This window comes from Sphaeramia orbicularis, chromosome 7 (assembly GCF_902148855.1).
Source record: "Sphaeramia orbicularis chromosome 7, fSphaOr1.1, whole genome shotgun sequence".
Lineage (NCBI taxonomy): Eukaryota > Metazoa > Chordata > Actinopteri > Kurtiformes > Apogonidae > Sphaeramia > Sphaeramia orbicularis.
The window spans coordinates 16,611,893-16,883,842 of record NC_043963.1 but is presented as its reverse complement, the minus strand read 5'-3'; the positions used below and the strand labels follow the sequence as shown (position 1 = coordinate 16,883,842).

Genomic DNA, 271,950 nt, shown 5'->3' with positions numbered 1-271,950 from the left:
TTCCATCTTCACATACCAATTGTATTTGAAAAAGGTGCACTACAGTCAAGGCTAATATATAAAAGAACACAGAAAAATGCTGCTCAGAATCCAGAATGTTGAACATTTTTCCCTCTATGAGCCCCTTTTCTATCAGTTTACCAGGAACTTTTATTACCAGGAACTTTTTTACCTAGGTAAAAGAATTCCTGGTTATCTGGATGGTTTCCTTTTCCACTGCAGCTTAAAATTCCTGAAAATTTGTTTAATTAAGGCTCAGTTGTTTCAGGTCAGTGACTACTTCAAGTCCCATTGAATTTCTTTTTGAACATATTTGGTCTACATCTGACTACATCCAGGCTGTATTGAGCGTATTTTCTGGATGCTCTTTCATGTATTCAGATGGACAGACAGATAATAGCAATGCACTTGTAGGAGCAAGATGAATATGCTCAACTCCCCCTACCCGAGAAAAAATTATTTTTTTTTTCCAGGGAAACTTTGGGGTTGAGGAAAAGTTGTTGTTTTTTGTTGTTTTGGTTTTTTTACCTGGGTTGTTTCAGTGGAAATGTGCCAAGGTTTCTCAAAGTTCCTGGAAAAGTTCCTGCAATGGAAAAGGGGCTACAACTACAACAACCACCACAACAGACAATTTGGCTCAGTCCTTCCTTGCACTCAGCCAAATGAACCAGACATTTCTCAGCATACTAAGGGTTTTACTCACAGTTTGCAGCCACTGCAGGGTCCAGTTGTTATTAATGAAATGCACTGACACACCCAGGTAGTGATACTTGAGAGACGCCCCTTGCTGTACAAACACACTGGTCCTCTCGTCCTCATACAATGTGTTGTGCCTCAACACAATGGTTCCCAATTAGCTGCAGTGCTGAGTAGAGAGGATAAAGTATATAATTAGCAAACATCCTAAAACAACCCTCTAAAAGAGTGTTAAAACAGCTTTTCACATTTCTCAAACAAACTGGCTTATTGGCAAGAATATAAGTAATTTGCATACCCATTATTAGGGCTGGGTAAAAAAAAATCGATTTAATCAATCTTAGATCGATCTCATTTTAATTTTGCGTAATCGATTAATGGTGGCTGAGATCGATTTTTCAGAGCAGGACTGGGAGTACGCAGAACCATGGGCGGCTCAGTCTTGAAGGAACTGGAGTGAAGTAACTGGCCGCCCACCGAGTCGCGGAAGCCGGTTGTTCTTGGAATATTAAGTTGGATCCATACTATCACCTATGGCTGAGTATGGAGTTAGAGGAATAGTAAAGCAACAATGTCCGACCGTTTAACTCCCCCCCCCCCCCCCCCCAGCTCCGTGACCAACATTCACGGCGCACGCACACCCCCCTGCCCCACTCCAACCAACAATCATGGAGCAACCCCCCCACCCAATGTGTGTGCATCCAGCCATAAAACAGAATAAAGATGACAAAGTCTGACATGAAGATGTCCGTTCTGATCCACTGTAAAAACATGGCATCGTTTGTGTCCTGTTCATTATTTCAGAGCACATTCAGCTACTTCCTGCTGAAATGTCAGATTTATTTCCTTTCTAAAATCAATATTGATCCCAGTATTGACGTGCTGCATGACTGCAGTAGTCAAATAATCAAGTTACAACTCAAAATTGTACTTTGGTATCACTAAATTACTCTGAATCTATCAACACTGAATCAAAATTGAATTGAATCGTGATTAGTCGATTCAGAACCTTATGAATCGAAATCGAATCGATTATGGAAATTGGCCATGATACCCAGCCCTACCCATTATAGATATTCTCTCTGATCATGCGCAATAACACACCAGCCCAGAATGTGGCGCTAATGCAGCTAAGCTAGTTGCCAGCCGCCAAATAAACCTGACAGAACAGGTTTAAGGGTTTATTTTTTTCTCCATTTAATATTTATATTACGGGGATAACGAATGTTTATCTATTGTTTGACCCACACTCCGGCAAAAGGTGGCGGTAATGCACCAATAAGCTGGATACCAACCGCCGTAAAAAAAACAAAAAAACAAGAAAACAAAAAAAAACCAAAAAAAAAAAAAAAAAAACCCGACGAAACCTGACAGCAGAAGACACGATGGTTTCTCTTGAGGGTAGATTACACGAGCAATTTCATGACACGTTGTGACTGGCTTCTCTCATTCCGTCATCTTCCACTATACTAACTAGCCGACAGGTTTTAACTGTCCAGATAACCGAAAAACTGGTTAAATTTTCACTCAACTTCAGTTTTTCGCCCACGAGCGCCCATACCCCTGCAGTGTGGACTAGCAGTCAGCTAGCTTCAGCCGGTGTTTTGCTCTTAGGTAATAAAAGGCCAGAGAGAAATGACTTCTGTGCTAAGTAAACTCGGCTTTGCAAATTGTGTAAGTTACCCTCATTTTGTCGAACGAGTCGTAAGGCAACTTCTTAAAGTGAATCTTATCGCCTCGGTCCTTATCTTTGCGCTGTGGGTTCTCCGTTCTTCAGCCATACCCAGAGCCATTGACACAGTGTGGCTGCTCACGTGATCAAAGGTTATAGGTCAGCCGAAACAGGAAGTAAACAAAACTGCATTAATCGCATTATTTATTATTATAATTATTTTAAAGCGTTACATGTTTTATTTTAATCTCCTTGATTGACCTGTTAATTTTGGCAGCACTAATTTAAATTAATCATAAGTTGTTGTTTTTTAATTAATTATTTTTTTTTATTTGACAACATGGACGAGTCACAGCAGTGCAGTCTGGGCTTTAAAATAATGTCTGTGTTTTTTATCGATGTGATGAACATATAAACTGAGGTCATTGTCTTGTTCTGTGAAAATAAGTTATTTTGTCATTTTTACTCTCTGTCCTGTAGTTTCACCATGCAGTTGGAAAAACTACAAGATAGTTTGGTTTTCAATACAGAAATCGACATGATCAATGGATGAAAATATTTATAAGAGTATTTTGTAAAAGACCATATACTGTTAGAACTGCCAGTTCATGTTCATTTTATTTTCATTAAAAATATGAAAGTCACTGCTTCTGTTCTGCTGGAGGTTGTTTTCTACTATTGTACCCCCTGGGACCTTATTATAGAATTAGATGGATGGATGGATGGATGGATGGATGGATGGATGGATGGATAGATAGATAGATAGATAGATAGATAGATAGATAGATAGATAGATAGATAGATAGATAGATAGATAGATAGATAGATAGATAGATAGATACTTTATTCATTCCATAGGGGAATTTACAGGTTCCAGCAGTATCACAAACTTAAAAACAACAGTAGTAAAAACACAATAGTAAAACAAAGTAGTAAAAAATACTTTCAATTTCACAAGGAGTCAGTGCAAGAGATAGTGTGAAGACAGTCTGTACAATGAATGAGTCTGTGCAATGAGTAGTTTCTTGATTTACTTAGAATAATGCCTCATTTACACATATATTTGTCCAAAAACAGATCATTTTACAGGTAAAGAAAGTCACACTTAGGAGATGTATATCTACAGTACCGACATGACCAGACTGTAGTGATTTTCACCTCTTTTAATATTTTTCACTTCACTCAAAACTACAGCATGAGACTTGAACGCTGATCCCTAAATCACATTTCAAGTATGAGATTCTGAGTCACATAAATTGTAAAAAATCATTCTTCAAGGTTTGAAGTCGGTGCTTTGGCTGATGACCCTCAATATTTTGACTAAGTTGAGACATGAGCCTGGTCCTAAAGTCATGGATTCATGCATCATATCACTATGAGCTACTGAGACGTCTGCATACGCCTCATTCTTGAAGGTTTTATTCTGTACTTTGGGTGGTAGACGTCAAAGCAAGAGACTTAGAAACCAACATTCAAAATCATCTTGAGAGCACTTCATTACTCGGACAAACACACAACACATACTGTCTTTGAGCAGTAAATCCTGATTAATAATGCACTAAAACATACTGGTTTGGTGTTAAAAAAAAAACTGCTAGATTTAGTAAATACATGCAGCATTGGAAAAGCATGGGCACAGTGACATTTCCATCTCGCCTTTTTGCATATTTGATGGAATTTCCACTTCAATGTGACTGTGTACATTTTTTCAAGAAGAGTGTTTAAATGAATTGTGTAACATGATTTACCAATGATTTAGGCTGTCGTGATGCTAATTATTCCAATACTAACACTGAAAGAAAACCGTTAATGTATTTCCACGTGGCTTGATAACATTTTTTTTTTTTAATAAATATTTTTATTGAAAAATATGGCCCATCAAAGACAGAAAATGAACGTTTCAGGAAATAATAATTTGATAAACAGATAAATGTCATAGTTATTGTTTGTGCATCACACAAAAAAAAAATATATATATATATATTTTAATAAAGTAAACAAGAGGTAAGCAAACCTACAGAAAAAAACATAAACAACTTACATAGAAATTAAATAAGTAAAATTAAATATATAAAAAGAAGAACAGAAATATAATATTTTTTTTTTAAAAAGGAAGCGGGGGGGTGTCCATCAAGATGATAACAGTTTGACTAGAGGGAGGCATTGCTGAGAACAGAAAGCAGGTGGTAGAAGAGGGAAATCATTCATTTTTATTTCTTTGAAATGAAAGAGGAAGGTGTTATTGCAGAAGATTGAGTACAAAATGTTCCACATTTTCACTGTTTACTGAAAACTGAAAGAGTGAGTGCATTGACATAACCAAAGATATGGGTTTTACTTCCACATAAAGTTGTACGGCTTCGTACCAAAAAACTTACATGAAATACCTGAAATCTTAACTTCATTTTAACACTCAATGACACTAAAATTTCTGATCATTTTTCCATACTCTGTAACTGCAATCACCAGCAAGCCGTGTTTTCTCTGTATTACTGATGTTGAAACTTGATGATATGTCTGCATTTTTTTTAGCTTATTTTATTTTTTACTTTGAATCTATTTCAGTGAAATTCTGCCACAATTCAACAACAGTTCTGTTCAGTAGTTTATTTATATTAATAAATATTGGATTTCTACAGGAAGAACTGACCAGTAAGTAGCAGAGGATTACAGTTTGTTTACATCTTGAATATTTTAACACTTTTTACAGCCTTAAACATAACATATGTTTAACACAAAGCAAAAAACATCACTTAAGTTATACTATCTCTAAATATTTAATCTGACATAGAGATGATAGAAGCAGCTCTAGAAGCATAAGTTTTGTTTGGAACATGTGCATTACAACTTACAGATCACAGTGGATCTACAAAGGCACAAAACTTTTATTAACAGGCAGAATATTGTTAAAATTGCACTTATTTTTGTGAAGACATTTTACTTTTTACATGGTTGTTCATGTTATTCCCTTTTTGTGAAATGATAGTCGGTAAATGTAAACATTTTCATGTAATTTTACTTTTTTTACACTAAAACAAAAAAGAAAAATTTGGAGATGTTATTTATAAGTAATTATGATAGTATTTTACTGGTCTGACCCACTTTAGATCAAATTGGGCTGCATGAGGCACCTGAACTAAAATGATTTTGACACCCATGACTGTCAATATCTTCAGTGTAAATTTTGCATTCCACAAACTGATCCCCTCTACGTTTGACACCACTGGTTGAGAACCTTTTTTTTTTCCTATGACACAGGTTGGAGCTTGGCCTCAGTGAAGCTACTGCCGTGGCTGATTGACAGTGGAATACAGAGGAGGGGAAACAGCAGAGTAAACCACTTCAGGAGGGTGACTCTGAGGGGCGCTGCTGAGCGAGGAGGAGGTCCGATTGGAAAAATTCACCTCAGAGTAGGTGAGGGTCTCTGAGGCATCTGCAGTCTGGGCAAAGAAAAGAAAGGGGTCAAAGGTCTTCAAAGTTTATTTTTAAGTCACATTTTTATTAGAATGTTTTTAAAGCCTGGTCTAAAAATACACATAAGAGTGTGGTGTGTATTATGTGTAAAAGTTTCTTCAACAAATATTGGTATATATGAGGTTATTATATTTAACTGGCTACAACCTTTAACATTTCCTGTTGTTATGATAGAAAAGGCAGGTTTGTAGGTTTAGAGCTTGTTTTTTTTTTTTTTTTTTAAGATTATTATTATTATTATTATTATTATTATTATTATTACAAGGTTATTACTTTTGTATCTATTTAATCTTAGTTAAAATAGCCCAGTTTGTCATATATGGTGAATTTTTGCAGAATAATAGTGGAGACTATTAGTGATACTGATTCATAATGGGACAGTTCTGAAGTATGGGGTGTTTAAAGCAGTGTATGACTTTCATCACAGATTTTTTGGCAAATTTGTAAAACCCGAGATAGCCTAATTATCACTAATCCATTAGTCTTTGAGTGCTTATGCACCTGAATCACTTCCCTCACAGTAAACAACTTCGAAGATTCATTTTCATTTTCATTTCATTTTTTTCATGGTTGTGCGTTTCATCCACAGACATCCAATAATCATCAGGTGAACAAACATATACACACCCATGCTCGAAAAGATTCTCCATCATAAACATAGTCCACTTGTTTACATGACAAACTGAAACATCACTCAGGCCTTTTTGTAAATTTTGTGCATTGTGGGAAGCGAAAGCGATTTCTCACAGATTTGGCAAGAAAACAAGTCAGATCGCTACGATGTAAAATCATACAGTCCACCAGAGTTATTTTAAAGAACGAATATAGTCGGTGGATGGAGGTAACGGCCACATTTGGGTTCAGCACTCACAGAGACAGAGAAATTACTGCTGCGTGGAATTCCCATTCCCACAATGCACTTTGCAACAAAATTTCCAAAAAGGCCTGAGTGACATTTAGGTTTGTTACGTAAAGAAGTGGACTGTGTTTATGATGGAGTCATCTGCGAAGTTCACAAGTGATTCAGGTGTGATGAAAGTCATACGCTGCTTTAAAAAAGACAAAATAGAGGATACATAAGGATATTACAGTCAATAAAATCTATTTAGATTAGATTACAGCACATCAGAAACACTAAAAAGTAAAACGTGATATATAATAACCACTAACAACAGTAATAATAATAATAATAATAATAATAATAATAATAATAATAATAATAATAATAAGTATTAAATAGTAACCTACATATTCATCCATCTCATTGTCCCCATCTTATTTCCTCCTAAAGAGCCCTTTGAAAAAACATCACAATATTTATATAAGGTTATTGTATTTAACATGTAAAATCTAAACATTTCTTGTCTTATTATGACAGAAAGGTTAGGTGTGTTTCTTAGTTTTCTGAATTGCATTAAGTTTTTATCACAAATGTATCTCCTGTTTGACATAAAACAGAACATTTTAGATTCTGCAGCAGATTTCGTTCTGCCTCACTGAAACCTTCAGCCTGCCTTTTCCTCCAAAGGAAACCTGTCGCTTGAGATATGGTTTCTGTTTCTATTTTTAAGACTTTTTCTTGAACTGAGAAACTCATGAAATCTCTGAACTGTGTGGCGGTTGATAATAGAAAGACAAAGAAAGATAGATTGTGTTCTGCGTTGTGTATCCCAGATATAAAGAAAATGATTGAACATTTAAGAGCGAATGTTTTTCTTACTTTGTCCTGAGATTCGGCTGCAGCGGCTAAACTGTAGATGTCAGATGTTGGGACTGCAGTCTGTGTGGTGAACTTGGCAGAAGCGTGAACCACTGATATTTCCACTGGATTAGACTGATTCTGTCTGTCCTCCTTGATCTCGTCATACACTATGTTAGCCTGCAAGAGATCACATGTTTGTTTTGCACTGTCATTAGTTTTGATAAGATAAGATAAGATAAGATAAGATAAGATAAGATAAGATAAGATAAGATAAGATAATGTAAAATGAGGTAAGATAATGTAAGATGAGGTAAGATAAGATAAGATAAGATAAGATAAGATAAGATAAGATAAGATAAGATAAGATAAGATAAGATAAGATAAGATAAGATAATGTAAGATGAGGTAAGGTAAGATAAGATAAGATGAGATGAGATGAGATGAGATGAGATGAGATAAGATAAGATAATGTAAGATGAGGTAAGATAATGTAAGATGAGGTAAGGTAAGATAAGATGAGATGAGATGAGATGAGATGAGATGAGATAAGATAAGATAAGATAATGTAAGATGAGGTAAGATAATGTAAGATAAGATAAGATAAGATAAGATAAGATAAGACGAGATGAGGTGAGGTGAGGTAAGCATCAACATAAGACAAGCAAGTGCAGAGAAAAGATGAAAAAAAACAACAAATGAGTGAAAAATGAAATATAAAGACAAAAAATTTTATTTATATAAATGTATATATTGAATTCCGAATTAATTCTTTAAAGCCTGACGTGTTATCGCTGACACACCCTGTGCATATGCAGTTTGTACGGCTGTAACTCTTTCACTGTTTGTGCAATTAGAAAAATTCCACCTGTTTCTGAAACCTGAGATGTTGTGCTTTATAGGTTTTATTAGGTCATTACAGTCATTTCACTCACACCTGTACTAGAAGAAGCCAGTTTAGCAGAATTATAACATACAGTAAATTGCAAATGACTGCTAGATTTTAAAAGATCTGGAAAAAAAGTGCTGTGGAAACATGGGCAAATGGACTCACAGCATATTTTCTAACCATTTTTTTAGTCAAAATAAGAAAAAAAGCCATTTTAGGTTTAGGGTTTAAAGGGTTAAATATTATTTACATATTTACATTGTAGGTGCACATGCACATGCTGTGATATGGGGGAGGGGGTTACTGGGAACTGTTACAGCGTCTGATGGATAGGGGGGGGCTGTAATGATGCTCACCCACCTCTGCGACAGAAGTGTACTCCATGTCCACTTGAGGCTCTGAAACAATGTGACAAGTAGTCAGAGTTTAATGTCCATTCTATGTTTGTAATTGTCTGAACTTTTGACTGTTTTACTTCCTGAAAATTTTGATACTTCCCACAAATAAAAACCACAAGCAGCGTAAAACTGGGGTGAAGTGAAAGTCATAGACCAGGAGGAAAGAAAATTCAACTGTCCATACCAAGCTGGTGTCCTGCTCTGACACTAACTTAGACAATATCAAACAAGTGGTGCCAATCACAACAAACCCCGCCCCCTCACACATATTGTAGCTTATTTTGTCATCGATCCAGCTGATGTCATCATGTCTATGCATGTGCTGATGTCAGCATATCAATGGTCTCGATATACATATATGCCATGTCTGAAGTAAATTTAAACAAAATGGATGTTTTTATAGACATTTGAAACGTCACCCATTATAAATAAATTTTAAAAAAGATTTTAACTTGAAAAGCACTCAGAGAGCGCAGGCCTCCACCAAGGCAGATCAGTGCCCCCACCCCCGATCACCACCAAAATTGTATCATTTGTTCCTTGTGCCAGTATCAACATTTCCTGAACTTTTCATCCAAATCCGTCCCTAAGTTTTTGAGTTATCTTCCACACAGACAGAAAAACAGACAAACCAACACTGACAAAAACACAACCTCCTTGGCAGAGGTAATAAAAATTAATACAAAATTTGAACTTTGACCTATTTTTACCAACATGAAACCACATTTATTCTTGGTCACTGGCAATCTATAAACCCAATTTGGTATGAATTCAACCAATAGTTTTGCTGCTACAGAGATTTGAAATTTCGCCCATTATAAGTAAATGGGGAAAAAAAGATTTTAAGAATTCGTAAAATATTTGAACTTTCACATACTTTTCCCAAAATATAATGACATCTATTCTAGGCCACTGGCAAAATCTAAACCTAATATGGTATGAATCCAAACAATAGTTTTGCTGCTACAAACATTTAAAATTCCGCTCATTATAAGTAAATGGGGAAAAAAGATTTTAAAAATTCATTAAAAATTTGAACTTTGACCTACTTTTCCCAAAATATAATCAGATCTATTCTGGGTCACTGGCAGTCTACAAACCCAAGTTGGTATGAATTCAACCAATAGTTCTGCTGCTAGAGTGTTAACAAAGAAACAATCAAACTGAACCAAAAACAATACCCCTGACCTCCCCTTTGGGAGGGTGTGGGGGGTTAAATATAAATAAAAATACATTGTTCTTCTTGTGTCTCACCTTTTGGTTTGTTGGACTTGTTCCTGCATAATACCAGCAGAGCTGCTATAAACAGGATGAATATAACACCCAGAACCAGACCCACGTACAGCAGAATCCCTTATAAAGTAGAACAAGTTTAAGACTTAATACAATGTAGAAAACCTGGTACACCTGAACATCTATGACATGCATTTCAATTATCATTATTTGTTAAAATTATATTGTTTTAGAGTACAGTGAGACTGCTCTGCCCATTAGACAGAACTTTGTAATTCTAGAAAAAGCAGCTGAATAAAAACAGGCAAATGTATAGTGTACAGGACACAGTATAAAGGTACATATACTAGCATTATTATACAGGTTATAACTATATTATAACTTGACTAATTCATTTTCTACCTTCAAATGGACCTGAAATGCTGAATACTATTACTGTTATATTTTTTTTTTCCTGTGAGGAAGTGTTAACCACCCCACCATTATTTCACCCATGTTCTTTTCTATTATAGGCTGCATTTATTTAACTCCACATGAACAGCCTTAAAACAGGATGGAGTGTGATCAAACAGCATCCAGTCCCTTTAGATCACAGGTCTTAAACATGCGGCCCGGGGCCAAAACCGGCCTGCCAAAACTTCCAATCCAGCCTGCAGGATGAATCTACAAAGTGCAAAATTTACCCTGAAGATATTAACAGTCAAGGGCATCAAACTTGAAAATAACACTGGGTTACAAATAAAATGTTTTTTGCAAGTTGTCTAGGTTTTTTCAACTGAATTAGGACCATTTTGCACCGCTAAATCCAAACATGACATCTGTTTTTCTCAATCAGGTCAGGTTTTTTTGCTAATTTGAATTTGTAAACTTTGATCTTCTCACAATCTGCACCCAAACTTTATCTTGGTCACCAAGTTTAATACCAAAATAAGACTGGTAAGCACACTTTATGAAACTTGTGACTTGATTCCTGTTAGGTACAATGGTGTATTCACCGCAGATGTAACAGAATACGTCAGGCTTATTTTTGCAAGATCTTCTAGTCGAAGCCATTTCATTCACCTGTAATATTAAAAAAAACATTAATCATAAATTGGCAAAAGTAAAATCTTCAGAACTCGTTTATTGCAAGAAATATGAAAGAATTTTGTATCATATGATGTGAAAATGCCCATAAATGTAAGCAAAAATGTTAAAAAGCCAATATGTAGCATAGTTCAGAAAGTTGACCTGACTGAGCAAAATTAATGTGATTTTTGGATTCAGCACACCAAAATTATTCTTAATCAGCTCAAAAAACTTAAACAATAAATTTATTGTTGACCAGTGTAATAGCATCATAACCTAGAAATAATGAGTACAAATTTTCTTCTTGGTTAAATGTGAAAAAAAAAAAAAAAAAAAAAGACATTACGCCTATAAATAATGGCACCACCCATTTTTTCTCTTTGATTTATTGCAAAGAACATTAAATTCTGATATCCTTTAACAATAAAACTTCAATAACCTGAACAAATAGGAACAACCTGAAATGTCTAAAGAAAAATAAGTGCAATTTTTACCAATATTCTGCCTGTTTTGTGCCTTGGTAAATCTAATCTGTAATGCACACGTATAAAAAATCATAAGCTGAGGCATAATATTGATAAAATTGTACTTATTTTTCACCAGAAATTTCTGTTTTGTTAGATTATTCACATCTTTTTTGTTTTGGATAGTTTGTAAAATGTAAGTATTTTCATAATTTAATGTTATTTTTGCTTTAAAAAAAAAAATTGGACTTGTCATTATTTATAGGCTATTTTGATATTATTTTACCAGAGATCAAATTAGGCTGAATGTGGCCCCTGAAAGAAAATGAGTTTGACACCCCTGCTTTAGATAGTCTGAACCTGATCTGATTGGACCTGTTCTTTTAACTATGATCATATTTAATGTATTATCACCATGATATTATGAGTGATGCTATAATGACAGACAATGTGAGTTACAGCCTTCTCAATAATCATGTGTTTACTTCAGTGACTCCTACAATAGCTGAGATGAACCCACCTACCCCACCAATTAGTAGAAAAATGTTGTTTTCTGATAAATCCAACTGAATGACAAGATGTATTACCTAAAATAAAAATAACATAAACCACAGTGATTTGATTCAGTGTTTCAGGTGCCAGACTAACTAGACTCTGCTACAGCTACAGATACTGCAGGGTTTTTCTTTTTTTCAGGATGAATGTAAACACACCTGAACCTTTATCTGCCATCGGCGTCGGCTGTTTTTCAGACTCAGGGGTCGACTTGGAGCTGAAACTCAACTCACTCGAAGCTGAAACTGAAGCTGAAGTTGTAGTTAAAGCAGAAGTGGGCACTCGCTTGCTGACAGATGGTCGGTGAGTTGAAGATGGTTTTGGAGTCTTATCGTCCACTACAGATTCTGTAATATAAATGTAGAAATACAAGGTGGCAATTATATTTCAACTTTTATTTTTCACTATTTTATACATAAAATTTAATTATATGTTGAGATGCATCATTGATATATTTTTTAATCTTTTTTTTTAGGCATCTGCATCAAATTTCCAATAAAATGAAGATTACACCTGTTCTCTCTCTCAGTAAATAATCCTGATTTTTTTTCAGTAGATTATTGTAGTGTTGTTGTGTTATTCAGTAGTATTATTTATAATTTATTTATTTATAATTTTTTTCTTAATTTTACAGGTTGACGAGTTATATATTAAGAGGATAAGCGGTTATGTAATAATGTGGACTGAACTACACACTTGTCAGTATGCCTCATGTATTACTAGATATAATGCGCAAAAACAAATTGTTATTATTATTGTTGTTAGTCGTAGTAGTAATCAAAATAAGTGAATGAAGCAGGATAAACTGTGTATTATTTAAATGAGCTTATTTGTCGTCATTCACTAACTGAGGGTTTATTGTTCAAATAGATGAAACTACACAAACATCTGGATAATAACATAAAGTCCTGACTTTGTGATGGTGGGATCTTTTATTTAAAAAAAAAAAAGAAAAAAAAAAACTGAAATGAATTGATCTGTTTGTGCAACCAAACACATTAACTGAGGTGCTCTCAGCCAAAATGTATTTAATAAATTACAAGAAGAGAAACACTGTTAGTAAATACTCACTCTTTGTTACTTTAATCTCAAATTCCTTGTGCTCATTGTAGATTGTCCCTTCCAAAAAACACTGGTACCGTCCAGAGTCAGTCTTCTCCAGCTGTCTGATGGTCACAGACATGAAATCTTTAGATGATCCTAGCCTGATGCTGTATCTTCCTTCTTGTCTGTTCTCAGTCCGTGTCTCAACAAGGACAACTCCATTTTTACATTCATTCCTACAGAACATCTTCTTTTTATCGTCAACAAGAGACCAACTAAAAGTGCATTCAACTGTGACTGTTCCTCCTTCAGTTCTTTCATAAACTGTGATTTCTCCACTGACGACACCAGTGTTTCCATCTTGAAGTGCTGTTAAATAAAAACACAGCGAATAGTTAATATCTGCAGTATGATTCTGTTTATTGATGCTTCATATTCACACTAAGACACAACCAGTTTACCAGAGTTTGGTCAGTGGATGAATCTAATAATTTTATTTGCTTTAGGAAGATTTAACAATAAATGAAAAGAATAAAAAGCAACTGAGAAATTCAGTGAAATACGACTGAATAGAACATAGACACAGATACTGGAAAGGTGAGCACTGGAAGGTAGATCTGATAAAACATGAACAAGAACCAGAAACAAAAAGAAACTGAAATGTCACTATATTCGAATTTATTAATGACAAGGTTTTAGCTGTGGTCTGATCACCATGTTCAGACTCACAAATCACCATCACACAGGAAACAGACAAACCATCTACTGCAGAGTTTACCACAGATCAACTGTACAAATATAATGACAATAAAATACAAGAATGTGAAATAAAGATTGAAGATTAACAGAATACTCACTGAGAAAGAAGAAGATCAAACTGTGACAGATTTTCATGGTTTAATAAGAGTTCGACACTCTTTTTCGTCTTCACTTCAAAACCAGGAACTTCTGTTTAACACTTCCCTAAAATTTTGAGTTTAAATGGTAAAGACTTTTCTCTCCTCTTCCTCTCATTAGTTCAACCACTACTCTGTGAACCAGTATATGAACCCCACACCCAGAAAAAAACTTTAAATGCACTGAAAAAAACACAAAAAAATGTACTGATCTGCAATTCATTGCATGCAAAAATGAAAACCACGTATCTCCAAATGTGTTGGTTTTTAATGTATTAAGCATTAAATTCTCCACTTTGTTGAAGTCAGAAAAAGACAGTATCACTTTTCCATTGACCCTCAAATTGTGCGAATATAAGTTACGCCTAAAAATTAACCTAATGGAAAAACGACAATTTTGCCAAAACTCGTTTTTCGATTAAAAGTTTTTACATTTGTAAGAGGTGGTTTTTCGGGTGTAGCAAAATTGGTATATCGTGCAAAACTACAATGGAAAGATGTTTTTATGCAACTAGAGCCACATAAACAAAAAAAAAAAAAAAAAGAATGTTACAACAAGGGAAGAAAAAGAGTTTTAAAACAAACATGGCACGGTATGTGTGAACACACGAGGAAACCAAATAATTTATTTTAGTACGAGATAAAGGGGTAACAAGCATTCTAGGTTCAAAACAACAGATATTTATGTTCGTTGCCATGTTTACGAAATGACTTCTTGTGACATCTCACAATTATAAATAAACAAATCATCACATTTGTGATTTAATGGAAAAACCAACATTACACGCTTTTGTTTTTTCAACCTTTAGTAAATAACTATAAAGTTTTGCGTAGATGTCCAATGAAAAAGTGACTATTGTTACTTGGTCCAATAGGGGGCGCTGAGGGTCCACCCCCACATAACATCTACATGGAGAAGTAATCCAGAAGTGGTGTTTAAAAAAGGTTAAACATATTTATAGCAAAAATGTTTCTGACATAAAATCATATAGATAAGATAAGATAAGATAAGATAAGATAAAATTTTACTGATCTGGAAACTCAAGTCTAACAGTTGCATTTACAGTAAAGTGAACAAGCAGAACAGGAAACACAGTAATATTTTCTATTTTTCTTTTTGTTCTTGTTATTTTGTATCTGCCTCTTATGCTTCGTCTTGACCAGGTCATCATAGTAAAAGAGAACTTGACCTACCTGGTTAAACAAATATAAATGTAAGATAGTGATAAATAAACCTATATGTATGTACACAGATATTTACATCACAGTGAAGGAAACTGTGCATGAAAACGACCTCTGATTGTGTTCTTTTTAATGGTGTTTCCTGGAGTGTGTATGTGGTTTCTAAAACTTTAGTTGAGCAGGTGACTTGAGGCTTTGCACTTATTGATGTTTTTTTCTTTTTTGCAGACGCTCATGCTCGTTCAGTCGAACCGCCCAACCCCCACCACCACAGACCCCCTCTAACCAGCTGTAGATACCAGTGTAGACTCATGGACATGCAGGAGCACAAACACTCATCACATACTGTTCTCTATATTCATTCTGATGTTTCTTTCTTTCTTTCTTTCTTTCTTTCTTTCTTTCTTTCTTTCTTTCTTTCTTTCTTTCTTTTTTTAATGCTTCTTTTTCTAACATTTCTGATGCCTGTTTCCAACCCTGTTCCACACTTTGCATGCTGCATTTACATACACAATGTTCTGTACTGACCTCTGGTGACCAATAATACACATTACATTATGTTTCTGCATTTATTACCCCCCCTACAAAGGGAAGGCAAGGGGTATTGTTGTTGGTTCAGTATGTTTGTTTCTTTGTTAACACTCTAGCAGCAACACTATTGGTTGAATCCACATCAGGATAAATATAAACACACCTGGACCTGGAACTACCTTCATCGTCTGCTGATGTTCAGACTCAGAGGTTGAACTGGAGCTGAAACTCAGCTCAGTCATAGCTGAAGCTGAAGCCGTTGGTAAAGTGGTCGGTTCGAGCGTCAGTGAAGCTGTGAAACAAACAGTGATAAACAAGTTCATCTACGGCTTATTGGACATTTTAGATTCTGTATTATAAATGCGGGGTGGAAATTTCATTTTAATTTAAAATTGTTCACTATTATATACATATGCTGAGGTGCATTTTAACATTTATTTATCAGTATTTTATACTTAAAATTTAATTATATTTTTTGAGGCACCAGCATCAAATTACCAATAAAATGAAGATTACACCTGTTCTCTCTCTCAGTAAATAATCCTGCATTTTTCAGTGGATGTATTATTTATTAATTATTTCTTAATTTTACAGAATGATCAGTTATATGTCATAAGAGGTCAAGTGGTTATGTAATAATATGGACTGAACTACTCACTTGTCGGTATGAGTCATGTGTTACAGGATGTTAAAAAAATAAATGAATAAACATTATTGTTATTATTATTATTATTATTATTATTATTAGTAGTAGTAGTAGTAGTAGTAGTAGTAGTAATAATGATAATAATAATGAGCAGGATAAACTGTGTATTATTTAAATGAGCTTATTTGTCATTATTCATTAACTGAGGGTATATGTTTCAAATAGATGAAACTACATAAAAAAAAATCTGGATAATAACATAAGGTCCAGTCTTTGTGGTGGGGAGATCTTCTATCAAAACAATAAAAAATAAAACTTAAAAAAAAAAATGGAATGAATTGCTTTGTTTATGCAACCAAACACACTAACTGAGGTGCTCTCAGCCAAAATGTATTTAATAAATTACAAGAAGAGAAACACTTTAAGTAAAACTCACCCTTTGTTACTGTAATCCTAAAGTCTTTGTACCCATCTGGTCCAAACCTTTCCAAAACACACTGGTACAGACCAGTGTCAGACTCCTTCAGTTGTCTGATGGACACATACATGACTTTACCAGATGATCCTAGCCTGATGCTGTATCTTCCTTTTCGATCACTCTTATCCGATGTCTCTACAAGGATGTCTCCATTTTCACATTCATTCCTACAGAACATCTTCTTTGGTGTGCCCAAACCAGACCATTTGAATGTGCATTTAACTGTGATTGTTTCTCCTTCAGTTTTTTCATAAACTGGGATTTCTCCACTGATGAGACCAGTGTTTCCATCTTGAAGTGCTGTTAAATAAAAACACAGTGAATAGTTAATATCTGCAGTATGATTCCATTTATTGATGCTTCATATTCACACTAAGACACAACCAGTTTACCAGAGTTTGATCAGTGGATGAATCTAATAATTTTATTTGCTTTAGGAAGATTTAACAATAAATGAAAAGAATAAAAAGCAACTGAGAAATTCAGTGAAATACAACTGAATAGAACATAGACACAGATACTGGAAAGGTGAGCACTGGCAGGTAGATCTGATAAAACATGAAGAACAAGAAAAAAAAAAAGAAACTGAAATGTCACTATCAGGTTGATTGAAAAACACCATTTTCTGGTTGAATTTGTTTATGAAAAGGTTTTCGCTGTGGTCTGATCACCATGTTCAGACTCAAAAATCACCATCACACAGGAAACAGACAAAACCATTGACTGCAGAGTTTACCACAGATCAACTATACAAATATAACGACAATAAAATACTAGAATGTGAAATAAAGACAGAAGATTAACAGAATACTCACTGAGAAAGAAGAAGATCAAACTGACAGATTTTCATGGTTTGATAAGAGTTCACTCTTTTTTGTCCTCACTTTAAAACCAGGAACATCTGTTTAACACTTCTCTAAAAGGTGAAGACTTTTCTCTCCTCCTCTTCTCATTAGTTCAACTACTACTCTGTGAACCAGTATATGAACCCCACACCCAGGAAAAACTTTAAATGCACTGAAAAAAAACAAAGAAATGTACTGATCTTTCAACAGTGAAAACCACCAGATATTACTGATCTGGAAACTCAAGTCTAACAGTTGCATTTACAGTAAAATGAACAAGCAGAACAGGAAACAGTAATATTCTGTTTTTCTTTTTGTCCTTGTTATTTTGTATCTGCCTCTTATGCTTCATCGTGACCAGGTCATCATAGTAAAAGAGAACTTGACCTACCTGGTTAAACAAATATATATTTAAGATAGTAATAAACACACCTATATGTATGTACACAGATATTTACATCACAGTGAAGGAAAATGTGCATGAAAACGACCTCTGATTGTATTCTTTTTAATGGTGTTTCCTGGAGTGGGTATGTGGTTCCTACAACTTTAGTTGAACAGATGACTTGAGGCTTTGCTCTTATTGAAGCTTTTTTCTTTTTTCGCAGATGATCATGCTCGTTCAGTCTAACCGCCCAACCCCCACCACCCCAAACCCCCTCTAACCAGCTGTAGATACCAGTGTAAGGCAAGGCAAGTTTATTTGTATAGCACATTTCAGCAACAAGGCAATTCAAGGTGCTTCACAAAGGACATTGAAACACAACGACAGGGAAAAAGAAACACATTTAAAACATTATAAAAAACATGTAAAAGGTGATTAAAAACAGCAAGTAAGAAAACAACACATAAAACCCAAAAATATGAAAAGACACACATATTAAAGTAAGAGTTGCAGTGCAGAGTTTCGAAAGAATATAAATTTTAAAAAGTCAAAAGCCTTTTAGTCAAAGGCAGCAGTGAACAGGTGAGTCTGGAACCTTGACTTAAAAGAACTCAGACTCTCAGAAGACCTGATATTTTCTGGTAGTTTGTTCCAGATATATGGAGCATAGAAACTGAATGCTGATTCTCCATGTTTAGTTCTGACTTTTGGAACACAGAGCAGACCTGCACCAGACCACCTGAGTGGTCTGGATGGTTCATACTGGACTAGAAGGTCTCTGATGTATGAATGAATGAATGAATGTTTTAATTATTGTGTCTTGCATAAAAAAAACATGCCCAGCCCTTACATGGGCTTATAAGACACCAAAAATACAGACCAAAAATCTAATACCAGACAATAGGCACAATAGATATAAACAAAACAAAATACTGACCTATTTAAACAAACACATATGCCGCTTTTTCCAGGCTTTACAAACAAATAATGCTAATTTATATACATTAGAACTAAACAACCATTTCATCTTGTCATCATCAGTGCTCCAGAACAAATCAGGATTTCGGATACACATACCATCAAACAAAGGGGCTCTCAGTTCATCATATAGAGGACAATACAAAAGAAAATGTGATTCATTTTCCACTTCCCCCAAATCACACAGTCCACAAAGTCTGTTTTCTTCTGGGGTTTGGGTGAATCTCCCAGTTTCTTCGGCCAAGGGAAGGATTCCAGTTCGCAACTGAGCAATTAGGGACCTTTGGTTCCTGGTCAAATTTGCGCTGACATAAAATTCTGTTTTATATGTGTTTTTTAGTTGAATGTATGTCCGCAGCTTCGGTTTAGTCAGGATCCCACTCATCCATTTTTCTTCAAAAGCAGACATTAGGTTAGCTCTGATCTTATTAATACTACACGAAAGTATTGTAAGTATGTATTTTGGGCCTAAACCATTCAGTGCTTTATATGCTAGCAAAAAAATTTTAAAGTCTATTCTCTGAGAGACAGGGAGCCAGTGTAGAGACCTGAGAACTGGACTGATGTGGTCCACTCTCTTGGTCTTAGTGAGGACTGGAGCAGCAGCATTCTGGATCAGCTGCAGTCGTCTGATAGACTTTTTGGGCAGACCACAGAAGATACTGTTACAGTAGTCGACTCGACTAAAGATAAATGCATGGACAAGTTTTTCAAGGTCCCGCTGCGACATCAGTCCTTTAATCCTAGAAATATTCTTGAGGTGTTAGTAAGCTGACTTTGTAATTGTTTGTATGTGGTTTTTAAAATTCAGGTCTGAATCCATGACAACACCCAGATTCCTGGCCTGGTCTGAGGTTTTTAACTGAAGTAACTGGAGCTGCATGCTGATTTTAAGGTGCTCTCCTTGGGTCCAAAAATGCGTATCTCAGTTTTTTCTCTGTTTAACTGAAGAAAATTATGGCCCATCCATTCAGATATTTGTTCCATGCATTTACCCAGTGCTTGTATGGGGCTATGGTCACCTGAGGACATTGAAATGTAGAGCTGTGTGTCATCTGCATAGTTATGGTAATCTATTTTGTTTTTTTCTATGATCTGAGCAAGTGGAAGCATGTAGATGAGGAACAGAAGGGGCCCCAGGATGGCGCCTTGGGGGACTCCACATGTAATTTTGGTCTGCTCAGATTTAAAGTTACCTATTGACACAAAATAATCCCTGCCCTTTAAGTAGGATGCAAACCAATCAAGAACTGTGCCAAATAGTCCCACCCAATTTTCCAGTTGATCAAGTAATAGATCATGGTTTGACTGTGTCGAATGCAGCACTGAGGTCCAATAACACTAAAACTGAAGATCTGCCATGATCTGTGTTTAAGCAAATGTCGTAGGTCAAAGTTCAAATTTTTTATGAATTTTTTTTTCCCCATTTACTTGTAATGGGCAAAATTTCAAATGTCTCCACACAACAGTCTATCATTTTTCCTCCTATCATCATAATATATGAGAAATCAAGTCCCTTGGATCAGTTAACCTCACTTATCCTCTTCACATATAACTTCATATTTACACTGAAGCAGAGTTAGCAGAAGCAGATCTGAGCTGAAGCATAACTTTGGTGCAGAATGTGTTTTTTTGTTTTTTTCTGTGACACCCAGGTTTGACCTCGGCCTCAGTGACGCTGCTGCTGAGGTAAAGTAACACGATAAACCACTTCAGTAGTCTGACTCTGGGGGGCGCTGCTGAGCCAGGAGGAGATCTGGTCAGAAAAATCCAGCTCACAGCAGGTGTAAATACCTGAGGAGTCTCCAGTCTGGGCACAGAAAACACAGAGGTCAAAGGTCACAACAGGTAGACTGACTTCAGAGTTTATTCTAGTTATGTTGTGTCTATAAGTCACATTTGTAACGCAACATTTATGAAGACTGGACTAAAAACATAAACAGAAAGAGTGTACTGTGTATTATGTGTAAATATTCTTTAACCTTTTGGGGTCTGAGCCTATTTTATAAAACTGCCATACCCTGTTTAGTGTCTTTTTTCAACACAACTTCACCTATGTGATCAGTCTGTTTTATTTTCACTTTTACCTAATATATCAACATAGAGGGAAAATTATTATTTTTTATTTTTTTGCTTTTCTTTCCATGATATGCTATGGTTATTGTTTTTATATCATATACTATGACCCATTTCTAAGTCATACTATATTGTAGCTAATTCGTATATCATATTATAATATAGTATGACAAGTTTTTATGTCATACTATGTTTTGACCAATTTTTATATCATTCTAGAATATTGCTAGTTTTATAATATATTATGAAACATTTTAATATCATACCATACTGTGACCAATTTTTATGTCACGCCATAATATAAATATTTTTATATCATACTACACTATGATAAATTTTAATGACATACCATACTATGGCTTTTTAGATCATACTATACTATGACCAATTTTATATCATGATATACTATAATAAGTTTTTTTATATCATATTATACTATGACTAGTTTTTATATAATATTATACTATGGCCAATTTCTACATCACACACTACTATGATCAATGTTTATATAATTTATATATTCGTCATTTTTATGTCATACTATGTTATGACCAATTGTTATAGCTTAATATACTATTACCATTTTTCATATCAATTTTTATATCATATTATAATGTGATCATTTTTTATATCATACAATAGTGTGACCAGTTTACATCATGACTAATATTTAGATCATACTATAATATGATACATTTTTATATCAAACTACTCTATGACTATGACCATTTTTATATCATAACATAGTATAAACCAAGTGTAAACCAAGGGTTAGTTGAGTGTTTGAATCTGTAAATTAGATTTGACCTACTTTTGACTTACTTTTCTTCTCACTTTGTATTTGAGTCCTTGTTTTTTCGACTCTGCTGCATCTTTTACAGTGAATCATTTTAAAAGTCATGTATGTGTTAATCATGGCTGTTCCTCTAGTGTTTAATGTCTTTTTCTGTGTCTTTTCTCTTTCCCTGTATCTACAAAATAAATTTCCTGCTTGAGAAACAATGCAGACCTGAGGTGAGTGAAGTTGGTGACACAGGAATTTCCTCAATCTCTCGTCTGTAACCAGATCATACTCTGTATCCACATGGAGTTCTGAAACACAGAACAAGCACAATGTGTCATTCAGTCAGTTTAATTTCAGCTTCATTTCTATTTTTAGTTTATAATTCTCTGAACTGGTGACTTTCTGTTTAAGTTTGAATTCTTGCAGCAGATGAAAACCTCAAACAGTGGACTATGAGTAGAAACACCTTACACTTTAATGCCTTCCTGCTCAATAATGAACAATTACATAAATCAGTGGCGATTTCTCATAGACTGCAAAGGAAGCTCGGCTTCCCCTAAAATTATGAAAACTAAATGGTTAAATATGTACGGTGGTCTTGACATTTCATTGACTACAAATGTGTTAGAACACGTTCATCTCGAGTTCGTTCAGAATCAGCTTTATCACAAATCAACAGACTCGATGTTGTTCACTTCTCATACATTCCTGTTGCGCTGTTTTCTCATTCGATTTCTGCTCAGTGCATTTGCCCGTAAACGCTCTGCGTCCATGCACTTCAATGAGACTTCATGGAACAGTTTTTTTCATTGCCTCAAAACTGGACGGTAAACTGGATAAATGCCACGATGTTGTCCTGCCCCCGGACGCTCGGCGTCTCTGGGGGTGAATGAAGCTTCGGGTGGTGTTCAGCTGGGCTGGACGCCGGGCTTCCACGTGCTGATTGGAGGATCAGTCGAAAGGCTGAAACCCGTTTGATTGACAGCTATTTTGAGATCTACTCCTTCACTGACAGAGTTCAGTTTAATACCGTTGCGCATTCTGCTGTGAAATCGAGAGAGAAACCACTACAAAATTACTTGCTCATTTCTTGCACTGTAAATAAAACACACTCATTGTACTTCCCTGTTTCAATTTAAAATAATTTCAACATTTTTTTGTTTAGTTGTTACGATAAGGCCACTGACCATTTTCTTAAAAAGGAACAGAGGGCCGAATTTATGTTTAAAATACTTGACAGTTTTTTTTTTTTTTTTTTTATGTAAGCCAACAATGAGCTTCCCCTCTCTGAAAGACGAGCAGCCGCCACTGATATAAATAAATAAAATATGTTTCATGTGCTTCACCTGCTGGTTTGTTGGTCCTCTTCTTGCAGAAGACCAACAGAGGTGCCAGGATGACTATGACGACAACAGTCAGACTCACGTACAGTCCTGTGGCTGGTGAAGAAGAACAACAAGATCATTTAACTCTGACTTTGCAGGATTTGATGTTATTAAAATACAAACTAAATAACCCATGGAAGACACAGAAAGTTTGCAAAGTGACACTTTAATAAGTCTTATTATATGTTGCTTTAATATAATAAATAAATAATAAAGAAAATGTCTCACAAAGTAGACCTGGATCAGTTCTCTTCTAGTTTCACTTGTTCCTGAATGCATTTTCTGTCCATTTTAAAACAACAGAAACTCTCAGTCGGCTACTGCTACAGATGGCGCATTGTTTTTTTTCTTCATTTTTTGGTGTCACAGCCCAGCTCTTAGGTAGCAACAAAAAGTGGACAAATTTATTTCAACTAAAACAAACAAACAAATCACAGCAGGGAGCGAACAGTGACGTCACAACACTTACATGGACCAGACACAGGAGGCACTGATCAGCATTACATTACACTAAAGAGGACACAGAGACACCTAGTGGTGGAACGGTGCAGGGTCGTCACATCAGGAGAAATGGAAACACATCTGGACCTGGATCTACGGTCATCGTCTGCTGATGTTCAGACTCAGAGGTTGAACTGGAGCTGAAACTCAGCTCAGTCGTACCTGAAGCTGAAGTCGTAGTTAAAACAGAAGTGGGCTCTCGCTCGCTGACAGATGGTCGGTGAGTTGAAGATGGTTTTGGCGTCTCATCGTCCACTTTAGATTCTGTAATATAGATGTAGAAATGTGGGGTGGAAATTATATTTTGGTTAGAAATTTTCACTATTTTATAGACATGCTGAGATGCAATATTATTAGGCACCAGCATCAAATTACCAATCCTACATTTTTCAGTGGACATATTACTTATTAATTATTTCTTAATTTTACAGGATGATGCCAGGAGGTGCCAGGATGACTATGACGACAACAGTCAGACTCACAAACAGTCCTGTGGCTGGTGAAGAAGAACAACGAGATCATTTAACTCTGACTTTGGAGGATTTGATGTTATTAAAATACAAACTAAATGACCCATGGAAGACACAGAAAGTTTGCATAGTGACACTTTAACAAGTCTTATTATATGTTACTTTAATATAACTTGACTAATTATGCCAGAATTTTAAAAATGTGTCACAAACTAGATCTGGATCAGTTTCCTTCTAGTTTCACTTATTCCTGAATGCATTTTCTGTCCATTTTAAAACAACAGAAACTCTCAAATCGGCCACAGCTACAGATGGTGCATTGTTGTCCTCTTCATTTTTTAGTGTCTTAGGTGGTGACAAAAAGTGGACAAATTTATTTCAACTAAAACAAACAAACAGATCACAGCAGGGAGCGAACAGTGACGTCACAACACTTACATGGAGCAGACACAGGTGGCACTGATCAGCATTACATTACACTAAAGTGGACACAGAGACACCTAGTGGTGGAATGGTGCAGGGTCGTCACATCAGGAGAAATGGAAACACACCTGGACCCGGATCTACAGTCGTCGTCTGCTGATGTTCAGACTCAGAGGTTGAACCGGAGCTGAAACTCAGCTCAGTCATAGCTGAAGCTGAAGTCATAGTCATAGTTAAAGCAGAAGTGGGCTCTCGCTCGCTGACAGATGGTCGGTGAGTTGAAGATGGTTTTGGCGTCTCATCGTCCACTTTAGATTCTGTAATATAAATGTAGAAAAGCGGGGTGGCAATTATGTTTGGATTAAACATTTTCACTATTTTATAGACATGCTGAGATGCAATATTTTTTAGGCACCAGCATCAAATTGCCAATGCTGAATTTTTCAGTGGATAAATTATTTATTAATTATTTTTTCATTTTACAAGATGATGAGTTCTATATCATAAGAGGTCAAGCAGTTCTGTAATAATATGGACTGAACTACTTACTTGTCAGTATGAGTCATGTATTACAGGACATAATGCACAAATAATGATAATAATAATAATAATAATAATAATAATAATAATAATGATAAGTGACTGAAGCAGGTTTAACTGTGTATTATTTAAATGAGCATATTTGTCTTTAGTCATTAACTGAGGGTTCATCTTAGAAATAGATGAAACTAGACAACACAAATCTGGATAGTAACAAAAGGTCTTGAATTTTGGTGATGTGGTCATATATATAAAAATAAAAAATAAAAAAAACTAGTGAAATAAATTGATTTTTTTTATAAACAAACTGCAGTGTATGATCATCAACACATTAACAGAGGTGCTCTCAGCCAAAATTTATCTGATAAATCACGTGAAGAGAAACAGTTTCAGTAAAAACTCACCCTTTGTTACTTGAATCAGAAAGTCTTCATACCCATTGAAGAATGCCCTGTCCAAAACACACTGGTACAGTCCAGAGTCAGACTCCTTCAGGTGTCTGATGGTCACATACATGACTGTATCAGATGATCCTAGCCTGATGCTGTATCTTCCTTCTTCTCTGTTCCTAGTCCGTGTCTCAACAAGGACGTCTCCATCTCTACATTCATTCCTACATAACATCATCTTTTGTGTGCCCACACCAGACCACTCAAACGTGCATTCAACTCTAATTGTTTCTCCTTCAGTTTTTTCATAAACTGGGATTTCTCCACTGACGAGACCAGTGTTTCCATCTTGAAGTGCTGTTAAATAAATACACAGTGAATAGTTAATATCTGCAGTATGATTCTGTTTATTGATGCTTCACATTCACACTAAGACACAACCAGTTTACCAGAGTTTGGTCAGTGGATGAATCTATCAAGTTTATTTGCTTTTGGAAGATTTAACAATAAATGAAAAGAATAAAAAGCAACTGAGAAATTCAGTGAAATACAACTGAATAGAACATAGACACAGATACTGGACAGGTGAGCGCTAGAAGATATATCTGATAAAACATGAACAAGAACCAGAAACAAAAAGAAACTGAAATGTCACTATCAGGTTGATTGAACAATATAATTAAAAAAAAAAAAAAAAAAAAAAAAAATAATAATAATAATAATAATAATAATAATAATAATAATAATAATAATATATATATATATATATATATATATATATATATATATATATATATGACAATGTTTTAGCTGTGGTCTGATCACCATGTTCAGACTCACAAATCACCATCACACAGGAAACAGACAAACCATCTACTGCAGAGTTTACCACAGATCAACTGTACAAATATAATGACAATAAAATTCAATAATGTGAAATAAAGATAGAAGATTAACAGAATACTCACTGAGAAAGAAGAAGATCAAACTGTGACAGATTTTCATGGTTCAGTAAGAGTTCAATTAGAGTTCAACACTCTTTTTCATCTTCACTTTAAAACCAGGAACTTCTGTTCAACACTTCTCTGAAATTTAGAATATAAAAGGTAAAGACTTTTCTCTCCTCCTCTTCTCATTAGTTCAGCTACTACACTGTAAAAAAGAAAAAGCTGAGAAAACATAAAATATCAAGGCAATGTGATGCAAGAGATTTTTGAGTTTTCTTCACTACAATGTTCTCATTGTCCCAACTTTCTTTTCAAAGTTATGAAAGTTGATTCAACTATTAATCACTTGTTGTTACGACTTAAAACTGTGAGTTAAAACAAATATTTATTTTATATTATCAGTACAAAAAAACTTGACTTAGCTAGTTAAACAAACACACATTTTTGCTTTATAAAAACATCAAGTTTCAAGTTACAACAACTCACAACATTACATTATCCATTCATAAAACCTTGCTTTCTTTAGTCAAAGGAACATACCATTATTACAGATGAGAGGTAGGCCTTCCTTTAGGATAGAGGTGGGCAAATCCAGTCTTTGAGGGCTGGTATTCAGCATGTTTTAGAGCAGGGGTGTCAAACTCAGATCCTCGAGGGCTGGTATCCTGCATGTTTTAGATGTATCCCTCTTCCAACACACCTGATTCAAATGATGAGCCTATCATCCAACTCTGCAGAAACCTGATAACGACCATCAGGTGTGCCTGAAGAGAGAAACATCTAAAACATGCAGGATACTGGCCCTCGAGGATCTGAGTTTGACACCCCTGTTTTAGAGGTTTCCCTCTTTCAGGTGTGCTGAAAGAGAGAAACTTCTAAAACATGCAGGAAACCAGCCCTTAAGGACTGGATTTGAATAGCCCTGCTTTAGGAGAAGCCAAATCTTTGGGAGGAGTTGGGATTTCCACACTAGTCTGAGCAAAGTCACTCTGACTCTGGGTGTTTTAAGATGGCCGCTCCAGACCAGGTGTTCTGGGTGTTGGGACCTTTGACCCCATTGGTGGAAGAGGCTTTGGCACACCTGTGTAGCCTGATTGCTGTATGACGTTCTAAGTAGGTACCATGACAGAGGGGAATGGGTAAGACTGTCGCATGACCCCCCCGCCTGGTCCAACTGACCAGCTCTTTGAGTTGAAGAGCAAAAATAAGTAGACATAACTAAATGGGGTTGTAATGTTTTGCACTGTATATAAATAAAGGAAAATGTATGTTGCTGTAATTATATTTGAAAAATGCTCAATAAATAGATGTTGACTCAAACAAAGCCCAACTGAATGTCATCTGAAATCTTGTTTATTTTGTGCCAAGAGCTCCCTTCTTAGACTGGTACAGTTTCAGCACACTGTAAAAACCATGTTTCCCTCTTCCAGCACACCTGACAGTCATTATCACGCTTCTGCAGAGCTGGATGATAGGCTTATCATTTGAATCAGGTGTGTTGGAAGAGGGATCCATCTAAAACATGCAGGATAGTGGCTCTCCAGGACCAGGGTTGGTGACCCCTGGTCTAGTTCAAACTTGTTCAGACCATGTGTGCATGCGCACGTCAGTCATCTATGGGGTTTCCCACTGGTTCCCAACTTCACTGAAAAAATCTACTCAAAAGTTGATAACGTTTGTTGTGCTGTTTAGAAAATCTTAGTTAGGACAACAATGAGCGAAATTTGCTGGGCAGACAAATTTTTGTAGGTTGTAAATGGAAAGCTTTATTTCTGAGTCAGTTTAATTTGAAAACTTTAATGAAATCAACAATTACTAGTTATCATTTTTATAGTGTACTCTGTGAACCAGTAAATACCTGAGGAGTCTCCAGTCTGGACAAAGAAAACACAGAGGTCAAAGGTCACAACAGGTAGACTTCAAAGTTTATTCTTGTTATGTTGTGTCTTTAAGTCACATTTGTAATGGAATGTTTATGAAGACTGGAATAAAAACATACACAGAAAGAGTGTACTGTGTAACCAGAAAAAATAATCCTACTTAGTCCTTATAAATGAATCAGATTATAAGAAAACAAAACAAACAAAAACATAAACCTATACATGTACATATACATGAAAACAAAGTATGACTTCATTTGCATATTTGAAAATGAGTAGGAGGAAGTAGAACTTATTTAATCCCACCCCTTCTCCACACAACAGTCTATCATGTTTCCTCCTATCAACGTAATATATGAGAAATCAAGTCCTTTGGATGAGTTAACCTCACTTATCCTCTTCACATATAACTTCATATTTACACTGAAGCAGAGCTAGCAGAAGCAGATCTGAGCTGAAGCATAACTTTGGTGCAGAATGTGTTTTTTTGTTTTTTTCTGTGACACCCAGGTTTGACCTCGGCCTCAGTGACGCTGCTGCTGAGGTAAAGTAACACAATAAACCACTTCAGTAGTCTGACTCTGGGGGGCGCTGCTGAGCCAGGAGGAGATCTGGTCAGAAAAATCCAGCTCACAGTAGGTGTAAATACCTGAGGAGTCTCCAGTCTGGACACAGAAAACACAGAGGTCAAAGGTCACAACAGGTAGACTGACTTCAGAGTTTATTCTAGTTATGTTGTGTCTATAAGTCACATTTGTAATGGAACGTTTATGAAGACTGGAATAAAAACATACACAGAAAGAGTGTACTGTGTATTATGTGTAAATATTCTTTAACCCTTTGGGGTCTGAACCTATTTTGGCTATTTTTGACTTTATGTACCAAATAAAAACTACCATACCCTGTTTGCTGTCTTTTTTTTAACACAACTTCACCTTTGGGATCAGTCTGTTATATTTTCACTTTGACCAAATATATCAACATAGAAGGAAAATTTTTCTTTTTTTTTGCTTTTCTTTCCATGATATGCTATGGCTATTGTTTTTATATCATATCATACTATGACCCATTTTTAACTCATACTGTATTGTAACTAATTCGTATATCATGCCATACTATGACAAGTTTTTATATCATACTATGCTTTGACCAATTTTTATATCATTGTAGAATATTTCAAGTTTTATAATATGTTATGACACATTTTAATATCATACTATATATCCTGCCATAATGTGACCAATTTTTATGTCATGTCATAATATAAATGTTTTTATATCATATTACACTATGATACATTTTAATGACATAGTATACTATGGCTTTTTTTTAATATCACACTGTAATAGGACAAGTTTTTATATAATCTTATACTATGGTCATTTTCTACATCACACTTTACTATGACACGTTTTTATATCATACTATGCTATGACCAATGTTTATGTCATGCTGTACGAAATGTTTTTATATCATACTTTTCTAAGATAAATATGAATGACATACTATCTAATGACTTTTTTTAATATCATACTAAACTATGATCAGTTTTTATGTCATAATATACTACTGACATGATGACATTTATATAATATTATACTATGACCAATTTCTATATCATTCTATATTATTCCCCATTTTCATATCATACTATAGACAATTTTTAGATCATATTATACTGTGACCATTTTTTATAACATACTATAGTATGATCAGTTTACATCATGCTATACTATGACTAATATTTATTAGGGTTGGGCAAGTTAACGCATTATTACCACAATTTTTTTCTATCTCACGTTAACGCCGTTTTATTATTGTTCTGCCTTTCGAGCAAGTCTTAGTTCATCTATACATACGGACTCTTATTTTGAAACTCATGCTTTTATTTTGGCGCTCCACACGCTGGTGCTCAGTGTGAACTGTGCACGAGCTGAGAGGAGAAAAGCGAGCGAACTTTCCGAGTAATGCTGAATCAAACTTTGTTTAACTCCTGCAGTTCAACGCCTGTATGTATCAATCGTTCTGTTGTTTGCTAAATAATTTTACATGCAAACGTGCCGTTAGAAATATGTTTAGGACGTTATTTTGGATGTGTTTATTACAGTGTGTTATTAACATGTTTAAGCTAATTCGTTTATGCTAGCAGTCGGAGATGGGTTGCTAATTCTTTATGTAAATTCATTGGTTGTGTTTAGGTATAATAAGCCAGCCTTTGAACTAACCTTTACTTATTTACGACGTGATTATTTTATTAGCAGTCAATTTAAGTTTATAATTATTACATCTATGCATTCTCCGTGAATATGCATATTATTAATAGAAATAACTAATTGAATTATTTTGTTTTTATTTTATAGTTTCACTCTGTCAATCTGCATGATGTCGAGTACGTACATTAAAGCTGCAAACTTCAAAGAGGACATATGTTGCATCGTCAATTCAGAGTTTAGCTCGCTGTCTAGCTCAGACTAAGTACAGACGTCTTAGCGAGGACAGTACAATTATAACTCCTATTCTTCTGCCTCTGCTTGTGTGCGTGTAGCGATTAGCTTGGCAGATAGACAACAGGTTTCCCAAGAAAAGCTGGATGCCCAAAACTTCTCTCCAGATCTTTTAGTTGAGACTCACTGTAAAATTGCAACATACAAACAAAATATGTCTCAGTTCTGTTCACTGCCTTAATACATTTACATGGCATTATACATTTAAATGAATGGGGAAAAAATTGCTAGCTCGATGCTAACTTGAATGGGAAAATCCATAGACATGCTAACAATTAGCATTTACAGATTAATTTAAGATTTACGTCTTTTTATCCAGCAACAAAGGTTCACATCAGAGATATTTTATACTATTAAATCTTACAACAACTGAACATAAAATACTCACAGGCAAATATTTTTGGGGCCATAGAAACAGAGTGAAAGAAACGTGTCTGTTAGTTCCTTTTTATGTCCGAACTGATTATGGTAACACCACAAGGACAAAACATATGTTAGTGCAACTTATTCCGACCACCAGAGGGCCCCCTTTGCTTGCTTTTAACAACTGAACATCACATATTATTGGGCTTATTAGTATTAGTACTTATTAGTGGGCTTAAGTCTCCTGTCAATCACTCACAACCAGAAATAAACTGGTGTGGACATAAACATGGAGAAAAAGACCGGTCTTTTATATGGACATTTTCATTTTAAATGTCTCCAGATGGTGGGGTTGAGAAGGACACAGTTGTTTGTAAGCACTGCAATGTGGAATTATTTTTTATCACCGGAGTACTTCCAGTCTGAAATATCACTTAAAGGCAACACACGCTGCTGATGCCCCCCCCATATAACTATGTGATTAATTGCAATTAATCGCAGAAATCCACACGATTAATTGCGATTAAAATTTTTTATTGCTGCCCAGCACTAATATTTATGTTATACTGTATTATGATACATTTTTAAATCATACTACTCTATGACTATGACAATTTTTATATCATAACATAGTGTAAACCAAGTGTAAACCAAGGGTTAGTTGAGTGTTTTAATCTGTAAATTAGATTTGACCTACTTTCGACTTACTTTTCTTTTCACTTTGTATTTCAGTCCTTGTTTCTTCGACTCTGCTGCATCTTTTACAGTGAATCATTTTAAAAGTCATGTATGTGTTAATCATGGTTGTTCCTCTAGTGTTTAATGTCTTTTTCTGTGTCTTTTCTCTTTCCCTGTATCTTCAAAATAAATTTCCCGCATGAGAAACAATGCAGACCTGAGTTGAGTGAAGTTGGTGACACATGAATTTCCTCAAACTCTCGTCTGTAATCAGATCATACTCTGTATCCACATGGAGTTCTGAAACACAGAACAAGCACACTGTGTCATTCAGTCAGTTTAATTTCAGCTTCATTTCTATTTTTAGTTTATAATTCTCTGAACTGGTGACTTTCTGTTTATGTTTGAATTCTTGCAGCAGATGAAAACCTCAAACAGTGGACTATGAGTAGAAACACCTTACACCTTAATGCCTTCCTGCTCAATAATGATCTATTCTATAAACAAATAAAACATGTTTCTTGTGCTTCACCTGCTGGTTTGTTGGTCCTCTTCTTGCAGAAGACCAACAGAGGTGCCAGGATGACTATGACGACAACAGTCAGACTCATGTACAGTCCTGTGGCTGGTGAAGAAGAACAACAAGATCATTTAACTCTGACTTTGGAGGATTTGATATTATTAAAATACAAACTAAATGACCCATGGAAGACACAGAAAGTTTGCATAGCGATACTTCAACAAGTCTTATTATATGTTGCTTTAATATAACTTGACTAATTATGCCAGAATTTAGAAAACGTCTCACAAACTAGACCTGGATCAGTTTCCTTCTTGTTTGACTTATTCCTGAATGCATTTTCTGTCCATTTTAAAACAACAGAAACTCTCAGTGCTGGTCAGGTGGCACTGATCAGCATTACATTACACTAAAGAGGACACAGAGACACCTAGTGGTGGAATGGTGCAGGCTCGTCACATCAGGACAAATGGAAACACACCTGGACCTGGATCTACTGTCATCTTCAGCTGATGTTCAGAGTCAGAGGTTGAACTGGAGCTGAAACTCAGTTCAGTCGTAGCTGAAGCTGAAGTCACTGGTAAAGTGGTCGGTTTGAGCGTCGACGAAGCTGTGAAAAAACAATGAAACAAACAGTGATAAACAAGTTCATCTACGGCTTATTGGACATTTTAGATTCTGTATTATAAATGCAGGGTGGCAATTTCATTTTAATCAAAATATTTCACTATTATCTACATATACTTAGGTGCATTTTAACATTTATTTATCAGTATTTCATACTTAAAATTTAATTATATGCGAAGATGCATCATATATATATATATATATATATATATATATATATATATATATATATATATATATATATATATATATATATATATAGTGTAATATTTTTTGAGGCACCAGCATCAAATTACCAATAAAATGAACATTACACCTGTTCTCTCTCTCAGTAAATAATCCTGCATTTTTCAGTGGATACATTATTTCTTAATTTTACAAGATGATGATATATATATATATATATATATATATATATATATATATATATATATATATATATATATATATATATATATATATATATATATTCAGAGGTCAAACAGTTATATAATAATGTGGAGTGAACTACTCAATTGTCAGTATGCTTCATGTATTACAGGACATAATGTTAAAAAATAAATATTATTATTTTTATTATTATTATTGTTAGTCATAGAAGTAGCAATCATAATAAGTGAATGAAGCAGGATAAACTGTGTATTATTTAAATGAGCTTATTTGTCCTCATTCACTAAATAGAGGGTTAATCTTACAAATAGCTGAAACTACACAAAAAATCTGGGTAATAACATAAGGCCCCGACTTTGTGGTCGTATGATCTTTTATTAAAAAAAAAAAAAAAAAAAGAAAGAATTGTTCTGTTTGAGCAACCAAACACATTAACGGCCAAATCATCTAAAATGTATTTAATAAATTACAAGAAGAGAAACACTTTCGGAAAAAACTCACCTTTTGTTACTATAATCCAGAATTCTGTGTACTCATCTTGTCCATACCTTTCCGAAACGCACCGGTACAGTCCAGAGTCAGACTCCTTCAGGTGTGTGATGGTCACAGACATGACTGTATCAGATGATCGTTCCATGAGCTCTATGCTGTATCTTCCTTTTTGACCGCTCATATTTGATGTCTCAAAAAGTACGTCTCCATTTTTACATTTATTCCTACAGAACATCTTCTTTCCTGTGTCAAAAAATGATGAATCAAATGGGCATTCAACTCTGATTGTTTCTCCTTCAGTTATATAAATAGATGGGATTTCTGCACTGACAAGACCAGTGTTTCCATCTTGAAGTGCTGTTAAATAAAAACACAGTGAATAGTTAATATCTGCAGTATGATTCTGTTTATTGATGCTTCACATTCACACTAAGACACAACCAGTTTACCAGAGTTTGGTCAGAGGATGAATCTAATAATTTTATTTGCTTTAGGAAGATTTAACAATAAATAAAAAGAATAAAAAGCAGCTGAGAAATTCAGTGAAATACAACTGAACAGAACATAGACACAGATACTGGAAAGGTGAGCATTGGAAGGTAGATCTGACAAAATATGAAGAACAAGAAAAAAAAAGAAACTGAAATGTCACTATCAGGTTGATTGAACAATACCATTTTCTGGTTGAATTTGTTTATGACAATGTTTTAGCTGTGGTCTGATCACCATGTTCAGACTCACAAACCACCATCACTCAGGAAACAGACAAACCATCTACTGCAGAGTTTACCACAGATCAACTATAGAAATATAATGACAATAAAATACAATAATATGTAATAAAAACGGGAGATTAACAGAATACTCACTGAGAAAAAAGAAGATCCAAATGTGACAGATTTTCATGGTTTGATATGAGTTCAACACTCTTTTTCGTCTTCACTTTAAAACCAGGAACTTCTGGTTAACACTTCTCTGAAAGGTAAAGACTTTTCTCTTCTCTTCCTCTCATTAGTTCAACTACCACTCTGTGAACCGGTATATGAGCCCCACACCCAGGAAAAACTTTAAATGCACTGAAAAAAACAAAGAAATGTACTTATCTTTCAACATTGAAAACCACGTATCTCCAAATGTGTTGGTTTTTAATGTATTAAGCGTTAAATTCTCCTCTTTGGAAGTCAGAAAAAGACAGTAGTCACTTTTCCATTGACCCTCAAATTGTGCCAATATAGGTCGCTCATAAAAAATTTCTCTAATGGGAAAAAAAACGTCAATTTTACCAAAACTTGTTTTTTGGTGTAAAGTTTTTACACTTGCAAGAGGTGGTTTTTCGGGCACAGTGAAATTGGTATATCAAGCAAACCTACAATGGAAAGACCTATTTGCACAACTACAGTAACGTAAACAAAAAAAAGAATGTTACAACAAGTGAAGAAGAAGAGTTTTAAAACAAACATGGTGCAATATGTGTGGACACACGAGGAAACCGAATAATTTTTTTATTTAGTACGAGATAAAGGGGTAACGAAAATTCTAGATTCAAAACAACAGATATTTATGTTCGTTGCCATGTTTATGGAATGACGTCTTGTGACATCTCACAATTATAAATAAACAAATCATCACATTTTTGTGACACCCAGGTTTGACCTCGGCCTCAGTGACGCTGCTGCTGAGGTAAAGTAACACGATAAACCACTTCAGTAGTCTGACTCTGGGGGGCGCTGCTGAGCCAGGAGGAGATCTGGTCAGAAAAATCCAGCTCACAGCAGGTGTAAAGACATGAGGAGTCTCCAGTCTGGACACAGAAAACACAGAGGTCAAAGGTCACAACAGGTAGACTGATGTTAAAGTTTATTCTAGTTATGTTGTGTCTTTAAGTCACATTTGTCACGCTATACTATAAATGTTTTTATATAATGTTATACTATGATACATTTGAATGACATACTGTACTATGGCTTCTTCATATCATGGTGGTCTATAAGCAATTTTATATCATGACATACTATGATAAGTTTCTTATGCCATAATATACTATGACTAGTTTATATAATATTATACTATGACCAGTTTCTTTATCACACATTACTATGATCAATGTTTATATCATTCTATATTATTCCCCATTTTTATGTCACACTATGTTATGACCAATTGTTATATCTTAATATACTACTGCCATTTTTCATATCATACTATAGACAATTTTTATATCATGTTATACTGTGACCATTTTTTGTATCATACTGTAGTATGACCAGTTTACATCATGCTATACTATGACTAATATTTATATCATACTATAATATGATAGATTTTTAAATCATTATACTCTATGACTATGACCATTTTATATCATAACAGTGTAAACCAAGGGTTAATTGAATGTTTTAATCTGTACATTAGATTTGACCTACTTTTGACTTACTTTTCTTTTCATATTTGAGTCCTTGTTTTTTCGACTCTGCTGAATCTTTTACAGTGAATCATTTTAAAAGTCATGTATGTGTTAATCATGGTTGTTCCTCTAATGTTTTATGTCTTTTCTCTTTCCCTGTATCTACAAACTAAATTTCCCACTTTTGAAACAATGCAGACCTGAGGTGAGTGAAGTTGGTGACACATGAATTCCCTCAATCTCTCGTCTGTAATCAGATCATACTCTGTATCCACATGGAGTTCTGAAACACAGAACAAGCACAATGTGTCATTCAGTCAGTTTAATTTCAGCTTCATTTCTATTTTTAGTTTATAATTCTCTGAACTGGTGACTTTCTGTTTAAGTTTGAATTCTTGCAGCAGATGAAAACCTCAAACAGTGGACTATGAGTAGAAACATCTTACACCTTAATGCCTTCCTGCTCAATAATGAACAATTCTACAAATAAATAAAACATGTTTCTTGTGCTTCACCTGCTGGTTTGTTGGTCCTCTTCTTGCAGAAGACCAACAGAGGTGCCAGGATGACTATGACGACAACAGTCAGACTCACGTACAGTCCTGTGGCTGGTGAAGAAGAACAACGAGATCATTTAACTCTGACTTTGGAGGATTTGATATTATTAAAATATAAACTAAATGACCCATGGAAGACACAGAAAGTTTAGTGACACTTTAACAAGTCTTATTATATGCTGCTTTAATATAATTTGACAAATTATACCAGAATTTAGAAAATATCTCAAATACTAGATCTGGATCAGTTTCCTTCTAGTTTCACTTATTACCTCTGCCAGGAGGTATTGTGATCACTTTGCTTTGTGTGCGTGCATGTTTGTTTGTTTGTTAGCAAGATAACTCACCAAAATTTAATCATTTCTTCCTTGTGCCAGTATCAACATTTCCTGAAAACTTCATGAGAATCCGTCCACAACTTTTTGAGTTATCTTGCTAACTAACAAACAAACAAATAAACAAACACACACGGGAGGCAGATCTGTCTTGGCGGAGGTCTGCGCTCTCTGAGTGCTTTTCTTGTTCCTGAATGCATTTTCTGTGCATTTTAAAACAACAGAAACTCTCAATCGGCTACTGCTACAGATGGCACATTGTTTTTCTCTTCATTTTTTAGTGTCACAGCCCAGCTCTTAGGTGGCAAAAAAAAAACATGGACACATTTATTTCAACTAAAACAAACAAACAGATCACAGCAGGGAGCGAACAGTGACGTCACAACACTTACATGGAGCAGACACAGGTGGCACTAATCAGCATTACATTACACTAAAGTGGACACAGAGACACCTAGTGGTGGAATGGTGCAGGGTCGTCACATCAGGAGAAATGGAAACACACCTGGACCCGGATCTACTGTCGTCGTCTGCTGATGTTCAGACTCAGAGGTTGAACTGGAGCTGAAACTCAGCTCAGTCGTACCTGAAGCTGAAGTCGTAGTTAAAGCAGAAGTGGGCTCTCGCTCGTTGACAGATGGTTGGTGAGTTGAAGATGGTTTTAAAGTCTCATTGTCCACTTTAGATTCTGTAATATAAATGTAGAAATGTGGGGTTGCCATTACATTGTGGTTTAAAAACTCACTATTTTATAGACTTGCTGAGATGCAATATTTTTTTTAGGCACCAGCATCAATTTACCAATAAAATGAAGATTACACCTGTTCTCTCTCTCAGTAAATAATCCACATTTTTTTTCAGTGGCTATATTATTTATTAATTATTTATTAATTTTATAGGATGATGAGTTATATATATTCAGAGGTTAAGCGGTCATGTAATAATATGGACTGAACTACTCACTTGTCAGTATGAATCATGTATAACAGGACATAATGTTAAAGAATAAATAAATATTATTATTTTTTAATAGTAGTAGTAGTAGTAATAATAAATGAATGAAGCAGGATAAACTGTGTATCATTTAAATGAGCTTATTTGTCATTGTTCATTAACCGAAGGATTATTTTACAAATAGATGAAACTACACAAAAATTGTGAATAATAACATAACGTCCTGACTTTGTGGTGGTGGGATCTTTTATTTTTTAAAAAAACAAACAAAAAAACACTGAAATGAATTGATCTGTTTGTGCAACCAAACACATTAACTGAGGTGCTCTCAGCCCAAATGTATTTAATAAATTACAAGAAGAGAAAAACTTTCAGTAAATACTCACTCTTTGTTACTTTAATCCTAAATTCTGCGTACTCATCTGGTCCTAACCTGTCCAAAACACACCGGTACAGTCCAGAGTCAGACTCCTTCAGTTGTCTGATGGTCACATAGAGTTCTGTATCAGATGATCCTTTCCTGATGCTGTATCTTCCTGTTTCCTTGTACATAACTGAAGTCTCTACAAGTACGTCTCCCTTTTCACATTCATTCCTACAGAAAATCTTCTTTCCTGTGTCAAAAAGAGACCACTCAAACGGGCATTTAAGGATGATTGTCTCTCCTTCAGTTTTTTTAAAAACTGGGATTTTTGCGCTGATGAGACCAATGTTTCCGTCTTGAAGTGCTGTTAAATAAATACACAGTGAATAGTTACACAACCAGTTTAACAGAGTTTGGTCAATTGATGAATCTAATAATTTTATTTGCTTTAGGAAGATTTAACAATAAATGAAAAGAATAAAAAGCAACTGAGAAATTCAGTGAAATACAACTGAATAGCACATAGACACAGATACTGGAAAGGTGAGCACTGGAAGGTAGATCTGATAAAACATGAACAAGAACCAGAAACAACAAAAACCCTGAAACATCACTAAATTTTAATTTATTTATAAAAAGGTTTTAGCTGTGGTCTGATCACCATGTTCAGACTCACAAACCACCATCACACAGGAAACAGACAAACCATCTACTGCAGAGTTTACCACAGATCAACAATAGAAATATAATGACAATAAAATACAGTTATGTGTAATAAAAATAGAGGATTAACGGAATACTCACTGAGAAAGAAGAAGATCAAACTGTGACAGATTTTCATGGTTTAATAAGAGTTTAACGCTCGTTTTGGTCTTCACTTTAAAACCAGGAACTTCTGTTTAACACTTTGCTAAAAGGTAAAGATTTTTCTCTCCTCCTCCTCTCATTAGTTCAACCACTACTCTATGAACCAGTATATGAGCCCCACACCCAGGAAAAACTTTAAATGCACTGAAAAAAACAAAGAAATACACTAATCTTTCAACCAGTGAAAACCACGTATCTCCAAAGGTGTTGGTTTTTAATGTTTGTGATAAATGTATTAAGCATTAAATTCTCCACTTTGTTGAAGTCAGAAAAAGACCATAGTCACTTTTCCATTGATAAATTGTGCAAATATAACTTCCGCATAAAAATTAACCTAATGGAAAAACTATAATTTTGCCAAAACTCTAATTTTTTGCTGAAAAGTTTTCAAACTTGTAAGAGGTGGTTTGTCAGACGTAGCGAAATTGGTATATTGTGCAAAACTGCAATGGAAAGACCTTTTTGCGCAACTAGAGTCACGTAAACAAAAAAAAGGATGTTACAACAAGTGAAGAAGAAGAGTTTTAAAATAAATATAGCATGGTATGTGTGGACACATGAGGAAACCAAATAATTTTTTTATTTAGAACGAGATAAAAGTGTAACGAGCATTCTAGATTCAAAACAACAGATATTTATGTTCAACTACATGTTTATGGAATGACTTCTTGTGACAGCTCACAATCATAAATAAACAAATCATCACATTTGTGATTTAATGGAAAAAAACGACATTACACGCTTCTGTTTTTTCGACATTTAATAAATAACTAACATTTTGCATAGATGTCCAATGGAAAAGTGACTACTGTTACTTGGTCCAACAGGGGGCGCTGAGGGTCCACCCCCACATAACATCTACATGGAGAAGTAATCCAGAAGTGGTGTTTAAAAAAAGATTAAACATATTTATAGCAAAAATATTTCTGACATACAATCATATGTATAAATGATCAAAATATAGTACTCATTATTACAATATTCATTTCATTTATTATTGACAAGACAAGACAAGACAAGACAAGACAAGACAAGATAAGATAAGATAAGATAAGATAAGATAAGATAAGATAAGATAAGATAAGATAAGATAAGATAAGATAAGATAAGATAAGATAAGATAAGATAAGATAAGATAAGACAAGACAAGACAAGACAAGACAAGACAAGACAAGATAAGATAAGATAAGATAAGATAAGATAAGATAAGATAAGATAAGATAAGATAAGATAAGATAAGATAAGATAAGATAAGATAAGATAAGATAAGACAAGACAAGACAAGACAAGACAAGACAAGACAAGACAAGACAAGACAAGATAAGATAAGACAAGACAAGACAGATCTGGAAACTCAAGTCTAACAGTTGCATTTACAGTAAAGTGAACATGCAGAACAGGAAACACAGTAATATTTTCTGTTTTTCTTTTTGTTCTTGTTATTTTGTATCTGCCTCTTATGCTTCGTCTTGACCAGGTCATCATAGTAAAAGAGAACTTGACCTACCTGGTTAAACAAATATAAATATAAGATAGTAATAAACAAACATACATATATACAGATATTTACATCACAGTGAAGGAAACTGTGCATGAAAACGACCTCTGATTGTGTTCTTTTTAATGGTGTTTCCTGGAGTGTGTATGTGGTTTCTAAAACTTTAGTTGAGCAGGTGACTTGAGGCTTTGCACTTATTGATGTTTTTTTCTTTTTTGCAGACGCTCATGCTCGTTCAGTCGAACCGCCCAACCCCCACCACCACAGACCCCCTCTAACCAGCTGTAGATACCAGTGTAGACTCATGGACATGCAGGAGCACAAACACTCATCACATACTGTTCTCTATATTCATTCTTATGTTTGTTTGTTTCTTTCTTTTTGTATTTTTTGTGATGCTTCTGTTTCTAACATTTCTGATGCCTGTTTCCAACCCTGTTTCACACTTTGCATGCTGCACTTACAAACACAATGTTTTGTACTGACCTCTGGTGACCGATAATACACATTACATTATGTTTCTGCATTTATTATCCCGCCCCCAAAGGGGAGGCTAGGGGTATTGTTTTTGGTTCAGTTTGTTTCTTTGTTTGTTAACATTCTAGCAGCAACACTATTGGTTGAATTCATACTAGATTTAGTTTATAGATTGCCAGTGACCCTGAATCGATGTGATTACATTTTGAGAACAGTAGGTCAAAGTTCAAATTTTTTATGAATTTTTATGAATCTTTTTTTTCCCCATTTACTTGTAATGGGCAAAATTTTAAATGTCTCCACATAACAGTCTATCATGTTTCCTCGTATGAACATAATTTATGACAAATCAAGTCCCTTGATTCAGTTAACCTCACTTATCCTCTTCACATATAACTTCATATTTACACTGAAGCAGAGCTAGCAGAAGCAGATCTGAGCTGAAGCATAACTTTGGTGCAGAATGTGTTTTTTTGTTTTTTTCTGTGACACCCAGGTTTGACCTCGGCCTCAGTGACGCTGCTGCTGAGGTAAAGTAACACGATAAACCACTTCAGTAGTCTGACTCTGGGGGGCGCTGCTGAGCCAGGAGGAGATCTGGTCAGAAAAATCCAGCTCACAGTAGGTGTAAATACCTGAGGAGTCTCCAGTCTGGACACAGAAAACACAGAGGTCAAAGGTCACAACAGGTAGACTGATGTTAAAGTTTATTCTAGTTATGTTGTGTCTTTAAGTCACATTTGTAACGGAACGTTTATGAAGACTGGAATAAAAACATACACAGAAAGAGTGTACTGTGTATTATGTGTAAATATTCTTTAACCCTTTGGGGTCTGAGCCTATTTTGGCTATTTTTGATTTTATGTACCAAATAAAAACTACCATACTCTGTTTGGTGTCTTTTTTTCAACACAACTTCACCTATGTGATCAGTCTGTTTTATTTTAACTTTGACCTAATATATCAACATAGAGGGGAAAAAAGTAGTTATTTTGCTTTTCTTTCCATGATGTTATGGCTGTTGTTTTTATGTCATGTCATACAATGACCCATTTTTATCTCATACTGTATTGTAACTAATTTGTATTTCATACTGTACTATGACAAGTTATATGTCATATTATACTATGACAAATTTTAATGACATACTATACTTTGGCTTTTTTTTTAAATATCACACTATAATAGGACAAGTTTTCATATAATATTACACTATGACCAATTTCTATTTCACACATTACTATGATCAATTTTTATATCATTCTATATTATTCCCCATTTTTACATCATACTTTAGACAATTTTTATATCATATCATACTATGACCCATTTTTAACTCAAACTATATTGTAGCTAATCTGTATATCATACTATACTATGACAAGTTTTTATATCATATTATGCTATGACCAACCTTTATAGCAATATGAATATTGCTAGTTTTATAATATATTATGACACGTTTTAATATCATACTATATATCATGCCATACTATGACCAATTTTTATGTCTTGTTATACTATAAATGTTTTTATATCATATTATACTATGATAAATATCAATGACATGCTATAGTATGGGTTTTTATATCATACTACACGATGATGAATGTGAATTACATTCTATTTCATAACTTTTTTTTAATATCATGCTATACTATGATCAGTTTTTATGTCATAATATACTATGGCTAGGTTTATGTAATATTATTCTATGACCAATTTTTACATCATTCTATATTATTCCACATTTTTATATCATACTGTAGACAATTTTTATATCATATTATGTTGTGATCCTTTTTTGTATAGTATGACCAGTTTACGTCATGCTATACTATGACTAATATTTATATCATGATATAATATGATACATTTTTCTATCATTATACTCCATGACTATGACCATTTTAATATCACAACATAGTGTAAACCAAGTGTAAACCAAGGGTTAGTTGAGTGTTTTAATCTGTAAATTAGATTTGACCTACTTTTGACTTACTTTTCTTTTCACTTTGTATTTCAGTCCTTGTTTTTTCGACTCTGCTGCATCTTTTACAGTGAATCATTTTAAAAGTCATGTATGTGTTAATCATGGTTGTTCCTCTAGTGTTTTATGTCTTTTCTGTGTCTTTTCTCTTTCCCTGTATCTTCAAAATAAATTTCCCACTTGAGAAACAATGCAGACCTGAGTTGAGTGAAGTTGGTGACACATGAATTCCCTCAGTCTCTCGTCTGTAATCAGATCATACTCTGTATCCACATGGAGTTCTGAAACACAGAACAAGCACAATGTGTCATTCAGTCAGTTTAATTTCAGCTTCATTTCTATTTTTAGTTTATAATTCTCTGAACTGGTGACTTTCTGTTTAAGTTTGAATTCTTGCAGCAGATGAAAACCTCAAACAGTGGACTATGAGTAGAAACATCTTACACCTTAATGCCTTCCTGCTCAATAATGAACAGTTCTATAAATAAATAAAACATGTTTCTTGTGCTTCACCTGCTGGTTTGTTGGTCCTCTTCTTGCAGAAGACCAACAGAGGTGCCAGGATGACTATGACGACAACAGTCAGACTCATGTACAGTCCTGTGGCTGGTGAAGAAGAACAACGAGATCATTTAACTCTGACTTTGGAGGATTTGATGTTATTAAAATACAAACTAAATGACCCATGGAAGACACAAAGTTTAGTGACACTTTAACAAGTTTTATTATATGTTGCTTTAATATAACTTGACTAATTATACCAGAATTTAGAAAACGTCTCACAAACTAGACCTGGATCAGTTTCCTTCTTGTTTGACTTATTCCTGAATGCATTTTCTGTCCATTTTAAAACAACAGAAACTCTCAGTGCTGGTCAGGTGGCACTGATCAGCATTACATTACACTAAAGAGGACACAGAGACACCTAATGGTGGAATGGTGCAGGCTCGTCACATTAGGAGAAATGGAAACACACCTGGACCTGGATCTACTGTCATCGTCTGCTGATGTTCAGACTCAGAGGTTGAACTGGAGCTGAAACTCAGCTCAGTCGTAGCTGAAGCTGAAGTCATCAGTAAAGTGGTCGGTTTGAGCGTTGACGAAGCTGTGAAAAAAACAGTGATAAACAAGTTCATCTACGGCTTATTGGACATTTTAGATTCTGTATTATAAATGTGGGGTGGCAACTTTATTTTAATTAAAATATTTCACTATTATCTACATATACTGAGGTGCATTTTAACATTTATTTATCACTATTTTATTCTTAAAATTTAATTATATGCTGAGATGCATCATAAATATATTTTGTAATATGTTTTTTGGCAGAAGCATCAAATTACCAATAAAATGAAGATTACACCTGTTCTCTCTTCCAGTAAATAATCCTAAATTTTTTAGTGGATATATTGTTTATTAATTATTTATTAATTTTACAGAATGATCAGTTATATGTCATAAGAGGTCAAGCAGTCATGTAATAATATGGACTGAACTACTCACTTGTCGGTATGAATCATGTATTACAGGACATAATGTTAAAAAATAAATGAATAAACATTAGTCATTATTATTAGTAGTAGTAGTAGTAGTAATAGTAGCAATGATAATAATGACCAGGATAAACTGTGTATTATTTAAATGAGCTTATTTGTCATTATTCATTAACTGAGGGTTTATCTCACCAAACATAGATGAAACTACACAAAAAAATTCTGGATAATAACATAAGGTCCTTACTTTGTGGTGGTGGGATCTTTTATAAAAAAAATAAAATAAAATAAAATAAAAAACTGAAATGAATTGTTCTGTTTGTGCAACCAAACACATTAACTAAGGTGCTCTCAGCCAAAATGTATTTAATATATTACAAGAAGAGAAACACTTTCAGTAAAAACTCACCCTTTGTTACTTTAATCCTAAATTCATCATACCCATCTGGTCCAAACCTTTCCAAAACACACTGGTACAGTCCAGAGTCAGACTTCCTCAGGTGTCTGATGGTCACATAGAGTTCTGTAGCAGATGATCCTAGCCTGATGCCGTGTCTTCCTTTTTGAGCTTTCTTCTTCGATGTTTCTACAAGGATATCTCCCTTTTCACATTCATTCCTACAGAACATCTTCCTTTGTCTTTCCAAACCAGATAACCAATAAAACATGCATTTAACTGTGATTGTTTCTCCTTCAGTCATTTCATAAACTGGGATTTCTACTTTGGTGATACCAGTGTTTCCATCTCCACTGACGAGACCAATGTTTCCATCTTGAAGTGCTGTTAAATAAATACACAGTGAATAGTTAATATCTGCAGTATGATTCTGTTTATTGATGCTTCATATTCACACTAAGACACAACCAGTTTACCAGAGTTTGATCAGTGGATGAATCTAATAATTTTATTTGTTTTAGGAAGATTTAACAATAAATGAAAAGAATAAAAAGCAACTGAGAAATTCAGTGAAATACAACGGAATAGAACATAGACACAGATACTGGAAAGGTGAGCACTGGAAGGTAGATCTGATAAAACATGATCAAGAACCAGAAACAAAAAGAAACTGAAATGTCACTATCAGGTTGATTGAACAATATAATTTTTTGTTTTAATTTATTTGTGACAAGGTTTTAACTGTGGTCTAATCACCATGTTGAGACTCACAAACCACCACCACACAGGAAACAGGCAAACCACCTACTGCAGAGTTTACCACAGATCAACTATACAAATATAATGACAATAAAATACTAGAATGTGAAATAAAGATAGAAGATTAACAGAATACTCACTGAGAAAGAAGAAGATCAAACTGTGACAGATTTTCATGGTTTAATATGAGTTTAACGCTCTTTTTCGTCTTCACTTCAAAACCAGGAACTTCAGTTTAACACTTCTCTAAAATTTAGAGTCTAAAACTTAAAGACTTTTCTCTCCTCCTCTTTTCATCAGTTCAACTACTACTCTGTGAAGCAGTATATGAACCCCACACCCAGGAAAAACTGTAAATGCACTGAAAAAAACAAAGAAATGTACTGATCTTTCAACAGTGAAAACCACATATCTCTAAATGTGTTGTTTTTTTAATGTTTGTGATGAATTAAGTATTAAATGAAGTCAGAGAAAGAAAAACTGACCAGTGTTGCAGTTGTCTGTTCCAGTAGGGGGTGCTGAGGGCCTACAACCATTTAAAATCAACATGGAGGAAACAAAGATAAATTCATCTGGAGCTCACAACAAAAATAGTTCTGGGTCTTTAAGGGTTAAATCCATGGCATAACCTGAAACTGATGAATTGTGATGAATTGTTCCATGTTGATGTATTGACAGTAAATTAGGAAGCATCTTTCACAGTTACAGTGTTACATAACTTTTACAGCAGCTTTATCATCAGCATCTTCAAACTGGGTGTTCATGTGTTTATTAAAACCACAACAGAGGAGGGAGGGTAACACACTGGGCAACTTCTGCTTCTGCAATGATCAGATACAGAAACAGAGGAAGGAGTGAGTTTGTGAAATAGTGCCGATTTTTCTACACCATATCAAGTTCAGAATGAATATCCAGCCTCTTGTGATTTTTTGTTTCTTATCAGGTAAGGACTGACCCAGGAGCCACACTGAAAACTCTGCTTTGAGAGTCTGGAATATCCAGAATACCACAACTGGGGCTGAGGAGTAAGAAATAACTAACTACATACAGTACTTTATTCTTTGAATTCTAAACACATATTCTGAGTCACTGTCTGGATGTGACATGTTCTTTTTGTTATACATCTCCATAATATCTGTAGTTTAAGGTCGGCCTTTTTATATATTTCAGCAGGTCTTTGTAGTTTTGTATATTGTCAGTATTTTTTAGTATAAGTTTGTGTGATATTTTCATAGTATTTCCTGCTAAAGTGATTTCCATTGTTCCTGTAACGGTGACAAAAACGACTTATTCTATTCTATTCTATTCTACTACTCCATTCTATTCTACTTTATTCTATTCTGTTCTATTCCACTCTACTTTACTGTATTCTGTTCTGTTCTATTCTATAGAATAGAATAGAATAGAATAGAATAGAATAGAATAGAATAGAATAGAATAGAATATAGTAAAATAGAGTAAAACAGAGCAGAGTAGATAGAATAGAGTGGAATGGAATAAAGTAGAACAGAATAGAGTAGATAGAGTAGATTAGTGGAATAGAGTAGAATGGAACAGAGTAGAGTCAAATACCTATTCTATTCTACTCTACTCCATTCTACTCTATTCCACTAATCTATTCTATTCAACTCTATTCTATTCTACTGTATTCTGTCTACTCGACCCTATTCCACTCTTTTCCATTCTACTCTATTCTATCTACTCTACTCCAGAATAGACAATAGAGTAGAATAGAATAGAGCAGAACAGAACAGAATAGAGTAGAATACAGTGGAATATAATAGACTACTCTATTCCATTCTACTGTATTCTACTCTGCTCTGTTTTACTTTGTTTTACTCTATTCTATTCCACTATTTCACTCTATTCTACTCTATTCCATTCTACTCTATTCCACTAATCTACTCTATCTACTCTACTCTATTTTATTCTGTTCTGTTCTACTCTATTTCGTTATACTCTGCTCTGTTCTGTTTTACTCTATTCCATTCTACTCTATTCTACCTACTCTGCTCTGTTCTGTTTTACTCTATTCTATTCTACTCTACTCTACTCTAGTCTAGTCCATTCTAGTCTAAATGATTCTTTCATGCATTGCCAGTTCTTTCAGTGTACCTTGTGCTACTACCATTAATATTTTGAATTAGGACTTTACTCGACTACTTCACCAGTCCCTGAACGCCTCTTCCACCACCCATTCACTTCTTTTCAACAGCTTTGTGCGATGAAAACACCAGGTTTGTGGGTGCAAACGTCTTCATCCAGACCGAAGGGGAAAGCATCACCGTCAGCTGCTCCTTCGCTTTCTCCGGCAGGATGAAGTATCTGTGTAGAGACGAATGCAACACCATCCTCATCCAGACAACAGACCACAGAGCAGAGCATGGCAGATACAGCATCACATATGAAGAAGGCACCTTTCCAATGTCGTACACACATGTGTTTGTGACCATCAGCCAACTGACCGAGTGGGACTCCGGAGAGTACATGTGTGGTCTGAAAAGGCCGTACTTCCCTGATTCACAACAGCACTTTGAGATCAGAGTCCTAGATGGTGAGTCATTATGTCACATCCAGTTAACCACAGGATGTTACTAAAGAAAAACAACTAAATACTGCTATTGGACCAAATTTACATGTTTGTATCAATAGATGTTCCTGTAGTGTGGTATGTTGCATTTGTACAGTTTACAATTACTATTATAATTAAAATATATTGATTGTAAAAGGATTTTTATAATGGCTTTTATATTGTCATGGCAAAAGTTTGGCATTATTAGTGTAAAATTCATGGTTATTTAAAGAAATTTAGAGTCATTAATAAATAAATTAATATAAAAAAAAAACCCCAACAATAATAATGAGAAGAAGGAAAAAGAAAAAGAGAAAGAAGTACAAGATGACTAATTAAAAAGTCTACTTCTACATTTCTACTTAAAACATCCTTTTTAAGTAGTGCTCAACAAAAAAAAAAAAAAAAAAAAGCATTTTTAGTTTAACCTCTCTCTTGTGTTAGGGTCGGCACCAACCCATTTTAGGTTTTAAATGCATAAATGAATCACATAAAATTAGTTTATTCCATCAAGGCTTTTGACTTTGCCAGGAACCTCTATTTTGACAAAATAATACAAAAAAAAAAAATGTTCCCTTATTAATTATGAGATGCTCTGGTTGAAATTATGACCTTTGTGTTGTTAGCGTTGGTTTTGAAGCTTATAAAACAATAATCAGAGCCCAAACTGAAATCCTATGTGCACTGTCAGCCAACACACTGACAGTCAGCTCCTACCAATCATGTGAGCTTTTGGGGTTCTCATTTCACCTTGTTATCCAGTAAACCTGCACAAAAACAAAACAAGCAAAAACAGGCATGTCCACACATATGAGGTCAGTTCAGTTTAGAGTTGGTGACCTGCAGTGTGCACATGGAGGGGTATACTGACAAAAAAAAAAAAAGGATCAGAGGTTCATACCAAAAACATTAAAACTAATATTTTCATGGATAAGGAAGTCTAACAAGGTAACCAAGAGATGAGAAACAAACTGGATGATTGATAGTGTATTTTACAGCTGATTTAAGACATGGGTCAAAACTGATCCATTAACATAAGTGATGGAAACAGAAAGCTGACACAAGAGGAAGGTTAAATTCTGAACATTTTAGAATTTAGTTAGGACATAAAATTCTACCTCTGCATTTGGAAAAAAGGTACTGCAGGGTGGGTGAAAAGTAACTAGGCATTAAAAATTGGTAATAAAATCCATGTTCCTATCACAAATGTATTGAAATAAATGATACATGTTCTTTATTACATGGGAAAATCAAAGTGGTGTCGACCAGTTTCCTCAAACGGCCAGGGATGGAATGAACAACCTTCTGAAGGACGTCATTTGGGATATCATTGAGAACCTCCTGAATTTGTAAAATAAGAAAATAAGAAATCTCCATTTGTGCTGTCTTTTTAAAAATGTTTTCATCAGGACTTCAGTGATACTAAAAATTCTATAAGCAATTTCTAATGCCTAGTTACTTTTCACCCACCTTTTAGATTAGTTTCAGTATATATTATATTCTGCATTTTCTCTTCTCTGATTGAAAGGAACACTAATAACAGCAGGAACAGCAGTAAATAAATATATTCACTGAAATGTGACTAAATGACCCATTTATGTAGCAGATGTTTTAAAGGTGTGTACATGTTAATGTTAATTAACTGACTGGAGAGAATTTAACTATGTGACTGGAGAGAATCCACAGGTGACACATAAAAATAGTGTGTGTGTGTGACTGTGGTGGACGTTGTTTCATTTCTGTATTTTGGTGTTTGTTCTGTGGGGTTTTACTGATCAGCCACAGCTGCTGGTGGTTTAAAATATCCTCACAAATTCATGATAAAACTATTCACTGCTGCATATTGTCATGACCTAGCCCTGTGTACAATTTCAGCAAAATCAGTAGTCAAAGCCATCGGTTTATACACTGTATGGACAAAAGTGTTTGGACATGTTGAATTTAGGTGTTTCATATATATATATATATATATATATATATATATATATATATATATATATATATATATATATATATATATATACATACATACATACATACATACATATATATATATACATACATACATACATACAGTAGTTTCAGTTCTATTTATCTCTGTATCAACCCATTAAGACCAAATGTTACTTTTATGTCAGCTCCCGAATGAAATTTTGTTGATATCTAACCTTTCTTAAGTGATTTATCACCATTTATTTATAATATTATCCTCTGTAGTTTGTATTTTATCAGTATAAATCGGGTATTTTCCTGCATTTAATTTACTGATCATGAAGATGTTCTTTAAAGCTCAGATAAGGTTGACAGTTGATATATCAAAAACAAAGAACACTGCAGAAAAAGTGACTTTTTCAGTAAAATCTATCATTAACTGAACAAAAACCAAGCATTTCTATCCACTCTCATTGATCCAACTCCATGGGTTTTACCTGTGAATCAATGTTGTAGAAGATGACGGTGTTTCCACGGTAACTACGAAGCCTCTGAACACCCAAATGGGTCATATCTGATGACCATGAAAAGATGACAAACTGTATTTTACACCAATTATTTACATGTATTGATAGGATTAATGGATCAACAAGTATTAAACACGTTAAATCAGTAGATGGTTTTGGTCGGTGATGGATGTTTGGGACTTTATGGGTTAATACATTTCTAAAAGACCTGGTATTAATAACAAAATCAGTGTTAGTATCAGTAAATTCATGACTGTTACTGATTTCTGTCATTTTTCTCAGCTCTGGTCACTGAACACCAGCAAACTGAGCCAACAACAGCTTCACCTGCAGGCGACAAAGTCAAAGGTACAATTGTGCAGCTCACCCTGTGTTTCTTTTTGATGATGGCATAAAACTGAATTTCTAGGAGACCAAGTTGTCACAGTATAAGTTATGGTTGCTTTACTCTGCTGTCAAAGTCCTATCTCCAATATTTATTTAGGATGTGCATTTTCTTTACTTGTAAAAAATAACATGTAAATGCAGGGTGTATCAAAAAAAAAACAAAAAACAAAAACTATACATTTTGGAAAAATTACCCCCAGTTCCGCATTTGATAATTTTTGGATTTTTCTTTTCTGGACGTCAGTAGGTAGGGGATTGGTGGATATTTGTCCAAATTTGCAGACCCAGGTTTTCATGCATGAGCGAACAGGGGCAAATTGCGCAGTCCAAGTTAAAACTAGTTTGCGCAAGTAGTGGTGGGATTTAAATCCAATCAAAGGTCATGGGAGGGGACAATGGGCATCCATCTGGTTTTCCACAAAATTGCCCGGTTACAGCATTAACACTTTGGCCACCAGGTCAGTTTCATTTCTTTACTCATGGCAGCTGTTCCTGCCTTTTAAAGGTAATTCAACTTGTTTAGGCCTGAAAATGTCAGTGAGGACAGGCCAAGTTAGGGTTAGGGTTTATCATTTTTGTTAGAATTTTGTCAAATTTGGACAAATATCCACCAATCCCCTACCTACTGACATTCATAACAGAAAATTCCAAAAATTATCAAACGTGGAACTGGGGGTAATTTTTCAAAATGTATAGGTTTTTTTTTTTTTTGATACACCCTGTAAAATCTGGACTTAATTCTTAACATATTTTATGAAACCAGATTCGCTGTATGGACTGTTCAGTTGTTTTCAGGTATTTTCTCTGATATCTGAATACATTATTTTATTTATTATGTATTATTTTTTCCTCCTGTATAATGTTTTTAGTGTGGATGTATGACTGGAATTTATATTTTCTGTAGCTTCTGCTGCTGCTGTCTTGACCAGAACACACTTGCAAAACAAACTTTTAATCTCAAATCTTTTTTCCTGGTTAAATAAAGCTTAGAACGTGCATATTTCTTTCATTTTCCCTCAGTTTCTCTCTCGGGCCACGTCATTTCCCTGGTGGTTTATGTCACTGCTGTTGTGTTTTCTGCTGTTTTGGTTTTCCTCGTGTACAAATGGAAGACAAAGTGGATCTCTGATGGTGCGTTACTCACTAATACTATCTTAGTGAATTTTCAAGTAGATAAATGGAACTCTGATATATTTTTTGTCTTGTACTTCACAGGTTTGAACACTAGAGGACAGTCAGAGGACAGAAACAGTAGGGTGAATGCCTATGATACTGTCACACACACATTTTTAACTTCTAACCAGAGTTTATGTTCTGGTTCTGGACTAATCCATCCTGTCATCATCTACATGTGTTGCATCTTTATTTTAGAGGATGTGTCTGATGTCAACATGTTGTTAATTCACCTCATTTTTAACTTCCTCTGTCATCCATTTATTAATTTATGAGATTATTAGTTTTGATCCCGATTAGCTGCTGCACACCCCAGCAGCTACACTTCCTGGGGTCATTAACAACATTAAAAACAAAGGAACCATGATTTCCCACAACTAGCTCAATAAACAAGATGTACACACACGCGACACAACACGAAAACCAAAATTCAACAGCAAGCACACAATGCAAAGCAATTACAATAACAGTAATAGTACCAACAACAACAAGAAAAAAAATAATACATTAAATAAAACCCAAGAAACAAAAATGAAAATAAAAACAAAAAACAAAAACAGCTCCACAACAAAAAATGATGAACAGACCATCTAGATGACGTCACTATAGGATGTGCAATAGCTCAGGTAAATATGATAATTCTTAACCTTTTAGAAAAACCAACTGCTTGAATTTCTGAAATTAAAAATTGTGGCAGTGTATTCCATGGCACCATTGCCCTGTATTGCACACTTCTCTGTATTTGATTCGTTTTACAGGCAGGCAACAGGAAACATCCCTCCCCTGACTCCCATTTGTCTGTCTTCTTGTGTTTTTTTTTTTTACAATCCTGTGATTGGCCTGAAATTCTGAACGATCCAAAAATGGTTCTCACACTTGATCTGGACTGAGACCACTTCTTTGGTTCAGACCTCAGACCAGCTGTTTGGATGCGCTGTGGTATGTGGGTGGTTTCACACCTGCAGACTTGCATCAAACTGGAAAGTCAGAAAGTCTAGGCTAAATGTGGTAGCGGTGAAAAAGAAACCTACACTCTAATGCTGCGTTCTAGGTTGTTTTTTGAACCCGAAAGTCACGACTTCAAACCGTGACTCATGACTTTGTAGCGTTCCAGGCAAGTCACGCCAAACTGTCTGAGCTCAAGAAACTGTGGTACGGACGGATGGACGTCTGTCTGTGCAAGATAACTCAAAAAGTTATGGACGGATTTGGATGAAAATTTCAGGAAATGTTGATACTGGCACAAGGAACAAATGATAAAATTTTGGTGGTGATCGGGGGGGCACTGATCTGCCTTGGCGGAGGTCTGCGCTCTCCGAGTGCTTTTCTAGTTATGACTATTTTGTGATATTAAAGGTTTAAAAATGGAGAAATCTCTGCTGTTTGTTTCGACCGATTAAAGGACAGTTCAATTTCTTAAAAAAAAAAAAAAAACAGTGAGGTTTAAAGAAATCAGATTAAATACGCATATCTGTCATTAAGAGAATCTCCTAAGTAGAACTGTCAATTATGGTAATGAAAATGACATTGCAATAATAATTATCATTTTAATTACCTAGTCCTGTTTGAAATCAATAGATACTAAACAGGGGTGTTGAATTTGTTCATGATTGTTGTAACTTAACTTTAAAATCCTTTTATTTGGGATTTTGTATAAGCCACTAAGTGCTTCTGTCTTTTTAAGTCTGTCTTCTAACTACTTCCTGTTTGTTTTTTTTCTCTCTACAAATACGTTATGTAACCCATAAAGACCCAAACATCTACTGAACTAAACTGTTTAATACCTGTTGATCCATTAATCCTATTAATGCATGTGAATAATTGGTGTAAAATACAGTTTGTCATCTTTTCATGGTCATCAGATATGACCCATTTGGACATTCAGAGGCTCTGTAGTTACCATGGAAACACTGTCATCTTCTACAACATTGATTCACCAATAAAACCTATGGAGTTGGATCAATGACAGTGGATGGAGACACTTGTTTTTACATTCAGTTAGCAATATCTTTGAAATTTTTTTTTAACTTTTTCTTCATTTTTCTCTGTTTTAATACAATAAACTTTGAATTTACTCTGCGTTTTCATGAACAACTACATGATCTGCGAATTAAATATAGGAAAATATATGATTTACACCAAGAAAAAAAAAAAAAGCAAAATACAGAGGTTAATATTTGTAAAAACAAATGGTGATAAATCAGTTATGAAGGATATAAATAGAGAAAAATTCATTTGGGAACTGCCACAAAACTAGCACAGGATCTTTATCAGTTAAATGCAGGTGGAGGCTGTTTTTTGGCTTGGTAGTATATTTCCACACTTCACTCATGGGGCGGAAAATTCAGTATTTTTCAGGAAGAGACATATAAACTCTCTTTCGTTGATAGTTTCTAAGTGTTTTTTTTTAAATAATTCATATGAGTTGTACCTAAATGAGTAAATCCCCACAAAATGAAATGGCTCATGAATGAAAGTACATGAGTTTTGTCAGATGTTGATATCATCAGCATGTAGTTTCAGTGTTTTTGTTTTTTTTTAATGTAGTGAGGCAATGGTAACATGCAGCAAAAAGGAAGGACTGTAATCAAGACTAGATTTCTTTACCAACAACCAAGAATTATAATACAGTGAAATACAGTTGTATTCATTACAATGTTGTTCATAAGTCATTTTTTCCATTTTGTTTTGTCTATTTTTGCAGGTTCCCAAATGTGCAACATCAAACTATCCTGCACCAAAACAAGCCAGAAGCAACGGAGGTGAAATCTACTGCAACCTCTAAATTTTGATTCTTTGCAATTTTATTTTGTATTTTACACTAGTATGACTGAAATACAGTACTTGAGTTATTATTACTAGCGGCATTGTACCCATGGTGCCATTGCACCATAGCATGAGAGGCTAAAACGCCCCCCTGTGGTGCAACAGTGGCATTGTACCCAAACACCCTCCTGTGCTGCAACATTGATCAGACAACGTGCATTATATAGTAGGATATTAATTAAGAGTACATCGTCAGCATATATTCTAATCTTCTATTTGTTATCCTTTGGAGTCATACTTTGCATTAGTATAAATATCCTTTAGGCCTGGACATATTCTGCAAGAACAGAAAAAAATTGCTGGGTTTTTTTGAGGTGACAAGAACAAGAACAAAGCCAGAACATTTCATTCATCACGAGAAACTCAAGTGCAGAACTCCTGGGAAGTTCTTCACTTTTCCGCTTTAACCACGCCCACTTAAAATTTTTGACCAATCATACAATAGTGGTTGGACTTTACATGAAAAAAAAAAGTTCTTCCAGGACGATGTGTCGAGAACAAGCATCATTTTTTTGTACAGACTGCAGACTTAAAAAAAATAAATAAATAAAAATGACTGTACACTATTTTGCAAACTTTGATTAACCAGAGAAAAATCTGCAAATTGTTTTCAATAACTGTTAATCATCGTTGCAGCATTACTTACAACTCTCCCGTTCTCTTAAAACAATTCAGGGGAATCTCTCCTACTTTCTCTGTTCTTGTCGAGTATGTAATAACCTTTAATTGTGCTTTAAAGACATTAGGATAATGTTTTCATTGTTTGTTTTACTAGTGTTTGTGTCATTTACTGCTGTAACTGAAGAATAACATGACAAAATGTCTTCAAACAATGAGTGGCTGTGCATTTACATATTTAATCTTTTACTTATTTATCTATTCTTAATTAATTCATTGACTCATTCATTTTTTTTGTACCACTTAATCCCTGGGGAGGGTCGTGGAGGTGCTGGAGCCTATCCCAACTGCCAACAGGTGAAGGCAGGATATATATATATATATTTTTTTAAAATTCCATGAGTTTCTGAGGTACATTATAGAACAAATATAAGTATTAGACAGGTTTCAAAGACTGTTATTGAATCATATGTAAGTGAAGAATCAATTAGTGTCATTCCTAAAACTGTTGGTCATGACTGTAAACCCTGGATGTGTCCCCACAGGTCTGACATACACAGACAAACAACCATTCATTCTCATATTCACATCTTTGGGTGAATTAGATTAATTAGCATATGAAGGTGCATGTTTTTGGATGGTGGTGGAAGTCAGAGTATATGCAGAGAACCCTTGGAAAACCTACCACTGCACATTCTTACTATATATTGTTAATAATATAAAATAATTTAAAATAGCTTGAATGGTTGTAGAGTACACGTGCGTCTCCATCAAAAAGTGCCATAATTTTGCCAACAAACATAAAAAACAAGATTTTAAGGTGATGGTCACTTAGTCTTTAAATAACTTAAGTTAATACACTGAAAAAAATCTAAATCCTACCAAGTGTATTTTTCTCATTTCTAGTCAAAATATCTCATCACACTTAAAATAAGACATAATCACTTAAAGGGTAACTTTTCAGTGAAATATAAGAACTGATTTTTAGACAATAGATCTTGAAAATCTTTTTTTCAAGAAATCTTACCAAGATAATTTCCACTTGTTCCATTGGCAGATTTTTTTTTTGCTTGAATTAACCAAAAAATAATAAATAAATCTTGAATTAAGCAAAAAATCTGTGAATGGAACAAGTGAAAATTATCTTGGTAAGATTTCTTGAAAGAAGGTTTTCCAGATCTATTGTCTAAAAATAAGTTCTTAAATCTCACTGAAAAGTTTCTCTTTAGGTGATTATGTCTTATTTTAAGTGTGATGAGATAATTTGACAAGAAATGAGAAAAATACACTTGGTAAAATTGGGATTTTTGCAGTGTATTCACATTCAAACTGAACTGCAAGGAGTTTCAGTTTTGGGTTAAAACTAAAACTGCAGCTGAAGCAAACTTAAGTGCTGATGTTCAGATGCAGTTTAACACAATCTGTAAATCTGAAGTTCATACCAACGCTTTGAGCTAAACATTAACATGAGCTAATTAAAAACACCGTCTGCAGATAGTGGTAATTTTGACCATGTTTGCTTTTAGAGGTGATTTTTCAGAAGTGGCATCAGGTTAAGCACATACATGAAAAACAGCTACCGGTTAGAGACAGACTGACAGGTCAAATGATTAATGAGTCTAATTAACAGTAATGACCCGGTGATTAGCCTCCGTGAGTTAGAACGCCTGTTGACACAAAGAAGACAGGCCTCTTGCTAACTAACCATAGTCAGTCCATTCACACAGACACATGATGTCTACCCTCTTTACAATCCAAACACTCCGCACAAATTGTTTCTGTATTACACAAATAGCTTTGAGGTAACACAGAAAAGAAAAGTAAGCAAAACACAAAGAACAGAAAAAGAAATACAGTGTAAATGAGGTCAGAGAGAAGAAAAAATGAAAAAACAAATCATCAGAAGCACCAGCAGTGTGATTATTGTACCCTGGACATAAACCTACTTTAATTATATTCAATTACCAAAATGTAAAATGTTAATAATTTGAATTTATTATAAATAATTAACTGATTTGACATAGTGTTTTTGTCAAGGTATCCAATCCACTTCTGTATTTGTAAAGCACTTTAAAACAACCACAGTGGCCCAAAGTGCAGTACAGAAAAATAAAAACCAAAATAACAGTAAAATACAAAATACTTGGTTAAATAAAGTTGATATCAGATACAATCAGGTAAACTTACAGGATTTTATTTATAAGTTATTGTTGAAGTGCTGGAGCCTCTTAAAACCTTCACTGTTAATATTTGTACAAAAATGATGAAAGTGTAATTTACCATCGGAGCTGGGGGGGGGGGATCTGTCTTGGCGGAGTTCTGCGCTCTCCAAGTGCTTTTCTTGTTTTCATATTTTTATTCACGTTTGTTCAAACTGTCACATCTCCGTATTTTCCTCTATTAACACCAAATAAAAAGTGAGAGAGTGTTTCAAGTCCACACTTTCGAATGCAGTTATCTCCAGTGGTCTATGACTTCCGATGCTATGATGTGTTGAAAATGTTATGTGATTGAGTCAAGGGGCCGTAACCGTGGACCCCTAAGGGTTAATTCATGTATTTGTTAAAAATACATCGACAGTGCTTACTCAGTTATTCACATTTATGTTTGCAGAATTATTATTTACACATTTAAATATTCTTATCTGCCTTTCTAAATCACTTACATCAGTGTTTTTCAACCTTGGGGTCAGGACCCCACGTGGGGTTGCCTGGAATTCAAATGGGGTCGCCTGAAATTTCTAGTAATTGATAAAAATTAAAAAAATAAATAAATAAAAAAATACTAATAAAATATATATGATGAGTTGAGAGAGACAATCACAATCCATAAAAGACATGACAAACTGTGGGGTTGAAACTGAAGCACTGTGGTTCTGTTAATCTGTCAAATGTTCATTGTGGTCGGTTTCAGATGCTGCAGCTCTTTCATAATTCATAGTTTGAGTTCTTGTTTGTTCAGTATTAATTGTCAGTCTTGCAAATCCAAGCTGGACTGACTGTACATATCCTGACCAAGGAAAATAAAATGCTCATTTTGTGCAGTAACCTACACCTGGCTTTTCTGCCTCCATCCATAATAATATACCGTACTTTCCAGACTATAAGCCACTACTTTTTTTCTCGTTTTGAACCCTCCGGCTTATACAGCGATGCAGCTCGAGTATAGATTTATACGGGCTAACGGCCTCCAGGGGGCACCCTAGCAGGAAGCGCAAAAGCAAGACAGACAAGTGGAAGAGGTGATGTGAAGAGGAGAAGTTTTAATCTTAACTTTTAACAATCATTTTGCGTGTCATGCACAAACCCTCATCATGGAAACCACATGAAGAAATGCATATGATGCAGCTTTTAAGTTAAAACCAATCGTTGTGTCTGTCCAAGAAGGAAATAGAGCTGCAGCATGGAAGTGCCATTGAGCAACAATGGAGGAGAGACATAGAAGGTGTGTGACGGAGCCTTTCTGAGGCTGTTCAACTCCGACACTGAAGACGACAACTGCAGTGGTTTCAATGCACAGAAGGAAGATGAAGATAGAGAGCAATGACTTTTCTGGGTTTTTTAACCAGCCATGTTCCTGCCGTTTTACTGCCGTGTTACAGCCACTGTTTGGAAAAAAGCAGTTAAGGTATGGAAATAAATATTTAAATAATCTATCTGTTTACCATCTTTCTGTGTAAATATCTCATGTCACAACGTGGACACCTGTGGCTTATAGTCAGGTGCAACTTAAAGTCAGCCGCGGCTTATAGTTTGGTGCGGCTTATATTCTAGTGCACCTTGTAGCCCGGAAAGTACAGCACATATAGACTAAATGTCGTCTAAAATTAACATTTATTTGCAACATAGTATGGCAAACTATTACATGATCAAAACAAATTAATTTTAGCAAAAAAAGTCTCCATTTTGAATGTCTGGGGTCGCCAGAAATTTGTGACGTTAAAATGGGGTCACGAGCCAAAAAAGGCTGGAAACCACTGAGTTACATTTACCGATCTAAGTACTGCTAGCTCCTGATTGTTTAGTTGAATCATGTGAGATGATGTGTCAGGAAGTATTGTGGCTTTAGTTGCCATGTGTGAAAAGTAAAGCACTGTTTAAGAAGAAATCCGTCTCCATCCTGCTGTCTCATTTCATAAAGAATGAACCATTAACCACCAACGAACCCTCACGTTACAGTTTTATAGGTTTTACTTAAAGCCGTGTGAAGCTTTTCATTAGTGAAGGATTGTGCTTAAGACATGAATTTGCTTCTGAAATGTGTCCTCCAGTCTCTGTTATGTCAGGTGTCAGAATATGAAACAAGCAGAAAAGTCAGAGCTCCGTCAGGAAGTACGTAGACTCCATAATACACTGATTCTGCCAATGTTAAACATCCCCCGAGCAAAACCAGGTAATTCAATAAACCGTGCCAGTGAAGGAGCTGCTGCGACCCTGAATCACACCTCATTTAACCACCTCTTTACGCTGGTCGTCGGGGGTCAAGTGGAGCGTTCAGAACCAAAACCACCACCATGACTGTTTCCAGTAATGACCTGTGAGTGTTTTCTCATCCGCCAGCTGAACAGTCAAGGCCTGGTTACATCTAAGCAACCGCATCACATTGTTAAAGCTCCAGTAGGCAATATTTTTTTGTGTCATTGAACAAGAATTCTGTAATAACCTTTCAGCATATTGTAATTCAAGAGGACTCAGAGGAAATGACTTCTGTGGTTCTGTCTTACTCTGTTTTCAACTTTAAACATAAGGACAGATCATGAATACAGATCAGGAAAAATGTTGGTCTACAGTGTTAAAGTCAGACACGTAGAAGCAATAGAATCTGGACAAGATGTTGTTTTATTAACTCTAATTAATGCCCATTTAAAGGGGTCATATTTTGCTAAACCCACTTTTATTAGTCTTTGGTTCATTTATTTGTGTATTTGGACCTTAATAGTTCAAAAAGTTTGAATTTGAACCCTCCAGGTGCTGCAAAGCTATTTTTATATTAATTTTGGCAAAAATCCTGCATAATGCCTGCTTCATTTGTTACGTTTTATAACTAGTTACATCACGACATTTGCACATATAAGGTCAAGACTTCCAATGAACATTTCTCTAAGTATGATATAATTGTTTATCAGCAGCAGCAGTTGTAGTAAAAACTCAAAATATGTCTAAACTTTGGGTCGATTTACCTAAAATGTTCTTTTGTTGGTTGTATTAATGAACACAAGTGGCTGAACAGGACAGAAAGTACGGTCAACAACCTGGAGGGGGTGGGGCGTGACGTGGCTCATTTGCATTTAAAGGGCCAGCGCTCAAAACAACCTTTCTGGTGTCATTACTCAGAAATAGGGTTGAAGATGGACCTGTGGAGTTGAATTAATGAAGGATTCAGACCCAAGCAGAGCATTTACAGTTTATGTAGACCACAGGGAAATGATTTAAAATGCATAATTCCATTTAAAAAAGCAAAATATCACTCCTTTAAAAGACAAAATACCCAAGCAGACTATGTTCATTGACTAAATATTATATAATGTTAATTTCATGTGTATAAAAATTATCTTTTTTTCCCCTTCACAACAGTGTGCAGCTTCATTTAACTCTATTATTATCGTTATTAACTGATATATCTGATCTTATGGCTTTCATCAGGGTCCTTCATTAACTTTAGAATGAAATAAAGTTACTCTAAGGCTACGTTCAGACTGCAGGCAAATGTGGCCTAAATCTGATTTTTTTGCCAATATGTGACCTGTTAATCTGTTAAAGACAGTTTGAACAGCACAAATCCGACCCAGGCCACTTTCATATGCGGTCTTAAATCCAATACTTATGTGACATTTTGCGATGCAACTTCAGTCTGAACGGCCAGGTCGTATTTATCTGACCTTTACATCATTGAAATGCAACAAACGTCACAATTCTGCATCCCAGGAAGGGGAGTAGCAGGAAAGACATATTTACTTCTGTAAACATGGTGCGCGGTTACCTCTCAGGACCTCATCAGGACCTCTTTTGTGCATGTGGGTCACTTCAGGGGTGCATTCAGTTCATGCTCCAAATTTAATGTGTATTATGAACGAGCACACACAAAAAAAATTGGATTTCACCAAAAAAATCTGAATTGTGCATTAAGACGTACTATCTGAACGTAGTCTTAGTGATTCTGGAATAATTGACCTTCTGTAAGTTCCTTCTCTTGGTAATTTGGAAGTAGGTGTTGTGCCAGAACTTTCTACATAGATTTACTTCATGATGGTGTGAATAAAACAAATGACATACAATCTTACCTTTTCAATTCTAATATGAAATATATTAGAATTCCATGCAGAAGAAACACTGCCATTCCAGCATCGAACTCCATCCTTTTCATTTATATCTGTGTCCAGTGGTGAAAACAATAACAGTGGTTCTAACTTTCATCCCTTTGTCACTTTCTTTGACTGTAAAAGTTGTTTCTTTGTGGTTCTCATCCCATCTGGACACATTTTGATGCTTTAGTCCAGGGGTGTCCAACCTGGTCCTCCAGAGCTACTATCCTCCATGTTTTAGATGTTCCCTTCTTCCAGCACACCTGACAGTTGTTATCAGTCTTACAGTCTGCAGAGCTTGATGATAGATTTATCATTTGAATCAGGTGTGTTGGAAGAGGGATCCATCTAAAACATGCAGTGGCTCACGACTCCCTCTAGTGGTCACAAAAATCCCCAGGCTGATCAATATATAAATTCAGTTGATATCTTTACAATGTAATTCATCAGTGTTTTTGGTACAATTTCAGAACTCTTTATTCTGCACATTAATGATACTTTTATCATTTTTTAATATTAAAAATAGAATTACATATTGTCCTTTTAAGACAGGGTACTATTAAGCCAATAAATCTATCAAAACATAACATAAAATAGCTATGGCCAGTGGAATTTTACATTAAATATTAATCCTATCCAGGTACAGCACTATTTTTCATTCTTTTTTTCTTGTATTTCAATATATTCCTGTGGTATGATGGGATGAATAACAGCTTAAAGGCCTGAACTACATAATGTAAGTCAATAAACAGATATGTACAGTAGGAAGCTGGACCCACTGTGGACAATGCTCCATCAGACCACATGGGTTCTTGTAATAAATGCGACTTCCTGTTGGATAAATTGTGACCGCACCTTTGGGAAGGAAGTAGCTTAGTGACCGCTGGGTTTCACACTGGACACTTCCTGTGACACACACGAAAAAAGAAAAAAAACCAAAAAAACACAACCTGATGAATCACTTAACCCTGGTTTATCAGGCTAAAGTAAGACAACAGGAGTCACCATTTGATACAACAGAGGGTGAAACACTTCTCTACAGGTGTGTATGTGTATATGAGGGTATGTGGATAAAGGAAAAAATGGGAAAACACAACTGTACATATGCATTAGTGTGTATGAAAATGGAACATGTGGACAAATGTTAGTGTTGATGTCATGGTGGAGTTGCTAGAATAAAATGTTACTACGGTGAGTTATATTTCTGCAAAACATAGTCCACAAAGCAACATGCAAGTGAAGAATCCATAACTTTTTGTCTTTTCTCAATGTGCAGGAGCTGGTACGAGCAATAAAGTTTTTGTTCACTTTTGTGGCCAAGACTTTCACAGATTTATTTAAAAAAAAGAACAAAAAAAAAAGAACAAAAAAAAAAAAACAAAAAAAAAACTGCAAAGGATATTAATTTAATCCATAAAGACCCAAACATCCATCAGCGACCAACATTATTCACTGATATAAAATGCTAAATACCTGTTGATCCACTAATCCTATCAATACATGTAAATAATTGGCGTAAAATACAGTTTGTCATCTTTTCATCATCATCAGATGACCCATTTGTATGTTCAGGGGCTTTGTAGTTACCATGGAAACGCCGTCATCTTCTACAACATTGATTCACCAGTAAAACCCATGGAGCTGGATCAATGACAGTGGATGGACACATTGGGTTTATGTTCAATTAATGACAGATTTTTCTGAAAAAAATATTATTTTTTATCAGTTTTCTCTGTTTTGGATACAATAACTTTTAACTTTAATCTGAGCTTTAATGGACATCTACATAATCAGTACATTAAATAAAGCCCAATTTGATCTCAAGTGGGCCGAACCAGTAAAATAATAACAGAGAAAAAAGTTAAATTATATTATGATCAGGTTTACATCTACAAAGTTTCCTTAAAAATCTGAATAACATGAACAACTTGAATTGTCTTAAGAAAAGCTAGAGCAATTTTAACAATATTATACCTTGGTTCATCAGTTTATTATTTACGCATGTGCGTTACAATCGTACAAAACATTTAGTAACAGGCAGAATATTGGTAAAATTGCATTTACTTTTTTTAAGACATTTCCATTTATTCATATTTGTTCAGGTTATTCACATTTTTTGTAAAAGCATAGTTTGGTAATGTAAACATTTTCATGTAATTTTATTTTTTTTTACACCAAAAAAACAAAGAGAAAATTTGGGGTTATCATTATTTATAGCAGTGTTTTTCAACCTTGGGGTCGGGACCCCAGGAATTCAAATGGGGTCGCCTGAAATTTCTACTAATTGATAAAAATAAAAATAAAAACTTAAAAATATATGGTGAGTTGAGCGAGACAATCACAATCCATAAAAGACATGACAAACTCTGAAGCGGAAACTGATCTGACCCACTTTAATTGAACTGTATGTGTCTGTATATGGAACCTGAATTAAAATGATTTTGACACCAGTAATTGTTGATATCTTCAGTGTAATTTTTGCATTTCACAAATTCATCCCGCAGGCCGGATTGGACCCTTTGACAGGCCAGATTTGGCCCCCGGGTTGCATGTTTGAAACCTGTGCTATAAAGCTTCTTTAAATTGCAGAAATGAGAGGGAGGGAGGGCGAGTTAATTGACATTTTTATGACATAGCGGATTGTAACTGTGTGTATGAACTAGTTAGGTCTCAGGTGAGTACTTCCATCGGTGCCTGCTCCGTTTCTCGGTGCAGCTGCAGTTATGACACGCCTCAACGAACTCGCACACAAATGGCCAGACCTCTCAGGCAGGTCATTACCTCTGACATAATCAAGGCTCTCTGGAAAATCACCAAATCCAGCATCAGCACCGTTCATAAACAGGAAAAGAGCAGGAGGTGAACCATGAACTGTGTGTGTGTGTGTGTGTGACGTGAAACACCGCTGGTATTTTTTTGTTACTGACCAGACTTCCCAGCCTTAATTAACATTTGGCTTGAGCGTGTGTTGCCGTATTGTTTACTTCCACACTTTAAAAAAAGCAGGTGTGTGTTCTCAGCCCGGTTGTTTATTCCGCTTTGCCCTGAAAAGAACCTCTTTGTCTCTCCGTCTTCGTCAGTTTCTAATACCTAAATGATGACTCTCTCGGCAAACACCACATGAAAACACATGTTCTCCTCTGCTTTGCAACAAACATCTGCTCAAAGCTCTGGTAATGCTTTGGTATTTGTTGAAAAAGGACGTTACCGACGCCAGGAAATTACAGGCTTAAATATCATCAGCTGCAGTTGTCGATGACAGCCCGTGTTCTGAATACAAACGATGACGCAGAAATAGCTGGTGCATCATCTGCTCTGAGGATGCAAGTTGAAATGAGCTGAAACAAGCGGTGAATCATAAGGTTAGAAATGACCAGACACAGGAGACACACTAATCATCTACACTTCACAACCTTCACACCATAATGTGTCCTTTGTGATTTTACATGAAAACATAACAAGAGGAAAGCTAATAATGCGCCATGAATTTAAAAGGTTGGAAACTAGAAATAGCTGAACGCCAAAAACTAATAAAATCAGTATTTAATGCAGCCAAGTGGTAAAATTCTAATAAATGAGAGCTTTGAAAGGTTTTTTTTTTTTTAAGACTTGTATTTAATAATGTTTTCTTTGTTTGCATGTGCACTGCTAACATGCTTTGTTGTCCAATTGTAATATTACTCAGCATTTTAGGACTTCATTTAGTCATTTATATGCAGTTCAAATAGTTACCTTCCATAATTACTGTCACTGATTAGAAGTTGCCTTTAGTAAGGATTTTTCCAAAACTTTGCCAAATGTATGGAGGACGGTGGTGTTAGAGTTGTCGGCTTTCCCCACACACATGAAGATCTGTCGTCGTAAAAACTGAACAAGTTTAATATTTATGATTGTCGGCCCCGACCCGTTTCAGAGCCAATTATTGGGACAAATTCACTCTTAACATACCTCAGACCAAAGGATAATCTTATAGGTAGGGATGTAACAATATGAAAATTTCATTTCACGGTTATTGTGACCAAAATTATTACGGTTATCATTATTATCGCAGTATTGTTGAAATTGTGCTCAAAATGTTCAAAAAGTACTTATACACACAGTGAAATAATTTAACCAAGTTTTATTTTGAAAAAAAAAACAACAAAAAAATAAAAGAAAACAATAGGTGCAATGTACTTTCTGTTGGCAGAAACATTCAAATATTAACATGTAAACATCAAACATATAAATGTGCATTAACCCTTTCATGCAAAAATTATGAGAGCTTTAATCAAGATTTTTTTTTTTTCCTGAGTGTATTTATCCCTCTAGGCATTAAAAATACAATGTGATTTTTTTTTTTTTTAATGAACCTATTTTTCATGGAGTTGCAAAAATGTCCACTCAGCAGGACATCCTGCATTTAATTTTTGAAGCAAAGAAACTTATTTACTGATATACTATGTGAAAAGTATGAAATGAAATCATTTTTAATGCAGCTACTCTGATGTTTTCTCACATTTTAATGTACACTAATACTAGTCATTACTCAGTTCATGGAGATAATATGCAAAAATAAATAAATAAATAAATAAAAAAATGTTAATGACAGTCTATTAACAATAACAAGCAAGTAAACAGTGTATGGGATGATGCATAAGTGTCCACTGTGTTGGCTGATGTGGAACTAAAGCAACAAATCCATGAATATACAAGAGAACAGCTGTAGAATAACTGTCCACTGTAGTGACCACTATGCATGAAAGGGTTAAAGATGGCACTTTAAGGCCATTGTTTGACCATTTTCTATTTGAAGTTTGAGTTGTTTTAGTTTCTTTTTCATAGATAGATAGATAGACAGCCATGTTTTCAGAGGCCAAACATTACAAACTGGCATGCGCACGTGGAATGCTGCTGCTTCTCCAGGAAATGAGCAGTACTCTGAGTTTTCAAAGTAAACAAACACGATTACCATGACAATTAGAATTTAAACGGTAATACTAACCGTTGGAAATTTTACTGCGGTTTATCATTATACCGGTCATTGTTACAGCCTTACTTATAGGACAATCTTATAAGACATAAAATAATCTGGAGTTTGCCATCCTTGGTCGGGTCGGGGGAAAATCGGGATAAAAACAGCCAGATTATCTTTAAGTGTGTACCCCACCTACATTAGGGTGACCAGGTGCTTATGAGCCACATGTGGGACAAGAGGTGTGTTTGTGTGGGACAATGTGGGACACGTAACTGCAATGCTGGAACAAAGTCTAGATTTTTAAACAATGTGCATCGTATTGTCGAGCTTATAAATATGAATAACAATTTGATTTGGTTGCACACAGTATGCATATTTTTGCACTAGGCATTTATTTTTAGTATTTTTTGCTTGGAAAAACAAAAGAAAAAGCATATTTTGTCACCTCAAGTCTCTCAGTTCAAACTCAAACTTAAAAATAAGTAAAAGGGAATATGGATCAAATCTGACCAAACATCACATACATACAGTGTGTCCCTTCAGGTCGTACTCGCCTCCATGCACGATAGAGAAATAAGTTTGACATAGTTCGCAGAGTACCCTCTGTGAATCATCCCCCACCACTTTCACCCATGTATAAGCATTTTTTCTTTCTTTTCTGTAGTTGCATCTTCTTTTTTTTCCATGATTTCTGCCAATATTTGCATGTCGGTGTCTGAGGCTTTTGCCTTTGTTTTTTGTGTGTCAGTGGGCGGAGCTCAGGAGGACGCCGGTGACAGGTTGATGGACTCCTGACCCCACGTGTATGTTGGTTGATTGACAGCGGACACAGCCAATGGTGATAGCGCTGTCTCCGCGATAAAATGAAAATCATGTTTGGAGAAAAGTGACTGTCCTGCACTTTGGAGAGCCAGAGCCAATCAAATGCGGGACATCGTCATAGTTGTGGAATAAATGGTCATAATGCTGTGCAGTCCCGCACAAAGCAGGACACCTGGTCACTCTAACCTACGTAAAAATATTTGCTGTGCTGTACAATTCTCAAATAGCACATTTCCTGCCAGTCCTCAAAGCCATGCAACAAAATATTAACATGAACTTCTCTAAGAGCGCTGTTCTCCACAAGACAAGTCACATTGTGTCTAAAAACCATCCATACCATTTCTATTAAGCTTCTTTTCAAGATGCAGTAAAGATTTTTTCTGTGGTTATTGTGAAAGAGTCCATGTACACTTTGGACGTTCAACACAAGGGAGCGAGGTTTCTGTGGTTTATGTGGAACATCAGGGGGTCAGTAAGTGATAAATGACAGCGAACACTTAATAATAAATAATACATAGTCTGTTGAAAGTGGGTCGTATAATATAATGCATTTCAGCTCATGCATATAAGGTTATGCATATGGTTTGTGTATTTGCTGCGTGACATTATCTACGTAATGAGTAATGAGTCACATTATTGAGACGGGAACAATAGACGCCTCAAATAATTCCCTGAACAGGTTGTGACACAAATACAACTCAGCTTTTTGGTCCCCAGGGGATGAGTGGGGCTGAGCATGGGAGATTAATGACCAACTTATTTTACCCAGAAGACCTTGCTTCATCTCCAATTTTTCATTTACTTTCAAAATCCACCTTTTCCTTTTCTTTATCATCACTTATGCTCCATATTTCCATTCAACAGTTTCACCATTCAGCGTTAGCTTACACCTTTCATTCTATCTTCTCTCCTCTTCCCAGAATATTGTTCTTTAGTTTCTCCAGATCCCAGTCTAGTACTAGTTACACTTAGCATTGGAAAATTATCACATTTGTACAATAATTTTACCATTTCTACAAATGATAAAAATTCACATAATGCACAATAATTAAACCTAGTGTTTCTGTGATTACAGTTCTACAAATCCAATTACATTTTGCTTTCAGTATAAAGCTAGAAGGAAGTTTAACTTGGTAACAGGCTGGAGTTGCTTGGAGGTGGATGGCAAAATATACGAAATCCAGGATCCAGGAGGTATTGTGATTGCTTTGCTTTGTGTGTTTGTTTGCGTGTTTGTTTGTTTGTTAGCAACTTTTCGGGAAAACTATTCCAACCATCTTTACCAAATTTTACCCACAGATAGGCCTAGGCCCTGAGATGAACCCATTAAATTGTGGGACAAGTAGGCCAAAGTTCAAGGTCACAGCAAGGTCACAAAATCTCAAATTTTCCTATCTCTCATCATTGAGCAATTTTCAAAAATTCATAAAAAATTCAAAACGACTTCGATTATCCTCCAATTTGATACACTCGTAGCTTATTACAATATCCTGTATCTGGCACAAAATTGTCCACATCCACTGTGGAATGTGGACTCTGTGGACATTTCAATTTAACATTGAAAATCCAATTTATGACACATTTCTCATTATAACTCAACAAATATTGATTGGAATTTAATCTAATTTGACATACACATGACTGGTACCAAGCTTCAACTTTGTACAAAATATCATTCTGTTCCATTTCTCTTCCGTTACACTCTGTTGACTTTTGTTATTTTTTATGCACCATTTTCAAAAAAATCATAAAAAATGCAATTTGTGAAAAATCATTATGAAATTTGTTTTGCACTTCCATAGGCATATGTTCTATGACATAAGTTCCGGTTTTTGCTGTTCAACGAAAATTACGGAAGCAGTTACACAGGAAATTTGCGGGGGGGGTCACAATTCGTTTTCTCTTACATTTAAATGCTAACTAATAATGTGAAAATGACACCAGTTAGCCAACACGGTTACATTATTGACATATAGGAACTCATATATGAGCTTTCATATGGCGCCATTTTTGTTGACCTCGGATGACCTAGTTTAACCCTTTCATGCACAGTGGTCACTACAGTGGACAGTTACTCTACAGCTTTACTCTTGTATATTCATGGATTTTGTTGTTTTAGTTCCATATCAACCAACACAGACACTTATGCGTCATCTCATAAACTGCAATTCATACCATTATTGTAACTTTGCTGTTCTTGATTGGTTCTTGAGTGGAAATCAATTGTTAATATTTATTTTTTGCATATTATCTCCATCAAGTGAGTAATAACTAGTATTAGAATATGTTAAAATGTGAGAAAACATCAGATTAGCTGCATTAAACATGGTTTCATTTCACTGTTTTTATATCACTTTATGATATTGGGTTTTAAATACATGTTTCTTTGCTTCAAGAATAAAATTCATGGTGTAGCTGAGTGGACATTTTTTTAACCCCATGAAAAACAGGTTGATTTAAAAAAAAAATTCAATCACATTGTTTTTTTTTCATGCCTAAAGAGGAATATAAACACTCAGGAAAAAAAATCTTGATTAAGGTTCTCATAATTCATGCATGAAAGGGTTAAAAAGAAATAGTTGATCCACACATGCACACCGTTCGGGGTGCTTGGCGGAGGTTTGCATTCTCTGAACACTTGTTGAAATTGTGCTCAAAATGTTCAAAAAGTACTTATACACACACTGAAATAATTTACCAAGTGTCATGTTTGAAAATAAATAAATAAAAAATTAAAGCAAATAATAGGCGCAATGTACTTTTCTGTTGGCGGAAATATTCAAATATTAACATGTAAACATCAAACGTACAAATGTGCACTCCTCTCCCTCGTCCGAAGGGTATAAATGTCCATCCTGTTCATCATGCTGATTGTTTTCAGTCAGGGATTCCAATGTTGGAGCCACAGTGAATTGTGGGACGGCATTCTGTCCTCTCCCTCTGTAAAAGGATGGTCCTGTGTACCTCTCTCTCTCCTACAGAAGACAGCTGACATGGTTAACACAAATACTTCAAGGTCATTTCACTTGGTTGGGAATCTTCTGAAGCAAAAAACAATTATTCAAATACAACCTCAACCTTTTTCCTATATATTTTCCTGGCATTTTCTTCCTAAAATGTCAGGTCTGACAATTCCAGATGTCTTGAAAATATACTTGTTCTATCAAGAGACTCTTCCCTACAGGTCTCGATAAGTGGAAAAGCAACAACAGATTGAAATAATGTCATCAGTTTAAGAGTTTTTTCTCAAATACATGTGGTTTTCCCATTTGTTTTTTAAAAGTGCTGCTGACTTCAGGTCCGTGGGGCCCCCAGGTTTTTAACCGTTGACCACTGATATTTTCCTTTTGAGGCAGAAATGGGAATGTTCCTCTCAAGTGAAATATCACTTCAACATCTCTCCATCCCAGCCGGTCCCCTCTCTGCTGATTAATCTTCATCAGTCAAAGTGGAGCCTTTAGTTCTATAACCATCTCCCAGAGGACTGTTAAGGCATGCCTGTCCTTTACACGCACACACACACACACACACACACACACACACACACACACACACACACCTCTGCAGCTTTTTATCATTTCCTTCGTAGATATGACTGGTCATGATCAAGCCACTGATGTAATGAACATATCCTCTAATCTGTTCCCATACTTCATTCACTCAGAAACAAATCAACAAAACAACATCAATGTGCTTTTAGCATGTTTCTAATAAAGCACTTCCAACTATAGTTAGAAAGGCTCTTACATTTACACGACACTAAACACATCATGTTTGGACTCCATCGCTAATTGTTGAGGGAGAATCCAGTTTTTACCATGGAATTATCAGAGGATATGAATTCCCTAGGAAGTAAATCTGGATTCCAACCTGTAACCGTGATGAGATAAATATGGGATAACAATGAAGCAGGTGTGACGTTGAAATCATGTTTATTCTTGCCAGACATACACCCAAAAAATGAGATTTCTCTGAGCAACAATCATAAGGAGAGAAGAAATTACAAGAATGAAAATTGTCAAATGGTAACTGGAAACGGAAGATAGTTTTTGGAGGACATCTGGATTTTGCTGCCGTGTTTAATCAGGCTGATGCAGACCTGGAGCTGATACTACAAAGCAGGGTTAGGGGTAACTGAGGTTTTCCAGTTTCATGATAAGGGTTGACTTCTTATCGCTTTACGTCCACTTGGTAACTGATGATTCATACCGAGCCTGATCCAGAGCAGGTTATTTTTGAGATTATAGAGTAAAACATGCGAAAACACCGCTGATAAATCCACTTAAAGCCAAAAACACAACACACCATCATGTTCACATTAGTGTCACAGCTCTTCTCTGAACAAGTTTAGCTTAACCTCCTAAGACCCAGCTATGGATTTTCTGTCCACATTTGTGGACAAGAGTTTCACAACTTCATACAAAAAGAAAAGAAACGAAAACTGTCCACCACAAAGGAGATTCCATAAAAATTTTAAAAAACTGCATCTGAAAAAAACTGTTGCATCATGATATTTCCAATATGGGCACTTATTTAATAAAAAACAAAAAAATCTTGTACTTTGCTGACATTTCCTGGGTCTCAGGAGGTTAAATTGTTTTAACCCATAAAGACCCAAACAGCAACTGGTGACCAAAACCATCGACTGATCTAAAATGTTTAACAGCTGTTGATCCACTAATTCTATCAATACATGTAAATAATTGGTGTGAAATACAGTTTGTCATCTTTTCATGGTCATCAGATATGACCCATTTGGACGTTCAGAGGCTCTGTAGTTACCATGGAAACACTGTCATCTTCTACAACATTGATTCACCAGAAAAACCCCTGGAGTTGGATGCTTATGTCGAGGCCCAAAACGGAATCTGGCCCGATTCAGAATCGGGCTGGCCAAGAATGGAATTCTATTCTAGGCCGGCCTAGAATGGAATCCTGCTGCTATAATGTTATTTTTATACCATGTTTAATGCAAATGATCTAAATTATTACAAAAATCAATACATGGAATTTGCAAATATGTGAAAAAAATGAAACAAACAACATTTTAATTGTAAACTATAATACACTTTATTTACAAATAGAACCTAGTGGTACTCCCCACCAATATATGGTACAGTGAAATCAACTGAAATTGACAATAGTTACTCAAGGTATGTAAGACTGAAAATGTAAAATTATGACAAATTATGGAATTATGGATCATTTGCATTAAACATGGTATAAAAATAACATTATAGCAGCAGGATTCCATTCTAAGCCGGCCTAGAATAGAATTCCATTCTGGGCCGGCCTGATTCTGAATCGGGCCAGATTCCGTTTTGGGCCTCGACACTTATTTTTGTGTTCAGTTGTTGATATTTTTGAAAAAAAGTGACTTTTAAAGCAGTTTTCTTTGTTTTTCTAACATAACATCCCTCAACTTTAATTTGAGCTCCCATGAATATTTGCATGATCAGGAAATTAAATAAAGAGAAAAACATGATTTTCACTGAAAAAAATGCAAAATACAAAGGATAATATTACAATAAATTGAGGTAAATTTATGTATTTATTTATTTCAAACATGCAAAGAAACAGAATAAAACAAAACAAAGCAAATTAAGACAAAAACAAAATAACATTTAAATGAACAGAATCTATCCTCAAGTATGTACAAGTCTGAATTTTGCATGGTCGAAAAGGAGTAAGAAGAAGTATAAACTTATTTAATCCTACCCCTCAAGTGCTTTTACACCTTTATCACTAACTAAATAATTTAAGAAAGGTTAAATCAAGAGGAAAATTCATTTGGGAACTCTGATAAAAGTAGTGCCGGGTCTTTATGGGTTAATTTAATACATTTAACAAAGAAATTCAATCCTCTGTGTTGGTGTCAGTACTGAAATTTTAGAAAATACACATTAGGAGGCAGTCACCATTAATCCGATAATATGGAATCTCCTAGAAAAGGAACTCATAGATACTACCATTGATTTACGGCAGCACCGAAACTCAAAGATCTCATTAACTAATGTTAGTTTAATTTAGTTGAGAATAGAATACACTAACACTCTACTAAAATATTCAGAATGACTGTCAATAAGTGGTATAAATTGATTGTCATGAAATAAAACCTCATGCATGAAGTACAGGGTGGGGAAGCAAAATTTACAATATTTTGAGGCAGGGATTAAAAGACAGTGTATGACCAGTTAGTTTATTGAAAGTCATGAGAATTTATTTGCCACAAGAAAATTGACATAATAGAAAATGTTTTTATTCTATGTGTCCTCCTTCTTTCTCAATAACTGCCTTCACACTCTTCCTGAAACTTGCGCAAGTGTTCCTCAAATATTCGGGTGACAACTTCTCCCATTCTTCTTTAATAGTATCTTCCAGACTTTCTCGTAATAGTTTTGCTCATAGTCATTCTCTTCTTTACATTATAAACAGTCTTTATGGACACTCCAACTATTTTTGAAATCTTCTTTGGTGTGACGAGTGCATTCAGCAAATCACACACTCTTTGATGTTTGCTTTCCTGATTACTCATATGGGCAAAAGTTTGTGAAAAGGTATGGATAATAGTGTTAGGTATGATTATGACATCAATATATGTTTGGTTTCAAAACAATTGACGTAGTGCCTGCTGAGAAAAAACAACTAAATGTTCATTGTAAATTTTACTTCCCCACCCTGTATTTCCTAGATGCCAGTAAAACATGTTATCACTGTATGCATCTAAAATAAACCACAGAAATGAATAATGTTACACACCAGGTAAAAAGACTCTAAGATATTTCTGCATTAGCTTCATTTATGGTTGTTATACAGGTGATGGCAGTCGGGGTTGGCTCCAAAAAGTTCTGTCTTCCATAACCTTAATCTGAACTTTGTCTAAATGTACTAAGTCAACAACTTTTCTCCGGTAGAAATAGAAGCTTTAACGTCAACACTGTCAGGCTTTGATTGACAGTTCTGTATGACAGCTCACTCACCTGCTGGGAAAGGCTTTTGGAGTTTAGGTTTATTTAATTCATTTCTTTCTCAGACACAGCTCCACTGTAGTTGTGGTTAACTGGTTCCAGTAACAAACAGTAAAGTGACGGTCATACAGTCATGGAAAAAATTATTAGACCACCCCTTGTTTTCTTCAATTTCTTGTTCATTTTAATGCCTGGTGCAACTAAAGGTACATTAGTTTGGACTAATATAATGATAACAACAAAAATAGCTCATAAGAGTTTAATTTCAGAGCTGATATCTATCCATTTTCCATGTTTTCTTGATAATAACCAAAATCATTTCAGTTCTTACATCAATATCTATGGCATTGTACTGACAAAAACAATGCTTTAGGCATTCCATGTTTTCTTTTCTGTCTGTTTTAGTCACATGATACACACAGGAGTTAGTACTTGATTGCATAACCACTGTTTTTGATGACTTTTGATGGTCTAATAATATTTTCTGTGACTGTACAATGCTTGGTGAGCAGTTTAGAGTCAGTAAGCTAGCAGTTAGCATTAGTGCATCTCTGGGGCTCCCATAGTCCCACCCATTTTGTCTATATATGGTCACTTCGGACTCCAAAATGTCAACATGCTGAGAACCAAATCACAAACTAAACCATTCATGTATTAACCTTTGTTTTGTATTTTTGCACATTACAACACTATGAAGGCTCATGGAAGCTGTGAACCATCTGTAGCTGAAATTGTTACTTTAACACTTTTGGAAAAGCTCACATCTCATGGTTTCATACAGAAAAAAATTAGAAAGGTTTGATAAAAAAAAAAGATTCATGATGTGTGGAATTATATAGTGACACCAAACCAGGATCTGTATCCCCAAATCAAGTACTTTCATGGGTTATATTTTCCAGATTTTTCCCAAAACAAGCACTGACAACCAAAGGATTTAATGATTTAAAGTATTTAGTAACTCTTGAACAATTTATCCTTCAATACATTTTTAAAAATTCAGGTAAAACACAGTTTTTCAGCTTTTCACTGCTATCATGCATTTGGACGTTCAGAGTTTGAGCTGCTTCTAAATCTGGAAACCCCATCATCTTCTGCAACATTGATTCGCCAATAAAACCCATGTAGTTTGATAAATAACAGTGATTGTAGACACTTGTTTTTACATTCATTTAATGACATATTTTGCTGAATAACTCCCTTTTTCTTGAATCTTTGAATCTCTTCAGTTTTGTCTGTTATAGCATAACATCTGAATTTACTCTGAGTTTTTATGATCATGATCAGTAAATTAAATATAGGAAAATACCTGCATTTCACTGAAAATAAAATAAAATAAAATAAAATAAAATAATAAATAAATAAATAAATGAATGAATGAATGAATGAATGAATAGATAAATAAATAGAAATTAACCAATTAGGGAAGATTACATGTAGAGGAAAAAGTCATTTGTAAGTTCTCATAAAAATAGTTCTAGGTCTTTACAGGTTAAGTGAAGGCAAAACAAACTACTGGGATCCTCCAGGGACGAATTTGTTGAGATGACAGTAATCAGTGGTTTGTAGTGCACATTTGATTATATCAGTGTTTTTCAACCTTGGGGTCAGGACCCCACATGGGGTCGCCTGGAATTCAAATGGGGTCACCTGAAATTTCTAGTAATTGATAAAAATAAAATAAAAAACTTACTGATGAAAAATATATGGTGAGTTGACAGAGACAATCCCAATGCATAAAAGACATGACAAACTGTGAAGCTGAAACTGAAGCACTGTGGTTCTGTTTATGTTTCAAATGTTCATTGTGGTCAGTTTCAGATGCTGCAGCTCTTTCATAATTCATAGTTTGAGTTATTGTTTGTTCAGTATTAATTGTCAGCCTTATATGGATGAATGAATGAATGTTTTTATTATTGTGTCTTGCATAAAAAGACATGCCCAGCCCTTACATGGGCTTATAAGCCACCAAAAATATAAACCAAAAATCAAATACCAGACAACAGGCACAATACATATGAACAAAACAAAGTACTGACCTATTTAAACAAACCCATCTGCCGCTTTTTCCAGGCTTTACAGACAAATAATGCTAATTTAAATACATTTGAACTAAACAATCATTTCATCTTGTCATCATCAGTGCTCCAGAACATATCAGGATTTCGGATACACATGTCATCAACCAAAGAGGCTCTCAGTTCATCATATAGTAAATCCAAGCTGGACTGACTGTACATATCCTGACCAAGGAAAATAAAATTCTCACTTTGTGCAGTAATCTACACCTGGCTTTTCTGCCTCCGTCCATAATAATATACATTAAATAGACTAAATGTGTCTAAAATTAACGTTTTATTGCAACATAGTATAGCAAACTATTACATGATCAAAAACACATTAATTTTAGCAAAAAAATGTCTATGTTTTGAACGTCTGGGGTCACCAGAAATTTGTGATGTTAAAATGGAGTCATGAGTTCAAAAAAAAAAAGGTTGGGAGCCACTGCATTATAACACTAGTAATTATTTTAACAAATTACTCTGAGGTTTTGTGCAAATGCATCAAACTCATTCTAATGATATAATGTTAGTTGCTAATAGATACAAAACAAAAATATTAACACAATTTTGTTTCATATCAAACAGACAACCGGCATCCAAAAAGCTGAGTGGAAGTAGAGTTCAAAAATTAAACACATGTAGTGGAAATTCTAACAGTATAGAACAGGAGTGGGTCTGCAGCCAGTTACTGTGAGCCTGATACTTTCCAGCACACAAAACATAAAAAGAGAACCTCATGCCTCCAATCACAATCAATGAGTTCAGCAGACTGCTCCAGCGGGTACGATCCCAACCAGAATAAAAGAGGCTGAAACAAGAGGGAACTTGTTTGTAGTCGGCCAGAAATAGAGAAGACCGACAGAGGCGGTGGGCCGACTGGGAAAACGGACTCTGAAGCTGTAACGCTGCTGTGAGGTGTTGCAATAAACCTAAATCAGAGGGTATAAAGCTGCTTTGTCCCACAGTTTGGAGTATAAAACGTATTTGACGGTATTTAGTCTGACACTGGGACACGGGACTGTGGTCTCTTTTGTCTTGGGAACACACCAGGGACTGGAACACAGCATATTTTTAGTCTTAACAGTCGAAGCATTAAACATAACCATTGTACTTCCTTATTTTTTACCATTTCCAGGGATGTTTAATACCCTGGGAACAGGCAGCTTTCAGCAACAGCGTGCATTAAACATCATTACATACATTTAACCACTGTTACTGTCAAGTTTTATTCCATTAACTATTTTTCACTTCAATCTTATCAGTCTCAGCCAAAGGTTCTACACTATATGAAATGTAGAGTGGGACTTTTTTTTTTTTTTTTTCTATCAGTATGGGGGTTATTAAAGTTATTTAAACCCATCTAGTTTGGGCTATTATGTTCATTAAATGTATCCAAATGGAATAATTTAATACCACTGGAACTACAAATTAGAGTTATGTTAACAGATGGCTGTGTTTACACTGATGTTTAAGATCTTCTAATGGCTGTAAACAGGTTTTATGTGTTTCCAGATGGTTTCTTACAGGTTAGACAGCCAGAAGAGCAGTGCATGACCACTATAATGAACATGTGTATATGTGTGCATATGTGTACATTTTTAAACCAAACAAAATTAACTGCACATTAGACAGAAATAGTGGGGATCTGGCCTTCATCTAAACAAGCACTGGGTCATAGAGATGGAGTATATGAAATCATCCAAGTTTAGTCTGGAGAAAAATCCGACTTAAATTTTGTATAATTTCTTTATTCTCGTGAATAGAAAAAGCTCCTGAATTTCTGCAGGAAGTATGTTTGTGTCAGAGTACATCACATGGGAAACCAGGGTCAGATCAGGATCTACTCGATCCAGTCTCAAATCAACATCTGAAATATGGCAAATTTACATTTAAAGTATATTATATCACATTCTTACTTTGGCAAATAATGGGTTTGTCACTGGGCTCTTAAAAAACAGACTGACTGCAGGAGTTGATTATATATTAACCCTGTACAGCCTGAACAATTAAATCGTTGACAGAAAATTCCAGTTATTTCAAACTGGAGACTTTAATGGTTCTTCTGAACAACCTATATATATTTTTTTTCAAATATCAATTTCCATGTATGTGCAGAAGCGTATTGCATTCACACACACACACACACACACACACACACACATACACACACAAAAAGTTCGGCTCTGTTTTTCTGAATTAATGAGATACTGTTTTCTGAAAAAAAATTAAATTCAGCTCTGTTTTTCTGAATTAACAAGATTATTATCTTGTGAAAACAATTAATGAATTAACAATATCTGAATTAATGAGATAATTATCTTGTAAAAACAGAGCCGAATTTAAATTTTTTCAGAAAACAGTATCTCATTTATTCAGAAAAACAGAGCCACAATTTTTTTTTGTACTTATTTTTTTCTCATAATTGCAAGATAATTATCTCGTTAATTCGGAAAAACAGAGCCAAAATTTTTTTGTGTGTGTGAATGCAATTCGGTTCTATACTTTCGTCAGGTCTCAGTGCTCAAATATTATCATTTTTTAACAAACAAAAAATTATAACACAAACATGTCTAACAAATTGGTAATTCCTTTTCAAAATTGACAAAGTTCTGCCTCCTTCCTCATTAATTTAATCTTGTAGTGTCACTGGAAAGGCCTCTGGTGAATGAATTCCTCCCCCCTGGTGGATTGTCTGTGTATTGCATGTTTCTAATTGTATACATCAGGTTTTTCAAGAAAACAAATATCACACTGATCATGTAGAGGGCTTCAAAACTCAAGTATCAAATATGATATGTTTGGCGTTATAGGGTTAACCTACTTTCCACATAAAAAAAAAGCCAAAAAAACATAAATCATCCTTTAAAGACTTTTCCAATGGCACAGTGCTGCCTGGATCTCTGATTGACCAATGTTATTTTGTGATGTTTTCTAGTTAAAATACACCACAAAAGGAGCCATAACCAAATGCAACCTAATTGTAGGGTGTGTTTATCTGTGTACACGAAAAGTTTTTTCTTTTTTAACTAACTTTTCGTGCCTCTGTGGTTGTAGACATGGATGCTCACATGAATATAAAACATTGGACAGAGCTGAGAATAGGAGCATAATTGTACATTTTGCATCTGGAAATGAAGTATGTGTACCACAGCTAGTGTTAGTGTCCAAGTGACAGTGTCCATATTTTTAGCAGAATAATCCAGCATTTTATATTTTACTGGAAAAAAAAACCCCAATGTGCTGTATTTGAAAGTGCTCAGATATTAACTATACAAGGTACAAGACCATTTGACCTTGAAAAGTAGGTCAAGGTCACGTATTTTCAATAGGCTTCTGCTCCAAGCAAGATGCATCCACAGTATAAATTTGGTGCAGATATCTCAATACATTCTTCAGGTAATATATAATATGTTGTTGATAGACAGACCGACAAACAGAGGACAAACTGATTACAATACCCCTTCAGCCTGAAGTTGGCTGAGGAGTAAAAATCTATCTATCTATCTATCTATCTATCTATCTATCTATCTATCTATCTATCTATCTATCTATCTATCTATCTATCTATCTATCTATCTATCTATCTATCTATCTATCTATCTATCTATCTATCTATCCATCCATCCATCCATACATCCATACATCCATCCATGGCTTTGGTTTAGTACTTGTTTAGTTATTCTTTTGCAGTGGTGGAAAAAAAGTTTTTGGACATCTGTAATGACATAACAAGAGAGTAATACACAAAATTAACCCTTTCCTTCAGAATTCTCTCCAAAATCTGTCCCCTCTTTATGTGAAGTGCCATTCTATCTATCATTCAGCTTTACCTGTGGAAGTGAACAGGAGAACGTGGGTCTTACATCTATTTGCACTTAAATGTCATTTTATTTTACACCTTCACATTCTGAAAAATACAGCTTGTTTTGCACCTTACAGTTTGATTTTGGCACATTCCAGGTATTATCCAGATCCTTTTTATTCTTATCTTATGTTATCCTATCTATCTATCTATCTATCTATCTATCTATCTATCTATCTATCTATCTATCTATCTATCTATCTATCTATCTATCTATCTATCTATCTATCTATCTATCTATCTATCTATAATGCAGTTTCTCAGCTTTCATTAGCATATATTATGCTAATGAACGAACATGGAAATGCTGTTGTCTTCTGCATTAATTTACCAGTAAAAAAGTGTAGTTTGACAAATGACAGTAGTTGTTTTTATGTTTAGTTAATAATATATTTTGCTGAACAAATCACTTTTCCTTCAGTTGTTTCTGCTCTCATATAATAACCTTTGAATTTACTCTGAGCCTGGGTGTGACTGGAGAATTATACAGATATGGTTTTTGATGGAAGAGGAAACCGTAGGATCTGGAGGAAATGTGGAGGGAACTAAACCCAACACATAAGGGCTATGAGGTTGAGGTGCTAACAAATGTAACACCACAGATGTGGCTCCAAACAGACCTCCATCCATGAGTGTCTCATTGTACAAACAGAACAGATGCCAAACTGGATTCTGTCGCTGTTTTGCTGCTGAAATCAAACACTGGAGTCAAGTTCACTTCCAATTTTGCACCAGAGATGCTGTTCATGTGACTGTTTGCATCAGCCAAGACTAAAAACTCAACATCAGACAATGTCAAAAATCAGAAAATGAGATCAACTTAGGCTACGTTTACATGTGGATGGGTATCTGGCAAAACAGAGATTTTTCTCTGTTTGTGCCTCTTTTACTTGACAATGACAGGCACATGCACCGAAAATGTCGGTTTCTAAAAACTCCAGTCAAAGTGGAGATTTCAGCATATCTCTGTTTTCGTGTTTGCGTGTAAACAGAGGGAAATGGAGACCTCGGACGGACGTCAGAGTTTTCGAAGGAAATATTCTACCACTTCACATGTGATGATACAGTTTAGAGGTAGAGGATGGAGCTGATACGAGAAGTTTGAAGTGTTAAATGAGAAAATAAGGAAGTTTGATGCTTGCGAATGTTAGCATCTTAGCTAATTAGCACCCACTACATCTGCGAAACAGGATCTTTGTGTATTTACTTGATATAGAGCAGGGATCTGCAAGATTTACAATCAAAAGAGCCATTTTTGACTCGAAAAAGAAGAAAGAATGTGACTGGAGCCATTAAAAATATTTAAACACATCTACATTTTACCATGAGGGGGCTGTTCTTCTGTAGCCTATTTGTGATTAGTTTGCTATTTAACTATTTAACTTCCACTACAATAATGCAGTGTTTGGTGTATTTATGAAATTATACAACTACATTAGAGATGACATTCAAGATTTGTACAATTTTCTAGTGACATACACTATTTCCAAACAAAATTGCACTGTGTAATAGATAAAAAGCTAACTTTTAAACAGCCCAACCACTAACAAATGCAAACTGAGTATCTTGTATTGAATTTGGCACAATAATAATGTAGTCTTATATAATATGCTGTCAAAAAATTATTTTTTTCTGTGTATAGCCTGCACATTTTTGCAGGTGAACATTGTTTGAATTGATTTCGGCCTTTAATAATGTTAAAAAGTAATGGTTCATTCAGTTCATTTCCAAATGCTCCTTATGTTTTTTAACAAGGGGAGCCATAGAGAGAGGCTAAAGAGCCACATTTGGCCCAGGAGCCATAGGTTGCAGACCCCTGATATAGAGTAAGGCTTTTATGAGGTGTTTCCATATCTTCATAATTCATACTTTGTTTATGAGGCTTTTATCTGTTCTGTCAGTTCAGAGCCATACCAACTTTATTTGTAAAACACTTTACAAACTTTACAGTTGGGGCCACTCACATTTTATTCCAATAAAATAAACTTGTCTTCAATATTGGAATCACTTAAACAGTAGTTTGGTTTTAGTGTATGGTTTCATGTAACACCAACACTGTCCTTTTTCTGTAGATATAATACATAAGACAGGTTGACTGTTGAATGAAATGACATGGACCCTTTACTCTGTCTTGAACCTTGACATATTTTACTTCCTGTTTGCAGCCACAGACAACCTTAAAGTCATTTTCTAGAGGTCTGACCTACATGTAACCATCTAAACACTTTCTATGCAGTGCAGATCTGACATCAGAGGTTTACACAAAACAGTGTAAAAAAAAAACACTGCATGTTTGTGTCTTCATATACACACTTTGAGGTTTGTGTGAAGCATGTGCCTGTATTTACCCTGCGCTTGTGTTTTTGCGGTCACAGTAATTGTTGGGGTGTGAAGTCGTTTAGTGGGTTCAGTTGCAGGGTTGAATTTTATGAGGGGGATCTGTTTGCTAAAGTCACAAGCAGCCATTGTGACTGCGATTCCCACAGCTCAATTATGCTCCAATGTCATGGTCGAAATGTGACGGAAACGGGTCAACTCTGGCTCTGTCAACCTACAAACACACTACGTATAAATCACAAACTGTCAGCGACCACGCTCGGAACAATCATGATTAGCTCTGAAACTTTAACCCTATAACACCAAACGTATCATATTTGATACATGAGTTTTGAAGTCCTCTAAATGATCTGTGTGATTTTTTTTTTTCTTGAAAAACTTGATGTATACAATTAGATACATGCAATACACGGATAATCCATCGGGGGGAGGAATTCGTTCAGCAGAGGCCTTTCCTTTTTTTTTTTTTTTTAACTTGTCTTGTCCAGCATCGTAACAGCAGAATGGTAGTCTGGCTGCCTTTTGGTGCTGAACAAATTTGCTTTGCCAAGAGAAACATCATAAAGTATATGAGGCTCCCCTTGATACTCTCCTGTCTTTATTATGAGTTTTGTTGAACCACATTTCGATGCCGGACCTGACACGGGGGTTGGGGTGGGGTGGTGGTGAAGACCCTCAAAAGAAAATATCAACAATACAAACAACAACAACCATGGTGATAATTATAATGGTAACAATAAAAAAAATAAAATACCAGCAGCCTTTCCAGTGACACTACAAGACTGTCATTAATGAGGAAGGAGGCAGGACTTTGACAGTTTTGAAAAGGAATTACCAATTTGTTAAACATGTTTGTGTTATATTATGTTTTTGCTTGTTCAAATATAATTAAATTTGAGCACTGACACCCAATCAAATATGATACAAAATTGAAACTCATACATGGAAATTGATATTTGAAAAAACATTTTTTTGGTTGTTTAGAAGGACCAATAAAGGCTCCAGTTTCAAAGAACTGGAATTTTCTGTCAATAATTTAATGGTTCAGGCTTTACAGGGTTAAGATCTAAAACTTCCTTGAAGAAATTGTGAAAATTAAAACATCTCATCACATACATTTAGTTCTAATATACAAGCCAAAAATAGACAATAAAAACAGCCTGGACCCTGATGCTGGTTCCCAAACAGCCTTGGTGCAGGTGTTTTGTGTGTTCTGTTGATTCTGTCGTAAATAGAGCGTGATGTTGTTTCAGTTGCAGCAAAAGCCAAAGTTTTTAAGGCTGGTTAATATAAGGCTATGTTCAGACAGTAGGTCTTAATGTACAATTTGGCTTTTTGGATGAAATCTGATTTTTTTATGTGCTGATTCATATTACACATTGAATGTGACTTCTATCAGTTTTGAGTACGAACTGAACGTGACCCTGAAGTGACCCGCATGTCCAAAACAACTCCTGACGTAATACGTGACCACACAGGCATGCGCTGTGTTTACGGTAGTAACACTCCTGGACGCAGAATTGTGACATTTGTTGCATTTCAATGACGTAAAGGTCGGATAAATGCGACCTGACCATTCAGACTGAAGTCGCATTGCAAAATATCAGATATGTATCAGATTTAGGACCACATATGAAAGTGTCCTGGGTCGGATTTGAAAAAAACAAACAAACAAACGAATGGATTTGTGTTGTTCAAACTGTGTTTAACAGATCAGATACAGGTCACATATGGTCAGGTCCTGAAATTGGATAAAGATTAGAGTATCGGTGTGCATGTCAACGGGCTCAGTAACAGGAATATTGGTGTACCCTCATTACATATGTAGGTACTCTGAAAGAAATCTGATAATGGACTGAAGAATCTAAACCAGAGTTTTTGATTATTGCATTTCTTAAGTGCATGTAAACTCATCAGATCTGATTATTCCCAGTTATTGGATTTTTAAGGTCATGTAAACAGGCTCAGTGCACACATCCTAACACTTCACTTCTCTTCCAGTTAAATTATTTAAAAAATCCAAACATTGATCAGGTTCATGTTAGAAAATCAACTTTTAATCTCACTGATATTAAGCACATACAAGTACATATCATGCATGGTAGAAAGACATAAATAAAACATAAATACTAATTCAATTCAGGCTCTGTCAAGGGACCTTATAACCAGAAGTTTAGCATTAAAGTTCATTTCTAATCACAGATTGGGAATCCTCTGCTGAGCTTTCATTGTTTTTTTGTGGTCTAAACCAGGCCTGATAAACATTAGTAACTGACCACATTCATTTCTACACAGACTGAACATTTTCAAGAACATGAAATCACTGTTCCTCTGTTGTGTTTTGTTGAGCCTGTGCCTTGTTTCTGCTTTATGTAGAGCAGCTGTGGAGGTGAGAGCATGTGTGAGCATTTACCTATTAGTGAGCGTCCAATCAGAAAAGAGCAACAAGCGACTACAACGATTACCTGTTGGTTCTAATCCCCCTAAGAGAGAACATTTTGACAGTTTCTGCATCAGAACCATTGATTTCTGCTTGAATCCTTGTCAAATAATGCACTTAAACTCTACACTACACATACATTTAAGACCAGACATGAACTGTTAACTTGGATTTTTTTAGTACTGATAAATAGGGCAGAAGACATCTAGCTATAGAGAATACAGTTAAATATAAAATGCAGAACAAGTCTGTACAAATGTACACAAATTCATGTGAACAACTTGCTTGAATATTTCATGATTTTAAGTCGGTCCGATACAGCGAAATGGCAGCGAGCATGCATGAAAACTATAAAACTGTACTCTGAACATGCACAACTGATACTTCATCAGTAATTGTACATTTTGTCTGCAACTAACAGTTACATATTTGCCATAATACACAAGTACTAATATGTATGTGTCTGGAGCATCATTTGTATTCTGTAAAAAAAAAAAACAACAACTCAAAAAACAGCAAAAAAATGTGTGTCAGTGTGGACTATTGTTGTAAAAACTGATTCCGAAGGGGCCTGCAACGTGAGAAGTTGATGATTGTACCTCATTAGATTACACCACAGAACACAAATGTTGTTATTTCAGGCTTATGATGACCTTTCCTGACAGAAACCCACACAAAAAAAAAAAAAAAAAAAAAAACCTTCAATTTACTTTGTTTCACCAGAATCGCACTCATGTACAAAGCAGAGAAAAAAAACAAATACTTGGGTTATTTTCTTTCTCGATATACATTTCTTTGCATTTTTTCGACTTTATTTTCTGTTGGTCACCATTGTTTTCATGCACGCCAGTCATTCCTTCAGTACTAGATAAACATCAGTAATATTTGAAGAGAAAACACCAGGAGTTGGGTCTCATCATCACTCGTACAATCCTCAAACTAAGAAAATAAACATTTCTACGATGTGCCGGTTGAAAGGTTTTCACACAAAAATTGTATCTTCATGTTAAATACTTATGTCAGAAGATTTTTTTTTTAAGTTGCAGTAGTCACGAGGTGGTTTTAGTACCGTTTATTTTATTCCTCTTTCATTCCTTCGACTCTTCTTTGCTCTTTTCTTTTTATTTTTCTTCTGCAAAGTCATTCACACGCCATCGAGGTCACCACGGGGCAGTGTGTTAGTGTAACTTTCCGACTATTTTTAAACAGCGATGGGACACAGAATAGATAATATGTGCACGTATTAGAGAGATTTCACAAGATATAAGGCCTCTAGCAGCCATAACTCACATTTTGATGTTTTTTTTTTTCCATTAATGCTCCAAAAACTCCCATTACTTACAACATGGACACTACTATTAATACTTCTACTACTACATTTTAACCCTTAAAGACCTACAGCTATTTTTCTTGTGGCCTCAAAGTGAATTTTTTCTTTATGTTTAATCTTTCCTTCCATTATTACATATTATTCTTTACATTTTTAGTGAAAATCAGGTTTTTTCCTGTATTTTATTTTCTGATCATGTGGATTTTTATGAAAACTCCGTGGATTTAAAGGTTTTTATATCAAAGAAGAGAAAACTGACTTAGACTTATGACAAATTTGTCATTGATGAATCCCAGCAGTTCTTTGCCTTCACCTAAATCTTAAAGACAAATCACTTTTTCCTGTACATTTAATCTGCTATTTTTTAACCCATAAAGACCCAAACATCCATCGTCAACCGAAAAGCAATTACTGATCCACTAATTCTATCAAAACGTGTAAATAATTGGTGTAAAATACAGTTTGTCATCTTTTCATGCTCATCAGATATGACTCATTTGGATGTTCAGAGGCTCCGTAGTTACCATGGAAACACCGTCATCTTCTACAACATTGATTCACCAGTAAAACCCATGGACTTGGATCAATGACAGTGGATGGACACATTGGGTTTATGTTCAGTTAATGATATATTGTACTGAAAAAGTCACCTTTTCTTCAGTATTTTTCTGTTTTGATATAATAACCTCTGACTTTACTCTGAGCTTTTATGAACATCTATATGATTAGTCAATTAAACATAGGAAAACAGGTGATTTTCACTGGAAAAAAATGTTAACTTTAGAGGATAATATTACAATAAATGGTGATTAATAGCTTTGGAAAGGTTAAAAAACACTGGGTCTTTATGGGTTAAATATTATCTTTTCCATCTTAAATTTTCACCAGTTGTTTGATATGAAACAAAATTGAGTAAATATTTTTGTTTTGTATCTATTTGCAGCTAACATGACATCTTTAGAATGAATTTGATGCAGTTGCATAAAACCTTAATGTATTTTATTAAAATAATCACTATTGTTATAATGGTGTGTGCACTGAAAACCACTGATTACAGTCATCTCAACAAATTTGTCCCTGGAGGATCCCAGTAGTTTTACTTAACCTGTAAAGACCTAGAACTATTTTTATGGCAACTTACAAATGAGTTTTTCCTCTACATTTACTCTTCCCAAATTGGTTTATCACTATTTCTTAAAATATTATAAGGTGCTTTTCAGTGAAATGTACAGGGTGGGGAAGCAAAATTTACAATGAACATTTAGTTGTTTTTTCTCAGCAGGCACTACATCAGTTGTTTTGAAACCAAACATATATTGATGTCATAATCATACCTAACACTATTATCCATACCTTTTCACAAACTTTTGCCCATATGAGTAATCAGGAAAGCAAACGTCAAAGTGTGTGATTTGCTGAATGCACTCGTCACACCAAAGGAGATTTCAAAAATAGTTGGAGTGTCCATAAAGACTGTTTATAATGGAAAGAAGAGAATGACTACGAGCAAAACTATTACGAGAAAGTCTGGAAGATACTATTAAAGAAGAATGGGAGAAGTTGTCACCCGAATATTTGAGGAACACTTGCTGCAAGTTTCAGGAAGCATGTGAAGGCAGTTATTGAGAAAGAAGGAGGACACATAGAATAAAAACATTTTCTATGATGTACATTTTCTTGTGGCAAATAAATTCTCATGACTTTCAATAAACTAATTGGTCATACACTGTCTTTCAATCCCTGCCTCAAAATATTGTAAATTTTGCTTCCCCACCCTGTAGGTATTTTCCTGTATTTAATTTCCTGATCATGTTTACAAAAGCTCAGTGCCCAAACAGACAAAACTGGAGAAAAAGGGACTTTTTCAGCTAAATATATCATTAACTGAACATAAAAACACCTACACCCACTATCATCAGCCAAACTACATGGGTTTAATTAATGAATCAAAGCTGCAGAAGATGACAGTGTTTCCATGTTCACTACAAAGCCTCTGAACGTCCAAACTGGTCATTTCTGATGACCATGAAAAGCTTACAAACTGTATTTACCTGAATTATTGACATATTTTGATCAGATTAGTGTTTCAAAAGTTGCTAAACATTCTAGACCAGTAGATGCTTTTTGTCACTGGTGGCTGTTTAGGTCTTGGAGGGTGAACTTTGACCTCAGGTTACAATACCACACTTCACGCTTATTAAAACCAGTGTGTTCTTTGATATAATCTCAGCCTCCATCTCTGTTTTTACTGTTATCTCAGCCGTTTGTTCTTTCCTTGCCCCATTGCTCAAGAAAAGAGAAGCCCTTTAGGATTCGGGAACCATTAACAGTTAGGTTTTAACAACAATGAAAAAGACAATTACAGTGTGGATTATCTCGTGTGCAAACCACAGACCGTCTTAAGACCAGTGTTTACAAAGCACGTAGACCAGGAGAGTGGTTCGTTACCGTTGACCTCTACTATTGTTCCTGCTGTTATTATTGGAAAGTTACGGGACATAGAGAAACTGTGGGAAAATAAATGATACAGCTGATTTTAAAGTGTGGGAAAAGAATGCCACAGGTTAGCTTATGTAATGTCTATGGAAGATGACCTCAAAAATGGGTCAGTTTCACATGTTTTTTAACTTTAAGACCAGAAATACTCAAATTACCTGCGTTTAGGATGCTGTTAGCAGCTACAGCAAAGTTTACTAATTTTTCACTTTTATCGCTGTAAATCAAACTTTTTTAGAACTCTTTCTTAATGTAGTATGTGACCATTCGAACAATGTTTAACCCATAAAGACCAAAACAATCTACTGATCTAAACAATTTAATACCTGTTGATCCACTAATCCTATCAATACTTGCAAAAAGCTACTGTAAAACCCACTTTTTCATCTGTTCATAGTCCCATTTGGACATTCAGAGACTCTGTAGTGACTGTGGAAACACCATCATCATCTACAACATTGATTCACCAGTAAAACCCATTGAATTTGATCAATGACAGCCGATGGAGATATTTTGGATTGTACTCAAATAATGATATTTTTTGTTGAAAAAATCATGTTTTCTTCCTTTTTCTCAGTTTCTGATATTATGACAACCAACTTTAATCTGAGTTTTTATGAACATCTACATGATCAGTGAATTAAATATGGAAAAATACCTGATTTTCATTGAAAAGATGCAAAATAGAGAGGATAATATTATAATCAATGGTGATAGATAACTTAAGAAAGGTTAAATACAGAGATCTGCCACAAAAGTAGCACTGGGTCTTTATGGGTTAAATTAATCCAGATCTGCTTGTCAGGGTTTTTCATGTCACAGATTAAGTTTCCACTGAGCTGTGGTGCCTAAAGATCCCCAAGGAAGCAAATATCATTAGGTACATACCAGGAAATGTCATGGTCTTTACCTAAAAGCGTGAAAATAAGCCTCTGTGAAATATCCAACCAAGGGTCAGTGAGGAGGTGTTTTGTTCAAACCACAGCAGTACAAATAAAGCTTTAATCCGTTGAACTGTCAACAGTCGTCTAACGATAAGTGTGAGTTGTCGGAGCTTATGTATTCTGTAACTGTGTGTGTCCGTGCGTTCGTTTGACTCTAAATATTCTGTAGAAGTCAGTCGTGTCAGCTCTTGAAGCGAAGAATGTTTCGTAATGACGTCAGAATATTCACAGACACATGGACCATGAAGTACAACATGAAAAGGACATGAATCCAGTGATTGTACTGTGTGAAATGAGTCCAACTTAATGAAAAATAAACCATGTGTTTGCACGTGTTTTACAGATCTCCAGTCTTTTCTCCTTACGATGAGTCGAGTAGCTGACTTTGCAAGATTGGATGTAAAACATACAGTAAATGTGAGAAATGTGAACCAGAATTCTGTTGCACATCAAGCATTTCCATAAACTGTAAAGATGGTGTGTGAATTGTTCAGGATTTTTGACCAATGGACTTTTTCCCAGCAGACATTTTAACATGTTACAGCAGAAAACACAAACATATACTTGACATTAATGAAATAGTTGGTTTGACTGTGACGCATCAGTTTCAGGGCCTTGGTTTGTACATGAAATGTCTCTGTGGGACTTTAACCCTTTCATGCATAGTGCAGTGGACAGTTATTCTACAGTTGTTCTCTTATATATTCATGGGTTTTGTTGTTTTAGTTGCATATCAACCAAGACAGTGGACATTTATGCATCATCCCAAACACTGCAATTCATACCATTGCTGTAACTTTGCTGTTTCTGTAAATCAATTGCTAATTGTTGTTAGACTGTAATTAACAGTTTTCTTAATCAAAAGCGTTTTTTTTTTTTGCATATTATCTCCATGAAATGAGTAATAACTAGTATTAGAGTATGTTAAAATGTGAGAAAACATCAGATTTGCTGCATTAAATTTTTTTTTATTTCCTAGTTTTCACACAGTACACGGTGTCCCAAAAAATTCGACATCATTTCATCACCTAATAATTTGTTTAAAATTTGTTTGCTCTTTTTGCTCAAAAAAAAAAGCGTATTCATTTTTATTGTTCTGCTTTCAGGAATAGACATGCCGTTTACTTCAACAGAAAAGGTGTTCTGTGTATTGAAGTATGCCCAAACTCAGTCAAATGTGAATGCACAGCATGAATTTGTTAGAAAATTTCATAAACAAGTGCCAACAGGAAAGCAGATATGGATGTGGCATAAGAAGTTTCAAGAGGAAGGCTGTTTGTAAAAAAATTCATGGGAAGGAATGCCTCTCAGACCAAGTTGTTTGAGGTGCTCTTTGGAAAAAGGGATTCATAAAGTAGATACCAAACTGGAAGAAAACTCCAAGGCACTCTCTTCAAACATTAAAATGCCTTTATCAATATCGCACGGTCATATCTAGACCTAAAAAACACTTCTACGCATTTCAACTTCAAGCCTTCATCAGGAAATCTGTTTGTGTCGGAAAAAAGGATCTGGAGAGTTGGCAGTTTCAGAAGAGGTGGTAAACCAAGTTCGGGAAACGAGTCCAAAGAAGTCAGTGTGAAGAGCAAGCATGGAAACCTGGATCCCTAAGCCAACTGTTTGGTGTGTGTGAAGAAAATACTTGAGCAATAAATCCTATTAAGTATCATTTCTCCTGACCATGTAGCCCCTCCGATATGGACATCTCAAATGATGTCAATTTTTTTTTTTGGGACACCCTGTATATCACCTTCTGATGATGAGTTTTAAATACATGTTTCTTTGCTTCAAACATTAAACGCATGGTGTCCAGCTAAGTGGAGCTAAGTGTAACTCCACAAAAAATAGGTTCAGAAAAAAAATTCAATTGCGTTTTTTCATGCCTGAAGAGGAATGAAAACACTCAAGAAAAAAATATACTGACTAAGGTTCTCATAATTCATGCATGAAAGGGTTAAAATGGAACAGAAAATTGTGATAAATGTAACCTGTGATTTTCCTGCTGGAACAAAAAAAGGCTCTTTTCAATTTCATATTTTTCACCTCCTCAACTCCTCAGGGCTCGATTATGACCTGGAGGGATGTCTCAGTGAAATAAATCAAGAGTTGAGGATGGAAGTGTTTTTAATGATCGTATCCATGACATGTAAAACACATCTGGATTATTGAAACTATAACAGGAGCAGAACTTTGTAAATTCATGTTTTCAATGTAATTATTAATTGAAAATGATTAAATGCATGGTTGAACTTTTGTTAAATAAAATATCTGACATCCCTACAGTCGCCTGAAGACAAATTATGTCACATTGCTTTTTTACATGAACATTCATCTGACAGGTAACAAAACACAGCGGTAGCCTCTTAAAGCCCGCCTGCCCAGTTTTGTCTGTGTTGCTATGGTAACACTACATGATGATTGTAGCCACATACGCATGCACAGGATTCAAGGAGCCACAACTTGAAGATTGGAAAAGAGGGGGAAATGTCTGCTGTGAAAAGGTCTCACCCACACAGATAGGTTTCACTTTCCAGGCTGATTAGACTTCTGCTCAGGATGAAAGTGGGCGGGGTTATACTTGGACATGCTGATGCCAAATGAATGTCCAAAAAAAAAAAAAAAAAAAAAAAAAGATATTCCATATGATATTACTTCCATGCTTAGATTTTAATTACCGTAATTTCCAGTCTATAAACCGCTACTTTTTTCCACACGCTGTGAACCTGCGGCTCAAAAATGATGCAGCTAATTTATGTTTTCCGGGCTAACGATCAATCCAGCTGTTGAAGAAGGAAATAGAGCTGCTGCACGTAAGCTTGACATCAATGAATCGATGGTGAGACATTGGAGATGGGGTGGGTGCGGTTTTTTAGTCAAGTGTGGCTTATAGTCCGGAAAGTACGGTAATTTGCCATATTTGTGGTTATTCATCATTTAAAGAAGTAAATCTGTGGTTATTATGGATCTGATTAATAAAAGGAACATAAAACTCTCACCTATTTTATAACTTGTTTTTTTTTCTGTCATTTCTACTCATACATGCTGTTTGATGGAAGAGCGGAGCCACTGCTTATCTTTCAATTTAACATCCACAAATCACATGTTATAAGTCCACAACACAGGTTACAAACTATATTTACAATTTTTTACCTCTAAAAACCAACAAGAGATATCTATAATTATAATGAACTGTTACATAATGAAGTACATTATCAGTAAATGAAGAGGAATATTTAGAGAATCACTTTTACAAACCTTTACAAACTGGATCTATACACAGAAACGTGCAAATAACTACTTCACCTTGTATTTGGCCATGTGTAAGGCTTTAAAAAACTCATCATAATGATACTGCTGTGTGTTCTTATAAATCGGACAGTACAGTTATGTGCAAACTCTGAGGCATCAACCGGCTTCAGAGTTGTTAAAACTAAATAAAATACGAGCAGCTGCGCTCCAGCTGTGCATTTTTGATCAGAAACCAGCACCGCTTTAGATGATTTCAAGGAGGAAAGCGATGTCTCACTTCAATAAAACATCCTCTTAAATCCTCTTTTCTCATATCTTTTTCATTACATGTCCCTCATGGCTTCAGGACTGACATGCACCTTTTCAATCACATTTAGAAACGCCCACACGGTTCTGAGAAGAGGTCTAATCCACCACAATGAAAGAACACCTGTGTAGGTGGACCATGGGTCTGAAAAGCCTTTAAATGGAAATATGGTAATCAGGTCCCCGCGAGTAAATGCCCCATTTCTGTATTTATGTGTGTGTTTATAAGAAAAACCTCCTACTGCACATTTTGTACATATCGACATGAACTAAAAGACAGTTCAGAGTCATTCAAACGGCGAAACTGGATACAAATGTGTTGGTAGTAGCGTGACTCCACAGGCGTTTAACTTTCAGTGAAGAATGTAATGTAAAGCAGTGTTCAATCTTTCTGAATAGCAACAAAACTAAAAGATTATCCACCTCCTCTTCATATAAACATCCATTTTTCATTTTAACAGCCTGTTCGGTTTCTCCTTTTGTGTTGTCAAACACGTCAGTCTTTTTACTGAAAATTAGAGCGTTATCCCTCAACAACGTGTCTTCATTCTTCCTCTAACTTTCCAAATGTCAAAGCCAAGGAGTCGCAGCTGGTCTTGACCCTCACTTCTGCCTCAACCCTCTTCTCCATTACTTTTATTTCTTTCTGTTTCATCTGCTGGTGTTTCTGCCTCTACTCCTCCCATGTGCTCAGATCCCGCGGCGTCCTGTTGCGTTCTCCGGAGTTCTTGCTTCGAGCCTTCCTGGCGCTGTCCTGGGCCTGTCGATACTTCTCCAACATGCTCTTGTGTTTTCTCCTCAGCTTGTCATTGCACCACATCCTCTCGCAGTACTCCTCCACATGCAGCAGGTTGGACGGGCCGATCAGCTGCATGATATCTTTGAACCACGTACGCGACTGGCCGATTTGGCTCGATGAGACGCCCCTGCTGTACGCGCTGCAGGGCATCCACGGCCGGAAGCTTCCCCCGGATCGATCTTTGAAGGCGTCAGGAAGGCCGGCGGCGTCCCGGGCCATGAGTTCATCCACAGTGTCGCCATGGAGGACTTCCAGGGTGAGGCGGGTCAGAGTCTGGGTGAAGCCGTGCTCGCGGGAGCGGCAGATGTAAACACCTTCGTCCTGGCGGAAGAGACGACGAAACAGGAGGCCCTGCTCTGTGGCCATCACACGATCATCCAGCTTTACCTGTGGAAGTCAACAGGAGAACGTGGGTCTTAGATCTATGTGCACTGAAATGTCATTTTACACCTTCACATTCTGAAAATTACAGCTTTTTTGCACCTTTCAGTTTTATTTTGGCACTTTACAGGTATTATCCAGATCCTTTTTATTCTTGTCTGTCTGTCTGTCTGTCTGTCTGTCTGTCTGTCTGTCTGTCTGTCTGTCTGTCTGTCTGTCTGTCTGTCTATCTATCTATCTATCTATCTATCTATCTATCTATCTATCTATCTATCTATCTATCTATCTATCTATCTATCTATCTATCTATCTATCTATCTATCTATCTATCTATCTATCCATCCATCCATCCATCCATCCATCCATCCATCCATCCATCCATCCATCCATCCATCCATCCATCCATCCATCCATCCATGGCTTTGGTTTAGTGTATGTTTAGTTATTCTGTTGCAGTGGTGGAAAAAAAGTTTTTGGACATCTGTCATGACATAACAGGAGAGTAATACACAAAATTAACCCTTTCCTTCAAAATTCTCTCCAAAATCTGTCCCCTCTTTATGTGTAGTGCCATTAAATCCTATCAATGAAAACAAAGGAATATTTCAATTTTGTTTAACTTGTGCTGTAGTCATTCATCATGATCAATTAGTGTAAGATAAGATAAGATAAGATAAGATAAGATAAGATAAGATAAGATAAGATAAGATAAGATAAGACATCATTCTCACAACAGGGGAATTTGTAATGTTACAGCAGAATACACTCAAATAATATAAAATAAGCATTAAAGTAATGACATAAAAGTATAAAAATATATACAAATATAAGTTAATACCAATGTTTTCTCTAATCTCTTGAATTTACAAAGTAAGCTGTTCTGGGAAAACAATGACAAATGCATCGAATAAAGGACTCAAACTCATTAATCCAAAGACAACCATAAAAAATGTCCCAATTTTTCAGTAAATCCCAGACCATGACTCTGTTCCAAAAGTAAAGCATTTGACAGTTATGTCTGACGTTTGGATGAACCCATTCTCATCCCATATTTCCACTAAATTTATGGACTCCCAGAAAAGATTGAATTCCTCTATGATGCACAGATTTACAACTTATAAGTTCATGAAAACCCCAAATGCTCGAACCACAGTCAGGTACAGGGTATGAATTATGGTTCAGTCCAAATCCATTTTCTCCAGATCCTGATGACTGAGATAAAACACTGACATCTTCTTTAAATGATGCGCTCATCCAGTGTCAAGCTATTTATTTATGTGACAGAAACATTGAAATATAATTGAAAACAACTGAACCTCTCCTGTAGGTTTTCTCCATACTTTTCTGTTTTGTTGAGTTACAAGCAGTGTTGTATAAAATACTGGAAAGTCACACTTGAGTAGAAGTACAGGTACTGTACCAAAAAATGACTTTGGTAGAAGTTCAAGTCACCAACTGAAATACTACTCAAGTTTAAGTCTTTACGTATCTAGTATTTATTGTACTTATGTATTTTAAGTAATCTACACTTAAACGAATTCAAGTAAGGCAAGCAAAAGTACAAGTAAATGTTAAAAACAACCAAAGGCAGTCAGAATTTGGAATATTATGCTGCTGCTCACATCAACAGATTAGCGACAGGTAAAGTGTGGACCATCATTACTCATTGACCTGGAGTTCAAAATTTTACAAAACATTTCTTGAATATTGCCCGGCAGTAAGTTATTCTTTGATTTATACTTTATTTGAATAAGAGAGGGAGGCTATGATTTATGGGGAAAATTAAATTTAAAGATTCATAAAGTACGCACTATGTTAAAAAGTTTCATTATGACCATCTGTGGAGTAAAACTGTGGAACAAATTGTGTATGGAGATAAAAGAAATATCAAACATAATTCAGTTTAGAAAAAGATATAAAGAATTGACTCTTGAGAGGTCCAGTATTTAATAATGACAATGAGGCCTGTTTGTTTATGGATAATGTTGCATTGATAAATACGCTGTAGTTATTGAAGAAAATTGTTGAATTGTTGAGTCTGTTTGTATGAATGTACAGCCATGATCATATCGTTGTGTATAATTCAATCACTGCTTTATGTATTTGTTATGGTTCGATGCTAAAATTAGGAAAAATGTATTGGTTGATTGTTGTATTAAGTTAGTGATAAAGGTGTAAAAGCACTTGAGGGATAGGATTAAATAAGTTTATACTTCTTCCTACTCCTTTTTGACCATGCAAAATTCAGACTTGTATGTACTTGAAGATAGATTCTGTTCATTTAAATGTTATTTTGTTTTTGTCTTAACTTGCTTTGTTTCGTTTTATGTTTTTTCTTTGCATGTTCTAAATAAATAAATAAATAACGCGATTAGGCCCAATGAAAGAATAAGCTTCCTGCCTTTGTTGCAGTCACTGGTAATCTCAGCGGTGAAAACAGCAAATTTCCTTTAATTTATTTGTTGTAACAATACTGTGCATTACAAATGTGTTGGAGTAGAAGTACGCAATTGAGTTTGGAAATGTGGTGAAGTAAAAGTGAAAGTAAACAGAAAAAAAAAACTCAGTAAAGTACAAAATCTCCCAAAACATACTTAAGTACAGTGGTGAAGTATTATGGCTCAGGAGGTCATCCAGTAACTGAAGGGTTGGCGGTTCAAATCCCGCTCTGTCCTACTCATGTGCCGTTGTGTCACTCACACGGGTGTATAAATGGGTATGAATGTTCGGTGGTGGTGGGAGGGGTCATTTGGCGTGAATTGATGCTACGCTTCCATTACCGTGCCCCAGGACGTACGTAGTTTACCACCATCAGAGTGAGAATGTGAGAGGGAATGGAAAAATGGAGCAATAAGGTAAAGCGCTTTGGGTGCAAAGCACTATAGAAATTTAATCCATTATTATTATTATTATTATTATTATTATTATTATTATTATTATTATTATTATTATTATCATCATCTTCATCATCATTATTATTATTATTATTATTATTATTATTATTATTATTATTATTATTACTTTTACTTTCTTACTATTTACTACTACTTTCCAACTAGTCCGCCATCTGATCATTGGCTTTAACTCCCAATAAAAGCTTTAATTCAAAGAGTTCAATAGAAAACAGTGTTGGAGACTAAAACATCTTATAAATTCAAACAAAAGTTTTGGTTGTGTATCCACTTATTGTGCTTCATAAAAAAAAATATAACAGCAACATCACATCATTATTCACACATAAAGCTCAAAATGGACGATTGGGAGGCAGGAGAAAATAAAGCAAAAGCATATAAATGCAGACATTCCAATTTTTATTCCTCTCCAGTTAACACATTTTGGCTGGAAGAAGAATTGGACGTGCAATCTAGTTTATGTTTTTAGCAAAGAAACGAGAACAGAGGCTGTTTGTATTGTTTTTTCAGCTTGAACGGCAGCAGTCAGACTGTACCATGAAACCCAGACTGTTAGTTTGGACTCTTTTACTGCGACTCCGTTCCTTTCCATCCTTCACTTTCTTCTCTTCACAGCCCAACCCTCTTTTGCCTCCTCATTTCACTTTAACGCTTCCTCCGTTCTCCACCAACCTGTCGCCTCCCGTTCGTTTCTATTCCACCTTTGCTGGATTTCTGTGCCAACACAAACACGGTAGACGTTTCAGCTGGAAGAGTGGCAGCCAAATGTTTATTTGCAGGGAAACAGAGAGGACTGGTAATGCTTTAATACTCGCATGGCTGACCGAGGCACTCCGTTAAACTTGGAGAAACATAACCTCCAACGGATGAAAAATGACTCTGGGTGTGGGCACGCAGGGCGACATAATTTTCTAAATAGCGCTTTGCAAAGCTGTGTTTAAGTCACAGTAGTGGATACGAGACATTGAGCGACAATTAAGCCTTCAATGGCATGTGGTCGGGGTTTGCAAAGAATTCACTGTTTATCCAAGAGAAAGAGCAGTTTTGCCTTTTCCTTTGAAATATAACATCTTAATTTCAACCATATGTCAAAATGCTGTCAAATGTGTCGACCACGTGCCAAATTCACACATGAATCTCACATTTAACGGCTGTTTTTCAAGCCACTGTTTGCCAGGAGTTTCATTCTTCCCCTCATATGCCCTCCACCTTCCTTTCTCCTTCAGTAGAGAAGGGTAGGTTGATCTGACGAGCGTTTACCTCTTCTTTGCGGTCATCGCGTTGGACGAGCCAAGTGACGGTAGCTTGTGGAGAGCGAGGGACGCACTCCAGGAAAGTGCTGTTGTTCTCCGTCCCGTAAACCACCTTGTCCTCTGTCAAATCGATGTCTTCTGGTTCAAAGAAAGACGATGAAATGTTGTTAAATAGAAGAAAAATGTGAACGACCACTTAAAAACAAATGAAAACAACATCAGACATGTCAACTTTCCAACATATGAGAAAATATGATTACTATGGCAACAAGATCGTATTATTAAAGCATGATCATATCACATTGGTCATGATGTTTGACAAGATGGACACAAATCCTTTTGTCTAAACCTGGTCAGTGAATGCACCATCACTGTGGTGACAATCTAAGAATATCTTATCAAATATCTTACTGGGGGCAGGAGTGTATAAGTTGAGCTTCATCCTGCTCCTTTTTGAATATGTTTTCTTTTTTTATATAGATTTTTCTTCTTTTATTGGTTTTAAATGTTGATATTTGAAATAAACAATTAATCAAATCAATCAAATCAATGTAAATGATGCCTGACACCATTTAGCAGTTTTATAAAGGAGAAAATAACTGATTAAAGACACACATGATCATTTAAATGCCAAAATTATGCATAAAAAACTGTTTTTTTTTTATATTTATGATAACCTATGCAAAATTACAGTCCTGGCCAAGAGTTTTGGGAATGATATATAATTTATAGTATCTAATTCTAATTGTGTTATTCCCCAACCTTTTGCCGCAACTGTAATTTTTCATGGGTTGTTATAGATATTTAAAACAAACCCCCCTTTTTTTTTTGTGCATTTTTTCATATTGTCCTCCTGTATGTATATGAAATGTTTATTTAGATCTTAAAATAGTTCATATAATTTTTTTAGACTCTCTAATCCCACAAATATGCCTTCTAAATAAAAAATAGGGAAAATTGTTGAGGTAATATAAACAAAATGCACACAATCCAGATCAGGTTTGTCACATTCTTATTTGATATGAGTTATAAACACATTTTTAACCAATAATGAACATTGGCCAAGAACCGGTACATTAATTTTCTCTCAACTAAACACAAATGGGAGTATTTCTAACAAGTAATGAATAGAACTCTGGATATGTGGAGCACATAATTGTAATCCAAATGTTTTTGTGAACAATAAATACTCTGTTTTTCCCCAAGAGATGTTTTGTAATTTTTGTAAAAACAGATCCCAAATGTGGTAGGGGACTATGACATCATGACCAACCACTTGAGACGTATTTCAGTTCTTTCTTTCTCCACACATTTATTCATCATTCTGTCTTTTTTAACAGTTTTCCAGGAAAATCACAAACCGGCCTGGCAGAGAGTTCACCAGCACAAAGAACTGTCAACTTCATGTAAATAAAAATAAACAGTTAAAAAAGTCAAATACCTCAGAAAACAATAAGAACAAGTAAAGAAACCTCACATGTGAATGAACAGTGAGGCTCCGACCACAGGATAAAGTCTTAGTGCAAGCGAAAGAAAACATTTACTTCTGGGAATTTGACTTTAACAACAGCTTTACACTTTTGCACAAAGAAACCTTTTAGAGCGTGGGTTCATCCAGAGTCTGAAGCAGAACCCTTTCATCACCCTGACCCCATACCTGACTCAGGTGAGCAAACATGCATCTAATACGTGAACACATACTCCACAGCCTCATGTTTTTTTCTCTTTGTTGCCTCTATTCACACTCTTCCGTCATCCCTTCCTCATCATCATCCTTCTTCATTTGTCTCTTGTCTGTGTTTGTTTTGCAGATGATCGCTGATAGTAGGTTTGAACTCATCTGTCGTCATCTGTCTTACATTTTATCTTTCCATCACTTTGTTTCAACATGTTTTCGAGGATCACTGACAGCAAAAAGGCAAAGCTCTTTATAATAATTTGGACAGTTTGGGACAAAAAATACTAATTTAACATGTAAAATAAATACAAGACTTGGTTCTACTAGATCAGAGGTGTCAAACTTGTTTTAGTTCAAGGACCAAATTCAGCTTAACATGATCTCAAGTGGGCCGGAACAGTAAAATAATAACATAATAACCTATAAATAATGTCAACTCCAAAGTTTTCTGTATGTTTTAGAGTATAAAAAAGTAATGAAAATATCAATATTTACAAAATTGCCCTTTAAAAGAAATTAAATAATATGAACCTGAAATTTTATACGAAAAATAAATACAATTTTAGCAGAATTATGCCTCAGTTTATCATTTACAGATATATATTACATCTTACAGATCACAGTGGATCTACAAATACACAAAACATTTAGTAACAGGCAGAATATTGGTAGAATTGCACTTGTTCATTCATTCATTCATTTGTTTATTTCAAGCAATTTTTGTAATATATGCAAATTCAAAATTCCAAAATCATTCATCTACAGTCAAAAAGGAATGGGAAGAAGAAAACTTATTCAATACAACCCCCATTCTCATCATCAAATAACTTAACATAATAACGTTTTAAATACTCACTCCTGTCCTTTGAGTTCAAGCCAGAACAATGACCAAAATCGGCCTATACCAAATTAGAATTAACTCATTTGACAGTATTTACATTATAGAACCAAAATATGTGTGAAAAATAGAAATAAAGTACATTCCTGGTGGTGTCCAAGTGGTAAAGACCAGCAATAATTACATTCAAACAACTTGTCTTTAAACATTTCAGGTTATTCACATTTTTTTGTGAAAGGATAGTGTGTAAATGTACAGTTTCAAGTAATCTGACTTTTTTTTTTACACTAAAAAAAGAAAAAAATTCATTATTTATAGGTTATAATGTTAATGTTTGACTGGTCTGACCCACTTTAGATCCTGCTGGTCTGTATGTGGAACCTAAACTATAATAATTTTGACACCATTGATTGGTAATACAATGGTATGCAGAAATATTAGAACACTTGTAAAATCTTTAGAAACTGGTGGTTTATTTGTTCCCAGAGCCTGAATTTCACTTTTTTGCCATTGCAAAAGGTAAAGGCAAATGTACTGAGAATATTTCACCTACAAATGTATCGGTCCAGTCCAATTTTTTTTTTTTTTTTTTTTACATTTTACTCTAATATTTAGTGTGGTCCCCCTTGCCAACAATCTGAGGAAACTAAGGAAATGCTCTAGAATGAGCTTCTGAGAGCGTGGAATGACATTGGGGTTGAAACACTCAGAAAATACATCGACACAATGCCAGACAGATGTGCTGCTGTGATTGTTGCAAAGGGGTGGGGTGGGGGGGGGGGCACACTAAATATTAGAGTAAAATGTAAAAAAAAGGACTGGACTGATACATTTGTAGGTGAAATATTCTCAGTACCTCTGCCTTTACCTTTTGCAATGGCAAAAAAGTGAAATTCAGGCTCTGGGAACAAATAAACCACCAGTTTCTTAAGATTTGACAAGTGTTCTAATATTTTTGCACACCACTGTATATTCAATGTATTTTTCACACATTTTTTCACAACTGCACACAGGCCGGATCAGACTCTTCGGTGTGCCGTTTTTGGCCCGCAAACCATACGTTTGACACCCTTGCACTAGATTATCTGTTCTTTTATCAACAGTGACAACAGAAACAAGAGCAGGGGAGCTGAGGAAGGGGCCAGACATTCATCGTATAAACAGATGTGTTAATGTATATTTCTGCTCAAATATATACAACATGTGTCTGACACAGTTTGGTCGACTGAAACAGACAGATGCAAATCCATCTGACGCCTCACATAAACACTCTTCTTCTTTCATCCTCAGAGTCACTTCAACAACACAAACACACATACGATCTTCTCTCAAACACAGGATGACTCATGTCCAATAACATCTGTTTCCTCAGTGTCGTCTCATGTACAGTATACACAGAAGAGTGGACTTCCTCCACTTTACAGCTCAACAGTTTAGCTTTGTCTGACAATGTAAGAACTAATGAAGTATCTGCAGTGTCCTGGATGCACTTTTTAGTGGAACTGTTCAGCATGAAACATATTAAGACTCGCAGGAGTTAAAATATACAATAAAAGATCATTTTAGGTCATTCATGTAATGTGGAAACTATGTCCTGTTAACCCTTAGGTCCTCCTCAGGCATTTTTGTACATTTTTCTCATTTTCTTCCCATTGACATCCATTATAATCACATTTTTTAAATCTCACTGCCATTACACTATATAGCCGTACATTCTCTAATGTCTACATTTAATTTTGAAGAAAATTAGGGATATTTGACATTTTTACTGTATTCCACCAACTTCAACAAAAATTGTTAAATGTCTGGTTGTACATTTTTGCCATAAAGGTAACAAGAGGGTAGTAAATTTGAGGAGGGCATATATGAGGGACAAAAAAATGACTTAATTAGAAATAAATAAATGAATGAATGAATGAATGAATAAATAAATGCTGAAATAAATGTATAAATAACTAAATAAATTCTTGAAAAAATAACTAAATGCACAAATAAATACATAAATGAATAAATAAATAATTAAAAGCTTATGTTTTATGTTTTTATTACAATATTTTAATACTTATTTATTTATTTTCCTCAATTATGCATGCATTTTTAAATGTACAGGGTGGGGAAGCAAAATTTACAATATTTTGGGGCAGGGATTGAAAGACAGTGTATGACCAGTTAGTTTATTGAAAGTCATGAGAATTTATTTGCCACAAGAAAATTTACATAATAGAAAATGTTTTTATTCTATGTGTCCTCCTTCTTTCTCAATAACTGCCTTCACACGCTTCCTGAAACTTGCGCAAGTGTTCCTCAAATATTTGGGTGACAACTTCTCCCATTCTTCTTTAATAGTATCTTCCAGACTTTCTCGTAATAGTTTTGCTCATAGTCATTCTCTTCTTTACATTATAAACAGTCTTTATGGACACTCCAACTATTTTTGAAATCTCCTTTGGTGTGACGAGTGCATTCAGCAAATCACACACTCTTTGACGTTTGCTTTCCTGATTACTCATATGGGCAAAAGTTTCTGAAAAGGTATGGATAATAATGTTAGGTATGATTATGACATCAATATATGTTTGGTTCCAAAACAATTGACGTAGTGCCTGGTGAGAAAAAACAACTAAATGTTCATTGTAAATTTTGCTTCCCCACCCTGTATACATTTACTTATTTATATATTTATGATTTTATATATATATATATGACAAAAAGTAATCTAGAATTAAAAACAAAAAATCAACAAAATATCAACATGATTAAAAGTCCATCCAAAAAACACAGCTGTTAAAGGTGTGTGTTACTGTGTGTGTTTGTGTCGTTAACCAGAAAATTGTACATGACAGTATGCGTCAACAGGGAAGGGTTTTTGGTCTACATAAATGTGTGTAATTCAGCTTTTGAAATGATTCAGGGAAATGAAGTTAAAGGGCATAAAAGATTGATTTCTATTACATTACATATCATTTCATCCAATTTAATAGGATTATGTAGACAATAAAACTTCCAAAGATGAAAACATGCAATCATTTTAAATTAAACCCTCTCTTACATCATTTAGTTTTCACTTATGAGAGTAACTTTGACACTTACCGCCCATATTTTGATCCACACACTGCAGAACAGGGTTGCCGTGTCTGATATCCTGTCTGCGGTATCGTCGTTTGCTGTTCGGAACAAAGCGCGCACATGACGACCCATCCCAGGCGCAGTACGGGTCTCTGGCGAGGCAGCATTCAGCGCAGGCCTTTCCATAAGTCTCACAGCGATGCAGCTTCACCAGGGCCACGCCTGCTGGGGAGCCCACATACAGGGCTTGCTGTTCAAAGACATGACAGAAGAAACAGCCATAAGGAGGTGATCAACGAAAAGCAGATTCCATTAATAAAGATGATTAAACTCACCCTTTTGACTGATATGTCCATTGAAGTTATTGGAGTTGGCACCTGGAAAAATTTAAATAGTTTAAAATTGACAAAAAAAATGTAATAAGAGAAGTCAAAAGAGATAAGAAAGAAGTTTTAGATACTGCATTCCATTTCATATCCAGTTGTCTTCATCATTTCAAGAGGATTTATGAAACGCATTAAAATACATGTCATATCTAATGCTGAGTGGCAGCTCCTATAATAAAAAAGATGAACTGCACAGACACGATAACTCCAGAAACTCAGTAAAAACATACTTTAAAGACTTGTAGCTCCTCCAGTGTGACCTCTTCAGTCTCCAGGCTGTTTCCACTGTGAAGGGCGATGACTTTCAGTACTGTACCAACGTCTGAAACAGAAGCAGATACAGATTTTAAAGCTTTAAAAGTTTAATGTTAATGTGAACCTACAGGAAATGAAGGGTGGACTTCCTCGTCTATGTCATGAGTTATAGGTGAGTACTATCTGTGTGCCCTGTATTTCTATTTTTTTTTTTTTTTTACTTTTATCATCATGAATATTGTCTAAAATTATTGTTATGATATGCATTAATAGTAATAACAACAAATGTAAGCTAAACAATGTTCTTTGTCAATGTTAATGACCACATTTACAGAAACAAAAAGTAACGGAATGACTATGCAATTCTGGCTTCTTAAAACAAAAGAAAATTAGAAAAAAATAGTTTGTACTTGGTGTAAAAGTATCCAGTTTCTCCTTAGTGTTTAATTTAATTATTCCCCAAAATGATGCTTTTCACTCAAAAAGGAAGTAATACTACCAGTTAAAGGGCAATACTAGACTTGTAGAAATATGAATAAACACATAAACTGATAATCATTGTCCAAAAATACAAGTCTGAGGTACTGAGATACAAAAGTCCATTTTTACTTTATTACCATTTCAACCATACAGAGTCTTCAACAGGGCTCAGTGCATCGTGGGATGCTAATCAAGCTGCTCATGTGATTTGTATTGTCTGAATACAGGGTAAAGGAAATAGAATTATAAAAATTGTAAAAACAGTTTTTGAGTAAAATATTAATTTATAAAGGCACTGACTGACACACTATATTCTAATGCTAGCTGCTAATGCTAGGTACTGTGTGTATGTGTGTGTGTGTGTGTGTGTGTGTGTGTGTGTTAGGACAGGTAAAATGCAGACATTGAATTTCCCTAAAAGTATAATGAAGTTAACCTTTAACCTTTAGTAGCTGTTGTTAGTGCTGTGTGTGTGTATGTGTGTGTGTGTATGTGTGTGTGTGTGTGTGTGTGTGTGTGTGTGTATTAAGATGGATAAAATAAAGAGACCACATTTATCTACAAGGATAATAAAGTGAATTTATGTTTAACCTTTATACACTGATGCTAATTGCTAATGCTATGTACTATGTGTGTGTGTGTTACAATGGGTCAAGTGCACAGACCAAATTTCCCTATGGAGATAATAAAGTAAATTAACCTTTAACCTGTATGCACTGATGCTAGTTGCTAATGCTATTGCTAGGTAATATGTGTATGTTACAATGGGTAAAATGCAGAAATCAAATTTTCCTATGGAGATAATATAGCAATTTAACCTTTAATCTTTATGTGATGATGCTAGTTGCTAATGCTAGTACTTAGGTATAGTGTGTTTATTAGGATGGGTAAAACACAGAAACTGAACTTCCCTATGGGGATAGTAAAGCGAATGTACCTTTAATCTTTATATGCTGATGCTAATTGCTAATGCTAATGCTTGATAGTGTATGTTATGATGGGTAAAATACAGAAACTAAATTTCTCTATGGAGATAATAAAGCGTATTAACCTTTAACCTTTATGGGGTGATGCTAGTTGCTAATGCTAATGCTAGATAGTGAATATATGTAACAATGGGTAAAATGCAGACCAAATTTTTCTATGGAGATAATAAAGTGTATCAACCTTTAACATTTATGGGCTGATGCTAGTTGCTAATGCTAATGCTAGGTAGTGTATGTATGTTATGAAGGGTAAAATGCAGAGACCTAATTTCCTGCAGAATGATATAATGGGTTAACTGTTAAAACACTGACCTGTGCCAATGAACATGACGTCGTATTGTCCGTCCTCCGCCTCGACCCGGTCCACCACGATCTGTTTGAGCCTGTAGGGGACGTTGGCCTTGACCAGCATCGGCTGACGCAGAGCAGGATACACTGAACGCCACATCAACGGGTGGCTACGAGCAAAATGCAGCACTGAGTCCGGGAAGTCTTTTGTACTGGCGAACTCTCTACCAGGCTGGTTTGTGATTTTACTGGGACACTGTAAAAAAAAAAAAAAAAAAAAAAAAAAAAAAAAAAGACAGAATGATGAATAAATGTGTGGAGAAGGAAAGAACTGAACTACATCTAGATTGGTTGGTCATTATGTCATGGCCTTCTACTATACTTGGAATCTGCTTTTACAAAAATAAAAAAATCTCTTGGGAAAAACAGAATATTTATTGTTCATGAAAACATTTGGATTACAATTATGTCCTCCACATATCTAGAGTTATATTCATTATTCGTTAGAAATACTCCCATTTGTGTTTTGTTAGGAGAAAATTAATGCGCCGGTTTTTCGCCAAGTATTATTTTAACAATTAAGAGAAATGAATACTGTCCAAATAAATGCATTTTTTACACAAACCATATGACTCGTGATTCAGATCAGTAGCTCTCTGAAAATCTGCCAAAAACTTTGCACATGCATGTACATTTTTCTCTTCGCTCCAACTGTTTTTAAATATTAAAAACTACTGATGGTGGCCAAAACCTCTAGTTGTTTGTCTGGATCTCCACTGAAAACAGATTTGTCACTTTAATACGGATCAGCAGACATGTCCTCCTCCTCCTGTAATAATTATAAAGAGCATTCAGTGTCTTATTTAATGCATTACAGCTCAATGAACAGCCAGAATTACACGACTGGATTCACAAGACTCTAACCCTGCTCTAACTTAACAATAACAAAAGGATAGTGTAACGAATAAAACAGAGTTACTTGTTTAAATATTGATCCATATTTTTGCTCATGTAAATGCGTAAAAATAAGAAAACCAGAGACTCACAAGGAATTTCGCAGCATTGACTGGATAAAGTAGAAGCATATGTCAAAGTCTTGAGACTGACATCTTTGCCAAACATCATATATTATTTCTCAGAGAAAAAAAAAGCCTAAGAATTAATTGAGAATCTTATGAGAATATTTGGAACATTTGATCATCTTATAATGCTGCAGATAAGCTGAGGTATTTCTATAAATGTCCTAGATAAATCTCCTCTATATTTCTATTCCAGACTTCCATATGGTAAAAATATTGTTCCTCCGACTTATCACAACAGTAAGTGATCCACACAACTGTTCTGCAATGGTCTGGATTCAATTTCAGAGAGGGATCTGACCTGTGCAGGAAGGTGAACCTGAAATATGCACAAATTATCAGTTTGTAATAGTCGACTAATTCATGCAAATGGAATATATTTCACTTTTTACACAGAATGTGGAAACAGATGCCAGCTCTCCTCTATGACCTGCAGCTTTGAAACAGTGCGATAGGTCACCCATGAACTGTGACTCAGCGTGTAAAAAAATGTTTCCAGTAATAAATATGTGGGTGTGGGCAAACTCATTAAAGTACTTTTTTTATTTTATAAACTATCATTGAACTTTCTATTTGGAAGAGAAGGGACATTATTATGTACATTAACCCTTTATAGGGCACTTATATATATTCTGAAAATCAAAATTTCAAACATAATGTGTCATTGGAGGACATAAGACTTTATTACTTTTGTGAAATTTTTCAAAAACCTTTATTGTCATGTAGATTAGATTAGATTAGATTAGATATAAACTTTACTGATCCATTGGGAAGAACCCTCAGTGGATTAAGGTTATGCAATAACTTAAAAAAAAAAAAAAAAAAAAAAAAAAAAAATATATATATATATATATATATATATATATATATATATATATATATATATATATTTTTTTTTTTTTTTTTTTTTTTAAGTAGTGAAAAAATTGCAAATGCACACTGAAAAGTACTAGTAAAAACAAGTAGCAAAGAAGTAATAATAATAATAATAATAATAATAATAATAATAATAATAATAATAATAATAATAATAATAATAATAATAATAAGTAGGTTATTATGTTATAGTATGCACAATATGTATATATATATATATATATATATATATATATATATATAGTTTAATAATCATAGAATAAAAGTACTATGAGAGACAAGTGTCAAAGTAGTGTGAATATTAAGTATGTTGTTATGTTATAGTATTGTAATATATATTATTATACACAGAATAAATCACAGAATAAAGTTTTAATATAGGGAAAAATCATAATAGTAATAGTAGTCATAACAATGATATACAAGTAATATAAGTATGTAAATAATAATAATAATAATAATAATAATAATAATAATAATAATAATAATAATAATAATAATAATAATAATAATAATAATAATGATGTAGAAAATCAAGGTCAAATGTGGTACATTTGGTTCCTTACCCATAAGTGGCAAAAAAGGATATATAAAAAATAGAAGAAAAACACTTATAAGGTGAAAGGAACACGCATTTTAAAACATTAGAACATCACTTTTAGAACATTACAACATAAGTGCTATCAGCGTACACATCATCCCTTTATCATTCCTTACATTAGTACAATTACTTCTAAAGCAGGTACACTCACTGTTCATATGGAGGTGGACCTTACAGACCCTGTTGACCACATTGGACCTGACATTGTTGACTCACTGTAACTGTTGCTGTCACTGTCTTTTAATGTGTGCAGAAATTACCAAAAACAGTCACTTGCCCGATACAGGCTTAAACTGCCCATACTGCTTCACATATATACTTGTGCAGCTCGTGGTGCTTCCATTTGTCTTTCACCTGTTCCCTAAACTCATGTGTTTGCACAGCGAGTTAAAATGTAAACTGGAAAACCTCCAAAGTCTGTCCTCAACTCATCCTGACTTTGCTGCAGCAGGTCATCGGCTTTCGATCCAGAGCCGAGAGCCAAGTGAGAATTAATGAGAGGGAGAAGAGGTGAGTGCATTTGGCAGATACTTACTAGCTTCCATTATCATCATGTACGTGGGTGTGTACATAGAAGAAGTACGCCTTGTGTGTAAGTTTGGTTTTGTTTGCTGGGTACTGCCTAGAAACTGAACTCCTATCTATAGCTTTACATCTATGTAATCTATATTGACAGGTTCAGCAGTGGAGAAGATAAGATCAGGTTTAAATCCCTAAATCCTCCTAAAAACAAACAATTCATATTAAGAAAACACATTACTTCCCATTAGGTGCCTGCGAAAACTTATAAAAATGCTCATTGTTGTAATGATGCAACATGACTGACTGGAAAAATGACTCTGGGCGTGTTTTATTGAATGACATTGAACTAAAACATTTGTGATTACAAGTCTTTAATCTGAAGTTGACATTATTACACCATATGGTTTGCTTAAAATACGCCATTAAAGTGATCCTCATGTCAAAAAATAATCAAACCCTAATCCAAGAGGATGACCCAGGAGAATAATGTGCTGAATACGGATGATTAAAGCTGGGAATTGTCTGGTAGAATCCCAAAATATGGATGATTTATACTTTTAAATAAAGACCCAGGTAGTATTAGAGCTAAAACTCTAAAGTCCATCAGATTTTTTTAAAAATCTAATATAAAATGATTTCCGACATAAAGTTAAACTAAACGCAGTGATATTGGGATCCAAGACAAATATTTAAGGAGGATAAATCCGCCGAATGTCTCTCAAAACTTAAGATTAAAGTTTTATTTTGACAGGTGGGACGTGATGGATGTTACACAGTATTAGGTTTAAATCTATGATGAAATATCAAAGGGGCTTAAACGTTCAATGGGAACAGAAATCACTTTTTTTTTTCTCTGTTATATGAGTTTTTGATTAATCATTCAACCCTTAAAAAAAAAACAATCAATTGGCTCATGAATTGGACTGTATTTCTCTCTAATCTTTTCCCTCCCTTTGTCCTTCCTCTCTTTTCATCTGTGCCTCTTCATCAGCCTACTGAGTCATCACCTTTTCCCTCTTTCCTTCCATTTCCTCTTCCCTTTCTCGCTTACTCTCATTATTGTGCCAAGACATTCCTGTTAATCAGAGCACCAGCCGAGTGAAACCGCAGAGGTGTCTGTTCTGCTGTCGCATTATTCATATTTCTTCTGCCTCCATACGCTCCCCTTGACACTGGTAATGAGCTGGAATCTTTTTTTGTGTTGCCTGCTTGTGTGGGTGTTTGTGTGTAAAGAAAGTCTGAATTACAGTGATTTGGTTGCGAGAACATGACAGAGCTCCGCTGAGACGCCGGACGTAAACCAGCAGAAGGGTCTGTGTTGTATTCAGCCGCCACAGCTGCACAGCGGCACTGTACTGACATGGAAACCTTCACTGGAATCGAATTTAAATTGTACATTTTATTAAAGGTGAATGAAACACACTTCGTTTATATGTAAGGCTTGAACAGAAAAGCCATTATAGTCTAATATTTGGTATTATTAAGGGGTATTGTTTTTTGGTTCAGTTTGTTTGCTACCTCTGCCTGCCTGTCTGTCTGTCTGTCTGTCTGTCTGTCTGTCTGTCTGTCTGTTTGTTTCTTTGTCTGTTAACAAGATAACTCAAAAGTTATGGAGGGATTTGGATGAAATGTTGATACTGGCACAAGCAACAAATGATTGTTAACACTCTAGCAGCAAAACTATTGGTTGAATTCATACCATATTTGGTTTATAGATTGCCAGTGAACCAGAATAGATCTCATTACATTTTGGGAACAGTAGGTCAAAGTTCAAATTTTTTATGATTTTTTTTTTAATCTTTTTTTTTCCCATTTACTTATAATGGGCGACATTTCACATGTCTGTAGCAGCAAAACTATTGGTTGAATTCATCTCAAATTTGGTTTATCGATTGCCAGTGAACCAAAATAGATCTCATTACATTTTGGGAATAGCAGGTCAAAGTTTAAATTTTTTACGAATTTTTTTAATGTTTTTTTTTCCCCTTTACTTATAATGGGCGAAATTGCATATATCTATAGCAGCAAAACTATTGGTTGAATTCACACCAAACTGACCCTATAGATTGACAGTGACCCAGAATAGATCTCATTACATTTTGGGAACAGTAGGTCAAAGTTTGCATTTTTTTTTACAAATTTTCTTGATTCCCCCCCCCCCCCCCATTTACTTACAATAGGCAAAATTTCATGTTTGTAGCAGCAAAACTATTGGTTGAATTCATACCAGATTTGGTTTATATATTGCCAGTGAACCAGAATAGATCTCATTACATTTTGGGAACAGTCGGTCAAAGTTTAAATTTTTTTTACAAATTTTTTAATGTTTTTCTCTCCCCCCTTTACTTACAATGGGTGAAATTTCACATGTCTGTAGCAGCAAAACTATTGGTTGAATTCACATCAAATTGACTTTATAGCCTGACAGTGACCCAGAATAGATCTCATTACATTTTGGGAACAGTGGGTCAAAGTTCAAATTTTTTTATGAATTTTTAATTCGACTTTGAATTTCCCATTTACTTATAATGGGTGAAATATGTGCGAGGGAGGGGTTTGTTTTGTCTGGCACCACTTGTTTGTTATTGTAAATGACAGAAATTAACAGATTTAATCCATAAAGACCCAGTGCTACTTTTCTGGCAGTTCCCATATGAATTTTTCTCTCTGTTTAACCTTCCTTAAGTGATTTATCACCACATATCATAATATTAGCCTCTATATTCTGCATTTTTTCAGTGAAAATTAAGTATTTTCCTATATCTACTTTACTGATTATGTGCTTAAATCATCATGATGGGATTACATTGAAGGGTTGTTATATCAAAAACAAAGAAAACTTAACAAAAATGTGACTTTTTCAGTCAAATCTATCACAACAGAACATAAACCAAGTGTGTCCATCCACTGTCATTGATCCAGCTCCATGGGTTTTACTGGTGGATCAATGTTGTAGAAGATGATGGTGTTTCCATGTTCACTACGGAGCCTCTGAACGTCCAAATGGGTCATATCTGATGACCATGAAAAGACGACAAACCAATTATTTCAACATATTGATTGGATTAGTGGTTTTAAAGTTTTTAAACATCTCAGATCAGTAGATGGTTTTGGTTTTGGTTTATATTTGGGTCTTTATGGGTTAATCAGATAGTCAAGTTATATTTACTGATATGAGTAGATTAGCACCAAAACAAGGTTTTCACACCTTCTCCTGTGTTTTATAGAGGTAATTACTCTGAATGTTGACCTTCAAAGACCTAAACATCCACCCACAACCAAAAGCATCTACTGATTAAAAAATGTTTAATAACCTTTGATCCACTAATGCTATCAATACATGTAAATAATTCAGTAAAATGCAGCTTCTCATGGTCATCAGATAAAACTCATATGGACGTTCAGACGCTCCAACAGGGGCTGCAACACTGACTCATCAATAAAACTCATGTAGTTTGATAAATGACCTGGCTGTAGATGCTTGTTTTTATGTCCAGTTAATGATACATTTAGATGAAAGTCACTTTTATCTTCAGTTCTATCTGTTTCTTATTAAACTTTTTAATTTACTCTAAGGTTTTAAGAAAACCTGAAAAGTTAGTGAGTTAAACATGAGAAAAATACCAGATTTTCACTGAAAAATGCAAAATGCAAAGGATAATATTGCTAGCCTCATAGCATAATTGCCTAAGTCCTATATTATATGGACAAAAGTACTGGGACACGTTGAATTCAGGTGTTTCATTTCTAACAGGAGTCAGGATACAACACAACAATGTCAAATGCCAAAATATAGTTTTTTTATTGTGATAAATATCATATTGATTATTGATATTGATGTTTATATGTCAAATCAGCATGAACAGGACATCTTCCAACTGGGGACACGATGTGTTCCAATATTTGTGTCCATATAGTTTATAAACATCAATATTTCCTTTTTAAGTGTAATAGGAGATTTTTCTTCCTAAGTGAGATGAGAAGAAAGTACTGTAGATTGTTAGTTGTGGTAGAAAATTATTATTTACAGTCAGAGCACAAAAAATATTTTAGAAATTTAGAGATACAACATTTAAAACTAGAAAAGTACTCAGAGAGCGCAGACCTCCGCCAATGCAGATCAGTCCCCCCACCCCCCTCCGATCACCACCAAAATGTAATCATTTGTGCCTTGTGCCAGTACCAACATTTCCTGAAAATTTCATCAACCCCCCCTCCCCCCCCAAATCATCACCAAAATTGAATCATTTCTTAAGTAATCATAGCCATGGATTTAAAAAAACAAAAAACAATAAAATCAATGTTGAGAGAAATTTGGGGCATTTTGGAAGCAAAGATAACAATTTAAACCAAACTAACCAATATATTACAATAATATTTAACACAATATAAAACTATATTATGTCATTTGTCATTATTGTTTTGTATACCAGACCTCTGTTAGAAAAGAAACGCCTGAATTCAACGTGTCCCAATACTTTTGTCCATATAGTGTATGACTTATTCTATATGTAAATTACACTATGAGGCTAACGATATTACAATGAATGGTGATAAATCACTTAGGAAAGGTTAAATGTACAATAGAATTCACTTGCCACTAAAATAATTGTAGTTCTTTAAGGGTTAATAGACTGAGACAAACTCAGACTGAATTAGCTAAGAGTCTATTAAAGTTGTATTTTAACAGCTGATAAAATGGGTTGTGTAATGTGTTTTTGGTGATTAAATGGCATATATGTAAAGTGTAGCTTGTTACCCTTCCAACACAATATTCTTTGAAGCATTTATTTGACGTTCATTTGACGCCAAGGTTTGGAAAAATAGTGTAACTGCCAGTGTTTTAGTCAGACACCACCCCCATGTCATGTGTGCCACCCTGGTCTTTAAGGCCGTTTCTGTAATGGGAAAGTTGATATCAATGTTGCAAACACATCAGGGGGTGAGTGTTATTTTTTTTTTACTTCAATTAAGATCGCATGCTTTGATGGTTAATGCTGTTTGTTGTAGCGAGGCTTAAAAGGAGACTGAAAACACAGATCCACTTTCATGTGTCAGTTAGGACGAGTGACTCACCACGCCTGGTCTGGGATAAGGAACTCTGCCTTCGTAGGCCCCCCACTGGTAATCAGGGCCCTCTTTATGAGCAAAGGGTCCGTTAAAGGCTTCTCTGATGTCGGCCATTCGATAAACACACACAGCAAATCCCTGGAACACATTACTGTAGACAAGAGAGGGACATGTCAAGTTCAACAAGTTCTAAAAATTCACTGTTTCCCATAAAGTCGGAATAATTTTGTTTTCAGACACATTCTTTTCTCCTTTTATTCCTATTCACACACCAGTAATCACCTTTGACCAGACACAATGATTACACTTTATCTATTAAGAATAAATCACAATGTCACAATTACATAAGAAGAGGTAAAAATACTGTATTCCACCTTAGGAGCAACAGTGTATTAACTTAATAGTGATAAGAATTGTTGGCAAAACTGGGAGGAGCAGATCAGAGAGATGCAAAAAACCTTTAGAGATAGAACTGGAAGATATGAAGGGACTCAGTGACCAAATAAATAAACTAGAAGCACTCGGAGAGCGCAGACCTCCGCCAAGGCTGATCAGTGCCCCCCCCCCCGTGGGCCCCCCCCTCCCCCGATCACCACCAAAATTTAATCATTTCTTCCTTATCCCATTTCCAACAAACCCTGAAAATTTCATCAAAATCTGTCCATAACTTTTTGAGTTATGTTGCACACTAACGGACAGACAAACAAACAAACCCTGGCAAAAACATAACCTCCTTGGCAGAGGTAACTATATTGTCATTCCTTTACTTATATTTTACAACTTTCCCACTTGTTTCTATTAATACTTTTATTCTGTGATTATTAAACTATATATACATAAACATATTGTGCATACAATATTATTATAATATAATGTAAAAAGCGTATTATTATTATTATTATTATTATTATTATTATTATTATTATTATTATTATTATTATCATTATTATTATTATTATTTGCTCTTTTGACACTTGTTTCTACTAGTACTGTTATTCTGTGATTATTAAACGATATATACATACTGTGTTACTGTTTCTGTGGTTGTTTTTGTATTGTTTTGAATTTTGGTGTCAAATGTAAAATGCATTGCACATAAAATGTATGATTATTATCATTATTACTACTATAATATTATAATATTCTAACATAATAAGCAACAGGACTAGAAGATATAAAGGGACTCAGTGACCAAATAAATAAACTATGTTGTCATTTCTTTACTTTTATTTACTACTTTGCCACTTGTTTCTAGGCAAGGCAAGTTCATTTGTATAGCACATTTCAGCAACAAGGCAACTCAAGGTGCTTCACACAGGACATTGAAATACAACAAGGGAAAAAGAAACACATTTAAAACATTATTAAAGAAATATGTGAAAGGTGATTAAAAACAGCAAGTAAGAAAACAACACATAAAACCCAAAAACATAAACACACACACATATTAAAGTAAGAGTTGCAGTGCAGAGTTTCGAAGGAGAATATAAAATTTTAAAAGTAAAAAGCCTTTTAGTCTACTAGTTTCTACTAGTACTTTTATTCTGTGATTATTAAACTATATATGCATATACATATTGTGCATTCTATAATATTATAATATTCTAACATACTAAGCTACTTATTATTATTATTACTATGATTATTAGTATTATTATTATTATTATTATTATTATTATTATTATTATTATTACTTTGCCACTTGTTTCTACTAGTACTTTCCTATGTGCAATTTGTCACTACTGTTTTCATAGTTATTGTATTTGGCTAATGATGTTCATTTTGTCTTCTGTTAATGTAATTATACTTTTCTTTTTTTTGTCTGAACAAAAGAAAAAAAAGAAAAGTTATTGTATTTCTTTTTTTTTTTGGATGTATATTCAGTGTTGTGCTGCTTTTGGAACCTCAGTTTCCTAAGGGTACTGCCCAAAGGATCAATAAAGTTCTGTCTAATCTAATGAAATATACTCTGTGTTGAAAAATCTTTACCTGATGGTGCTGAAAATTGCGTAGACATCTGGGTTTCTTTCATCCTTGGTCCTCAGCAAGAAAACATCCTCTGTTTTTTATGAGAAGACCAGTTAATCTGTGTCCATGTGTTGTACGAATGAATGTTTTATAAATTATATGCATGACTGTAGGCTTGTCTGTGCATGTATTTACATATATGCAAGTCCTTGAAAGCGTGCAAGTGTAAAAACATGTGCATTTGTGTGAAATTTCACCTAGTTGGTTGAAGTGTGTGTCGATACCATGAGGTCCTGGCACCGAACACACCAGTCTGGCTTTGATGAAGGTGCTCCACTTGTTCACCAGGACTCTTTGGCCTCCGACATCATTCTGGCAGAGAAGACAGAAATTCCCATAATCTATAAAACACAGCTGCACCAAACTCTGATAATTCCATCGGCACATTTTTATAGTTTTGCAGCGGATTTAATATGAAACAATGACTGACGTAAATGTTTTTTGAGGGTGACTGAAGGTATGTGCCCCCACACTGGGCTGGGTGACATTTTTATAGATAAGGCCCCAATGTTAAATATCTACAAAGTTTTAGAGCAGATTTTCTGAATGTGCAGACATGATGTAGCTACAACCGATATGTGACCCCAAAAACAAGCCACAACAGCCTGAATAATCAGAGGTTATTTCTGATCAGTTTCTGTCGTTTGACAAATATTAACCCATAAAGACCCAAACAGCAACCAGTGACCAAAGCCGTCCACTGATATAAAATACTTAATCATTTCTGAACCACTAAACCTATTAATAAGTTAAAATAGTTAGTGTAAAATACAGTTTTTCATCTTTACATGGTCATCAGCTATGACCCATTTGGACTTTCAGAGACTCTGTAGTTACCATGGAAACACTGTCATCTTCTACAACATTGATTCACCAGTAAAACCCATGGAGTTGGATCAATGACAGTGGATGGACACACTGGGTTTATGTTCACTTAATGATAGATTTTACTGGAAAAGTCCATTTTTCTGCAGTTTTCTCTTTTTATCTCTGCCAAGGAGGTTATGTTTTCATTGGGGATGTTTGTTTGTTTGTTTGCTTGTTTGCTTGCAAGATAACTCAAAAAGTAATGGACGGATTTTGATGAAAGTTGATACTGGCAAAAGCAACAAATGATAAAATTTTGGTGGTGATTGGAGGTTGATTGAGGTCCACACTCGAGTGCTTTTCTAGTTTTGATATAATAACTGTCAACTTAATCTGAGCGTTTAAGAACATCTTCATGATCAGTAAATGAAATACAGGAAAATACCAGATTTTTACTGTAAAAACACAAAATACAGAGGGTAATATTATAATAAATGGCGATAAATCACTTAAGAAAAGTTAAATATAGAGAAAAAAAACTATGTTCGAATTGCCACATAAGTAGCACTGGGTCTTTATGGGTTAAATGTGACACTGAGCCGATACGACTTGATTAGTACACTCACTTTTTCATCAGTTTTGTTTGTTTCTGATATAACAACCCTCAACTTTAAACTGAGTTTTTTTGTTTTTTTTTTTTACTTTTCTTTTTTTTACATTTTAGCTAGACAGAGTGATGCAGCATGAGGTAAAAAAAAAATATAGAACAGATATTGACTGCCATACCTGAATGTCAACCCCCCCAGCCACTCAAAGCCCAAAAAAAAGACAAAGAAATAGTTTAAAATAACCTTTTATGAACATCTACACGATCAGTGAATTAAACATAGGAAAATACATGATTTTCACTGAAAAAACACAAAATACCGAGGATAATATTACAAAAAATAGTGATAAATCACTTGAAAAAAGTTATAATAGAGAAAAATTTATTTGGAAAGTGCCACAGAGGTAGCTGTGGGTCTTTATGGGTTAAGCAGCCGTCTGGTTCTTTCTTCTTCCACCTTAGAAACATGAGTAAACTGAGGTCCGCGCTTTCTAACGCAGAGCTAAAATGATCATACGTGTCCTCATATCATCTGGTAGCAATTATTGTAATGCACTTTTTTCATCACTTAGTAAGCCTGTCCTTGATGGTTTGCAGGCGATTGGAAATGCTCCTGGAAGACTACTTACTACAGGTCAAATAAATGGTCTTAGGTCACCCCTCTACTTATTTCAGTTAACTGGCTCTTTGTCATGTCCAGGATCTAGTTAATATTTTCACAGTTAGATACAGGACGATGCACAGTCAGCCTGACCTACAAGACTCTCATTCGTCAGTTTGTTTGGCTAAACTGGTTGTCTGGTCTATGCACACACGTAAAAACCTGTTGCAAGCAAACTTTTAAGGCTGCAGCCTCAACGGAGATCCAACATGATACTATGAATTGCATAAATATACACACCACTTTTAAGTGGCGTGTTATCTGTTCGCATTATAAGATTTCCACGTGTATGTTCACACTTTGTCAAATACCACATGATGAGCAGTTAGGGTTAGCGGTTACGGACATGTAAACTGGAGATCTTGACGGAAATTGACACGTGATCAAATGGCGTTGAATAACATGTAAAAGGATGAAAATGTGTACATATAGCACACCAATAGAGCCATAAGAACTGGTGTGACATACAACGCGATTTCATGAGATCAGTCTGGGAGATTTTAAAGAAAGGTAAAAATTGGTACATTTAGGTTAATTCTCCCGTCAGTATCATTGACCACGGTGCTGATGATCTAAAGTTGGAACCCAAGTGCTTTCACTGCTTCTAATCCGTGCTATGTGCTGATGCTAATTGCTAACGCTAGGTGCTGTATGTGTTAGGATAAATAAATTTGGGTAAAATCCAAGCCTGAATTCCGTTATGGGGACAATACAATGGGTTAACCTTTAACCTTTAGAGGCCTGTTTCAACAGAGGAACAGAGCATGTAGTGAAAACCATGAAAAAAGCATGTGCTTACCCCCTACCCAAAGGAAAAAAAAATTACTGAAAATGATGAAAAAACACTACAATTTTAAAATTTAAAGACCTAACCCTAGGTTGAAAATACTCTACAACAGAACACAAGTATGAATTCTTGGACTTATTTATTTATTTTGTGTTTAAAAACAAAAAAATAAATAAAAATTTGGGAATTTAATGGTCATAAAAGCAAAAATTGTCATTTTAATTGGTTTCAGTGGAGGCATTTTGTCCTTAAAGCAGTGGTAATATTTTGCACACACAGCTTATTTCAGACTAATGGGAAATGAGTTTGAAATTTGAATTCTGAGTTAAAACACACACATGCACCAAATGTTTTCCTATTTGCAATAACAAAAGTCAAATGATTAATAATCAAAAATGTTATTAGCATGGGGCAGAGGTTTAAAAGCAGCTAAAGACTTATTTTTATTTCCATTTTTTTATGTTGTTTACCCTTGTAAAGCACATTGTACTTTTTGTCTGTGCCATATAAACTCATTTTACTTAATTATTTGATTAATCAGGGAAAACTTATGGCTATTTTTTATGAACTAGACTATGTTTTCAAATTATTTCAGTCTGTTCGCAGGCTGCCTCATACTTTTACAGTCATTGTTTAATTTCAAATCCAGTCTGTCGCAATCATTAACAATAACCCAAATGTACTGTAACGGATACTGAAAGATACAGACGCATAATGAGTTTAGAAAAAAAAAAAAAGACACAGCACCTTATGGCAACTTGTGCAATGAAGACTCTGAGGACATGCGTGGATATTTTATGTGTGTGTAATGAGGATCTGTGGCGATAATTGCCTCCTTGGCAAGAAGCACGACTGGAGAAGTGATGACAACTATTTATATTTGCCTGGGGGAGAAAAAGTGCTGCAGAGGAAACGCTATCATATGTATATGAGACAGAAATAAGTGGAGAGATGGAACCGAAGAGGACGGAGAATGTTGAAATGATAGGGTTATAGGGTTTAGGTGGGATTTTCGTGTTGGAGTTTGTGAACATTTTTCCTGCACCGTCTAATATAGCAGCTGTGTGTATGCGTGTGTTTGCTTGTATGGATACCTGTATCTGCGTGTGGCGTATAAAACACACATATGGTTTTATAAGGCAAATCAATGCGTGAAAGAATGTGAGAGAACACGCAGAGCAGATGGACCGCAGTTGGACAATTTGACAGCTGTGTGTGTTTTGGACGGAACAGCAATCCTCTGAATATTGTGTTGCTTTCGTGGCCCTTTGGGAAAATGTTGATGCTGGATGGTCCCAGAAGACATTTTTCCTTTCCCCAAGAGTGTTTGGAACAAGAATAAACCCCTAAAACCATTACTTTCAATCTTGAGAAGTTAATCCTGCAGACATTAATATGTGACCATGTAGAACAAGACCTCTAAATCACATGGCTGTCTCTTTGCAGGCTGCCGTTTCTCTGCAGTCGTTCTCCACATGTAATCGTCTTCAGATGGACTTCAGTGGTAGTGTGAGTCTATACATCACACTTAGAAGCCTGGCACTGGCTTTCATATAAAACTTGAGATCCATAACAGATTTTCCAGAAGACAGGAAAGGCTCAAATGGACTCCCACTCTCCCAGATCGCAACTCCGCACCCTCTTCATCAAGAGGCAGTGCATCCTCACAGACGTCTTATTCCTTGGGCTTTTGCACGGCAACAAGGAAGTACACTTAATAACTGAAAATCCACTCTAGGGGGTTGGGTCATGCAAGATTACGATGCATTTTAAATACAGCTATGGATGAAAAACCAAAGGGCAAAGAGTACAGTTGTTAAAAAAAAAAAAAAAAAAAAAAAAGGAGGTTTCATACAAGTAAGTAGAGCAAAAATACAAAGTCTGAAACACTCTGATATGGGTGTTTCTATGAAACAGGTCCCTAAAAACAGAACATGGGGGCTAAAAATTCAAACCAGATGTAGACAAATGTTATGAAGCAAGTTTGGAAGCACTTTGGGTCTATTTTAAAAATAAATATTTACTGAGATAAAAGAGAAACTATTTTTCAGATAAAACACACTTATATTTTTTTTAGATTATTTTTTATACAAAAATCTGCATGTAACAGTAAAATGGACATGATAATTATACGTAACTAGTTTTTTTAATATCTTTATTCTCTCACAGGTACATTTTGGGAATCGAACTAATTATGCAAGGCAGAGTGTTTCACAAAAATGACTGCTGTTACAAAATCACTCGCAATTTATGTGTGTTTAACAGGGCAGGTTCTGCATGTAACGCAAGTGGACACGATGGGTTACATACAAAACCTGGAATGAGTCTGAGATTCATGAAAATCCCACATTTGGATTAGAAAAGCCACTAGGATCACTAAATTTAACACAGTGTCTTTATTTATTGTGCTATATAAGACCATTTCCAGCCATGTTTTCAGATCAAATGCACTGACACGTAGGTAGCTTTTCCTGTCCCAATTTTGGTCTTATTTTTGGCCCCAGTATTTTATTTAAATTTCATTAATTTTGGGATGGCACAGAGCAAGAGTATAATTTTTTTTGCATTTATCTGAGGTCATCATTAAATACATCCTGGGGGGAAATATGTCTACATTTCTCTTTTACTATTGGTTTAAAAAGCTGGCAAAGTGCCAGATACCAAAATATTTTTTGACTCTCTTCAGCTTATCTACAGCTGCAAAACCAACTACAGCTAATGGGAGTAGTTAATGTGAATAAACAGCTGCCTCCGAACACAACAGAGATTCCAACACAAACTTCACATTAACATACCGTCTGGGTTTGGAACTGCACTGATTTGGATGATAGGGTATAAAGGTTCTCACCGCACACACTCTCCCGACTCGTGTATGTATGGCGCCCTCTCTGTCTCCTGCTTCTGTCGCTTTCTCCGTGAAGAAGAAATACACTTTATCGTTGTCTCTGTCGTCGTTGTCTGGGATGAGGTGGGCTCCAATGAACTTAGGGTCTGCAGAGAAAACAAGATAACAAAACAGTTCATCAGAAAGACGAAGACATACACTTTTAGATTCATTTCTACTGTTGCCTTTGAAAGTCCATCTAAAGCAAAAAAACATGTGCTCTATTATGTTTGTGCCCTGTAATCTTTAAGTTTCACTGTGTACATGTTAAAGCTGAAAAGTTTCCCATTTAAAACTATGAGTTTAAGGAGACAGTCGTATTTACTCATAATTATCTTGGTGCTAATCTGGATCAAATATGCAACTTTTATGATGTTAACCTTTTCGAACGAATGATATCTGAGCTGGAGTCTATGTCATTATAAAAATTTATTTTTAAAGCATAGTTTTTCTGGGGGTTTTTTGGGGGTGGGGGGGTCTTTTAGTGCAACACTATTGACTGAAGAGGAATACTCCTGACTCCTGACTGAAGTAAAATATGTGTAATACTACTAACTGAGGAAGTGTGAGTGTAATACTACTGAACAAAGAATAATGTTTATTACTCCTGACTTAAGGCAAATGTATGCATCTATATTTGAGAGTTATAGCTGTAATTGAAAAACAAAACAAAAACAAAAATATATCAATGAATATACAGTATATATATTTTTTCTTTCTACTTGACACCATGTATTGTGTAGCTTAAGCTGTAAAGTAGGCGAGCATTAATAAGCTTTGCTTCTGCCTGAGCCTTTTTCAGTCAAATCGTATTATTATTCTGTTCTTCTGCTGTTTTCAAATGCATATATCATTGAAATAAACTAACTAAGCACTACATGCTGCGCTGCGTCATCACCCCTTTGATTCTGGAAGGTAGGTCCACTGTGTAAATGTCCAGCCTGTCTCACCTCTGTTACTCCTTTGGTTTGGCTGTGGAAATTGGTCAGTGGTGGAAAAAGGTGGGATCACCATCTCACCTTATTTCCAGGATCTCTGTGTAAAAGTGGCTTAAGATTAAAACTGTGAAATGTTACCGTGTAGAAGCTTCTGGTCGGTCTCTGTCCTCATGGTGGAGCGTCCTCCCATAGTCCTCAAGATCACATGGTCACTTCCAAGAAAATCTGCCGTCAGTCCTGTGTACAACTCCCCACCTGGAGACAGAAAGAGTACAAATGCAGGCTTAAAGTAGAAAAAAAAACAAGTCTGTGGTAACAAAGAAAAAGAAATAATAGAAAATTAAAAAAATGTTGGAACATAGAAAAATACAAGGAAATCAAGCATGACACAAAAAAAAATAATGTGGTTGTGGAAAATAAGCCAGAGGAAGAACTAGAACCGATCCAGTAGAAAACACACCGGGAGAGTAATCTGAAACCGAGCCTACACAACATCCTCCACCGAGACTGAAACCGACACAAGAACTGGAGTTTAATTTCAAACAAAATGACTTTCCTGCTATTAGAAATAAAACCCTCAATCTTTCCTGTGTAGTTTCTTTGCCTGAACCTCGGAAACCTTTAGCAGCCGTAGTTATCTGTCATCGGCTACGACAGGAAACTCACAGAATCAGCTGAGGACGGAAATCACTGCTACACCTGCCCGACTCATGACAGATGCTGCTTCCATTTAAATGTATTTATTTTTCCCTGCACAGAGACAAATGAAAAGTAATCGTACTGTTTCGCTGACCTCATGGGTGTAAGTCAATTCTTTGTTATATTTGTCTTATTTGGCTGCAAAATAACTCGGTATTGAAACCACACACTGAGTCAGAGTCACAGACAAACAAACAGAAACACAAGCAGTAACAGCTGATGACAGGACTGGGACTGAAAGTTTGTGTGTTTTGGAAGATTATCATGAGAAACAAATTGGGTCAATATCTGATGAAAACGGCAGCTTTTCTTCATTCCATACCACATCAGAATGTCGCCGCCGTCTCGTTTCCATCAAAGAAATGATGAAAATTGCATGAGTGTGAGACAGAAGCCTGTTTGTTTTTTCTATGTTACTGATCCATAAGAAGGAAATCTATACGGGTCATGGTTAGAGATAGAAGTGTGATAATGAGGCCACAAGTCATATTCACTCAAGGACAGACTTGTGATAAGCTGTCTGCTCTATACTGACGTTTACACTGCAAAAAATGTCTGCACAAAACTAAGAAAATTAAACTCATTATTGGGTTAAAATGTCTTATTTCAAGTAAAACAAGTGGTGCCAGGCATTGATCCAGCTGATGTCATCATGTCCATGCATGTACTGATGTAAGCATATCAACTGCCTCTATATATGTGCCAAGTTTGAAGTGAATTGAAACAAAATTGGTGTTTTTATAGACATGTGAAATTTTGCCCATTATAAGTAAATAGGAGAAGAAATTTTTTTTTAAATTCATAAAAAATGTGAACTTTGACCTACTTTTCCCAGAATATCACAAATATTCTGGGTCACTGGTAATCTATAAACCCAATTTGGTATGAATTCAACCAATAGTTTTGCTGCTACAGACATGTGAAGTTTTGCCCATTATATGTGAATGGGGAGAAAAAAAAAAGATAAAAAAAAAAATCATAAAAATTGAAACTTTTACCTATTTTTCCAAAAATGTAATGACATCTATTCTGGGTCACTGGCAATCTATAAACCAAATTTGGTATGAATTCAGCCAATAGTTTTGCTGCTAGAGTGCTAACAAACAAACAAACCGAACCAAAAACAATACCCCTTACCTACCCTTTGGGGGGCAGGGTTCAAGGTTCAAGGTTCAAGGTTCACTTTATTGTCATTACATGTAGTGTATACATGAAATGAAATCAGTACTCAGGTCTAGCAATGTACATGGTAAAATCCTATAAAATGAATCCTATATTAAAGATAATAATAATAAAATCTGATAATAACAGTAAAAATCTAAAAAATAATAATGAATAAATATACATAAATAAATACTACAGTGCAGGATTAAAAGAATTGACAAATTTGGTAGCGGAGACTGGTAGTGGTGTAGTCATGTAAAACAAACCAAAACAACAAAAAGAGGCAGGGCAGGGTTATTATCTGTCAGTGCAATAAGAAAATTGCACTTCTCATGTTTTCTTAAAATAAGAAAATATTATCAAAGGATTACAGAATGCTAAAATTCTTATTTTAAGCAGAATATACATGTTTCAAGTCTTCATAGTAAGATTTTTTTTATCTACTTCTGAAGATGTAATGACTCAATAGATATTTATAAGAAAAACTGCATAAAACAAGTAAAATTTCTTGACAGTTCAAACAGTTACTCTGTCCGCTGTACTCATTTTCCAACAATGTAGCTTGTTTTGTTATAAATATTGCTTAAAATCATTTGTACTATTCAAGTGGGGTAGCTCAAGAGGAAAATTCTTGGAACAAAAAAAACTATCTTTACAAAATTAAATCTCAAATAAATAAATCTAGCTCACATCGAACCTCCTGCAATCACATCCCTTTTGTCCAAATATGATCACTTTCAGCTCCATAAGAAACAAATCCTGTTGGCATCTGATGATAAATAACAGTTCAAGTAATGTCACGGTTGTAATTCCTGAATGAACACAATATATTTGTTAAGCCCAAAGCTGCGAAATTTGTGTCACTGTCCAAATACTTATGGACTCTATGGACTTATGGACTTATCTTGAACCACAGCTCCACTGTTACTTAAAACAAAACACATATACAAAAACTGCACCAGATACTCCAATTATATCAATACATTACACATAACATTTCACACAAATGCTAAAAGGCACATACTGCTGCTGTTTTGCAGGTAAAATCACTGCTTTTCTTCTCATTCTCAAGGTTATATTGATTTTCCCCAGCCTTCGTGGTAGGGTAGTGAATGAGCCACAGAAAAAACTCTGGAGCAAATCCAAAAAGGGAGGCAAAAGCTTTTTTTTTCTTTACTTTACTTTTCTTTTTCTAACATTGCAGGATAGAGTGTTTTCTGAACCTGGACAACAGTGGAGGTATGTGCTGACTGTAGATAAGTACTTCATACAGCCCCACTTCAGAAAATCCAAACATTACTTTTGATTATATAAACAGGAAATTATTTTACTGTAAAAGCCGGAGTGCTTTTCTAAAAGCAACAGCATTTATGAGTCTTATTTATATGTAATAAAAATGTTTAACCCATAAAGACGAGGTAAAATCCAGTTTCTCAGCTTTAAATCATAATGAGATATGACACATTTGGACGTTCAGAGGCTCCGTAGTGAACATGGAAACACCGTCATCTTCTACAGCATTGATTCACCAGTAAAACCCATGGAGTCTGACAAATGACAGTGAATGGAGACACTCGGTTTATGTTCAGTTAAAGATAAATTTTGTTAAAAATGTCATATTTTCTACATTTTTCTCTGTTTCTGATTATATGACAATTAACTTTAATTGGAGTTTTTATGAATAGCTACAAGATCAGCGAATTAAACATGGAAAAATCCCAGATTTTTTTTTCAAGAAACACAAAATACAGAGAAAATATTATAAGAAATGGTGATATATTGCTTAAGAAAAGTTAAATAGAGAGAAAAATTCATTTGGGAACTGCTGGAAAAGTAACACTGGGTCTTTATGGGTTAAGAAAATAATGTTAATAATTAATAATGTTAACCAAAAAATATTCAGGCTTATATCCTCTATAGTTTTTATATATTTTTTAAAATTTCAGTTCTTGATATTTTTGCTGAAAAAGCCTCTTTTTCTTCAGTTTTTTCTGTTTTTAGTATAATAACCTTAGAATTTACTCTTTTTTATGAGCATCTACATGATCATTGAATTAAATATAGGAAACTAGAAAAGCACTTGGAGAGCACAGACCTCAGCCAAGGCAGAGTCCCCCACCACCACCGATCACCACCAAAATTTAATCATTTGTTCCTTGTGCCAGTACCAACATTTCCTGAAAATTTCATCCAAATCCATCCATAATTTTTTGAGTTATCTCGCAAACAGACAGACAAACCCCAATGAAAACATAACCTCTGCCATTCCTTGGCGGAGGTAATTAATGTTTTGTAGATTTCAAGAGTGAGCTTTTACCCAAGAGTTGAAGGACGGAGGGTGTTCTTCAGAATGTGAAGCTTCTTAGTGAGATTAGTCTGCATCAGTAAAGTTGACGTTGTTACTTCTAATGGGATGTAAGAGAACCTTAACCACATCAGTAGTGACCTGGTTCTACTGAGGTACCATTATTACCTCTGCCAAGTGGAACGAGGTTATGTTTTCATCGGAATTTGTCTGTGTGTTTGTCTGTTCGCAAGATAACTCAAAAAGTTATGGACAGATTTGGATGAAATTTTCAGGAAATGTTGATACTGGCACAAGGAACAAATGATTACATTTTAGTGGTGATCGGGGGGGGACTACTCTACCTGGGTGGAGGTCTGCGCTCTCCGAGTGCTTCTCTAGATTCTTGATAGTTCAATTTTAAATTATTCTTGGAGTTTGTCCTAAAACTTACATCTTTGGGAGAGAAACTATCACCATTGTTAACACTTTGTGCCTCCTTGTCTTGTAACAGTTTCAAGACGTTCGTTGACCCTTAGCTGACCCTTGAGTTATCTTCCTAACAGACAGACAAACAAACGAACCCTGACGAAAACATAACCTCTGCTGTTCCTTGGCGGAGGTAAAAATACATAGTTTACACTGAAAAATGCAAAATACAGAGGATAATATTATCATAAATGGTGGTAAATCACTTAAAAATGGTTAAATATAAAGAAAAAAAATCATTTGGGAAGTGCCCCAAAAGTAGCCCTGGGTCTTTATGGGTTAAGAGGCAGCAGTATTTTAAAATTGGGATGAACAGGAAGGATCTGATGATGACACACCAACACTTCTGGTCACTTACTCTGATTGACATCTTCTCCCATTATATACTATTTTCACTCATGTCTATCTTCCCTTTTCTCTTTTCCTGTTTGTTTTTTTCTTTTTCGGTCTATACACTGAATATCTCCAGACCGATCCACATTCTCCAACAGTTTTTCTCTGTGTTTTTGCATTTGTGTCACTGCTGTGGTCCAAACGACTGAGGATTTGGCTCTAATTGGAAGGTTTCCTGCCAGATTCAATGCATTATGGGACAAATTCTGACTGTGAGAGCACCCAGCTGCAGAGTGGAGGAGGGCAGATGTAGACACACATAGTCTCCACACCCACCCCCAGTGGCTCTGTCAATGACATAAATCAGTAGTTTTTCAAAACCCTAAATACCTAATGACATATAGAGAGAAACACCCATAACTATTTAACCAGGTCAGCGCAGTTTAGTGTGTGCATACGTCCTTGAGACACATACTTTCGTACATTTCCAGACTATTAGGGGGAACTTTACCATTTCAAAACATCGCATTGGTCTGGAGGTGAAAGTTGCAGAAACATACCGTCCGTGTTTCATTTTTCATTGTTAAAAGTGACAGATAACGGATACATAAATATAAAATTCTTATTCTAATTAAACAAACGTGTCAAAGCAAGTTTAAGTCATGAAATTGACATCATTTTATTACATATTTTGCAATGTAGGGGTAATGATTGCACTTGGAAAGGATACTTAACACTTGGCCCAATGCTTTTGTTTTCTATATCTTCAGAGTTTCGACATATTTTTCTCTTAACCCATAAAGACCCAAACATCCACTGGTGACCAAAAACATCCACTGATCTAAACTGTTTAATACCTGTTGATCCACTAATCCTATAAATACATGTAAATAACTGATGTAAAGTACAGTTTGTCGTCTTTTCATGGTCATCAGATTTGACCCATTTGGATGTTCAGAGGCTCCCTAGTTACCGTGGAAACACTGTCATCTTCTACAACATTGATTCACCAGTAAAACCCATGCAGTTGGATCAATGACAGTGGATGGAGTTGCTTGTATTTAGATTCTGTTATTGATATCTTTGCGAAAAAGTCACTTTTTCATCAGTTTTGTTTGTTTCTGATATAACCCTCAACTGTAAACTGTGCTTTTATGAACATCTACACGATCAGTGAATTAAATATAGGAAAATACAGGATTTTCACAGAAAAAAAACACAAAATACAGAGGGATAATATTATAAAAAATGGTGATAAATCACTTGAAAAAGTGAACGTAGAAATACTGTCATCTTCTACAACATTGATCCACCAGTAAAACCAATGGTATTGGATCAATAACAGTGAATGGAGATGCTCGATTCATGTTCAATTAATGCAATATTGTACGGGAAAAGTAACCTTTTCTTCAGTTCCCTCTGTTTCTGATATAACTTTTGAATTTACTCTGAGCTTTAATGAACATCTACATGATCAGTAAATTAAATGTAAGAAAATACCTAATTTTCACTTATAAATGCATAACGCAGAGGACAGTATCATAATAAATGATGATAAATCACTTAAAAAAGGCTAAATATAGAGAAAAAATCCTTTGAGAATGGCCACAAAAGTAGCACTGGTTCTTTGTGGGTTAAACAAACATACTCCCATGGACAGTGATGGTCAGCGGTGGAATGAAACAGAGTTTTTTAGGGTCAGTCTGTGTAAAATCAATCAGGCCTCCTGACTGACCATCTCCAAACAGCCTCATATTTTCAGAAAATAAAACAGCATTCAGGTAAATATGCTGGGTAACCTATAAAGACCCAACTCAACTGCAAAATGCAGGTTTTCATCTTTCCATGGTCATCAGATATGACCCATTCAGAGGCTCTGTAGTTACCATGGAAACACTGTCATCTTCGACAACACTGTATCACCAGTAAAACCCATGGAGACTGACAACTGACAGTGGATGGACACACTTGGTTTATGTTCAGTTAAAGATAAATTTTGTTTAAAAATGTCAGATTTTCTACACATTTCTCTGTTTTCTGATATTATGGCAATTAACTTTAATCTCAGTTTTTTGCTACAAGATTAGCAAATTAAAAATGGGAAAATACCAGGTTTTGTTTTTTTTTTTTTTTTAAGAAACATGAAATACAGAAGATAATATTATAATAAATGGTGATAAATTGCTTATGAAAAGTTAAAAAGAGACAAATATTCATTTGGGAACTGCTGGAAAAATAACACTGGGTCTTTATGGGTTAAGAAAGTAATGTTATTAGTTAATAATGTTAACCAAAAAAATCAGGCTTATATCCTCTATAGTTTTTGAGATACTGGGGCTTTGAAAAAGTGATTCTGATTATTTTACTGTGAAAAACAAATGATGCAAGCTCTAATGGCTCTAAGATACTAGACATCTTTAACTTTTGGTGTATCGACACAGTGAAGCACATCAGATTTTTTTCTCTATGGAAATGGACTGGGCTGAGATTACAGAAGTTAAAGACATCTTATACCGATTACAACTCCTGAAAATTTCATGAATCCATCATGAGTAGCTCAAAAGAAATCTTTTTTTTTCTGTACCACTTGTTTTTACAGTAATATCAACATCACCCCATTTTCAAAGTCTTAATATATAAAAACCTAATGACGAAAGGAGGCTGAAATTGTGTAGCTTTTAATAGGACTAATGATGTTATTTTCTAAAAGTATGAGGCAAACCGCAGATGCTCAATCAGGAGTATTTTCTGAAATCTGGTGGTTTGAAGTGGATTTAACCTTCACTTCTGTACACTTCTGAGGTGTCTGTTTAATTTTTAATTACATTTTTTTTTCTATTACCTTGTATCTTAGAAGAAAATACTGTACTTGCTCAGATTGCATTTTTTTCATCATTCTTGTCCTGAGAAAACTGACAAATGTGAGTGTTTGCTTTACAGACTGAGAAATTCTCCTTCTCAAACTAAATAAATTCTTAAATTAGCTAGAAACACGCCAGGTTTTACGAGCTCTTGAAACATTTTAGAAATACATGGTTATAACACATACTGTTATTCATGGTAATACATACTGTTAATACTGTAAATTGCGCCTATTCATATTTTATCCAGCTTTATTTTTTATTTCACTAATCTCTATTCTTATTTTATCTTAGCTTATATTTTCTTATATTATTTTTTAGTTTTTGTAATTTTATATTTGCTCTGTTCTTATTTCTGTAGCACTGGTGTTTGTAAATATTGCTGCATTGACTGGAGTTGTACTCCTAATTTCATTGTACGCACAATGACAATAAAGGCTGTTCTATTCTATTCTATTCTATTCTATTCTATTCTATTCTATTCTATTCTATTCTATTCTAGGGTTCCTACAGGTTTCTACAAGTTAAATTTAAGACTTTTTAAGACCTTTTTAAGACTACTTACAATAGAATTTGATGCCTATTTCACAGCCAAACTGGCACAAATTCATGACTCCTTGAATTTAGGAAAATGTATTTATTTACTCCAACGTCTTGATTCCCACCATTCCGAGTCATTTCTCACCAGGGCCTACAGAGTAAATGATAATTGTTTCCTAATTTCAATGTAAATTGTCAGGTTGAAACAGGTGGAAATGAGTCGACTAACGTTACTTTCTTTGCAGCTTGGACATTTAACACACATTTAAACACAATACAGCAAAAATAAGTTTATGGCAACATAACTTATGACCTACCATATCAAATTTAAGACCTTTTAAATCCTTTTTTTAAGCTATTAAATGCAGATTTGTAAATTCAAGACTTTTAAGACTTTTTAAGACCCTGCGAGAACCCTCTATTCTATTCTATTCTATTCTATTCTATTCTATTCTATTCTATTCCTACAGGTTTCTACAAGTTAAATTTAAGACTTTTGAAGACCTTTTTAAGACTACTTAGAACAGAATTTAATGCCCATTTCACAGCCAAACTGGTAAAAAATTCATGACTCCAAGAATTTAGAAAAATTGATTTATTCACTTCAGCACCCTGATTCCCACACTTCCAAGTCATTTCTCATTGTGACCTGCAAAGTAATCATCAATTGGTTCCTAATTTCAGTATAAATTGTCGGGTTGAAACGGGTGGAACTGAGTCGACAAATGTTACTTTCTTTGCAGTTTGGACATTTAACAGAAACATTTAAACACAACACACCCAACAAGTTTATAGCACCATAATGTAAGACCTACCATATGAAATTTAAGACCTTTAAAATCCTTTTTTTTAAGGTATTAAACGCAGATTTGTAAATTCAAGACTTTTAAGACTTTTTAAGACCCTGTGAGAACCCTCTATTCTATTCTATTCTATTCTATTCTATTCTATTCTAAAACAAGGGTAACAACCCAACAAATGCGACAAACTTATAGTATATGATGCATTGCAGTAGATTTAAGATGTACAGCAGTAAAACGCATCACAGACATCAACTCAGCGGTAAAACGAATCCAAAAACATCATATATATAATAGTAAAACACTGAACAGACTACTTTTAATGTCATAGTAAGTAAAGGATCCGAATATGTTTCTACCTTCGGATGTAAAACATGATGTGACTTACCGCTGAAAGTACTAGCGAAGGGGAGGTTGGGGTCATGTGGGACCTTCCCTCGTCCATTCTCCACATTTGTCGGGTCCATGGTGAACACATGCTGAGAAACAGATGCACGGGGAGTTATTAGTCAAATGGCCTTTAAAAATGTCATCTCTTTATCTGCAGGACAGAATCACTATCAGCTGGATGTTTATTAGAATTCATACGAAAAGTATTCCGTTCTCGTGCGAAACTTAAAATGTTTTGACGTCACGTAAAACTAATTCATGAAGATAAATGGGGAAAAGGAGCTGCTAGTTCCCACTGACAGTAAAATAAGTGAATGTATTAGATTTCTATCATTTCTCCCATCGAAGACACATCTCACCCTTTGGGAAATAAAACAGACAGCTGCAGCACCTGTGAAAAATGATCTTACTTTTAGACCACTTAGTAGGAAAAAAACCCTCAGTAAAAGGCCATCTTTCTTTGTGTCCGTTCTATTTTCAACATAAAGAAATGGAATAGGAGCCGTTTTTAGCTTGTATTCCTTATTTATTTGTCCTTCCATTGAACTTTGCATCTGTCTGAGAACTACGACTCTGTCTGAGAAACAAGGAAATGCAGGCTCAGAATAGATGCCAGAATTTAGACGAGTTTCCCACACGTTTCCCACTGCAGATCGACCCCAGAGAGCTGAATTGTGTATTGTGAAGCTGGCGGGATAATAAAAGACAACAAAGTGTATGACTGTTATCAAATAAAGAACTTAATCAACAGTAAAAGAGTGTTAGCTGATACAAAAAGGGCTGCATAGATCATAAAAGTCAAATAACACAGACTGTGAAGTAACAGAAATGTAAATATCTGAAGTCATAATCCACTTTTTATTGCCAGAATGATTTAAGACGTGTATAATAGGGGAAGGACTGTTTATGTTTTTGTGAAGGAGAAGCCGTGAGTGAAACGATTTGGAAAAATAGAGGAAGAAATGTACAATCAGCGCAGAGTTGTTATGAAAACTAAATCTAGCAGAGAGAAAATAATTTAATTGACTGAAATAAAAATAACACAGACAGCTTTCAAAAACATGAAAACTACAATGGACAATGCAACACAAACTACAATCAGGTTTGTTTTTGATTTGTTCATAATGAGCAATAGGAAAATGTCTTCGTACAATACGTGACTTTTATTAAACACTGGTCGGGTAAATAATATCGGATGTCATGCATTCTGCTTTCAGCTTCAAATAAAGGCTCCATTCATAAAATCTGAAAAAACTGAAACTAGATAAAAACTCATTCATAGCTTAACAAGATTATATTGTATGTAGTGATGATATTCCAAGCTATAAACAACAGAGCAAAGCCATAAACCAGAGCACACTTTGGACCACCAAAACCACAAACAAATACAGCGACAACAAAAACAACGTAAAAAGCTCATTTTTACATCTGTATGGTATTATCAAGTTTTGTTCTTCAAACTAAAACTCATAGATGTTTTTTTTGACAGTCACTCGAAATAACACTATGTCTTATAATCGTCACATTCTGCATCAGCTGATAGTTTACATTATAGCTCTGTTAGCTTAGCTGTGTTTTTAGACTGAAAACAGCCACAGTAAAACCACTAATCTCCTATTTTCTGTACAGTTTGTGTTGCAAGTAACTGAACTAAAGATCTGTTTGGAATCAAACAAACAAGATCAGAACTGTCATAGTTTAGTCTGAACTGTAGATCAATGAACAGCAACTTAGCAAAGATAATAACATCCCATAATAACTTTATTCCTTCATAAGCCTCGTAATCAAATTCACCCGAGTACAAGAAATGCTGCCATTTTAGCATCAAACTCAGTTTTTTTCATTTATGACTGTGTCCAGTGGAGAAAACAACAGCTGCTAGTTTTTATCACTTCTTTTCTTTGACTCTAAAAGTCAATCAATCAATCAATCAATCAATCAAATGTTATTTATATAGCGCCAAATCAAAACAAAAGTTATCACATGACACTTTATTTATCGAGCCGGTTTAAACCAGACTCTAAGCCAATTTACAGAAACCCTACAGAATCCTCCCGGAGCAAACACTTGTGACTGGTGACAGGTGCTTTTCTGCATTTTTTTTTTTTTTTTTTTATATATGTACTTGGATTTTTATTTTCATTTTTGCCACTTATGGGCAAGGAACCAAATATCCTCCTAAGACCCAGCTATGGGTTTTCTGTCCACATTTGTGGACAAGAGTTTCACAACTTTATACAAAAAAAAGAAAAAGAAAAGAAAACTGTCCACCACAAAGGACATTCCATACAAATGTTAAAAACTGCATCTGAAAAAACTGTTGCATCATGATGTTTCCAATATAGGCACTTATTTAATAATTAAAAAAAAAAAAAAAAAAAAAGCTGGTACTTGGCTGACATTTCCTGGGTCTTAGGAAGCAAGGCTCTAATAGTTTTGGATTTTTCATTATAGTTTAGTTTTATTTAGTTTTGACTTTTTTTCTCTAATTCAGTTAGTTTTAATTAGTTTTTAGAGCAGGTTTGCTAGTTTTTATTAGTTTTTGTTATTTTCCAAATGCTTAGTTTTAGTTTACTTTTAGTTTTGTTTTTTGTTTTTTTTTTATATCTTTTCTTCTCTGTCATATTCAAATAAGTCCCAGACAGGACTCTGCTGCTTTCTCCCAGCTTTAGTCTCTAGTTTCCAGGTAGAGCGGGGATCAGAAGACGACTGTAAACCACAAGTGACGAGAAGTGACAGACCGTTAAATATCATCTGGTGCCAGCAGCTAAAATTGCTTGAGGGAAATAAATCGATTTCATATCAATCCGACATTGACAAAGATGAAAACGAAGGGAACTTTATTCATAATTTTAATATGTTTTAGTTAGTTTTGTAAGCACACAATACAATTTCAGTTAGTTATCATTTTTTTCATTTTAATTATAGTTTTTATTTTTTTCAATTAATGATTTTTCAATTCTAGTTTTCGTCATTTCGTTAGTTTTCATTAACGATAACCTTGTTAGGAGGATATGGTAAATTCATTGACCTTGATTTTCTACATGACAAAAAAAAATATTGAAAATTTTCACAAGAGTACACATAAGTCTTGTGAAATTTAGAGTATTTCTACAAGTGCCCTATAAAGGGTTAAAACAAAAAAATTAAGCACTTTTACTTATAAAAGTAACAGAAGACCAAACTTAAATAAAAAACAATCTGAAATACTAACTCAAAGCAAAGTAATCCTCATGAAAACTTCCACACTATAATAAATGTCAACATCCCCGTACATTTACATCAAACAGGAGTCCAACTCTTTTGTCAGACTCCAACAGTGGGCCAGTAAGGAAACAATTAAAATAACAGAGTGGCTTTTTCTTCATCATTCATCACTGGTTGAAGTTCACCTGACGAACACTGGCCACATCCAGGGATTGTGTGAGCTGTCACATCAGCGCAGACTAAGTGCACACAAAGGTCTATTGTCTTTAGCCGTTTCACCACCACCGCGGCGACATCAGAGTACCAGTCGGCATGTGCCAGAGTAAACCTGGGCGTGACCACGGCGTTCCAGCATAAAAAGGGTAAATGGAAGGCGACAGGACCTACAGTAAGACTTCGTGTTTAATTTTAGTCTATATTACTGATTAAAGTGTCCTCATTGTGAACTCTGCATGTCTCGCTCTTTGTTCCTCTTACAGACAATGGCGTATTGTTACTGAGTGGGTGAGTCTTCCACTGAACGCAGATCACAGGGGAGATGATGACATTGAAGGCAAAAACACAGTGGACAATACGCACACCCACGCACACGGTCCATACATGCACATTAATTCATGCGATAATACGTGCTGAGTTACATGAACAGAGCAAATTGCTACTGTCAGCGACAGAAAAAAACCTATATATACACTGGCATATCCAACAGGTCTGGGGAAATAAGGAGAGACACTTCTGTTTTATCTGATCCACATGTAGGTTTTTGAAGGTTCGTGTTTTTACGTGTGCAATATTCAACATGTACAGAACTGAAAATTACACAACAGTTTACCTTTAATAAAGTCTGAGATGAGTATTTTCTTTAACAAATGCTTTTGAGTCTTGTGTCTTCTTTTGATATGAAACAAAAATAACTTTATGTGAGGAATTATTATTAATATTGTTATGTATAAATTCATTTTAAAGCTGAACCACATGTGTCTTTACTTTATAAAATGAGATTCCAAGTCCAAGTAGAGATGAATATCGGTTAGATTTTATCAAAACTATTACACTTATCAATGCTGTTTATGAATCAGGTACTTTAACACTGTTATAATCAGTTCTTTTGTTAGATAACTGTTAGGGTTAAAGTTCTAATTGAAAACATAATTATTTGTTTTGCTTTTTATCCCATTTACAGTGTATACAGTTAAAATATAATTAATATTCTTAGCCAGGAATGTGCAACAACATTATTTTGAACTAATTATTTTCATAGACTCTGCGTTCCTAATAAAGAATTACATACCGCAGAAGAAAACAGTTTCTCACTCATCATTTTAACCCATAAAGACCCAAGCATCCACTGGCGACCAAATCATTTACTGATTTAAAAAGTAAAAAAACCCTGTTGATCCATTAATCCTATCCATCCATGTAAATAATTGGTGTAAAATGCAGTTTTCACGGTCATCAGATATGACCCATTTGGACGCTCAGAGTCTCTGTAGTGAACGTGGAAACACCGTCATCTTCTACAATATTGATTCATGGAGTTTGATCAGTGACAGTGGATGGACACACTGGGTTTACGTTCAGATAATGATAGATTTGACTGAAAAAAAATCACTTTTTCTTCCATTTTCTCTGTTTTTTATATAATAACACTCAACTTTAATCTGAGCTTTGATGATCATCTACATCAGTGTTTCCCAACCTTTTTGAGCTACAGCACATATTTTACATTAGAAAAATCACAAGGCACACCACCAAAAAAAAAAGTCACAAAAAGTATATTTATTGAAATATAACGCAAATCTAGTCTCAATTTACTCACTCAGTGTGAAACCTGGGCATGTTTAGTAGAACACAAAGCAAGTATTCTTGCAGGAATTGACGAAAGACACACACAAATCTTCCTCAACAGCTCTGAGTCTCTCTTTGTGTGTGTGTGTGTGTGTGTGTGTGTGTGTGTGTGTGTGTGTGTGTGTGTGTGTGGAGGGGTGGGGGGGGCACATCGGGGGTGCACTGGCGACACTATCGCGGGGCATTTAGAACAAGAAAGCTGAGAGGGGTGCGTCAGCGACCCCTCGGACGGATCCCCGGATTGAGGCTGTTGTATAATAGTATGTATCCCGCCCCTGCCCCAACCCAAGGGTTCGCAGGTAACTCGCTGATCCATGCATCTCTAGTAAGTGGGGCTTTATCAACAGAATGCACTGCATCTGGGCCAGTTCACTTTCACTTTTATTTTGCAAAGGGAAACAGGAGACTGTTGTTGTAGAGTGGATCACTGGTGCATGCAGTCGTATGTTTCTATATTACACTGCTCGCTTACAATACCAATCAGGTGAAATTGGATAATTTTCCACGGCACACCTGATGACTTCTCACATCACACTTACGTGCCTCGGAACACTGGTTGGGAAACACTGATCTACATGATCAGTAAATTAAATATAAGAAAATACCTGATTCTCACTTAAGAATGCAAAATATTGAGCATAATACTAGAATAAATGGTGATAGCTAAATTGCTTAGGAAAAGTTAAAAAATATAGAAAAAATAATTTGGGAACTGCAACAAAAATAGCACTGGGTCTTTATGGGTTAAGTATAAACCTGAATGCAGACTTTATTTCTACAGCGTGGCAGTTTTCCTACATCCTCCAGATCTCTAAATCCCCCAGACAGACCCAACCCGAGGTTTCATCTGGATTTGAAAAATCACAAAAATGCTTCACAGACAAAAGTCTTAGAAACAGAGGTGGTGAGAACAATTTACAAGACAACTTTTGCTGTAATATTACACAGGAAATCTATTTTTCTGTTTTTCTTTTTGCAGTTCCCTTGGGAAAACTGATACCGTCCAAGCTTAACAATACTCTGCTCTTCCTTACCCGTCCCTTGTGACTAGTATCTGGTGTTACTGAACATGATTTCTGATCCCTGATATGATTCATTACTACATCATATAGATACTAAGCAACATACAATTTCCTGTGTATCATTTTCTAAATCTAGACAATGCTCTGTTTTGTTACTTAATCCTTACTTCCTTGCTCTTATCTCTGTCGATGTGTTTTTCTTCTCCCTCTATCATCCATTTCTTCTCTCTCTTTTTTTTTTTTTTTCTAAACTTGTCTTGTCCAGCATCATAACAGCAGAATGGTGCCTTTTGGTGCTGAACAAGGGAAACTTCATAAAATATATGAGGTTTTGTATTAGCTGCCCCTCTGAAGAGGCACAAGACATGTTTGTGTTAAATGTAGAGACGTTACTGAATATTTTGTGTCTCTCACTGGTTTATTAATTTGTCAGTTACGCTGGCGAGCTAAGCTAACGTTTATTGTTAGGTCTCAGTCAAGCTAATCCTCATAGTTCTTTTGCTAATGTGAAATGTAAGTGCTTCGTGATTACATATGTTTTTTTTGTGTGTGTTATTTAGCTCTTACGGTTGATGGAAGGATTTATTGCCATTAAATATAAAAAAAAAAAAAATCACCAGTAAAGTGTTATCCTTCATTCGGGGGGGTATGCTACAATGATAATTATAATGGTAACAATAACTAGAAACAGAACTGAGTGAGCTGGGCAGAAAAAAAAAGGAAGAAATAACAACAAAATAAAATAAATAAGACCTATTAAATGAGATATAAGAAAGGAAAACGTGAGCAAAATATCATAAATGAATAACGACCGCACAAATAATACCAGCAAACAAATCCATACAATGTCAATTTCTTCTCACATTTCCATCTGTTTTCTGCTTTCCATCTCTTTTTCTTTCAGTCTCGTTGCTTTCTCTCTACCACTCATTTTTCTTTCCACACTATTCACTCTTAAACTTCACGTCCCTACATCTCCTTCTGTTGTTTATATGTCAGTGTATATAATGTTGGATGGTAACGTAGACAGACCAGGTTTTTACCTCAGGCTCTTAAATGTGCATCTTAAATGTGCTGCCGACGGTCGTACGTATACGAGCGTCCGCATGTGTGAGTCTGTGTGCGTCTGTGTTATCTCATTTTGATTTAGAGGAATGGTACGGCTGCCTGTGCTGCAGATTAGACTGTCAGAGCCACTTTGGCCAAACTCTGCCAAGACAAATACACACAAATGCAGCGATACAGAGAGAGAGAGAGACATCCAGGCCACTTTGTGCTCAACTTGGCCAAACAAAATACATCAGAACCCACAGTACAAAATGATTTCGACAACTGACTACTGACATACACACAGAAACATTTGCACCATTCCACTTGTGAGAAACCTAATTTCCTTTATTTATTTAATAACGTCCATCACTATCCAATATAAAATCATACTTTCACTAAAACTAAAACGTCTCCCTGACTGTTGGCTCTTAGGAGGTACAACAGATCATATACACATTGCAGGGTTGGTAGTTCAATCCCCAGATGCTTTTGTTAAAGAGAGCAGTTGTGAATATGTGTGCACAGTCATATTTTAATGTTTCAGTCAATGTAAAATACGTGTCATAATCCATTGATTTTCATGTGTGGTTAAAGTCCATCTGCCTTTTAGGGTCTTTTTCACCATTTGATTTTTCTTCACAATAAGATACTAAAAAGAAAATATAAATCACAAGTGGTGCCAGGCACAACAAACCCCGCCCCTTGCACATATTTCACTCATTATAAGTAAATGGGAAGATTTTAAAAAATAATAAAAAATGTGAACTTTGACCTACTGTTCCCAAAATGTAATGAGATCTATTCTGGGTCACTGGCAATCTATAAACTTAATTTGGTATGAATTAAACCAATAGTTTTGAGGCTAAAGTGTTAATGAACAAACAAACCGAACCAAAAACAACACCCCTTGCCTTCCTTCAGGGGGGCGGGGTAATAATAAATATTCACTGTCACATGGCAAACCCATAACGTAACCACTTGACCTCCAGTCATGAACAGGTTTTTTATTACTTATGTAGCCAAACAGCCAAGTAACATTTAGTCTAATACACAGGTGTCAAACATGCGACTCGGGGGCCAAATCCAGCCCGCCAAAAGGTCCAGTCCGGCCCATGGGATGAATTTGTGAAATGCAAAAATTACACTAAGATTTTAACAATCCTTTTAGTTCAGGTTTCACATTCAGACCAGTTCAATCTACAGTGGGCAGGACCAGTAAAATACTATCATAATAACATATAAATAATGACAACTCCAAATGTTTCTCTTTGTAAATGTAAATATTTTCATGTATTTACACTAAAACAAAGTATAATTTTGCACAAAAAAAAAAGTGAATAATCTGAACAAATATGAACAACCAGAAATATCTAGAGAAAAGTATAATTTTAACACTATTCTGCCTGTTACTCAATGTTTTGTGTGTTTGTAGATCCACTGTGATCTGTAAGTTATAATGTACATGTGTAAATGATAAACTGAGACAGAATACAGTTATTCTTTACAGAATATTATTATTATTTTTTACAGTTTGTTCATGTTATTCACATCTTTTGAAAGAATAGTTAGTAGACGTAAACCTTTTCATAATGTAAATTAACTTTTTCCACTCTAAAACATAGAGAAAAATTTGGAGTTGACATTATTTATATATTATTATGCTATTATTTTAATGGTTCAGCCCACTTCAGATCAAATTTAACTGAATGTGGCCCCTGAATTAAAATGAGTTTGACACCCCTGGTCTAATAAAACACCACCATCAATAACGAGCATCAGAATATCCGAAAAATGCTTCACAAACTCTGAAAAAACAACAACTGGAACGTACACAGCCTTAAATATATCAGCTCCTCAATCAACAGGAAATGTTTTTTTTATGAAATAATAATTTTAATAGGCAAAATTTTAAGCCACGGTGATAATAATGAAGAAGAACCAGCTCTAAATATTCACATAATAGTAATGGATGAAAACATGCACATTTGTATTCCTAAAATGATTACTGTCAGGATGTAAAGAGCTTTTCAACAAATACAACAAAAACAGCTTTTAGCAATCATCGACTTTAAAATAGAAGAGTGAGATATGAATCCAGTGAATGTACCATTACCTTATAAAAATAAAGAGTGTGATGTGAAAATGTTCTAAAATCTGACTGAACCGCTGTATTGTTGCAATAATAAACCATGGTTGCATTTAATTGTAATGAGACCTGACATTTTTTGACTGAAACCTGCTCTGCCATTAATGTGAATATAAAATGAACAGATGAAAACAAACCATAGTTTACTTGCATTAGGGTGAAAGTCAGGGGAACATGCAGGAAATGACTCCAAAAGATTTAAGCAGATCAGGTAAAGATGCAATCATTAATCTAATGCGGATTTTCCCTTTAGTACCTTGACCTGTTTTATGGAGAACATTTGGTATCTATCAGAGGAAGAAAAAAATATCACACCATCAGACCACCCACTAGGAACCGTCTGGACTGAGCACCCAAACCACAGCTCAGCCAAAAGGCAGAGCTCATAACATGCTGTTGCACCCTCACCTCACCGTCCTGTCAAATAATGAGAGTTCATGTCTCATCACTCAATTCTCACTTGTGCACAAGCTTTATCATTATACACTGTAAAAAATGACCATAGAATGAACACCAAAAAGTTGTAAAATTGCAACAGAAAAAAACTCCCAATGAAAATACAACACAAAGTTGTTTTACAGTTAGTTATTACATCAATCATTGTACTCAGTACATTAATTGTACTAAAAACCAAAAAAGGAATAGGCTAGAAGCAAAAACTTATTTTTTTTCCTATCCTTTTCAACTAATACTCTGCTTACATCAACTTAAATGTGTACAGCATCGAGCATTCACACGATAATAATGAAAAATTTAAAAAAAAAAAAAAAAATCAACAACAAAAACATGTCTACCATCTCAATTCAATATTTCTGAATAATTTTAAACTTAAGGTACTTTTTTTTTTTAATCTTTGCTAAAGGAGTGGATAACTTAAATGCATCATAGTTTTTACAGGAAGAGTATGTTAACAAAACCAGATTTGTATGTAGTTATATAATTATATATTTCTATTGTTTTGAGAAAATAAAACTGTAAATTAAAAAAAATGTGGTGCCATTTAAATTGCAAGACGGTAATGTTAAAATAACAGCGTATTCTCATCCTTTGTTTTTTTTTTTTTTTATAAAACTAATAATAAAAGTAAATTTAACATCTTAAACATGCAGACATCACTGAAATCCAGTGTTAAACATAGACTACAAACAAAAAGTTAAGAATTTTTTTTTTTTTTTTGTCTTTTTTTTTGGTCATTTTTTCCATTTGTAAATAAAACTATCTCTAATCATTAAAAAAATGTGTTTCAATTCAGTTCACAACCAAAAAAGTAAAAAAAAAAAAAAAAAAAAAAACGCTGTGCAAGAATACCAACTGAAAAAAATAGCCCAAAAATTAAAAATATGCTTAACTTTTACTTTGTCGTGTACATGTTTAAACTGTTAAATCTATATGTTACTCCGTAAATATGTTTGTGGTTTGATGTGTTTTTTACAGTACTGTTCTGGTAACCATAGCTGCCAGTTTTTTTATGTAAAAACAACAGGATTATTATTATTTTTTTTTTTTTTTTTACAGTGTATCGTTCCTTCCTTTCTTTTTCTTTCCCATAATGTTTTGTGAAACTGAGGCAGCAGGAAGAGTAAGAGTTCAAAGAAAAAATGGAAAAAAAGTAGGAGAAGGAGAAAATCATCTGATTAAGATTTATGACGATCAAGCTTATAAGTGGCTTATTCATCTCCAGGTTCATGTTTTGGTCCAAAAGCAACACACACACATGAAACAGAAGGCTGACGCACGAGCAATTAATTTTTTGTTTTTTCATCTGCAGTAACGCTGTAAAATGTGTCACACAAAAAGGCCTTTTCCTCCGTCCTTTAAAAGTGTTTTATGTTTCGTAGCACTTTAAAAAACATTGTCAAAAGGGAGGAGAGTGACTCTGTAAGTTGACCATAATGGAAACATGTGGAATAAAAGCAGGCTTTTAGTGTAAACTGGAACTGCTCTGATCTGAACACTCTAAAGTGCATCTGCTGTGGAAGCCAGAGGGTTGTTTGTGTGTTTTGTTTGTGTGTCTTTGAATTTTTCCGTTGTTGTTTGATGCACAGAGTGGATGTCTCGTTCTGTGTTTGCATGTCTTTTTGTGATTGTTTTTATGTATTTATATTGAATTCTCATGTCTTTCATCGTGCTGTTTGTGTAATTCGCTTTGGGTTAACTGACTGTGTGTGTGCATATGTGTGTGTGGTCCGGTGTGTCGTCACTGAAATATGATGGTTTATTTTCACGTCCATGACACAGGCTGTGGTGTCACTCACTGTGGGGATTGTAGAAAGGCTGGTCCAGATGATGCAAATCACTAAAGATGAGGGTTCACACTTGTCTTGGATCAATATTAGTTTAAGGTTAGGTTTAGCTTTAAATATGTCGTGGGATCCAAACTGTATTAGGGAAAAACTTGGACTATTAGAGATAAATGGAGTAAAGAACTGGTGGTAGAATTAAGTGATGACACATGGTATAAAATATGTGAAACTCAAGTGACTACATCTAATTCCAGAAATTGGAAAATATTTTGTCAGAAAAACATAATTACATTTTTTATAACAGCTAAGATCAAAAAGGTGAGCAGGATGTGGGTCATGCGCATGTTTTTTTGGCAGTGCACAAAATTATCCCAATATTGGAATAATATCAGTGAAGAATTTGGAAAAATATTGGGAAACAAACTACCAAGGACATGTTCTGTGCTATATTTGGGTCATTTAAGAGGAAAAGACATATCAAGTAAGGATAAATATTTGATTAAAATCCTCTTGGTAGTGTCTAAAAAAGCCATCACACAAAAATGGTGTAAAGAGGAACGTGCGAAGATTAATGGAAAAAGTGCACAATATAAAGGATGACAACTGAATGTTTGTGTTGAAAAATTTAAAAAAATGAAACAATAAAATATAAGTTAAAAAAATATATGTTGTGATTATGGACAAACTGAATGAACGGACAAATTACGGAAATCTAAAGTTACTTCGTCAAAAATCCGTTTGCAATTGTCAATATTTTAAAAGTTTCCACACTATATATTAGATAAACACTGACATTAATAGATTTTAATCCTCTTTAACCCTGTAAAGCCTGAACCATTAAATCATTGACAGAAAATTCCAGTTCTTTGAACCTGGAGCCTTTATTAGTCTTTCTGAATTACCAAAAATTTTTTTTTTTTCAAATATCAATTTCCATGTATGAGTTTGAATTTTGTATCATATTTGATACATCGGGTCTCAGTGTTCAAATATTATTTTTGAACAAATAAAAACATAATATAACACAAACATGTCAAACAAATTGGTAATTCCTTTTCAAAACTGTCAAAGTTCTGCCTCCTTCCTCATTAATGACAGTCTTGTAGTGTCACTGGAAAGGCCTCTGGTGAATGAATTCCTCCCCCTGGTGGATTATCTGTGTATTGCATGTATCTAATTGTATACATCAGTTTTTTCAAGAAAAAAAATATCACACTGATCATGTAGAGGGCTTCAAAACTCATGGATCAAATATGATACGTTTGGCGTTATAGGGTTAACGGTCCTACAGTTTGACATTACAGATCTGTCTGAATGTATGCCACTATAAAGCCCTATTTACACAGGACTAGTATAACCTGAAAACATGAAACAACATGGAAAAGTGTGCATTTCATGTTTTGAATAAAACAAAATATCAAACAGGGTGAAAACACCACAAAATTTAAGACATATAAAAACATTATTTTCCAGAGATATAGTAACAATGAACAGTAGTCTAATAGTAATAGTTATTGATGGTATATTATAATTTGTTTTCTTTTTTGGTAATTTAATAAATGACCTAATTTTTTTTATGGACTGTATACATTAGTCATGTGAAATTGGGGTAGGACAATACAAGTTCTGCTTCTTCCGACTCCATTTCTGACCTGGTGTTGTTAAAGAGCCACAATGGAATAGTTGTACATTGTGTAAGTCTTCTTTTTTCTTTTTTGTTAACTTGTTGCCTTCAATATTCTAGAGTATTCCATTTAAATTTGTACATTTTTTTTGCCCTTTGTTCACCTTTTTATTTTATTCCAACTTATGTTTAAAATGAAGTTTATTATTATCATTATCACTACCTGTGAAACTCGGTGATTTGGAAATAAACCCCTCATGTCAGTGTTTCCTGACAGGACAAGTCTGATTTTTCGATTAAAGTAAGTGACATTATTCCCTGGTTAATTGTCTCTTAAACTGGGTAGATAACTTGCACGTATACCGCTGACACTATAGATAACACCGGGAGTTAAGTTCTTCATCTTGTAAGTGAGGAAGTGAAGTATGAAAATTATAAATATTTAAAGAAGATGATGCATAGAAAATAATCTGTCTGTTAAAACTTTCTATTTTCCACATGTAGTTGTTGCTTTGACATTAGTGACTAGTGTTGCCTCAGTGATAACAGGTGATGCTGTGATTATTCATTATTGATAAAAAACCAGATGACAGAGTTAAGCAGCGTCCAGGTGGAACTTTTGGCACTGGAACAGTTGTACCTTCTATGTTTCCTCAGTTTCAATCTGATGTAAAACAGTCTGAAGTCTTCATCGCTGCTAAACTTTACCATCACTGTGCAGAAAGGAAGTTGTTGTTGTGGTGTCACTCTTGGGACAAACCCTCCTTGGATGTGAACTACACCCACAGCCCTTCTATCACAATATTTCCACATTCATTTGATTGTTTTCATCTTTGTGTAAAAGCATGAAATGTAGTTAACATTTGCTGACACTTAGAATCAATAACATTCCGTCCAATCCTAACGAATGTCTTAAATCGTGTTTGACAGACGAAAAAAAACGTTTCCTCACTCTAACCCCGCTGATAAAACCTAACCTAGTTTACATGTACATGATAGCATTTCATGGGTTTTGCATACATTGTGTGTGACACTTAGACCACAACAGTTCTGCAGACATGCGGACGGACAGACAGAAACAGTGTGTGTGTGTATCTACCCCTAACTGAGATGAAACACCTACGAGGTCAACGGTCATCCCACCCAGAGTCTGGTCCGAGAGCCCGCGGCCTCGGTTCCTCCGAGAGGTCAGACAAACAGATGGGTGTGTGTTCTCCACCGGTTAACCACTGGTTAAATAAATGGACAGGCTCCCTGTGGTGTCGTGTGTTCAAACACACAACCTGACTACATGGACGGACAGGACGGTGGTCTGAGCGATGCTGCCGGTCAGTCAGGACAGATACAGTGGTCTGTAGGGGTCAGCCAATGAGCAGATGTCATATTCAACATTTTCTCTGTGTTGTTTTTTTTTTTTTCTTATCTGAACCCCCAGAAGTGAGAAAACTAAAGGAAAAGTTATGATCACCGAGTCCAATCCACACATAAAACTGATGGAGTCCTTTCACACAACTCATTTTGCAAAGATACACAAAAACACACATCTGTCATATCTTGTGAATTCCCATACAGCCACATCTATACAGTAAATTAACCCTGAAAAGCCTGAACCAACCAATTTTGTATCATATTTGATACATCAGGTCTCAATGCTTAAATATTATTTTTGAACAAACAAAAACATAATATTGCACAAACATGTCTAACAAATTGGTAATTCCTTTTCAATATTGGCAAAGTTCTGCCTCCTTCCTCATTAATGACAGTCTTGTAGTGTCACTGGAAAGGCCTCTGGTGAATGAATTCCTCTCCTCTGGTGGATTATCTGTGTATTGCATGTATCTAATTGTATACATCAGGTTTTTCAAGAAAAAAAAATATTACACTGATCATGTAGAGGAATTCAAAACTCATGTATCAAATATGATACGTTTGGCGTTATAGGGTTGAAGGAGTGATATTTAGGTTTTTTTTTAAATGGAATTGTGTATTTTAAATCATTTCCCTGTGGACTACATAAACTATAAATGCTATGCTTGGGTCTGAATAAGATAAGATAAGATAAGATAAGATAAGATAAGATAAGATAAGATAAGATAAGATAAGATAAGATAAGATAAGATAAGATAAGATAAGATAAGATAAGATAAGATAAGATAAGATAAGCCTTTATTTGTCCCACAAGGGGAAGCTCCAGGTTACGGCAGCGATACACAAAAAGCACACAAGAACATCAAAAATAAAGACAAATCAAAAAAGCTGGTTATACTATTTACAGTTGTGCGTATGTTGATCATGCTACAGGTTGAACAGGGTTACAGTTTATTGCATGGTTTATTGCACAGAGTTATTTGGAGCAGTTTCTGTTGTGAAGAAACTCGTTCCACTCATGGCCACTGGAGGCTATCTGTGAAACCTGGAGCTCCCATTGACTTACACTGATTCGCTCTCTAAAATCACAGTTTTTTCCACAAGGGTTAAAAAAAAGTAATGGGTGTACCAGTTTTACTAGCGGCAGTTCATGAATTCTGTATTTAGGCTTCCATAGAGTCGGACGTATGGTGCGTGTACTATGAGCAGTGCAGACTCCATGCATACTGTCCACAGATGTTTGAGGTTTCATAGTTGAGTGTACCAATCAAGTCATATCAGCTCAGTGTCACATTTAACCCATAAAGACCCAGTGCTACTTATGTGGCAGTTCGAACATAGTTTTTTCTCAATATTTAACTTTTGTTAAGTGATTTATCATCATTTATTATAATATTATCCTCTGTATTTTGGGTTTTTACAGTGAATATTAGATGCCCCCCCGATCACCACCAACATTTAACCATTTGCTCCTTATGCCAGTACCAACATTTCCTGAAAATTTTGTCAAAATTCGTCCATTACTTTTTGAGTTTTCTTGCTAACAGACAAACAGACAAACAAACAGACAAACCTCAGTGAAACCATAACCTCCTTGGCAGAAGTAAAAAGAGAAAACTGCAGAAAAAGTGACTTTTTCAGTAAAATCTATCACTAACTGAACATAAACCAAGTGTCTCCATCCACCGTCATCGATCCAACTCCATGGATTTTACTGGTGAATCAATGTTGTAGAAGATGACGGTGTTTCCATGGTGACTATGGAGCCTCTGAACATCCAAATGGGTCATATCCAATGACCATAAAAAGATGACAAACTGCATTTTACATCAATTATTTACATGTATTGATAGGATTAATGGATAAACAGGTATTAAACAGTTTAGATCAGTAGATGGATGGGGTGTGTTTGGGTCTTTGGGGATTAAAACATGTCGATATGAAGATTTACTGAGTAGTCTATTGTGTGACACCGAGTACATGTACACAGAATCCACACAGTTGTGAAAACTAAGCGTTGCATGGACTTCCGGGGAGTCAAGTACACCCAACTCTGTGGGGGCCTTTAAAACATGCCTCCAGTAGCTTCTGCGTCCTTAAGAGAGCTTAACATTTGAACTTGTGACCTACTTTTCCCAAAATGCTTTGTCCTTCTGTCGATTACCAGCATCCAATAAGTCGGCTCACTTGTTTTTATACTCCCAGTTTTCATTTTCCTTTTTCCTAACCACACAGATCACTATATATTATAACTGAGTTCAAAGGTATTTAGCAAAACTAGAAGATGTGTTATGATGGGCCATAAAACAGAGTCCAAAACCACACAGAGGAAGAAATATTGAGGGAGAAAGAAGAACACACTGTAACAAGCACCTACATCTACAAACAGGCACACTCTAGGAACAGGAAAAAGGCTGCAATTCACCTCTGCACTGTGCACACAAATAGCACACACACACACACACACACACACACACACACACACACACACACACACACTTAGAGGTTTCCCAGTGCACAGTTGGCACTCGCCCACCCCACTGTCTCATTTCCCCTCCACGGCTCTTTGCCAGCATCCAGCTTTCCACTCTTCCCGTGCCCAGTTTGACCCCCTCCCGCTGGGCCATGCAGGGCAGCTCTGCAGTAAAACAGCCAGCCATAAGTCTGCCTTAATGGCTCTATTCATTGATTCTTGTCTTTCAAATGGCTCCAAGTGTAAGACTCTGCAGAGGGTCCCACTAAGCCGAGCAGTCGTGTCGAGAGGCTGCCTGTGAAGCTGAAAAGCTGTATAGAAGACCTGACGGAGCCGCTTGAGTAGCCCTATAGAGAAACTCAGGGTAGAGCTTCCTGCTGGGGGTTCACTTTGAACCCTGGTGATGTGAACCCACAGCCAGGCTACTGTAGCCGATGTTTTTCTATAAAAAAAAAAAAAAACCACCCAGGCAACAGCCGTATTTGTTCAATTAGCCTGATTTCTTCACATGGATCCTTCAGGGCACCCAGTGATTCCATACAGTTCACAACACTTCTATACACAATTAAAATGGAATCTTCAGGGTGAGTAATAGCCAACCTCCGCCAAGGCAGAGCCCCCCCCGATCACCACCACGAGCTCATGTCCCCCATTTTAGCCTCAGTCCACTGGCTGCCCATAGATTTTAGGATCTGTTTTAAAATTCTTTTATTTACTTTTAAATCCCTAAAGGCGGCCATACACTGTGCGATTATTTCGATCGTTGCACGCAGCTCCATCTCAAACTGTGCGAATCAATCGTAAAGTCAGGCTCACGATTCATGTTCTCACACTGTACGGACTGATGCTCGTATGCGACCTGACTGCTCACACTGTAGGACCATAAACCAGAGGACGCACCACACGTTCGACTGTTTTATCCGGAAATACAACGTTAAAATACCAAGGAATCCTTGAAAGTGCATAGATGATTGTGTATTGGCGTGAGTCACGAAATGGTAGTGCTAAACAAAAACCAACGAGCTGCTTTGGCAATATGTGCCATTATCTGCGGGGAATCAAAAAAGAAGAAAAGACGACAATGTGTTTGGTGCAGGAACTGGTTGTCCAGACGTGGACAGTATGGGCTGTCAGTCCTACAGCAAAGGGAACTAGAGGTAAGCTGCAAAAGCTAAACTACACTAGGCCAATAGCCAGCTACTGTTAGCTTGTACGCTACTGTACGCTTCTGTGTTCGCGCATGCACAGTGTGAGAATTTGAGGCACATGGGCTCGTGGCACTGCTTTGACAGTGCGACACCCTTACGAGGAGCGAGCAGGATTTCAAACAGCTCCATTTTCCTTGTGAACCCACAATTGCTGATCGTGAGGTGGTTGTGAGGTGTTAATCGCTTCTCCTTACCCCATGTACACTGCTGACACACGAGTAGAGGCACATCTGGCCCCATCCCAGAAAGAGTCGCACGAGTGACAAATCGTCTCTAAAATCGCACAGTGTATGGCCGCCTTAAATGGCCTCGCCCCACCCAACCTCTCTGAACTGCTGCAGCTTATATACCGCCCCCTCCCGCTCTCTCAGGTCAGCTGACAAACTGCTCCTGATTGTACCAAAAACAATGCACAAGTTCAGGGGTGACCGTGCCTTTGCTGCAGCAGCTCCTACACTATGGAACGATCGGTCTCTGCATATCAGACAGTCCTCCTCTCTGTCTGTTTTTAAATCCCTTCTTAAAAGCCATCTTTTCTCCTTGGCTTTTGAAACCATATGAGATGTTTGAAGGTATTATCTTTATTCTATTGTTTTTATTTGGTAGTGGTTTATTGTTCTTATTTATCTACAGGGTGTCCCATAAGTCTCCATACATAGGAGACATAATACATATGGTTCTAACATGTATTTCTTTATATTTCTTCTTTATAGTTCTTCAGCAGTGGAGGACACGCATTGAAATGTGTTCCCGACAAAATGGCAGTCATATAGAGCATATTATATAAATAAAAATGGTTTATGTCAAGAAACGTTTATTTTTCCTATGTATGGAGACTTATGGGACACCCTGTATTTTATTTATTTATTTATTTTGTTGTTTTTAATTGTATGGCTTTTTAATCTATTCTTGTATTTTATTCTTTTTATTTGGGTTTTATTTATTCTTCTGTACAGCACTTTTTTCTTTTTTGTACAGTTTCTATGTCTTTAAATCTATTCTGTATTTTATCCCTCTATTTTGGTTTTAATTATTCTTCTGTACAGCACTTTGGTCCACTGCAGTTGTTTTAAAGTGCTTTACAAATAAAGTTGGATTGGATTGGAAAATGTAATCATTTGTTCCTTGTGCCAGTATCAACATTTCCTCAAAATTTCATCAAAATCTGTCCATAACTTTTTGAGTTATCTTGCTAACACAAATAAACAAACAAACAAACAGACAAACCCAGATGAAAACATAAGCTCCTTGGCAGAGGTAAAAACTGCACCTCAACATACTCCATGTATGTTCTGGTAGTTGGATTTTCTTAGCAGTTGTTTTAAAAGTGGTTATTTTTTTCATTTTAACAACAAATGCTTTTTTCTTTAGGTGAATGACTACATCCACTATTCAAATATGAAAACATAAGCTGATTTTTATTGTAGTTTTCCTGTGATTTTATTTATTTTTATTCCATACAAAATAGAAAATGAAATATTTTTCATTTTGCTTCCTTCTCTCCTTCCACTACCTCTCCTTGGTCTGCATCACTGTTATCTGATAGAAAAAGGAACATAAAATCTCCTCTATCTAACTTTTTCCATCGCCTGTGCAAATAGTAAAATGGTTTGCAATTTCAGAGCACTTTTCTGCCTGGTTTGCACTCAAAGCAATGTCCTCAACTTGCAATTTCGGTTCCAATATCTCGCTCAAGGACACTTCAACATGTGGACAGGTGTCAAACAATGAAAAAAAATCTTGTAAACTCACCATGTGTGTGTCCATGCATAATCTGAAGCTGTGCTAACTTTAGCTGCTCATGGATGATTACACTGGTAACTGCTGAAACCATTTGGCTGAGTGTGTGTTTAGTCATTTGGACACTGTAAGTAGATCACCTGCAGACATGTTTGTTCCCATCAGAGTCATTTGTGCTGCTTGGTAAATTTGTCCCAATATTATGAAGGTGCTGGAGGTGCAGAACACTAACTCACTGATCCAAAATCTACCGTAGAGGTTTGACTGAGGTGAGATCTGGTGACTGTGAAGGCAATAAAATATGATTCACATGACTTTAGACTCAATCAATTCAAGACATCAATCATTCAGTGACACCTCACAGACGGGGGTGTTGTCGATCTGAAAGCAATCATTCGTTTTTTTTCTTTTCTTTTCTGCCTGTTCAGAAATTCTGCATCTAAATTTTAAGTACATTTTCTACTCACATAGATGTTCAGATTTCCATCTTAACCCTTTCATGCATCAATTATGAGAGCCTTAAATGAGAGTGTTTTTATTCCTCTTTAGGCATTAAAAAAACAATGCAATTGAAATGTTTTTATGAAGCTATTTTTCATGGAGTTGCAGCTGGATAATATACGTTTAATTTTTGAAGCAAAGAAACGTGTATTTACTGATATACTGTGTGAAATCTATGAAATGAAAACATTTTTAAAGTTGCTAATCGGATGTTTTCTCACATTTTAACATACTCTAGTACTAGTCATTACTCACTTCATGGAGATAATGTGCAAAAAAACAACTTTTGTTTAAAAAATTGCAGTTTAATAACAATAACAAGCAATTAATTTCCACTCAAACATGTTAGTGCAGATCAGGTTTATCAAGAACACCAAAGTTACAGTAATGGTATGAATTGCAGAGTATGGGATGATGCATGTTGGCTTGTAAGGAACAAAAACATCAAAAATCCATGAATATACAAGAGAACAGCTGTAGAATAACTGTCCACTGTAGTGACCTCTATGCATGAAAGGGTTAATCTTTATTGATCTGCATTTTCTGACAAATTGTCCAGGGTTGCTTCTCAGGTCTAGATGGGATTTACAATAGTTTGTGAATGTAGCTTGGTGGTGAATGAATGGGAGAAATAAAAAGACAAATTCATGCTAGGAGGTGAGTAGGTCGTAAAAGTCAGCCAAACTAAACGGCACAATCCAAACTAATGGCTGCACAGGGCATAAACAGTACATATAATTTACAGTTTATAAACATTTCCTAAAGGAAATGGAGGAGTGTGGTGGTGGTGCAGCATGCTTTCACTTCAACACAACAGTGAAAGCTGTATATCACAGAATTTTCCCTAAAAAGTGTGTAATATGTATGTAGTTGCCAACACAAATGAGACACATGGTTCAGTTTGTGTTTGTGAGTTTATCTAATTTTATGAGTGGCATTCACTGTGAATTGGTGACTGATGTACTTTGGTATTTTCCCCTCTTAAGTCATTTTGTCTTGACCCCTCACCAGTTCTTCCCAGAAAACACAAACTGCTTATTTTCTCTCCGCTCACCTCTCCTCGGTGTCCTACGTAGACGAAGGTGCACATGGGCTGGAAGGCGCCGGTTCCACAGGCCAGGAGGTGGGTGCGGTTGTACGGCTGCAGGAGGCGAACAAAGTTGGCACATTCTGTCTGTAAAACACAAACACACAGATATTAGGCATCATGTATAGCATAGAATACAATACAATACAATAGAGTATACTTTATCATCCCCAAAGGCAAATTTGCTGTGGACTCCAAATACTAACACAACAATAACGCAACAAGCTGTCCAACAAAACCTAACATGACTTTATATTACATACTGCCCTTCTTGCACCCATCCACAAAAACAAACAGGAATAATTTACATCATAAAATAAATTCAGAAAAAACAATTACATTTGTACTAATGTTAAAAATAAGAAAATAAAGTGAGAAAATAAAAACTGTACACCATGGTGTTAATGCATAAGTTAAAAAACAAACTCATGCCACCACAGGAGGCATTCAGGAGCCTAATAGAAACAGATACAAAGGAAGGACATGCAGGTAGTCCTAGTAGTAGTAGTAGTAGTAGTAGTAGTAGTAGTAGTAAGTACAAATCTCAATGAGACATTTCTGAGTTAAATAAAAAAAAAAGAAAATAGTAGTATTAGTAGTAGTAGTAGTACTACTAGTAGTAATAATAGTAAGTACTAATCTCAACGGGATATTTCTTATTAAATAAAGTTTAAATTAAAAAAAATAGTAGTAGTAGTAGTAGTAGTATCAGTAGTAGAGGTAGTGGTAGTAGTAATAATAGTAAGTACTAATCTCAACGGGATATTTCTTATTAAATAAAGTTTAAATTTAAAAAAAATAGTAGTAGTAGTAGTAGTAGTATCAGTAGTAGAGGTAGTAGTAGTAGTAGTAGTAATAATAATAATAGTAAGTATTAATCTCAACGGGATATTTCTTATTAAATAAAGTTTAAATTAAAAAAAAAAAATAGTAGTAATAGTATCAGTACTAGTAGTAGTAGTTGTAGTAAGTGCCACTCTCAATGGGATATTTCCTGGTTAAATAAAGTTTAAATTAAAAAAAAATAGTAGTAGTAGTAGTAGTAGTAATAGTAGTAGTAGTAATAGCAGTAGTAGTAAGTAGTACTCTCAATGGAATATTTCCTGATTAAATAAAGTTTAAATTCAAAAAAAAAATAGTGGTAGTGGTAATAGTAGTAGTAGTAGTAGTAGTAGTAGTAGTAGTAGTAGTAGTAGTAGCTGCAGTAGTTGTAGTAGTAGTAGTAATAGTAGAAGACTGTTGTGTTAAACATTTTGTAAATATCAGCCTGTTCTCATTCTCTTCACATAATGATGCTGTAAAATGATGTCCTTCATGTCCAATACACCAGTAGAGGTCAAAGGAAGCACTTAGAGGTCCCAACATGGACCAGATGGACACACTTAACCAGGCAAAACCCTTAGAAGGAGATCATTTGGGTAAAAGTACACCAAAGTTTGTGGACTTGCACACAAATGTCCCATTTCAAACTGTATTTTACATTTTCTCTCTCTTTTTCTTCTTTTAGCCTTTCCTCTGACTATTTTCCCTCCAAACTAACCAAACCAAAACCATGACATTGTCCAGATAAGTTTCAGACTACCTTGCAGATCTAAATATTTGGATATAATGATACCCTGTGCTGTTCAAACCAAGCATCAGTATGTGACAAGTTAGAGTTAGAATGTGTAGAAATATGTCCTGACTGTGCCATGGATGGTGCACTGTAGTGAAAAATGCCTCAAGGACTAAATCGGGGCACAGATAATGAACCATGTCAACTTTCCATTCACTAACAATAACAAATGTTCCTTTTATTAAATTTCTATGCTATAGGAACCCTTTACCAATGATGTAAACATCCACAAAACATAGAAGGGCATGTTAATAAATCAGAGCATAACTGCCATCTAAATACAGATAAGGTGATTTTCAACATACGGATAAGGGCAAAAATTATTTCTTTACAATGCTTATTGATCCCACATGTTAGTAATGAGGGCCAAGAGACGAGAGTTTATTAGATGAAATGTGATAGCCCCCGTGTCCTGCTCAAGGCTCGTATCTGTGCTTGTTGGATCGGAGCCAAAATGACACGGGGATGTTTCAGACACAAAAACAGAGGAAATTACTGGATGCAACGTGAAAATAGGATAATTATGTCAGAACTGGAATTTAAATGGAGGATTTTGGAGTAAGATTTTTATAGAAATATAAGAAGAAACTCATAAAGTAACAAAGAATACAACTGATACTGTGCAGCTTTATGTGGAAAAAATTGAGACTCGTTAATATATTATTACAGAAGGAGATGAAATAGCAGACAGGGTTCAACTAAAACTGAAGAACAAAACATGCAGTGGTGAAGGAAACCCTGTACTACGCAGAACTCCAAAGGAAGCAGAGGGCACGACGACTTCCTGTCTTTATTCCCGTCAATATAACAACAGCTGAGCAAACGGGTGTCATCTGAGCAGGAAGGGATCGGCCTGGCGTCGCAATCTGAGGTCAAACTCATCCAGAATCTGCACAATAAGTGTCTGGTGTGTGTATATGTGTGTGTTTGTGTGTGTTCAAAACTGTCTCCTCAGAAATTACATAAGTGCACACCGACTGCAAGCACGTTTTGTAATGAGTGTAATGTGCCTGGATTATTTATTGATTAAACAAAACTTTTTCGTGGTTGTGACAGCATTATTAAACTGTTTATGGTCAGATTTTATGCACTGAAACTCACTTGGTTTGTGTTAGAGAGAGAGAGAACTGAATGTGGTTTACTTAAGTCGGAAAAAAGCTATAAAGAAAATGATTCATTATGTCTTTATTAATATTTAAGTAATAGGTAATGTCTTTTCTATCCCTCACAAAGGCCACTGATTAAATGAGGCCCCTCGTCCCTTGCAAAAAACATATAATAAAACATATGGGAATCAATAACATTTGTTTTTGAACATGTTGCCATCATTGGTGTTTGTCATCATAGAGCTATTTTAACAAAGTCACTTTATAAAAATGTGCAATAAACTCTGTACATTCTTAATTTGCATTCATTCATATTTAGTCTCACATGCCGGGGGAGGGTTTGTTTTTTTTTTGTTTTTTTTGGTCAATTATTCAATGAAATAGCTCCCTAATGATGATGTGATGGGATGGATGGATGGATGGATGACAGATGGATGGATGACAGATGGATGGATGGATGACAGATGGATGATGGATGGATGGATGACAGATGGATGATGACAGATGGATAAATGGATGACAGATGGATAAATGGATGACAGATGGAGGGAGGGAGGGATGGATGGATGGATGACAGATGGATGGATGACAAATGGATGGATGGATGGATGGATGATGACAGATGGATGGATGGATGGATAATAATAATAATAATAATAATAAACTTTATTTGTATAGCACCTTTCATACAGAAATTGTAGCCCAAAGTGCTTCACACTGATTGAAAAAATACAACATTAAAATACATTAAGATTTGATTATACATCAAGAAATAAAATGAAATTTGAGAGAAATACAATAAAATTAAAATAAAAACAGCGCACATTAAAATATTTGATTAAACATAGAATTTTTGAGTGCAAGAAATAAAATTAAATTTGAAATACAATAAAATAAAAAATAAAAACATAAATACAATAGAATAAAATAAAAAATATGGAGGATGGATGGAGGGAGGGATGACAGACGGATGGATGACAAATGGATAAATGGATGGATGGATGGAAACAAAAATCTGTTTATTAAATTTGCATAAGTTTAGAAATGGACCACACTTTTAATTATTGTTATAAAAAGGTAAGGCCCAGTTAATCATGTATAGGCGAGCACAGACTAGCAGTTGTAATGAGGAGTATGTTTTTTCTATATATTTTGGGTCAAAAATAGTTCTGGTTTTAAATCTAACCATCTACAGAGACATTAACTCCAGTTATTTAGGGGCAGGGTCTTTGAGTTTGTGCAGTATAAACCAGCTCAGTTCTATTAAAATCAGACACTTTAAAGACAAATTAACATTTCTTCGCAAAAACATTTATATTCATAACATTTATAGCAAAAATTATGACTGAATTTGCATTTTTTCATATTATATAATATCATGTTTTTAAAATGTGTACAAACAGTGCGTGTAAGTGTCAAATAGTGAGAAGTAAATGGATGTGAAATGAAAGTTCCTGACAAGCATTGAACCAGTTAGCCTAAAAGCATAAGTGCACTTAACTATTATAAACTGATTACTTATTGCTGTTTTTCATTTTCCTAATTATATTTGCTGTCATATTTTATTATTGTAAAAACATGTATAACATACTTTCAGTTGCACATCTGATCAAATGTCTAAGTGGTTGGGATTAATATTTTAGCTAAATGAAAAACATTCAGTATAAGAATGCAATAAACCATATTTTTCATGTGATATTTTATTTCAAGAAAATGGATTTTTTTGTCTTTTAAACTCATTAATGTGATGCTTTGTTCATTCTGTCATCAGATACAAATGTTTTATAATCCAAATGGAATGAAACACTGATGCCAAATGTGACAAGCAACTTCTTAAAGATTTTAAACATGTGGAATTTATATTTTTTATGGAATAAATGACTACATAAATAGTCATCCTGTCATCCATTTGCGTATTCCATTTCAAAGCAGCTGACTGAATTGCAGCCTAAACAGTCAGATCAAATTAGGGTTGCTCTTTTGTTTTGTTTTGGTTGCCCTGAAAAGATGGTGAAATGTTGCTTATGCTGCCCTCGATGTGTGCATTCATGTGTTTCTTTATGATTTTTGCATATATATTTTATACTACATGTGTTTGTCCATATTTTATGCATGCAGTTTGTCCATGTGCATGTGCTGTGTGTGTGTGACCATGCCTTGTAAATCTTTCATCTTGTTCTTCTGTGTGGCCCCTATCCCTCTCAAAGTCACAGTGAGACACTTAAACATTGTTGATCATTTCATCGAGTGCTTTGTGGTGACGCGGACCTGAAGTAAACCATGTCACCGCCTCACAAGAAAGTTTACATCATCTAAAATGCTCTGCTCGCTCGCTCCCTTGGTTTATATGCAAACAAAACCAGGCTGCCTATAAAGTAAATAGAAGCATATTTATATTAAGAATGATTTCAATAACCTCAAAATTTGCTTTTAATTACACAATGTACACCAAATGTGGAACTGGGTCGTCCACATGGGGGATATCCCAGAGCCAGATGGGCTTGTTTTAACCCTTTTAAGACTGCCATTATAACAGGCCACCTAGATGTCCTCATGTTTTCTTTGCAATAAAAGTGTCAGAATTTTTTTTTTTTTTTTTTTTGCCAATTCTTTTGCACATTTGCTTTCAGCAAGAACTTAGCTTTCAATATCTGGCCATTGATTGAACTACAGTATTTACTTCTGAGGTGTAATGGACTAAAAGATGCATGAAATAAAACTAAATTACCTCGTAAGACTGCCATTATAACAGGCCGCCTACGTGTCTTCATGTTTTGTTTACAATAAAAGTGTCAGAAAATGTTTGTTTGGCCAATTCTTTTGCACATTTGTTTTCAGGAAGAAGTGAACTGTCAAAATCTGGCCATTGATTATCATTATTATAAATGATAATGTTTAAAACACAATGTTTTTTAGTAAAAAAGGAAAAAAACAGACTTGAAGTTTTTAGCATATTTACATCAGAAATAACTGTATATCCAAATACTAAATGCACATGTGCACTGTTAGGGTTTTTCAACTTTTAAAAAAATTATTATGATTAATATTACTTTGTGTGTTTACATATTTTTATATATGTATATGTATATATATATATATATATATATATATATATATATATATATATATATATATATATATATATATATGTATGTATTTACATATACCTTTCCTTGGCTGATTTCTTAAAAGTATGGTTGGCTATTTATGTACACAAGCTTATTATTATTATTATTATTATTGTTGTTGTTGTTGTTGTTGTTGTTGTTGTTGTTATTTATTTATTTATTCATTTATTTACTTTATTTATATTACTCCTTTTTTATATGTGTGTGCTTCATGGACACGTCCACAACCATTTATACATATAGATAAATGTGTGTGCGTGAAAGTAAATGTTTGTTTATTTAATCTTTATTAGTTTGTGTTATTGTTCTACAAAAGTAGGATGGAAATGAAAAGCACTGATTTTTTCACAAACTACACCTCTGTTTTGTATTGCACTAGATAGTTTAAATTTATATGATGATATTCATGCAACAGAGTCAAAAATTACGTTTTAGTTTTTTTGAGCTTTTCTTTCTTTCTTTCTTTCTTTCTTTGAGCAATATTGACACTTTTTTTTTAAAAAAAAAGCTTTGTATCAATGATGTCCAGTGTAATATGTTGTGAGACTATTTTGAATAAAATTTTGAATTAAAAAAAAAAAAAACAAGAAAGAAACAACTCTAAATGTCCAGAATGAAACTTCTTGAGATTACAGAAATAAACTTTTAACTATTTTGCATCTGCTCAAACATACTTTTTGGTCTCAAACATTCAGTCTTTTTTTAATTTTTTATTATTTCCAGGCATTTTTTAACCTGTGCAAACATTTCTGAAACAGTTCCCAGTTGTAATAGAGTCCCACATTGCAGTAAAGTATTAGATAGTGTTCCGATGGTGTTTGAATTTTGTGGATAGCACAGACTGTTCAGGAGTTAGAGTCATTTGAATGCTGAAAAGAGAAAAATGCAGTGCCAGTGAGATTGCCGTTGTTAAAGGGTTCAAAGAACAGAACATGCTCAAAATTTATCTCCAGTCAAATTTAAGTATCTCCTAGAGGAAAAGAATTAAGGGTTCGACTCCACGTGATGTCTTTATGTTCTCAAAAGAGATATACGAGTACTGCAGGAGCCTACCAAATGGGCAGAGAATGAATAGAAATCTGTTTCTACCCTGTTTCCGTCCTACTACTCAGGGAGTTGTCTTAGAGATCTGTGTGGCCTCAGAGAGCAAAGAGTGGAATGAAATGTTGAGAAGGGGAAATATGTCCGTACTCTCCCATCCTGGGATTATGGGTTTTACATATCTGTGTGGTCTGGGTGAGATTAAGTGGCAACAAAGGGAGTGGGTTAAACAGAAAATGAAGTGGTGTGAGTACTGAGTCTGGTTTTGTCTCTTTGGGAGATCTCAGGGAGTAGCCTCAAACCTTCAGCCAAGAGTGGAAATAGTTTCATGGAGCTGAAAAGCCAGCGTCGGGGCTACACGGTGGAAAACAAAAGCTCACAATGTCTATTTATTAACCTCTGATTATCAAGGGAACGCTGGCTGACCACAAATACACTTTGCCGGTAATCCACCCGCTGTCCGTCACACAGTTCAATGTAAAACTGACCACGGAAAACACAGCTTTGCATCTCTGGGATTTATGAAGGTATGTAGAGCACTGAAAACACCGAATCATCACCACATCCACTCTGAGACATAAGAGTGATTTACATAAAAAAACTTGAACTTTATCAGGACCTTTGACCATTTCTCTTGGTGTTTAATAGCAATCATGACTAAGGATATAGAGGCTGCCATTATAACAGGCCGCCTAGGTGTCTTCATGTTTTCTTCACAATACAAGTGTCAGAAAATGTCTTTTTGGCCAAATCTTTTGCACCTTTGTTTCCAGGAAGAACTTCATTTTTTATATATATATTTGGCCATTAATTATCATTATTATAAATAATAAACGCTTAAAACTGTGTTTTAGTAAAAAAAAAAAAAAAAAAAAAAACAGACTTGAAGTTTTAATCATATTTATTATCAGAAACAACTGTGAATGTCCATAATGAAACTTTTTGAGATTACAAAAATAAACTTTTAACCATTTTACATCAGCTCAAACATGCTTTTTGGTCCTGAACATTCAGTTTCCTTATTATGACTTCATATGTTTTGTTATATCCAGGTGTTTTTAACTCGTGTGAAAGTCTCTGAAACAGTTCCTTTCTACTTGTAATAAAGTTCCACATTGCTGCCATAAAGTGTTATATTATGTTGGAAAGTTCGGGATCTGCGCTTTCCAATGCTATTTGAATTTTGTGGATAGCACAAACAATTTAGGAGTTACAGCCATTTGAATGCTGTAAAGTGCAAAACGCAGCACCAGTGAGATTGCTATTGGTAAAGGGTTAAACTGTTCTAAACAATTAAAATATCAGCAGTATATGATGGAAGGTGTGAATATGAAACAGAAAAATCACCTTCAGTGCATGTCTAACGGCAACCAAATGGCAGCACTACTAGCAGAAGCACAATTTAACATCATTTGACCACTGGTTGAACAATCAACACTGAAACTGGCAGCATTTTTAATCCATAAAGACCCAAACATCCACCAGCAACCAAACCCATCTACTGATCTAAAATGTCTAATACCTTCTGATCCATGAATTCTATCAATACATGTAAATAATTGGTGTAAAATACAGTTTGTCATCTTTTCATGGTCATCAGATATGACCCATTTGGACGTTCAGAGGCTCTGTAGTTACCCTGGAAACACCATCATCTTCTACAATATTGATTCACCAGTAAAACCCATGGAGTTGGATCAATGACAGTGGATGGAGACACTTGTTTTATGTTCAGTTATTGATATCTTTGCTGAAAAAGTAGCATTTTCCTCAGTTTTGTCTGTTTCTGATAAAATAATCCTCAACTGTAATCTGAGTTTTTTATGAACATCTACATGATCAGTAAGAAAATGCCTGATTGTCACTGGAAAAAACACAAAATACAGAGGATAATATTATAATAAATGGTGATAAATCACTTAAGAATGGTTAAATTAATTTGAGTAGCACTGGGTCTTTATGGGTTAAAAAAAACAAAAAACAAAACTGAGTCACAGAGCAGAAATAAGAACATATATGGCACAATATGGTCTTTATTTTTGAGTAGAAACCTGAGCAGTAACTGTACCACGGGCCACAAATTATTTCAATCATGCTAGAATTTGTTTACACTAACCACAACACAGCATTACAATTTGGCAATGACATATTAATGTTAAATACTCTCCATACAGATGAAGTCAAGAAATCTGGACAAGGAAGAGGAAAATGTTTGTAGTGTAATGTTTGACTTCTGCTCTAACTTCATCCCAGACTGTGAATTCTAAACCTTTGACCTGTTTGTCACATGAATGTTGCTAATGGTTTTGTGAGTTCTTCATCCAGTAAGCTACATTCAGCCAGCGCTGCCAAAGAACAGACAGTTTTTGTCCTGAAGGGGTTCGAGGTGGGTCTGTTTTTACGGCGACAACAAAGCACTTGTTCAAAGAAAACACAGTGTCTTATTTTGGTCGGTTACAGAGAGATAAATTTAATTATTTGTGGGCAGTGGTGGGAGAAGTATTCCGAACTTTACTTAAGAATTAACAGCACATTGTGGAAATACAGGCGAAAATAACAACAGTTGTGGCCAAAAGTTTTGGGAGAGACACAAATGTTGTTTTCACCTGAATTTTTTTTGTGTTTCTGAGGTACACTGATGAACAATTACAAGCATTATATAGGTTTGGAAGACTGTTATTAGTCGCTTTTCCATCGGACATCTGCACAAAACTTTACTGATATTTACTAAATGTCGAAAAAACAGAAGTGTGTAATGTTGGTTTTTCCATTAAATCACAAATGAGATGATTTGTTTATTATCACGAGATGACACGAGAAGTCATTCCATAAACATGGTGACGAACATAAGTATGGTGTTGATTACCTCCGCCAAGGAGGTTATGTTTTTGCCAGGGTTTGTTTGTTTGTTTGTCTGTCCATTAGTGTGCAACATAACTCAAAAAGTTATGGACAGATTTGGATGAAATTTTCAGGGTTTGTTGGAAATGGGATAAGGAAGAAATGATAAAATTTTGGTGGTGATTGGGGGTGGGGGGGCCCATGGGGGGGGCCACTGATCAGCCTTGGCAGAGGTCTGCGCTCTCCGAGTGCTTCTAGTTTACAGATATATTCATTATTATTATATATTACCCCTCTATATCGTACTAAATTCTAAAATGATTATGCTTCTTGGTGTGTCCACACATACCCCGACATATTTCTTTTAAAACTCTTCTTCTTCGCTTGTTGCAACATCCATCATTATCCGTTTTTTTCTAGTTTCTTTAGTTGCAAAAAAAGGTCTTTCCATTGCAGTTTTGAATTATATACCATTTGTGCTACGCCCGAAAAACCACCTCTTGCCAGTGCAAAAACTTTTCATCAAAAAAATGAGAGAGTTTTGGGGAAATTGTTGTTTTTCCATTAGGTAAATTTTTATGCACAAGTTTGCGCAATTTGAGCGTCAATGGATAAGTGACTATCGACAAATAAATCACATTTAAACAAAGAATCAATTTGTGTTATCCACTGTACTACCAGTAAAATGTGCTTGAAGTGTGAAAAGTAAAAGAAGTCATTGTGCAAATGCCTCTTGTCAGTGTTTCCTATTAAATATGATGTTTTTGATTCATTTTACTGCTGATTAATGTGTATGTTTCATTTGCTGCTGTAGATGTTTATGGTTCAGCACATGTTCAGTACTTTGTTGGATGTTTAATCTGCAACTGCCTTTCCAAAATTTAGGGTGTGGACCAAAAATGGGTTATAGAACCCTTTTTTATTGCATGGGCAAAGAAAGTAAAATGCATAAAAATCCAACAACTCATTGTGAACTCATTTTCCAGTGTTTTAATGTAACTAAAGTTATATTAAGTATGTTATTGGTCCAATGTTTGCCAACAAAATAATCTCCCCCACATCATTATAATTCTCTTATGTGTTGTGAGTTAATTTTGCAAGTAATTTTGCAGAAATAGTTGTTTTATTTTTTTATATTTTCAATTATTTTTAAATGAAAATACTCCCATCTCACGGCACTTCTCCTCTAATCATAAATACTTTTTCCATATCTCATTCAATTATCAGAAGAGTGATTTCATCTGTCTGTCTCAGATGCATAATTAAGTTTAGTTAATTTTAAATTCTGAGCAGAAACCAATTTTCTCTTTTGGCTTTTGAGTTGAAAAAGGTTTGGCAACACCTGATTTATAATTATGTATCAAAGTCTATAAAATCATCATATGTTTTTAGCATCGCTGTCTTGTCAGAACCACAAATCTCTTAAAAACTGCCATTTTTTTTTTTTAGATATGTGGTTCATGCATGACCTGAGAAAAAAGTTAATCAAAGAGGCTTTTCATAGTATTAATTTATCATGAGAAGAAGTAGTTAAATTTAAACCACAAAAGGAAGAGGTAATCCTTCAGTTTATCACAAATATTAAATAGACTCATAGCATAACTGCCCAAGTCATACACTACATGGACAAAAGTATTGGGACACTTTGAATCCGGGTGTTTCTTTTCTAACAGGGGTCTGGGATACAACACGATAATGACAAATGTCATAATATAGTTTTATATTGTGATAAATATCATATTGATTATTAATATTGATGTTTATATCTCAAATCAGCATGAACAGGACATTTTACAGCTGTCAACATGATGTGTCCCAATATTTTTGTCCATGTAGTTTATAAACATCAATATTTCCTTTTTAAATGTAATGAAAGATTTTTCTTCCTAAGTGTGATGTGAATAAAATAGATGGTTAGTTATGGTAGAAAATTATTATTTACAGTCAGAGCAAGCAAAATATTTTAGAAATCTAGAGGTCACGGATTAAAAAAAAATATAATAATTTAAAATCAATGTTGAGAGAAATAAAGTAAAAACCATCTCTGAAACATTTTGGAAGCAAAGATAACAATTGAAACCAAACTAACTAATGCATTACAATGATACTTATCACAATATAAAACTATATTATGACAAAAGAAACACATGAATTCAACATGTCCCATTATTTATGTCCATATTAGGCAATTATGCAATGAGTCTAACGAAGTACAACTCAAGCTGTCAGACAAATGTGGTGGTGGAAAAAGTGTAATTTTTTTTCTGAGATAGTGGACTTAAAGCTGCACAAAATGATAATTCTCTGACCTCAAACTTGTGTGTTTTAATCCCAGAGGACAGGAGATAAAATAAGTGATGAATAAAATAATCTACTATATAAACTTAGCATTAACAACATTATATGCTCATAAAGAATAACTGTAGCGATAAGAGCTATGGAAGCCCCTGCAGTTAAACTCGTACGTTCACTGATGGGATGGGAGAGGCCCGTTTGGACATGGAGAGTAGTTTCCAGTCTAAACAGCCAATGTTCAGAGGAGTGAAGCCTGATTCTGTAATACTAACAGGAAATGAGGGCCAACAGATTTATGCACGAGCGCACACACTCAGACACGAGTACAAACATATACAACATAAGACGGTGGTCAACACAACACACTCACAGACACACACACAGTTCAAAGCCTGGATGAAGTCCTCCGTCCGACTGTTTGGTCTCGACAGACGTTTGATCCTCAAAGCGATCGTTTCAGAAGGTACCTCTGATTTATTTCCAGAAAGAACCGAGAACATTTAGTCATACCAAGAGACCCGCCAAAGGGTGTGAGGTGATTTTTTCCAAATTTCAACCAACAATTCCCAAGATATAACCAACCAAATATTCATTTTTGACAATAAAACCACAATCGCCTACTTGGTTTCCTGGCAAAGGCTTGAACTCAGGGGGCTAACGGCGAACATTTACCAACATTTTGGCAAAAAGAAGAGGATACAGACAAACCACACTTTGTCTCTGTGTCTCCGGCCTGTGCAGCATCTTTTTCTAATCAGAATTAAATGAAAACAGTGAAAGCAGAGGAGATCCCAAATCTGCAGCCCAGTTTAAGGACACTATAATACTGTATTAAAGTCTTACACCACAGTACGGCTTTACAGAGTGTTCAGCTTCTAACATGAGCGTGATTACAATGATTATTTAACAATGAAGTCATTATAAAGAATGAGATGTTCTGGAGTTTTTCTGTGCTACTGTGTTTGTTCTCACTTGGCAGGAAGCAGTTGTTGCAAATACAAACCAATAACAGACACAAAAAAGCAAAGACCAGATTAAGAAATGAAGCTGCGAACAATTATGATGATGAGCTTGATTATCAATCTTACTAGTGTTGGGAATAAAACATTACAAATGTAATGCATTACAGTAACAGATTACTTTACTGCAGTGCTCTAACGCAGTAGTGTAAGACATTACTAATCAACTTTCAGTGATATTTTATTCGGTACATGCTCAATAGTGCTTGTGTTACAACACACTTTTGGCCCTTAATTTAACTGCTCATATTAAAAGAATAAAACAAAAAACGAAAAACTAGGAAGACCGCAAGACCTTAAGGCAGTGTTTTTCAACCTTGGGGTCGGGACCCCACGTGGGGTTGTCTGGAATTCAAATATGGTTGCCTGAAATTTTTAGTAATTGATAAAAAAAACAGCTCACTAATAAAAAAATATATGGTGAGTTTAGAGAGACAATCCAAATCCATAAAAGACATGACAAACTGTGAAGCTGAAACTGAAGCACTGTGGTTCTGTTTATCTGTCAAATGTTCATTGTGGTCAGTTTCAGATGCTGCAGCTCTTTTATAATTCATAGTTTGAGTTCTTGTTTGTTCAGTATTAATTGTCAACCTTGTAAATCCAAGCTGGACTGACTGTACATATCCTGACCAAGGAAAATCAAATTCTCCCTTTGTGCAGTAATCTACACCTGGCTGTTCTGCCTCCGTCCTTAATAATATACATTATATAGACTAGATGTGTCTAATATTAATGTTGATTTGCAACATAGTATAACAAACTATTACATGATCAAAAACAAATTAATTTTGATTAAAAAAAAGTCTCAGTTTTGAATGTTTGGGAAACATCCCAATTTGTGATGTTAAAATGGGGTCACAAGCCAAAAAGTTTGGGAACCCCTGCCTTTAGGAATCAAAAATGTGTCTGTAAAGTTCTATTTCCTGTTGGTGTTCAGCCAATGGGTGAAGATGGCAGAAGACAGTCCATTGTCCACATGGACATATGCTCATTACTAACCCTAACCCTGCTTTACAGAGGCTAGTTAGCATTAGCATGATCCCTGTGATCAGCAATGACAAGGTAAGCTAATGTTTCTATGTCTATTGATTGCGGATTTATCTACTGGTGTCCTTGGTGCCACGCCCCCTGTTTGAACATGTAAAATAAAATAAAAAAATGCATGCGTTCCTGCTGGGATTTGAATATTGTAGACCATAGCGTTGCTTACTGAGATATCCATCTACTGCACATACACCAATACACCATTTATGACGAGAGTCTGTATATAACTCAAAAGTAATACAGGAGTCACGTAACGCATTACAATTCTGAGACAGTAATATTACCAGGTAAGGAATTTAAATAACAGTAACAAGTAATCTGTTTTGAATTACAGTTTGGCAGTAACTTACACAACCCTGAACCTTATCAAACCTAATGTAAATGAACCAAGATCATCTCAGCTGTAGTGTGAACTGTGAACTTGTCACCAAATCCACTTCAGTTAACAACTGCATTCTGTGTTTTGCAGCTGAGTTGGCCCATCATTCCTGTACGTGTAACACACAGAGGATTTTTAGAGAAGTACAGATGTCTAACCTTGCATACTTTCTCAAATGTGAACCCTTATTTGGATTCCCCTCACCGTCCTTATTCTTTTCTCAGAGCTTTGTGTGCACTCACCATGCCTCGCATTATAATGTGGAACAATTTCAGCAAAGTCAGACTCCGAAAGTAACCAATTGTGAGTAAAAGACGCAGATAGATAGAAGAAGAATGTGTCTCCATGCTTGGCTGGAGTCACCCCCTGCCTCCCCTCTGCTCGTATTTATTTCTCTGAGCTGTAATTAATGACAGTGAAGGTCATGAGGTGGTGACTTTTGAGAGGGGGCGCTATCAGCAAAACATCTTATAGGTGGTAAACATTTGTCAACAGCAAATGGTGAAGCCAAGAAGTTTTTAAATTGTGTTTTATTTTATTTTGACATTATGTTTGAGGTTTAAGATTAATGTGAATTTGATGGAGTAGGATTAGAATATACTTTCTACCACTTATCAGGGTCCAGGTCATGGAGGCTCCAGCCTAAGCAGAAATACCCAGACCTAGCTAATCCCAGTCTTCCAGAGGAATCTATCTATCTATCTATCTATCTATCTATCTATCTATTAGGGCTGCATGATTTTGGCAAAAAAGTGAATCATAATTTTTTTGCTTAGAAATGACATCACGATTCTCTGGTACGATTTTTATCACAAAATGTTCATTGCACTGCTGTCAAGGAAAATGGGTTCTTTTACCTCTGATTCGTGTCTTTCATATCACTCCGCAAGTAGTCTGGTCACTTACTCATGTTTCTTTTATAATGTTTTAAATGTGTTTCTTTTTCCCTTGTCATTGTATTTCAATGTCCTGTGTGAAGCACCTTGAATCGCCTTGTTGCTGAAATGTGCTATACAAATAAACTTGCCTTGCCTTGCCTTATGGTCCCGGTTGCTAAGCGACGTCAGCTGAACTGTGAAAGTTTGCAGGGCAAAGAAACTTCCCAGCCGGCAAAATGGAATTTTTTTAATACAAAATTTTTGGAGAGGGTGAGACTTTTGATTCTTGGTTAAAGGTCGAGTTATTGTCACCGGCAACGAAAAGAAAAGGAGAAGAAGAACAGCAGTGCAGAAGTCAGAGAAGTGAAAAGACACTTGGATGTGGACAACAGAAAAGAAGACTGACATGACATGAACACCGACGAATGTGAACCTTTATTGGGGACGAGTTCAGGTGGGTGACTCACCACTACCACTGGGGTTTTCATCCATTTCACTCTCTTTACCACAGATGTTCCTCCGCATTTGTTTGTAATGCAGCCTGTGAGATAAAATGCTTCAGAATCGTTCCTGTTTAGAAATGAGATCGCATACAGGTGTGAATCGAGATCACGATCTTTTGACAATTAGTTGTGCAGCCCATCCATCCATCCATCCATCAAAGGTTCTTCTGGGTGTAGAGAAGCAGTGGTTCTACTCTGACTGAACTCCTCCTACCTCTAAAGGAGATACTGGTTCCAATCCCACTCTATCCCAGTCGTGTACCATTGTGTCCTTGGGCACCTTCCCTCCAGTGTCACTCACACTAGTGTATGAATGTGAGTGAATATTTGGTGGTGGTTAAGGAGGGGCACTGGTGGAGAATGACATCCATATTTCCATCAGTCTGCCCCGGGGCAGTTGTGGAATAATAATGAATAATGGATTCAGTGTAAAGTGCTTTGAGTGCCTTGAAAAGCACCATATAATATCCAAGCCAATCTACTATCCATTATTATCAGTATTATTATGATTATTATTCTTTTTTTTTTTTTTTTTCTGCTGTTGACCATAGGTGAGGGTTGAACGTAGATCAACTCAAATCAGGAGCTTCAGCTTTGGGTTCAGCTCCATCTTCACACAGTTTTGGACGCTGCCACACACCTGTCAATCACCTGCTCCCATTTGTGAACAAAACCCCAGGATACTTACTCCTCCAAATTAATTTAATTAGTCTCAGTGTTAGTTTTAGTCTTTTTTTTGTAAAATGGGACATTCATCAGGAGTGACATTCAAAAAGGTCAAAAAAATTCAACAAAACATTTTTCATGCCTCTGTCCCTTCTCTTTGTCAGACTTGGTTAATCTTAATATGCAAGCTTCTCAAACTGACTTAAATTAATGGTGTTTTACCCCTGGAGAACTGTTCCACATATTTTGCCACCTTCATAAGGCACTTTCTCTATCTACAACACAGGCACATTGAAAATAATCCCAAATGGGACTTGGGCGCTTTCTCCTAGTTTTTGCCACAATGATGCCAAGGCTGGCACAAGTAAAAAACTGAAAGATAGATTAACTGCCATCCAAAAACTACAAAAGGTAAGTGCATTTCCACTATAATTTTAGTTTAATTTATGTAATTTTGTATTTTGCAGTTGTTTTTTGTTAAGCCTCATTTTTAATAACTAAATATCGAATGAATGAATGGATGAATGAAATATATGTTTCGAACATACAGAACAACACAACAAATACATAAATTCCTACAAGTTCTGTAATGTGTTAAAAATGGAGAAGAACGAAGCAAAACCTGTTTCATTCCTACCCCAAATTCAACTTATTACAATACAACACACACGTTGTAATCAATCTATATTAATACAACATACATATATATTCATTCATGCAACTTCTGAACCCATTTTATCCTCACTATGGTCATTGGGATGCATATAATAATAATAATAATAATAATAATAATAATAATAATAATAATAATACATCACACTTATATAGGGCTTTTTTGGACACTCAAACACACTTTGAGTGTCCAAGATATATATGTTTATATCACTCACAATGACCATATATATGTGTGTGTGTGTGTGTGTGTGTGTGTGCGCACATATATGCATGCATAGAAACCCATATAAATACAATACACAAACTGCTATAAGTTAGAGTTAGATTCAACTTTCCTTATAATTTTTGCCATGTATTACCATTTCAATTAGGCTTTTTATGCAACACACAAACTATATTAGTTCATACAAATACAGTTTACTGTTTATGTATATATTACTTTCTTTGAGTTATTTATTATTTGCTTATTTATTCGCCAGCACAACTAAGAAACACATAGGTAACAGATTATATGTGTATTTGTATGCGCGTATGTGTACTTGTATGTTGTGGGTATATGCATAAACGTATGTTCATATGTATGTGTATATGGATGAATGAGTGTGTGTGTGTGTGTGTGTATATATAAATATAAAACAGTAACAGAAAAGGAAGAGGGACATATATATTATTAATAATATTTTAAGGAGAGGGGGTGGGATTAAATAAGTAGCACTTCTTCCCACCCCTTTTCAGGCATGTAAGTGGAACTATTGTGCTGTTCGCATATATGTTAAATTTCATTGCATGTTCGGAATAAATCACTAAATCAAAAAATACACCATATAAAATATATAATACATGCATGCATTCCACTACATATTTGACTTTAGTTGAAGATATAACACCTACTTAATGCATCCTTCACTCATAATGTCAAAATACTGCACACAGAACGATTGTAAAAATTTAACATATACCTCTTGGTGTCTCTCAATCACCAAACACATGTCAACACAAACAATATGACGACCTTTCACCTCCGTACCTCCTCACTTTTAGTCAACCTCTGTTATGTTTGACAGAGACAGACAGCAAACATATGAGATGGAACAAATGTGTCCAAGTGTGTGTTTGGTGCAATTTTCTTTGTGGATACCAGGGGATAATCCATCTAATTTGACACCAAACTACTCCGAAACACAAAAAAACGGGTTACGTGAAGGAATGCAGAGAGACGTCTGCTGTGTAGTTTGACATAAGCAGACAAACATATCTATCTGCACACACACACATGCACTCTTTATGACTCCTCTGGCATAACGAAGGTAGAGTTACACACAACTCTGTTTTAAGACCTGTCTAATAATAATCCACTGTGACTCCTCTCTGCTATAGATAGTACAGTAGCGTGCACACACATACACACACATACACACAACTAGCGCAGTGTGAGCCCTGTGACCAAGGAGCAGAGGAAACACCTAATAAAACTGATATAAGACACCCAAGACACACCTGCCACTTCAAACACAAGAACATTTACCTACACACACACACCTTTTAACTCATTCCAGATGGAGATGCCTGTCAGACTCTATAACACGAGCACGAAAAGGCAGAAAAAGTCACAGCACTTTTACAACTTTGTGTCTTTATTGTGTGTCTATGTGTGTGTGTGTCCCAGTAATTAGTGCCAGTTTATGTATTCTGAGCAACGCTATCGCCACTGAGAGCTGGTCCTCCAACTGGGACCGGATTTAATGACGTCTCAGTACATCAAAGAGGAGACTTCATTACAACGTCTTCTCTTCTTCCTTCCTGTCTTCCTTCATTTAATCCTCTTTTGACATTTATGACTCTGTGTTTTCTTTTGCTCTCGTTATTTTATTCTTCTGGCCGATGTTCATCTTTTGTTCTCTTTCACTGGAAATCATAAAAAGTAAAATATTAAAAACTGAGTTCTGTCCCACCTGTGAACAGCAGCAGGGAATTTTAATACAATTTCAGTACACCAAGCTGTATTTAGTTACCATTTAAAGGTTCAGTGAGTGATATTTAGTGACATCTAGTGGTGAAGCTGCAGATTACAACCAAATAAATACTCCCTCACCTTCCCCTACAGTGGCCACTAAAAGTACAAAGCCCATGTTGAAACTAGTGCTAGTCTTTTCTGGTCTTTTTAGTCATCTCTGGTTTCCACTTAAACATAGAACATGGACATATATGCACTTTAAACCAACTGAAGGTTATGTCATTTTATCTTTTAGTCACTTTACCCATCCTAATACACACAACACCTAGCATTAACATTAACAATTAGCATTAGAATCACAAAATAGTAGCCACCATCAAAGGCACTTGAGGACCAAGTCTAAATATTCACCGAGTATTTAGTCAACGCCACTGACAGAAGAATTAACCTACATATACAAGCTTTTAATGGCACAGGAAACTGTAGGTATATTATAGACTGAAAGGGAATTGAACCTCGCTTTTCCATTGATCCTCAAATTGCGCAAATACAACTTGCGCATAAAAATGTACCTAATGGAAAAACAATTTTGCCAAAAGGGAAAGAGGTGGTTTTTCAGGCGTAGCGCAAATAGTATATTGCGTAAAACTGCAATGGAAGACCTTTTTTCGCAACTAGAGTCAGGTGCATTAAAAAAACAGATGTTGACGTACATTACAACAAGCAAAGAAGATGAAGAAACATGTTGCGGTATGTGTGGACACACCAGGAAACAATCATTTTTTAATTTAGTACGAGATAGAGGGGTAATAATAATGAATATATCTGTAAATCAACACCCTATTTACGTTCGTCGACATGTTTATGGAATGACTTATGTCAACTTTTGATAATAAATAAACAAATCATTGCATTTGTGATTTAATGGAAAAACCTACATTACGCACTTCTGTTTTTTCGACATTTAGTAAATATCAGTAAAGTTTTGTCCAGATGTCCAGCGGAAAAGCGACTTATGTGGCAAAGGGCTAACGACTATGCCACTGTGCTGGCAAATTTAAGCACTTTAAGAATTAAAGTAGCACGTCCTGAGTTACTGTAGAAACATAGCAGTCAAAAACAGTGGACTTCATGGAGGCCACCAACGTCTACTGTAGATACATTCATGAGATAATGAAAACAATTCTCATTTTCTTGTAAGACAACAATGAACATTAACATCCAATTTCTGCAATTAGATCATCCTTAATCTTAAACATTGAACCAGGACTGGATGGTGAGTCTTAGATCATGATCAGTCTTAATCTAGCATATACTCCAATTTTCAGAAGGATCACAGAGATTGCATTATTTAAAAGAAATGGTCGTGCCTCAGGAGGTAGAGCGGCTCATCCAATAACCAAAGGGTTGGCAGTTTGAATCCTGCTCTGTCCTATGCTGTTGTGTCCTTGGGCAAGGCACTTCACCCACCTTGCCTCCAGTGTCACTCACACTGGTGTGTGAATGTTTGGTGGTGGTCGGAGGTTTGGTGCAGATTGGCAGCCATGCAAATGAATAATAGATCAATAATGTAAAGTGTTTTGGAAGTTATAGAAATCTAATCCATTATTATTATTATCATTATTATTAATAAAAAAAAAAAAACACATACATGAAACTTAAAAGACTTGTTTGATTGATTTTACAGACTGTTGCACTAACCGATGACAAAAACTCTTCAGGGTTTGCATCGTTACTGTTGCTAGCGCAGGTTGCTGAGCTACTGAGTTTATTTCAGTCCATTTATAGCAATACTTTAGTGTCTGTATTAAAACATTCAGCTTCATTCTTCATAAACTTGAAGAGATTGTATAATGTGTTGTTTCACCTGTGTTAGAATGTTGATGAAAATTACCATAGGTCTGTGAGATTCAAGTGCTTTGTGTTCACATTTATTTATAGTTCACATCTCTACAGTAAATGTTAATATACTGGGTTCAGTCCACTTCAGGTACAGGTATTGCATTAATAATTCATCCACTTGAATGTAACAGTAAAGTAAAACAACGTTGACGTTATTAAAAAATATGTTACTCATATTTAACATGATACATCACACAAACTGTTTGAGGGCATTTATAATGTAATAAACACTGAACAAAGTAACCACTACCTGTATATGACTCTGTTAAAATCTACCTCTCCCCTCCTCTTCTTCGTCCACCATAGTTGCCTCCATTACATCCTTCAGGCTAAAGGAGGCTGAGTCAGCGTATACGGAGGTAAACAACTCCAGGTGCTGACACCAGTTCCATTTACTGCTGAAGCTGAAAATCCCATCTAAACTCATTTTCTTCTCTTCTGACACAAACAAGCACATAATGAAATGAACACTCCTCTGTATCTCCTGTTTTTACTCTCATCATTTGTCATTTAAACATTCAGTCTGTCCTACATTCACAAACCAATTAAAGTCTTCATTTACTGCGCTCTTAAATTAGGACTCTTAGTACTTTTAAATGACAAAAGAGCCTTATTTACAGCAGCTATTACGATTTCAGTATATTATGTTGCCTGGAATTAAGTGGAGTTCATTGCGAATAATTGTGTTTTCCGTTAAAGAAAGGCTCTTAGAAGGTGCATTTTTCATTAGAATTAAAGTTTACTTGTTTGCTAAGTTGTTAAAGTCTTATAAAAGGGTTTCTTGTAACTATTGGAGTGTTGGCGAGCAGAGACTGAGGCACCAGTTGCTATAGGGTAGAAAACTGAAGTGTCAGCACAACACAACAAGGCACTAAACTGTCTAAGTATGCCATTTACTGTACACTGAGTTTGTCACAGCGCCAGAGGCACATTCTGCACTTCCCACTACAACATGTGTCTTTTGGGGATTGCTCTTAACGAACGCGCCTCGCAGTGCCATGAATGCATTAATTTTTTTTTGTAGCTTAGTTATAAAAATCCTCCAAAAAATGTCCTTGAAATGAATTTGAACTGTATAACTGGAAGATTCTGGAAAAGCAATGTGACATGTAAGCTCCTGGGGGAAGATTGATGTGCAAAGGTTTCAGCTGGTGAGCAGCCAAACTCTGTGAAAGCCCAGGACACATTCTGACAAGCCAAAGTTTTGAAGAAGTGCTATTGTGAGAGCTGCTTCTCTGCCGTTCACGGGGGACATTTTAGCCACATATACAGAGCTGCTGAGCACTGTAGGTCAACTCAGTCACTGCATTTATGGAAAAACCTCCGCTGAGTTATCTAGGTTCAGATCTGGCAGCATTACTGACAAGGTGGAGACTCAGAATTCAACATATAGAGTCTAGTGATGTTCCATACCACGGATGTACTTTACGATCTGATACAGAGTAAAATTCAGGCCGGTATCAGCAATACCGATCCGATACTTTGTACAAATACACTTAGGCTGAATCCCAATTCACCCCTTGGCCCCTCCCCCTTACCCCTACCCCTCCGTTTTGCACATACACGTGAAAGGATAGTGTTGTCCCAATTCTCAATTAGATGGAGGGGAAGGACTAAGGTGGAGGACTGTATAGCCCTCGAAATTGAGATATTTCAGGACCTCACTACGAACGGAGGGGTAGGAGTAGGGATGTAACGATATGAAAATTTCATATCAGGGTTATTGTGACCAAAATTATCACGGTTATCATTATTATCATGGTATTGTGAAAATTGTGCTCAAAATGTTCAAAAAGTACTAATGCACACACTGAAATAATTTAATCAAGTTGTATTCTGAAAAAAAAAAGATAAATAAATAATTGGCACAATGTCCCTTCTGTTGCAGAAACATTCAAATATTAACCCTTAGTGGTCTGAGCCTATTTTGGCCATTTTTCATTTTTTTGATTTTGCCTTTATATACTATATAAACAAATGTTTACTATACCCATGTTGTTTGTTTGTTTTTTCAGCACAACTTCATCTATATCATCTGTCTATTATTTTTTTCACTTTAATCTACTATATCAACGTAAAAGGCCAGAAAACACAAAAAAATATAAAATCTGATTTGAAAAATGTATATAATTTATTGCATAAACAACACACAGATGCTTAACAAACCTTTTCAAAGACTTTAAAAGTGAATATTGGTTCCAAATATTAGATGTAGAAAATCAAAATTGTAATAAGTTAAAACTATACTCAAATATTTGACATAAAAGCAGATCTTTACATAGGGTTTTTTCCCCTAAAAGTGCGGTAATCAAACACGGTTATCATGATAATTAGAATTAAATGGTAATACTAACTGTCTGCAATTTTACGGCGGTTTATCGTTATGCCGGTAATCGTTACATCCCTAGGTAGGAGAAATTTCCCATAATTCTGTTCAAATCATGGGCAAGATGGAGGTAAACACAGCCAAAAAGTGCAGCAGTGTGATGAAAGAAACACACAAATGTACATGTTTTCTTTGCAAACAACTTAATCATGTGATTGACCGTTTAATGCCGTTTCAATACATTATAGATCGCATTTCTGCCGTTTATAGGTGATAGACATAAAAAGATGACCAAAGCCCATGGAACAGAGATAGTTACAGCTACTGACGCTATGGTGAATATTTTCAGAAACAAAGTTGTCGCATCTGTTTATAGCGGCATCGATGACCGCTGATGACGTAACAGGTCACAAAGGGTTGTCCCATTTCATAGGGGAATGTTTCAACCCCTACCCCTTGAAGCTCCATTTCAAAGGGGGGTGCCAAGTGTAAGGGCCAACGGGGAGGGGTAAGGGGTGAATTGGGATTGGGCCTTAATATCTAGAAAATCTAAAAAAAAAAAAAAAAAGAAGAAAATTGTGTATTTCAAATCATAACTTCATAAAATATACAAGACATGAGAGTAATTATTGTTTAATTATTTAGAACTATTATAAAAATGAAAACTTGCAGATTAATTCCCGTTACATGAATGTGTTAACATGAAACATGAAAATATAAAACATGTAACTTCAACAAAAGCACCCAACATCGACACTTTCCCTCATTCACAAGTTTTTGTTAAGGACCACAGCATATTTCCGGTTTTCCTCTTAAGTCTGCTCTGTTTTTTGCTCCGAACCTTTCCTGTCTTTGAAAAGTCTCTCTCTCCTGGTCCAGAAGTGGCCATCATTCCAAGGTATCTTAGGGCTAGGAAGGACTGACTGAGAAGCGTGACCCAGTACACACTTACCCAGGTGGAAGAAGAAGTAGTTCCCACCAATCACGTATCGTTTGGACAAGATCCCAATAGTTCAGCTACTTTCCTTTTAATGTTCCTGATATACGTTACCTCAAATGACACAAATATCAAAAGTATCGATATTTTGATTAGTGAAAGACCCAGTATTAGAAGTTCCCACATGAATTTTTCTGTATATTTAATCTTTCTTAAGCATTTTATCAATATTTATTATAAAATTATCCTCTTTATTTTAAGTTTATTCAGCGTAAATCATGTATTTTCTTATATTTAATTTGGTAATAATGTAGGTGTTCATAAAAACTCAGTAAATTCAAAGGTTATTATATCAAAACAGATAAAACTGAAGAAAAACTTACTTTTTCAGTCAAATCATCAATGAGTTAAAGAGTCAGTTTTTTTTTTTCTTTACCCATAAAGACCCAGTGCTACTTTTGTGGCTATTCTCAAATGAATTAAACCATTCTTAAGTGATTTATCACCATTTATTATAACATTATCCTCTATTTTTTTATGTTTCTTTCAGTGACAATCAGGCATTTTCTTACTGATCATGTAGATGTTCATCAAACCTCAGATTAAAGTTGAGGATTATTTTATCAGAAATCCAGAAAACTGAAGAAAATGTGACTTTTTCAGCAAAGATATTGATAACTGAACATAAAACAAGTGTCTCCACCCACTGTCATTGATCCAACTCCATGGGTTTTACTGGTGAATCAATGTTGTAGAAGACGACGGTGTTTCCACGGTAACTACAGAGCCTCTGAATGTCCAAATGGGTCATATCTGATGACCATGAAAAGATGACAATCTGCATTTTACATCAATTATTTACATGTATTGATAGGGTTAGTGGACCAATAGTTATTAAATATTATAGATCAGTAAATGGTTTTGGTCGATGGTGGGTATTTGGGTCTTTATGGGCTAAAGTGTAATGATCTGGTATCGGAGATATAGATATTTCAGTGTTGCTAATGGAGTCAGAGAACATAACAGAAACACAGAAACAAGTAGCAGGAAGGCAGGATATTAACATGTAATCAGAATGTGCTGCCAGTCGCCATGCAACTGTTTCTTTACTGACTAAAAATTGTTTTTCTATTTACAATTCCATCAGAGGCTGCATGTAAAATGAGGACCCACAGCCGAGTGAGTGACTTTTATGTTCCGGTTTCACAGTGTGTGGAACAAGAAAGAGATTTGAAATGTGAGGAAATAGAATATTCACACTCTACATAATCCAATTCAACTTCATATGCATTTCTAAGCACTGAAGAAAATGTCATGCAGGAGAAGTAATAATATCAAAAAGAATGGTCAGAGTTTACATTTAATGTGTGATGATTGATTCACATCTTCACAGACGAGCAGGGCAGCCTTTAAGTAGCACACGGAATTGAATTATTTTTCCTACCCGGCGAATAGTGAGTAGTAAACATGAAAAGGCAGAAAAACATCCTTTCATCCATCATTCACTCTTCTAATGGTTTCTTTATTTGGGTTGCATTTTTTAAGAAACATAACAAAGTCAGCCTGGTAAAATTGGACAGCTTGTGTTGCATCTATAACGCCTGCAGGAAAAGTGTGTATTTTGGTTCCTTTTCAGAGTCTGGGTTGTGAAAACTGCATGAACCAGAAATAAGGGGAAAACCAAGGGATGCACTAATCCAAGTTTATCAGTTCCAATATGGGTTCTGATTCCCAGGGTTGGAGGATACAGAGTACTAATCTAATACTAATCTGAGTTAAATTAGTGGATAATATGCCACGCTGTGTAGGACTGGGATCATTCTTTTATCTATGAACTAATATTCATGTCCCAGCAGTATGGTTCAGGTCATTTTAGAACAGATCAGGGTATGGTTTTAGTTTCAGTCTCAGTGTCAGTGATACCAGATGAACATGTTTGGGTTAGTCTTGAACCAAAACTCGATACTTGTATGAGATCAGTGCATCCTTAGGAAAAACACTAGAATCTGAGAATACACACCTTCCCTCAAGTCAAAAGATTAAATAATAATGTAGATGACCTGACTGTGTTTCAAGCTGCAGGCGAATAATGAAGCTAAAATGTCACAGTTAGAGCTTCCATGTTGCTTCTGTGCAGTGTTTTACAGGGTGACAAAAAAACGGGAACTTTTTAACAATCCAATAAAACCAAGAGTGATGGAGGAAAAATATTTTATTCATAGTAACTGAAACCTTAAAACATGCCATTTAAGAAACAATGATGGAATTTTCATTTTTTTAAAATTACTTCCTGTAGATGGCGTCCTCCTGTACGAATGCATTCTTGAAATCTGCTGTTGAGATTCCTCATTGACCGCTGCAACATCTCAGCTGGGATACTGTGAATTTCATCCTGAATTCTCTGTTTTAACTCATCCAGAGTTCTTGGTCGAGTCGTGTACACTTTACTCTTGAGATAGCCCCACAAGAAAAAATCACAAACAGACAAATTTGGCGATCTAGGGAGCCAGGAGTATGAGCACTTCTTGGTCGTCCTGTTGGTTTCTTCTTTAGGGCAGATCCAGTCTCTTCAAAGTTATTAATCCAACATTTTATCGCATGTTTTGATGGAACAGCACCATGACGTCCTAAGTTGTAAAAACATCGGAACTCCCTCTGCACAGCTGTCAAACTATCACCATTTTTATAAAACATTTTTATGGCTAACGCACGCTGTTGCCCGTTCCACTGATCCATGGTTACTAAAATGGGGGTGTGTTTACTTGCTCAAGGTCACTGTCTCGCAGTGCTGCCACTTGCTCATGTCTGCCAATACGCACTTCAAAAATTCCCGTTTTTTTGGGTCACCCTGTATAAAATACTGGAAAGTCATATTTGAGTAGAAGTACAGGTACCCTACCAAAAAAGTACTGAGTCACCAACTGAAATGTTACCCAAGCTAAAGTCTTTAAGTATCTAGTATTTATTGTACTAGTATATCAAGTAATCTACAATTAAATGTACTCAAGCAATGAAAGCAAAACTACAAGTAAATGTTAAAAAACAACCAAAGGCAGTCAGAATTTAGAATATTACACTACTGCTCACATCAACAAATTACCGACAGGTTGAGTGTGGGCCGTCATTTGTTCATTGCAGTGGTGTAGTGGTCCCTGGAGAAGTGGGCATACACTCAATTTTTGCCCCTTTTTTTTCTAAAGTAGTCCAGAAAAACGCCATTTTAGAAACCGTGACATATAAGACTATTCTAGTTTACCCAAAAATCTGTCAGTAGTAGTATTGCTCACCTTTATAAAATTATCGTGACTTGATCAGGAGCGGTTTGTAGGTATTACTGGACACACAAGCAGCTGCATGGATGTAAATGTATTCAAATGAGGCTAACATAGGAGAATGTGCAGTGACCTGTCAATCAACTGGAGCGGCACTAGCATCTGAGGTGGCTGTTCAGGTTCCAGAGGTGGCCAGCACTAAGCAGAGCTCTGGCTCTGGTGCTAAGGAAGCAATATTTTCCTTGGCATGACCCGCCCTACTCTGCCTCTGATTGGCTCGTCAGCCCTCAGGCCTAAAATTAACCAATCTAATCAGTGAAGGCAGTGAGTACTAGCCAGTTAGAGGCAGAGTAGGGCGGGTCATTGCTTCACCATCCTAGGGGAAAAAAATGGGCAATTTGGCTCAGATACTACTGAATGGTGCACATTAGAGGGATTTAGAAGTGGGTATACGCAATGCTGACTGAAAAATAAGTAGGTATACCCCGTATACCCTGAACTACACCACTGGTTCATTACATGTTTAAGCCCAATGACGAATCATCTTCCTGACTTTGTTGCATTCACCAGTAATCTCAGCGTTAAAAACATCCAATTTCCTTTAATTTATTTTTGTAACGATACTATACATTAAAAATGTATTGCATTAGAAGTAGGCAATTGAGTTAGGAAATGTAGTGAAGTAAAAGTGAAAGTAAACAGAATAAAAATACTCAGTTAAGTACAAATTCTCCCAAAACATCCTTAGTGAAGTATTATTACTTTGTTACTATACAACACTGCTTCTGTGTCGAACCACGGAGACGTGAAGTTAAGTTGCATCTGACAAGATCTCAATGCGACTGGTGATTAAAGATTCAAACACATATTAAATCTATTCTGCAATAAAGCAATAAATAACCTCTGTCCTTTACTTCTCCATATTTTCTCTCACAAATCACCGTGCTTGGTAGAAGCAAAACTACTTGTGTTTATTTGCCTTCACTGTGAAATCCCAAACTATCTACAACCCTCTACATCCATGGTGTCAGTTATTACTGTTTAGTTAGATGGTGATTACCACATAATCTTTTGTGTACAATGTGCTAATGCTAAATGTAATGTAAAAAATAGACATACATTTTTTTGTCCATTCATGACACAGTAGTTCTTGATATTTTTCATTTAAAAATATTTGAAACTAAATTTTGCCCTTTCAGTATGTTTAAGATGGCATTTAGACCTTTCCAATTATGTGTAATATTTGTCTTAAACTTGTCTGGTTCAAAAGTTATGAATCCAAAAGAAGTGGGCGGTCCATCCTTGACCACACCCTCAAATGCTTCAGCTGAACTTACCTGTGGTTCCTTCCCCCTCAGAATGCAGTCCTCTCTGTTACCAGGTAATGGCGGCCAGTAGATCTATAGCAGGCAGGGAACAGAGAAATATGGAAGAAACAAAGAAAAGAAAGAAATGTGATTATTAGTACTCTCATAACTTTGAAATATTGCAAACAACCACTCTGTTCAGCCATACTGTAAAGTGTAATTACTATGTGGGAGGCATCAGGTTCTGTTCACATAATCAAAACATGATAATCAGCCCAAGTGTCATTAAATATGAATTATTTTCTCTGCAGATTCTCTTTCTTTTAGCAATTAGACGCTAATTGAGCGGAGCCGAATCTGTGCATGTGATGAATGAGAGGCGTTGGAGTACAAGGGCCAAAGACTTGGGAGTTAACGTTTGGCTTGATTGAGAGATGACAGATACATTTATCATCTCAGTTTTAAAACCAGAGAAGACGAAGCGCAAGCCAACGGGTGGGAACATGCAAACTATGGAGAAACATATTGGAACCCTTACTAGCAGATTCCTATAGTTATGTTTTCAACGTTCTGGTGATAAATATGCTTTGCAGTCACCACAAATCCAAAGAAAAAATGATGTGCTTGCAGTCTGGATTTTTCAAGCATATGCAACTGAAAAATGCCTTTTTTTTTGGTGTGTTTGTTTTTTTTTAATGCAATTATTTAATGTTATGTTGATGACAGTCTAAAAGACAATGACATCTTGATCAACATGGGCAGATACAATTAGAGTGAGATGAAAAAAATCTGGAAAATGGATCTTTAAAGTTTATATTTTTAATTAATTTAGTTGCCATTTTGCTATAACAGCAGTTGTTTTTCATGTATTAGATTAACCCATAAAGACCAAAACCATCAACTAATGCTTAATACCTGTTGATCCACTAATTCTATTAATATATGTAATATTTGGTGTAAAATGCAATGTTTCATCTTTTCATGGTCATTAGATACTACCCATTTGGATGTTCAGAGGCCCCATAGTTACCATGGAAACACTGTCATCTTCTACAACATTGATTCACCAGTAAAACCCATTGAGTTTGATGAATGAAGGGATGGAAACACCTGGTTCATGTTCAGTGAATGATATATTGGACTGAAAAAGTCACTTTTTCTTTAGGTTTCTCCTTTTTTGGTTAAGTAATCCTCAAACGTAACCTGAGAATTAAACTACATGGTCAGTAACTTAACCCTTTGATGCACGAATTATAAGAACCTTAGTCAAGATATTTTTTCCAGAGTGTTTTTATTCCTCTTTAGGCATGAAAAAAAAAAACATAAAAAAAAAAAAGAACCTATTTTTTATATAGTTACAAAAATGTCTACTCAGCTGGGCACCATATTATTATTATTATTATTATTATTATTATTATTATTATTATTATTATTTAATGTATTATGTGTTTAATTTTTGAAGCAAAGAAACATGCATTTAAAACGTAATAACAGAAAATGATATGGAAACTATGAAATAAAAATATATTTAATGCAGCTAATCTGATGTTTTCTCACGTTTTATCATACTGTAACATTAGTTAAAACTAACTTTTTGGAGATAATATGCAAAAAAAAAAAACTTTTTTTAAAGAAAACTAGCAATTGATTTACACTCAAACATGTTACGGCAGATCAGGTTTATCAAGAACAGCAAATTTACAGTAATTGTGTTTATTGCAGTTTATGGGATGGTGCAAAAGCGTCCACTGTGTCGGCTGATATTGAAGTAAAACAATAAAACCCATGAATATACAAAAGAACAGCTGTAGTATAGCTGTCCACTGTAGTGACAGTTATGCATGAAAGGGTTCAATATAGGAAAATACCTCATTTTCACAGAAAAAAATGCAAATAGAGATGATTATATTTTGATAAATGGTGATAAATCACTTAAAAATGTTAAATAGAGAGAGAAATTAATTTGGGAACTGACATAAAAATAGGTCTGGGTCTTTATGGGTTAAATGTGTGTTATGTATGGGTAGTGGTAGTGTGGAAAAGGTACCAAAGTTATGCAGTTCATACACAGAAAATGCCTGGGATTCTACTTCTAGGTTCCGTTCAGGCCTGTGTTAACGTGTTTTTGTTTTTTTTGTTTTTTGTGATCCCATCACAAGTGGACAGCTCTAAGAACATCTGTTCACACCTGGAATTAAAAACTGTTTCCACGATGTGATCAGAACAATTTTTACGCTCTACATACAAATAAAAACATCCATCTAATAGCCTAAAACAAATCACAAGCTTTCATTTTGGATGCAGTGCAAGCTGTCAAGTTTAACAGATGGGTTTTGTAACATTTCACTATGAATGCATCACAAATGAACAGACCGTATAAACAGTGAATGACGAATGAAAGGATGTTTTGTTTTTGCTTCAAAAGGTAGAAAAAGAATTAAACACTGTGTTGTTACTGGCAACGTTTAAGGTCAATCAGTCAATATGCATTAAATTTCAATACGAGCACTTTGACTTTTCCATTTTTAGTGGCATAAGCTTTAACCCATAAAGACCCAAACAACCACTAGTGACCAAAACCATCTACTGATCTGAACTGTTTAATACCTGTTGATCCACTAATCCTATTAATCCATGTAAATATTTGGTGTAAAATGCAGTGTTTCATCTTTTCATGCTCATCAAATATGACCCATTTGGATGTTCAGAGGCTCTGTAGTTACCATGGAAACACCGTCATCTTCTACAACATTGAGCCCATTTACATACACCCCAATACTCTGATCGTTATCTGATTTCTGAAGTTATCAGATTATTCAAGTGATCACGTGAACAGGATAATCTGATTGGTTTTATCCAGTAATGGCAGTTATCTGATTATGAGAAATCAGATTAAGACATCTGGATTTCTCCTCAATACTCCAATATTTCCCTGCATGTATACAAGTTAATCTGATTTATTTCGTTCCTTTACGTCGGCACATGTGAAAATATAATTATTGGACCGGAATTGGATTGACTAGAAGACAATAACAGGAAGTTTAACATATGTACTCAATAATCTGATAATGGACCAAAGCATCTAAACCAGCATTTTTTGATCATCGCATTTCTTAAGTGCATGTAAATGCATTAGATATGATTATTACAATTATCCAATTACTCCCAGATATCGGACATTTATGGTCATGTAAACAGGCTCATTGATTCACTAGTAAAACCCATGGAGTTGGATCAATGACAGTAAATGGAGAAGCTTGTTTATGTTTGGTTAATGATATATTTTGTTGAAAAAGTCTTCTTTTCTTCAGTTTTCTGTTTCTGATATAATAAAACACAACTTTAATCTGAGCTTGTATGAACATCTACATGATCAGTAAATTAAATAAAGGAAAATACATGATTTATACTGAAAAAACACAAAATACAGGATACTATTATGAAAAATGGTGATATATCAATTAAAAATGATTAAATAGATTTAAAAAAAAAAAAAAAAAAAAAGATTTGGAAACTGCCACTAAAGAAACAATAGGTCTTTATGGGTTCATGATGAAAGATGTGAGTTTCAACCAGATACTACAAACTGTAAATTGTAATTCCTCCCTTGGAGAACAAATGTGGCAGTGGATTGCATCTTCTATGTTCATAACACAGCTCCATGGGCTTTCTGAGAAATTCAGATGTATTAAAACACATGCGTAGCTGCCCTTTTGCCTGTTCAGAGGACATGATTTGAGTAAGAGGTCCATCAGTGTAGTCCAGCATGTGTTCATACTCCTTACAGAATGTCTCCATATGTGGCCCAGACCACCTCGGATTGTGGTCTGAGGGATTGGACATCAGAACTGTCCGTTTGGATCCTCAAAAATTGCACATTAATGCCAGATCTGTGCGGGAGGATGATATGAATCTGCTGCGTTCAATAAATGTTCCAGCCACCTAGACACTTGTTCGGTGTCCAATCTTCTGTTTCACGCTGAACTAAAACAAAACTTTAACTGTGTTCAGCCAAACTCAGAATTTACAAGACCATCTGGAGTTTAAATAGTAAATATATTGTAAATAAATAAATCTCCTGTCAGATTTTTAACTCAAGTTCTCACAGTGTAGATCCAAGATCATCTGATTAGGAAAGTCCCGAGGCTTCCTCTGATTTTGCCAGCTCAGCAAGAAAAAACAAGAGGATTCTCAGATAAGCATGACATCAAATTGGATGTGAAACAATGGTACAGGTTTTTCATACATGAATAATGAAGTCAAATCATCACTTGTGTGCAAAGCCGATGTTTGCCTCAGTCTTGAACTTCAATGACGTGTTTAATACTGTAGTTTCGTGCCGACTACCAGAGGTTTTCTTTAGGACAATAAGTCTTTGTTTTGTCCAGAAGGAAACTGGCCTTGTTTTGACTAATGGAGGGGGAGGGAATAGAAACCAGAGAGGAAAACAAATGCTGATGATTGTATGAGGGGAGCATTTGTGGATGATACAGGTTTGTTAGAAGTGGGTACACACAGGAAACTGATGAAGTTACTGAAAGGAAAATTAAGTGAAACAGTTTGAGTTGAGTTAAAAATTGTCTTAAATTTGGACTCCAGTAGATTAGACAGACAGATCTGTCAACCAAATATAGCGTAAGATTCAGTTGAAAGTTGCTGCTGTATAATTTAGATCAGATTGTCTTTGTGTACAACTTATTACATACATATTTATATGTGTAAGTACTCAGATATTATAAGTGCATAAGGCCATTGGACCTTGAGAACGTATTGGTTGAGGTCACCTATTTTCAGTAAACTTCTGCTCCATGCCAAGATGCACCAACAGTAGGGCTGGGCGATAAAATGATAACGATATATATTGTGAAATAACTTCTCCTCGATAGAAATATGAGATATGCTCGATACAGTTTCGACAGAATTCATTCGTCCATGTTTTGACAGATGTGAGAACAGCCAATCATAAATAAGTAGCGCTGCACCGAACCAATCACATTAGAGCCACGTCAGGTTAGGCTAACTGACACAGCACAGGTGTAAGGGGAGGGGGAGAATGAATAAAGCAGGGGGCCAGTGGGCTCTCTCTCTCTCTCTCTCTCTCTCTCTCTCTCTCTCTCTCTCTCTCTCCTCTCTCTCCTCTCTCTCTCTCTCTCTCTCTCTCTCTCTCTCTCTCTCTCTCTCTCTCTCTCTCTCTCTCTCTCTCTCTCTCTCTCTCTCTCTAACCAGCCAATAAAAGAATAACTTATTATGTTACTGGTCAAAAGTTATTACGTAATCAGTTAAGAACTTTTATTACATTATTGGCCAGTTATTACGTTATTGGCCTATTACATTTTAAAAATGGCAAATTAACATAATAACTTATTACATTAATGGCACGTTAGAGAGAGAGAGAGAGAGAGAGAGAGAGCCCTCTGTCTGTCTGTCTCTCTCTCTCATAATGGAAAATTTAAGCTTGACAAAAATAGTGGTTTGATTTATATCGTAATACATATCGACATCATGATATGATTTTTTTTCTCCATATCGCCCAACCTTAAGTCAGCATCAGTTCTCCCTCTCTCCCTCTCTCTCTCTCTCATCAACAAACTTATGAGTAATGGAAAAATTAAGCTACACAAAAAATAGTGATTTGATGTATATCATGATAAATATCGATATCGTCTGATATGAAAAAAGTCATCGGGATATGATTTTTTTTTTCATATTGCCCAGCCCTAATCCCCGGTTTACATTTGGTGCAGATATCTTAAAGCATTCTTCAGATAATGTGATTATGACACTGAACGGACAGACAGACAACAAAACAATTACAATACAATACAATTTAATACAATTTAATACAATTTACCCCACACATCAAAAACACAGTACAACACATAAAAACAAATCCAACACATAAAATAACTAAAAACACTGAAAACACAGCATAGTCTATTTTGTGTTGTTAACCAGACCAGGCTCTCTTCTATAGTCTTCATACCACCAGTAAACCTGGAGAATGATTTTATCTCCTCCGTAAATCTAAATCGGAATTCATCAGAGCCAACACGGTGGACTCAGGTGAAATCAGGATGACTAGAACCTGGCTCCAAGAGACTGAATTCCACTGACACGTTGTCATCTTCATTTACAACCATGCGCGGAGAAAAGATCTGACACTGAAGAACCTGAGTATGTTCTACCCACTCTGATATAGTGGAGTGTAAAACCACAAATATGTAACCTATTCAGCCCAAATAATAGGCTTGCAAATCTAAAGGTCATAATAGTTTCTAAAATATTTCATTGTATTCAGTAAACCCTCAGGCTGAGTGTGTTTTTCTTCTGCAAAAGAGCAGAAATGTGCCAAGAGGAGAAAACAGTGAAAACCCTGTGGATTCTATAAATTATTCATTGTAATATTTTTGCTTTAGACTGTACAATGCCTTTGGATCATAGTGTGTTTTAAAACTAAATACTGTTTCTCTGGGGGTGCTCAATTACTAGATTCTACATCTTAGTTCGATTTGTCTTTTTCTGATTTTTGCATAATCAGTTTAACTCCTGAAATACAAGAACACAACAAACTACTCAATATTACTGTGTGTTAGCTGCAGTTCACTTACAATATTAGTGCCAGAGTGTGAGAAATGGAACGATGATAGTAAGACTGAATTCTCATATTGTTTCACTTTATTCAAATGCTTTCTGGAACATATTGGAACAGTTGCATTAGGAATATTTTTTCCTTTATTTTACCTGTCTGGCAGGCAGGTGCATAAGGAATGGAACTCATTTAAAATACATAGGCTGAATTAATGCACACTGTACTGGATTAACTAACTTTAATCCATAAAGACCCTATGCTACTTCTGTGTCAGTTCCCAAATGAATTTTTCTCTATTTTTAGTCTTACTTAAGTGATTTATTACCATTTGTTATAATAATATCATTGTATATGTATTTTTTTTTATTTTTCACTGTAAATCATGTATTTTCTATATTTAATTTCCTATATTTAATTTAGATGTTCTTGAAAACTCAAAGTAAATCCAAAGATTTTTATATCACAACACAGAAAACTTAAGTAATAGTAACTTTTTCAGTAAAATATATCAGTAACTGAACATAAACCAAGTGCCTCCATCCACTGTTATTTATTAAACTCCATGGGTTTTACTGGTGAATCAATGTTGTAGAAGATGACGGTGTTTCCACGGTAACTATGGAGCCTCTGAATGTCCAAATGGGTCATTTCTGATGACCATGAAAAGATGACAAACTGCTTTTTACACCAAATATGTACAGGTATTAACCCATAAAGACACAGTGCTACTTTTGTGGTAGTTCCCAACTGATTTTTTTTCTCTATTTTTAACATTTCTTGAGTGATTTGTCACCATTTATTTCAAATAATCCTCTGTATTTTACATATTTCTAGTGAAAATCAGATATTTGCCCATCTTTAATTTACTGATCATATAGATGTTCATAAAAGCTCAGATTAAAGTTCAGGGTTATTATACCAAAAAACAGAGAAAACTGAAGAAAAGGTGACTTTTTCAGTAAAATATATCATTAACTGAACATAAAATAACTGTGTCCATCCACTGTCTTTGATCCAACTCCATGGGTTTTACTGGTGAATCAATGCTGTAGAAGATGACGGTGTATCCACGGTAACTATGGAGCCTCTGAACGTCCAAATGGGTCATATCTGATGACCATGAAAAGATGACAAACTGTATTTTACACCAAATATGTACATGTATTGACAGGATTTGTGAATCAACAGGTATTAACCCATAAAGACCCAGTGCTACTTTTGTGGAAGTTCCCAAATGATTTTTTTTTCTCATATTTCTTGAGTGATTTGTCACCATTTATTGTGAAATAATCCTCTCTATGTTGCATTTTTCCAGTAAAAAATCTGGTATTTTCTTATATTCAATTTACTACACTACAGAGCCTCTGAACATCCAAATGGGCCATATCTGATGACCATGAAAAGATGAAAAAATTGCATTTTACATCAAATATGTACATGTATTGACAGAATTAGTGGATCAACAGGTATTAAACAGTTTAGATCAGTAGATGGATTTGGTTGTTTGGGTCTTAATGGGTTAATTAGGAATACAGTGTTTCAGTCAAGCCTTATGAGACCAAAACACTGTATTCCTAATTAAAGTCAGTAAATTCAGTGTTTGACATGTCTAAGAGAAAAATAAAAATCAGGTCAAGGTGAATAGAAACTCCTACTTCTAAAAAGGATCTACCTTCACACCATCTAACTGTCTGACCCTTTTTATATCTGAAACTGGCTTGCATTTGTGGGAATCCATTAGAAGCAGTGGTTTATTTTCATGGCTGGCTGAAATGAATGCATAATTAGAGTCGGCCTAAAACTTGGCTTGAAGAGGATTCAATCTCTGGAAACTGTTTTTTTGGCCCCGATGCTGGATGATATGAATGTGGGCCCTGTCGACAGGCCTGGCTCAAACGTTCAGTTGACCTAAGGCGGTCTGATAGGATGCCTGACTGATACTGATATGCTGTGAAATCAGGTCCTGGCTGGTAATGGTCTGACTCCATGTGCTGCAATATTACATCCACCGTCCATAAGTCCTGCTCTGCACGCTTTAGGAAATATGGCCAAAATTCACCAGACGTCCACATCGTTGTGTTTAACTGTTTCCTGAACTGATTTGAAAGTATAATTTAGTGCTGTTACTCTTAACCCTTGCAGACCTGGAACTATTTTTGTGGGGTCTTCCAAATGAATACATCTACACATAATTGATTTTTCGTCATTTATCATTATATATGCTCTGCACTTTGTATTTTTAGTGACAATCAGGTATTTTTTTTATATTTAATGTGCGGATCATGAAGATATTCATAAAAGCTCAAAGCAAATCCAGAGGTTATTATATCAAAACAGAAAAAAAATGAAGAAAAAGTGACTTTCTAGCGAACCATCTCACTAATTGGAGTCGTTTATCAAACTACATGGGTTTTATTAGTGAATCAATATTGCAGAGGATGATGGTGTCTCCATATTCACAGTTGAACCTCTAAACATCCAAATGGGTCGAACTTGCTGACCATGAAAAGATGAGTAACTGCATTTTACTTGAATTATTTACATGTATTGATAGGATTAGTGATTTAAAACATTAACTATTTTAGACCAGTAGATGTTTGGGTCTGGGGATGTTTAGGTCTTTAAGGGCTATAATAACTGGTATAAACTGCATAAATAAGCCCTGCCGGTTATTGGTCATTGGTAGAAAAAGCTGTTTCTGTAGTTTTAAGGAAGAGGGACCCCTGGATGGAGAGATGTACACTGAAAAAGACAGAGGAAAAGGACTTTGTTGGGCAATTTAGATCATCATCACTACATTCCAGTCCAGGGATGGGCAATCATTCCTAACCTCCAGAGTCACTCTTGTCTGCAAAGTTAATCCTTTAAACCCTGAGCCTACAAATGGTCTGTCTGGACTTTTTTTTCTTATTTGTCTATAAAAATGTTAGAAAATATGCTGTGAGCGAAACCCTTTTTGCCCATTTTTCTTGCGTACTTAGAACTTTCAAAATCTTGGCAGTCATTTTAAATTCACTGCATGTTATAATACTGCTAAAATGGCCTCTTCTCCAGCTTCTCGTACAGGCATGGGTGAAATTATCATTATGACTTAATAAAGCCTATAAACCCCAACATGTCAGGTTCAGAAACTGTTACATTTTTTCCAATTGCACCAACAGTGAAAGGAGTTACAGCCATCCAAACTGCATATGCACAGGTTGTGTTAGCGATGGACAGTCAGCTTTTAAAGAGTTAAGAAAAAAAGGTCAGTCTGGAGTATTATATTAGAGCAATCTGAACGTGGGTATTCGTGATTAAATTAGCCTGAATTTGTAGTAATAGTAGTAGTAGTAGTAGTAGTAGTGACTCTCTGATGGGCTATGTGTGTGTCTTTTCTCCAGTATTTCTGGTATAATGCAATATTTTGGTGCAGTTATGAAAATATAGTTGTACAAAAAAGAAAAAAAAAAGTCATTTGTTTATTATGGCAGGATTTACTCATTTCATGTGGTCTTTTTTTAATCACTGTGTGTGGTGTCTTATTCTTTTATGCATATTTATGGTATTTGACTAGACTGTTTCTATCTTATAATTTAATCATGCTTTTAGATGTAAAGTACTTTGGACTTCTTCATGTTGTAAAGAGCTATATAAATAAATTTTGACTGATTGATTGATTGATTGATTTTGTGATATACAAAATACTACATTGAAAAGTTAACGTACTTTATTATTATTATTATTAGTAGTAGTAGTAGTAGTAGTAGTAGTATAACCTTTATTTAACCAGGAAAAAAAAGCTCATTGAAATTAAAAATCTCTTTTTCAAGTGTCCTGGTCAAGACAGCAGCAGAAGTTACACAAAATGGAAATCACATCCATACATCTACACTAAAATATACATAAACACAATGACAGTCAGTACTAAAAACAAACTTAAAAACTGATAAGAACATACATAGAAAATGTCACCATTATTTTAAAAGGTACTAAAAGTATGACAACAATTCCTTGAAAGTATCTCAAAGCCGACCCACTACTTAGTCTGTTTAATATATTACCCTATACTTACATTGAAGCTGATAAAATGTTTAAAACTGTTTTTTTATCCTGTGTATTTGTTTTTGCCATTACAATCAGGGAATTCAAGAATTAGGCGTAAAATAGTGATGGCAAAATGAAAAAAAAAATATTGGTTATTTACTTATTTTTTTATGTGAAAGCCACAGAGAGTGGCTAGAAAGCTACTAAAGGGCCTCACAGGGGTGCCGCTACCAATTCTGGGCCCCATGAAAGGTAAACGTTGTGGACAGTTTCATAAAATTCAGTATCTTGTTGATCTGTCGGAATGAAAGGGAAGGGGGGTGTAGTCCATACATAAAGTTACTTAGTGTGAAAAAGAAACAGAAAATTTACATGCTTTCAACGTCTGACTCCCAACTTCTATGCCTCTGTTATACAGCGAATCTTAAACGAAATTTTCACCACTTCTAACCTGTATCCACTGGACCCCCTCCACTGCTCTATGGGGCCCCATGAATTTGTCATGTTTACCCCGCCCTTATCGGCACCCCAGGGGCCATATGTGATCCAGGAGCCACAGGTTGGCCACCTAACCAATGAGCCCCAACCAATTAGAGAAGTATCTGCAGTACCAGACATAGAACTGAACATTCCAGAAGATCCTTCATCCTTATTGTCTCAGACTGTACCTTCGTCAATAACAGACTGTGGGCTGAATATTCTGTAAATAATCCAACAATAACTTCATTTCTTACACGTCTTCTCTTCCTTTCCTCTCAGGATGATCTGAATCTCAATAACCTCTCCCTGTTCTTTAAGCTGGAACTAAAAACATCCGTAACTTTTGACGGAGAACACTTGATTGAGACTAAACAGGAGCTTTCCATGCGTCAGTAGCTTGAAAGACACAACACAAAACAGGTCAAATCACTCAAAGACACAAAGCATCAAATAGATCTTTGTTCATGTTCCAACTTTAAAACAACCAGAACAGACCACATCTCTACAGTTTATTTGAATAAAACTCTGAACACGTTGACTTTCCCACACTGTCAAATCCTGACATTCACAATTCGATGTCATAGTTTATGTTTAAGGCTGTGATATTCAGGTCAAACACTCCATGAAGGTTCATTTCACAGAACTGTTCTGACAGATGTTCCACTTCACCACCAGAAACAGACTCTTTATCCACCTGCTGAACTTCCTTTAATCCTGTAAACATCAACTAAAAGTCAGTCTGCCCTTACTTTAGTTCATATTACAGGAGGAACAAAACAAAAAACAACCCACAGCAATAAAATGCTACCATTCTACCTTTCTGCAGACAATGGATAATAATGAAGCTGCAACAATTTACTGATAACTTGTCAAATACTGAATTTAATGACAATTATTTTCATAGTTAATAATCATATTGAGCAATTTCTCAAAAGACAAAATCTAGTTTCTCAGTTTCCAGTTTCTTAAATGTGAATATTTTTGTTTTTTTATACGTCTCTATAATCAGAAACTGTATATCTTTGGGTTGTGATCAAACAAGACATTTCAGGATACCATTTGGAAGTTTTGGAAAAAAAACTTTTTTTTACCATTTTTAGATGAAATGATTGGAACTGACACATTAATCAGAAGTAAAAATACTGTGTAATCTCCATATAATTTGTAACTGAAGGAGCCAACATCAAGTTTTTTCACTCGTGTAAGTTTTTAGGTTTAGACGATAAAAGTGCTTTATTAACCCTTTATTGGGCAAGTGACTATTTTTGGTAATTTCCCCACACATTACAAGACAGTGACAGCAACAGTTACAGTGAGTCAACAATCTCAGGTCCTATGTGGTCTCCAGGGTCTGTAAGGTCCACCTCTGCATGAACAGTGAGTGGACCTGCTTTGTTAGGTACCATGAAGTAATGGTACCAAGGAATGATGTTCAAAGGGAGAATGTGGATGTAGACAGGGGTCTGGATCAGCACTTATGTTGGTCTAATGTTCTAAAATATATGTTCCTTTCATACTACATGTGTTTTTCTTGTATGTTTTATATCCTTCTGAGACCCACGAAAGTGAAAGTTTCAGCTTTTTTACATCAAATAGTTGTACTAATTGGAAACTGCATAATGCAACAGTTTTTTTCAGATACATTTTTTAAATTATTGATACCAGCAGCATTGTACCCGTGGTGCCATTGTACGATAGCGCCCACCTGTGGTGCAACAGCGGCATTGCATCCGTACGCCCTCCCGTGCTGCAACATCGGGACATCGATCGGACACACACGCGTTGGACAAACACGTGCCGGACACAGAAACGTTCATTATAGTAGGATTTATTTATCTATTTTTAATGGAATGTCTTTTGCAATGGACAGCATTTTTTAACTAAAACTGTGAAAGTTTTGTCCCCTACAGAGGACAGAAATGCATCCCTGTGTCTCAGGAGGATATATACTTCTTGGATTTTTCTTTTTTCTTTTTTTTTTTTTTTTTGCCCTTTTGGGTAAGGAACCAAATATGGCAACTTCATTAACCATGATTTTCTACATAACAATAAAAATTTAGAAAATTTTCACAAAAGTAATAAAGTGTTGTTCTGTCTTCCAATAACACACTATGGTTGACAGTTTGAATTTCAGAGTGTTCTCTGAGCGCTCTATAAAGGGTAAAGGGTTAGGTAAATATTGAATTATTGTCATTTCATATCAGTGTTTAAATGAGACATTGAAGTTGTACATTAACTACATGGATAAAAATACTGGGCCACACCTGTTCACTGTATTCAGGTTTTTCATTCTTTTTGCTACAGATGTAGAAACTCAAGCACTGATCCATACAGCCTGCCTTTACAAATATTTCTAAAGGAACGGTTCATTCTAAAGATGTCACTGGTCTATAAAAGGATGCTAATTTTATCAAATGTCTTCTGTGAGAAGCATATGTAGAAACCATAACAACCACTACATTAAGATACAGAGCAGAGTCACTGAGTACTGCATTAACCCATAAAGACCCAGTGCTACTTTTGAGGCAGTTCCCACATGATTTTTTTTTCTATTTTTTGACTTTTCTTAAGTGATTTATCACCATTTATTCAAATATTATGCTCAGTATTTTGCATTCTTAAGTGAAAATCAGATATTTTTTCTACATTTAATTTACTGATTATGACTGATGTCCATAAAAGCTCAGATTAAAGTTGACAGTTATTATATCAAAACTGGGGAAAATTGAGGAAAAAGCGACTTTTTCAGCAACAGAACATAAAAAAGCATCTACATCCACTGTCATTGATCCAACTCTATGGGTTTTACTGATGAATCGATGTTACCGAAGATGACGGTGTTTCCACAGCAACTATGGAGCCTCTGAAATCCAAATGGGTCATATCTGATGACCATGAAAAGATAAATAACTGTATTTTACTCCAATTATTTACATGTATTGATAAGATTAGTGGCTCTAAGGTTGTTTAACAGTTTAGATTAGTAAATGATTTTGGTCACTGGTGTATATTTGAGTCTTTATGGATTAACTGAACATAAGCCCAGTGTGTCCATCCACTGTTATTCATCCAACTCCATGGGTTTTACTGGTGAATCACTGTTGTAGAAGATGACAGTGTTTCCATGTTAACTACAAAGCCTCTGAACGTCCAAATGGGCCATATCTGATGACCATGAAAAGATGACAAACTGTATTTTACACCGATCATTTACATGTACCGATAGGACCAGTGGATGAACAGTTATTTAACTTTTTTTATATCAGTAAATGCTCTTAGTCACCAGTAGATGTTTGGGTCTTCATGGGTTAAAGTCATCAACACTCTGTTGTCTCAACACTTGCAGGGTTCCACACGTCCTCTGGCATTAACATCAGCACAAACACAGCGCTAGGAGCTCCATGTCGTGGGTGTCCATGGCAGAGCAGCTGCATTCAGACCTTACATCATCAAGTACAATGACAAGAGTTGGACGGACGGTGGAGAACATGGTGCCATTGGACGTCTGTGGAGAGATGAGTCATGCTCCTCTGTGTGGGTTTTGATGGATGGATCTGGATTTGGTGAATGCCAGTTAATGTCAGATATCCGACTGCAATGTGTCAAGTGTAAAGTTTGGTAAAAAAAAAAAAAAAAAAAAAAAAAAAAGGGATAATGTTATGGTGTAATGTTTTCTGGGCTTGGCCTTGGCACCTCAGTTCCAGTTGAGGGGAATATTAATGCATCATCTTACCCTTTTCTGAACGCCCTTTCCTGTTTCAGCATGACTGCGCCACAGTGCACAAAGAAACAGCCATAAAGTCATGGTTGGATGAGTTTGGTGTGGAAGAACTTGACTGACCTCAACCCCATCAGACACTTTAGGATGAACTACAACTGAGACTGCCTCATCCAACATTAATGTGTGACACAAGTTTAACCCCTAAAGACCCAAACAGCCACTGGTGACCAAAACTAACTACAGATCTATAACGTTTAATACTGTTCATCCACTAATCCTATCAATACAGGTAAATAACTGGTGTAAAATGCAGTTCATCATCTTTTCATGGTCATCAGATATGACCCATTTGGACGTTCAGAGGCTCTGTAGTTACCATGGAAACACTGTCATCTTCTACATCATTGTTTCACCGGTAAGACCCATGGAGTTGGATCAATGACAGTGGTTCGACACACTGGGTTTATGTTCAGTTATTGATAGATTTTACTGAAAAAGTCACTTTTCTCTTCATTTGATTTAAAATCCTTTGAATTTACACTGAGTTTTAATGAACATCTACATGATCAGTGAATTAAATATATGAAAATATCTGATTTACACTGAAAAAACTCAAACTAAAGAGGATAATATTACAATAAACTGTGATAAATCACTGAAGAAAGGTTAAATATAGAGAAAATGTAATTTGTGAACTGCCACAAAAGTACCACTGGGTCTTTATGGGTTCAAGTTAATTAGTGTTTACCCAAACATTATTATTATTATTATTATTATTAAATGAAAGCATTGACTGCATACAGAATACAAATTTAGAACACTTTTTCAACCTCTAATGTCCAATGAAGTGTGTAATGTTGACCGGCAGGTTGTCGATGAGCTATGTGAAGGGACTAAGATTTGAATTACACATGCTCTATTGGATGAATGGGCAGAAATTCCCACAGATACACTCGAAAATCTTGTAGAATGCCTTTCCAGAACAGTGGAACCTCTTATAACTACAAAGAGGGAACCAACCCCATGTCAAAGCCTATGGGTTACAATGACCCAAAAACCTCCTGTAGGTTTAACATGTAGGTCACCCAAGTGTTTTGTACATTTAGTGCATTTATAATAATAAAAATACAAATACAAATACAAATAATAATAATAAAATAATAATAATAATAACATTTTATTTGTAAATGCCTTTCACAAAACACACGGACACTGTATAACAAAACGATAAAAAAGACAAAAAATACAACGGAAAAATAAGTGCAAGAAATGTAGTACGGGGCAAGATATCTAGTTTGCAAATACGTATAACTGTACTATTTCATTCTGGTACCTATTGAGGGCATGCAAGTTTTTATAAGAAAATCAAACACAAGGTAAAATTGAAAATATGAAGCATTTTCCACATCATATAAAGTATATAGTGTATTTATAGTCACATGACGCTATTCCATGCTGAAGTTTGCTTCCATTTTAACTATTTCACTTGTAATTTAGGTTAAGAAAACACAGATCTGTTTATGTCACTTTTTAAATATATAAATGGTGACCCATGTTAAAATTTGACAGGAGCAGAAAGATTAAATTAAATCATGAACCTTTGAATGACACACAGTTCAACAAGTCTCGAGTTGCCTAATTTGAATATTGGACTGAAACACTGAAACAACACTAAGTCATGAAACCAACAGTTAGAGCAACGCCGTCTCCTGAGTAAATTTCAACACATACTTTGATTTTATCAACACGTCAATTTTCTTCACATTGCATACTTTCTCCTTCTGAGGCCAAAGGGATTATTGTAGAATTAAGCTGCGCTAAGTGAGCTGGGCCCAAAGCCGTCGTCAAAATCACCAAGAAAACACAGAAACACCAGATATACGGAACAAAACCAAACACTGGGCAAAATAAGCCAGTTGTCTGAGCATGCAGAAACATCTCTGACAGGTGCCAACCACATTTCCAGGCCAAGAGAAAACAAGTCCTGAGCATTTTATATACAATCATCACAAGATAGTATATCAAATAGTAATCCTGGGTGTTTATGTTCCAGCAAGAGAACGTGGAGAATTTATTCTATCAAGTGAAACATTTAGGTGAACTGAATCAGTATTTGTTTAAGTTTCTCCTGGGTAATTATGATTAAGGTATTGCTCCACGCTCCACTTTGGATTCAGTAGGAACTGGATCACGTTGCAGGTCTGGGCACAAACATGTTGGGAGTGTTGATTTAATGCAGTTTGACTTTCGCATGTTAGGTTTAGAAATACCTAAAACCACCTTCCAGTTTATTACATTGTTGGTCAGATTTATATTCCAAAGACAGAGTGGCAGCTTGGTTTTTACATCAGCACATTTTATAATCAGTAAATAGTTTGGCTGAAAAGCTGCTTAACAGTTTCACAGCATTTTAACCCAATTCCACTTCCCACCAGTGTTTTATTCATTATTTCAGTTTTTCATTTCTAATCTGTCAAATCACATTGTTCCAAATTATTTCATATCACTTTCCTGTTTTAATATTGCTGCATATTCTTGTGGTGGGAAACACAAGTGAAGGGTAGTTTTATCAGATGGAACTACACTATTTTTCATTTCATGTTTGCAGGAGAGTAGAAAATGTTTGCGCTTCCTATCACATGCAGTAACACCAAACATACATGAATCTGTGAATTGTAGCATGTGGTGCCATTATGTCTGTGGAAATCCCATTCATTTATAGGGCTAAAAGTAAAAAAAAAAAAAAAAAAAAAAAAAACTGTACCATTTGTACAGTGTGTAATAGTGTAGATGAGTGAGTGAATGAATGTTTTATCCTCCTGAGACCCAGGAAAGTCCAAGTTTTTTGTTTTTGTTTTTTTTTTTTTCTGTTAAATAATTGCCTTTATTGGCAACATCATGATGCAACAGTTTTTTCAGATGCATTTTAAATTCTTATGGAATGTCCTTAGCAGTGGACAGCATTTATTTCTGATTGATTTATCATAACGCTGTGAAATTCTTGTCCCCTATAGACGACCAACAATGCATTGCTGGGGTCTCAGGAGGTTATACTGTATAAATGCAATGCAGTAATTATGGACATTTTAATTGTGTTTTATGAGACGCAGTGTTTTTTGGTTTTTTTTTTTTTACTATATATTGTAATGAACTGTAGTGCTGTAGAAAGCCCAACTAGGGACAGGAGTTGAAAATTAGCACCAGCTATAAATTGTATATGTATCACATCAACTGCAGCCTGTAACTACATACAAACAAAAAGTTAAGGATATTTTTAATTTTCGGGCTATTTTTTCAGTTGGGATTCTTGCACTGCATTTTTTACTTTTTTGTGAGTGAAAAATGAAAGTATCCTTAGCTTTTTGTTTGTAGTGTATGTTTGACCTGCATTGTCCCTGTTAAATGAATTAAATAAATAAATAACTACATACATACATACATACCATACATACATACATACATACATCATAAAATTATATTGTATATAATGTAATTTGCACTACATTTCTCCATTGGTAGTTTTTCTAATTAATTTTATATCCAAACACAAAACTAAAAGTGCTGAGGTTTGTATAACTCTCATTTTATTTCAATGATTTTGTTGGTGATTTCACTTCATAAATGTAAACCAAACGTTTTTACCTGAAATAACTGAGAAACTAAATGATCCTACAATAAGAAATGATAAATAAGCTGAGAATAAAAGACACAGTTTGTATTGACCACAAGAGTGTGTTTTGTTTTACATAATATGCAAATTTAGTGTAACTTTAGTAAAATAATTATCTTTACACAGATGTCAGGGAATTGAGTCACATGGACTTAAATCAGACTTCTAAGATAGATTTTTTTTTTAAATGGAGAACTAACTACTTGACTCACTTTGTTAGAAGACTTAAATGAACTTAAACTTGTTATTAACCCGATTCTACTGGACTTTGACTTGTCTGATTTTGACCAGTCATCTGGACCGGTAAGTCAGATTTGATTTTTTTTAATAATTATTATTAATTTCTGATTTAATGTGTGTTCAATATTTGTAATGCAATTTATAACTAGAACGCCCTCGGCGGCAGCGCCACAGACCTCCGCCAGGTCGGATCCGTGGCCCCCCCCCGTCGGGCCCCCCCACGCCAAGGCGGTTATGTGGGTTGTTTTTGCCAGGGTTTGTTTGTTTGTTTGTCTGTCTTGTCTGTTTGTCTGTCCGTTAGTGTGCAACATAACTCAAAAAGTTATGGACAGATTTTGATGAAATTTTCTGGTCTGCCGCCCCCCCCCCCCCCCCCCCCCCCCGCCCCCCCCCCCCCCCCCCCCCCCCCCCCCCCCCCCCCCCCCCCCCCCCCCCCCCCCCCCCCCCCCCCCCCCCGATCACCACCAAAATGTAATCATTTCTTCCTTATCCCATTTCCAACAAACCCTGAAAATTTCATCCAAATCTGTCCATAACTTTTTGAGTTATGTTGCACACTAATGGACAGACAAACAGACAGACAGACAACCCTGGCAAAAACATAACCTCCTTGGCGGAGGTAATTAAAATAAGACATTGAATAAAGAATTCAGCAGACTATTAAAACACTATTTACCATTGCTGTTCCTCTGGGCAACTTGTATTCAGTGGTGCGTGTAAAACAGTTATACATTTTATCATACAGTTTTGGAAAAAATTATTAGACCACCCCTTGTTTTTCTTCAATTTGTGTTCATTTTAATGCCTGGTACAACTAAGGTACATTTGTTAATAATAACAATTAATTTCAGAGCTGATATCTATTCATTTTCCATGTTTTCTTGATAATAACCAAAATCACTTCAGTTTTTACATCAATATCTATGGCATTGTACTGACAAAAACAGTGCTTTAGGCATTCCATGTTTCTTTTCTGTCTGTTTTAGTCACATGATACACACAGGAGTTAGCACTTGATTGCATAAGCATTGTTTTTGGTGACTTTTGAAGGTCTAATAATTTTTTTTCGTGGACTGTACAGTATGTATGTAATACATGACTTGAGCTGTCACTTCCTGACCTGAACAGTGACCTGCTTGTTTTGTTTTGGGGTTTTTTGGGGTTTTTTTTTGTTTTTTTGCAGGGACTCAAACTGATTGAGTTTCACAGCAACTCTGAGCTTATTTGAGACTTAAGGCTCAGACTTGGGACTTTCTGCATTCGCACATTTATGGTGGTGAAATACACATCAAGTCAATATTTTTGCTATAATGGTTTCTCTTTTCTGCAATTTTTACCACATGTCCGACCATTTTAAGCAAATCTCAGTTTTCAGTTATAACATTATCCTGTCCTCATCTTCATTTACTTCACAATTAATTACCTAATACTTAAAGTACATTTAACCTCTGTTTGTATAAAATAGGGAGCAGTTAAGGCCGATGTCTGTCACGTCAGCAGCACTTCATGAAGAAATAAATCTATTCATACTTTTTTCCCCTTTCAATTCAGTGTGGGTTTAATGGAGAATTTGCAGATGTGTAAACCTTTGTTTCATAGAACTGGCATTTCTGATAGATTTCACAATGGCTGGCTGTACTAGGGGCAATGGGTATTAAAGTACAAACAACGTACAGCAAAACCGCAACCAAACCATGAGCAGTGAGGAGGCTGAGGGACGGGTACAGATGAACCGAATGGTGGATAATGTGGGCGAGATCTGGCTTTTCCGTCGACTTAAATTCCTATTCACTCTATATGTCACTGCAGCGTTTTGACCCAGGCACAAAAACAAGCATGAGCACTGAGTCTAAAGGGTAAATTATACAGTACTTTCACTCTGTGCTTATAAAACCAGTTAATTTAACTATTAAAGAACTATTTTTGTGGCAACTTCCAAATAATTTTTCTTTACACTTAACATTTCCTAAGTGATTTATCTCAATTTATTGTAATATGATCCTTTGCATTGTGCTTTTTGTCATGAAAATCAGGTATTTTCCTGGATTTAATTTACTGATCATCTAGATGTTCATGAAACCTCAGAGTAAATTCAAATGTTATTAAATCAGAACAGAGAAAACTGAAGAAAAAGTGACTATTCAGTGAAATATTTGGATGCTTCTATGAAACTGGACATAGGGGCTAAAAATTCAAACAAGATGTAGACTAATGTTATTAAGTGAGTTTGGAGGCACTGTGGGTCTATTTTAAAAATAAATATTTACTGAGAGAAAAGACAAACTATTTTTTCATATAAAATACATTTTTACATTATTTTTATACAAAATCTGCATGTAACACGGTAAAAAGGACACGACAATTGCGTGCTACTATTTTTTCAAATATCTTTTATTCTCTCAGAGGTACATTTTGGGAATCAAACTAATTATGCAAGGCAGAGTGTTTCACAAAATGACCGCTGCTGCAAAATCACTCATGAGTTATATGTGTTTAAATGGGCAGGTTCGCATGTAACACAAGTGGACACGATGGGTTACACCAGAAACCTGGAATGAAACTGAGATTCATGAAAACCTGCATGTCTGGAGTAGAAAAACCATTAGGATCATCAATTTTAATACAGTATCTTTATTTATAGCAATATATAAATAATTTCAAGCCATGCTTTCAAAATAAAATGCACTGACACCTAGGTAGCTTTTCCTGTTCCAATTTGGTCCTATTGTCCAGTCTCTTAATTTTTTGCCATGTTCTTGACTTGAAAGAACTTCTCTTTACCGGATGTTTTCCCTGGACTTCACTCAAAGAACCAGTCAATCAGTAGTCCTTTTATTTTTTATTGAAGTAGCAGGTGAATTTCACATCTTTAGCATTTTCTTTGGTGTCTCTAGTGTCTTTAGAATCACCTTAGTCTTTAGGTGAAAAACCAACTGTTCATCCTAAATTGTAAAGGGTTATGCAACATTCACTAACTTTTTATTCTGTCACAGGTATATTTTGGGAATCGAACTAATTATGCACGGCAGAGTGTTTCACAAAAATGACAGCTGTTGCAAAATCACTCGTGATTTATTTGTGTTTAAATAGGCAGGTTCTGCATGTAACATGAGTGGACACGAATGGTTACACATGAAACCTGGAATGAAACTGAGATTCATGAAAAACCTACATGTCTGGATTAGAAAAACCACTGGGATCATCAAATTTAACACAGTGTCTTTATTTATAGTGGTATATGAGACCATTTCAAGCCATGATTTCAAAATAAAATGCACTGACACCTACGTAGCATTTCCTGTCCCAGTTTTGGTCCTATTTTGGCCCCAATATATTATCAATTTTGGGATGGCTCAGAGCAAGAGTGTAATTTATTTTATTTTTTTTTGCATTTATTTGATTATCTGTCATCATTAGGTACATCCTGGGGGGAAATATATCTACATTTCTCTTTTATTATTGGGTCTAAAAAGCTGGAAAAGTGCCAGGTACCAAAATGAACCCAGTTTCATAGAATTAACTGAATATAAATCATAAATCATACCATTACTGTCATTTGTTAAATTACATGAGTTTCATTGGTGAATCAATTCTGCTGAAGATTGCAGCATTTCCACATTTATTACAGAGCCTCTTAACATCCAAGTGGATCATATATAATGTTGCTGAAAAGCTGAGAAACAACATTTTACCCGAGTTACTTCAATGCATTAATGGGATTAGTGGTTCAGAAATTATTAAACATTTTAGATCAGTAGATACATTTGGATACTGAAGACTATTTAGGACTTGAAGGGTTAAAGCGCACAGGAAAACCATACTATATGACTAAAAAATATGCTGCATATTTTCCCTGTGTAAATTCTCATGATTAAATGGCAGACTGTTTTAATTTAAAACCACTCATCTCCCTGGTGTTGAAGCTTTCCAACACAAACTCTAAAACCTCAAATGAAATCACTCAAAAGCATAAAAACACCACAAATCACTGCTAAAGTCTGCAACTCTGCAAAGAAAATTCAACATAAATATACTATTCTAATCAGAGATGCTCATTTCTTTGTTGCCACTTGATATATTGGACCTGCTGTAAAATCTGCAGCAAACATAAATCCATTCAGTGGGCGGAGCTACAACATATTATTGACTGTTACACTTACAAAAGCTGCCAGACTTTAGAAAAGGAAGCAAACCTCAAATATTCATTATTATTTAATCATCTTTCTTTATGGTCCCTCCGCTTTTTGTTTGCCAAGCTGTTCATTTGATGACAGTGGAAATCTATATTGCCGTTAACAGATCGACTTCTGGATCGCAATTTATCTTTCATGTCTTTCTCACGGGCCAACGGAACTGTAACTCCCACAGCAGAACCACTTTGTTTGACAGCGTTTTATGAACAAATTATTGTACAGATTACAGTTGACTTAGAGGGCAAAACGAGGGTTGATTTATAACTTGTGCAATTTTACAGGTGTTATTGCACTAGAGGAGGCCTGAGATTGTTGAAATATTTTGGCAAAAGACGCAAGAAGTAATCACACCTCACTCCCAGTTCAAATATTACCTCTTTTTTTTTTTTTTTTTTTTTACCTTAACCCTTTCATGCATGAATTATGAGAATCGTAATCAAGATTTTTTTTTTTTTCCTGAGTGTTTTTATTCCTCTTTAAGTATGAAAAAAAACAATATGATTAAAAATTATTTTATGAATCTATTTTTCATGGAGTTCCAAAAATGTCCACTCAGCTGGACACCATGCGTTTAATTTTTTAAGCAAACAAACATGTATTTACTGATATTCTGTGTGAAAACTATGAAATAAAAGCATTTTTAATGCTGCTAATCTGATGTTTTCTCATATTTTAACATACTGCAATACTAGTCACAACTCACTTCATGGAGATAATATGAAAAAAATACCCTTTTTGTTAAAAAAAACAAAACTGTTAATTACAGTCTAATAACAATAACAAGCAATTGATTTACACTCAAATATGTTAGTGCAGATTAGGTTAATCGAAAACAGCAAAGTTACAGTAATGGTCTGAATTACAGTGTATGAGATGATGCATAAGTGTCCACTTTGTTGACTGATATGGAACTAAAACAACAAAACCCATGAATATACAAGAGTACAGCTGTAGAATAGATGTCCACTGTAGTGACCACTATGCATGAAAGGGTTAAATTTCAAGTGAATTTCACAATATAAACATTACACTCAGTTCATAATATACCTGATTTCTATATATTCCAGAAACCAGGTGTTTCATAATTTCCTCTTTTTTATTATAACAAAAACACTCTGATCAGAACCACAGTGAATTAAGGGTCCAGTTATGACGCAATAACAAGAATATGAAATAAAGGTTTGAGTCACCATTTTTACGGTTGATTTATAACGGTGAACACTTTAACAGATGGTCTGCGATACTTACACACAACCCCACTTCTGTCTCTTCAAATCGTACATCAAAACACCCAGTTACAGAAACCGAAATAAAACTGAAATGATAAATGTGGACTCAACTATAGCTCACCCTTTACATCTATCATCTGAACAGAGCATTAAATGTAGTTTTATGCAGAATATCTGAGTGACTTTCAGGCGCTCACCTCCTTGGATTCAGTACTGGTGGGTCCCAGCATGAGAGAATACAGGATGTCCTTCCCTCCCAGGAAGAGGCGGTCACGGTATTCATCCAGAAAGACGGCCGAGAGAGACAGCTGGCCGTGATGACCGCTGAAGACAGATGACCTGTTGGTGGACAGTAGATCTGCAGGAGGAAGACAGAAAAGGATGAGTAATGTACAAGCAATGGAAGGAGGAAGGTGAAAACATAATGGACAATATAGTAGAAGTGACTAAAAACATCTGTGGACATGACGTTGTGTTTGAGGAGATGACTAATCAGTTTGGTATCACAGGTGGTTTTGTTCTTACCAGGATAAATCTGCATTGTAATTTACCGTCCAAACCGAACATAGCAGATCAGAAATAAGGTTAAAAGTTATGGTTAAGGGTTAAATTGCTTTATAACCCCCATACATTTAGTATACATTACATTTGCACTGCTTACACCAGGGGTCTCAAACTCATTTTCATTCAGGGGCCACATTCAGCCCGATTTGATCTCCAGTGAGCCAGACCAGTAAAATAATTGCATAATAATCTATAAATAATGACAACTCCAAATTTTTGTCTTTGTTTTAGTGCAAAAAAACGCCCATTAAATTATGAAAATACTTACTTTTATAAACTATCCAAACAAAAAAAAGATTTGAATAACCTGAAAAAACTGAAATTTCTTAAGAAAAATAAGTGCAATTTTAACAAAATTATGCCTGAACTTATCATTTATACATGTGCATTATGGATCGGATCTACAAAGAAAGAATATTGTTAAAATTGTGCTTAATTTTCTTTAGATATTTCAGGTTGTTCATATTTGTTCAGATTATTCACATTTTATTGTTACAGGATAGTTATAAATGCAAATATTTTCATAATTTAATGTATTTTTTGCACTAAAACAAAGACCTAAAATTTGAAGTTGTCATTATTTATAGGCATAATGTAAGATTTTTTTTTTTTTTTTTTTTTCACATCAAGCTGAGAAGAAAATATGGAGTCATTATTTTTTTTAGGTTTTTATGCTGTTATTATTTTTACTTTAGATCATATTGGTCTGTATGTGGAACCTGAACTAAAATGAGTTCCACAGCCTTAACTGTGGAATTTTTGCAGTTTGCAAATTCATCCCACGGGACGGATTGGAACCTTTGGTGGGCTGCATTTGGCCCCTGTGCGGCATGTTTGAGACCCCTGGGTTAAATCACTTTACAACCCCCATACATTTAGTATACATTACATCTGCACTGCCTACACTGACACACACATGTTAGATTGCTCACACTGTTGTTTACATACTACATTGACTACATTGTTATATTTGCACTGTTCATACTACAACACTACACTACACTATTTAGCTGATCACAACCTGTACATGTTAGTGATTAGTCACCAGGTATGAATCCCACGGTTTTCATGCAAACACACTCAAAACCACACTCAGTAATGGTTCACTGACAGAGCGAGTTGATAACCATCTTACTGATACCACTTAGCAGCATTTTGAACGTCTGTTTTGTTGAGACTTGTAAAGAAAGATCCATGAGTTTATTGAACTTGGTTTGTAATTACAGGCCCCAGATGGAAACAGATGCCATCAAGAGCTGGTGCCCAAAACGACATGAATTGATCTGAATGTGTTTTTACTGTTGAATTGATTTTTTTTTTTTAGCTGTTGTAAACTCAACCTCCTGAGAGACTATCCATCTTCTATCTATAAAAAAATAAATTCAATAATGTTTCAAACCTCCCATGGTGCAATGCTTTATATAAAATATGATATTTACACTGGTACTGGGCCCACTTAACATGAATATTTGATATTGTTTGTATTTGATATTGGAAAAACAAATCAGTCGGTTTAGTAAAACATGGTGGTTTCAGGATAAAATAATAAACTTATACTGTTACTGACAGTTTTAAAATGCTTCATATTTCACCACAACCATCCCTCAGCTGTTTGTCCCTATTTTACATGTATTTATTCACAGAAATACCACATACAGTCACGGAAAAAAATTATTAGACCATCAGAAGTCATCTAAAATAACGGTTACGACTTCATTCTCGTTAAATGAGTTTTTTAAAAATACGACTTTATTCTCATTATATAATGACTTTATTTGCAAAATATAGCAACTTTATTCTTGTTAAATGATTTTTTTTTTAACTATGACTTTATTCTCAAAATATAAGGACTTTATTCTCATATTGGCAAGCATTTTTATTTTCTTATGTGGCTTTAACGTGCCATCGTACTAACTGACAGAGCATACCGTCACAAAAAAAATTATTAGACCATCAGAAGTCATCAAAAACAATAGTTATGCAATCAAGTACTAACTCCTGTGTGTATCATGTGACTAAAACAGACAGAAAAGAAAACACGGGATGCCTAAAAGCACTGTTTTTGTCAGTACAATGCCATAGATATTGATGTAAGAACTGAAGTGATTTTGGTTATTATCAAGAAAACATGGAAAATGGCTAAAACTCAGCTCTGAAATTCAACTGTTATGAGCTATTTTTGTTATCATTATATTTGTCCAAACAAATGTACCTTTAGTTGTACCAGGCATTAAAATGAACAAGAAATTGAAGAAACATGGGTGGTCTAATAATTTTTTCTGCGACTGCATCAGTCAGTGGTTCCCAACCTTTTTTGACTCATGACCCCATTTAACATCACAAATTTCTGGCGACCCCAGAAATTCAAAATGGAGATAATTTTTTTGCTAAAATGAATTTCTTTTAATCATGCAATAGTTTGCTATACTATTTTGCAAGTAAATGTTAATTTTAGACGACACTTACATTTAGTCTATATAATGTATATTATTATGGATGTAAGCAGAAAAGCCAGGTGTAGATTACTGCACAAAGTGAATGTTTTATTTTCTTTGGTCAGGATATGTACAGTCAGTCCAGCTTGGATTGACAAGGCTGACGATTAATACTGAACAAACAAGAATTCAAACTATGAATCATGAAAGAGCTGCAGTATCTGAAACCGACCACTATGAACATTTGAAAGATAAACAGTACCACAGTGCTTCAGTTTCAGCTTCAGACTATGTCATGTCTTTTATGGATTGTGATTGTCTCTGTCAACTCACCATATATTTTTTATTAATAAGTTTTTTTGTTTTTTTGTTTTTTTAATCAATTACTAGAAATTTCATGCAACTCCATTTGAATTCCAGGTGACCCCACGGTTGAAAAACACTGGTATCAGCATTAGTTGTTTTAACTCCCTCAAATACTTGACCAATCTTGGTTTTTTTTTGTTGAGATCGGGTCATAGAGGATAAAACATCAGTCTGCATCCCATACAGAGAGCTTAACAGATGCCTAATGTGGCTGCATCTGCTGCGTCCACCCTCCACCCACCCCCCCATTACAGATATAAGCCACTCCCACTGCTAAGTCATTCAGGTGTGTGGCTTCACGAGGGCACACACAGACACACAACCATGATGCACAGTCCTAAGCGAGCATTTATCAGCAGGAGAGGAAGACTCTGCACCTGGCCGTCCTGTCTGATCTGGCAGCAGCTTCAAAGTCAAAAGGTCGATGCAGTGCCTCTGCAGGAGCGGTAGAACCCGGGTTGAAACCGAGTTCAGCTCAACATGGGGTTTTTCCTCTCAGACACACACACACATATACTGGATATATAGGTTAACACACTAACACGACTAACTGTGAGTCTGCTGCCGCTCAGCCCAACAGCTTCCCACAGCCCCGAACTTTCCCATTTTCTCACACAAACACTTCTTAGTTCCCATATTCTGTCTCTTTTTCTGCATCACCATCACTACTCTGTAAGTAAAGAGATGAGGAGAGAAATATACGTGTGAGGAGACGTTGTTGGTATGCCAAACTCTCGGTGGAGGAGTCTTTTGACTAAATCGACTCTCTGTCTATGTCTCATCACTCGTCTGCCACGGTTGTTATTCCTCTCACTCCTTTTCACTCACTTCCACACACACACTCACGTATACACTAATGTACACACACACTCGGTGGGAAAACAGCTTCAGTCACTCGCCACTCAGCAAGAGTATTAAATGAGCAGAGCACAAGGGCCCCATGTACCAAAGACACCTTGTCCATCACTGGGGCTTTGCACACACACACACTCAAACAAACATCTGATCTGTTTTCATTCAGGATTTCTATTTCTGAAATGCACACACCTGCATATTTTATATTAATTGATGGTTATGTGACGGTCTACTCTAATAACTAATAAAGAAACTAGTAAAACCGACATGTTTGGATACAGATTTGTGAGATGAGGCAGGCATCTTTGGTCTCTCTATGGCATTTCTTTTGTAAGGATTTATTTTCATCCCCTATTTCATAAAGAAAATGGGTTGGCACATCGCTACAGCAAATTGTGGAGACAGGTTTTAAAAACCAAGGCAACTTATTTGTTATTGCTTGGTTCTTTGGCCTGTAGGCGTGCACACATGCATTTAAGCCTAACAAGAACACACTCATTAGCAGAGGAAGAAAGTTTTATAAAGAACAAAACAGAAGAAACTTTTAATATTTTACCACTGTTTCATGTTTTAATATTTCTCCCTAATAGGGCCTTTCGAGCAACCAAATCAAAACAAGGATGAACGGGCAGCTCTGGTGAAAACGCAGTCCTCTGCTGAGTTAAAAAAGGATGAGGGGGAACAGATTTGTAGGAAAAAAAATGGGTGCAAAACTTTCACGCTGCTGCCAAGGGAATAATGAGGAGATACAAAAGCAGGAAGACACCAGAGATATACAGCGGAGAGGGAAAATTAGAATGAGGGGTTGGTGGGAGGAGTAGATCGGGGAAATGTGGCGTTTATAGGGCTGGTAAGACTCGGAATATAATGGGCAGAAAAAGCCACAAGACAGACAGAGAGTGTAGTTCAGCCTGAGGGGTTTACTGGTCCTGGCAAGGGAAGCAGAAAAAATACAATAAAGACACAGAAGATAATCTCTGAAACTGTTTCACATTATTGAAAACGTGTGCCATCGTATGAGACGTGTTTTTATGCCAAATGTGTCATATCTGTAGAGTTTGAATGTATTTAGTATTGGAAGTCAACATCCGTGTGATTCTCTTTTAAAGTCGCTGTCAATACATCATCACTTTGCACAAATTCAGCATAAACACTTGGACTCGCAGCGTTCGCAGCCAGATATTTCAGTTCTAATCAGTGTTTCAGATACTGAAGACACAGCAGAGCGTCTACACGTCCTCAGCTCACGACCGTCTGTCTCTGTGAGTTCAAGGTTTTCCATTCGGTTCTAAGCGCCGAGATGACCTTTGACTGAGGCGGAGAGATGAAGAGTGATGAGGAGTGACGAGAAGTACATGTGTGTGAGGGTGTAATCATTTAGTTTGTTCTGGTTTGATACAGATGGGTTTTAGAGAAGGTTGGGATCTTATTAGGAGCTTAAATATCCTTTGACATCAAGAAGAAGAAGAAGAATATTTGGGACTAGGGATGTAACGATATGAAAATTTCATATCACGGTTATTGTGACTAAAATTATCACGGTTATCATTATTATCATGGTATTGTTGAAATTGTGCTCAAAATGTTCAAAAAGTACTAATACACACACTGAAATAATTTAACCAAGTTGTATTTAATAAATAAATAAATAAATAAATAAATAAATAAATAAATAAGCAAATAAATAAAATAACTGGCACAATGTACTTTCTGTTGCAGAAATATTCAAATATTAACCCTTAGTGGTCTGAGCCTACTTTGCCCGTTTTTCAGTCCTTTTGATTTTGCCTTTATATACTATATAAACAAATGTTTACTATACCCATGTTTGGGATCTTTTTTTCAGCACAGCTTCATTTATCTCATCTGCCTATTATTTTTTTTCACTTTAACCTACGATATCAACACAAAAGGAAAGAAAACACAAAAAATATATAAAATCCAATTTTAAATATGTATATAATTTATTGCATAAATAACACAAAGATGTTTAATGAGCCTTTTCAAAGACTTTAAAAGTGAATATTGGTTCCAAATATTAGGTATTTAAAATTTAAATTGTAACAAATTAAAACTATACTCAAATATTTGAATAAAAGCAGATCTTTACATAGGTGTTTTCTCCGGAAAAGTGCTGTAATCAAACACGGTTATCATGATAATTAGAATTTTAACGGTAATACTAACCGTCTGCAATTTTACCACGGTTTATCATTATACCAGTAATCGTTACATCCCTATTTGGGACTGATGTATACATGTAAGGAAAACAAATCTGAGCGTGAAATTTTAGAATAAATCCAACACAAATTATGTCATGTATATGAAGTGTTTAAATTTTCCTGCTAAACTAGAATATAAAATAAAATACAAATATGTTAGTAGATAAAGAAATGTTATTTTCTCATTTCAGTGTTGATAGTCTATTACTTTTGAAACGCTATGGGTTAGACTTTGCATCAAATCTCAATCAGAGGGCTGTATGTGAGCCGAAATAGTGCCTTTTTTAGTTTTATTATTTTATCATAAATTCCTTTATTATTTCAATTGGTTCATCTAAAATTACTCATAGGTGTGAATGTGAGTGTGATTGTTTGTCTCTATATGTCAGCCCTGCGATGAACTGGTGACATGTCCAGGGTGTACCCCACCTTAGCTTATAAGTAGCTGGGATAGGCTCCACATGACCCCCGTGACCCTAGTGAGGATGAAGTAGGTTCAGAAATGAATAAATGACCGAATATCACTATTAATAATTGTAAAAGTGCAGTATATTATATCTGGTAATCAATAATCTGATGAAAAAAAAACAAAACAAAAAAAACCTCTTGATCCCTGGATCTAATGTGAATCACATTCATCTGCATTTTAAAAATGAATCAAAATTTGTGGTTACATCAAAATATAGAAATTATGTGAACTTAATCATTATTAATGCACCTTCAAGGGTTTTTATTTTTGTGTAATGGGAACAGAGTCGATTGGGCATCTGTTTAATATTTTGATTTCATTTTAGACAGATTACTCTAACCATAACATCACATAAAACTAAAAACAACCCCATAATGCAACATTGTCTAGCACCAATTCCTGATACGGTCAAAATTAAATTTTGCAAATAATAACAGCACAAAAGTTTTCTTTCAGGAAAAACTAAAACCTTACCATTAGTTAATACTTATACTCAGCCCAGTATAAGACGTCATAGTAAATTCAAGTGTTGTTGGAAAAAACTAAGTTAACAGGTTAGTTTTAGTGAGGTAGGTTGTTCAGTCACATAATTGTCTGAAATAATCTGTTGTGGATAAAGTTTTTAGTACATACAGTCATGTGCAATAGAAAGTGCATCATACTCTTTGAACTCTATAGTTTTACATGTCAGGACTTTGGTATTATCTGTCCAAAGGATATTGTTCTATTAGGCTAGTGGTTTATCTAGATGCAACCTCACAAACCTATGTCATCCTGTCATGTTGTTTCAGAGAAAAGAGACTTTCTGTGGTCGAACGAGACTGATCAAGCCATATCTGATAAGTCATCTTCTAATTGTGCCATCACAAACATTAATATTTAATATGTAAACAGAGGTCTGCACAGTTGGAGATGTGCTTCATGAATTTTTTGCAGTTTCTCTGACCTTGAGATGAATTTGCTGGACGTCCACTCCACTGGGAAGACTGGAAATGGTCTTGAATGTGAATATTCTCACTGTAGAATGATGAACTTCATATTCATATTGTATTACATTCAACTTCATATTGTTTGGAAATTCCTAGATCAATAGGCAGAACCACTGCTGATGTCTGTGCTCCTTTTCCATGTGTTAACACACATCTGACTGATCCAGACCAACAAACTGACAAAACATCACATGTTTTCACTGATGATCAATAAATTAATAACACCTGGCTGCTTAATTCCTGTGGAAACAGAATGGGTGTGCTTGGATTTAATGCACTGCTTCTACATTTTGGATTAATTTTTGTTAAATAAATAATGTCACAGTGGAATTTGTTGTGCATTGCTTCACACATGAGGTTAGATTTATATAATTTTAGAACCTAATAAGGACCAGATGATTTTTTTGATCATGCCCTGATATGTAAATCCAAAGTGGGTGTATTTAAAAAGGCATATTAACCCATAAACACCCAAACATCCACCAGCAACTAAAACTATCTAATGATATAAAATGTTTAATACCTGTTGATCCACTAATCCTATCAATACATGTAAATATTTGGTGTAAAATGCAGTTTGTCATGTTTTCATGGTCATCAGATATGGACATTCAGAGGCTCCGTAATTACCATGGAAACACCGTCATCTTCTACAACATTGATTCACCAGTAAAACCCATGGAGTTGGATCAATGACAGTGAAAGGAGACATTTGGTTTCTGTTCAATTAGTAATGTAGTTTATTTGTTTATTAGTAGTTAATTTATTTGTTTATATTATGGTTAAAGAAAGAGTGCAACATAATTGTCTATGACTATCCTGATCACCCATATGTTTATGTCTGTAAATTATATTCTCTTTCATCTATATATGTGTATTTGCTTTTATTAGTGGTTTTCGTATTTTGAGATCCATTGGGTTGGTATGGGGGTCGCCATTGGTTCTGGGGGGGCGTTTATACTTTTTGCGTCACAAAATCTTATATAATAAAATGTGAATTTCTTTCTTTTTTTGTATTGTACTTTTGGAGATGCACAATGAATATAAATAAAAAAATTTATATTAAAAAAAGTAGTTTACTTATTTATAGTTTATTTACTCTGAGTTTTCATGAACACCTAAATCAAATATAGGAAATTAAATATAGGAAAATACATGATTTACAGTGGAAAAATTAAATAATATAATATATTAATAATATCCACCAGCAATTAAAACTATCTAATGATATAAAATGTTTAATAACTGTTGATCCACTAATCCTATCAATACATGTAAATATTTGGTGTAAAATGCAGTTTATCATCTTTTCATGGTCATCAGATATGACCCATGTGGACGTTCAGAGGCTCCATAGTTACCATGGAAACACTGTCATCTTCTACAACATTGATTCACCAGTAAAACCCATGGAGTTGGATCAATGACAGTGGATGGACATACTTGTGTTTATGTTCAGTTATTGATATCTTCACTGAAAAAATAACTTTTTCTCAAGTTTTTTCCATTTCTGATAGATTCCTCAATTTTAATCTGAGCTTTTATGAATATCTAAATGATCAGCAAATTAAATACAGAAAAATTCATGATTTTCATTTGAAGTTGGATCAGTGACAGTGGATGGAGACTTGTCTTATGTTCATTTAATTATATAGTTTTTTTATTTATAGTTTATTTACTCTGAGTTTTCATGAACATTTAAATAAAATATAGGAAAATAATATAGGAAAATACATGATTTACAGTGAAAAATTAAAAATACAGAGGATATTATTATGATAAACGGTGATAAATCACTTACGAAAGGTTACATAGAGAGAAAAATTCATTTGGGAACTGACAAAAAAGTAGCGCTGGGTCTTTAACGGGTTAAAAATGCATCTGACTGAACTTTCACCTAAGTCTGTGTAAATGAAATAATTTACTGGTTCGTTTTTCAGACCTTCAAATGGGTCACTTTGTTTATAGCTTGTTAAATACAGGTTGTTTCTTCATACGCACAATCTCCCCCAACACACAGATGCCTGGAAGCACTGGGTCTGTTTGATGTCTTCTTTTTTTTTAACCTCTGTTTTTCATAAATCACTCAGACGTATATACAAATCTCCTTTAAATATGTAAGCACATAAATACCACAACCACACACACACACACACACACAGACACACAAACAGTGAAGTAAAGGTGAACTAACAGCTTCCATCTGTGGCTTGTTATCGCTGCAGCAGCTCTTCGCCTTCGGTGGAAACCACACCACTGTCTCACCTCTCACCACCTTCACTCTCTCCTGCTGTCTATCCATCTTCACCTCTCTTCATCTTTCTATTTAACCTCTGTTTTACTCTTCATTTTTTGCTCCGTCGATCCATTTCGGTGTTATTTTTCCTTTCTTGAAGTTGCCTTTAAATATGTCTCCAATTTCATCTCTAATGTCTGTCCATCCGTCTTCCTGCCTCTTTCCCTCTTTTCTTTCTACGTCTCTCTCTTTTGTCCATCTCCTGTCTTATCCATCTTGCGTCTTACGCCCCTATACATCCTTACAGCATCCATAGGGAAATGTCTACATCTGTCTTCAATGTGTCTTATTTCCCTGAGGGCAGCCAGCCAACGCCGCACTGACAAACAGCAGCCGTGCCAAAACCAAAGCGACACATGAAGGAGCATCTGGTTTCACTGTAGGTGTCAAACCTCAGCTATCACATCGCCCAGTCGCAGCCACTGAAACGCCAACGATATGAGAGCGGTAATTTATTTGGAGATTTGTTTACATTGTCAATGTTCTGCTTAGTCAGACTGAGGTGTCTGTCAAATCTGAGTCAAGAATGCGGGTTTTGGAACATAATTCACAGCTGCTGTTGAAAGATCATTTGCTTATTTGCGTATTTTCATTCGATCTGGGAGATTACGCCATTCTTTCATCACCCAACAAATTAAATATAAATAAATTGACACTGATATTAACCCATAAAGACCCACTGCTACTTTCCTGGCAGGTCCAAAATAGCTTTTTCGCTATATTTAACTTTTCTTAATTGATTGAGCACCATTTATTCTACTATTATTCTCTGCATTTTTGTGCTTTTTAAGTGAAAATCATGAATTTTCCTGTATTTAACCCTTTCGTGCATAGTGGTCATTCCAGTGGACAGCTATTCTACAGCTGTTCTCTTGTATATTCATGGGTTTTCTTGTTTTAGTTCCACATCAGCCACAGTGGACGCTCATGCATCGTCTCATACACTGACATTCATACCATTACTGTAACTTTGCTGTATTTGATAAACCAGATCTGCGTTAACATGTTTGAGCACAATTGTAATTAGACTGTAATTAACAGTTTTCTTAAACAAAAAGTTGTTTTTTTTTTTTGTAAATTATCTCCATGAAGTGAATAATAACTAGTATTAGAGCGTGAGAAAATGTGAGAAAACATCAGATTAGCTCCATTAAAAATGTCTTTATTTCATAGTTTTCACACAGTTTATCACTTTCTGTTATTGCGTTTTAAATACATGTTTCTTTACTTCAAAAATTAAACACATGCTGTCTAGCTGAGTGGACATTTTGTAACTCCATTAAAAATACTTTAATTAAAAAAAAAATAAAAAAAAATCTATCAGATTGTTTTATTCATGCCTAAAGAGGAATAAAAACACTCTCACTCACTAAGGTTCTCATAATTCATGCATGAAAGGGTTAATTTACTGATTATGTAGATGTTCATAAAAGCAGAAATGAAAAAAACTCAAGAAAAAGTAACTTTTTAAGATATCAATAACTGAATATAAACAAAAGTGTCTCCATCCACTATCATTTGTTAAACTCCATGGGTTTTACTGGTGAATCAATGTTGTAGAAGATGATGGTGTTTCCATGGTAACTACAGAGCCTCTGAACGTCCAAATGGGTCATATCTGATGACCATGAAAAGATGACAAACTGTATTTTACACCAATTATTTACATGTATTGATAGGATTAGTGGATCAACAGGTATTAAATATTTTAGATCAGTAGATGCTTTTGGTCACCAGTGACTGTTTGGGTCTTTATGGGTTAAATCTGTCATTATCAGCAGAAAGCCTGAAATCAAATATAATATTATTTATGAGTGAGAAAGGCAAAATGAGATAGAATTCTTTTGTTTGAGATTAAAATGCTGTGGAAAAAAACTGCAAAAGTACTTTTTTTCCATTGCACTTTTCACATATTTTTACTATTTCCTCCAAAAGCAAGTTACTCTCAATTTCACCTAAGATAAGACGAGACGAGACAAGATGAGATAAGATAAGACAAGATAAGATAAGTTAAGATAACATAAGTTAAGATAAGACAGGTACAAAAAAAACGCAAGTGAGAGTGAAAAATGGAAAAAAGGAAAATAAAAAAATTGGAATTTATACACATATTTCTATAGAGAATTATTAAGTATGCCAACATACTTTTCAGCTTGACCTGCAACCAGGAACAGACACCGTATGAACAGGTCAAATACATTTGTCTACCTGCTCTTGTAACTACTTCACTGGCATAAAATTGCTCACAGACAAGGTTAAATGTCTGGCGAACTTTGAAGAGGATTTGTTATTTATTGCATTTTAGAGAGAGTCCCAAGTTTTCTAGTGATGGGGTCTGCACTTCATCACAATAATGAAACTTAATACACTCAATTACTTTTTGCTTTCTATTTTTTTTTTGTCAAATGTTTTACACATGGCAAGAAAGCCACACCAGTACTCAACACTGATTACTGTCACACTGGTTTTAAAAAGCTCAAAATAAGTTGAACTAAGGCGAGGATCATCTCTTTTTCTTTGCAACTGGAACTGATTCCAGTCACCTCTGCCAATTATTCTGTAGAAATCTAACGGTGTGGTGTCATCACATGTATCTAGTTATCCCCAAACTAACCATATTTCATGTTTTATGAGAACCAAAGTATGGCTCTGGTGGTTACAGTACACATACTTTCAACATATGTTATATACAGTAGGACTGAACAAAAGAACATCTAAAAAAACACAGGACAATATTTTGCTGGAATGGTGATATCATTTTTACATATATACAGTATTGTTCAATATTTTCTTTGAATCTGATTCAATTTTCAGCTGGAATCCAAAGATGCATGATGTCATGAAAACACTGGTGTTACAGCAGCAACAAAACAAGTTCACACAAAACCCCAAAAGTCACAACAGACAAATCAAACACTGATAAAATCTCTATCAACAGAATAGCATCAGATGTTTAGCAAAATGCAAACACTTCTCTATACATTTTGGGCTTCTTATCCACATGTAAAAGCATCTTAGATCATGAAAACTCCTTTTTTTTTTAGGTAAATGTTTTTCAACCTGATGACTTTTAAAAACTGTAGTTTGTGTGTATCTGTGTTGAGAGAAAAAAATGAAAGAATCAGAAAATGATGGTGTTACATCCCAATTAATACATGTCTATTGAAAAACAAGAAGAAAACTCCAAGGCACTCTCTTGTATCCACAGATACATGTCTATTATTGGTTTGTGTAATAAACCTGCTCCGAATGTACTGCATATACCTACCACTGAAAAAACAGATGGAGGATATTTATAATTTACTGTCCACAATAATTTGAATACTTTGCAAAATGCACATTATTTCCTGTGTGTGGGCCTCTCTTACACATATAGTATATTAAAGGAGTGATATTTTGCTTTTTAAAATAGAATTATGCATTTTAAAACATTTCACTGTGGTCTACATAAACTGTAAATGCTCTGCTTGGGTCTGAATTCTTCATCAATTCAACTCCACAGGTCCATCTTCAACCCTATTTCTGAGTAATGACACCAGAAAGGTCATTTGAGCACTGGCCTATTAAATGCAAATTAAATGCAAATCTGTTCTGTTTAATCACTTGTGTTCATTAATACAACCAACAACTGAACATTTTAGGTAATCGGCTTGAAATTTGGACATATTTTCCATTTTTACTACAACCACTGCTGCTGATAAACAATTATGTGGAGAAATGTTTGTCGGAAGTCTTGACCTTATATGTGCAAATGTTGTGACGTAACTAATTATTAGCTTAGAGGCACTAATCCTATCAATACATGTAAATAATTGGTGTAAAATACAGTTTGTCACCTTTTCATGATTCTCAGATATGATCCATTTGGACGTTCAAAGGCTCCGTAGTTACCGTGGAAACACTGTCATCTTCTAAAACATTGATTCACCAGTAAAACCCATGGAGTTGGATCAATGACAGTGAATGGACACACTGGGTTTATTTTCAGTTGAGGATAGATTTCACTGAAAAAGTCACTTTTTTTCAAGTTTTCTCTGTTTTTGATATAATAACCCTCAAATGTAATCTTAACATGATGATTAAAGTACATCATCAGTTACATAAATATGGGAAAATACCTGATTTTCACTGAAAAAATGCAAAATGGAGAGGATAATATTATGCTAAATGGTGATAAATCACTTAAGAAAGGTTAAATAGAGAGAAAAAATAATTTCGGAATAACCACAAAAGTAGCACTTATCTTTATGGGTTGATGATAGATTTTGCTGAAAAAGTCACTTTCTTCAGTTTTCTGTGTTTCTGACATAAAAATCCTCAACTTTAATTTGAGCTTTTATGAATATCTACATGATCAATGAATTAAATATAGGAAAATACATGATTTTTACTGAAACAATGCAAAACAGAGGGTAATATTACAATAAATGCTTATAAATCACTTCAGAAAAGTTAAATTTAGAGGAAAAAACTGTCACAAAAGTAGCACCAGTCTTTATGGGTTAATGATATTCTGCAGAAAAAGTTACTTTTTCTTCAGTTTTCTGTGTTTTTGATATAAAAATCCTCGACTTTAATTTGCACTTTTATGAACATCTACATGATCAGTTAATTAAATATAGAAAAATACATACATTTTACTGAAATAATGCAAAACACAGAGGGTAATATTACAATAACTGCTTATAAATCACTTCAGAAAGGTAAAATTTAGAGGAAAAAACTGCCACAAAAGTAGCACTGGTCTTTATGGGTGAATGATAGTCTGCAGAAAAAGTTACTTTTTCTTCAGTTTTTCTGTGTTTTTAATATAAAAATCTTCAACTTTAACTTGAACTTTTATGAATATCTACATAATCACTTAATTAAATATAGAAAAATACATAATTTTTACTGAAACAATGGAAAACACAGAGGGTAATATTACAATAAATGCTTGTAAGTCAATTCAGAAAGTTTAAATTTAGAGGAAAAAACTGCCACAAAAGTAGCACTGGGTCTTTTTGGGTTAAAATGGATTTGTCTGTGAAAATAAGAAAAATAAACTAAAGTCAAACCCCACACGGTAAGAAGAGTTGGCTGAAAAGTAGAAGAATAAAAGCTTCTTTCAGTGCAGCGATGACTTCTGATGCCCCTTGAAGAACACAAACACTCATGACGTTAAGTCTCCTGCTGAAACATTGACATATCTGGAATCGAGAGCAAATGTGGTTTAAAGAAAGAAGACCGAGTGAAAAAGTTCACTTCCAAATCTCATGATAACATCTCTCATGTACAAATTGGGCGCAGGCAGAGTGTAAGCCCTGTTAAGCTGCACAAGACAAAAACACACCCACGAGTACATGCACTTAACGCACATGTGATAATATCTGTGTTTTTGTTGGCTTACAGTGCGAGGAGGGGACACATCTGAAGCCGATTACACCCCCTGGGCTACTAAATGTACGCCAGAAACACACACACACACACACACACACACACACAAAAGTCATCATGAATCCATAAAGTCACAGGTTCGGTCATATCTAACATCTCGTCGTAGTCGGAGCTCACCGTCAAGCGCTTCTCTAAATATTTCCCCTGGACGTTGTGTTTTCATGAGCTCTGACACACAAACACACACACTTACAAGCAAATAAAGACTCATTAGACTCATTACACCGCTGACAGACTTCCCAGGGTATCATTAGCTCTCAGCTGTATATTGTTGCAGTGTGCCAAGTATTTCTGGAATCTGCTGCACATACAAGAAGTCGTCGCACGGTGCTTCTCCTCCCACTCACCTTCCTCCTCCTCATCATCATCACCATCCTCTCCCTGGTCTTGTATTACATCTGTCTCCTCGTTCGGTCACTTATAAGGCTAAAAGAAGTGCAGGACAATAAATTAATCTACTTCTAATATTTTCAATGAGTATATCTTTAGAAAGATCTATAAAAAACACGCACCACACGATTCCAGAGCAGTTTTTACCCCACAGCATTAACTATACTAAACAATGAACTCAACCATTAAAGTACAGACATTTTTTTAATTGCACTGTTTTGTACATTGCACTGTACACACTGGCACTGACAGGATGTGTGTGTGATAAAGAAGGAGGTGGATGTGTGAGGGAATGAATGTATGGATGTTGATATGTGAGTGATGCATATTTGTTTTTATATTTTATTATATATTTTATAGTTATCAGTACTGTGGCTGTGGCTCAGGTGGTAGAGTGGGTCGTCCAATAACCGAAGGGTTGGCGGCTCGAATCCCACTCTGTCCCAGTCAGTCCATTGTGTCCTTGGGCATGACACTTCACCCTCCTTGCCTCCAGTGCCACTCACACTGGTGTATGAATGTTTGGTGGTGGTCGGAGGGGCCGTAGGTGCAAAATGGCAGCCATGCTTCTGTCAGTCTGTCCCAGGGCAGCTGTGGCTACAAATGTAGTTTACCACCACCAGAGTGTGAATGTGAGAGCAAATGAATAATGGGTCAATAATGTAAAGCGCTTTGGGTGTCTAGAAAGGCGCTATATAAATCCAATCCATTATTATTATTATTATTATTATTATTATTATTATTATTATTGCTATTTTATGAGTCTGTATCTTGATAGTGCACCTGAATTTCATTGTACATTCTGTATAATGACAATAAAGTATCTTATTTTATCTTAAAACTGAGAAAGATTTGGTGAATTTGACAGTTTTATGACCTGAGGAGCTGAGTTTTTAACATTTATACACAATATTCTGTGTGTTTTTCATGCACTTTCCCAATCTAAGTGTTTGCTCTCCTTGTATTTGTCCTAAAATCAGTGTCACATCTATCTGCCAGTCCATTTTTTTTATTTTTTTTAATATATATTTTAACTCTGCTTTTATGTTAGTTTTTATGTTAGTGAACAAAACTAACCAAATAAATTGGAATAATTATAATGGACTAGGTTTTAATAGTGTTTTTCATTATTGATTTGGTTTCATATTCACATTGTGGTGGTGGTAAACTACATTTGTAGCCACAACTGCACTTCATACAACAGTGTGAGTGACACTGGAGGCAAGGAGGGTTAAGTGTCTTGACCAGGGACACAACAGACTGACTAGGACAGAGCGGGATTCGAACCACCAACCCTTCGGTTATTGGAGAGGATAATATTATGATAAATGGTGATAAATCACTCTACCTCCTGAGCCATGGCCACCCCTCTGTTTACAGTTTTCAGCTATTTTATTTGCCTCTCCCACATCTGACAGCAGTAAAAACTGATTGATGGAAGAAAATATGGAACATCATCATCGACTTAATAAACATCAGAATTTCCTAACTATGCCAAGTTGGAATTAAAAAAAACAAAAACAAAACTACAGTATGTGTCTTTGTGTCATTACAGACAGAAGCTGCAGCTAAATACACAAATGAAGTAATGGTCTAATTTTTGCTGCATGTTTGTCCTGTTATCTATCCTCTTCCAAATGTTATCTTTTGTTGTTATATCACTCCATTCATGACTTCATTTTTTTTTCCTACATTACATTTCTTAACATTCCTGGTATTTATATTAACCCATAAAGACTCAAACATCCACTGGCATCCTAAACCATCTACTGATGTAACTGTTAATACCTGTCAATCTATTAATCCTATCAATACATGTAAATAATTGGTGTAAAATACAGTTTGTCGTCTTTTTATGGTGAATTAGATGTGACCCATTTCGACATTCAGAGGCTCCGTAGTTACCGTGGAAACATCATCATCTTCTACAACACTGATTCACCAGTAAAACCCATGGAGTTGGATCAATGACAGTGGATTGGGACACTGGGTTTATGTTCAGTTTATGATAGATTTTATTGAAAAAGTCCCTTTTTCTTCATTTTTTTCTGATTTTAATATAATAACCCTTGACTTTCAATCTGAGCTTTTATTAAGATCAACATGTGATTGGATTAAATATAGGAAAATACATGATTTACACAGAAAAAACAGTGTATGGTGTGTGAATGGGTGAATGTGAGGAATTGTAAAGCGCTTTGGGCACCATTATGGTGTAGAAAATGCACTATACAAGTTCAGTCCATTTACTATTTACCAAAATACAGAGGATAATATTATAATAACTGGTGATAAATCACTTAAGAAAAGTTAAATATAGAGAAAAAACTCATTTGGAAGTGCCACAAAAGTTTATGGATTAAGTATAACAGAGAAATAGGTATCTATTTAATTTTATGTAGGATTGTGAGAAACTTCAGAACTTCTGGAAAGAGACTCTTAAGTTAATTTCTATATAAACTGAACATGTTATCCCTGTGGATGTGAAATTGTGTATTTTGTACATCTTCCAGCCAAGCATGTTTCTTTTTTTTTTTTTTTTAATATAATGGAAGAACACATCTAATCAATGGATTAAACAAATGTTTTATAATCATGTACTGAAAAAACTGTCTTATCTGAGGAAAGATTTATAGCATCTGGACGGACTTTCTACAATTTAGAATGGACTTTTATCTGTACAGACAATTAAGTTGTTGTTATCAGATACATGTTGTTGTACTTACGTATGATGCTGTTGTGGGGGTGGGGGTTAAGTATGTGTTATGTTTTGTTTTGGGGTTTTTTTTTAAGTATTTGTGGGAAAATATGTGACATTAATAAGAAGGGATGTGACTACATAAGCCTACATAAGCCTGAAATGGGTTAGTTCATTGTTTGTTAAGACATGATGTCATTTACTGTCTCTGGGTTTGTTTCTGTTCATTCCTCTGTATTCAATCTGCTGCAGAACTGTGTCTCTGAGTCCATAAAACGCATCCCATTATCATTCTCATACTTTTACAATTCATGTCAACACACACAGGTCAGTATAAAGTGAAGCGACGCCCTGCTGTAAAGAGACCAGGAGACCACTTAAAATTGTGATCTACTGCAGGTTTTCACTGCGGAAACTTGATCTGATCACTAAATTTGAGTCGAATAGATGGATTTAACCCGTTCTGAAGCCTAACCAGAGCCTTGGTGAAGAAAGAAGCAACAGGAAATGAGCATCACTGTTGTTGACTGTTTGACTAAAGCACAGGTGTCAAACATGCGGCCCGGGGGCCAAAACCAGCCCGCCAAAGGTTCCAATCTGGCCCACGGAATTTGCAAAGTGCAAGTTAGGACATCAAATTCAAAAATAGTATCATAATAATCTCGAAATAATGACAACTCCAATTTTTTTCTCTTTGATTTAGTGCAAAAAACATCAAATTATGAAAATAATCACATTAACAAACTATCCTGTAACAATGAAATGTGAATAACCTGAACAAATATGAACAACCTGAAATGTCTAAAGAAAATGAAGTGCAATTTTAACAATTTTCTGCCTGCGATGAAATGTTTTGTGTCTTTGTAGATCTGATCTGTAATGCACATGTATAAATGATAAGTCGAGGCAGAATATTGATAAAATTGTCCTTATATTTCTTAACAAATTTCATTTTTTTCAGGTTATTCACATCCTTTTTGTTTGGATAGTTTGTAAATGTCAATACTGGCATAATTGAATGTTATTTTTTGCACTAAAACCATTCGGAGTTGTCATTATTTATTGGCTTTCATGTTATTATTTTACTGGTCCGGCCCACTTCAGATTAAATTGGGCTGAATGTGGCCCCAGAAAGAAAATGAGTTTGACACCCCTGGACTAAAGAAACCAGTTTGACAGAAATATTAATATAAAATGATGTGATTGAATTGAAAATGAAAGGATGTTGAAATGAAGAGTAGCATAATGCCATCACCGACCAATCAGAAACACTAAATGCTAATAAACAAACAATAATGAGGCTAATAGATGTTACCACGGTTACAGATTAGCTCTGGGATACAATGTGTTTGTCTTGTAAAGTTATTTAGCTCATTACCACCTAATGTGCCTCCGTTCCACCAGACTGTTTCTTGGAGATGGGCTGATAAAGTGCTAATCCTCATGTGTTTCTTGGTTGGAGCTCATTGGCACAGATAACGCAGTGCAGATAACTCCTGACAGACTAAATCCTGGGATTTCCTGCCAACCTGTTACTGCTCTTCACTGGAGGTGTCAGTCCACCGGGATTTGACTGTCAGACACATGATCATGATAAAACGGTGGAGAGTGAGATCATCATACAAGGAAGGACCATGAGCGGGAAAAAAGGTGATTTAAAGTGTTATTTATAATGATAATAATAATGGAGCACTTTACATTATTGATCATTCACTCTCACATTCACACCCTTCACACTTTATGTTTGTTTTCATCTATTTTTTTTGGTTCCATCCATCTCTTCTTTCCTTTTTGCAAAGACATTATGACATATCCGAGGTTTCTTCCCACTCCGTCGCCTATCTGAGTCGCTGTTACCCGATCTCCCCTGCAGGGCCAATGAAAACACAGCACCGGGTGTTACCTCATCACCCTCGATTCTCATCAACTCTCACCCTCCTCTTCCCTCATTTCATCATCTCTCTCTCCCTCCCTTCTTCCTGTCCTTATCTTCCTTTTTCTTTCTCTTTTCTATGTTCTCTATCCATCTTTCTCTTCTTTCCACTTTCATCTCTTTGTCCCCGTCTGTTAAATCTTATCTTTTGGCTCTTTGTCTTTTCTTCTCTCTGCTCCAACAGGATCTTAACCCCTAATTTCTTCCTTTTTCCCCACTTGATCTCAAGCTTCTTCTCTGTTTTCAGAAGTTACCTCAACTTCTTTTTCAGTTGTACTTTATTTCACCCAATCAATCCTCACTTTTTGATGTATTTTTTTCATCTTATAAAGTTCAAAGCTGTATCTCTCTGTCTTACACTCTCCATAGTCATTAGTCTTTGCAGTCATTAATGTATATATATATCAAAAAAGAACAGAAATCAAAAGACAAAATTAATTGCACTGTTTTAAATAACCAGATGCTTCTGAAACTGACCTAAAAAAATTTTGGAGAACATGTTGCCCCTTCCCCTGCCTTTGTGCCTGACTCAGGAAAAATAAGAATGGAGGTCAATGGAGGGAGACAAATAATGTGGTATATCTTTTTTGTCCCTTTTATATATGATGCCGGTCAATTTATAGTATTGTATAGTATATAGCATAGCATAGCATACCATAGTATAGTATATTGTAGAATAGCATAGCCTAGCATAGTATATCATAGCGTAGCATAGCATAGTATAGTATAGCATGACCCAGCATAGCATAGCATAGTATAGTATAACATAACTTAGCATTGTATAGTATAGTATAGTATAGCATAGCACAGCGTAGCATAGCATAGCATTGTATACTATAGCATAGTATGCCATAGTATATCATAGCATAGTATAGTATAGTATAGTATAGCATAGCATAGCATAGTATACTATAGCATAGCACAGTATAGTATAGTATAGCATAGCATAGCATATCATAGTGTTGTATAGTATAGTGTAATGTAGCATAATGTAGCATGGCATAGCATAGTATAGAATAGTATAGTATAGTATAGTATAGCATAATGTAGCATGGCATAGCATAGTATAGCATAATGTAGCATGGCATAGCATAGTACAGTACAGAATAGCATAGCATAGTGTAGTATAGCATAACCTAGCATAGCATAGTATAGAATAGAATAGTATAGTATACTATAGCATAGCATAACAGTATAGTATAACATAACAGCATTGTATAGTATAGTATGGCATTGCATAGCATAGCATAGTATAGTACAGTATAGCATAGCACAGTACACTTTAGCATAGTATAGCATTGCATAGTATACTATAGCATAGCATAATATAGTATAGCATAGCATAGTATAGTATAGTATAGTATAGTGCATCTTATTGTGCTGTATAGTGCAATTTTTAATATACATTAATCAAATATACAAATATGGCCTAATTTTATATATTTTCTCTAAATATCTGCTTCAAATCTAACCAAACCTGTGACGCATTTTCATCGTTCTAACAGATATGATGGAATATGCGGTACAGTTATAACATTATTTTGACTATACTTTAACATATTTAATGATGTATAGACAGAAATAACCTCCGTGTAAATTACAGTGATTTCACAGAAGTTTGTATTTTGTGATTTTACAGTGTATATATCAGTATATCAGACATCTTTCTCTATGACATTTAATTTTTTTGTTCTGAAAATACCGAATGGTGGGAAAAGAAAACCCAAGAGGGGCCTCCTCTGTCATGTCCCGGGTACGTACATCTATAATGTTTTTACTTCTTCGTGCGTTTGCTTTTCAATGTCCGACCGTACTGTGCGGACACATACAATGTCTACTTTTTAATTTTTTCATGGCTGAAGTGTTTATGCATCTCTGAGAGGGAGGATGGTGACTGGAACCAGTAAAACATACTTTCAAACACTGGCGAGGCTTCTGTCATTTCAACACCACGGCTCAGCGTGCAGTTGGCGCTCAGCGATGTACACGACGAAGCCAAGTTCAACATTAGTCCAAGAGAGCACAGAGTTTTCACAAGGTGTTATTATGAGACTGTGGTTTGTACAAAGTATTAAAAGCTTTGGATTAATGTGTAGAACCCAGTTTAACAAAATCCCTAATGGCAGCTATGGCTAGACATGGAAGTTACATCAACGTTTATCTCACTAAATTTGGTCATTTTTTTAAAATCCTAATGCAGGACATAGTTTCATCGGAATTTCTGTGGCAAGTTTTAGACCATGAAGCAACCACTAGCCATTGAATTTAGTGATGCAGTCTCCTACAAATTGCATTTTCTCTTTTGCCTTGTGGATTCTTTGCAGGAATATAAGAGTAAAGCTGCCAGCAGGAATGAAATGTACAAAAACAAAATGACTTTCAATGGGAATGTTCAGAGCCAGTGCCAGACAAAAAAGGAATTTATGCTTCTCTTTGCTTTTACAGATTTTGCTTTTTGCAGGTTTGTGAATATTTTTGTCATTAACATCACCTTCTTGCCTTAATGGTGTTTTAATGTCTTTTTTGGTGCACCTTCGTCCACCATCTCTACAACACTTCCCAGTAACCGCCCCATATCACTGCATGTACATGTGCAGCCATGATGATGTAAATATGCAAATAATATTCCATTATTAATTCCATTTTTGTATTATTATAATACCAAATTTTTTATTTTTCTCTTTATATTTTCATTTTCACTCATTTGCGGTCTTTTTCTCTGCACTTGCTGATTGTTGCTGCTGTTAACTGTGAAATTTCCTCACGATGGGATAAATCAAGTCTTACCTTAAGTGCACATAAACCACACCTATAAAACAAAAACAATGTCTTTTATCCAGCTATAAGGATTATCAAATTTCTGCTAAAAAAAATTCTATATGCAAATCTGTATCTGTAACAACTGACACGACATTGGTCACAATTTATGCCTTAGGAGTCTTTTCACATATGCTCGAGTACCAAGAATGATTTAATTAACCTAATTTGTTCATGATATGCGTCTTAACTCATGCCATCACCTGAATTTTACTGGTTTTAAAGCATATCTAAATTTTGGAACAACACACCTGAAGAGATAAAGCTCACAGAATGCTTTAAATCACTTCTTAACATTAATTTTTACACTTATTTTTTATGTGATGTCATCATTTTTCCCCACATTTTTTGCATTCTTTTGTGTTCATTAATACCTGTACTTGGTATATTGGTACATTTCTGCATTTTGGTCATGTTGTTCCAACTTCATCTTAGCTATACCTCATTTTGTCAAGCTTTTTTTTTCTTTTCTCCTATTGTACGACTTTCTGTACATGACCCTTTTTTATCTGTAAAATCATCTTCTATGCATCTGATCTCCGATTCTTTGGAAAGGCTCTACTTCAGAGATAAGATGTGTTAGATTGTTTGACAAGATGAAATGGGAAAAATGTTGTGATTGGCTGATGTTTTCAAGATATAAGATAAAGTGTGTCTACATATACACACAGGTTTGGGTATATTTACAAAATATATTTATAAAAGGCATCTGGAAAGTCTATTTGAATGTGTTTTAACCCATAAAGACCCAAACAGTCACTAGAAACCAAAACCATCTATTGATCTAAAATGATTAATATGTGTTGATCCATTAATCCTATCAATCCATGTAAATAATTGGTGTAAAATCCAGTTTTTCATCTCTTTCATGGTCATCAAATATGATCCATTTGGACGTACAGAGGCTCCGTAGTTACCATGGAAACACTGTCATCTTCTACAACATTGATTCACCAGTAAAACCCACAGAGTTGGATCAATGAAAGTGGATGGAGACACTTGTTTTATGCTCAGTTATTGGTATATTTGTTGAAAATGCCCCTTTTTGTTCAGTTTTCTCTATTTCTGATTTAATAACTTTTGAATTTACTCTGACCTTTAATGAACATCAACATGATCAGTAACTTAAATATAGGAAAATAAATGATTTATACTGAAAAAATACTAAATACAGAGGGTAATATTATAATAGATGCTAATAAATCACCAAAGAAAGGTTAAATAGAGAGAAAAATTCATTTGGGAATTGCCATAAAAGTAATACACGGGTCTTTATGGGTTATAGTAGACATGATAACCATTCACTCTTATTCATATACACATAGTTTAGCTATATGTATAAAACTGATTGATAAAACGCATCTGGAAAGTCTGTTCTGATGTGTTTTAACCCATAACGACCCAAAAGTCACTGGAAACCAAAACTATCTACTGATCTAAACTGATTAATACCTGTTGATCCACTAATGTTGTCAATTAATGTAAATAATTGGTGTAAAATGCAGTTTTTCACCTTTGCATGGTCATCAGATATTTTTGATTGTTTGAAAATACAGAGGATAATAATAAAATATTATAATAAATGGTAATAAATCACTAAAGAAAGGTTAACTAGACAGAAAAAAATCATTTGGGAACTGCCACAAAAGTAGCACACGGGTCTTTATGGGTTAAAGTAGACATGACTAATAATCATTCTCTCATTCATTCATAGAATTCCAACTTTTGACCTAATACAGAGCAAGGTTATTATGACAAAAACTAGAATTGTAAAAACATTTTCGTTAACTGAAATAAATAAAAACTATAATTAAAAGAAAAAAAAAGATGACTAACTGAAACTGTATTGTGTGTTTACAAAACTAATTAAAACGTATAAAAAATTATGGATAAAATTCCCTTCATTTTTGTCTTTGTCAATGTCGGATTGATATAAAATCGATTTATTTCCCTCAAGCAATTTTAGCTGCTGGCACCGTATGATATTTAACGGCCCGTCATTTATCGTCACTTGTTGTTTAGAGTTGGCTTCTCGTCCCCACTCTACTTGGAAACATGGAGACTAAAGTTGGGAGAAAGCAGCAGAGTCCTTTCTGGGATTTATTTGAATTCGACGGTGAAGAAGATAAAAGATATAAAGAAACTAAAACTAAACTAACTAAACTAAACTATAAAGAAAAATCCTAAACTATTACAGGGTGGGGAAGCAAAATTTACAATGAACATTTAGTTGTTTTTTCTCAGCAGGCACTACGTCAATTGCTTTGAAACCAAACATATATTGATGTCATAATCCTACCTAACACTATTATCCATACCTTTTCACAAACTTTTGCCCATATGAGTAATCAGGAAAGCAAACGTCAAAGAGTGTGTGATTTGCTGAATGCACTCGTCACACCAAAGGAGATTTCAAAAATAGTTGGAGTGTCCATAAAGACTGTTTATAATGGAAAGAAGAGAATGACTATGAGCAAAACTATTACAAGAAAGTCTGGAAGTGGAGGAAGCAACAAAAAACGTACCAAAGCTTTTATTAAAGCTCTCAAATCCAAAATCCTAAAGGATCCAACCAAATCCATGAGAAAAATGGCAACTGAACTTGAGGTAGACAACAAGACCGTTAGAAATGCAGTAAAATATGATTTGAAGTTAAAATCTTACACAAGAACACCAAAACACTTGTTGACAACAGCAACAAATCCAACTTTAGCAATTTTTGGGAATCATGTTTATGGCCGCCTTCTAGCCCAGATCTAAACCCTCTGGATTCTGCTATTTGGGGCGTTTTAGAACATGCTACCAATAGAACATCACACAGCAATGTTGACTTTCTTAAAGATACTATTAAAGAAGAATGGGAGAAGTTGTCACCCGAATATTTGAGGAACACTTGCGCAAGTTTCAGGAAGCGTGTGAAGGCAGTTATTGAGAAAGAAGGAGGACACATAGAATAAAAACATTTTCTATTATGTCAATTTTCTTGTGGCAAATAAATTATCATGACTTTCAATAAACTAATTGGTCATACACTGTCTTTCAATCCCTGCCTCAAAATATTGTAAATTTTGCTTCCCCACCCTGTATAACCTTGATAGAGTCTTGAAAACAATAAAACTGGCACTTTTGACTTGTTTTTTTTTTTTTTTTTTTGTATTGTTGATCCAAAGTTGGTAAAGTTTTTTCCTGCTCTTATTCCGAGAACACTTTTCTTGTAGGTGCTCTACAAATAAAGTTACCGTGTGCATCTGAAACGGTATCACATTAACATGAACAGGTGAGACCAGATAACAATGGAAGACAGAAGGGGTCAGATCTCTGGAGGACAGCAGGGGAGTCGAGCTGCTGTCTTCTGGGTGTGGTAGAGTGTAGAAAGTTTAGATAAATAGTTTTCCAGGACTTGAACCCCCTTCGGCGAGGTCCACTGCTGTGATTTGTAATGTTCATGTTAAAACAACGGCCGTGGGGCTGCGTATACGGGGGTTGGTTTTTGGCCAGGCCTCTCAGCGAACACACATACACTCCAGTGAGTCAAACAAAACCGGGCAGACACGAAGATTTAACAAAAGACAAAGATACAGGATACTCCCACTATGAGCACGACACACACTTCCCATACGTCCTGTGTGTAAGTGGAGTACTTCCTAATCTACATGACAGATGGTCAAAGCCACATTGTTGGTTCTCGAACCCTGAACCTCTGCTTTTTCAAAGACACCAGTGTCTTTCAGCCTCAGGTTAGCCTCTCTCTTCCTTCTATCCGTCATTCTTTCATTCTTCCGTCTCTCATCTTTCTCTCCTCTCTTTCAACTCCTGTCTCCTCTTTTCCCTTTAATTTCCATGGCCTCTCTCTGCCTTTTTTCTTCCATTTATCTCTCCCTACTGTGGTACCATGACCCCTTTTTATCTACCCCCTCTGGTATTTCCATCTCCGTCTTTTATTCTTCCTTCATTCACTCTCCTCTTTTTTTTTTTCTTCCTTAACATCCAACTCTTTCGCGGACATATCATTTGTTTTCTGTCCACATTCACAGATCTTTCATTCATTACCTCCTTCGCTTTCACCTCTGTCCTCTTCTCTGTTCTTAGAAATTCATTCATGTTTCCTCTCTTTCACGGACATTCCCCTCTTCCATTCATCTCCAGCCCGTTGATTCATGCCAGCATTAGGGGCACATGTTTTAATTCACAGACTTGTTCTGGTTCAGGCAGCTGAACTCTGTACAGACCCTCATGCATTGACCTTTGAGGGTATCAGCGAAGTGTTTATCTCAACGTGTTTTGAAGTAAAGTTAAGCCATTTGAATCCCACTGGGGTTTATCAAGCTCTGCTGAGTTTTCCAGGGGTGTTGGGTGCATTTCCCAGTTTACCCTGTGAAAAATAGTAGGTGTTTATCTAAAAATAGTCCTGCCTTTTTGCAGTCTGTACGCTGGACTTTGGCTATTCTTTAAAGAAGCGCAAGGGGGTTTCTCTGTACACATAAATAAATAAATAAATAAATAAATACAAAATGAAATAAAAATAAATAAAATAAAATGTATAAATAAATAAATAAGGGTACTTCTTTGAAACTGTGTACATTGAGTGTAATAAAAGATAAATTTAGACATATTTCCCCTAGGGATGTACCTAATGATGACCTCAGATAAATGCAAAAAAAAACAAAACTAGAAAAGCACTTGGAGAGCGCAGACCTCCACCAAGGCAGAGCATTCATCACCAAAATTTAATCATTTGTTCCTTGTGCCAGTATCAACATTTCCTGAAAATTTCATGAAAATCAAAACTTTTTTAGTTATCTTGCTAACAAACAAACAAACAAACAAACCCTGAATAAAACAACCTCTTTGGCAGAGGTAAGTATAGTCTTGCTTTGAGCCATCCCAAAATTAATAAATTTTTTGTCAAATATTTGGGCCAAAAATAGGACCAAAATTGGGAAAGGGAAAGCTACCTAGGTGTCAGTGCATTTGATCTGGAAAACATGGCTTGAAATGGTCTTATATACCACAATAAATAAAGACACTGTGTTAAATTTGATGATCCTAGTGGTTTTTCTAATCCAGACATGTGGGTTTTTCATGAATTGGCAGTCTCATTCCAGGTTTTGTATGTAACCCATCGTGTCCACTTAAGTTACATGCAGAACCTGCCCAGTTAAATGCATATAAAGCGCGAGTGATTTTGCAACCGTAGTCATTTTTGTGAAACACTCTGTCTTGCACAATTAGTTCAATTCCCAAAACAAAATATACCTGTGAAAGAATAAAAAGATACTCAAAAAAATACTAGCACGTAATTTTCGTGTCTTTTTTACTGTGTTACATGCAGATTTTTGTATTAAATATAATGAAAAATAATATAAAAATGTGTTTTATCTGAAAAATAGTTTCTCTTTTATCTCAGTAAATATCCATATTTAAAATAGACCCAAAGTGCTTCCAAACTTGCTTCATAACATTAGTCTACATCTGGTTGGAATTTTTAGCCCCCATGTCCTGTTTTTAGGACCAGTTTCATAGAAGCACCCATAAATAAATAAATAAGTATAAAAATAAAAATAAAAACAAGTCCTGACCCATTTGTATCAGTGACGACTCCAGCATCTTTGTGAAGGTCAGTTTATACTAGAATAAATCAGTACAGCTGCAGGAAAAAAAAAAAAATCAAGAGAGCAGTATTTAACATTGTCATGGCATACTTGAAGTTTGCATCTTTCATATTTTAAGGTGAATGTCATAAGTGAAGGGTCTTTGCTTGGCGTTTCAAATAAAAGATGAAGTTTTCAGAGGTTTTCTTATCTCGGAGATCCATTTTCTTACTTGACATCTTTTTCTTTTCCATGTTCCCTTTCCTTTCTTCTTCCTTCAATCATGCGATGCACATATTCTCTTCTCACTCCAGCTTCCTCTCCATCTGTGTTCTCTGATCTGGCTTTGAGCTTATCTCAATCCTTCTTCCCGTCTCTCACATCCACTGTCAATTTTCTCTCACCCTGTCTCTAATTTCTCCATCTGTGCGTCGTCTGTGATGTGTCCACGCCGCCGTCTCAGATGAGACGCTGTTGACACGACACACAAGTGACACATGACGCGCAGATGTCTGTGTCGGATAAAACAGCCCTGTCTTTTTCAGACATACGATCACAACTAGACCATTTATCTCCCAGGTGTCAAACATACGGCCTGTGGGCCAAAACCGACCCACCAAAGAGCCCGATCTGGACTGTGGATGAATTTGTGGAATACAAAAAATACACTGAAGATATTAACAATCAAGGACGTTAACTCATTTTAGTTCAGGGGTAACATACAGACAAATTGGGGTTAGTTTGTCTTTGTTTGGGAAAGGAAAGTTTGGAAATGTGAAGATTTTTATGTAATTTTACTTTTTTTACACTAAAACAAAGTGAACAAGAAAAGCATTTGGAGAGCACAGACCTCCGCCAAGACAGACCACCCCCCCACACACACCCCCGATCACCACCAAAATTTAATCATTTCTTCCTTGTGCCAGTATCAACATTTCCTGAAAATTTCATGAAAATCCGTCATAACTTTTTGAGTTATCTTGCTACCAAACAAACACGCACGCAAACACACAAAGCGAAGTGATCACAATACCTCCTGACAGAGGTAATAACCTGAACAAATATGAACAACCTGAAATGTCTGGACAGAAGTAAGTGTAATTTTACCAGTATTATGCATGTTACTAAATATTTTGTGTATTTGTAAATCCACTGTGATCTGTAAGTTGTAATGTCCAATCCAATCCATTTTAATTTATAAAGCACAAATTTAAACAAGAAAAGCACTCTGAGAGCGCAGACCTCCACCAAGACAGATCTGCCCCCCCTCATGTTTGTTTGTTTGTTTGTTTGTTAGCAAGATAGCTCAAGAAGTTATGGACGGATTTTCATGAAATTTTCAGGAAATGTTGATACTGGCACAAGGAAGAAATGATAAAATTTTGGTGGTGATTGGGGGTAGGGGGGCCCACGAGGGGGCCCCACTGATCGGCCTTGGCGGAGGTCTGCGCTGTCTTTTCTAGAGTAGCACTCGGAGAGCGCAGACCTCCGCCAAGGCCAATCAGTGCCCCCCCCCCCATTTCATTTCTTCCTTGTGCCAGTATCAACATTTCCTGAAAATTTCATGAAAATCCATCTGTAACTTTTTGAGTTATCTTGCTAACAAACAAACAAAAAACGCACGCACACAAAGCAAAGCGATCACAATATCTCCTGGTGGAGGTAATAAACACAAAGGTTTCCAAAGTTCTGTACACTAAAATAAACACAATTAAAACACGATAACAACACAATAAAAACATAAAATACTAAGATAGAAACCCAATGAAACATAATAAATAAATAAATAAATAGACTGACCACCCCAGATAAAATATCCATGCATGTAAAATCAACAGCCTACATGGTGTGAAAAGCCAAAGAGAAGAGGTGGGTTTTAAGAAGAGTTTTAAAATTAGACAGTGAGGAGGCCTGTCTAATGTGCAGTGGCAGTTCATTGGAGCTGTGACAGAAAACGCTGGGTCCCCTCTGAGCTTCAGCCTCGTTTTGGGAACCCTCAGGAGCAGCTGGTCAGCTGACCTGAGAGATCGGTTGGGTGTGTAGGGATACAGAAACTCAGACAGGTACAATGGGGCAATACCTTTTAGACATTTAAAAGCAAATAAAAGAATTTTAAAGCGAATTCTAAAATGGATGGGTAGCCAGTGGAGTGAAACTAAAATCGGTGAAATGTGCTCAAACTTTCTTGTGCCAGTTTAAAGACGTGCAGCTGCGTTCCGAACCAGTTGAAGACGTACAAAGACGAAGATGTACAGGTGTAAATGAGAAGCTGAGGCATAATACTGTTAAAATTTCACTTATTTTTCTTAAGGATTGTCAGTTTTTTCATAGTTGTTGATGTTAGTCACACTTTTTTAAAGGATAGATGTCCAACAAGTGCTCAGCATCAATGGGAACTCCTTCAAGACTGTTGGAAAACATTTCAAGTGACTACCTCATGAAGTTCACCTAGAGAATGCCAAGAATGTGCAAAGCAGTAAGAAAAGCAAAAGGTGGCAATTTTGAAGAATCTAAAACATAAAACATGTTTTGAGTTATGTCACACTTTAACTACATAATTCCACGTCTTCATTCATAGTTTTGAATCTACGATGTAAATAGTCATGAAAATAAAGAAAAAGCTGGTGAATCTAAACTTTTGACTGGTAGTGTAATTTTACATTTTTCACTCAAAACACAGAGAAAACTTTGGAGTTGACATGATTCGTAGGTTAGATCTTTTTATTCACGAAAGCATATCCATAATCTCCCCATGTCAGTGCATGTTTCACCTGTTTTAACTGTTTTTTAAATGTTCTATTTGCTTTCTATTTTTATTTTCTTGACTTCCCTTTTAATCGTATTTATTGTACCCTGCCTGTAGCACTTTGAGGTTTTCAGATAAAAATGTAAAGTGCATTGCAAATAAAATTTATTATTATTATTATTATTATTATTATTATTATTATTATTATTATTATTATTATTATTATTATTATTATGTTACTGGTCCGGCCCAGTTGAGATCATATTGGGCCGTACATGTGGCCCATGAACTAAAATGAGTTCAACACCCCTGAATTAACTGCACCAGGTCATTCTATATTGATGTCTATATCAAAAGCCGTACATCTGCACATGCTGCGCTTGATCTACACCCACACAAACACAGAGGCACATAAATGCTCCACTGTAGATCTCAAACGCCTACGAACTCCCTCCTCTGCGCTCACAGATGTAGACAGACAACAAACCCATTTTTTCTGGAACACATACACACTATCTGTGCCTCTTCACCCCTCACATCATGTCCGAGGTGTCAGAAACATGCAGTTTGTTTCCTCTGTCAGCAGGTCGACATACCAGACAGAAAAGCTCTCACTGTGTCTCTGTGGTCTCCAAAATAAATACGGTGAATTTCCAAAAGGAACAAACCCATTTGTGTCTTCGGTTGCACTCAAGGGGCAACAGCAGCAGCTTTGAAAGTGGAGAATCACAGAGTGTAATACCACCGATGGCCACTAGAGGCTGGCTCCCAAAAAGTGTTGCTTTAATAAACTTACACTGAAGTTCTCTTTAAAAATACAACATTTTCCAGGAGTCATTCTGGTTTCATTTGCCTAATATAGAAGAGTAGTGGGATGGTCATTTTGTAAATTACTGCTCCATTAATGAGACTTTTATTTGATTCGATTTGATTTGATTTTTTTATTTTATTAATGAGACTTTTAGACGTCTGTGTAGGTTCTCATTTACCCAGGTCATCATTCTTCTTGGTAGTTCTTCTCAGTTCAACTGAACCTAAACCAGTCCAGTTAAACAGAAAAGAACTACCAAGCAGACTTTTAGATCTAACAGAAGGATTTGATTGATAGGTGTGATTGACAGCTCACTGCCTCCTGAGCCAAACATTCACAGGTTCTAGTTATTTTATTGTATTTAAATGGTTTATCTGAAAATGACATTAATCAACAATACTTTAAATTCACTAATTCACCAAAACTACTTCTTCTTCTTCTTGTCTCTAAACAGATTTTACAGTGTCTCCAAAAAAACAATATTAACGTTACAATTACTCCGATCATTTATAAGCTTGTATAATTACTAATAAAAGATCAGTATTGACGCTAATAAAAACATTATTTGAAATACCCATAAACTATATTTTCATGTACTAATTAATACTTTTTCTCTGGCAAGGAGTTCTATTGAAGTTACGTTTATTGTAGTTATGCTAACATAACTTACACAAACAAGATCATCAAATCAAATGTAAAAGGTGGTTTCAATAACCTGTGATGGCAACGACAAAAACACAAACTCAAGGCTTCAAAACAATTATCTGACAATGAGTGGTATCATTGTTTCTACATCCACCTCATACACAGTCTGTGGTTAGACTTTGGTATTTAATTTATCCCACAATATGGAATTCAGTGTGTTTTTCTACAAAATGTTGACTTTTGCATGTCAGATGTGGATATATCTTTAGTTGTATATTGAAACATATACTTCTACAATTCACAAAAATGCATATTCGCTATTAAAATAGAGCAGCGCAAAACTTTCAATAAAATACACAAGTTATACTATCTGCAATAAATCACACCTAGAAAAACTCTGTACCAAGGTGTAAAGTACATAAATCAAATCACTGCTGCTGTTGATATTAGAGAAATCAGTGGAAAAGTAAAATAAATAAGATTTTTTTAAAAGAGGAGGAAGGGAAAAAGCTCAACCGCAGCAAACTAAACAAATTCCTAGAATCAGTCAGAATAACCTCTGTCTTCTCCACTGTTACTTCAGTCAAAATACAATACGTCTGCATTGTTTCCTCAGATATTGAGACATGTTGCAGATCTATATACAGCGTTTTAGTGAGTAAATCCGGAACTCAACTGTAGAAAATTAGATCATTTAAAGTTTTCAAATCGTATAAATATGTCATCGTCTTCTCTTTGCTCTGTCTTCATCTCTTACATCTACAACCATTTACCAGACTTATTCAGCTGGAGCTCCATTGTTTCTTTACTGTCTCTTATCATGTTGACATTTGTTTGTTTTTTTTTCACTTTGGCTTATCATTTTATTAAGCTATTTGGCCTATTATTCATGTACCGTAAACTTTTAAAAATTGGCCATAGAGACCCAGGCTAAAGTTCACCTTGACCAAGTATTAAGAACTTACACAAACACTGATATTTTAACATATGTCAACCATTACTAAACCAGTAAAACATGTAAAAGCTTCACTTCTTTCCAATATTTCTTATTGTAACTTACGCACATGCCTGTGAAAAAAGCATGTGTGGGTTCGATGCCAGTTGGCCTGGCGACTAAACCTTTGCATTTCTCTCTTTTGTTTCCTCTTTTCATTTCCTACGCTGGTTTTCAGATCAGCCCTGAAATCTGGGAATACTTAACTCGCGGAAAAAAAGGAAAGACTGCAGTGTTCTGAGCTATTACAAGAAGCAGTGAGGGAGTGAGGGATGCAAATGGAAGAAAGATGAAAAAGGATGCAGGAAAAGAGAAATAGAGCGAAAGGATGAAAGGATGGGAAACGCCCGACGTTTCAGCAGCTCCGGAGCCTCCCGTTGACAGATTACCTCGCTCCGCCTAAGAACAACTAACACCCGTCTGCATATCAGCATCTGGGCAACGCCGACTGAGAAAACAAACTCATTAATTCACAGCCTGTAAGTGAAAACAAACAGAAACCTTCACTGTGAGAACTAATGCAATCTGATCAAAATAGGACGCTGATGTGTGCCTTTGTGATTTCAAGTGCAAACCCGCCTTCAAGGAGACCAAATGAATATTGTATTAGAGTTGGTGAGTAAAGTCAGTGCTCTCATGTGTGTATGTGTGTGTGTGTGCATAAAAACAATGGATGAGGAAAAAGCAGGCAGATTGAGGGTAAAGACAAAAACGAATGAAAGACAGAGAGAGATGCATGATGGGAGGTTGGTATAGATGCTTTGCAGAGGCCTGGGAGTTCAGCCAAACACACAAACATCAACCGCCTGGATGCTGCAACGTCAACGACTCAGACACGAACACACACTCATTCTCAGTCCCGCTGTCGACAGCTTGAACTAGGATTTTCTAAGACTTTGCATTAATGTCCAATCAATAGCGCACAGTAAAGTCTCAGAAAAAAAGTACAAATCACTAGAAGGCAGGGTCAACAATAGGTCAAACACTTTTAAGGATATTTGAATTTTGTTGCAATTTCAACCCCATCACTTGGAAAATTTGTATATTTCAACAAATCAAGGATAAATGTAATATCAAGAGGATTTTTGGTGTTTCTTCATGACACAGGTACTGTTTGATCCAGGACTTTGGAGATTACAGTTTTTCTTTCATAAGATTTTAGGTTTGGGAAATAAAAGTACTTGGAAATATTTTTGCTTTACATTTAATGGTGTTTTAATCATTTTTTTGCAGACATTTTCTATAGTAATATGGTTCTACGTAGTACTGATATTCCAAACTATCAACAGCAGGGTTAAGTCTCACACCAGAACACACTTATTTCTACCAAAACCACCACAAATCTATGCTATGTATCCACAGACTGTATCACTCACTGAATAAAGTATAAAGCCCATTGTTTAGACATATCTGTATTGTGGCATCATCAAGTTTTCCTCTTAAAATTAAAACTCATGGCTGCATATTTTGACAGTCGGTCAAAATAACACTAGTTTCTTTTCCATTGACCCCCAAATTGCTCCACAATTTTGCCAAAACTCTCATTTTTCGATTAAAAGTTTGTGCGCTGGCAAGAGGTGGTTTTTCAGGCGTAGTGAAATTGGTATATCACGCAAAACTGCAATGGAAAGACCGTTTTCCGCAACTACAGTCATGTGAATTTAAATAAATCAGCTGTTGATGAACGTTACAACAAGCTTAAATGGGCAGGTTCTGCATGTCACACCAGTGGACACGATGGGTTACACACAAAACCTGAAAGTAACTTGCACAAAAAAATTTGCCTAATGGAAAAACCACAATTTTGCCAAAACTCTCATTTTTTGATTAAAAGTTTTTGCACTGGCAAGAGGTGGTTTTTCAGGCGTTGTGAAATTGGACTAATTATGCAAGGCACAGTGTTTCACAAAAATGACTGCTGTTGCAAAATCATTCGCAATTTATTTGTGTTTAAATGGGCAAGTTCTGCATGTAACGCCAGTGGACACGACAGGTTACACACGAAACCCGAATATATAACTTGCACAAAAAAATTTGCCTAATAGAAAAACCACAAGTTTGCCAAACTCTCATTTTTCAATTAAAAGTTTGTGCACTGGCAAGAGGTGGTTTTTCAGATGTAGTGAAATTGGTATATCACGCAAAACTGCAATCGAAAGACCTTTTTCTGCAACTAGAGTCACGTGAATTTAAAAAAATCGGCTGTTGATGAACGTTACAGTAAGCAAAGAAAAAGAGTTTTAAAAGAAACATGTCCCGGTATGTGTGGACACACCAGGAAACCCAATCATTTCTTAATTTAGCACAGGATCGAGGGGTAATATATAATAATAATGAATGTATCTGTAAATCAACATATTTACATTTGTCGCCATATTTATGGAATGACTTCTCATGTTATCTCGCGATAATAAATTAACAAATCATTGTATTTGTGATTTAATAGAAAAACGGACATTACGCACTTCTGTTTTTTTGACATTTAGTAAATATCAGTAAAGTTTTGCACATATGTCCAATGGAAAAGCCACCGCTGTCTTATAATCTTTGTGTGCTGTGCACTAATCACCTGTTTCCTGTACAGTTTGTGTTGTCAATAGCTGAACTAAAGATCTCTTTGGAATCATCCAAACAAGGTCAGAACTGTCACAGTTTAGTCTGAACCGTGGATCAACAAACAGCAATTTAGCAAAAATAATAACATCATATAATAACTTCATACCTTCATAAGCCTCATAATCAAACTCACCCATGTAGAAGAAACATCCACGGCAGGGTTAAACACTGTCATTTTATCATCAAACTCCATTCTTTTCATTTAAATCTGTGTCCAGTGGTGAGACACAACAACAGTGCCTCTGACTTTTATCACTTTGTCACTTCCTTTGACTCCAAAAGGGGAGTTTTTGTCACCATAGCAGACCAGCAGAGTGACTCACTACTCCCTCTAGTGATTACATAAAATCATCCAGCCATCGGTGTAAATCTGTTCAGATCATGTCTCCACAATACAATACACTGACATTAACATAGTGTCAATACAAAGAGTCCACCATGTTGTATTTTTATAAAATATTTCATTTTCTCCCTTCTCCCTGCTATCTCTGACTGCTCATACTGTTTATCTCTGACAGTTTTGCTCATTAACATCTCACTTATCTCAGGCAGTTTTGCACATGCTGTGCACCGTTTACTTCCGACAATTTGCACAATTGCCAGATGCTGCACATTATATAATTTTTTTTTTTTTCTCTTGGTAATAGTAGTTTATATTTTTATATTCTTATGCTCTTCTCTTGTGGCATTCAGTGTGGACGGCAAAGTAAGATTTTCATTGAACAGGGAAACTTGTTTCTTTACTGTACACATGATAATAAACACTTTGAATCTTGAATTTTTTGGATTTAACACCAGTAGCATCCATATATAGGCCTATGCATAAATATATATGTGCATGTATATGGGTGTTTCTATGAAACTGGTCCTAAAAACAGGACAGAGGGGCTAAAAATTCAAACCAGATGTAGACTAATGTTATGAAGCAAGTTTGGAAGCACTTTGGGTCTATTTTAAAAATAAATACTTACTGAGATAAAAGAAAAACAATTTTTCAGATAAAACACTTTTATATTACTTTACATTATGTTTAATACAAAAATCCACATGTAACACAGTAAAAAGGACATGAAGTTGTTTTTTTTTAATCTCTCTCTATTCTCTCACAGGTACATTTTGGGAATTGAACTAATTATACAAGGCAGAGTGTTTCACAAAAATGACTGCTGTTGCAAAATCAGTCGTGATTTATGTGTGTTTAAATGGGCAGGTTCCGCATGTAACGCCAGTGGACACGATGGGTTACATACAAAACCTGGAATGAGACTGAGATTCATGAAAACCCTACATGTCTGGATTAGATAAACCACTAGGATCATCAAATTTAACTCAGTGTCTTTATTTATAGTGCTATATAAGACCATTTACAGCCATGTTTTCCAGATCAAATGCACTGACACCTAGGTAGCTTTTCTTGTCCCAACTTTGGTCCTATTTTTGGCCCCAATATTTTATTAAAAATGCATTAATTTTGGGATGGCTCAGAGCAAGAGTGTAATTTTTTTTTGCATTCATCTGAGGTCATCATTAGGTACATCCTGGGGGGAAATATGTCCAAATTTCTCTTTAATTATTGGACCTAAAAAAGCTGGAAAAGTGCCAGATACCAAAATGTACCCAGTTTAGAAGCACCCACATGTATTAATCCTTTGCAAAAACACACAATAATAACTCTTAATGCAAGTGACTGGATGGAAAACTGCAATTTTAAAGACATCTCACTTCAAACACATCACAATATATCCACACACTACCATAATGTCTTAAACAAAATAAACTAACCATGGAGGAACAAGTGTACGCACAATAAACCAAACGCCACATTAGCTACAAATCATCAAATCAGCGTTAATGGGATGTTTGATTTTAATGGCAGAAGACGAGAGCAGTACAAGTATGTTAACAGTTTAGAGGTTAAAATGGGCTTGTTCCTGCTGAAACCTCCAGCCACTAATTGATTGAAATGAGATAATGACAGCTTTTCCTGTTGCTAAATTACCTCTACATCCTCCCGGGAATACAAACACCCTGTGGGCTCCTCCGGGTTATTATGGGAAAAAGGATGAGGTAGGAAGAGACAGACGGATGGAGGGAGAAGGAAAACACCGAGGTGAGAAGGTAGAGTTAAGACAAAAGACACGTTAATGGAATAAAAAGTGGTTTATCTTTGATACACGTGCACATGAGAAATTAATTAATGGGGAAGATATGACCAAAAAGAGGGTCAGATTGGAGGTCGTCTACACAGGAAACAGCGAACCGCTTCTTCACTAATGAGAATCTTATAGGCAGGGCTTCTTCCCACAGTCCTCATGGTGCTCGCAAAATGGAAACTGATGCTTTTTCAATGAAGTAATCAAAAAAAAAACGTTATTTAAAAAGAAGCTATCTATGTAGGATGATTACTTTTAACTCTAATATTTGTCCTGGGCATGACTTGATGATGATAATTAACTATTACTAACTGTTTTGCTGGATTTTTACATGTATTTTGTGGTGCTGATGGATAAAATACATGTTCATTTTCCATTATAATATAAACCTGACTGAAATGAAAAGAATGAGTGACAAATAAGAGACAAAAGTGACTAATAATTAAGATAACTCAGATGATATTTGGATGCATGAGGGTCAATTTAAAATATAATGTAAAAAATGTTGCAAAATCACTACTTTACACAAGCAAAGCAGAAAAAAACATCAGCAGAATGAAGATGCTGATAATGTCGCTCATTCTTAAAGCGTGAACCAGATGTTGGTCTTGCTCATTTCAGTCTGCACAAGGCACTAAAGTAAAGCTCATAGGGTCAATTACAGGGTTAAAACCCCTAAGAGCATAGATATGTTCGACAAATTTCATGGTAATTTGTCCATTATGAGATATTTTGCATTCAGAGTTGATATTTTGGCCTAAAGGTGAAGCTTTAAGGTAAAAGTTAAATATTTCATCTGTATAAGACATGAGGATTTATCATCTTTATTGTGTAAATGCAGAAAATGTATCTAGTTTTCAAGTTTTGGTATTATAGAAGAATTATACACACCTAAAAACAAAGGACATTTTTCAATCAAGACAGCATGATTACTATAAAAAAAAACAAAAGCATGCACTGATCATATCTGAACTCCATGTGTCTGCATTTCAGCTCTGTAACCTTGTCGCCTCAGATTGCATTGAAGAAAAAGCCCACTTTCTTTATCAGTAAGCATCTCTCTACATGTCTCGCCTTCCCTCTGAGCTGGATTTCCAGTCCAACCAACACAGGAAGACCAGTATGTGCTCAGACGGTGACTTTTATCCCAAAAAATAGAGCTGAAGGGGAGGAAATCCTGTGTGATATCTACTGATGATGATTGCAGACCCACTTTGGCCTCTGAGACACGAAACAATGAGCAGCACACACACACACACACACAGTGGGTCCTTTACTGCCTTATTATCATTAAACCTGGGTGAGTCATGGGAAGAACAGGGTGAAAAAGGGGAGAAAAGTGCAAAAAGAACAAATAAAAGATCTGATTTATCCAACCGTCTGATAAAATCTATTTAATTCTACACTGTTTTAAGTTTAACCCTTTCATGCATAATGGTCACTACAGTGGACAGCTATTCTACAGCTGTTCTCTTGTATATACATGGGTTTTGTTGTTTTAGTTTAGTTTCGTATCATCCAACACAACACCATCCCATACATTGCAATTCATACCATTATTGTAACTTTGCTGTTCTTTATAAACCTGATCTGCAGAAATATGTTTTAGTGTAAATCAATAGCTAATTGTTCTTGGACTGTAATTATAAGTTTTCATAGTCAAAAAGTGTTTTTTTGTTGTTGTTTTTTTTGCAAATTATCTCCATGAAGTGAGTAATAACAAGTATTAGAGTATGTTAAAATGTTTGAAAACATCAGATTAGCTGCATGAAAAATGGTTTTATTTCATAGTTTTCACTTTCTGAAGATGGGTTTTAACCCTTTCATGCATACTGGTCACTACGGTGGACAGCTATTCTACAGCTGTTCTCTTCTATATTCATAGACTTTGTTGTCCTTTTTGTTTTTTTGTTTTGTTTTGTTTTTTTTACACATATCTTTATTAAAGTTTTAAGACACTACATATCTTTTCTGGCATGAATTGGTAACATTATGTAGATCTCTCCTGAGCATAAACCCCCAGAATCATAAGCCCTCCCCATAGTTTTCACACAATTTATCAGTAAATACATGTTTCTGTGCACCAAAAATTAAACACATGGTGTCCAGTTGAGTGGACATTTTTGCAACTTCATGAAAAATAGGTTCATAAGAATTTTTTTTTTTCATTATTGTTTATCATGTTTTTTGTTTGTTTGTTTGTTTGTTTGTTTTTTGTTTTTTAATTTTTTTGGATTATTTTTATTTTATTTATTTATTTTTATTTATTTTTCAGAAGAAAATTTTCAATCGCATTGTTTGTTTTTTTTTCATGCCTAAAGAGGAATAAAAACACTCAGGAAAAAATTTTGATTAAGGTTCTCATGATTCGTGCATGAAAGGGTTAAATACATGTATTTTTTGCCTCAAAAATTAAACGCATGGTGTCCAGCTGAGTGGACATTTTTGTAACTCCATGAAAAATAGGTTCATTAAAAAAAAAAAAAAATCAATTGCATTGTTTTTTTCATACCTAAAAAGGAATAAAAGCACTCAGGAAAAAAAAAAAAAATCTCGACTGAGGTTCTCATAATTCATGCATGAAAGGGTTAAAGGTTATTATCAACTGTTAAACAGCTTCATCTTTTGACAGTAACTCCAACATCAGGAGAACACATGACGCATGCGTCCTTCTTATCCTTCACTAATACTTCATAATGACCTTATCAACCAGATAATAACTGATAATTATGTAACATCCTTCCTTAATCCTGTTAATATGTTGCTGTAGGTGGAGGTATTTAGTTGCGGTTGCCGTTTCCAATAAACTTTTTTCTAACGACACGATCGCACCCCGGCGTCTCCAACCGCAGAGGGATGAACCTCCGCCAAAACCTCCTCCGGCTGGACACCCCGCCTGCGTTCCTGCGCTGTATCATCCTGGAAAAACAGCAAATTAACCTACGCCTGTCTCCTAAAAACACACAACCTCTCAAAAAAACAGTAGCCAAAAAAAAAAAAAAAAAGAAAAGAAAACGCCAACCCGGATTTTACGCTTCCAGCTCAGACCACCGCGAAGTGGGGAAGGAATAAGGAATAGTTGGGAAGAAAAATACGCACGGGTGAGAATGAAATTAAGCTTTTAAAGTTGGTTGGGGAAAAGGTGTAAAGTTGGATGATTTAGTGGAACGACAGATGTGTGATGGGAATGAAGGAGGGAAAGAAAATACGCGTAAAATGGTCATGATGAATTAACCACCTGCAGATAGATAGATAGATAGATAGATAGATAGATAGATAGATAGATAGATAGATAGATAGATAGATAGATAGATAGATAGATAGATAGATAGATAGATAGATAGATAGATAGATAGATAGATAGATAGATAGATAGATAGATAGATAGATTTTTTTTTTTACCTTTGTATGCCAGTCTCAGTCGCGGCACATTTAACTTGTTCGCTCCGACGGTGGTGACAAAAAGCGCAACAAGAACCGCGTTAAACAAAGGTGTAAATCCCCTCATTTTGTCACAACCAAGTCCTCCTGCTGTCTTAATTTAAACCGTGTCCACAGTAATTAATCAAAAATATTCCAAAACAGCTGGGATTAAAACTGCTGGCACCGTCCTCTCAACATTTGCGTCTCCAATAAGGTTGGTTTCTCGTGCGTAACAGGATCTGTCCCCTCCGAGGACTGACTGCCGATGAGGTGATCCGCTCCACTTTCTGTTTTGTGTTTTTTTTTTTTTTTTCTTCTACCACCCTCTCCACCTCCACCTCCACCAGCTGCCCCAACAGAAGTCTGTTTCAGTCTAAGAAAGAGAGAGAAAGAGAGAGAGAGAGACACCACGCCTCTGTACAGGAGAGAGAGAGCGCGCAGTAGCGTCCTACGACCTGCCCATTTACGCACAGGCTGTGTCCAAACAGGCGCACATGGAGACACGCTCCTAACCATGATTCACAGCGCAGTTTCCAAATCATCTGGAAGTTGAAGACTTTTAGTAAATTCCACGAAGTCTTGACAATAACATAAACAAGGAGTAATTCATGAACAATGTTTGGAGGCTGAGTTAAATTATGATGCTGCCTTCAAGGACACGAAAAGATAAACTGTTGGATTTGTTTTCAACTCATTGCCACAATAGAAAGACTGACTTTAATTCTTTGCTTCAAACAACAGTAAATGACATTTGTGTTTTGGATAAGCCTGTCCTTTAACCCTCATACCAATAACTCGACTACTGAGTGAGACCCAGAGGTTAAACCACTGCAAGAAATAAAGATCAGAGCAAAATTTAACATATTTTCACCAAAAAAAAAAGGGATTTGTAACTAATGTAATCTAATTTTGGGAAATTATAGTTTTTACCTGCATATTGTGTAAAGTAATGATAGTATTATGGAAATGTACATATTGAATCAGAATCCACAAACTCAAAACAATTGTATTGCATGTCTTATTGTTTAAAGTTTGTGGATCCTGCTGGAATTTGTGAATTTCCTGATGGATTGATAAAGTATCTAATCTAATCTAGTAGTACATGTACATGTGCGCATTATTTGTATTGTGCAGTATCTGATGGTTTAGTGACATTCATTGCAGCCAAACACACTTTGGAGCTCAGAGAAAAAGAGCAAATGTCTTGTTAAGAAATATTTTTTTGTTTTATATTATTTCTTTTCTTGTTTTTTTCCTCAAGAAATTTCCTCAAGAAATTTCAAAATTCACATTTTTAAGAAAAATCAGTGCAATTTTTTATTTATTTATTTATTCATTTATTTATTTATTTATTTATTTAATATTTTTTCTGACTTTATACATCATCTAACCTTAGGAAGACAGTGCACATGACAAAGCCAGTCTTGAGTTCTTTGAAATTAGTTACAAGTGTCTCCTGAGAGTGTGTGATTCTTTAATTCAGAGAAATAGCAAACATGGTATTTAATCTATTAAGCTACATCATGGCCAAAAGTTTTGCAAATTAAGTTTTATTTTTGCAAAAATCTGATGACTTTTTTTTTTTTATTCCACGTTTCTGAGTTACATTGAAGAACAATCAGTAACGTTATACAGTCGCAAAAAAAATTATTAGACCACCCCTTGTTTTCTTCAATTTCTTGTTCCTTTTAATGCCTGGTACAACTAAAGATACATTTGTTTGGACAAATATGATAAGAACAAAAATAGCTCATAAGAGTTTAATTTCAGAGCTGATGTCTATCCATTTTCCATGTTTTTCTTGATAATAACCAAAATCACTTCAGTTCTTACATCAGTATCTGTGTCATTGTACTGACAAAAACAGTGCTTTTAGACATTCCATGTTTTCTTTTCTGTCTGTTTTCGTCACATGATACACACAGGAGTTAGTACTTGATTGCATAACCATTGTTTTTGATGACTTTTGATGGTCTAATAATTCATTTTTTCCACAACTGTAGATGTTTTAAAGACTTTTATTTGCCAAATAAATTACATTTAAGCAAAGAATCCATTTGTTTTTACCAAAACTATTGGCCTGTACATATGTGGAATTGTGATCTTTTTGACATTAGTTTATAAAAGCACTTATTCAAACAGTAAAAAGACCCTTGCACACAGTCTAACAGTGACAGACCCTCATCATTCTTTTAATTTTCCTTTGTTTTGACTTATTTTATCACTTATTACTTATCTTTGTCTGATAAAGGTCTAGCACTGAAACATTGCGATTGCATTACATTGCATGGTGATTGCAAGTTAAATATTGTGCAGGACTCTTTTTGCAACTTTTGACCCATGTCTCCCTTTCATGAAATAGATGTGCAAAATAGCAGTGACCAAGTCATTAGGAACAAACTGATTTACCTGGGATATGTGGTAAAAAAAATAAACTGTATTAACCCTCGAAGACCTAAACAGCCACCAGTGACCAAAGGCATCTACTGATCTAAAATGTTTAATAATGTTTCAACCACTAAATCCTATCAATACATTTTAAAAATGCTGGTAAAATGCAGTTGGTCATCTTTTCATGGTCATTAGATATGAACCATTTCGACATTCAGAGGCTCCGTCATGAACGTGGAAATACTGTAATCATCTTCAACATTGATTCACCAGTAAAACTCATGGAGTTTTTTATAGGTGCTTGTTCTTACATTTGGCTGAAAAAGTCACTTTTGCTCCAGTGTTTTCTCTTTCTAATATAATAATAACCTTTTAAATTACTCTGAGCTGTTATGAACATCTATGTGGTTGGTAAATGAAATATAGGAAATTCCAGATTTTCACTGAAAATGTAGAAATAAAATAATAAATGGTTGAGGAATAATAAGAAAAGTTAATTTGGACATCACCACAAAAATATTTCTAGGGTGAAAAGGGTAGAAATGTCAACATGATGATGTGAGAAGACCTGCCACCGAAAGGCAAAAGACAAAATTACATACAAAGTATTACCCAGTTCTTTCTTATATACTTTTCATTTATTATGTTCTATATGTTTGCTCGTGTTCTGTTTTTTATTCTTTTTTTACTCATGCTGCTGCTGCACTGCAAATTCCCATCCCATTTTGAGATCAGTAAAGTCTATCTATATCTGCATCTAAAAGAAAATGTAAAACTGTAAAATGACGTGCATGCATCTATCTCAGTGTTTTTCAACCTTGGGGTCGGGACCCCACATGGGGTCGCCTGGAATTCAAACGGGGTCATCTGAAATTTCTAGTAATTGACAAAAAAAAAAACAACTTACTAATAAACTGTGAAGCTGAAACTGAAGCACTGTGGTTCTGTTTATCTTTCAAATGTTCATTGTGGTCGGTTTCAGATGCTGCAGCTCTTTCATAATTCATAGTTTGAGTTCTTGTTTGTTCAGTATTAATTGTCAGCCTTGTAAATCCAAGCTGGACTGACTGTACATATCCTGACCAAGGAAAATCCAATTCTCACTTTGTGCAGTAATCTACACCTGGCTTTTCTGCCTCCATCCATAATAATATACATTATGTAGATTAAATGTGTCTAAAATAAATTTTTATTTGCAACAGAGTGTAGCAAACTGTTACATTATCAAAAACAAATTAATTTTACCAAAAAAAAGTCTCTGTTTTGTATGTCTTGGGGATGTTAAAATGGGGTCACAGCCAAAATAGGGTGGGAACCACTGATCTATTGGTTTCCTCTAAGAGATCTGAGTTTGTGGCGGCTGTGGCTCAGGTGGTAGAGCGGGTCGTCCAATAACCGAAGGGTTGGAGTTTCAAATCCCGCTCTGTCCTAGTCGGTCTGTTGTGTCCTTGGGCAAGACACTTCACCCTCCTTGCCTCCAGTGCCACTCACACTGGTGTATGAATGTTTGGTGGTGGTCGGAGGGGCCGTAGGCGCAAATTGGCAGCCATGCTTCTGTCAGTCTGCCCCAGGGCAACTGTGGCTACAAATGTAGTTTACCACCACCACAGGGAGAATGTGAGAGCGAATGAATAATGGGTCAATAATGTAAAGCGCTTTGGGTGTCTAGAAAGGCGCTATATAAATCCAATCCATTATTATTATTATTATTATTATTGTTTTTGTTTTGTTTTTTTTTCCATTTAACCTTTATTTTACCAGAAAAAAATCCCATTGAGATCGATTTTTTTTTTTTTTTTTTTTGCAAGGGTGACCTGGTCAAGAAGTCTAGCTGCACACACCATACCATAATGAAAACCCGGTTCAAAGATCAGTGATAACAATAAATAAATAAATAAAAAACACAAAACAACAGATAATACTTAGGCAATAACACAAAATAATAATAAAAATTTGAATTTTTTTTTTAAAGTGCCATGTTGTTTAGATCACAAGATATTTTTTTGCTCTAAGTCCATGAGCTGCTTTAACCTCTTCAGCACCAACGGGACGTGATGAGTAGATTAATTAAGTTGTTGGGTATCTTTTCAACACCCTCCCTCCTCTGTGCTTCTATTCACCAGTGAGCCTACAAGTGAACGCAGGGGTCAGGGGGTGAGATGGAGCCATTGACGGCGTCAGAGTTACTGCAAACCGCCGTCTTTTAGGACCACTTGTTTGTACTAGAAAAGAAGCTCCCATACAACTCTGCAATCGGCCGAGAGGCTACGACGAGGGGAGGGGATGGGATGGGAGGGGGCTTAAGTGTTCACAGCGTGCTTCAGATGGCATCTTGTCTTGCAGCTTTGTTGTTTGTGCCAGAAAGAGGCTCCCATGTGAGCATCAAGTTTGGTCCCGGTGGATCAGAGTTGTGATACTAAGAGCACTCGTGTGGTTAAAACAGTTTGAAAAAAAAAAAAAAACTTGTATGAATATTTTAGAATAAAAATTTTTTTGGCATATGTGGTGATTTCCCAAGCTAGCAAGTAATGTTTACCTTTAAAGATATCCATTGTCTTATTACCTCTGCCAAGTGTAACAGCAGATGTATGTTTTCATCGGGGTTTGTCTGTCTGTCTGTCTGTCTGTTAGCAAGATAACTCAAACAGATATGGACGAATTTTGATGAAATTTTCAGGAAATGTTGATACTGGCACAAGGAACAAATTATTAAATTTAGGTGGTGATCGGGGGGGACTAGGGGGTCAGATTTAGATGAAATTTTCAGGAAATGTTGATACTGGCACAAGGAACGAATGATTAAATTTTAGTGGTTATGGGGGGGGCAGATTTTGATGAAATTTTCAGGAAATGTTGATACTGACACAAGGAACAAATGATGAAATTTTGGTGGTGATGGGGGGGTAGATTTTGATGAAATTTTCAGGAAATGTTGATACTGGCACAAGGAACAAATGATGAAATTTTGGTGATGATGGGGGGGGCAGATTTTGATGAAATTTTCAGGAAATGTTGATACTGACACAAGGAACAAATGATTAAAATTTGGTGATGGGGGGGGGGGGTGACACACACGACTGTTCTGTCTTGGTGGAAGTCTGCACTCTCCCAGTGCTTTTCTAGTTTTAGAATGTATAATACATATATGTGTATAGTGTATAATACATATATGTGTATAGTGTATAATACATATATGTCACATAAATCGGGTGCCAGAAAAACCTCAGACTGTAAAATTGTGTTTTGACCACAGAACTACAAAGACACAGTATGTCAGTGCCTGGACTCTGAATGTTTATTATGTTGTTTATTACCTTCTATAAACCAGGAAATACAGTACAGGAGATGCAGTCCAGAAAATGTGTTAATACATCACTATAAAAGTCATTAAAATTCTTTGGTATAATTACTGTAAACCTATAAATCCACGGTGCTGATACTGGGGAGCTTTCACGTCATTCCAGTGGTTTTATGCTTCTTGAAATTAAGACCATGTTCCGAGTAAAGACGGAGTTTAGTGATGAAATAAAGATGTTGCTACTTGTCTTTTCTTTTTTTTTCTTTTGTATCTCGTAGAGGAAAATCATGTTTGAAGGATGTTTTTTCTTCTGATGATAATGATGATCTCTGGTGTCTTTTATGTGACGTTGCCAGAAAGTGAAATATGATGTGTGTGAGCGGCTCTGACAGGTTTGTGTCTGTTGTGTTTTTTTTAGTTTGGTGTTTTGATGAGGTCGGAGTTTGTGTGTGGATGAAGAAGATCAGTGTAGTTGGCAGAAGAAAAGACACAATACTACGATCCACTACTACTACAACTATTACTGCTACCACTATTAGTACTACTACCACTACAACTATTACTACTAACACTACTACGATTATTACTACTACCACGACCACTAATACAACTATTACTGCTACCACTATAAGTACTACACTCTCAAAAATAGAGGTACGAGATCAGAACATTTATGTACCTATAAGTACATTTTTTAAGAATGTTCTCTCAGAAGTACAATATTGGTCTTTAGGAGGCCAGAATTGCACCTTTAGACAATGAAAAGGGGTCCAAAGTGAAAGTGAGTAAGGTAAGTAAGTAAGTGAGTAAAGTACAAATCTGTACTATAAGGTACCCTGCAGCATTAAAAAAAATGTGTGTAGACCATGAGAATAGGCTATAGGCTAGGAGAACTGAACAGTAGGACTAATTATAGTTCAAACATTAGGCTTAGCACATTATTTATTATATATCATACTGTAATTACTCTATATTATATTTAAAAATAATTTGTGTTTTAATTTAATAGCCCAATTAGCTCAATGACAATAGCCTAATAATTTATATATCTTATTAGAACCTCTGATTATTGCCATAATCTCTGTTTTATCAAGTTTTCATTCACACCTCCATGTCTTGATGTCGTCTCTTGCCTATGCCGTTTTTTTTTTTTTTTTTTTCTCAGTTAGGCCACCGGTTCAAACTTTAAACATCATGGCATTATCGATTATACGAGAGTTTTCTTTCTATGTAAAGTACTTAAGGTACAAAAATGGACCATTTCGAAAGGGTACAGAAATGTCTCTCCAAAAGTACACCCCCAGCGACAAGCATTTGTACCCTTTTAAGTACAAGCTGGTACCTCTATTTTTGAGAGTGTACTACCACTAACACTATTACTACTAACACTACGATGGTTATTACTACTACCACAACCACTACTACAACTATTACTGCAACCACTATTAGTACTACTACAACTACAACTACTACCACTAATGCTACTACAATTATTACTACTACAAGTACAACTATTACTACTAACACTACTACGATTATTTCTACTACCACAACCACTACTACAACTATTACTGCTACCACTATAAGTACTACTACCACTACTAACACTACTACGATTATTTCTACTACCACAACCACTACTACAACTATTACTGCTACCACTATAAGTACTACTACCACTACAACTATTACTACTAACACTACTATGATTATTACTACTACCACAACCACTACTTACTAACATAATAATATATAAATAATGTCAACTCCACACTTTTCTCTATGTTTTAGAGTGAAAAAAGGTAAATTTACATTATGGAAAGGTTTACATCTACTATCCTTTCAAAAGATGTGAATAATATGAACAAACTGGAAAAAAAAAAAAAGTAATTTTAACAATATTCTGCATCAGTTTATCATTTACAATTGTACATATAACTTACAGATCACAGTGGATCTACAAACACACAAAACATTTAGTAACAGGCAGAATCTTGTTAAAATTGCACTTTCTTCTCTTAAGACATTTGAGGTTGTTCATATTTGTTCAGGTTATTCACATTTTTTGCAAAATGATACTTTGTTTTAGTGGAAATACATGAAAATATTTACATTTACAAATAGAAAAATTTGGAGTTGCCATTAGTTATATGTCATTATGATCGTATTTTACTGGTCCCACCCACTTGAGACTGAATTGGTCTGAATGTGGAACCTGAACTAAAAGGATCATTAATATCTTAGTGTAATTTTTGCATTTCACAAATTCATCCCATGGGCCGGACTAGACCCTTTGGAGGGCCAGATTTGGCCCCTGGGCTGCATGTTTGAGACCCCTGTTCTAAAGGGTAAAATCCTTTCAATTTGCTCAAACATTTGTCCACAGCATGTGATTCATTTACAGGAAGGTCACGTATTTCATGCATTACTTAGCGACACTTATGAATCTAGCGGCAGTGCAAACACCGTCATCTGGGCCTGGTTCCAGTGTGGGCAACAAACATCCTGCCCCCTCAAATAAAAGTTTCCGAAGGTAGGGGAAAAGAAATGAGGTGCACAACAACAGGAGACTTAGCAGAATTAGTGAAGACTCAACACAACTACATGACCCAGACCTAAAACTGGAACGATGCTATATTTTTTCTAATTAAAACAGGATTTCTTTTTGTAACACCAGTCCATTCAGTCCAGCTCTTTTTCTTCTCATGAACCTAGACCTGAAAGTGTTCTCCATGGAGATAACACTGAATGTGACTTCTCCGATTCCCTCACTCTGAATCACATGCATAATGTTGGACCAAAAACTAAAATAATCATAACCACTGTCTTCACCAAAGCCAGAAGCCTTGAAAGCTTAAAACTGAACAAACTAGACAGAACCGTCCAAACAAACCAGTCTCAGTATCATGGAAAGAAACAGTAGGTGCATTTGCATCAACTTATTTCATACAAAGTTTATTGGAAACCTTTAATGGAAACATCAAGATTAGAGCAATTTCTTCAGTTTCTGCTGAAAAATTTATGCTTGAGGTGGTTTTTGCTTTTTCTCAGAAGGGTAAATATGAATGATGTGATATGAACTCATTCAGGGATGCTGCTGGGGTTTTTTTTTGTTTTTTTAAAACATTATACTGTTTTAATTTTCATTCTTCACAAACCAAGCAACTATGATTACAAAGCTTCCATATCTTTAGCTATATATGCAATATGTTCTTTGGCTTCCAACAGTTCATAGGATATTGATTTTATGTATTTTTAAATGTTGGCTCGTGCAAATTCTGTATTTTACTTCATTTTACCCTTTTTTCTGTTGTTTTTTTTTTTTTTTGTAATATTTTGTGTATTTTATTTACTATGGTTTAGGTATTTTTTAAAGATATTTTCCTTTTTTTTTAATGTTGCTTTTTTTTTTTTTTTTTTTTTTTTTTTTTACTGTACAGCACTTTGGGCTTCTATGGTTATTTTAAGGTGCTTATTAATGAAGTTGGATGGAATCAGAAATAAATCCCTAAACACTACTTCCTAGTCCACTGCTGTGATCTGATACATTGTTTTATCTGTTTTTACACATGTACAGTCTCTCACACTGGCACTTTTTTCATTTCATATGTATACCTTTATTAATTATTCATTGTAATTTTCATTTCTACTATCTATCTATCTATCTATCTATCTATCTATCTATCTATCTATCTATCTATCTATCTATCTATCTATCTATCTATCTCATTTATAGTTTCATATCTTGGCATTGCTTTTTTACTGGGACCTGAGTAACTATTTTCGTTCCACTCATGTATCATGTACTTGCTCTGAATGATAATAAAGTCTCCTTGAATGTGTTTTATTTTGCAAGACTATGCCGTCTGTGTTGCATTTAGTCTTAAAATGTTGATTAATCACATATAGGTGAAAACAAATGTAGCCTTTTGCATATATTACACTGCAAGAATCCAAAACTTACCAAGTTTCTAGTCAAAATATCTCATCACACTTAAAATAAGACATAATCACCAAAAGAGTAACTTTTCAGTGCAAGTTTTCAGTGAGATATAAAAACTTATTTTTAGACAATAGATCTTGAAAATCTCATTTCAAGAACTCTTACCAAGATAATTTCCACTTGTTCCATTGGCAGATTTTTTGTTTGAATTAAGCAAAAAAATCTTGAATTATGCAAAAAAAAATCTGCAAATGGAACAAGTTGAAATTATCTGATTTCTTGAAATAAGATTTTCAAGATCAATTATCTGAAAGTAAGTTCTTCTGTCTCACTGAAAAGTATCTCTTTAGGGTGATTATGTCTTACTTTAAGTGTGATGAAATATTTTGACTAGAAATGAGAAAAATACGCTTGGTAAGATTTTGATTTTTTTCCAGTGTAACAATGAGGTGTCAGTGATTTTAACCATAGGATCTTTATGTTTTTTGTTTTTTTTTAATCACAAAAACTGCTGCAAATAACAATTTGTACATAAAAATAACAACTACTTACATACATTCTTGGAGACAAAGGGCTTGGGTTCATTGCGAGCAAATGCCACACTAACTGATTCCACAAACCAGTTGCCACCTGTGTTTGGAGTTGCACTGATTGGTGTTTTTGTGGGAGTGAAGTGCTCTCAGCCCACAGTGGCTCATGATTGGACACAACACTTGTGGAAATGCAGCCTCTTTGTGAAGGACTAACAGACGTGGGAAAGCAGCACAAGAGGCCACGTGAACAGCAAGACGTGATTCTATTCACTGGTTAAAACGCCTTCCATGTTGTTCTTTTGATTTCATCGAAGGCAACTGGTAACCGCGGATGATACGAGGGGAAAAATATTTCTGTAATGGTAAAATGAGCGTGAGGGTCTGGTTAAACAAAACGCATTTCCTTTGCTGTGTTTGACTCTAACATCTCTAAATCTCCCTGTGATTCCCAGTGTCATTCCTAATCACAAACAAGCCTCATACTGGTTTCAAACATCTAAAAAAACGCACTGCAGATCTTCAAGTGTCTCAGTGTCAACATCCAAACTCTGTAGAAACCTGATAACGGCCGTCAGGTGTGCTGGAAGAGGGAAACATCTAAAACATGCAGGATACCAGTGTCTGTTTTAGGGCATGTCTTTTTCCTCTTGTGCATTATAGACACTTTGGTGGTGTGTTGACACAGTGCATGAAATAACACAGAATATTTTAAAAGCATTTTCCTGCATTTTGTGTTGAATCCATATAAATAAAAGACAAGCTGAAACTTTCCACAAAATCCACATCCAAGGCAGCAAAATAATAAAGAGCAAAAAAATGTGCATATATACGGTGATTCCCATGTACTGTCCACCCATTCCACCTTGCAAAGACCTCTCGCCACCCCATGTACCCTTTTCGATGTCCGTCCCTGTCTCCTGAACATGACTGACTGGATGTAGCAGGTGAGGCTCATTTTAGGATTCAGGTACAAACTCAGACGTTTCAGTTTTGTCTTAAACAGGATGTTCGACACCGTCTTCTGCTCACTGGTTAAAACACTTTCCATGTTGCCTTCTTGATTTTATCGAAGGCAACTTGTAACCGTGAATGACACGAGGGGAAAAATATTTCTGTAATGGTAAAATGAGCGTGAGGGTCTGGTTAAACAAAACGCATTTCCTTTGCTGTGTTTGACTCTAACATCTCTAAATCTCCCTGTGATTCCCAGTGTCATTCCTAATCACAAACAAGCCTCATACTGGTTTCAAACATCTAAAAAAACGCACTGCAGATCTTCAAGTGTCTCAGTGTCAACATCCAAACTCCGAACAAAGTAATTTACTCTGATGGGAGCGGCATACTTCTCCGAATTCCCTCTGTTTAAGAATTGTGGTCGATTGTCTGATTGAATTGTTCTGTCTGAGCGAAGGACCGTCTTCCAGCTCCATGGAGTCCTCCTGGGGCTGAATTATGCTCTTCAAGCTGTCAGGGGGGATGAAACGTAAGACCACTTACCAGCATCTTGACATTGCGTCACTTTGACAAATCAGACCGGTCCTCCTTGAGCGATGATTGGGAATGGCAGTGCAGAAGTTCATGAATTCACAATGTGGGAGGTAGGGCAGAAATAGCGAATGGAGAACGATTTTGAGGCACAAGGCGAGGAGACAGCTGGTGTGTTTGTGTGTGCGCCGGGGGGGTTCATAAATGTTTCAACCCTCTTGGCAATAAGTGTAGAAACCCAGATAATGGAGTTGACTTGAGAGGAGTCACAGTAAAGGACAAAGTGACTGAAGAAAGATGGAATGATTACAAAGAGTCTGCAGGCAGAAGACGGTGTCGAACATCCTGTTTAAGACAAAACTGAAGCGTCTGAGTTTGTACCTGAATCCTAAAATGAGCCTCACCTGCTACATCCAGTCAGTCATGTTCAGGAGACAGGGACGGACATAGAGAAGGGTACATGGGATGGCGAGAGGTCTTTGCAAGGTGGAATGTGTGGACAGTACATGGAAATCACCGTATATATGCACATTTTTTTGCTCTTTATTATTTTGCTGCCTTGGATGTGGATTTTTTGGAAAGTCTCATTTTGTCTTACCTTTATTTATATGGATTCAATACAAGATGCCGGAAAATGCTTTTAAAATATTCTGTGTTATATCATGCACTGTGTCAACACTCCATCAAAGTGTCTATAACGCACAAGAGGAACAAGATGCCCTAAAATAAAATTAAAAAAAAAAAAAAAAAAAGAGACTATAATTAAGATTAGTAGCAAAATGAAAATATTCCACTGCAAGTAAAAAGGTCTGCTTTAACAATAATTAATGTGGTTTAATAGTAGTTTAATAATTGTAGTGGAAGAATAAAACATTTGCGGCATTTTTGGTTAGGTTATTGTTTCCATCTTTATGGAAGTTTACAGACACATTGGTGGTTTGTTATAACAAATTCAGCTTCGGGGGGGGGGGGTGCTGAGGGCCCCAGTAAGTAAAACTGAAACTATAGAGAGCCAAAGTCCTGCCCCTTCCAGTTGTGACCTTGTTCTTGATTTGCAAAATTTTCTTCTGTAATGTCAGTTTGTTGTAAAACTGTTTAAGTATCAAACTGAAAATACATAAAGATAACGACTACACACCAGAAATTGGTAGAGGTGATGTCGTTAGAATTGTCTCTCTCCCTGTGATGTGTTCAGATCATCCATTCTGCAGCTTCAACATGACCAGGTTATAGTGCGCAGTTATATACGTCGGTCTATAACTAACATTACTAACACCGGTGTGAAACGAAAGTGAAACTTTATATACTTTCAACGTCCAACTCCCAGATTCTATTCCTCTATTATACAGGGTGTGTGTGTGTGTGTGTGTGTGTGTGTGTGTGTGTGTGTGAGAGAGAGAGAGAGAGAGAGAGAGAGAGAGAGAGAGAGAGAGAGAGAGAGAGAGAGAGAGAGAGAGAGAGAGACACAGAGAGAGAGAGAGACAGAGAGCTAGTGTAAGTGTTCAGAACTAATCCTAGTTCATAGGGGCCAAACAGCGTTCGTCTTCTCTTCTCTTCCTCGTTGTTGTCTTTTACCTGAACCTGTAGTGATCCCAAACAGGACTGTAATGATGGCAGAGCATCTTCAATCTCTTCCCCTCTGGTTGATATCATATTTGTTGTTGTTGTTTGTTTGGTTTTTACCTTATTACAGCTGCTATTTCATATTTCGGGTCACTGCGCGGTCCTTCAATATGTCCGTGTGGAACTTGCGTGTATTTAAAGTTCCGCATCGAACAACGTCTTTCGTTCCTTCTTCTTTCTCTCAACATACTGTGCTGTTTCGGTACAGCTGTGTACCGAACCGAACAGGTGCGTACTGAAACGGTTCGGTTCAGTATGTGTACCGTTACAGGCCTACTAAATATATATTATATTCATCAGTTTTTTACTTTTCACAACTAAACATTAGACATCTTAACTTTAACTTTGCAGACTTTTTCTCCAAAAGCATTCACATCACATGCACATCAGTGTCTCTTCCTATTAGACAAAGACGATGACAAATGGCTTGTTCTGCCTGCAGTTTTCTACACACACTGTATCTTTGAGCGTAGCAGATGTTTTTTTGTTCTTTTTTTGTTACAGAACTATAGTTAACCACTGAGATAATCATCTGCGCGACTGGCAGCTGTGTCACATTACAGCTCCGATGCGGTTTTGTTCCATCCTCTGCAGCGCTTCATACCACACTGGGAGTGGGTTTCTGAAGTGGAGCATTTGTCTGCCTGATTTTGTTGATTTTCCTTGATTTTTTTTATTATTTCTTTTTTTTTGTTTTTTTTTTTTGTTTTTTTTTTGCATTTGTACCACAGCCACACAAGCTACTTAATTAAATAGTCTGTCCTACAGTTAAATCCAGTCATGAACAATAAGCATGAAAACATTTGTAAATGTATTTTAAGGCTCTGGTAGATTATAACCTTTTAACTGTCCACATTATGTCCACATTTTCAACTGTGATACATTTTTTGCACCTTATATCATACTGTTTATCTCTGACAGCCTTACAAATGTAACATCTTATTTATCTTGGGTAGTTTTTTGAATGTTACATACTATTTACCTCTGACAGTTTGCACAATTAACCAGATATTTTTCTCTTAGTAATTGTAGTTTATATATATTTTTAAAATATATTTGTATGCTCATTTTCTTTTGCATGCCATTTTATTTTGTTTGTTTTAATTTCCTAATTAAATTATTCTATTTAAATTTTTATGCATCTTAAATTCTCTTGGCATTCAGCGTGGACAGTAAAGTAAGATTTTCATTGTACATGGAAACCTGTTTCTTTACTGTACACAATAAAACACTTAGAATCTTTGAATGTTGAATCTGGAATGTGGCATGAATCCAATAAAGCTATGTATGTATGCAGACTGAGCAATAGTAAGACTTACTGCATGAAATGCACAAGACTAGTGTCACCAGTGCACATCTGTCTGCACAATGAAGCTGAGCTGTTTTACAAAACTGTTACAACTCCAACAAATGTGATGTGCACTGAAAAAAGTGAAGGTGTAAGAAGAAAATGTGATTGAATCAGTTGTGGCTCAGGGATTCAACTTTGCAAAGAGAGTTTGAGTTCAGTGTTTTTTAGCAGACTGATCAGAGTTGGATCACATCATCATTTTTTGCTCATAGAAGTAAATTCAAAATTTCAGCCTTAGTGTGTTTTTGGAGGACATAGCAAGATTTTATTACTTTTGTGAAATTTTTTCTTTATTCTTTTTTTGTTATTGTTGTGTAGAAAAATCAAGGTTAATGAAGTTACCATATTAGGTTCCTTACCCATAAGTGACCAAAAAAAAAAAAAATCCAACAAGTACACTGCAAAAATCTAAATCTTACCAAGTGTATTTTTCTCATTTCTAGTCCAAAAATCTCATCACACTTAAAATAAGACATAATCACCTGAAGAGTAACTTTTCAGTGGCATATAAGAATTTATTTTTAGACAACAGATCTTGAAAATCTTATTTCAAGAAATCTTACCAGATAATTTTCATTTGCTTCATTGGCAGATTTTTTTTTTTTTTTTTTGCTTAATTCAACATTTTTTTGCTTAATTCAAAACAAGAAAAACACTTGTAAGGTGAAAGGAACATGTTTTTTACAAGATTAGACCATCGTAAGTGCTGATCCAGACCCCTGTCCACATCCACATTATCCCTGTGAACATCATTCCTTACATTAGTACTATTACTTCATGGTACCTAACAAAGCAGGTACACTCACGGTTGATGCAGAGGTGGACCTTACAGACCCTGTGGACCACATTGGACCTGAGATTGTTACTTCATTGTCCTCACTGTAACTGTTGCTGTCACTGCCTTGTAATATGTGCTGAAATTACCAAAAAAAAAACAAAAAAAAAAAAGACATTTACCCGATAAAGGGTTAAGCTCTTTCACAGCTCAATCCATGTTATTCTTTTGTGAAGTCATACCAGCTTTTTTGTTAAATTAAATGTTTTCATCAGTTTGAGACAGTGTGTTGACTCTTCATCCTTTAACTGGCTGCACATAAAGGTTTGATACGATGGCTCAGAAAAGGTGGAGGAAGTTAATTGGGGGGTGATCGGGCTTTATAAAGCACAGGAAAAAAATCAGGTCTTTACAAAAATAACATAACACAGATGTTTTTCACATGCATTTCATCGCACATATGTCACAAACTCAGTTTAAAGGAATGAAGAAGGACTTGTATAAAAACAGGCCAAGGCCACGTGTTTGGCTTCTCTTCAGTTTCCAGTCATATGTTTTGCAGGAACCCAGTGTTTTGGACCAATTTGAACTAAACTTTTTCACATGAGACACTTTTACAGGAGTGTAACAGCTGCATTCACACACAAAGTGCCTCCCATCATTTCAGAAGAAGAAATCAATTGAGGAAATATCTTTTGAAAGAGCTGCTGCCTCTGAGCAGGGAAATGCTCTGACCCAGTTTCCACACATTTTAGTATTCTTAGTCAAATACTTGGTACATCTAAGACAGGGTGGTGTTATTTTTATGTTTATTTTCCATTCATTGTTTTCCTTAGGGTCATGTTGAACACCAGTCTCAAGAGTTAAGGTCTCAAAATAAATGGCAACACCCTTTTTGTATTTAGATTTTATCACTTTTTTCTACTTTAATGGGGAGAGTGGGTAAATATGAAATTATCATGATGATATATTTAATGATCCTGTGTGGATTTTGTCTGCACTGGGGTTCTTTTGGTGCCAGTCAGAGTCTTGGCTGTTTTATCTCAACAAAACTCTTACGAAATTTCAACATTTGACTGTTTTATCTTAATTATAACACTATAACATGCACCTTCATAATTTTCTGAATGTACCTCTACTTTAGGGCCATCGCCAAACAGCACAAGAAGAATTGATACTTTATGACACATTAATTCTTTGTTTTCTTTGCAATCATCAATCAATGGGCTTTCGCTGTGATTTGTGTATTTTTACATCCGCCAAGGAACAGCGGAGGTTATGTTTTCATCTGGGTTTGTCTGTCTGTTAGCAAGATAACTCAAAAAATTATGGACACATTTGGATGAAATTTTCAGGAAATGTTGATACTGGCACAAGAAACAAATGATTAAATTTTGGTGGTGATCAGGGGGGTGGGGGGGCTGATCTGCCTTGGCAGAGCCTGCGCTCTCCGAGTCCTTTTCTAATTATTAATGTTCTGTTTACTTTCGCATGTGTTGAAATAGTCATGAGCATTAACTCTTTACGTGGCAGAGGATTTAAATTTTTTATTTATTTATTTATTTTTCCAAAAAATATTCAATTTTCATATCAAGATTTCAAGCTGTTTCTTTCCGTTATGTTGCTTGTTGAGATATTGCGACTTTGGCATTTGAAGCGTTAACATAATGTACATGATGCATAAACATGGATTCCAGTTGTGATTATAATGAGTTTCTAGTGGGCTTAAACTAACTCCAATGGAAAAAAAAAGAAAAAGAAGTGAACTTCATCATAAAAGAAGAGAGGTTCTTCCTTTTGTCTTTTTTCTTGTGAACCTGAAGTGATTTTCTTGTTCTGCTTCTATACCTTATGATGAAATATTTAGTCTTAAAATGACACTTTCCTTTAATGATCCAGATCATCATCTTGACAGTTATTTGGATATAACCAACTACGAAAACTAACAAGCCAACTCCATTTTTCTTCCAGGGTTTATAATACCTAGGCGTATAAGTATGTGTAGGTAGAGTTACACACCAGGAGGTTCATCCACCTCCATCACTTCCCTCCAAGGATGGATTTTATTTGCTGTCAGGGATTGGTCATAAAATGTAAGAAGTCTCAACACAAACATGGCTGTAATAATTCTGTCTTCCTGTTTCCAAGTTGAGGAAATCAAACAAGAAATGTTAACTTTATTCCAGGAAGAAATCAACATCCAGATGTCTTTTTTCCACTGTGACTACAGTGATAATTTGCACTAAATACAGTGTGTTCAAACAGTCCACTGAACTTTGGACCCTTTTTTTTCCATATGATTTTGCAATGAAAAAAAATCTGTGTTAGAGGTGGAATTTGGTTTCATTATACTGTACAAATCAGAAAAACAAGAGAATTAACAGAGTGTCTTTTCTCCATAATCTGAATCAAATATATATAAAGACCTGACGTCCCACCCCTTCAGGTTGTGTCCCACAGGACCTTATTTCAGTAAAAAATAATTAATTATAGTCAATAGGGAAAAACAAGTTATTTTTTTACCCTGTTTAAATTATTCCCTCATTTACATGTATAATATTTATACTTTTAAAAATCAAGAAAGTCACAATTTGTTGTAAAACTGTTGAAGTGTCAGACTGTGGAAATATGTAAATACATAAGTACCCATCAGGAAGTCACAGAGGAATCTGAAGATGTCTCTGCAGCTTCAACAGACATTCAAGTGACTTTCATTTTGTTTTAATACTTCACCTTGTTTCCAAAAATTGAAGTAAAATGTGTCAAGTTAGCAGTCGTTTTGATGTTAGTGACGTGTATCATGTGCGATTCAGTTGTTCAGGACAAAACTAGATATTTCCTTATTGTTTTTGTCAATTTAACAGATAATTTATGAGCCAGAAAAATTGTTGTTTGTGGCAAATATTTGTGTAGATGATGCAGAATTCGGACAGGATTCAAAATGATTTGTCTCTTGTCATTGACCATGGTTCATATTCATGGTTCATTATTCATCCATGCAGAAAAAAAATGTTCATCATTATACCCAATAATTATTTACTTTTATTTATGTATTTTTTGTATAGTGTTACAAAATGCTTTACAACCCAAAAAAAAGTTATATATACTGTTCATCAATAAGACATCTATGAATCTAACACATGGAATAAAATGAATGAGAAATGATGGAGATTTGCTTTGTGATGTTTTTTATTTGTTTGTTTTTGTTTTGTTTTGGGGGTTTTTGTTTTGTTGTATGTATGCTTTTTATGTTCTGTTCTGTGTAAAAACAACAATTCCTGTTATTTAGATTTTTTTTTTTTTTTTTTTTTTTGCACTACTGCTGTAAAAAACTCAATAAAAAATAACTGGGGAAAAAAAAATGATGGAATTAAAACCTGAAATGAATCACTGGGAGTACATCATAACATAAAAAAAATAGTGTGACTAAAACGTAAATCAAACATTAAAAGAAAACCTTTTTGCTAAATAAAGACATACACAAATACAAATAAATAAATCATAGTAAGACATTTAATAAAAGATACTAATATAGTAGGCAGAGTAGGTTTAAAACTCTTCCTGAATGTCATCTGGCTGAGTTTCTGATACCAGTTTTATCTATGTATTTTTCCTGTTAATTTGTCAAATTTCCCTGTGAGTCACATAACTATGACCGGATGGTGATTCAGGTTGATAAGCATCGACCAAACAGAGAAGTGGAGCATCATGTGGGTTTTAGTCATAACTTTTGTCTACCTTGTTTTTATTTCTTTTTTTGTTCTTTCTTTATCTAAAACAAAACTGAAACAAAACAACAACATTAACTAGAATGAGCTACAAGGTTCAAACTGCCCTCTGTCTTTTTTTTTTTTTTTCTTTAACATGTGTGGCCCCAAGCACCAAAGGAGGACGTTTTAATTTAGTTTGGTTTGGGACATTTCAACAAGTGAATACTCACCATGTGGGCCCCTTTCAAGACCCTGAGGTGCCCCGAGTCTCAGTTTAGACTGATTAGAGCCTGACCTGAGCGGTGAACTCACACACACACACACACACACACAGTCCTGGCCGTCCTGATTAAGCTGTGACCCTGCCACTGACCACCGGACACTAAACACTACCAGAGCACGATAAAACACAGCTGATGTGCCGTGAGACACCATGGGGACTTCCATTATGCAGCAAAAAAGGAAGACAAACCTACATGAGGAAGTCATTTAAGGCTTCTTGTTCTGCTCAAAATGGGCGTGAGCTCAATTCACAACAGCAGAAAGAAACGCATTTTGACCTTTTGATAGTCTAACAGAACATTTCTTTTAAAACTAGACAGATGCTTTTGTCAATTACTGTCATTTCTGTCAACACAAGGTTCATCTTCAGACTTTTTATTTTTACAGCAGAGTGTTATCTCCGTTGAGTTTTGACATGTCAGTTAAAAAACGGGGTGTAATACTTAGAGTTGTTCCAGACAGATTTCACATTATGCAAAGTTATTGCAAAGTACTAAAAACATACAAAAATCATAATATTTCAAATCTTTAAAGGGTAATATATAGTAGTGACATTCCAAACTCCAAACAGCAGGGATAAGTCTAACACCAGAACACACTGAGTTTTACCAAAATCATCAATGAATCAACGTTATGGTTCCACAGACTGTTTCACTCACTGAATAAAGTATAAAGCTCATTGTTTACATACATCTGTACTGTGGTATCATCAAGTTTTCATCTTCAAATTTAACTCATAGCTATTATTTGATAGTCAAAATAACACTGTTTTATAATCTTCCCGTGCTGCATCAGCTGATAGTTTACATTATAGCTCTGTTAGCTTAGCTCTGTTTTTAGACAGAAAACAGCCACAGTAAAACCACAAATGACCTCATTTTTCTGTGTAATTTGTGTTGTCAATAGCAAGTTTATAATAGTTTTAGATTTTTCATTATAGTTTAGTTTTATTTAGTTTTAACTTCCATCCATCCATCCATTTTCTACCACTTATCCAGGGCTGGGGTTGCAGGGGTAACAGTCTAACGTTTTTTCTCTAATTCAGTTAGTTTTACTTTGTTTTTAAAGCAGGTTTGCTAGTTTTTATTAGTTTTTGTTTTTTTTCTCAATGCTTAGTTTTAGGTTAGTTTTAGTTTATCTCCCTTGCCATCGTATTCACATAAATCCCAGACAGGTCTCTGCTGCTTTCTCCCAACTTTAGTCTCCATGTTTCCAGGTAGAGTGGGGATGAGAAGACGACTCTAAACGACAAGTGACAAGGAATGACAGATCGTGAAGTGCTGTATGGTGCCGCTAGCTGAAATTGCTTGAGCGAAATAAATCAATTTTATATGAATCCAACACAGACAAAAAAGAAGGGAATTTTATCCATAATTTTTATACGTTTTAGTTTAGTAAGTACACAATACAATGTTTTGTTTTTTTTTAATTATAGTTTTTATTTATTTCAGTTAACTAACATGTTTTTCCAATTCTAGTTTTGTCATTTCGTTAGTTTTCGTTAACGA

At 35.3% G+C, this 271,950-nt stretch overlaps 6 protein-coding genes and 1 long non-coding RNA gene across 14 annotated transcripts; 1 reads left to right on the top strand and 6 right to left on the bottom strand.

Moving 5' to 3' along the window:
• Nucleotides 1-5,434: 5,434 nt before the first annotated feature.
• LOC115422341 (uncharacterized) lies at nucleotides 5,435-17,845 on the bottom strand. 3 transcript variants are annotated; one of them, XM_030138616.1, is made up of 9 exons: nucleotides 17,741-17,845; nucleotides 16,884-17,225; nucleotides 15,965-16,093; nucleotides 13,220-13,561; nucleotides 12,307-12,495; nucleotides 10,083-10,181; nucleotides 8,791-8,828; nucleotides 7,563-7,721; nucleotides 5,435-5,808 (listed from the first exon to the last, which is right to left on the bottom strand). In XM_030138616.1, the coding sequence occupies exons 2-9, from the start codon at nucleotides 17,101-17,103 to the stop codon at nucleotides 5,650-5,652; spliced, it is 1,335 nt and encodes a 444-aa protein (XP_029994476.1). In that variant the 5' UTR covers nucleotides 17,104-17,225; nucleotides 17,741-17,845; the 3' UTR covers nucleotides 5,435-5,649. The 3 variants fall into 3 exon arrangements, with proteins under 3 accessions (XP_029994476.1, XP_029994477.1, XP_029994478.1); XM_030138617.1 differs by having other exon boundaries at nucleotides 12,313-12,495; XM_030138618.1 differs by lacking the exons at nucleotides 15,965-16,093; nucleotides 16,884-17,225; nucleotides 17,741-17,845 and adding an exon at nucleotides 14,050-14,184.
• Nucleotides 17,846-25,914: 8,069 nt separating this feature from the next.
• LOC115422346 (uncharacterized) lies at nucleotides 25,915-26,753 on the bottom strand. The gene is made up of 2 exons (XR_003935833.1): nucleotides 26,670-26,753; nucleotides 25,915-26,058 (listed from the first exon to the last, which is right to left on the bottom strand). It is a non-coding gene; the product is annotated as an uncharacterized LOC115422346 (long non-coding RNA).
• Nucleotides 26,754-28,823: 2,070 nt separating this feature from the next.
• On the bottom strand, nucleotides 28,824-35,449 carry LOC115422345 (CMRF35-like molecule 5). The gene is made up of 6 exons (XM_030138624.1): nucleotides 34,972-35,449; nucleotides 34,112-34,459; nucleotides 33,075-33,203; nucleotides 32,606-32,698; nucleotides 32,291-32,373; nucleotides 28,824-29,193 (listed from the first exon to the last, which is right to left on the bottom strand). Exons 1-6 carry the CDS (start codon nucleotides 35,006-35,008, stop codon nucleotides 29,053-29,055), a joined length of 831 nt encoding a protein of 276 aa, XP_029994484.1. The 5' UTR covers nucleotides 35,009-35,449; the 3' UTR covers nucleotides 28,824-29,052.
• A 225-nt stretch (nucleotides 35,450-35,674) lies between these two features.
• On the bottom strand, nucleotides 35,675-46,475 carry LOC115422344 (CMRF35-like molecule 5). 2 transcript variants are annotated; one of them, XM_030138622.1, is made up of 7 exons: nucleotides 46,338-46,475; nucleotides 45,451-45,822; nucleotides 44,525-44,653; nucleotides 44,062-44,154; nucleotides 43,747-43,829; nucleotides 42,062-42,209; nucleotides 35,675-35,755 (listed from the first exon to the last, which is right to left on the bottom strand). In XM_030138622.1, the coding sequence occupies exons 1-6, from the start codon at nucleotides 46,372-46,374 to the stop codon at nucleotides 42,069-42,071; spliced, it is 855 nt and encodes a 284-aa protein (XP_029994482.1). In that variant the 5' UTR covers nucleotides 46,375-46,475; the 3' UTR covers nucleotides 35,675-35,755; nucleotides 42,062-42,068. The 2 variants fall into 2 exon arrangements, with proteins under 2 accessions (XP_029994482.1, XP_029994481.1); XM_030138621.1 differs by lacking the exon at nucleotides 35,675-35,755 and having other exon boundaries at nucleotides 41,738-42,209.
• On the bottom strand, nucleotides 35,737-40,105 carry LOC115422342 (triggering receptor expressed on myeloid cells 1-like). 2 transcript variants are annotated; one of them, XM_030138619.1, is made up of 6 exons: nucleotides 39,521-40,105; nucleotides 38,739-39,080; nucleotides 37,904-38,086; nucleotides 37,022-37,114; nucleotides 36,707-36,789; nucleotides 35,737-35,903 (listed from the first exon to the last, which is right to left on the bottom strand). In XM_030138619.1, the coding sequence occupies exons 1-6, from the start codon at nucleotides 39,555-39,557 to the stop codon at nucleotides 35,763-35,765; spliced, it is 879 nt and encodes a 292-aa protein (XP_029994479.1). In that variant the 5' UTR covers nucleotides 39,558-40,105; the 3' UTR covers nucleotides 35,737-35,762. The 2 variants fall into 2 exon arrangements, with proteins under 2 accessions (XP_029994479.1, XP_029994480.1); XM_030138620.1 differs by having other exon boundaries at nucleotides 37,985-38,086.
• Nucleotides 46,476-46,948: 473 nt separating the features above from the next.
• LOC115422819 (uncharacterized) lies at nucleotides 46,949-57,134 on the top strand. Of its 3 annotated transcripts, XM_030139379.1 has the most exons (7): nucleotides 46,949-47,051; nucleotides 47,141-47,222; nucleotides 48,413-48,751; nucleotides 51,511-51,576; nucleotides 52,636-52,746; nucleotides 52,831-52,871; nucleotides 55,493-57,134. In XM_030139379.1, exons 3-7 carry the CDS (start codon nucleotides 48,514-48,516, stop codon nucleotides 55,571-55,573), a joined length of 537 nt encoding a protein of 178 aa, XP_029995239.1. In that variant the 5' UTR covers nucleotides 46,949-47,051; nucleotides 47,141-47,222; nucleotides 48,413-48,513; the 3' UTR covers nucleotides 55,574-57,134. The 3 variants fall into 3 exon arrangements, with proteins under 3 accessions (XP_029995239.1, XP_029995238.1, XP_029995237.1); XM_030139378.1 differs by lacking the exon at nucleotides 47,141-47,222 and having other exon boundaries at nucleotides 46,949-47,140; nucleotides 52,831-52,866; XM_030139377.1 differs by lacking the exon at nucleotides 47,141-47,222 and having other exon boundaries at nucleotides 46,949-47,140.
• A 35,927-nt stretch (nucleotides 57,135-93,061) lies between these two features.
• On the bottom strand, nucleotides 93,062-251,407 carry sema3bl (sema domain, immunoglobulin domain (Ig), short basic domain, secreted, (semaphorin) 3bl). Of its 2 annotated transcripts, none has more exons than XM_030139526.1 (16): nucleotides 251,031-251,407; nucleotides 208,800-208,960; nucleotides 184,485-184,547; nucleotides 155,531-155,650; nucleotides 134,045-134,135; nucleotides 124,625-124,741; nucleotides 123,513-123,655; nucleotides 118,000-118,114; nucleotides 117,764-117,833; nucleotides 115,781-115,925; nucleotides 107,651-107,882; nucleotides 105,848-105,939; nucleotides 105,567-105,608; nucleotides 105,256-105,481; nucleotides 99,657-99,787; nucleotides 93,062-95,490 (listed from the first exon to the last, which is right to left on the bottom strand). In XM_030139526.1, exons 1-16 carry the CDS (start codon nucleotides 251,134-251,136, stop codon nucleotides 94,978-94,980), a joined length of 2,367 nt encoding a protein of 788 aa, XP_029995386.1. In that variant the 5' UTR covers nucleotides 251,137-251,407; the 3' UTR covers nucleotides 93,062-94,977. The 2 variants fall into 2 exon arrangements, with proteins under 2 accessions (XP_029995386.1, XP_029995387.1); XM_030139527.1 differs by having other exon boundaries at nucleotides 99,657-99,784.
• Between the last annotated feature and the right edge of the window lie 20,543 nt (nucleotides 251,408-271,950).

Coding starts and splice junctions, on each gene's coding strand:
- sema3bl (XM_030139526.1), bottom strand. CDS start 251,136: ATGAGGGGATTTACACCTTTGTTTAACGCGGTTCTTGTTGCGCTTTTT. Junction 208,961..251,030: donor ACTGAGACTGGCATACAAAG/GTAAAAAAAAAA, acceptor TTCCTCCTGCAG/ATCTACTGTCCACCAACAGG. Junction 123,656..124,624: donor CGACCAGAAGCTTCTACACG/GTAACATTTCAC, acceptor TTTTCTCTGCAG/ACCCTAAGTTCATTGGAGCC.
- LOC115422345 (XM_030138624.1), bottom strand. CDS start 35,008: ATGAAAATCTGTCACATTTGGATCTTCTTTTTTCTCA. Junction 32,699..33,074: donor GACAGTAGATCCAGGTCCAG/GTGTGTTTCCAT, acceptor CTTCTTCACCAG/CCACAGGACTGTACATGAGT. Junction 32,374..32,605: donor GAGGACCAACAAACCAGCAG/GTGAAGCACAAG, acceptor TCTGTGTTTCAG/AACTCCATGTGGATACAGAG.
- LOC115422819 (XM_030139377.1), top strand. CDS start 47,101: ATGAATATCCAGCCTCTTGTGATTTTTTGTTTCTTATCAG. Junction 51,577..52,635: donor TGCAGGCGACAAAGTCAAAG/GTACAATTGTGC, acceptor ATTTTCCCTCAG/TTTCTCTCTCGGGCCACGTC. Junction 52,872..55,492: donor CAGAGGACAGAAACAGTAGG/GTGAATGCCTAT, acceptor CTATTTTTGCAG/GTTCCCAAATGTGCAACATC.
- LOC115422341 (XM_030138616.1), bottom strand. CDS start 17,103: ATGTTCTGTAGGAATGAATGTGAAAATGGAGACATCCTTGTAGAGACA. Junction 16,094..16,883: donor TAGGATTACAGTAACAAAGG/GTGAGTTTTACT, acceptor TTTGTTTCACAG/CTTCACTGACGCTCGAACCG. Junction 12,496..13,219: donor TGAGATTAAAGTAACAAAGA/GTGAGTATTTAC, acceptor TTTATATTACAG/AATCTGTAGTGGACGATAAG.
- LOC115422342 (XM_030138619.1), bottom strand. CDS start 39,557: ATGAAAATCTGTCACAGTTTGATCTTCTTCTTTCTCA. Junction 39,081..39,520: donor TTTGATCTTCTTCTTTCTCA/GTGAGTATTCCG, acceptor TTTATTTAACAG/CACTTCAAGACGGAAACATT. Junction 38,087..38,738: donor TAGGATTAAAGTAACAAAGA/GTGAGTATTTAC, acceptor TTTATATTACAG/AATCTAAAGTGGACAATGAG.
- LOC115422344 (XM_030138622.1), bottom strand. CDS start 46,374: ATGAAAATCTGTCACAGTTTGATCTTCTTCTTTCTCA. Junction 45,823..46,337: donor TTTGATCTTCTTCTTTCTCA/GTGAGTATTCTG, acceptor TTTATTTAACAG/CACTTCAAGATGGAAACATT. Junction 44,155..44,524: donor GACAGTAGATCCAGGTCCAG/GTGTGTTTCCAT, acceptor CTTCTTCACCAG/CCACAGGACTGTACATGAGT.